Source organism: Aotus nancymaae, unplaced genomic scaffold, assembly GCF_030222135.1.
Source record: "Aotus nancymaae isolate 86718 unplaced genomic scaffold, 86718_ANA_hifiasm-v0.15.2.pri h1tg000028l, whole genome shotgun sequence".
NCBI lineage: Eukaryota > Metazoa > Chordata > Mammalia > Primates > Aotidae > Aotus > Aotus nancymaae.
Genome location: NW_026988441.1, coordinates 2,703,392 through 2,931,642, shown reverse-complemented (window position 1 = coordinate 2,931,642; position 228,251 = coordinate 2,703,392). Strand labels below are relative to the sequence as shown.

At 46.2% G+C, this 228,251-nt stretch overlaps 4 protein-coding genes, 1 long non-coding RNA gene, 1 other non-coding gene and 5 pseudogenes across 8 annotated transcripts; 1 reads left to right on the top strand and 10 right to left on the bottom strand.

Moving 5' to 3' along the window:
* Nucleotides 1–23,291: 23,291 nt before the first annotated feature.
* LOC105734483 (zinc finger protein 845) lies at nucleotides 23,292–45,278 on the bottom strand. Its single transcript, XM_064380906.1, has 4 exons — nucleotides 45,243–45,278; nucleotides 38,195–38,282; nucleotides 34,301–34,427; nucleotides 23,292–26,936 (listed from the first exon to the last, which is right to left on the bottom strand). Exons 2-4 carry the CDS (start codon nucleotides 38,207–38,209, stop codon nucleotides 24,520–24,522), a joined length of 2,559 nt encoding a protein of 852 aa, XP_064236976.1. The 5' UTR covers nucleotides 38,210–38,282; nucleotides 45,243–45,278; the 3' UTR covers nucleotides 23,292–24,519.
* A 2,378-nt stretch (nucleotides 45,279–47,656) lies between these two features.
* On the bottom strand, nucleotides 47,657–69,216 carry LOC135276710 (zinc finger protein 845-like). Of its 2 annotated transcripts, XM_064380905.1 has the most exons (4): nucleotides 69,050–69,216; nucleotides 62,666–62,747; nucleotides 53,747–53,873; nucleotides 47,657–52,588 (listed from the first exon to the last, which is right to left on the bottom strand). In XM_064380905.1, the coding sequence occupies exons 2-4, from the start codon at nucleotides 62,678–62,680 to the stop codon at nucleotides 48,405–48,407; spliced, it is 4,326 nt and encodes a 1,441-aa protein (XP_064236975.1). In that variant the 5' UTR covers nucleotides 62,681–62,747; nucleotides 69,050–69,216; the 3' UTR covers nucleotides 47,657–48,404. The 2 variants fall into 2 exon arrangements, with proteins under 2 accessions (XP_064236975.1, XP_064236974.1); XM_064380904.1 differs by lacking the exon at nucleotides 69,050–69,216 and having other exon boundaries at nucleotides 62,666–63,009.
* A 15,425-nt stretch (nucleotides 69,217–84,641) lies between these two features.
* LOC105734485 (zinc finger protein 665-like) lies at nucleotides 84,642–142,498 on the bottom strand (annotated as a pseudogene).
* Nucleotides 110,478–114,561, bottom strand: LOC135276709 (zinc finger protein 813-like; annotated as a pseudogene).
* LOC135276675 (cysteine-rich protein 1-like) lies at nucleotides 122,541–124,567 on the top strand (annotated as a pseudogene).
* Nucleotides 126,302–126,408, bottom strand: LOC135276841 (U6 spliceosomal RNA). The gene has a single exon (XR_010344399.1). It is a non-coding gene; the product is annotated as a U6 spliceosomal RNA (small nuclear RNA).
* Nucleotides 142,499–159,834: 17,336 nt separating the features above from the next.
* On the bottom strand, nucleotides 159,835–199,623 carry LOC105734491 (zinc finger protein 813-like). Its single transcript, XM_064380898.1, has 6 exons — nucleotides 199,574–199,623; nucleotides 194,212–194,293; nucleotides 190,275–190,401; nucleotides 174,416–174,492; nucleotides 172,482–172,608; nucleotides 159,835–162,299 (listed from the first exon to the last, which is right to left on the bottom strand). Exons 2-6 carry the CDS (start codon nucleotides 194,224–194,226, stop codon nucleotides 159,937–159,939), a joined length of 2,709 nt encoding a protein of 902 aa, XP_064236968.1. The 5' UTR covers nucleotides 194,227–194,293; nucleotides 199,574–199,623; the 3' UTR covers nucleotides 159,835–159,936.
* Nucleotides 182,972–190,071, bottom strand: LOC135276708 (zinc finger protein 888-like; annotated as a pseudogene).
* Nucleotides 199,624–207,703: 8,080 nt separating the features above from the next.
* Nucleotides 207,704–216,712, bottom strand: LOC105734488 (zinc finger protein 845-like). The gene is made up of 2 exons (XM_064380902.1): nucleotides 216,300–216,712; nucleotides 207,704–211,835 (listed from the first exon to the last, which is right to left on the bottom strand). Exons 1-2 carry the CDS (start codon nucleotides 216,331–216,333, stop codon nucleotides 210,253–210,255), a joined length of 1,617 nt encoding a protein of 538 aa, XP_064236972.1. The 5' UTR covers nucleotides 216,334–216,712; the 3' UTR covers nucleotides 207,704–210,252.
* On the bottom strand, nucleotides 211,779–214,432 carry LOC135276642 (putative protein ZNF321; annotated as a pseudogene).
* Nucleotides 216,713–218,662: 1,950 nt separating the features above from the next.
* Nucleotides 218,663–222,679, bottom strand: LOC110567303 (uncharacterized). 2 transcript variants are annotated; one of them, XR_002477738.2, is made up of 3 exons: nucleotides 222,640–222,679; nucleotides 220,177–221,254; nucleotides 218,663–218,943 (listed from the first exon to the last, which is right to left on the bottom strand). It is a non-coding gene; the product is annotated as an uncharacterized LOC110567303 (long non-coding RNA). The 2 variants fall into 2 exon arrangements; XR_010344209.1 differs by having other exon boundaries at nucleotides 222,496–222,666.
* Between the last annotated feature and the right edge of the window lie 5,572 nt (nucleotides 222,680–228,251).

Genomic DNA, 228,251 nt, shown 5'->3' with positions numbered 1-228,251 from the left:
CTCCAATGATCTCTGGGTCTCTCTCGCTCCCCGTCACTGGGGCTCCCCCGCTCTGTGGGTCTCTCTCGCTCCCCGTCACTGGGGCTCCCCCGCTCTCTGCGTCTCACCCGCTCCCCGTCACTGGGGCTCCCACGCTCTCTGCGTTTCTCTCCCTCCCCGTCACTGGGGCTCCCCCGCTCTCTGCGTCTCACTCGCTCCCCGTCACTGGGGCTCCCCCGCTTTGTGGGTCTCACTCGCTCCTCGTCACTGGGGCTCCCCCGCTCTCTGGGTCATTCTCTCTGGGTCTCTCTCGCTCCCCGTCACTGGGGCTCCCCCGCTCTGTGGGTCTCTCTCGCTCCCCGTCACTGGGGCTCCCCGGCTCTCTGGGTCTCACTCGCTCCCCGTCACTGGGGCTCCCCCGCTCTCTGGGTCTCTCTCGCTCCCCGGGTCTCTCTCGCTCCCCGTCACTGGGGCTCCCCCGCTCTGTGGGTCTCTCTCGCTCCCCGTCACGGGGGCTCCCCCCCGTCTCTGGGTCTCTCCCCCTCCCCGTCACTGGGGCTCCCCCGCTCTCTGGGTCTCTCTCGCTCCCCGTCACTGGGGCTGCCCCGCTCTCTGGGTCTCTCTCCCTCCCCGTCACTGGGGCTCCCACGCTCTCTGGGTCTCTTTCGCTCCCCGTCACTGGGGCTCCCCCCGTCTCTGGGTCTCTCCCCCTCCCCCTCACTGGGGCTCCCCCGCTCTCTGCGTTTCTCTCCCTCCCCGTCACTGGGGCTCCCCCGCTCTCTGCGTCTCACTCGCTCCCCGTCACTGGGGCTCACCCGCTCTCTGTGTCTCACTCGCTCCCCGTCACTGCGGCTCCCCGTCACTGGGGCTCCCCCGCTCTCTGGGTCTCTCTCGCTCCCCGTCACTGGGGCTCCCACGCTCTCTGGGTCTCTCTCGCTCCCCGTCACTGGGGCTCCCCCGCTCTCTGGGTCTCTCTCGCTCCCCGTCACTGGGGCTCCCCCGCTCTCTGGGTCTCTCTCGCTCCCCGTCACTGGGGCTCCAATGCTCTCTGGGTCTCTCTCGCTCCCCGTCACTGGGGCTCCCCCGCTCTCTGGGTCATTCTCGCTCCCCGTCACTGGGGCTCCCCCGCTCTGTGGGTCTCTCTCGCTCCCCGTCACTGGGGCTCCCCCGCTCTGTGGGTCTCTCTCGCTCCCCGTCACTGGGGCTCCCCGGCTCTCTGGGTCTCACTCGCTCCCCGTCACTGGGGCTCCAATGATCTCTGGGTCTCTCTCGCTCCCCGTCACTGGGGCTCCCCCGCTCTGTGGGTCTCTCTCGCTCCCCGTCACTGGGGCTCCCCCGCTCTCTGCGTCTCACCCGCTCCCCGTCACTGGGGCTCCCACGCTCTCTGCGTTTCTCTCCCTCCCCGTCACTGGGGCTCCCCCGCTCTCTGCGTCTCACTCGCTCCCCGTCACTGGGGCTCCCCCGCTTTGTGGGTCTCACTCGCTCCTCGTCACTGGGGCTCCCCCGCTCTCTGGGTCATTCTCTCTGGGTCTCTCTCGCTCCCCGTCACTGGGGCTCCCCCGCTCTGTGGGTCTCTCTCGCTCCCCGTCACTGGGGCTCCCCGGCTCTCTGGGTCTCACTCGCTCCCCGTCACTGGGGCTCCCCCGCTCTCTGGGTCTCTCTCGCTCCCCGGGTCTCTCTCGCTCCCCGTCACTGGGGCTCCCCCGCTCTGTGGGTCTCTCTCGCTCCCCGTCACGGGGGCTCCCCCCCGTCTCTGGGTCTCTCCCCCTCCCCGTCACTGGGGCTCCCCCGCTCTCTGGGTCTCTCTCGCTCCCCGTCACTGGGGCTGCCCCGCTCTCTGGGTCTCTCTCCCTCCCCGTCACTGGGGCTCCCACGCTCTCTGGGTCTCTTTCGCTCCCCGTCACTGGGGCTCCCCCCGTCTCTGGGTCTCTCCCCCTCCCCCTCACTGGGGCTCCCCCGCTCTCTGCGTTTCTCTCCCTCCCCGTCACTGGGGCTCCCCCGCTCTCTGCGTCTCACTCGCTCCCCGTCACTGGGGCTCACCCGCTCTCTGTGTCTCACTCGCTCCCCGTCACTGCGGCTCCCCGTCACTGGGGCTCCCCCGCTCTCTGGGTCTCTCTCGCTCCCCGTCACTGGGGCTCCCACGCTCTCTGGGTCTCTCTCGCTCCCCGTCACTGGGGCTCCCCCGCTCTCTGCGTCTCATTCGCTCCCCGTCACTGGGACTCCCCTGCTCTCTGGGTCCCTCTCGCTCCACGTCATTGGGGCTCCCCCGCGCTCTGGGTGTCTCTCGCTCCCCGTCACTGAAGCTCCCATGCTCTTCACTTGCTTCCCGTTGCTGCGTTTCCCTTTCCTCTGCTGCCTACTCAGCCCTCCCAGTTTCTCAGCCCTGGGATCATATGTTCATCTGCTTTTCATACACTATCCAAAAAGGGTCTGCCTCTGTAGACAGAGTCCTCGTCCTCACTGGAGACGATCCCACTGCCCTGCTAACAGAGCTACCAAACTCCACATACACTGCCGACTACAACCACACAGAACTCCCTCACCCCGCCCTCCAAGGTCCCATGCTTATGTGCCGCCTCTTGGAACGGACACATACGTGCACGCACCATCCCTCCCTCTGCCTGTGGCTCAGCTCAGACCATCTCTCATCCTCTTTCCCACACCTCACTCTGAGTAAATTATTCAGTGACCCCTGAAGCCAACGGCCACTTTACCCAGCCCCTCCGCATGACCTCCCCTCCTGCCCCTCAGACATGGAAGCCCCTTCCCCAGACAGGAGTTCTCAAAGGGCTCGCTCTCCTCCTCACTCTGGGTTGCTGAAGCTGAACCGAGTCCCTCCAAACAAGCAACCTACACGCCCCAACACCTATTCTCAACGCACTTGTCTGTTTGCATTAACACCGCAGGCATCTTCTTCCTCTGCGGATCCACAGCCTGCTTCTGTCTCCCTACCCACTGGACAGGTGCTGGTCGACCTTACCCGCAACATTAACCTTGTCGAACTGAGAACAACTCCCTGTCCCTGCTACACTACACATCCGCCCAAAAAGAGCAATACAGTTCATTCCCTTATTAGCAGCCCTCAGAGTCACAACTAGTCGGGTTAGGAGCAGGAAGCCTAGAAACCTCATTATCATATTTCCCGTCACTCTCCTGAGACTTCCAATCATCACTAGAAGAAATAGCAGACTCCATCACTCACCTCCAGAACCAATTAGACTGTTCAGTGGCAGTCACCCTACAAAACCACAGAGGCCCAGAACTCTTCACTGTTGCAAAAGGAGGTCTGTGCCTCTTTCTAAATGAACAATGCTGTTTCTACGTCCATAAATCTGGGTTAGTATGAGATGCTGTCAAAAAGCTGAAAGACCAGCCAGGCATGGTGGCTCATGCCTGTAATCCCATCATTTTGGGAGGCCGAGGCGGGTGGATCACCTGAGGTCAGGAGTTCTAGACCAGCCTGACCAACATGGAGAAACCCCGTCTCTACTAAAAATATAAAACTTAGCTGGGCATGGTGGCGCATGCCTGTAATCCCAACTACTCAGGGAGGCTGAGGCAGGAGAATTGCTTGAACCCAGGAGGCAGAGGTTGCGGTGAACCGAGATCACACGGTTGCACTCCAGCCTGGGTAACAAGAGCGAAACTCCATCTTCAAAGAAAAAAGCTGAAAGACGGAGCACAAAAACTTAAGGACAGTCAGTTCACCTGGCCCCAGCGGTTCTGTGACCCCTGGGCACCCTGGCTACCGCCCCTCCTAGGTCCTGCCATAACCCTTTCCTCCTTCTAACAATTGGCCCCTGCCTCTTACAACTCCTCACCCACTTTTTACAGGACTGCATTAAAGCTTTCACGCATGGAACAATACAAGATATGACGCTGTCCAAGAATGCCGACATCTCCAGGAATGACAATCCTACTATCTAGCCCCCCCCACAGTCTCCCCTGTCCAACAAGAAGCAGCCAGATGACAACGGCGCCCCTCTTCTATTACCTATTAACAGGCAGGAATGTTAGGGACAAGCTGCCTCAGAAAACCGCCTCCGCATAACTGACCCCCCACACTGAGATTGCTCTGCAGCTGCATTCCTGAACTCCCATCTGGGTGCCACACCAAGGCTGCCAGTCATGCTGTGATTAAGCAAAGCCCGATTCCAGCCATCTGGGCAGCTCGTGGGAGCACAGGGAGAACAAATGTTTGTTACACATACTTGTAAATTTCTGTTTTTTAAAAACTGCCGGTACAAAGGTCACATGATGATGTAAGCCTGTCACAAGCCGACAAGCTATGTCTGTGCTTGTTACAAGCTGATAGATTATCTCAGTCCTGAAACTCTTTAGGCCCCTCTCACCGTATAGGGACCCCACCCCTTTTGTAAGCTCGGAGCTGCCTCCTCTGATGGTTACAAAGCAGCCCAGCAGGTTAATAAAAGGACGTGTGATTTTGGGTCCGCACATCCTTTCTCTCAGCTAACCTTACAGAATTTATGCTGTACTGAAAGTTCATGATATCACCTGGGTCACTCTTGCCATATCCAATGATACAAGAGGCAGAAAGAAATAGAAATTATGTAGGCAGATAGTAAGAGCAAAGAAGTCCTCAGCAGAGCTCTCCTTCCAAGGAAAAGCTGCCCAAAAAAGTCCTCAGCAGAGCTCTACTTCCAAGAAAAAGCTGCCCAAAGAAGCCCCGCAGCAGAGCTTTCCTTCTAACAAAAATCTGCCCAGAAAATCATTTTGTTCTAACGAAGCAGCCTGAAAAATCAATCTGCAAACATACAAGCAAGCTGGAAGCTCGTTTGGGGGAGTGTCGGCAGCTGTGCCAACAGAAAAGGGGCTACGTCAGGGGCCAGGCGTGTCCACCATGGAAGCTCCGTCCTCCCCTTTATTGTTAGCACGTGTACACTAAGAAATGGGCAACACGACACAACTCAAAGAACCCACCTGCATAACCAAAGACTACGGAGGGGGCTGCCAGAAATTCATGCCCTATGCAATGGCACATCTGGTCCTACCCAGTTTTTTAAACCCCATGTAGATTAAGACACTGCCTCCCCACCAGCTCATCTATAAAACACCCAGCATTTCACCACAGATGTGCAAACCATTTTCCCAGGACCCCTCTCTGTAGCAGAGAGCTGTTGTCTTTATTTCAACTATTGAACTTCTGCTCTTTTTTTTTTTTTTTTTTTTTTTTGGGAGACGGAGTTTCGCTCGTTACCCAGGCTGGAGTGCAATGGCACGATCTCGGCTCACCGCAACCTCCGCCTCCTGGGTTCAAGCAATTCTCCTGCCTCAGCCTCCAGAGTAGCTGGGATTACAGGCACACGCCACCATGCCCAGCTAATTTTTGTATTTTTAGTAGAGACGGGGTCTCACCATGTTGACCAGGATGGTCTCGATTTCTTGACCTCATGACCCACCCGCCTCGGCCTCCCAAAGTGCTGGCATTACAGGCGTGAGCCACAGCACGTGGCCAAACTTCTGCTCTTAACCTCACACTTGGGTGTCCACGTTCTTGATCTCCATGGCTATGAGGCAAGGAACCTCAGTTATTACCCCAGACAATGAGGCTGCTTCAAAACTAAGCCAAAGTCAAGAGGCCAGATGGAAAATGAACTCAGGACACGAACACTGCTTCAAGATACAATTCTCTGAAGCATGGCTGCTGAAACTTTCTGTTGTAACCTGAAACCAGATTTTTCTTCTTTTAGACAGAATCTCACTCTGTTGCCCAGGCTGGATTGCAGTGGGTCAGTCTCAGCTCACTGCAACCTCTGCCTCCCAGGTTCAAGTGATTCTCCTGCCTCAGCTTCTGAAGTAGCTGGGATTATGATGGCTCCCCTCAACCCCACAAAGTACTGGGATTACAGGCGTGAACCACTGCACCTGGTCCAGTTTTTTTTTCTTACAGCAGCTAAAATAAATCACCTGGGGCTTTAAAAATAGTTTGTGAACCAAATATCCGAGACAGGTCTCAATCAGTTTAGAAAGTTTATCTTGCCGGGCGTGGTGGCTCACGCCTGTAATCCAAGCACTTTGGAGGCCAAGGCGGGCAGATCACCTGAGGTTGGGAGTTCAAGACCAGCCTGACCAACATGGTGAAACCCCGTCTTTAATATTATTAATTAATTAATTTATTTATTTTTTGAGACAGAGTTTCGCTCTTGTTCCCCAGGCTGAAGTGCAATGGCGCGATCTCAGCTCACCGCAACCTCCGCCTCCTGGGTTCAAGCAATTCTCCTGCCTCAGCCTCCCGAGTAGCTGGAACTACAGGCGCGTGCCACCATGCCCAGCTAATTTTTTGTATTTTTAGTAGAGACGGGGTTTCACCTTGTTGACCAGGATGGTCTCCATCTCTTGACCTCATGATCCACCCGCCTCGGCCTCCCAAAGTGCTGGGATTATAGGTATGAGCCACCGCGCCCGGCCCCCTGTCTTAAATATTAAAAAAAAAAAAAAGTTTATCTTACCCAGTTTAAGATCATGCCCATGACACAGCCTCAGGAGGTCCTGATAGCAGGTGCTCAATATGCCCTAGGTATAGCTTGCTTTTATACATTTTAGGGAGACATGACAAATAAGTGTAAGATATACACTGGTAGGCGCGGTGGCTCATGCCTGTAATCCTAGCACTTTAGGAGGCCGAGGTGGGTGGATCACCTGGGGTCAGGAGTTCAAGATCAGCCTGGCCATCATGGTGAAACCCCATCTTTAAAATAAAATAAAAAATAGGCCGGGCGCAGTGGCTCATGCCTGTAATCCCAGCACTTTGGGAGGCCGAGGCGGGTGGATCACGAGGTCAAGAGATCGAGACCATCCTGGTCAACATGGTGAAACCCCGTCTCTAGTAAAAATACAAAAAATTAGCTGGGCATGGTGGCGCGTGCCTGTAATCCCAGCTACTCAAGAGGCTGGGGCAGGAGAATTGCTTGAACCCGGGAGGCGGAGGTTGTGGTGAGCCGAGATCGCGCCATTGCACTCCAGCCTGAGTAACAAGAGCGAAACTCCGTCTCAAAAAATAAATAAATAGGCCGGGCGCAGTGGCTCACACCTGTAATCCCAGCACTTTGGGAGGCCGAGGCGGGTGGATCACGAGGTCAAGAGATCGAGACCATCCTGGTCAACGTGGTGAAACCCCGTCTCTACTAAAAATACAAAAAATTAGCCGGGCATGGTGGCGCGCGCCTGTAGTCCCAGCTACTCAGGAGGCTGAGGTAGGAGAATTGCCTGAACCCAGGAGGCGGAGGTTGCGGTGAGCCCAGATGGCGCCATTGCACTCCAGCCTGGGTAACAAGAGCGAAACTCCGTCTCAAAAAAAAAAAAAAAATTAAATAAATAAATAAAAATAAAAATAAATAAATAAAAAATAAAAAGATATACACTGGTTCAGTCTGGAAAGGAGGGACAACTGAAAGCGGAAGGGGGGCCTCCAGGACATAGGTAGATAAAAGACAAACGGTTGCATTCTTTTGAGTCTCTGATTAGCCTTTTGTACTTCGAGTAATTTTGTGTTCATGTATTTTATTTTATTTTGAGACAGGAGTTACCTAGCTACTCGGGAGGCGTGCAGGAGAATCACTTGAACCTGGCAGAATCACTTGAACCTGGGAGACAGAGGTTGCGGTGAGCTGAGATCGGGCCATTGCACTCCAGGATGTGACTGGGGAGAACTCTACCCATTCTGGTGATCAGAAGTGAGGCATTCTGTGCTCAGTGGCATGTGAGAGTAGAAAAGGCACTTTTGTTTTTTCGTATTTCTTTTTTTTTGGCAAGGAGACAGAGTCTTGCTCTGTTGGCCAGGCTGGAATGCAGTTTTTTTTTTTTTCCTTTTTGCATTTTTACAATTTTATTTTTAGTAGAAATAATTTTTTTTTTTTTTTTTTGAGACGGAGTTTCGCTCTCGTTACCCAGGCTGGAGTGCAATGGCGCAATCTCGGCTCACCGCAACCTCCGCCTCCTGGGTTCAGGCAATTCTCCTGCCTCAGCTTCCTGAGTAGCTGGGATTACAGGCACGCGCCACCATGCCCAGCTAATTTTTTTGTATTAGTAGAGACGGGGTTTCACAATGTTGACCAGGATGGTCTCGATCTCTTGACCTCGTGATCCACCCGCCTCGGCCTCCCAAAGTGCTGGGATTACAGGCTTGAGCCACCGTGCCCGGCTAGGAATTCTTCTCTTAACTTTGCTATTTGCAAAGGACTGTATGCTGTCACCCCTAAAACTAGGTCTACACCTCACAAGCTATTTATGTTGCTTTCTGTCTAATCATACTTCTAATTGCCCTTCTCAGCTATATTCATTTATTTTTGAGACGGAGTTTAGCTCTTGTTACCCAGGCTGGAGTGCAATGGCACGATCTCAGATCACCGCAACCTCTGCCTCTCGAGTCCAAGCGATTTTCCTGCCTCGGCCTTCTAAATAGCTGGAACTACAGGTGTGTGCCACCACGCTCAGCTAATTTTGTATTTTTAGTGGAGACAGGGTTTCATCATGTTGGTCCAGCCGGTCTCGAACTCCTGACCTCAGCTGAGCCACCTACCTAGGCCTCTCAAAGTGTTGGGATTACAGGCGTGAGATACACCACCTGGCTCCTCTCCTGCTTGCTTGCTTTCTTTCTTCATTTCCACTTTTGCTGTCTCTTGGCAAATCCCTCACCTATCCTCTACTTTGCCATCTGTTATGGGTCTTTCTCATTCTTCTTTTCTCTGTCTCAGGTTTTCTCCTGCCTTCTCTGTCTCCTGATCCCTTTGGCCCACACAATCACAGGAGTGTTTGGAGTAGGACGCCTGCATCCTGGAGGAGCGCATTTTCCAGGGACTGGAGCTGGGCAGGCAAGAACAGCCCGTGTCACAGGACAGGCCCCGGGCACCTCCCTAACGCGAGGTCAGGGGATGCAGTCACTGTGGAGGGGAGACCTGGGGAGCAGCAGGGCCCGGCATGAGGAGGGAGGTGTGGGGGCCAAGGCGCCTTAAGACAAGGGTGAGGTCTGCAGGACCCCAGGACCAGGCAGAGGGCCGCAGCGCTGCGCTCCACGGGCCGACGAGGGCGAGGGTGGTAGGTACCCAGGGGGAGAATCCACCTCTCGGGTGAGAACTTCAAAAAGCGCGGGGCGGGAGGAGTCAGAAAAAAGTTTTGAGCAGGAAAACTACACAACAGGAAGTCTATAAAGTGTCCTATAGCAGAAAGACTGGGAACAGGACCAGCCTCATCGCGACTTTCAACCCAAAAAGAAGCGACCCCCGGACTCTCACGGCGACGTCTCAATTTGCTCTGGGTGAAAATACGCGCGACAATTTTCAGGTCTGTGGGGACCCCACGTCCCAGGTACAGAAGCGCCAGGGGACCTGGGAATGGCAGACTTAATACAAGACAGAGTGAAACTTACCCGCTACGGTGGGACCTTCACTTCGCGCGACCCGCTTCCGAGTTTGCGTATATCTGCCGGCAGGAAGGAAGCCAGGCCTGGGCTGGGGCGAGACCCTCGAGGGGTGGGCGTGACCAGGGCGAGATCCTCGAGGGGGTGAGCGGGGCCTGGGCGAGACACTCAGGGTGGGCGGAGCCTGGGCGAGACACTCGAGGGGTGGGCGTGACCAGGGCGAGATCCTCGAGGGGGTGAGCGGGGCCTGGGCGAGACACTCAGGGTGGGCGGAGCCTGGGCGAGACCCTCGAGGGGTGGGCGTGACCAGGGAGAGATCCTCGAGGGGTGGGCGGGGCCTGGGCGAGACCCTCGAGGGGGTGGGCGGGGCCTGGGCGAGACTCGAGGGGGTGGGCGGAGCCTGGGCGAGACCCTCGAGGGGTGGGCGGGGCCTGGGCGAGGTAGGGACGGGGCGCGAGGCGGAGAGACCTCGCCCTTTAGCGCCGGCAGAGGTGGGGAGCCGGGACCTGTACATCTCTCAGCCTGGCTCCCAGAGCCTCTTTTTCAGGTTTTGGTGGCGAAACCGACCAGGAAGGCTAAGGCATAATTCAAAAGCCGTGGAATTGTTTTTTTGACAATTCCTGGAAGCAGCAAAGTAACACTCCCTCCCGCAGGGCTTTCTTCCTCGTCTGTCTCTCTCAAACTTTTTTAAAAACAAAATTTCTGATGGTGTGACATAGGGATCCAACAATATTCTTTTCCATGTGGATATCCAGTTAGTTGTTTCAGCACATTTGTGGAAGAGATTTACTACTTTCTCTTTTGTATTTTTTTGTTTTCCCTTTTTTTTTTTTTTTTGGTGAGATAAAAGTATTTCTCTATCTCCCAGGCTGAAGTACAGTGGTGAGATCTCAGTTCGCTGCAGCCTCTGCCTCCTGGGCTGAAGCAATTCTCCTCCCTCAGCGTCCGGAGTAGCTGGCATTCAGGCCTTCACCACCATGGCCGGCTAATTTTTGTATTTTTGGTAGAGAAAGAGTTTCACCATGTTGGCCAGGCTGGTCTTGAACTTCTGACTTCAACTGACCCACCTGCTTTGGCCTCCCAAAATACTGGGCTTACAGTCCTGAGCCACAGTGTCTGGCCCAAGAAACACTCTTTATTTCACTTTGTAAATGTTGAGAAAATATAATCGAAAACAAACAAACAAAAAATCTTTCCCCAAATGAGAAATCATCTCCACTACAATAAGAAAGAAATAAAAACCATTTTATTAATAAATAAGCCTGGCCGGGCGCGGTGGCTCACGCCTATAATCCCAGCACTTTGGGAGGCCAAGGCAGGTGGATCACGAGGTCAAGAGATCGAGACCATCCTGGTCAACATGGTGAAACCCCGTCTCTACTAAAAATACAAAAAAAAATTAGCTGGGCATGGTGGCGCGTGCCTGTAATCCCAGCTACTCAGGAGGCTGAGGCAGGAGAATTGTTTGAACCCAGGAGGCGGAGGTTGCAGTGAGCCGAGATCGCGCCATTGCACTCCAGCCTGGGTAACAAGAGCGAAACTCCGACTCAAACAAACAAACAAACAAATAAACAAATAAATAAATAAGCCTTAGACCAGAATGTGATGGGAAATAGAGGCAAACAGCTAAGAGATTGAAAAGAGATGCCAGATGCAGTGGCTTATGCCTGTAATCCCAGCACTTTGGGAGACCAAGGCAGGCAGATCACCTGAGGTCGTGAGGTCGAACCAGCCTGACCAACAAGGAGAAACTCCGTCTCTATAAAAACACAAAATTAGCTGGTTGTGGTGGCGCATGGCTGTGATCCCAGCTACTCAGGAGGCTGAGAGAAGAGAATCGGTTGAACCAGGGAGGCAGAGGTTGCAGTAAGCTGAGATCCCTCTACTGCACTCCAGCCTGGGCAACAAGAGCAAAACTTCCTCTCAAAAAAAAATAAATAAATAAAAATAAAAATAAAGTGAGAGAAAGAAACTTCACTGTTCTTTACAACCAATTAACTACATGTTTTCAAGGACAAACACTAATCAGTCCTCAGGTAAGAGGACTTGACAACAGCCTTGGTCAAACATGTTCATCCTGGCTCCACTTGGTAATGGATAGAAGTGACCATCCGTGTTGGCTCATTAGCTTCATCCAGACAAAGGGGGACAAATTTTAACCCACGTCTTTTTGAAAAGTGTGAGTTTCACAACATAGCGACAGGCACCCTCTCTGGTCAGCAGTAAATAATAAAATTTAGAAGATATGATTAAGTATAGAGTTTATGTGAACACTAAGCTTGAGGATAGCCACCTGGAAACATCAACTCCAAATGAATGGGATCGGCGTTCCATGGTAGAGACATTAAGGTCTCATAGAAAAAGACAGAGAAGCTTCAGCAGAATCACCACATTTTCCATTTTCCGTAGGTTGCGGCAACGTGATTGGTTACACATTGATACACTTCAAGGAAGGTTAGTATATCACTCCATAAGAAGGAACAGTGATCTGAGAAGTTCTCATCTCTGGGACTGTTGAGTCTTCCTAAATATTTACAGGAAAACTCTTAGAAGTTGTGCCTGCATATCACTGCACTCAGGTTGCATGAGCACATTCCTCTCAAGGCTCAGAATTATTTAAAGTTCCATAGCTTTAAAGTGGAGTTATTTGATGATTGAATTATTTAATTTCCTACTGAGATATAGTACTATCTCCCTTGTTTGCCTTCCAAAGAGCACTCCTAAGTCCATCAGAATTATGTCCCTGTGTCATTAAGCTGAAAAATAATGTAGTTAGTTTGTTAAAAATACCACTTCAGACTGGCCACAGTAGCTCTCGCCTGTAATCCGAGCACTTTGGGAGGCCGAGGTGGGCGGATCACCTGAGGTCGGGAGTTTGAGACCGGCCTGACCAACATGGAGAAACCCCATCTCTACTAAAAATCCAAAATGAGCCGAACGTGGTGGTGCATGCCTGTAATCCCAGCTACCCAGGAGGCTAAAGCAGGAGAATTGGTTGAACCCGAGAAACAGAGGTTACAGCGACCCGAGGTCATGCCATTTATTTGCTTGTTTGTTTGAGACAGGGTCTAGCTCTGTCACACAGGCTACGGTGTGGTGGTTAGATCAGGCCTCACTGCAGCCTCCAGCTCCCTGGTTCAAGTGATCCTCCTACTTCAGCGTCCTGAGTAGCTGGGACCACAGGTGTGCACCACCACACTTGGCTGATTTTTTTGATTTTTAGTAGAGACAAGGTCTTACTTTGTTGCCCAGGCTGATCTCGAACTCCCTGGCTCAAGCAATCCTCCCGCCTCCACCTCTCAAAGTGCTGGGATCACAGGTGCGAGCCACCGCTCTGAGCCCTGACTTTATTTCCATGAAATACGAGATTGTCCTTTGCCTCCTGTGTGTAATGGGCAGTTTTGCATGTCATCTTTCAGTTTCCATTATCCACTCAAACAAGTCAGGACCTTGCTTAGTTTAATAAGCCGTTTTAATTATCAGTCCCCGCTGCAATCAGCGCCCCACTCCACCCCTTTACCGAGCTCCCTTCCGCTCTCCTCTGATCTGAGGGGAGCTCGCTCGGCCTGCAGGACACGCGACTCGACCCGCTCAAAGAAGACGCTTTGCATGCAAACCATTTTCAACTTAAGAGTAGAAACGATTCTGCGTTCAATATAGGTGGCCCACTACAATGTTGTTCATTTATTTTGAGATGAAGTCTCGCTCTGTCACTCAGGCTGGAGTGCAGTGGTGCAATCTCGGCTCACTGCAACCTCAGCCTCCTGGGTTCAAGCGATTCTCCTTGCCTCAGCCTCCCGAGTAGCTGGGATTACAGGCACCCGCCAGTACACTAGGCTAAGGTTTGTATTTTTAGTAGAAACGGGGTTTCACTATCTTGGTCAGACTAGTCTTGAACTCTTGACCTCCTGATCCACCCGGCTGGGCCCCCGAAAGTGCTGGGATTACAGGTGTGAGCCACTGCACCCTGCCAACAATGTTATTTTACCTTCGATTGTTTGAAATACTAACTTGAAACGGACAGGAAGCATCCCTATGATATTACGGGTAATATTCCGGCACATCAGAAACAATCCACCAATCAGTACACGGAGGATGCAGACCTGGAGGGCAAGAGGATGGCAGCGGGAGGCTTTCTGGCCCCAACTGAGGATAGAACCCGGACCCTCCCGCTTTAGAACAACACCCCTTCCAGACCCCGCCCCTAAGATGACGCTAATCCTCTGGCCTCACCTTTTTTCACTGCTTGGCCAGGCTGCCAGCCAGCCTCCTCCTTCTTGCCTCGCCTCAGTCCTCGCCCAACTCTCTAACCAGGCTTCCAGAGGCCTCCACCCTCTCACTCAGCCCCAGCACCTTTTCACACCCCGCCCCTCAGGGACCGTTTTCCTCTCCAACCGGGTCCCCACCACCGTCCAGAGGGCCCGCCCACGGTTGCTCTGCCGGCAGCGCCCGAGGCTGACTCAAGTGAGAGCTGCTTTTTTCTCTTTCTGCTTCCAACCTGCCTTTTGCAGCACACCAGCCCCGACTACAGCCACACCGGGAATCTGGGTGCTTCGGGATGTTGAAATCCCCAGTCGAGTTTGTGCAGATGTCAGGGAGTCCCAGCATCGCCATAGGAAGCTCTCTGGCCAGGTGGCTCTGCGCTTCTGTATGGTTTTAGACCGTGTCCTCCACCTTTCAAGACCCTGTTGCCCTTTTCAATAATCCCAGTTGGCGGCTGCTGAGCGCCTCACCCTTCATCCACCCATGTTTCCCAGCTGTCAGCCCCTTGGTTCTCATGAGCGGCGACTCCACTGTATCGATCTCTGCTTGGTGTGGTGGATGAGGACTACAAAATTCCTACTTTTATGAGAATTCGATAAATTGTCTGTTTTTGTATAACGTTCAGTCGTTTTGTTGCCTAAAATGGAGTCACAGTCCACACCGCATGTTACAGTTCTTGGATCCTGAGCAGTAACGAATTCAGGTCGAGTGTTCAAGTGCAGTGAGGAGAGTTTATTGAAAGCTACCAGTTACACAGTAGGGCGTCCTCAGAAAGCAGGGGGAACTCCTCTTTACGTAAAAGCTAAGGTATGTCTACCTGCCGGCGGGCTCACAATGTGACAGAACTTAGCATTTGGTTGACTTAAAGTCATCTTTGGCCGGGCGCATGCCTCTTGCCTATAATCTCAGCACTTTGGAAGGCCCAAGCGGGCAGATCACCTGAGGTCAGGAGTTCCAGACCAGCCTGCTATCTGAAAAGCACACATTCTCAAGGGATAGTGGGTCATCTGGACGTTGTGTTTCTGTAGGAGTTTGTCCTTGCAGGTATTATTAAGCTGCTTTCCTGAACCATAAACATCTTATGATTGTGACTGGTGCATGAGCAGGAGAGAATGTCTTGCAAGCCCTAATGGACTTGAACTTTTGCCATCCTAGCTCTCCTGGATTCCTGCTTAACAGTTTATCCCCTCATGCACCACAGAGTCCTAAGCACCATTATGGAAGACACCAGTGTCTTGTAATGTATCTGACAGACTCAGCTTCTGCCCCAATAACATAGCAATAGCAATACTAATATTAGGAAGTTTTATGCATGTATATAATTGATCATTTATTATTTGCAGTTTTAAATTGGCTAAAATTACACAGAATGGGTTTTGATTTTAATCAAATATTTGAAATGTATCTCTGACAAATGGAACCTAATCATACAAGATTGAAGGGCATTTCCCTATGTTGAAATCAAGATTAATTCTTTTTCTGTGAAACTGATGTGGATGGTCTGCCTGCCAAACCGTGAGTCCCTTTCAACATTGAGTTATCCATTTACACACTGTTGATCTCTTTCAGGTATCGTCCCCATAACCTTTTCACAAAGCATCAATGATTTCATCATTCCTCTACATGAACTTCACTGTAAGTATTCTTACTTTTTGTTATTTTTTTTTTTTTGAGACGGAGTTTCGCTCTTGTTACCCAGGTCGGAGTGCAATGGCGCGATCTCGGCTCACCGCAACCTCCGCCTCCGGGGTTCAGGCAATTCTCCTGCCTCAGCCTCCTGAGTAGCTGGGATTACAGGCACGCGCCACCATGCCCAGCTAATTTTTTGTATTTTTAGTAGAGACGGGGTTTCACCATGCTGACCAGGATGGTCTCAATCTCTTGACCTCGTGATCCACCCGCCTCGGCCTCCCAAAGTGCTGGGATTACAGGCGTGAGCCACCGCGCCCAGCCACTTTTTGTTATTTTTTATTTTCAGATGACATTTCACTCTTGTTGCCCATACTGGAATGCAATGGCGTGATCTTGGCTCACAGCAACCCCCTCCTCCTGGGTTCAACTCATTCTCCTGCCTCAGCCTCCTGAGTAGTTGGGATTACAGGCGATCCACCTCACCCAGCCAGTACTTTTTTTTTTCCAAAGACATAGTCTCGTTCTGCTGCCCAGGCTGGAGTGCAGTGGCTCACTGCAACCTCCACCTCCCAGGTCCAAGTGATTCTGATGCCTTAGCATCCCAAGTAGCTGAGATTACAGATGTGCACCACCATGCCACCTAATTTTTGTATTTTTAGTAGAGACAGGATTTCACCATGTTGCCCAGGCTGATCTCAAACTTCTGATCTCAAGTGATCAGCCCGCCTCGGCCTCACGGAATCCTGGGATTACAAGCGCGAGCCACCACACCCGGCCCAGTATTCTTTTTTTAGAGACAGTATCCCCAGTCACCCATGTTGGGGTGCAGTGGCATGATCACAGCTCACTGAAGCCTTGACCTCCCAGGCTCGAGCCATCCTCCCACAGCAGATTCCACAGTAGCTAAGCCTGCAGGCATGTGCCACCATGCCCAGCTAATTTTTGTATTTTTTGTAGAGAAGGGGTTTGCACCATGCTGCCCAGGCTGGTCTTGAGTATCTGGGTTCACGTGACCCACTTGTCTCGGCCTCGAAAGTGCTGGGATTACAGGCCTGAGCCACTGTGTGTGGTCTCATCATAAATTTGATGATTATTCTTGTTTTAATTTTAGCAGAATTCATATTGCTTTGATAGAGTCTCTTTTCAAACTCATGTCTTATCCTTCCAAGTGCTTCAAACTGTTCAGATATGCCTGGTCAGACAGGTTATAACAGATTTGTACCAGTTTATTTTAGTGCAAAAAGTGTCAAATTAATACACAATTTTCTCATAATGCATATTATTTCATGAACCTCTTGAAGACCCGGATTGCAGATATCCCAGTGCCACTTATTTCTGGGATGCAAGGATGGTTCAACATATTCAAGCAAATTTACGTGATATACCACTTGAACAGAATGAAAGCTAAAAACCACATCATCTCAACAGACGGAGAAAAAGCATTTCACAAAACTCAACATCCAATCATCATAGAAATCTTAAACAAAATGGAGAAGAAAATTTACCTCAACAATACAAAGACCATCCATGAAATGACCACAGCTGAAATAACCAGTCAGGGAAAAGGAAATGCTTTTCCCGTAGGATCTCACGTGATGCAAGAATGCTCTCACCCCTTCTATTCAACAAATACTGGCTGTCCTAGCCAGAGCAATTAAAAAAACAAAACTCATCCAAATCAGGAAGAAAAAAGTAAAATTATATTTCTTTGTAGATGACATACTCTTCTGTGTGAAAAATCACAAAGAGTCAACCAAAATACTACTGGAACTAATAAACACATTCAGTGTATTCGCAGAAAAAAATATCAGCATTAAAAATTAGCTGAATTTCCATAAATTAACAATAAACAATTTTAAAAGAAAAATAAAAAACACACCCATTTCCCACAGGACATAAAGTAAGAAATACTTAGGAATAAATGTAAAAAGATGAGAAGTTTGTACCTTGAAATCTACAAACATTGATCAAAATGATTAAAAACATATATAGATATACAACCCATATTGATGGATTAATATTGTTAAATGATTATACAACCCAATGTGATTTAGATTCAACACAATAAGCATAAAAATTCCTATCAGTTTTTGTTAAACAATAAACAGGCTGGAAAAAAGTGTCTGACGTCTGTTGGCCAGGCTGGTATCAAACTGCTGACCTCACGTATCTACCCAGCTTGGCTTCCTAAAGTGCTGGGATTACACATAAACCACTGCACCCGGCTCAATCTTCTTAACATAAACACTTTAATGTCAATTAATGCTTGAACTCAATGTTAAGTCAACTCAAAATCAAGTCAATGCTGAATTGACTCTAACGTTAATTAATGCTTGATGGTTTGCTATATTCACTGCCTTTGCAGCAATTATCTCAAAAATGAATTTCCTGATGTTTTGCAATGAGTGACCTTGGACTGAAGACCTTGCCACATATATGACATTTGTTAAGATTTCTGTCCTGGGCTGGGCGAGGTGGCTCACACCTGTAATCCCAGCACTTTGGGGGGGCCTATGCAGGTGGATAACGAGGTCAGGAGTTCAAGACCAGCCTTACCAACATGGTGAAACCCCGTCTCTACTAAAAATACAAAAATTAGCCAAGCTTGGTGGCACATGCCCGTAATCCCAGCTACTCAAGAGACCAAGGCAGGAGAATTGCTTGAACCTGGGAGGCGGAGGTTGCAGTGAGGCGAGGTCACACCATTGCACTACAGCCAGGGTGACAGTGAGACTCCCTTTCAAAAAAAAAAAAAAGCCAGGTGCTGTGGCTCATGCCTGTAATCTCTCAGCTTTTAGGAAGGCAGAGGCAGGAGGATAGCTTTTAGCCCAGGATTTCAAGACCTGCCTGGGCAATATCGTGAGACACCCGTCCTCCAAAAAAAGGAAAAAAATGACAAGACCAAAAAAAAAAAAAAAAAGGTATTTCTGTCCAGTGTGGATTCTCTAATGTCTAATGATGTGTGAACGTGAATTAAAGGCTTTGCCACAATCATCACACTCGTGAGGTTTCTCTCCTGTATCAATTCTCCCACGTTTCGCTAAGTCATCATGCCCAGTTAACGTTCTTTTTCTTTTTTTTCTTGAGATGGGGTCTTGCTTTGCCGCCCAGGCTAGAGTGCAGAGGCACGATCTCGGCTCACTGCAGCCTCTGCCTCTTGGGTTCAACCAATTCTTCTGCCTCAGTTGCCCGATTAGCTGAGATTGCAGGAATCAGTTACCATGCCTGGCTAATGTTTGTATTCTTAGTAGAGTCGGGGTTTCACCACGTTGGCCAAGGTGGTCTGGAACTCTTGACTTCCTGATCTGCCCACCTCCACCACCTAATTACAGCCCTGAGCCACCGCGCCCGCCCCTCATTCTTCTTTTCTCAGATTGGATTTTTCTTTTCTTCTTAGTTTTTTTCTATTCTTTTCTTTCTTTCTTTTTTTTTTTGGAGAGGGATTCTTGCTCCCTCGTCCAGGCGCGAGTGCAGTGGCAGGAGCACGGCTCAAGCAAGGCACCCTCAACGTTCTGGACTCAGCCAATCCTCCAGCCTCAACCTTTCAAGTAGCTGGGACCACAGGCGCGCGCCGCCATGCCTGGGTAACTTAAAAAAAAAATTTTTTTCCTGCCGGGCGCGCTGGCTCACGCCTGTAATCCCAGCATTTTGGGAGGCCGAGGCGGGCAAATAACGAGGTCAGGAGATCGAGATCATCCTGTCCAACATGGTGAAACCCGGTCTTTAAAAACAAAACAACAACAACAACAAAAAAAAAACAGTTTATCACCGGGCGTGGTGGCTCACGCCTGTAATCCTAGCACTTTGGGAGGCCAAGGTGGGTGGATCACCTGAGGTCAGGAGTTCAAGACCAGCCTGGCCATCATGGTGAAACCCCATCTTTAAAAAAAAAAAAAAAAAACAGTTCATCTAAGGATGTGATTTCACCATGTTGCCCAGGCTGGTCTCAAACTCCTGGGCTCTAACGATTCTACCACCTGTCTCCTAAAGTGCTAGGATTTCTGACGTGAGCCATGGCACCAAGCATTCTGCCTCAGTTTTTCTACTTCTTTCTCAGTCACTCGCTCTCTCTTTCTGCTGATCCTTTTAGCCCACACACTCACCGGAAGGGGATGGAACAAGATGGCTCCCTCCTGGAAGAGTCTGCTTTGCAGGGGTTGGAACTGGGGAGCAGCATGGCCTGGCATGAGGAGGGAGGTGGGGCATGGCGCCCTAGGGCAGCCTGCGGGTGGGCTGTAGGATCCCAGGACCAGGCAGAGGTCGTGGCCTCCCGGGGACTGAGGCTGTCTGCACTGCCCTCCAAGGACCGACGAGAAAAAGGCCGGGAGAAGCCCAGGGCGGGAATCCACGTCCGGTGTGAGGACTTAAAAAAGGGGCGGGAGGAGAGGTCCGGAAACAACTTTGAGCAGGAAAACTACGCGATAGCGTCTACATGGCTCTATAGCAAGAAGACTGGGGACGGGACCAACCTCAGACTGACCTTAAACCCAAAAGGAGGCTGGACGTGGTGGCTCACGTCTGTAATCTCAGCACTTTGGGAGGCCGAGGCAGTTGGATCAAGAGGTCAGGAGTTCAAGACCTGCCTGACCAAGATGATGAAACCCCGTCTCTACTAAAAACTACAAAAATTAGCCAGGCCAGTGACAGAAAAATAGGCGTGGTGGCATGCGCCTGTAATTTCAGCTACTCGGGAGGCTGAGGCAGGAGAATCGCTTGAACCTGGGTGGCAGAGGTTGTAGTGCACCCCAGCCTGGGCGACAGAGTGAGACTGTCTCAACAAACAAACAAACCCAAAAGGAACAGACCTCCGGACTCTAACAGGGACGTCCCAATTTGCTCTGGGTGGAAGAAGGGGGACGGGGGCCTGCGAAGGGCCGACTTACTAGAGACAGAGTGACTCACGCGCTTCAGCGTGACCCTCAGTGAGGAGATGCGCTTCCGTGTCTGCACGAATCTGCCTTCACAGGACAGAAACCAGGCTTGGGAGGAACCCTGAGGTGGGCGGTGCCTGGGCGAGGCAGGGCGGGGCGTGAAAAGCAAGGGGCGTGGCGTGGGGTTGATAAGCAGCCTGGGCCCCCCCGGAGGCGGGGCAGGGCGAGACTGGGCGGGGAGTATACTTTGCTCTGCCTGGCTCCCAGGCCTCTGTTCTCAGTTTAGTTTATTGTTTATTTTATTTATTTTATTTTATTTTTTGAGATGGAGTCTCGCTGTGTCACACAGGATGCCCTGGTTCAAGCAATTCCCCTGCTTCAGCCTCCCGAGTAGCTAGGATTATAGTCGCATGCCACCACAACTGTTTTTTTTTTTTTTTTTTTTTTGCATTTTTAGTAGAGACAGGGTTTCACCATGTTGGTCAGGCTGGTCTCGAACTCCTGACCCGCCTCGGTCTCCCAAAGTGCTGGGATTACAGGCTTGAGCCACCGTGGACGGGCTGTTTTTCTGTTTTTAAAGGCAAGATTCGACCGGGACACTGAAGCATAATTCAAAAGCCCTGGAATTGTCTGGAACAGGGATGCAAACTAGAATGTAAAATGCAAAGCTCCCCATAGGCATTCTTCCTTATTAACACCTCAACTGACAGGGCAATTGGACTTTGTAACTGACTCTGTCAACCTCATGACTCCACACCCTACAACCTCCTCCCAGCTTGCAAAAACCGCCCTAAACTGTAACTTCTGTAATTTTCCACTGTCTATTCCAAACCTATAAAACCAACTCCTATCCCACCACCCTCTGCTCTCTTTTCGGACTCAGCCCACCTTCTCCCGGGTGAATAAACAGCCATATTGCTCACACAAAGCCTGCTTGGGGGGTGGGGTCTCTCCATTCAGAGTGCATGTTTTAGCAATGGCGAAAGCCTGTCTCATCTAAAAATACAGAAATTAGCTGGGCGTGGTGGCGCACGCCTATAATGCCAGCTACTCGGGAGGCTGAGGCAGGAGATGCACTTAACCAGAGAGGCGGAGATTACAGTGAGCTAAGTTTAGGCCACTGCACTCCAGCCTGGGTGACAGAGCGAGAGAGACTCCATCTCAAAAAAAAGAAAAAAAAATTGGAATTATTTGCGTTTTTTCTTTTTTTTGAGATGAAATTTCACTCTTGTTACCCAGGCTACAGTGCAACAATCTCCACTCAGTGCAACATCTGCCTCCTGGGTTCAAGCAATTCTCCTGCCTGAGCCTCCAAAGTCACTGGAATAACAGACATGCGCCACCACACCAGGCTAATTTTTTGTATCTAGTAGACATGGGCTTTCATTATGTTGGTCACACTGGTCTCGAACTCCGGACCTCAGGTGATCCACCTACCTCAGCCTCCCAAAGAACTGAAATTATAGGCGTGAGCCACCACGCCCAGCCTAATTTTGAATTACTTAATTTACCACTGAGATAGAGGTACGATGTTTCTTGTTTGCATTTCAAAGACAGAACTCCTAAGTCCTTTCAAAAGACATCCTTAGATCACCACTAAACTGAAAAAAGGTTTAGTGTCTGAAAAGCACCACTTCAGAAGACAGCGAAAATGCATTTACAAACGTTCTAAATGTAATGCCGGTTGCCTCGCTGGGGGCACGGACGCAGACCCTCCCCCCACCTTCTTTTCAAAAGCTCGGACAAGCCTGGACAAGCTCAGGCAAGCTCAGGCTTTTTCCCTTCTCCCATGCTCACACAGCCTGACCCTCCCTTAAAAGAGCCCAGTATGCAAACAAGGTGTGGTAACCCTAGCATCTTAACAAACAATAGCAGCCAAGTCTTAACAACCAATAGCAGCCGAGTAATTCCAACCAACAACAAGCCAAGTCCTAGGTAAAGGCTTGTAACTTACCCAATAGCAGTCCTGCTCTCCCACAACCAATCGAGCTGTTTGACTCCCTATAAAACCCCCTCTGAGAGGAGGCCATGCGACTTCTCCGGCCCCTCCCGTCGGACCGCAGAACCTCGTCCGGGAGCCTGAATAAATTCCTTCGTATCAGATCTTCTTGTGCTGGCCTGTTTCTTCACTTTAAACTCGGTGAGAACAGACCTTACACTAAATAAATATCTTGAGAAAAGAGACAAATTTTTTTCCTTTAATTTCAAAGGAGAAATTATGCCTCTCATTTATTTGCTTGAGACAAGGGTCTAGCTCTGTCCCCCAAGCTGGAGCACACTGGGGAAATCAGGAATCACTGCAACATCGAATTCCCTGGCTCAAGCCATCCTCCCACTTGAGCAACCTGAGTAGCTGGGACCACAGGTGTGCACCACCACACTTGGCCAATTTTTTTTTTTTTTTTTTTAATTTTTAGCAGAGAGGAGGTCCCCCTGTTGCCCAGGCTAGTCTTGAAACCCTAGGCTCATGGGAACCACCTTCCTCAGCCTCTGACAGCACTGGAATTTTAGGCCTGAGCCACTGCATCTGATTGTATCACATATTTAATGTTTCTCCTCCTTTCAATTTTAGCAGAATTTGTATTCCTCTCATAGAGGCTCTTTTGAAACTCTTGTCAATCCTGAGTGCCTCAAACTATAGCCTGTTCAGACATGTTATAACAAGTTTGTACTAGTCTGTTTTGGTGCAAAAAGTGTGAAATTCATGCACAAATTGTTCATAATATGTATTCTTCCATGAACTTCTTCAAAATCCTTGTACTAGCAAACTGTATTCAAGGGAATATAAAAAGGAATTGTACATATTCAAGTTCTACTTATTCATGGGATGCAAGGGTGATTCAATGTACTCAAATCAATGTGATATACTATTTGCACAGAATGACAGATTAAAACCACATTATCTCAATAGATCAAGAAAAATCATTTAACAAAATTCAACATTCATCCTTCATAAAAATCCTAAGCAAAATAGGTAGATAAGAAATTTACCTCAAAAATATAAAGACCATCCGTGAAATGACCACAGTGAAATAACCAACAAGGGACAATGAAATGCTTTTCCCATTGAATCTCACATGATGCAAGATTGCTCTCATCCCTTCTATTCAAGAAATACTGGCTGTCCTAGCCAGAGCAGTTAAATAGCATAAAAACAAAACTCATCCAAATCAGAAAGAAGTAAAATTATATTTGTCAGGGCCAGGCAAGGTGACTCACCCCTGTAATCTCAGCACTTTGGGAGGCCGAGGTGGGTGGATCACCTGAGGTCAGGAGTTCAAGACCAGCCTGGCCATCATTGTGAAACCCCATCTTAGGAAAAAAAAAAAAAAAGTTTTTAATAAAAAAAAAAAAAGTGACACTGCCTCTCAAAAAAAAAACAAAAGAAAAAAGCAAGAAAAGAAAATCACGAAGACTCAATCAAAATATTATTGGTACAATAAACGTATTTAGTGTAACTGCAGAATACAAAGTTAGCACTTAAAATTAGCTGAGTTTCTATAAAATGATAAACAATTTTAAAAGAAAATTAAAAACACACTTCTATTTGCTAGAGAACTTAAAGTAAGAAATAGGAGTAAATGTAAAAAAGTGAGAAGTTAGTACCATGAAATCTACAAACACTGATCAAAATGATTAAAAACATTTATAGAGATACAACCCATATTGATGGATTGGAGAAATATTATTAAATGGCTATAAAACCCAATGTGATTTGGATTCAACACAATACCCATAAAAATCTCTATCAGTTTTCTAAAGAAACAAAAAACAGGCTGGGAAAAGTGGCTTACATCTGTTGCCCAGGCTGGTCTCAAAATAAACTCAAGTGATCTACCTGTCTTTGCCTCCCAAAGTGCTAAGAATACAGACATGAGCCACCCCACCCAGCCCAATCCTCTTAACATAAACACTTTAATATCAATTAATGCTTGAACTCAATGTTAAGTCAACTGAAACTCAAGTCAATGCTGATCTTAGAACATTATCTCAAAAATGAATTTTTCAGTGTTCTGCAAGCAGTGACCTCTGCCTGAAGACCTTGTGACACTTATGACATTTGTAAGATTTCTGTCCAGTATGGATTCTCTAATATCTAATAAGGTGTGAACGTGAAGGCTTTGCCCCAGTAATCACACTTGTGAGGTTTCTCTTCTGTATGAATTTCTCTGTTTTGCATAAGATGAAAATTGACTGAAGACCTTGCCACAGTTATATTTGTAAGGGTTCTCTCAAGTATGAGTTCGCCAATGAACTGAAAGGTATCAACAATGTCTAAAACATTTGCCAAATTGATTAAACTTGCAAGAATTCATTCATTATGGATTCTCCGATGATTTGCATTGGAGAATGCAAATTGGTTGTAGCGTTACTGAAGACTTGGTGACAATCATTACATTAGTAAAGTTTCCCTATACCATGGATTGCTTCATGGTGAATAAGTGTTGACTGCCCACTAAAGGCTTTGCCACACTCATTACACTTGTAAGGTTTCTTTCTAGTGTGAATTTTAGTATGTTGTGCCAGGTGTGAATCACGCCCAAAAGCCTTATCACAAACCTTACATTTATAAGGTTTCACTCCAGTATGAATTTTTCTATGTCTTTCAAGGTTTGATCTGCGACTGAAAGCTTTGTCACATTCTTCACATTTATAAGGTTTCTCTCCAGTATGAATTCTCCTATGTCTTTTAAGACTTGATTTGCGACTGTAAACTTTGTCGCATTCTTCACATTTGTAAGGTTTCTCTCCAGTATGAAGTCTATGATGACGTACAAGGTGTGCTTGTTGATTAAAAACCTTGCCACACTCATTACACTTGTAAGGTTTCTCTCCAGTATGAAGCCTATGATGACGTGCAAGGTTTGCTTGTTGATTAAAAACCTTGCCACATTCATTACACTTGTAAGGTTTCTCTCCAGTATGTACTGCCTTATGAATTGTAAGGGCTGAATTGTGACGGAAGGTCTTGCCACACTCATGACACTTGTAAGGTTTCTCTCCAGTATGAAGTCTACGGTGGCATACAAGGGATGACACCTGACTAAAGGACTTGCCACACTCATTACACTTGTAAGGTTTCTCTCCGGTATGAATTCTACGATGACAAGCAAGGTTTGCTTGTTGATTAAAAACCTTGCCACACTCATTACACTTGTAAGGTTTTTCTCCAGTATGTACTGCCTTATGAATTACAAGGGCTGAATTATGACGGAAGGTCTTGCCACACTCATCACACCTGTAAGGTTTCTCTCCAGTACGAAGTCTACGATGGCAGTTAAGGGATGACTTTTGACTGAAGGTCTTGCCACACTCATTACACCTGTAAGGTTTCTCTCCAGTATGACGTCTACGATGGCCTACAAGGGATGACATCTGACTGAAGGTCTTACCACATTCATTACACTTGTAAGGTTTCTCTCCGGTATGAATTCTTCTATGTCTTTCAAGGTTTGATTTGCAACTAAAAACTGCACCACATTCTTCACATTTGTAAGGTCTCTCTCCAGTATGAGTTCGCCGATGAACTGCAAGGTATGAACAATGTCTGAAAAATTTGCCACATTTATTACACTTGTAAGATCTTTCTTTATTATGGATTCTCCAATGCCTTGCAATGGTTGTAGCGTTACTGAAGATGTGATGACAATCATTACATTTGTAAAGTTTCCCTATACTATGCGTTGACTGATGGTAAGTAAGTGTTGACTGCCCACGAAAGGCTTTGCCACACTCATTACATTTGTAAGGTTTCTCTCCAGTGTGAATTCTAGTATGTTGCATGAGGTGTGAATCACACCCAAAAGCCTTGTCACAAACCTTACATTTGTATGGTTTCTCTCCCGTATGAATTATTTTATGTTTTTCAAGGTCTGATTTGCGACTAAAAACTTTGTCACATTCTTCACATTTGTAAAGTTTCTCTCCAGTATGAAGTCTGCAATGGTATACAAAAGATGATTTCTGACTGAAGGTTTTGCCACACTCCTTACACTTGTAAGGTTTCTTTCCAGTATGAATTGTCATATGAATTACAAGGGCTGAATTTCGACCAAAGGTCTTGCCGCACTCATTACACTTGTAAGGTTTCTCTCCAGTATGAAGTCTACAATGGCGTGTAAGGGTTGACTTCTGACTGAAGATCTTGCCACACTCATTACACTTGTAAGATTTCTCACCAGTGTGACATCTGTGATGGCATGCAAGGTGTCGCTTCTGATTAAAGACCTTGCCACATACATCACATTCATATTGTTTCCCTTCTAAATGGATTATCTGCTGTTTCCTCAAGAAAGAGTCACAGTTAAAGGCTTTTTTCTCATGACATTGGAAAGATACATCTCTCATGTGTACTTTCTGTTTTTGTGTGAGTAATGAAGAATGGAGGAAACTGTTGTCATAGTTATTAGAAATATGGGTTTGGGGCCTACAAAAAATTATTTTGGACGTTGAAACTGAGAAAACATCATTGATAGATTTCTCAACTTGATTGCCAAATTTCCCTTCCGTCTGAAACATGTGCAGTTCAGGCAAATGCGAATGAAAGCTTACTCCAAGCTGATCTTTGATAGGCTTGTTGCTGGCATGCCTTTCATCACATTGGTCTGCACCACAGGGAGGCTTTTCAGTTTTTCCCATGAGTGCCTCATGGCTATTTCTCAACTCAAAATCATGAATATCTTTCTCAATTTCCTGGAAGCCAAAATCTCCAAAGTGATGACTTTCACGTCTATCTAATATCCCTGCGTAGAACACTTCTGTATCGCCTCGTGCTGTTGACAAGAGCTCCTTCATGTTGTATTTGGAAGAGATATCTACAAAATATAAACACAAATAGGTTTCCAATTAAATACAAATGGTAAATAATACTAAAATGTATAAATATGACACACAAAAAGGAACACAAAAGAAGTGAGACTCTTCAATAAATAAAGGGTGATTACATGGACTTCAAGCCATGTCTATCGAAGCCTATTTCCAGTATCATGACAAAACACTGACAGGGGACAAACATGTGTAAGCCTAAAGGAAGGAGTATTTTTCAAGTGACCCTAAAGTATATAACACTTTGCAAAAAATATATACTGTCACATCAACGAAGAGAAAAATATATATTCTTAATATTTACAGCATATTTACTGTATACAAAAGAATACTACAGAACCACGCATACTATATTGATAAATAATCCACAATGAGCTCACGTAAAGATAACCAAAATCCAATGGAAATTCTGTATTGTCAAACAATCATAGCACTGCAATGGTGCGATACTGGCTCACTGCAACTTCTGTCTCCCGAGTTCAAGCGACTCTCCTGTCTCAGTCTCTTGACTACCTGGGATTAGAGGCACCCATGACCACACCCAGCTAATTTTTGTATTTTTAGTAGAGACGCAGTTTCATCATGTTAGCCAGGCTAGCTCCGAACTCCTGACCTCAGGTGATCGGCCTGCCTCGGCCTCCAAAGTGCTGAGATTATAGGCGTGAGCAACTCCACCAGGCCAGGTTATGGAAATTTTAAGTTTCATTATTACACTAACTTCCCCCAAATATCCATACAACACACTTCAGTTCTTCATACTGAAAGGAACGCACACTAATGTGATTGTTATATTCACATTATGATCATGCTCAAATCACTTACATGTTTAGTAAAAACTAAAAGACAAACTATTTTTTTTTTTTTTTGAGACGGAGTTTTGCTCTTGTTACCCAGGCTAGAGTGCAATGGCGCGATCTCGGCTCACCGCAACCTCCGCCTCCTGGGTTCAGGGCAATTCTCCTGCCTCAGCCTCCTGAGTAGCTGGGATTACAGGCACGCGCCACCATGTCCAGCTAATTTTTTGTATTTTTAGTAGAGATGGGGTTTCACCATGTTGACCAGGATGGTCTTGATCTCTTGACCTCGTGATCCACCCACCTTGGCCTCCCAAAGTGCTGGGATTACAGGCGTGAGCCACCGCGCCCAGCCAAGACAAACTATTTTAAATAATAACAATGGCTGGGCACAGAGGCTCATGCCTGTAATCCCAGCACTTGGGGAATCTGAGGAAGGTGGGTCACTTGAGATCAGGAGTTTGAGTCCAGCCTCACCAACATGGTGTAACCTTGTCTCTACTAAAAACACAAAAATTAGCTGGGGGGGGTGGTGGGCACCTGTAGTTTCAGCTACTCAGGAAGCTGGGGCATAAGAACCATTTGAGCCTGGCAGGCAAAGGCTGTGGTTAGCCACGATTGCACCACTGCACTTAGCCTGAGTGACAGAGTGAGACTCCATCTCAAAGATAAATAAATAAAATTTAAAAAAAAGTAAATGAAAGGGAGTCAAAGCATGTCTACATAAAAAAGCAATGAAACACAAAAAGCAGCCTATGAGGAAGAACAAAAAAAACCCTCCAAGAATTACAGATGACATGTAACAGAAAGGCAACAGTAAGGTCTTCTCCATCAGTAGTACTTCAAACGTAAATACTTAACTCTGCACTCAGAAGACAAAGACTGGCTGAATCAACAGGAGCCAACTACGCGTTGTCCACAGAAGACTCACATGAGCCCTAAGGACACACATATGCTACAATTTAAAAAATAAAAACCAACAGTTAAGTATGGGGGTTGAGGCCTGTCATCTCAGGTACTCAGGACGCTGCAGAGGATCTCTTGAGCCCAGGAGATCAAGACCAACTTCAACAACACAGCAAGACACTGTATCTACAAAAAAAAAACCCTAAAACATTAGCCCGCCATGGTGGCACGCACCTGTACCAGCTACCATTGGAAGCTGAAGTGGGACAATCACTTGAGCCCAGGAATTCAAGGTTGCAGTGAGCTATGATGACACCATTGCACTCCACTCTGGGTGACAGAAAAAGACACTGTAGGCCGGGCGCGGTGGCTCACACCTGTAATCCCAGCACTTTGGGAGGTCAAGGCGGGTGGATCACGAGGTCAAGAGATAGAGACCATCCTGGTCAACATGGTGAAACCCCATCTCTACTAAAAATACAAAAAATTAGCTGGGCATGGTGGCGCATGCCTGTAATCCCAGCTACTCAGGAGGCTGAGGCAGGAGAATTGCTTGAACCCAGGAGGCGGAGGTTGCAGTGAGCCGAGATCGTGCCATTGCACTCCAGACTGGGTAACGAGAGCGAGACTCCGTCTCAAAAAAAAAAAAAAAAAGAAAGAAAAAGACACTGTATCTAAAAAAATTTTTTAATAGAAAATAACACAAAAGATAAAACATAATATCCCAAGCAACTGTCATCCAGAGAGAGCATAGCTGGCAATACTAAAATATGTTTTAGCTCAAAACTATTTTATTGGAGACAAGAAAGGACATTATATCATGATAATAGGGTCAATTCACCATTAATATACAAGAACTAGAGATACATATGCATGAATATCAGAGCTCCATATTTAAAGCCAATGTTTACAGAATCCAATAAATTGTTCCACAGCAATACTAGATGATTCCAACATATGACTTTCAATAATGGAAAAAACAAGAGAGCTGACCAATAAAAAAGCAGAGAGAGGCCGGGTGCATGGCTCACGCTGTATGTAATCCCAGCACTTTGGAAGGCTTAAGCTTGTGGATCACTTCAGGTCAGAAGTTCGAGACCAGTCTGGCCAACAGAGTAAAACTCCACCTCTCCTAAAAATACAAAAATTAGCTGGGCGTAGTGGTACACACCTGTAATCACACTTACTCAGGAGGCTGAGGCAGGACAATCACTTGAACCCAGTGGGTAGAGAGGCTGCAGTGAGCTGAGATTACACCACTGCACACCAGTCTGAGTGACAGAACGAGACTCCATCACACACACAAAAAAGAAACTGATTATTAAATCAATAAAATCCAAAATCATGTGTAATATATAGAAACGTGTAAGATGCAAGCAGCAGTGGCCGAAACAAACAACACTGAACTTCGAACCAGAGGCGTCTTTCCGGTGAGCTGTGCTTCCAAGAGGACCTGAGGACGCAATATACGGCGTTTCTGTTGACTCTCTTTCCCACTCAGCTGAGTAACCATCTCAGAAAAATCTACCTACTCCACTGTGACACACACTAGTAGTGTGGCTGAAGCATAACTGAAGAGTGGCTGAGGAACCTTGTGACATAAGAAGAAATGTATATAGTGGTCTCTTCCCGGGTTCCTGACACAGAGCTCCGAAGACCTTGGGATGTCCCGGGTGATGGGAGGGAGATTTGTCCTAATGAGGACACCTCTATGGTCTCCTGGATGGGGCTGATCACCAGCAAGACCAGGCCAGGCTTAGAAGCATGGAACAGTCACTGCCATCCACCATCCTCCAGGAAGGAGAGAGGGGCTGGAGGCTGAGTTAATATCATCATGATTACATGGTGAAGCCTCCATGCAAATACGTGAACTATGTGGGACGAGAGCTTCCAGATGCTGAACACACGCAGGTGCCTGGGGCATGGCACACCCGTGAACCTCCCCAGGGTCCTTGTATGGAGCCAGCTCACTAATAAGATGCCTCTGGTTTTAAGTTCACTGCTATTTGTTTAAGCTACTTCTACATCATCCAGTACATTTTTATATATTACACATGATCTTGGATTTTATTTATTTAATAATCATTTTTCTATTTTTTTTTTTTTTTTTTTTGAGACGGAGTTTCGCTCTTGATACCCAGGCTGGAGTGCAATGGCGCGATCTCGGCTCACCGCATCCTCCGCCTCCTGGGTTCAGGCAATTCTCCTGCCTCAGCCTCCTGAGTAGCTGGGATTACAGGCAACCACCACCATGCCCAGCTAATTTTTTGTATTAGTAGAGATGGGGTTTCACCATGTTGACCAGGATGGTCTCGATCTCTTGACCTCGTGATCCACCCGCCTCGGCCTCCCAAAGTGCTGGGATTACAGGCTTGAGCCACCGCGCCCGGCCTATTTTTTTTTTTTTTTTTTTTGAGACGGAGTATTCCTCTGTCACCAGGCTGGAGTGCAGTGGCATGATGTTGGCTCACTGCAACCTTCACTTCCCAGGTTCAAGTGATTCTCCCACCTCAACCTCCAGAGTAGCTGGGACTACAGGTGTGCGGCATCACGCCCAGCTAATTTTTGTATTTTTAGTAGAGACAGGGTTCCACACTGTTGGCCAGGCTGGTCTCGAACCCCTGACCTCATGATTCACCTGACCTCCCAATGTGCTGGGATTACAAGCATGAGCCACTGAGTATGGCTCATTTTCCTACTTTTTATGATAGTCTTTGTGTACTTTGTTTTATATCAATAATGTGTGGAACTGTTATATCAGAGAATGACTATTCATTTATGATTTAGTCCCTCACTCTGTGAATCTTCTCATCTGGCTGTCCCTCTGTGTCCTGTGAAACATTCTTTATCATGAACCTAAGGAGGTGTTTCATTGAGTTTTGTGAGCCACCCTAGCAAAGCAATCAAACCCAAGAAAGGGGTTGAGGGAACCCAACTCACAGCTGGTTGGTCAGAGGAACATGTGACAATCTACACTTGGAACTGGCATCTGAGGTCGGAGGCCGGCCTTGCCAGCCTAGGGACTCAACCCTTCACCTGTGAGATCTGACGCTAACTCCAGGTAGGCAGTGTCAGAACTGAATTAAACTACAGGACATTCAGATTGTGTTCGTCCAAGATTGGGATGTGGTGGGGGTAATTCCACATATTTGGGTGATCAGAATTGAGGCATTCTGTGCAAGGTGGCGTGTGAGAGTAGGAAAAGCATTTCTGATTTTTCTTTTTTTTGTGGGGGGGGACAGAGTCTTGCTCTGTAATCCAGGCTGCAGTGCAGGGGTGAAACTTTAGCTCACTGCAACCTCTGGCTCTCAGGTTCAAGAGATTCTCCTGCCTCAGTCTCCCAAGTAGCTGGAATTAAAGGCACACACCATCACACCCAGCTACTTTTTGCATTTTCAGTAGGGATGGGGTTTCACCATGTTGGCCAGGCTGGTCTCAAACTCCTGATCTAAAGTGATCCGCCCTTCTCAGCCTCTCAAAGTGCTGGGATGACAGGCGTAAGCCACTGTATGTGGTCTTTTATTTTTTTCCAAATAGACAAGTAGACTATTGAAAAGCTCTGGGCATTGTTATGGGCCCCAGATGCAAAAAAAGGCACAGCCCATGTTTCCCACCTCCTGATGAGGTGTTGCAAGTACAGGAAATGGGATGGAACCTGAATAGCTCAAGGGGCAGGTGTATGGAGGCCTCAGCTCTGAGCTACAGGGACAGAGAACGGAGCATCAGATGGAATCAAGTACAGAGGAGACCGCAGGGGGAAGAGACCCTTTGACAGCCCTCCCTGTGCCACAGAGGCAAGAAACCAAAGAGGTCACAGAAGCCAGACGACACGGTGCTGCTCATCAGGATAAACACTCTGCCTTTGTCTCTGAGCTGCAGCACCGCTAGAACGCCCGAAGATCAAACTACTGCACATCTAAAGAGAGAGGGGCCGGGCGTGGTGGCTCACACCTGTCATCCCAGCACTGTGGGAGCCTGAGGGGGGCAGATTGCCTGAGGTCAGGAGTTGGAAGACCAGCCTGGCCAACATGGTGAAACCCTGTCTCTACTAAAAATACAAAAATTAGCCAGGTGTTGTGGTGCACACCTGTAGTCCCAGCTACCTGAAAGGCTTAGGCAGGAGAATCATGTGAACCCAGGCAGCAGAGGTTGTAGTGAGCTACTGTGCCATTGCACTCCAGCCTAGGCAAAAGAGCAAGACGTCATCTCAAAAATAAATAAATAGCAAACAGAAGGATGAGTGGGGACAAAGAAAGATGTCCATTCAGAGATCTCAGAATGTAAGCTTTCCTTTTCCCACAGAATTCTCCCGCTTGCAGAGAGTTTCCTCACTATTTATTTATTTATGTATTTAGTATATTTATTTATTATTATTATTCTACTTTAAGTTCTGGGGTACATGTGCAGAACAAGCAGGTTTGTTATGAAGGTATACACGTTGCATAGTGCTTTGCTGCATCCATCACCCCATCATCTACATTAGGTATTTCTTCTAATGCTGTCCCTCCTCTAGTGTGTGATGTTTCCCTCCCTGTGTCCATGTGTTCTCACTGTCCAACACTCACTTATGAATGAGAACATACAGTGTTTGATTTTCTGTTCTTGTGTCAGTTTGCTGAAAATGATGGTTTCCCGCTTTATCCAGGTCCCTGCAAAGGACATAAACTCATCCTTTGTTAGGGCCACACATCCCCACACACTATTTGAAGGTGCAGCTTCCACTCTGCCCATCTTAGCTCCCACTTGTGTTTACACCTGTAATACATTCCCACCCATCTAGATTTTTCTGCTATTGTTACTTGACTCTCCACAGTTCAGGGCTCTTTTCCTGGCTTCATCATGGAGACAACAGGTCAGAAAGAGACTCCTGCTTTAAAAAGAAAGAAACATGATGTGCTGGAGCTTTTCTAGCATCCCAGCCCTATGTTTCAGTAGGAAAGAAGACATTCCAGATGGATTGAGGAAAATATTTCACACTCCTCCACTGACCGCCCCCTTCGGAATGCTTAGAGAGCATTGTAATATGTGGAAATCAAGCTTCTTTCTAGGAACTACTGAGTAAAAAGCACAGCTGTAACAAACAGGGAACTGGATATCTTTAAAGTCTGCCAGAAGGTTTTGTTTTTGTTTTTTTGAGAGAGTCTTGGTCTGTAGCTCGGGCTGGAGTGCAGTGGCATGATCTAGTCTCACTGCAACCTTTGCCTCCCAGGTTCAAGCGATTCTGCTTCCTCAGCCTTTCTAGTACCTAGAATTACTGGAGGGCACGACCATGCCTGGCTAATTTTTGCATTTTTGGTAGAGACAGGGTTTCGCCATGTTGGCCAGGCTGGTCTGGAACTCCTGAACTGAAGCGATCCAAAAGCCTCAGCCTCCCAGAGTGCTGGGATTACAGGTATGGGTCACTGCACCTGGCCTGCCATCAGGTTTTTGCCTACTTTACTTCTGGAAACCCCCTCTGAGGTATCATGAAGAACGCACAACATCTAAACAAAGGGGACAGTTAAAGTCCAGATGCTGCATCATGAAGCTTTTCATTTCCAAATCAATACGGCTTCCATTTCAGTCCAGCAAGGACGCGGCTCCCAAGAGGCAACAAGGGAAAATACGAACACACGCAAGGGCACGTCCCCGCTTTTGGGGGAAGTTGGACTCACCCAGGGAGACCAGGTTCCTGTAGTTCTCCAACATCACGTCCCTGTATAAAGTCCTCTGAGCAGGGTCCAGGCATCTCCACTCCTCCTGAGAGAATTCTATGGCCACATCCCTGAATGTCAATAGACCCTGAAATGAAAACACATTTTAACCACATGGTTATGGGAGGAGTTCTGATCTTTACAGAGAATGAGAAGAGGAGAGAGGTGAAAGCACGGATTTAATTGTAGGGAATGTTCTGACAAATGGAGAACGAGATTTTTCACCACATTATGTCTTCCCAGGTGTGTTTATTATACCTTTTCAAGAGGTCATGATTCCCTCTCGGTATGGATTTCTTCTGTTTGTGGATAATACAAGAAATACACACAGCAGGTATTAAATGTGTTCCAAGAAGAAAAAAAGAAATACACAAACCAAAAAAATCAATGCAGCGTTCTCGCTACAGAAATGATTGAAACTTTTGGCCGGACACGGTCGCTCACGCCTGTAATCCCGGCACTTTGGGAGGCCGAGGCGGGTGGATCACGAGGTCAAGAGATCGAGACCATCCTGGTCAACAAGGTGAAACCCCGTCTCTACTAAAAAATACAAAAAAATTAGCTGGGAATGGTGGCGCACGCCTGTAGTCCCAGCTACTCGGGAGGCTGAGGCAGGAGAATTGCTTGAACCCAGGAGGTGGAGGTTGCGGTGAACCGAGATCGTGCCATTGCACTCCAGCCTGGGTAACAAGAGTTAAACTCCGTCTCAAAAAAAAAAAAAAAGAAATGTTTGAAACTTTAATTGACACACCAAGTAACATTTTGTATCTACATGAGACCGAACATGAATAATGTTTTCAGAAATGACAATGTCCCCGTGAAAAATCAGAAACTAAAATTCAACTGGGCGTGATGGCACATGGCTGTAATCCCAGCACTTTAGAAGGCCATGGTGGGTGGATCACCTGAGCTCAGGAGTATAAGACCAGTGTGGCCAACATAGTGAAACCCTGTCCCTACTAAAAATACAAAACTCGGGCAGTCACGTGGCTCATGTCTGTAATCCCAGCACTTTGGGAGGCCAAAGCGGGCAGATCACGAGGTCAGAGGTTTGAGACCAGCCTAACCAACATGGTGAAACCCCGTCTGGGCCGGGTGCGGTGGCTCACACCTGTAATCCTAGCATTTTGGGAGGCCGAGGTGGGTGGATCACCTGAGGTCAGGAGCTCAAGACCAGCCTGGCCATCAGGGTGAAACCTCATCTTTTAAAAAAAAGAAAAAAAAAAAGAAACCCCTTCTGTACTAAAAACGCAAAAATTAGTCGGGCATGGCGGCACATACCTGTAATCCCAGCTACTCAGGAGGTTGAGGCAGGAGAATCACTTGAACCTGGGAAGCAGAGGTTGCAGTGAGCTAAGATCACGCCACTGCACTCCAGCCTGGGAAACAGAGAAAGACTCTGTCTCAAAAAGCAAAAAAACAAAAACAAAACAAAAATTACCCAGGCATGGTGGCAGGCACCTGTAACACCAGTTACTCAGGAGGCTGAGACATGAGAATCACTTGAACCCAGGAGGTGGAGGTTGCAGTGAGTCAAGATTATGCCATTATACTCCAGCCTGGGTGACAAAGGAAAAACTCAGTCTCAAAAAAAAAAAAAAAAAAGGCAAAGGCAAACAGCCAGATGCAGTTGGTCATGCCTGTAATTCCAGCACTTTGGGAGGTCAAGGCCGGCAGATCTTGAGGTCAGGAGTTTGAGACCAGCCTGGTCAACAGGGTAAAACCCTGTCTCTTCTAAAAATACAAAAATTAGCCAGGCGGTGTGGCGGGCTCCTATAATTCCAGGTGCTTGAAAGGCTGAGGCAGAGACTTGCTTGAACCCGGAGGTGGAGGATGCAGTCAGCCAAGATCGTGCCACAGCACTTTAGCCTGGGTGACAAGCAAGACTCCGTTCTCAAAAAAAAAAAAAAAATGGTAAATAAAAAATAACTATTAGGTAAGGGGCTTAATGCCAAAGTGATGAAATAATCTGTACAACAAGCCCCGATGACATCAGTCTACCTATGTAACAAACCTTCACACGTAGCCTAAAGTTAAAAAATAAATATAAAAGGAAATTTTTTTATCATTGCAGAATTTTTTCTATATGTCTCATAAAGATGCAGAAATAGGGCCGGGCGCGGTGGCTCACGCCTGTTATCCCAGCACTTTGGGAGGCCGAGGCGGGTGGATCACGAGGTCAAGAGATAGAGACCATCCTGGTCAACATGGTGAAACACTGTCTCTACTAAAAATACAAAACATTAGCTGGACATGGTGGCACGTGCCTGTAGTCCCAGCTACTCGGGAGGCTGAGGTAGGAGAATTGCCTGAACCCAGGAGGCAGAGGTTGCGGTGAGCCGAGATCGCGCCATTGCACTCCAGCCTGGGTAACAAGAGCGAAACTCCGTCTCAAAAGAAAAAAAAAAAAAAAAAAAAAAGATGCAGAAATACACAATTATAAGACTTGCCCTGGCCAGGCATGGTGGCTCACGCCTGTAATCCAAGCACTTTGGAGGCCAAGGTGGGCTGATCACTTGAAGTCAGAAGTTCAAGACCAGCCTGACCAACATGGTAAAATCCCATCTTATTAAAAAAAAAGAAGACTTGCCCTGACACCTCACACAGAACTGACAATAGTGGGTCCTGGGTGAGGCTGGAAGGAGGGTGGAGGACGTGACAGGGAAAGGAGGTGCTTTATGGCCAAGGGGCTAAGCTACAGCTTTGCTTGAAGTTTTACCACAAAACAAATATGTACATCATGTGGTATTTAAATACAAAAACATTTATGAAATAATAATTGGTGGGGCTGGGCATAGTGGCCCACACCTGTAATCCCAGCACTCTGGGAGGCTAAGTCAAGTAGATCATCTGAGGTCAGGAGTTTGAGTCCAGCCTGACCAATGTGGTGAAAGCCCATCTCTACTAAAAACACAGAAGAATTAGCTGGGTGTGGTGGCAGGGGCCTATAAAGGCGGCTATTTGGGAGACTGAAGCGTGAGAATCACATGAACCAGGGAGGCAGAGGTTGCAGTGAGCCGAGATCACACCACTGCACTCCAGCCTGAATGACAGAGCAACACTTTCTCTAAAATAATAATAATAATAATAATAATAATAATAATAGGTAGAATGAGAATACGGCTCCATCCTTTAGGATAAAAATGAAGTACAGCTTCCATATTTAAGAAAATTATAACCATTTTTACCGAAAATGCCTGTTTCACAAGCCTCCCCACAGTAACACCACAGTCTCCATGAGCTTAATGCACTGAGAATGGTTTAATGAATCTCCTGCTATTATTTAGGTTGGTTTCATATGCTTAAAAGAATGATGGAATAAAACACCTGGTATCATTCATGTCTGTGTATGAACTTTCCATTTCAATTAGTAAGATGTTTGGAATCATAAACACAGTAACTCACTCAATTACCTAAACACATAGTATAAAATCAGGCAGAAAAGACTTCCTCTTATTGATCTCCATTTCTAGAATTTACCACGTACTCTGTGCACATTAATATGTAACTTCCATGGGCAGCTGCTCCACTCCTGCTCTACAGAGAGCTGACGGCGCATCCAGACGTGGCCCCTGAACACTCCCTGCTGCCCAGCAGCCCTGACACCACGGGGCCCACACCCCGTCTCCATCCACGTCTGGGGAGAGCCCTTCCCAGGACCATGCCCAGTGCAGCCCCTTCCCAAGCTCATGTCACTGGGTCACCAGAGATGGAATCTAAGCGAGATGAGAGGGACTGAGGGAAGGCATGGGTGAGCTCCAGCAAACCTGTCAGGCAGGACGCTTCAGACTCAGAGAAGATTCCCAACTGCAAGCAGGAAGGAGACAGAACAATCCACCGAGAAGATCATCTCACCTGAGGAAGAGCCATCCCTGACTCCTTTGCTTTCCTCTTCCTCTTCCGGGGTTCTTCCTCACGTATCAAGAGTCTTTAGAAGTCAATCCTGAATGTTAAAAATATGTTGTTTATTGCTCAGAATCAACACACCCCCTCTCTGTAGCACAAGAACACATACAAAAGAGACCTCACCCTGAGGAAATACAGTCCCCTCTCCTGCCCACTGCACCAGGGATAATAAACTCCTACAGGAAAACTAAGTGAAGTTTTGACCCCTTTCTTCAGAATCTGCTTCCCTTCTGGAGAAGCCCACACACACGCTGCAGCAGTGAGGAGCTGGGCTGGAATGAGCTCCCCTTCAGGGCACAGACCCAGCCCTCATCAAACCCTATGCAGATGCTTGGTGCAGTGACACCTGTAATCCCAGCACTCTAAGAGGCCAAGGCAGGTGGATTGCTTGAGGTCAGGAGTTTGAGACCAACCTGGGCAACATGGTGAAACCCCATCTCTACAAACAACAGAAAAACTTAGTCAGGCATGGTGGTACATGTCTGTGTGTCTATGGTCTCAGCTACATAGGAGGCTGAGGTGGGAGGATCACTTGAGCCTAAAGGGCAAAGAGCGCAATGAGCCAAGACTGGACAAGTGCACTCTAGCCTGGGTGATAAGAGTCAGACTCTATCTTAAAAAAATAAATAAATAAAGGCCGAGTATGATAGCTCATGCCTGTAATCCCAACACTTTGGGAGGCCAAGGCAGGCGGACCATAAGGTCAGAAGTTTGAGGCCAGCCTGGCCCAGAGATCAGCCTAGCCAATATGGGGAAAGCCCATCCCTACTAAAAATACAAAAAACAGCCAGTCATGGTGGCGGATGCCTGTAATCCCAGCTACTTGGGAGGCTGAGGCAGGAGAATCGCTTGAACCCAGGAGGTGGAGGTTGTAGTGAGCCGGGATTCTGCCTGGGCAGCAGAGAAAGACTCCAACTCAAAAAAAAAAAAAAAAGTGGCTGGGTGCGGTGGCTCACGCCTGTAATCCCAGCACTTTGGGAGGCCGAGGCGGGTGGATCACGAGGTCAAGAGATCGAGACCATCCTGGTCAACATGGTGAAACCCTGTCTCTACTAAAAATACAAAAATTAGCTGGGCATGGTGGCGTGTGCCTGTAATCCCAGCTACTCGGGAGGCTGAGGCAGGAAAATTGCCTGAACCCAGGAGGCGGAGGTTGCGGTGAGCCGAGATCGCGCCATTGCACTCCAGCCTGGGTAACAAGAGCGAAACTCCGTCTCAAAAAAAACAAAAACAAAAACAAAACAAAAAAAACCAAAAACGTGCTGCTCAATGATGGGACACAGAGTTAACTTTAAATATTATTAAAACTCAGGTCAACTTTTCATCTTAGACCTGGCAGAAACTTTTCATCCCGCAATCAAGGGTGGCAAGAAAAAAAGAGCCGTTCTGCCATCAATGAGGCGGTGACCCGAGAGTACACCATCAACACTCACAAGTGCATCTACGGGGCGGGCTTCAAGAAGCGTGCCCCTCGGGCGCTCAGAGAGATCCGTAAACGTGCCGTGAAGGAGATGAAAACTCCAGGTGTGTGCACTGACACCAGGCTCAACAAAGCCGTCCCGGCCAAAGGAATAAGGAATGTCCCACACCGTGTCCACGTGCGGTTGCCCAGAAAATGTAATGAGGATGAAGAGTCACCAAATAAGCTCTATATTGTGGTTACCTGTGTAGCTGTTACCACTTTCTTTTTTATTTTTAAAGATGGGGTTTCACCGTGTCGGTCAGGCTGGTCTTGAACTCCTGACCTCAGGTAATCCGCCCGCCTTGGCCTCCAAAGTGCTTGGATTACAGGCATGAGCCACCACACCCGGCCAGCTGTTACCACTTTCAGAAACCTACAGACCCACACTGTGGATGAAAACCAATCACTCATCATCGTAAACATAAAATAAAGTTAAGGTAGGACACGGTGGCTCAGGCCTGTAATTCCAGTAGTTTAAGAAGCCGAGGAGAGTGCATCACCTGAGGTCGGGAGTTCGAGACCAGCCTGACCAATATGGATAAACATCATCTCTACTAAAAAACAAAATTAGCTGGGTGTTGTGGCACATGCCTGTAACCCCAGATTCTTGGGAGGCTGAGGCAGGAGAATCACTTGAGCCCAGGAGGCAGAGGTTGTGGGAAGCTGAGATTGTGCCATTTTACTTCTACCTGGGATACAAGAGTGAAACTTTGTCTCAAAAAAAAAAAAAATCTTATAAAATTCCCATTAAGGCCGGGCGCTGTGGCTCACGCCTGTAATCTTAGCACTTTGGGAGGCTGAGGTGGGTGGATCACCTGAGGTCAGGAGTTCAAGAGCAGCCTGGCCATCATGGTGAAACCTCATCTTTAAAAAAAAAGAAATTGCCATTAAAAACAAACAAAAACCAACTCAGGCCCAACCTGAGTGTGCGCAGGAGAATCTCTGGAGCATAACAGACACATGTGTAAATTCCCCAGCACTCTAATGTGAAGCCGCGGTTGAGATCCACTCGGAGGAGGAGGCGAACCCAGCGCAGCCCCACCGTCTAGCTCTGCTCTCCCCCGGGGGCCCTGGATCATCAGTACCGAGGCAGTGGAAGGGGAAGAACACAAAAAGAAGCGTGCAGAACAGCCAGTATGGACCAGAGGTGGGGGCGAGGGTGTGGCTGGAGTGCTCGTTGGGAGGTGGGTCACAGAAGTTCCCACTGAGAGGTGATATCAGAACAGACACCGGGGAAGGAGGCGTGTCTGCACCTGCAGCTGAGGGGCCAGCAAGTTCCAGCAGAGACACGGCCCACGTGAAGGCCTGGAGGCAGGAGCACCCTTGGCCCCAGGAACAGGAAAGAGGCCTGTGTGGCTGGAGCAGAGGGAGCGAGGAGGACACAGGCAGGAGATGAGGTCAGAGAGGTCCTGGGGACACAGATCAGACACGGGGGGAGGTCTTCAAACATTTTTCTCCCACAACTCCAAAGAATTTTATAAAATAACGAATTTCAGCTGGGCGTGGTGGCTCATGCCTGTAAATCCCAGCACTTTGGGAAGCCGAAGTGGGTTGATCACTTGAGATCAGGAGTTTGAAACCAGCCTGGCCAATGCGGCGAAACCCTGTCTCTACTAAAAATACAAAAAATGAGCTGGGCATGGTTGCATATGCCATTAATTCCAGCTACTCAAAATGCTGAGGTAGGAGAATCGCTTGAACTCGGGACGCAGAGGTTGTTGCGAGCTGAGATCGCACCATTGCAGTCCGGTCAGAGCAACAAGAGCCAAACTCCATTTAAAAATATAAAAAATAAAATACAAATACAAAAATTAGCTGGATGTGGAGGCACACAACTGTAATCTCAGTTACTTGGGAGGTTGAGGCACAAGAACGACTTGAACCCAGAAGACAGAGGTTACGGTGAGCCAAGATCATGAACCTGCACTCACAGCTTGGACAATAGAGTGAGACTCTGTTTCAAAAAACAAAAACAAAAAAAGAAAAGAAAAAGAGCATTTTTTATGTGATTGATGAAGAGATAATAAAACCTGAGTCACGTGATAGAGACCGACTGATAAGCAAACGTGACTGGGGCAGAGGGAGTCATGAGATGAGGGCAGGCTCCCAGGAGGAGGCTGGACACTGGCCGGGGCCCTGGACACAGGGCTGTGGAGCCACACTGAGGAGTCGGGCTTCTGTCCTGGGGAACACGGAAAGCTGGTGGAGGGCTCCCTACCAGGGACCGACATGACCTGCTTTAGATTGAGCTGTGATAATCCTAATACGGAGAACGGCCATGGATGATGGTCTCTGTCTGAGTCTACACCTATGTTTCTTCCATTCTTCTTCTTTCTTTTTTTTTTTCATTTTTGGGGTATTGCATGACATTGAAAATTCTAATTACAACTGGCCACGCCCCTGTCCCAGGAGAAAAGCCACACCCAGCACGCACTCTATTTAGCCAGTCATGTCCGGGGCCAGGGTCACTCAGGTTGAGCTTCTCTGGTCTAGCCTCTCATCTCCAAGTTGTAGGGGAGTCACTGAGGCTCAGAGAGGGAGACATTCACACCAAGTTACCCTGAGAAGGTCTGAGATGAGTGAGAAGGTGTGCCTGAATTTTCACATGGTGGCCTGGAAGGGCTAATGGGAACGGTTGGTCTTTATCACCCCAATCATTAAAAATTAGAGAACCGCCGGGCGCGGTGGCTCAAGCCTGTAATCCCAGCACTTTGGGAGGCCGAGGCGGGTGGATCACGAGGTCGAGAGATCGAGACCATCCTGGTCAACATTGTGAAACCCCGTCTCTATTAATACAAAAAAATTAGCTGGGCACGGTGGCGCGTGCCTGTAATCCCAGCTACTCAGGAGGCTGAGGCAGGAGAATTGCCTGAACCCAGGAGGCGGAGGTTGCGGTGAGCCGAGATCGCGCCATTGCACTCCAGCCTGGGTAACAAGAGCGAGACTCCGTCTCAAAAAAAAAAAAAAAAAAAAAAAAAAAAAAAAAAAAATTAGCTGGGCGTGTTGGTGTGCGTCTGTAGTCCCAGCTACTCAGGAGGCTGAGGCAGGAGAATGGCTTGAACCCAGGAGGCGGAGGTTGCAGTGAGCCAAGATCGCGCCACTGCACTCAAGCCTGGCGCCTGGCAACAGAGCAAGACTCTGTCTAAAAAAAAAAAATTAGAGAACCATCTATTACATACCTGGGCTAAAGAAACTTCTTTTGCAAGGTTCTGATGCCATTGATTCCCTACATTTAATTCTTCCTTACAAGAAAGTCACAGCAACATTTATAAAATGCAGAAGTGTGAGGCTGGGCACAGTGGCGCACGCCTATAATGCCAGCACTTTGGGAGGCCGAGGTGGGCAGATCACCTGAGATCAGGAGTTCAACACCAGTCTGACCAAAATGGAGAAACTCTGTCTCTACTAAAAACACAAAATGAGCTGGGCATGGTGATACAGGCCTATAATTCCAGCTACTCGGGAGGCCAAGGCAGGAGAATGGCTTAGACATGGGAGGTAGAGGTTGTGGTGAGCCGAGATCATGCCACTGCACTCCAGCCTGGGCGAAAAGAGTGAACTTTCTCTCAAAAAACAAATAAATACATAAAATAAAATGCAGAAGGGTGAACATACAGCTATTGACCTTGAAAACAGTGAAAGAAGCTCAACTGTAGAACTAAGACATAAGCAAATTTTTTCAATCAAGAATACATGGGTGGCCGGGCACGGTGGCTTATGCCTGTAATCCCAGTACTTTGGGAGGCTGAGGCAGGCGGATCGCCCGAGGTCAGGAGTTGGAGCCCAGCCTGGCCAACATGGTGACATCCCATCTGTACTAAAAATACAAATAATTAGCTGGTCACGGTGGCAGGCTCCTTTAATTCCAGCTACTCGGGAGGCTGAGGCAGGAGAATCATTTGAACCCAGGAGGTGGAGTTTGCAGTGAGTCAAGATCGCAACATTGCACTCCAGCCTGCACGTTAGCAAAATTTTCTCTCTCAAAAAAAAAGAGAATACATTGCTCTCCCGTCCCTTTTTTTCTTTTGAGACAGGGTCTTGCTCTGTTGACCAGGCTGAAGAGCAGTGGCATAATCTTGGCTCACTGCAGCCTGGACCTCCCAGGCTCAAGTGATCCTCCTGCCTGGGCCTCCAGAGTAGCTGGAATTACAGGTACACACCATCACCCCAGTTAATTTTTTTGGGGGGGGGCAGAGATGGGGGTCTCACTATGTTGCCCAGCTGGTCTCTCATTCTCTCCTTCTCCTTCTAGCTCTTTTCTTGTCATTTTTTCTGGGATTCCGCTCCTCACTTTGTACCCCTCTCCTCTCCTGTTTATCCCCTTCCCTCCTCTATTCCTTCTCTTCCACCTCTTCTGCTCCATCCTCCCATCTTATTTAACCTCTTGTTGCTCCTTCTCAATCCTTCCATCGTCCTCAATCTCTATATATTTCTGCCTCTTCTCCTCTCTCTGCCCTTCCTCTGCTCTCCCTGTTAAATTCTCTCTTCCCTGCTATACCTCCGTCCCCAACTCTCTGGCACCCCACGTCCCCAGGTGTCCTCCCTGCTGTGGTTCCCTCTGTTCTCCTTGCCACCAGCACCCTCTGCTCTGTCTGCCCCGGCTCCAAATCCCTCCTCGTCTCCCTCACTCTCATGAGCCTCCCTCTTTGCTGCCCCATCCCTACCTTGCTGTCCTTCATCTGTCTGTGCATCACGTTTTCTCTACATTTCTCCAGTTGCTTTTCTCCTCCTATGTTCTATTTTACTTTTTTTCCCCAGTTTTGCTGTCTCTTGGCAAATCCCTCACCCATCCTCTACTTTGCCATCCGTTTTGGGTGTTTCTCATTCTTCTTTTCTCTGTCTCAGGTTTTCTAGTGCTCTCTCTGCCTCATGATCCCTTTGGCCCACACAATCACAGGACGGTTTGGAGTAAGTCGCCTACATGCCGGAGAAGCACATTTTCCAAGGGCTGGAGCTGGGCAGGCAAGAAGGCCTCGTGTTACAGGACAGGCCCTGGGCACCTCCCCAACGCGGGCTCAGGGGAAGCGGTGACTGCGGAGCGGAGACCTAGGGTGCAACGGGGTTCGGCACGAGGAAGGAGGTGGGGGGCGACGGCGCCTTAAGACAAGGGTGGGGTCTGCAGGACCTCAGGACGAGGCAGAGGATGCGGCCTCCCCGGGATTGGGACCGTGGCGCTGGGCTTCAAGGGGCGACGAAGGGAAGGGTGGGAGGTGCCCAGGGCGGTAATCCACTTCTCGCCTGAGGACTTAAAAAAGCGCGTAGCGGTAAGAGTCAGAAAAAGGTTTTGAGCGGAAAAATTATGCAATAAAAAGTGTATACATTGCCCTATGGCAGAAAGGCCGGAGAGGGGACTAGCCGCAGGGCAACTGTAAACCCACAGTAAGCGACCCCTGGACTCTCACAGGGACGTCTCAGTTTGCACTAGGTGAAGGAGGACAAGGTAAGAATTTCCCGGTTTGTGGGGACCCTACTTCCCAGGTACACAAGCGCCGGGGACCTGAGAAGTGCAGACAAGACAGAGGGAAACTCACGCACCGCGGTGTAACCTTCATTCCACGCGATCCCCTTCCGGGTCTGCGCGAATCTGCGTGCGCAGTTCTGAAGCCAGGCCTGGGCGGGACCCACGAGGTGGGCAAGATAGGGGCGGGGCGCGAGGCGGAGAGACCCTGCCTTTTACAACTAGCAGAGGGCGGGCCGTGGTGGGACTTATGTGTCTCAGCCTGGCTCCCAGGTCCTCTGTTTTTTGGGTTTGGAGGCGAGACCGGCCAGGAAGGCTGAGGGATGATTCAAAAGCCTTGGAATTGTCTGGAATGGAAATGCAAACTAGAATGTGAAATTGAAAGCCCTGCTTGAGCGGAACCTACAATTTCGTGCTGACAATCCACAGAACAGAATAGAAATCCTCTCCCTGTCTATTCTCCATTCACTGCCATACAGCGTATGCCCTTTTGGGCAGGGATGCCACCGCCTGGGTCTTTGGTTCTTGTCCTGGTCTGGCTGTTTTCTCATATACTGCTTCCGCTTTGTAACTGCTCTAGGCATTCCTCCTACGACAAACTACTATAGTCATATAGAAGGATTATATAAATCAGCACTAAATGTGTCGGTACAGCTCCGACTACAATACCTATATGATTACATAGACTACAATATTTATATGACTATATAGAAAGATTATATGGAACTAAGTATTTTAGATAGAAGTACTCGCTGTGTTGCCTAAGCTGTAGAGCAGTGGCGTAGTATTAGCTCACTCCAACCTTATCCTCCTGTCGGCCTCCCAAGTAGCTGGGACCACAGGTCATGTGACTATGCCTAATTTTTTGTACTTTTTTTAGGAGACACAGGATTTCACCGTTAGCCAGAATGGTCTCGATCTCCTGACCTCATGATTTGCCTGCCTCAGCCTCCCAAAGTGCTGGGATTACAGGCATGAGCCACCATGACCAGGCTGGTCTAGAACTTCTGACCTCAAGCAAACCACCCGCTTCAGCCTCCCAAAGTGCTGGAATTGCAGGCGTGAGCCACCGCACTGGGCTTTTTTTTTTTTTTTAATAAACAGGGTCTCACACTGTGACCCAGGCAAAAACACAGTGGCACAATCTTGGCTCCTTGCAACCTTCACCTCCCAGGCTCAAGTGATTTTTTTTTGCCTCAGTCTCTTGAATAGTTAAGATCAGAGGTCCTTGCCAAAACACCTAACAAATTTTTGTATTTTTAGTAGAGATGGAGTTTCACCATATTGGACAGGCTCATCTAGAACTCAGGTGATCCACCGGCCTTGGCTTTCCAAAATCTTGTAATTACAGGTGTTAGCCCCGCACCAGCCTACTTTTTGTTTACAGGAATAAGAAACAAGCTAAGTTGGGGGGCTTGCTCTGGTGATTCCAGCACTTTAAGAAGCTGAGGCGGGAGGATCATGAGGTCAAGTATTGAGACAATCCTGGCCAACACAGTGAAACCATGTCCCTACTAAAAATACAAAAACTAGCTGGGGGTTCTGGTCCGCACCTGTAGTCTCAGCTACTCACAAGGCTGATGTACAAGAATCGCTTGAAGCCAGGAGGCAGAGGTTGCAGTTAGCTGACACCATACCACTGCACTTCAGTCTGGCAACAGAGCAAGACACCATCTCAAGAAAAAATATATAAAAATACAAAAATTTGCCACGTATACACCTATGCAACAATCTTGCATGTTCTTCACATGTACCCTAAAACCTAAAATGCAATAAAAAATAAATAAATACAAAAATTAGCATGGCATAGTGGCATGGATCTGTAATTCCAGCTATTCAAGAGGCCGAGGCACAAGAATTGCTTAACTGCAAGATAACAGATTGCAATGAGACAAGACCACACCATTGCACTCCAGCCTGGGTGACGAGAGATTTCATCACAAAAAAAAAAAAAGAAAAAGGCTGCATTAACTGCTGACCTCAAGTGATCTATCTGCCTTGGCCTCTCAAAGTGCTGGGATTTCAGGTGTTAGTCACTGTGCCCAGCCCATTCTTTTTTAACATAAACACTTTTTATGTCAATTAATGCTTGAACTCAATGTTAAGTCAAATCAAACTCAAGTCAGTGCTGAATTTACTCCAATGTCAATTAATGCTTAATGGTTTGCTATACTCATTGCATTTGGAACAATTATATCAAAAATGAACATTCTGATGTTCTGCAAGGAGTCACTTTGGACTGAAGACCCTGCCACACTATGACATTTGTAAGATTTCTGCCCAGTGTGGATTTTCTGATGTCTAATGTGGTGTGAACATGAAGTACAGGCTTTGCCACAATCATCACACTAGTGAGGTTTCCCTCCTGTAACAATTCTCCTGTGTTTTGCATAAGATGGAGCTTGACTGAAGATCTTGCCACAATCATGACATTGGTAAGTTTCTTTCCAGTATGAGTTTCCTGATGAACTGCCAGGTATAAACAATGATGGAACAACTTGTCGCATTTATTACACTTGTAAGATGTCTCTTTATTATGGATTCTCTAATAATTTGCAATGGTTTTAACTACTGAAAACATTGTGAGAATCATTACATTGTTTCCCTATACCATGGATTGCTTGATGGTGGATAAGTATTGACTGCACTAAAGGCTTTGCCACACTCATTACATTTGTAAGGTTTCTCTCCAGCATGAACTCTCTAATGTTGTGCAAGGTGTGTTTGTTAATCACAAACCTTGCCACATTCATTACACTTGTCAGTTTATCTCCAGAATGAATTGCCTTATGAATTACAAGGGCTGAATTTCGAGTAAAAATCTTGCTACACTCAATACACTTCTTCTTTTTTTTTTTTTTTTTTTGAGACGGAGTTTCGCTCGTTACCCAGGCTGGAGTGCAATGGTGCGATCTCGGCTCACTGCAACCTCCGCCTCCTGGGTTCAGGTGATTCTCCTGCCTCAGCCTCCTGAATAGCTGGGATTACAGGCACGCACCACCATGCCCAGCTAATTTTTTTTGTATTAGTAGAGACGGGGTTTCACCATGTTGACCAGGATGGTCTCGATCTCTTGACCTCGTGATCCACCCGCCTCGGCCTCCCAAAGTGCTGGGACTACAGGCTTGAGCCACCGCGCCCGGCTCATTACACTTCTAAGGTTTCTCTCCAGTATGAAGTTTACAATGGACTACAAGAGATGACATCTGACTGAAGGTCTTGCCACACTCATTACATTTCTAAAGTTTTTCTGCAGTATGAAGTCTACGATGCTTTGTAAGGGATGCCTTTCTAATGAAGGTCTTGCAACACCCATTACACTTGTAAGGTTTCTCTCCTGTATGAAGACTACGATGGTATGTAAAAGATGACATCTGACTGAAGGCCTTGCCGCACTCATTGCACTTGTAAGGTTTCTCTCCTGTATGAAGTCTACGATGAACTAAAAGGGATGATGACTGACTGAAGGTCCTGCCACACTCATTACACTTGTAAGGTTTCTCTCCTGTATGAAGTCTACTATGAAATAAAAGGGATGATAGCTGACGGAAGGTCTTGCCACACTCATTACACTTGTAAGGTTTCTCTCCTGTATGAAGTCTACGATGAACTAAAAGGGATGATGAATGACGGAAGGTCTTGCCACACTCATTACACTTGTAAGGTTTCTCTCCTGTATGAATTCTACGATGAACTAAAAGGGATGATGACTGACTGAAGGTCTTGCTACACTCATTACACTTGTAAGGTTTCTCTCCAGTGTGAATTCTCTGATGCGCTGGAAGGTATGAATGACTCCAGAAAACCTTGTCATAAACCTTGCATTTGTAAGGTTTCTCTCCAGTATGAAGGGTCTGATGATGTGAAAGGCGTGCTTTTCTACTAAAACCTTCACCACATTCATTACATGTGTAAGGTTTATCTACAGTATGAAGTCTATGATGGCATTGCAGGGACGACTTCTGACAGGTCTTGCCATGCTCATGACACTCGTAAGGTTTCTCTCCAGTATGAAGTCTACGATGAACTGAAAGGGATGACATGTGACTGAAGGTCTTGCCACACTCATTACACTTGTAAGGTTTCTCACCTGTATGAATTCTACAATGAAGTAAAAGGGATGATGACTGACGGAAGGTCCTGCCACACTCATTACACTTGTAAGGTTTCTCTCCAGTATGAAGTCTAGAATGAAATAAAAGGGATGATGAATGACGGAAGGTCTTGCCACACTCATTACACTTGTAAGGTTTCTCTCCAGTATGAAGTCTACGATGAAATAAAAGGGATGATAACTGACGGAAGGTCTTGCCACACTCATTACACTTGTAAGGTTTCTCTCCAGTATGAAGTCTATGATGAACTAAAAGGGATGATGAATGACGGAAGGTCTTGCCACACTCATTACACTTGTAAGGTTTCTCTCCTGTATGAATTCTACAATGAACTAAAAGGGATGATGACTGACTGAAGGTCCTGCCACACTCATTACACTTGTAAGGTTTCTCTCCTGTATGAAGTCTACGATGAACTAAAAGGGATGATGATTGACTGAAGGTCCTGCCACACTCATTACACTTGTAAGGTTTCTCTCCAGTGTGAATTCTCTGATGCTCTGGAAGGTATGAATGACTCCAGAAAACCTTATCATAAACTTTGCATTTGTAAGGTTTCTCTTCAGTATGAAGAGTCTGATGATGTGAAAGGCGTGCTTTTCTACTAAAACTTTCACCACATTCATTACATGTGTAAGGTTTATCTGCAGTATGAGGTCTATGATGGCACTGCAGGGACAACTTCTGACAGGTCTTGCCACGCTCATGACACTTGTAAGGTTTCTCTCCAGTATGAAGTCTATGATGAACTAAAAGGGATGATGACTGACTGAAGGTCTTGCCGCACTCATTACACTTGTAAGGTTTCTCTCCTGTATGAATTCTACGATGAACTAAAAGGGATGATAACTGACTAAAGGTCTTGCCACATTCATTACACTTGTAAGGTTTCTCTCCAGTATGAAATCTATGATGAAATAAAAGGGATGATAACTGACGGAAGGTCTTGCCACACTCATTACAGTTGTAAGGTTTCTCTCCTGTATGAAGTCTACGATGAACTAAAAGGGATGATGAATGACGGAAGGTCTTGCCACACTCATTACACTTGTAAGGTTTCTCTCCAGTATGAAGTCTACGATGAAATAAAAGGGATGATAACTGACGGAAGGTCTTGCCACACTCATTACACTTGTAAGGTTTCTCTCCTGTATGAAGTCTACGATGAACTAAAAGGGATGATGAGTGACGGAAGGTCTTGCCACACTCATTACACTTGTAAGGTTTCTCTCCTGTATGAATTCTACGATGAACTAAAAGGGATGATGACTGACTGAAGGTCTTGCCACACTCATTACACTTGTAAGGTTTCTCTCCAGTATGAAATCTACGATGAAATAAAAGGGATGATGAATGACGGAAGGTCCTGCCACACTCATTACACTTGTAAGGTTTCTCTCCTGTATGAAGTCTACCATGAACTAAAAGGGATGATGATTGACTGAAGGTCCTGCCACACTCATTACACTTGTAAGGTTTTTCTCCAGTGTGAATTCTCTGATGCTCTGGAAGGTATGAATGACTCCAGAAAACCTTGTCATAAACTTTGCATTTGTAAGGTTTCTCTTCAGTATGAAGGGTCTGATGATGTGAAAGGCGTGCTTTTCTACTAAAACCTTCACCACATTCATTACATGTGTAAGGTTTATCTACAGTATGAGGTCTATGATGGCATTGCAGGGACGACTTCTGACAGGACTTGCCACGCTCATGACACTTGTAAGGTTTCTCTCCAGTATGAAGTCTACGATGAACTAAAAGGGATGATGACTGACTGAAGGTCTTGCTGCACTCATTACACTTGTAAGGTTTCTCTCCTGTATGAATTCTACGATGAAGTAAAAGGGATGATGATTGACTGAAGGTCCTGCCACACTCATTACACTTGTAAGCTTTCTCTCCTGTATGAAGACTACGATGGTACGTAAAAGATGACATCTGACTGAAGGCCTTGCCGCACTCATTGCACTTGTAAGGTTTCTCTCCTGTATGAATTCTACGATGAACTAAAAGGGATGATGACTGACTGAAGGTCCTGCTACACTCATTACACTTGTAAGGTTTCTCTCCAGTGTGACGTCTAAGATGATATGCAAGCTGTAACTTTCGATTAAAACCCTTGCCACATTCATTACATGTATAAGGTTTCTCTCCAGTATGAATTCTATTATGTCTTTCAAGGTGTGATCTGCAACTAAAAACTTTGTCACAATCTTCACATATATAAGGTTTCTCTTCAGTATGAAGTCTACAGTGACGTGAAAGGAGTGCTTGTTTATTAAGAACCTTGTCACATTCATTACATGTGTAAGGTTTCTTTCCAGTGTGAATTTTATGATGGGATTGCAAGGATGACTTCCGGCTGAAGGTTTTGCCACACTCATTACACTTGTAAGGTTTCTCTCCAGTGTGAATTCTCTGATGCTCTGGAAGATATGAATGACTCCAGAAAACCTTGTCATAAACCTTGCATTTGTAAGGTTTCTCTCCAGTATGAAGGGTCTGATGATGTGAAAGGCGTGCTTTTCTACTAAAACCTTCACCACATTCGTTACATGTGTAAGGTTTATCTGCAGTATGAGGTCTATGATGGCACTGCAGGGACGACTTCTGACAGGTATTGCCACGCTCATGACACTTGTAAGGTTTCTCTCCAGTGTGAACTCTATGGTGACGTACAAGGTTGTGCTTCTTATGAAAGCCCTTGCCACATACATCACATTTGTTTTGTTTCTCTCCTGAATGGGTTATTTGATGTCTCCTTAAGAGATAACTATTATGAAAGGCTTTGCCACACTCAGTACAATGGAAAGGTTTTTCTCTGTGTACTTCCTGTTTTTGTGTGGATGATGAAGAATGGAGGACGTTATTCTCATGCTTATTAGAAACATAGGTTTCAAGCCCACGAGAAATTCTTTGGGCTGTGGAAACTGAGGAAGCATCACTGACGGACTTCTCTACTTGATTATCAATGTTTCCTTCAGTCTGAAATATGTGCAGTTCAGGCAGATGCGAATGAAAGTTTAATCCAAGCTGATCTCCAATAGGCTTCCTGCCAGCACACCTTTCCTCATATTGCTGTGTACCACCAGTCACCTCCTTGGGTTCTGTCATGAGTGCTTCATGGCCATTTCCTTTGACTTCTTGACTCTGAAACTCAAACTCATGAATATCTTTCTCAACTTCTGGGAAGCAAGAATCTCCAATGTGATGACTTGTATATTTTTCCAATGTCCCTGTGTGGAACCCTTCTCTTGTACTCCCTTGCCCTGCTGGTGAGAACTTCAACATGGATTTTAAAAAGCTATCTGAAAAACATAAAGACCAGTAGGTTTCCAATTAGGTACAAATGGTAATGGTCAATATGGAAATGTGCAAATATTACACAAAGAACAGTAGTTATTTTAAACGTCCCAAATGTAATCTTGAAAGTTTAAGAACACCCATCTCTACTAAAAATACAAAAATTAGCCAGATGTGGTGGTAAGTGCCTGTAAATCTCAGCTACTTGGGAGGTTGAGGCAGGAGAATCGCCTGAACCAAAAAGGCGGAGATTGCAGTGAGTAGAGATTTCACCACTGCACTCCAGCCTGGGCAACAAGAGCAAAATTCCATGTCAGCATAAAAAAAGAGTTCAGCCAAGAGCCTTATATATATGAGGCAGTGAGCCTGAATGACGTCGTCCCTAGGAGGAATTTCTACAGCAGTGACTGCTGCTTAGAGTAGATAATCTTTAGTTTATGCGAAGAACAGTCACAGTGCCAGTGAGACGCTTCTGTGATTCTCCTCAAAATTCAGAATGAAAGGCCGGGCATGACGGCTCACATCTGTAATCCCAACACTTGGCCAGAGGCTGAAGCTGGCAGAGTACTTGAGACCGGGAGTTTGAGACAAGCGTGGCCATCATGGTGATACCTTATCTCTGATAAAAATAAGAACATTAGCCAGGTATGGTGGCATGTGCCTGTAATTCTAATAAGGTTGAGAGGCTGAGGTACGAGAATTCCTTGAACCCAGGAGGTGGAGGATGCAATGAGCTGAAATCACAACAGTGTACTCCAGCCTGGGCAACAGAGGGAGACACTGTCTCAAAAACAAAAAGCAAACAACAAAACAAACCCCAGAACCACGGCTGGAAACACTTGTCAGTCAGTGTCATGCTTTCCATCTCTTATCCTGGACCATGCAGACAATTCTGCTCAGGGCTTCCAGGGGCATCTCTGCCTAGAGCAGGATGATGTTCAACTGTATTAGTCAAAGTGTTCATGAATTTTCTGTTTTTATGTATAGCCACTCCATACGAGAGTCCCTAAGAAGCTATCCATGCTTCATAGGAGGGTCTGCAGAAATCAATGACATGTACGTCAAAAGCATACATGGGCAAAATCGCAACAGAGAATACAAATCAGGAAGTGCCAAGATAGACAAGGGCAGATTCCTTGTGTCTGGAGGGACATTTTCCTCACCCACAGACTCCAGGTTCCTGTAGTTCTCCAACATCACTTCCCTGCATAAAGCCCTCTGCGCAGGGGTCAGGCATTTCCACTCTGCCAAAGAGAATTCTATAGACACATCCTTGAAAGTCAAGCGTCCCTAAAATGAAAAACACATTTCAACAAAACATTATGGAGGACTGAGTTATCACCTTCACATGAAACAAGAAAAAAAGAAAATAAGTATTGTTATGATATCAGACTGTGTTCTGACAAATCCACGTTAAGGTATCTTTGGACATTTCTGCTGTATAGTTGCTTTTTAGTATACTCGTCCATGATAGATTTAAAAATCTTCTAAGCCACTGTGGAAGTCTGTTTTATGGACAATACAAAAAATATCTGCTGAGTGCAGAGTCTCACCCCTGGACACCTAGCACTTTGCGAGGCTGAGGCGGGTGGATCACCCGAGCTCAGGAGTTCAAGACCACCCAGGGCAACATGGTAGAACCCAGTCTCTACCAAAGATACAGAAAAATTAACTGGGTGTGGTGGCACACACCTCTTGTCCCAGCTACTTGGCAGGGTGAGGGAAGAGATTTGCTTGAGCCCCAGAGGCGAATTTCACCATGAGCCAAGATTATATATACCACTGCACTCCAGCTTGGGCTCTAGAGTTAGACGCTGACTCTCTCTCTATATATATGTATATAAGTAAGGCCAGGTATAGTGGCTCACACCTGTAATTCCATCACATTGGGAGACAGAGGGGAGTGGATTACTTGAAGTCAGGAGTTTGAGACAAACCTAGGTAATCTGGGGAAACCTAGTATTTACTAAAAATTTAAAAATTAGTTGGGTGTGGTTGGAGAAAGCCCTTGTAATCCTAGCTGTTTGGGAAGCTGAAGCAGAAGAATTGCTTGAACTCTGAAGGCAGAGGTTTCATGCCACTGCACTCTAGCCTGGGTAACAGAATGAGACTCTTTCTCAAAAAACTAAATAAATAAAAATGAAATAGATATACACAGACACATACATACAAATACATATGAGAGAGAGAAACAGAGAGAGAGAGAGAGAGAGGAGAGCACACGCAAATGATGTGTTTATACACAAATCATGGGCTTGGCCAGACATGGTGGCTCACGCCTATAATACCAGCACTTATGATGGCGAGCAGATCACAAGATCAAAGTATCAAGAGACCAGCCTGGCCAACATGGTGAAACCCGAACTCTACTAAAAATACAAAAATTAGCTGGGCGTGGTGGCGCACAGCTGTAGTCCCAGCTACTCAGGAGGCTGAGGCAGGAGAATCAGTTGAACTGGAAAGGCGGAGGTTGCAGTGAGCTGAGATCGCGCCACCGCACTGCAGCCTGGGTATCAAGAGCAAAGCTCCATCTCAACAACAACAACCAAAAATTAGTGAAGAGGAAAAAAAACAACAACAATAAAGAATGAATCAAAATAAAGGGAGTCTAAACAGACTAACAGGATGCCATTAAGGACAACACCCTACACCTTATGAAAGTCCCAGGCTAGGCAGGGTGGCTCTCACCTGTAATTCTAACACTTTGAAAGGCCAAGGTGGGGGAAAATCACCTGAGGTCAGGAGTTCAAGAATGACCTGGCCAACATGGTAAAATTCCTTCTGTATTAAACATACAACAATTAGCCAGGTGTGGTGGTGTGCACCTGTAATTTCAGCTACTTGGGAGGCTGAGGTAAGAGAATCACTCCAACCCAGGAGGCAGAGGTTGAAGTCAGCCTAGACTGCATCATTGCACTCTAGCCTCGGCGACAGAGCAAAATTCCGTCTAAAAAAAAAAAAAAATTCCAGAAATCCAGAAGAGAAAGAGAGTCAGAAAGGAACAGAAAAGCCTACTGGAAGACATGATGCTCAAAATTTTGTAATTTCAGAAGGCAAAAGAAACAAATTCAACATCTTAAAAATACCCAACTAGGATAAACCAAGAGACCTATAACAAACAACATCATAATAAAATTATCAAAATTCTGAGATAAAGAAAATTCTAATAGCCAAAAGAAGAGCTGTCACCCAAGATGGTGTTGCTGTAATATTAAGAAATTTCTCAGTAGAAACATCAGAGTCTACAAGTGAGTAGGATGGAACAGTCAAAGCTCCAAAAAAATGCACCTGCAAATAAAAATGCTATACTTGAGAAAAATATTTTAAAATTAGGTCTTTCTCAGTTAAACAGAAGTTGAGGGAATTGGTCACCACTACATCTGCAGTTAGGCTCTGCAGGATTGAATGTTCTGGATGGAAAAATTAGCTCCTAGTGGGTACAAGAGTTTCAGTTTTGCAAGACAAAGTCCTATAACTCTATTGCATACTAGTATGAATATACCTAACACTACTTTACAGTCAAACAAACTACTGAAACACATCATCAAAGATTGACATGTCCAATTCATACTGAAGTAACTGTTGATACCAAGATTGCTATACCTGTCTCAGATAAAATGGGGCAATGAAAAACAAAGAAACATTTTATAATTGTAAACATTAAGAGCCATTAAAGGGAAAAGAGTGAATTTTTTTTGTTTTTTTTTTTGAGGCAGAGTTTCGCTCTTGGCACCCAGGCTGGAGTGCAATGGCGCGATCTCGGCTCACCGCAACCTCCGCCTCCTGGGTTCAGGCAATTCTCCTGTCTCAGCCTCCTGAGTAGCTGGGATTACAGGCACGCGCCACCATGCCCAGCTAATTTTTTGTATTTTTAGTAGTGACGGGGTTTCACCATGTTGACCAGGATGGTCTCGATCTCTTGACCTCGTGATCCACCCGCCTCGGCCTCCCAAAGTGCTGGGATTACAGGCGTGAGCCACCGCGCCCGGCGTGAAATTTCAATAAAGTGTGTTCTGTCTAAGGGAAACCAAAAGTATTTTGAAAAGCAAAATATGGAGATGTTTGCTGACTTCGCATGAATTTGCTCTGACATACATTACCGGAATCTTTAAAATTAATTAACTGAAATACCTGAGAGATACACAAAAATTAAAATTAAATATAATCCAAATTTATTTTTATTTTTATTTTTGAGATGAAGTTTCACTCTTGTCACCCAGGCTGGACTACAACCTCTGTCTTTCAGGTCGGAGCAATTCTTTTGCTTCAGTTTCTTAACAGGGATTACAACTGCTTGCCACCAATCCCACCTAATTTTTTGTACTTTCAGTAAAAACAGGGTTCCACCATGTTGACCAGGCTGGCCTTGAACTCCTGACATAAGGTAATCACCCTGCTTTGGCCTGTCAAAGTGTTAAGATTACAGGTGTGAGTCACTGTACCCAGCTGCCATCAAATTTTTAATAATAAAATTGGTCGGGCGCGGTGGCTCACGCCTGTAATCCCAGCGCTTTGGGAGGCCGAGGCGGGTGGATCAGGAGGTCAAGAGATCGAGACCGTCCTGGTCAACATGGTGAAACCCCGTCACTACTAAAAATACAAAAATTTAGCTGGGCATAGTGGCGCGTGCCTGTGATCCCAGCTACTCAGGAGGCTGAGGCAGGAGAATTGCCTGAACCCAGGAGGCGGAGGTTGCGGTGAGCCGAGAATGCGCCATTGCACTCCAGCCTGGGTAACAAGAGTGAAACTCCGTCTCAAAAAAAAAAAAAAAAATATATATATATATATATGTATATAATTAGGTTTAAATACAATAGGATGTCATAATCACTGACTAGGCAAAGTTTACAAAGTAAAATAAAACAAGAAAATGCAAATAGAGAGCATAGGCCCAGGCAAGATGGCTCACTTGTATAATCTCAGCACTTTGGGAGGCCGAGGCGGGTAGATACCTGAGGTTAGGAGTTCATGAACAACTTGGCCAAGATGATGAAACCCCATCTTTACTAAAAATACAAAACTTTGCTGGGCATGGTGGCATGTCCCGGCAATCCCAGCTACTCGGAAGGCTGAGGCAGAAGAAGTGCTAGAACCCGGGAGGCGGTGGTTGCAGGGAGCCAAGATGGTGCCATTCCACTCCAGCCTGGGCAACAAGAGTGAAATTTTGTCTCAAAAAAAAAAAAAAAAGCATGTGAAGAAACATTTGTTTTACTTTTTTTTTTTTTTTTTTGAGATGGAGTTTCACTCTTGTTACCCAGGCTGGAGTGCAATGGCGTGATCTCGGCTCACCGCAACCTCCGCCTCCTGGGTTCAGGCAATTCTCCTGCCTCAGCCTCCTGAGTAGCTGGGACTACAGGCACGCGCCACCATGCCCAGATCATTTTTTGTATTTTTAGTAGAGACGGGATTTCACCATGTTGACCAGGATGGTCTCGATCTCGACCTCGTGATCCACCTGCCTCGGCCTCCCAAAGTGCTGGGATTACAGGCGTGAGCCACCGCGCCTGGCCTTTGTTTTACTCTTTAAAAAAATGGATAATATGAACAAAACTTAAAGGCAAAAATAAAGAACTAGTAGGGAGCCAGACCCCACACCTCATCCATGGGTACCCAGAGTTCAGTGGTGACAAAGGAATGAAAAAAAGACAGATTAAGAATGAAAGTGGGGCCAGGGGTGGTGGCTCATTCCTGTAATCCCAGCACTTTGGGAGGCTGAGGTGGGCAAATCACGAGGTCAGAAGATGGAGACCATCCTGTCCAACATGGTGAAACCCCATCTTAAAAAAAAAAAAAAAAAATGAAAGTGGGACCAGGGGTCATCACTCGTACTGGAGGCAGTGAAGGCACCTTTATCTATAGTGCAGGTGGCAGGGTGAACTGGTGAAGGGAGGCTGTGCATCAACCATAAAATCGATGGCAGTGGTGGTTTACGTGAGTTTCTCAAGAGCTAAAAGCCAATGTTTGTCAATAGACAATGCAGCTGGTAGGAGTGGGCTTAGCGAGGAGCCTTCATGTCTGGCTACATTCTAGTGCTTCAAGGGAGTGTTATGTCCTTGGCACTATGTTTAGAATATCGGAGCTTAGGTCACTGTGCTCCTGGGACCATGCTGGCATACAGAGGCCTTCCTCCCCAGAGGCCTCCGAGGCCTTCCTCCCCAGAGGCCTCCGAGGCCTTCCGCAGTACTTACAGCCAGTTTATGTTATATGTTACTTATAGCCAGTTTATGTAGGCACACCGTAAACCCTTCCTCCACTGCTGCTTCCCCCAACAGAGTAAACTAAATAATACAAAATAGCTCTCAAAATACAGGAAAATAATGCTGGGCAAAGTATTGAAATTCATTTTACATATACATGTCCACAATTAATGAAATTTACAGACTCTCAAGGAATAAAAAATATAAATAAAAAGGTCTTTCTTTTTCACTGAATACATAAAGAACATGGTAGTAAGATCACAGTAGTAAGCTTTGCTTAACTGAGTGGCAAATTTCTCATGTTTTCAGGCAGAGAGAGCACCACTGCAGCTAGGGGTAGGGATGAAATCTTCCCACATCTAAAAGATGAAACGGCAAATCCAAGAAGCAGCAATTAGTTCTTGAGTAGCCCAACTTTGCAATGAATTTCACCACACTCATAGCCAGTGTGTTATTCCCGGTAACGGCAAAAAACTGTCAAGGAGATCACACAGATTCAGGAGCTTGAGACCAGCCTGGGCAACATGGTTAAGCCCCATCTTTCCTAGAAATACATAACTAGTTATGCATGATGGCAAACGCCTGTAATCCCAGCTACTTGAGAGGCTGAGGCATGAGAATTGCTTATATCTGGAAGGTGGAGGTTACAGTGAGCCCCAGTGATGTCACTGAACTTCAGCCTGGGCAATACAGAGACTCTGTGAAAAAAAACCAACAAAACACAAGCCAGGTGCAGTGGCTTATGCCTGTAATCTTAGCACTTTGAGAGGCAGAGGCAGGTGAATCACCTGAGGTCCGGAGTTTGAAACCAGCCTGGCCAACGTGGTAAAACATTTTCTCTACTAAAAGTACAAAATTAAGTGAACATGGAAATGCATGCCTGTAATCCCAGTTCCCTGGCAGACAGAAGCAGAAAAAAACTGGAACCTGGGAGGGAGAGGTTGGAGTGGGCTGAAAGAGCACCACTGCAGTCCAGCCTGGGTGAAAAAAATGAAACTCCTCAAAAAAAGAAAGGAAAGAAACAAAACAAAATTATCAAGGATTCACGTGTCTTTATTCAGAGAACACTCCGAGGAGGATTTAAAAGAACAAGCTATCTTGTTTCCTACCTTGGAAACACGGACATTTTCAAAAGTTTCAGGATAAAACATGATAACAAAATATTCATCAGGCCGGGCCTGGGGCCCATATCTAAAATTCCAGCACTTTGGGAGGCCCAGGTGTGAGGATCACTTGAGGCCAAGAGTTGAAGACCAGCCTGGCCAACATGATGAAACCCCATCTCTACTAATAATACAACAATTAGCTAGGTGTGTAGCACGGGTCTTACTGCAGCTACTCAGTTGGCTCAAGCATGAGACTCATTTGGTCCTGAGAGGCAGAGGCTGCATTGTGCCCAGGATGGTAACAGGGTGAGACCCTGTCTCAAAAAATATGCAAAACAAATCCAATCATCAAAGTATGAATACATTTCTGTAAGATTACACTGATTTGCCACAGAACACTTCTGTTTTTTTTTTTTTTTTTTTTTTTTTTTTTGAGACGGAGTTTCACTCTTGTTACCCAGGCTGGAGTGCAATGGCGCGATCTCGGCTCACCGCAACCTCCGCCTCCTGGGTTCAAGCAATTCTCCTGCCTCAGCCTCCCGAGTAGCTGGGATTACAGGCGTGCGCCACCATGCTCAGCTAATTTTTTGTATTTTTAGTAGAGACGGGGTTTCACCATGTTGACCAGGATGGTCTCGATCTCTTGACCTCGTGATCCACCCGTCTCGGCCTCCCAAAGTGCTGGGATTATAGGCGTGAGCCACCGCGCCTGGCCGATAACCTGCTTTTTGTTAGCTTAAACTGACTCTTTCTTACCTAAGAGCTGTTCAGGCTTCATGTTCGCTTCTTCATTTTAGTTACTCCCCTCATTAAGTATGTAACTGCAGTACGTAGCTGGGGCAGGATGACCCCGGGCACATACCGGAATGCATTTGCTGGTAAGAGGCTGAGTTAAGCAGTTCCACTAGAGCCTGGGAATGCAGGTGCTGCCCATTACCCAGAGCCCCCATATCTGTAAGTTGTATGTCTTTATATGACAGCTCTAGCCTTGCACCTGGTACTGTTTTATTTCTCAGGTACTAGTTTATCTTTTAACTGTTTGCTTACTCTGCTTCTATATAAAATTGCTTCAGCTAGGTTCCCCCTCCCTTTTCAAACTAGGGTATAAGAAACTCCTTAACTCTTTCTTTGGGGCTGAGAGAATTTTGGGCGTTAGCCACCTCTGAGTCACCGGCTAAAATAAAGGACTCTTAATTCAATCTCAGAGTGTGGTGCATTCCTTAACTCACTCAGGTATAACAGTGTCACCTAGGCTGGAGTACAGTGACATGACCTCATCTCATTGCAACGTCCACCTCCTGGGTTCAAATGATTGTCCTGCCTCAGCCTCCCAAGTAGCTGGGATTACAGGTGTGCACTACCACACCCAGCTGATTTTTGTTATTTTCAGTAGAGACAGGGTTTTGCCATGTTGGTCAGGCTTGTCTCGAACTCCTGATCTCACAATCCGCCCGCCTCAGCCTTCAGTAGTGCTGGGATTACAGGCATGAGCCACCATGCCTTCACCACAGAACTCTTAACACTGATTCCCCATTGAGACATGGGAACACGTGGAAGGCTGGAAAGGAAAGGGGATGCCTAGTGCATCTTTCTCGAGAGTTTTACTATGCAACACACGTATACGTTGTGTGATGTTTAAAACAAAAGATACATTTCATAATAATGGGAAGAAAAGAAAATGCCTTCATCCTCTCTAATGAAATAAGTTCTGGTTTTATGTCAGAGCAAACTTACAATCATTGTTTTCTAAAATGCCTGCTACATCAGAGCCCTGGGGGAAAAAAAAACAGTCTCTATGGGGTCAAAGTGCTGAAAATGATATAAAGGATCCTCTGCAGTTAGATATTCATATTGATTACATGATTTAAAGTCAATGATGAAATAAAGCCACCTCTACCACTGATGTCTATCTCTACTTTCCATTCTATTCCAAGCCATTAGAAGTGCAGAGTCCCACTGGGCTGGCTGTATCACACCTGTAATCCCAGCCATTTGGGAGGCTCAGGTGGGAGGATCACTTGGGGCCAGGAGTTCAAGGTTATAGTGAGCTATGATTCTGCCATGTCACTCCAGCCTGGACAACACAGCAAGTTCTCATCTCTACATGATAAAAAATTTAAAAAAATTAGCAGCCATGATGGCACATGCCGGCACACGCCTGATACCGTAGCACTTGGGAGGCTAATGTAGGGATGACCTGAGCCCAGGAGTTCAAGGGTGTTGTAAACTAGCATTGTGTCACTGCACTTCAGACTGAACCCCAGAGTGACAACCAGTGTTTTAAAATAAAAAGTTAGGAGTCAGAGACATATTGACTCACTAGTGTAGCTTCGAATGCATTGCAAAATCAGACACTAAATCGCTCCTCTAAAGTGTCTCCTTTTCCCCTCCAGCCGCCAGTGCACATTAATGTATGACTATCATATAGTTTCTCTGATCTGGTCCACAAAGACCTTCATGTGCATCCAGATGTGGTCCCTGAACATTCCCTGCTCCCCAACATCACAGACAGCACAAGGCCCACACCCCGTCTCCATCCGTGTCTGGGGTGAGCCCTTCCCAGGACCATGCCCAGTGCAGCCTCTTCCCAAGCTCACGTCGCTGGGTTATAGGAGATGGAATTTAAGTGGAGATGAGAGGCGCTGAGAAAAGGCATGCGTGAGTGTGAGCACACGTGCCAGGCAGGACGCTTCAGAGTCACAGAAGACCGGCTACTACAATCCTGGTATTTCAGAAACAAAAAAACGACAGAATAATCCACTGAGGACTATCATTTTACCTGAGGAAGAGGCATCCTGGGCTCCTTTTCTTTGCTTTTCTTGGTGGATTCCTCACGTAACACGAGTCTTTTAAAATCAATCCTGCACGTAAAAAACATATGAAATTTATTTTTATTTTTTTGGAGAGGGAGTCTAGCTCTGTTGCCAGGCAGGGGTTCAATGGCAGACTCTCAGCTCACTGCAACATCTGCCACCTGGGTTCAAGTGATTCTCCCACCTCAGCCTCCCAAGTAGCTGGGATTACAGGCACATGCTGCCATGTCCAGCTTCTTTTTATATTTTTAGTAGAGATGCAATTTCACCATCTTGGCCAGGATGGTCTCAATCTCCTGACCTAGTGATCTGCCCACCTTAGCCCCCCAAAGAGATGGGACTGCAATAATGAACCACCGTGCCAGACTGTTATTTAATATTTAGAAACCACTCACTTTTTTTTCTGTGACAAACACACACCAGGGAGACCTCACCATGTAGAAAGACGGTCCTCTGCTGACCACTGCACCAGAGATCATGCAGAGATAAGAATGTCTTGTCAGGCTGGATGCGGTGGCTCACTCCTGTAATCTCAGCACTTTGGGAGGTCAAGGTGGGTGGATCATGAGGTCAGGAGTTCGAGACCTGCCTGGCCAAGATGGTGAAACCCCATCTTAAAAAACAAAAACAAAAATGTCTTACGGCCGGGTGCAGTGGCTCATGCCCGTAATCCCATCACTTTGGGAGGCAGAGGTGGGTGGATCATGAGGTCAAGAGATCAAGACCATCCTGGCTAATGTGGTGAAACCCCATCTCTACTAAAAATACAAAAAATTAGCTGGACGTGGTGATGTGCACCTATAGTCCCAGTTACTCGGGCTGCTGAGGCAGAATTGCCTGAACCCAGGAGGCAGAGGTTGCAGTGAGCCGAGATCACGCCATTGCACTCCAGCCTGGCACTTGGCAACAGAGTAAGATCGTCTCCAAAAAAAAAAAGAAAGTGATGTCAGAAGAAGGACTTAGGGAAGGCTGTTTGTCTGTAGGGAGAAAGTTGTCCAGGTGTCACAGTAAGAGACTGAAGGTGAGGCCGGGCGCGGTGGCTCACGCCTGTAATCCCAGCACTTTGGGAGGCCGAGGCGGGTGGATCACGAGGTTAAGAGATCGAGACCATCCTGGTCAACATGGTGAAACCCTGTCTCTACTGAAAATACAAAAAATTATCTGGGCATGGTGGCGCGTGCCTGTAATCCCAGCTACTCGGGAGGCTGAGGCAGGAGAATTGCCTGAACCCAGGAGGCGGAGGTTGCGGTGAGCCGAGATCGCGCCATTGCAGTCCAGCCTGAGTAACAAGAGCGAAACTCTGTCTCCAAAAAAAGACTGAAGGCACAATCTGTCCCAGCATAATAAATAACTTGAATATTTAGATATAGCAATGATACCCAATATATTTACTGATTACATAGTTATTGCTTGGTTATAGCAATGATACCAAGTAGACTTAGATACAATCACATAATTATATAATCAATCTTATATTATTATTCTATATTGTTAACCTTTTCTTTAGTATTACTGTGTAGGAACTTTTTTTTTTTTTAAATATGGGGTTTCACCATGTTGGTCAGGCTGGTCTTGAACTCCCGACCTCAGGTGATCTGCCCGCCTCGGCCTCCAACGTGCTTGGATTACAGGCGTGAGCCACAATACCCGGCCTGTGTAGGAACATGTTTAGTCTTATAGTATAGACAATCATCAGTTGAAATATACTTTTGAACTGAAGGGACATTGTGAGATGTGATTAGGAGCCAGTCCCTGGAAAGGTGCCTTTTGCTTAGCAGACCATGAGGGGGAGTTTCCCTTTCACTGGGGAGTTCAGAGTAAACTCTGCTCTATCCCGCCCTCGAGGAAGGGCTGATACTAGCCAGGCCGGCCTGCAGACATACAGGGGCTTAAACACCTCTCAGTGGGGCTGTGCTCCAATGGTGACCATCCTTGTCCACTTTCATGTTCCACTTTCCCACCCCATGCTCCCTTGTAAATTCTTAGAAGCTATGAGAAGAATAGAGGAATCCTAAAAGCCTTTGATCTCTCTGATAAATGCATAGAAAGATACTGATGTGCCTCCACTCCTTGAAATGGCTACCTCAGAGGGAGGGGCCTGCTGTACTGTACCCATGTGACCCCCTTCACTGTACCCACATGGCCCCCTGTACTGTCAGTATGTGATTTGCTTGACCCCTGCCAATCATGTCAGATGAGTCACTCTCCGGCCTGCCCCTCTGCCTTGTATACAATAAATACCAGTGTATTCTGGGCCACTGCTGGACTCCACCCCTTGGTAGCAGTCTACCAGGCCCAGCTGAATTCTCTTATCTCTGTGTTTTGTGTATTTCTTTGCTATGATCTATCCTGCACACACAAAAGAACACTCACTAGACCCTGCGGGGCTGGACCCTGTACTTGTCACATGCAGCTGTGGAGCCAGAGAGTCCCAGGTAGAGGGATAGCCCAGGTGAAGGCCCAGACAAAGGAGCAAACTCAGCTCCAGAAAAAGAAAAGCGGCCTGTGTGGCTGGAGCCGAGGGAGTGAGGACAGCAGGAGGTGAGGTCAGAGAGGTCCTGGGAGTGCAGATCCACAGTGATGAGGTCTTGAAATATTATTCTCCCATGCCTCAAAACAATCTTTGAAATGATGTATTTTCCCACTCCTTTCATGTACACGATACTTTCTCTTTACATTAAAAATTACAACCCCTACAAAGAATGGAATTATTTCCCAAATTTAAAATACATGCTATCAAGTTTGGCTAACCCCCAGAAGAACATTTCACCCTCATTTGAGACATGCAGGACTGCAGGGAATGTGTATGAGTGTTTAGGAAGTCACTGATAAAAACATGAAGGTGGAGATGTCTGTGTGATGTCCCAGCAGAGAGCTGAGGAGCCAACTGGACACAGGATTGCAGAGCTCAGGGGAGAGGCCTGCAGGGGACACGGAGCCCTGCAGCAGGGTGAAAGCCGAGAGATGAGATGATAAGGAGGGGAAGAGGGTGTGGACAGAGACAAGAAGAGGTTCAAGGTGATTTGAGTCTAATCCCCTGTTTTTTTCCATTCTGGTACTTATGTTTTTTTACATTTTTAGAGAAGAGTCCATTTAAAATTCAAATTACACCTGAGCATTACCGTCTCCTACAGGAAAAGCCACACTCTATTTGGCTAAACATTTCCAGGGTCAGTGTCACTCTGACTGAGCTTTCTGGTCTTATTCACTTGTGAATTACAGGTGCGCTCACTGAGGTTCAGAGCAGGAGACATTACACCAAGGTATCCTGAGAAGCTGTGAGGTGAGTAGGAAAAAGGCGTGGCTGATCTCCATGAGATGACCTGGAAGGGCCAACAGGTTGCGTTGGTCTTTCTCCTCTAGAAAACTCCAGGATAGTCCAGGCATGGTGGCTCATGCCTGTAATCCCGGCACTTTGGGAGGCTGAAGTGGGTCGATCACTTGAGCCCAGGAGTTTGAGATCAACCTGGGTGACATGATGAAGCCCTGTCTCTACCAAAAGTACAAAAAATTAGCCAATCGTTGTGCTGTGCATCTGTGTTCTTAGTTATTTGGGAGGCTGACTGGAGTAGATCACTTGGGCATGGGAGCAGAGGTTGCAGTGAACCAAGATCATGTCACTGCACTCAAGCATGGGTGACACAGTGACACTCTGTCTCAAAAAAAGGAACAAAAAAAATTCCAGGATCATCTTTTATAAACCTGAACAAAATAAAGGTCTCTTACATCATTTAAGGTTCTGATGGCATGAATCTTAAACATGTAATTATTTTCCCAGAAAAATGACAGGAATACTTTCAAAATATACACAATTGTGAAAACATAGCTATAAGTGTTTAAAACACTAAAGGAGACGCAATGGCAGCAATGAGAGCTGAGCAAATGTTTTCTTCATGAACACGTGGGCTCGCTGAAACAAGCTCCCAAGTCAATCCAGCTCCTTTAACATCTGCAGAGAATACTAGGGACCAGAGGAACTTGAGGGCAATGCTTACTGAGAAGCTCACAGCTCACCGTTTTATCACATGACATGAGAAAAGAAAATGGACTAACAGGCTACTTGAATCAAATTTTGATGTTAGCATAAAGAAAAAAGGTCCTTGATATGTTTAGTAAGTATACAATGAAACAACCTAAAATCATTTATCAGGTAGTAAAAAAAGGTTTCCAGTGTATGATATAGACTAGAAAGCATACAGGTTTTAAGGTAAACTGAACACAATAAATTTCAGAGGTAAACAATTTTAAAATGGAAAAAAATATGTATATGTAACGACATGTGGGGTCAAAGAACAAATTGTGAACACATATCATAGTTGGAAAACCATCATGTGAGCTCATAAGATCCTACCAAAGCTTATTTAAGAAACAGTTATTTAATTTTATTTTATTTTGAGACAGAGCCTTGCTCTGTTGCTCAGCTGGAGTGCCAGTGGTACCATTTCAGCTCACTGCAATCTCTGCTTTCTGGATTCAAGTGATTCTCCTGCCTCAGCCTCCCGAGTACCTGGGATTACAGGTGCCTGCCAATATGCACAGCTAATTTTTGTATTTTGGTCGAGACCAGGTTTCATCATGTTGGTTGGGCTGGTCTCGAACTCCAGACCTCAGGTGGTCGGCCTGCCTCACATTCCAAGTGCTGGGATTACGGGCATGAACAAAAGCTTCCGGCCAATGCTTTTTGGTATTATCAATTAAAAAACAGTCTGGGTGTGGTGGCTCATGCCTGTAATCCCAGCACTTTAGGAGGCCAATGAGGCTGGATCACTTCAGCTTTAGAGTTCGAGACAAGCCTGGGCAACATGGTGAAAGCCCGTCTCTACCAGGCACCCAAGAATTAGCTTGGTGTGGTGGCATGTGGCTGTGATCCAAGCTACTCTGGAGGCTGAAGTGGGAGGATCCCTTGAACCCAGAAGGTTGACGCTGCAGTGAGCTGTGATCCTGTCATCACTAATAAAAACAAAAAGAAAGAAAGAAAAAGGAAGCACCTGGTTCCTGGGTCTGGGGGCAGTGAATCTAAGGCCAGGTAATGCGAACTTCCCAAAACTAGACTGAAAGGAAGAAACCCATCTTGCTGTTAGAGATAACCCCCTCCGCGCAGCTGACCAGCCCTACTCTGATCGCTCCGCAGCTGCATTCCTGAACTCCTATCCAGGTGCTACAATTAAGCAAAGGGGGAGGACGGAAAACAAATGTTTGCTTCCATACTTGTAAATTCCTGCTTTACATATACCTGAAAAATCCTGTTTTTTTAAAAACTGCCGCCACAAAAGTCACAGGATGATGTGTTGTAAGTCTGTCACAAGGTAACAAACCACCTCTGTGCCTGTTACAAGCTGATGGATTCTCTCAGTCCTGAAACTCCCTTATGCCCCTCACCCCACGTAAACCCCTCGTTTTGTAAGCTCGGGGCTGCCTCCTGTGATTGTTATGGGACAGCCCGCAGGTTGGTAAAACTTGCTTGCCTGACTTTGGGTCTACTCTCCTTTCTCTTGGCTAACCTTACACTTCCCACCAGGAGTAACAAAGAATCAAAGGCTACTCTTTCTACAGCTCTCCGCCTTCCACCACAAGGAAAGAGTGCCCAGGATTGGCCACAGCCAAGCACCGGCCACCCCTTCCGCACAGGGCACCCATCTGCTGTGGCCTCGGGCCAATTCACCTGAGCAAGGGCCAAAGTCCTTCATCCAGAAAAGGGATAGCCCATGGGGACCTCGAAAGACTTTAATCCCCAGAACTTTGTAAGCGAGGCCCCAGAGACTCTCCCTCGGGTCCACCTGCACCTTGTTAAGTGCTTTCTTGACTGAATCAATTCCTGCTTTTGCCGTCTAGTTTTTTTTTTTTTTTTTAATTTGTAGGTTTTTTTCTTTTCTTTTTTCCCCAATTCTGTCTTCAAAAGCCAAAAACCTGGACATCTCACACTAAACACTGCCTTCCGGTAAAACAGGGAAAAGATGAATCAAGAGGGGTGCCTCAAGGAAGAACACGTTTTTCAGGGGTTGGAACTGGGGAGCAGCAGAGGTGCGGGTCAGTGGCGTCTCGGGCAGGGGTGCGGCCTGCAGGATCCCAGGACCAGGCAGACGACGCGCCTTCCTGCGACTTGGGCTGTGGCGCTGGGCTCCAGCGACCCACCAGAGCTAGGGTGGGAGGCGCCCGGGCCGGGGGAGGGGAATCCAGCTCGGGGGTGAAAAAGTTAAACACCGAGAGGCAGGAGGACGGATCAGGAAGTTTTCAGCAGGAAAATTCCGCGATAGGAGATGCCTGTACAGCCCCAGTACGGAAAGACTGGAGACGGGACCAGCCTCGGGGCGACTTTTAAACTCAAAAGGAAGTGGCTCACGCACTCTCACCTGGACGTTTCAATTTGTTCTGAGTTGAGAAAGAGGGGTCGAAATTTCCAGGTCTGTGGGGGCCCCGCGTCCCCGGTATACTACCACCAGAGGCCTGGGAAGCGCAGGCAAATCAGAGTAAATCTGACTTGCAGCGGCGTGAGCTATCCGACCTCGGTGTGAGCTTCCTTCCACGGCGTCCGCTTCCGGGAATGTGCCAATCAGCTTAGGACTTAAGTCAGGCCTGGGCGGGACCGCCAAGTGGATGGGCGGGGCCTGGGCGAGGGCGGGAAAGGATGCACGAGGTGGGCGGGGCCGGAGTGAGGAGAGGGCAGGGGGCAAAAGACCAGGGGCCTGGCGTGGGGGAGAAGGGGCCTGGGGTGTGAGGGGTCCGCCAGAGCGGGAAAGGGAAGGGGCCTGAGCTTCCCTACAAACGGCTTGCCAGGCCTGTTTTCCGGGTTTTCGAGATGAAACCCGCCAGTGGGTCTGGAGCAGCTCAGCAATCTGAGAAATAGACCTCCCTAAGAAGTCAGCGTGGGGCGGTAACTGAATCCAGGAAAGTTTCTTGCTACTGAAATTAATTTAAGCAATTTAACTCCAAAGCCTCGAAGTTGTCTAGGACAGGAATGCAGACTGAAATGCAAAATGCAAAGCCGTGCCTGAGCGAAACGTACAATTGCATGCTGACGGCCCACAGAACAGAATAGAAATCCTCTCCCTTTCTGGGAAGGTCTGACCCTGCCCTGGACGGCAAGGCAACCCCCGTGAACCGCACGTACACCTCTGGAGGGCATTCCTGAATTAGAAAACCTGAAGTAGCTGGAAGATCCTGAAAAGAGGAAGAAATAATCAGCACCTGGGAGCCTACTTAACTTTGAGAGGTGCTCTATTGTTCCTTATGCATGCCCCATTTGATAAGACCATTGAACTTTGTAACCAATCTTGGTCAACCTTGTGACTCCACATCCTTGCAAAAAACCGCCCTAAACTGTAGCTCCTGTAACTTTCCACTGCCCACCCAAGGCCATAAAACTAACTCCTATCCCACCGCCCTTTACTGACTCCATTTTCGGACTCAGCACCCCTGCACCCAGGTGAATAAACAGCCAACAGCCGTGTTGCTCACACAAAGCCTGTTTTGGGGGGGAGTCTCTTTATTCAGAACGTGCGTTTTAACATTTCTATTCTCCTTTCACTGGATGGGAGAGTGCACCCTGTGCTCAGCGGCAGACACTTCCCTAGGGCCACCGCCTGGGGTGCGGAGCCGACTGCTCAAGCCAGTGAGGTCACCACCTGCTGCTTAAACACAGTACTGATGAGGGCGAGATGCCGGGAGCCTGGTGTCCCAGCTGCTCAGGAAGCAGCGGCGAGAGGATCCCTGAGCTTGGAGGTCCAGGCCAGACTGGGTGACAAACTAAGACCCGCTAACCCAGAGCTTCCTCCTATGTCTCAATAAGAAAAAAAGTGATTAAAAAAAAAAAAAACAGCACCAGGCCGGGCGCGGTGGCTCACGCCTGTAATCCCTGCACTGTGGGGGGCCGAGGCGGGTGGATCACCAGGTCAAGAGATCGAGACCATCCTGGTCAACATGGTGAAACCCCGTCTCTACTAAAAATATAAAAAATTAGCTGGACATGGTGGCGCGTGCCTGTAATCCCAGCTACTCAGGAGGCTGAGGCAGGAGAATTGCCTGAACCCAGGAGGCGGAGGTTGCGGTGAGCCGAGATCGCGCCATTGCACTCCAGCCTGGGTAACAAGAGCGAAACTCCGTCTCAAATAAATAAATAAATAAATAAATAAAAAAGAAATACATTGCTTTGCTTCAGAAAGCCAGGAACAACTCAAAGTGGGGGCTTCCAGGCTATAGGTAAATGTAAACATTTTCTTATTTATTTATTTATTTATGTTTAAAGACGGGGTTTCACTGTGTTGATCAGGCTGTGCTTGAACTCCCGACCTCCGGTGATCCGGCCGCCTTGGTCTACAAAGTGCTTGAAATACAGGCGTGAGCCACTACGTCCGGCCAATGTAAACATTTTCGTAACTGGGATCAATAGAGAGGAAATGTTCAGGTTCAGATAAAGGATTGTGGAGACTGAGGTTCTTTTCGAGTCTTCTACTGGCTGCCCTTAGATATAATAGATGACAAATGTTTCCTATTGTGACCTTTAAAAGGTGCTAGATTCTTTTTTTTTTTTTTTTTTTTTGAGACGGAGTTTCGCTCTTGTTACCCAGGCTGGAGTGCAATGGCGCATTCTCGGCTCACCTCCGTCTCCTGGGTTCAAGCAATTCTCCTGCCTCAGCCTCCCGAGTAGCTGGGACTACAGGCGTGCGCTACCATGCCCAGCTAATTTTCGTATTTTTAGTAGAGACGGGGTTTCACCATGTTGACCAGGATGGTCTCGATCTCTTGACCTCGTGATCCACCCGCCTCGGCCTCCCAAAGTGCTGGGATTATATGCGTGAGCCACCGCGCCCGGCCCAGGTGCTAGATTCTTACTTAATCTCTTCAGCATTGGGAGGGCCTAGAAGAAAAAGGTCTAGTTCTTTTAACAGAGATTCTTTCCAGGTGCTCAAGTGCGCCTCAGAAAGGACAGTTTTTCAGGACCATTTCAAAATATGGCAAAGAAACGTTGTGATGTAAAATATTTTGCCTTTCTTCTTTGTCACGTTATGCCAGTCATACTAGAAAGTAAGACAGGATACATAGGATTAAATAAAACCCATCTGATGAGTAGTTATGGTTTACAGGGCATAACCCTCAGACCCCAGATGGATATTTAGGCAAGATTAAAAAACCAGAGCTTTGTCCTCATTCTCAAATACTTTCTTTTTCTATTTCTTCCCTGTAATATAATCAAATACGTGTAAGGTAAACATTGCTGAAAACATAGCAAACATTTCTCAGTGTATTGTAATGTTAAATTCACTTTACATGCCTTCTGAAAATAGTTAGAAAATGTACTTTTTACTTTGAAGTTTTAATTTTTTTTTGAAACAGCCTTGTTAGCCTTGTTCTGTCATTCAGGCTGGAATGCAGTGCTGGGAACACTGGTCACTGCACCTCGTCCTCTGGGCTCCAGGGATCCTCCCACCTCACCTTCCAACTAGCTGGGGCCACTGGTCCTCACAACCACACCTGGGTAATTTTTTAATATTGTGTAGAGGTGGGGTCCCACTTTGATGCTCAGGCTGGCCTTCAACTCCTGGACTCAAGCAATCCTCCCACCGTGGCTTCCCAGAGTGCTGGGATTACAGGTGAGCCACCACACCCATCCAATTGTAATCCATTCGCGGTAATTTCTTTGTGGTTCTTGCCTTAGTGTTCTATCAGATGTGACTAACAAATGATGTCTTCAAACCTTGAGATCTATTTTCATATAAAGAATCATTATCAGATATTACTAAGGATACATTGCAGTCAGATTACTGTTTTTTGTGGGCTCTGAAGAAAATATAACTAAATTATAAAATTGGCTGTGCATGATGACCCACACATGTAATCCCACCACTTTGAAAGGCCAACGTGGGTGAATCACCCTGAAGTCAGGCATTCAAGACCAACTTGGCCAACCTGGTGAAACCCCATATCTACTAAAAATACAAAACTAGGCCGGGCGCGGTGGCTCAAGCCTGTAATCCCAGCACTTTGGGAGGCCGAGGCGGGTGGATCACCAGGTCAAGAAATCGAGACCATCTGGTCAACATGGTGAAACCCCGTCTCTACTAATACAAAAAAAAAATTAGCTGGGCACGGTGGCGCATGTCTGTAATCCCAGCTACTCAGGAGGCTGAGGCAGGAGAATTGCCTGAACCCAGGAGGCGGAGGTTGCGGTGAGCCGAGATCGCGCCATTGCACTCCAGCTTGGGTATCAAGAGCGAAACTCCGTCTCAAAAAAAAAAAAAAAAAAATACAAAACTAGCTGGGTGTGATAGCGCAGGCCTGTAATCTTAGCTACTCAGGAGGCTGCCGCAGGAGAATTGCTTGAACCAAGAAGGCAGAGGTTGCACTGAGCTGAGATTGCACCGCTGCACTACAGCCCGGGTAAAAGACGGCAACTCCATCATTAAAAAAAAAAAAAGTGATAAACAGAACATCAGAAACAGAAACATAGAAAGTATCTAAAAACCTTAAGTTTTTAACAGCTTTTTAAAATAATCAAAAAAAAAGTCAATAACGATACATAAGTTATCGTCTTTTTGTTTTGGAGAAAGTCGAGATCATGCAACTGCACTCCAGTGTTAACAACAGAGTGAGACTTTGACTCAAAAAACAAAAACAAAAACAAAAAAATTACTAGGTCAGGCATGGTTGCTCACCCCTGTAATCTCAGCACTTTGGGAGGCGGAGGTGGGCAGATCACCTGAGGTCAGGAGTTGGAGACCACCCTGGCCAACATGGCAAAACCCCATCACTACTAAAAACACAAAAAATTATCTGGGCCTTGTGGTGCATGCCTGTAATCCCAGCTACTCAGGAGGCTGAGGAAAGAGAATCGCTTGAATCCGGAAGGCAGGGGTTGCAGGGAGCTGAAATTGTATCACTGCCCCACAGCCTGGGTAACAAAGTAAGACTTTGTCTCATTTTATTTGTTTTTTTTTTTTTTTGGTGCCGTGACTTGGATACGAACGAGACTATGTCTCAGGAAAAAAAAAAGTGGCTAATGTCAACTGAAGTTGGAAAGCACCACACACTTGCACACTCACAAATACAGGACCCTCTGATATGGCTGCAGGCCAAATCCGCAGGTTAAAAACGCCTAAAGCCCAGGCGTGGTTGTCCATGCTTTTAATCCCTGCATTTTGGGAGGCCCAGGCGGGTGGATTACCTGAGATCCGGAGTTTGAGACCAGCCTGACCAACCTGGACAAATCTCATTTGTAGTGAAACTAAAAAAGTAGTCGGGCATGGTAGCAAATGTCTATAATTCCAGCTCTGAGGAGGGTGAGGGGGAGAATCACTTTAACCTGGAAAAAAAAGGTTGAGATGAGGTGAGTTGAGATTGCGCCATTGCACTCTAGCCTGGGAAACAAGAGCTAAACTCTGTCTTTAAAAAAAAAAAAAAAAAAAAACTGTTAAAATTAACTCTCTGGCCTTTATCCTCTATAAAGATCACCTATTTCGTATGAGGTTGGGGCTATGGCTCTGCTGTGTGGTGAAATAGAAACCAGTACTTATTTTTGCTGAGCTTCAACATAAGCCCTGAGCAATCAAACCCTAAAATTACTCCCGCTTGACCCCAGACATGAGGGCCCTGAGAAGCACCAAGGCTGTTGACCTGTCAATTAGTTGAAAACTGTGAGGCTGGGCGCAGTGGCTCACGCCTGTAATCCCAGCACTTTGGGAGGCTGAGGCGGGTGGATCACGAGGTCAAGAGATCGAGACCATCCTGGTCAACCTGGTGAAACCCCGTCTCTACTAATACAAAAAATTAGCTGGGCACGGTGGTGCGTGCCTGTAATCCCAGCTACTCAGGAGGCTGAGGCAGGAGAATTGCCTGAACCCAGGAGGCGGAGATTGCGGTGAGCCGATATCGCGCCATTGTACTCCAGCCTGGGCAACAAGAGCGAAACTCCGTCTCAAATAAATAAAAAAATACCGCACGATTCCTCATACACCATAAAAGCAAAAGCTCTCCCTCCACACAGTTACCCTACCAAACCCCACTAACAGCCACAGCCATTGCTGGTTCCCTTGGCATTCGGGTCCAAAGCCCCTGCCCCCTCAGAACACTTTCTCACCTTTTCAGTTGACACTTACAGTTCTGTCTAAGCCAAGGACTTTTTTTTTCCCTCTGTGGTTTTTCTTCTTACATCTGCCTTCCAACCAACTGGACAGGCACTTGTACAACAGTTTTCCTTACTCCCAAAGTTCAGTTTGCCAATGGGACGAAAGCCTCCCCAGTTCCCCTTGTGGTCCCAACACAACACAAGAGGGTCATTCCATTCATCCCCTCACTTGCAGGGTTAGGAGTTACTACTGCACTCGGAACAGCCATAGCAGGCCTTACCACTTCAATAGGCACCTTCCGGAGCCTCTCTTTTTTTTTTTTTTGTTTTAAAGACAGGGTTTCACCATATTGGTCAGGCTGGTCTTGAACTCCTGACTTCAGGTGATCCGCCTGCCTCAGCCTCCCAAAGTGCTGAGATTACAGGCGTGAGCTGTAGCAGGAGCGGCCACGGGAAACGGATCTCTAGGACACCAAATACAGGAGGAAGGAGTTTATTCGGCCGGGACCAAGGTGGCATAGTTGCCTAACAGCCAAGCTCCCCGAACAAAGGAAGGTTCCATCTTTATGTAGGTTTATACTTTAGATGTTACACGTGGAAGAATCTTAGGTTTATAGCTTAACATATGAAAGGGTCTCGGTTTACAGTCTCAGGAATTACATATGAAAAGGGCTTCAGTTTACAGTCTTAGGAAAAAGGGGAAGTTGGTCCGAGATGCCTGGGTCTCCCTCTTCAGAGCCACCGCGCCTGGCTTCCGTAGCCTCTCTGATGATTTCTCTGCTAGCACTGGAGAATTAACTCAATCACTATCCCTTCTTTAAGCGCAAGTAATGGTAATTCTGGACCTGGCTGGACTGGCTGGACATTCTCTAACTGGGAGTCATGGCTTCTTCCAATCCTTAGTCCTCTGTTACTATCTTCCTCCTTCTCTTATTTGGACCCTGTGCTTCTCTCTGTTTTTTTTTTTATAAGATGGGGTTTCACCATATTGGTCAGGCTGACCTCAGGTGACCCACCCACCTCAGCCTCCCAAAGTGCTGGGATTACAGGCGTGAGCCACCACACCCGGCCTGTACCCTGTGCTTCTCTGACTAATCTCTCAGTTTCTACAAAATCATATACAAGCAATAACCAATCAGTCAATACGACAAATGCTCCTTCTAACAACCCCACAATATTACCCCTTGCCCTGAGATCTCCCAGGAGTCTAAATTGCTTTCCATTTTTAGGTTTCTGCGCTGACCCCCAATCCTGCTCAAAAAAGCCCTGAGAAACATCGCCCCATCACCCCTCTGTGCCGGCCTTCTGATATTCCACTGCCCTCCACTCTTCATTTCTTTTTCCTTTATATTACTAATATAAAAAGACAGGAATGTAAGGTTTGGCCACACTTTGGACAGCATGGTGACCCATGAACTGCAGGTACACCTCCGGAGGGCCTTCCGGAATAAGAAAACCTGAAGTAGCTGGAAGGAAGAATGACCAGCCCCTGCGGTGCTTAACTAACCTGAGACATTCTTCTATTGTTTCTTATTCTGGCCTCAATTAACAAGGCCATTGGACTTTGTATCCGACCTTGGCCCAACCTCCTGACTCCACACCCTACGACCCCCCCACCCAGCTTGCAAAAAAACGCCAACTGTAACTTCTGTAACTTTCCACTGTTAATCCCAAACCTATAAAACCCAACTCCTATCCCACCCACCTTCGCTGACGCCATTTTTGGTCTCAGCCCGCCTCTTCATTCAGAGCTCGTGTTTTAACAATTAAAACTATTATATAACAGAAAGTATTTTTTTTTTTTTTTTTTAATTTTCACTTCACTCTTCCATTTCCTACCCTACCCTGGGAAAAGAGAGTGACTCACAACTGACTAAGTCACTGCTGTCTGGCTGAATAGGGATTTCACGTGGAAGCTAACCTCCTATGCCAAGATTTATAGAATGTACATGTCTTATAGATAGAAATTTTTAAATTCTCAATCTCATCTATATAATTAAAATTTTAAGTTATTGTATATACAGAAGTCAATATGTCACCACTAATCATATCCAATAAACTCACCCACTCATCTGAACCCAAATTCATCCACACTTTTTTTTTTTTTTTTGAGCAAAGTTTTGCTCTTGTTGCCAGACTGAAGTGCAATGGTGTGATCTCAGCTCACTGCAACCTCCGCCTCCTGGGTTCAAGTGATTCTCTTGCCTCAGCCTCCCCAGTAACTGGGATTGCAGGTGCCCACCATGATACCTGGCAATTTTTTCGTTTTTTATTTTTTTATTTTTATTTTTATTTTATTTTATTTTTTTTGAGACGGAGTTTCGCTCTTGTTACCCAGGCTGGAGTGCAATGGCGCGATCTCGGCTCACCGCAACCTCCGCCTCCTGGGTTCAGGCAATTCTCCTGCCTCAGCCTCCTGAGTAGCTGGGATTACAGGCACGCACCACCATGCCCAGCTAATTTTTTGTATTTTTAGTAGAGATGGGGTTTCACCATGTTGACCAGGATGGTCTCGATCTCTTGACCTCGTGATCCACCCGCCTCGGCCTCCCAAAGTGCTGGGATTACAGGCGTGAGCCACTGCGCCTGGCCCGTTTTTCATTTTTAGTAGAGACAGGGTTTCACCATACTTTCCAGGCTGGTCTCGAACTCCTGACTTCAGATGATCAGCCTGCCTTGGCCTTCCAAAGTGCTAAGATTACAGGCATGATCCACCATGCCCAGACTTTTTTTTTTTTTTTTTTTTTGAGACAGTGTCTCCCTCTGTTGACCAGGTTGGAGTGCAGTGGCATGATCTCAGCTCATTGCAGTCTGCACCTCCTAGGCTCAAGGGACTCTCCTGCCTCAGTCTCCAGAGTACATGTGATTACAGGTGTGCACCATCACACCCGGTTAATTTTTTTTGGCAGAGATGGGGGTCTCACTGTGTTGCCCAGATGGCCTCACACTACTGAACTGAAGCAATCCCCTTGCCTCAGTCTGCGCCCAGCCCCTCTTTCTTCATTACTCTGCTTCCCTCCCTAATTCTGCACATCTCTCTCATTCTCCCCTTCTCCCTCTAGCTCTTCCTTTCTTTTCCTTTTCCCTGGGATTCTGCTCCTCACTTTGTACCCCTCTCCTCTCCTGCTGTTTATCCCCTTCTTCCCTCTATTTCTTCTCTTCCGCCTCTTCTGCTCCATCCTCTTGACTTACTGAACTTCTGGTTGCTCCTTCTCCCCAGTCTTTCAATCGTCCTCAATCTCCATATATTTCCACCTCTTCTGTTATCTCTGTGCCTCTGCTCCCCGTTAAATTCTCCTTTGTTATACTCCGTCCCCACTCTCTGGCACCCCAGATTTCCAGATGTCCTTCTTGCTGTGGTTCTGTTGCCTCCCTGTTCTTGCCACCAGCACCACTCTGCTCTGTCTGCCCAGCTCCGAATGCGTCCTCCTCTCCCTCAGTCTGATGAGCCTCCCTCTTTGCTGGCCTCTCCCTACCTTGCTGTCCTTCATCTCTCTGTATATGTAGCTTTTCTCTACGTTTTTGTCTCTTGGCAGATCTTTTCACCCATCCCCTACTTTGCCATCTGTTATAGATTTTTCTAATTCCCCTTTTCCCTGTCTCAGGTTTGCGACTGCTCTCTCTCTCTCTCCTGATTCCTTAGGCCCACACAATCCCAGGAGAGTTTGGAGTAAGACGCCTGCATCCCAGAGAAGCGTATTTTCCAGGAGCTGGAGCTGGGCAAGCAAGACACCCGTGACAAAGGACAGGCCCCGGACACCTCCCCAACGTGGGATCAGAGGAAGCGGTTACTGCCAAGGGGAGACCTGGTGAACAGCAGGGCCCGGCATGAGGAAGGAGGTGAGGGCTGATGGCACCTTAAAACAAGAGTGGGGCCGGGCGCGGTGGCTCAAGCCTGTAATCCCAGCACTTTGGGAGGCCGAGGCAGGTGGATCACGAGGTCGAGAGATCGAGACCATCCTGGTCAACATGGTGAAACCTTGTCTCCACTAATACAAAAAATTAGCTGGGCATGGTGGTGCCTGCCTGTAATCCCAGCTACTCAGGAGGCTGAGGCAGGAGAAATGCCTGAACCCAGGAGGTGGAGGTTGTGGTTAGCCGAGATCGCGCCATTGCACTCCAGCCCGGGTAACAAGAGCGAAACTCCGTCTCCAAAAAAAAAAAAAAAAAAACTGGGACTGGGGCCCCAGTGCTGCACTTCAGGGACCCACAACAGCGAGGCTGGGAGGCGCGCAGCGCAGGAATCCACCTCTAGGGTGACAGCTTTAGAAAGCGCAGGGTGGGAAAAGAAAAAAATTTTGAGCAAAAAAATTACGAGATAAAAAGTGTATACATTGTTCTATAGCAGAAAGACTAGGGACATGACCAGCTTCGAGGCCACTTTTATCCCAAAAGGAAGCTAAGTCTTTTTGGTAGTCGGGATATCTTGGAGGTTGAGAGTGTGTGGTAACAAGCGCTACCGCTTGCGGGAATGGTTGCAGTGAGCGTAGATTTCACCGCTGCACTCCAGCCTGGATAACAAGAGCGAAATTCCATGTCAGAATAAAAGAGTTCAGTCAAGAGCCTTATATATATGAGGCAGTGAGCCTGAACAATGTCCTTTCTAGGAGGGATTTCTGCAGCAGTGACTGCTGCTTAGGTAAGATGATCACTACTTTATGTGAAGAACACTGTCACAGTGCCAGTGACAGACACTTCTGTGATGCTCCTCAAAAACCAGAATGAAAGGCTGGGCACGATGGCTCACACCTGTAATCCCAACACTTGGCCAGAGGCTGACGTTGGCAGAGTACTCGACCATGAAGTTGAGACCTGCCTGGCCGTAATGGTGATACCTTATCTCTAATAAAAATATGAAAATTAGCCAGGTATGGTGGCCTGTGCCTGTAATTCCAGTTAGGTTGAGAGGCTGAGGTACAAGAAATGCTTGAACCCAGGAGGTAGAGGATGCAGACCTCAGATCTTGACAGTGTACACCAGCCTGGGCAATGGAGGGAGACTGTCTCAAAAACAAACAGTCAGAATCACAGCTGGAGACACTTGTCAGTCAGTGTCATGCTTTCTATCTCGTATCCTGGACCATGCAGACAATTCTGCTCAGGGCTTCCAGGGGCATCTCTGCATAGAGCAGGACGATGTTCAACTGTATTAGTCCATGTGTTCATGAATTTTCTGTTTTTATGTAAAGTCACTGCATAGGAGAGTCCCTAAGAAGCTATTTATGCCCAACAGAAGGGTCCTCACTGCAGACATCAATGACATGTATATCAAAAGCATATATGGGGCAAAATCGCAACAGAGAATACAAACCAGGAAGAGCCAAGCTAGACAAGGGCAGATTCCTCATGTATGGAGGGACGTTTTCCTCACCCACAGACTCCAGGTTCCTGTAGTTCTCCAACATCACTTCCCTGTATAAAGCCCTCTGCATAGGGGTCAGGCATTTCCACTCCGCCAAAGAGAATTCTGTAGACACATCCCTGAAAATCAAGCGTCTCTACTAAGAATAAAAAAAAATTAACTGAGTGTGGTCACGCACACCTCTCGTCCCAGCTACTTGGGAGAGTGAAGGAAGAGGGAGCTCTCAGTTAGAGGGTCTTAGTTTGTTGTCCAGTCTGGCCTGGACCTCCGGGCTCAGGGATTCTCAATAAGAGAAAAAAGTGATTAGCCGGGTGCGGTGGCTCACGCCTGTAATCCTAGCACTTTGGGAGGCTGAGGTGGGTGGATCACCTGAGGTCAGGAATTCAAGACCAGCATGGCCAGCATGGTGAAACCCCATTTTTTTTTTTTTTTTTTTTTTGAGATGGAGTTTCACTCTTGCTACCCAGGCTGGAGTGCAATGGCGCGATCTCAGCTCACCGCAACCTCCGCCTCCTGGGTTCAGGCAATTCTCCTGCCTCAGCCTCCTGAGTAGCTGGGATTACAGGCACGTGCCACTATGTCCAGCTAATTTTTTGTATTTTTAGTAGAGACGGGGTTTCACCATGTTGACCAGGATGGTCTCGATCTCTTGACCTCGTGATCCACCCGCCTCGGCCTCCCAAAGTGCTGGGATTACAGGCGTGAGCCACGGCACCCGGCCCCAATTTTTAAATTTTTTAGGAGAGATGGGGTTTCATCATTTTGGCCAGGCTAATCTCAAACTTGTATCCTGAGGTGATCCACCCGCCTCAGCTTCCCAAAGTGCTAAAATTACAGGCGTGAGCCACTGTGCCAGCCTAGGTTTTGTTTAAAGAAACAAAAACCAGGCCAGGCAGTGAAACCGTGTCTTTACTAAAAATACAAAAACTAGCTGAGTGTGGTGGCATGTGCCTGTAGTCTCAGCTACTCGGGAGGCTAATGTAGGAGAATCGCTTGAACCCAGGAGGTGGAGACTGCAATTAGTTGAGTTTGCACCACTGCACTCCAGTCTGGCAACAGAGCGAGACTTTCTCAAAAGAAAAAACATTAGCGTGGTACGGTGGTGCGCGTTTATAATTCCAGCTACTTGGGAGGCTGCAGAATCGCTTGAACGTGGTAGGCAGAGGTTGCAGTGAGCCCAGATTGCACCACTGCACTGCAGCCTGGGTGACAGGAGCAAGACTTTATCTGAAAAAAAGAAAAGAAAAGAAACGGCCGGGTGCAGTGACTCAAGCCTGTAATCCCAGCACTTTGGGAGGCCAAGGCGGGTGGATCATGAGGTCAAGAGATTGAGACCATCCTGGTCAACATGGTGAAACCCCGTCTCTACTAATACAAAAAATTAGCTGGGCATGGTGGTGCATGCCTGTAACCCTAGCTACTCAGGAGGCTGAGGCAGGAGAATTGCCTGAACCCAGGAGGCGGAGGTTGCGGTGTGCCGAGATCACGCCATTGCACTCCAGCCTGGGTAACAAGAGCGAAACTCCGTCTCAAAAAAAAAAAAAAAGAAAGAAAAAAACAGGCTGAGTAAAGTGGCTAACGTCTGTTTGCCAGGCTGATCTCAAACTGTTAACCTCAAGTGATCTACCTGACTTGGACAAGTGCTGTGATTACAGACATGAGCCATTGCACCTGGCCCATTCTTTTAAACATAAACACTGTTTATATCAATTAATACTTGAACTCAATGTTAAGTCAAATCACACTCAAGTCAGTGCTGAATGGACTCTAATGTCAATTAATGCTTGAAGGTTTGCTATGCTTTTTGCATTTGGAACAATTATCTCAAAAACGAATTTGCTTATTTTCTACTAGGAGATATCGTGGACTAAAGACCTTGCCACACTTAAGACATCTGTAAAATTTCTGTCCAGTATGGATTCTCAGCTGTCCAGTGAGGTGCGAACGTGAAGTAAAGGCTTTGCCACAATCATCACACTTGTTTTTTGTTTTCTGTATGAATCCTGTTTCATTTACAACGAAGCTTGACTGAACATCTTGCCACAATTATGATGTTTGTAAGGTTTCTCTCCAGTATGAGTTCACTGATGAACTACAAGGTATGAATGATGTCTGAACAATTTGCCACATTTATTACACTTATAAAATCTCTTTATTGCGGATTCTCTACTGATATGCAATGGTTGTAGCATTATTGAAGACTTTGTGACAATCATTGTATTAGTAAAGTTTCCCCTATATCATGGATGGCTTGATGGTGAATAAATGTTGACTGTGCACTAAAGGTTTTGCCAGACTCATTCCACTTGTAGGGCTTCCCTCCAGTATAAATTCTATGATGGATTACAAGGTATGACATCAGACTGAAGGTCCTGCCACACTCATTACACTGGTAAGTTTCCTCTCCGGTGTGAAGTTTATGATGGACTACAAGGGATAACATCTAACAGAGGTCTTGCCACACTCATTACACTTCTAAGGTTTCTCTCCAGTATGAAGTCTATGATGGTGTGTAAAGGATAATAAGTGACAGAAGGTCTTGCCACTCTCTGTGCAAGCCCTGAATCACGCCCAAAAGCCTTGTAACAAACCTTACATTTCTATGGTTTTTTTCTAGCGTGAATTATTTTATGTCGTTCAAGGTTTGATCTGCGACTGAAAACTTTGTCGCATTCTTCACATTTGTAAGGTTTCTCTCCAGTGTGAAGTCTACGATGGTATTTAAGGGATGACGTGTGAGTGAAGGTCTTGCCACACTCATTACACTTGTAAGGTTTCTCTCCAGTATGAAGTCTACGATGGTATGTAAGAGATGACATCTGAATGAAAGTCTTGCCACACTCATTACACTGATAAGGTCTCTCACCAGTATGAAATTTATGATGGCATGCCAAGGATGATGGGTGACTGAAGGTCTTGCCACACTCATTACACCGATAAGGTTTCTCTCCTGTATGAAGTCTACGATGGCCTACAAGGGATGACATCTGAAAGAAGGTCTTGCCACACTCATTACACTTGTAAGGTTTCTCTCCTGTATGAAGTCTATGATGGACTGCAAGGGATGATGACTGACTGAAGGTCCTCCCACATTGATCACACTTGTAAGGTTTCTCTCCAGTATGACGTCTAAGATGACATGCAAGGTTTGCTTTTTGATTAAAAACCTTGCCACATTCATTACACGTGTAAGGTTTCTCTCCAGTATGACATCTAAGATGACATGTAAGCTGTGATTTTTGATTAAAAACCTTGCCACATTCATTACACGCATAAGGTTTCTCTCCAGTATGAACTCTCTGATGTTCTGCCAGGTGTGAATCACGCCGAAAAGCCTTGTCACAAACCTTACATTTGTATGGTTTCTCTCCAGTATGAATTCTCCTATGTGTTTCAAGGTGTGATTTGCGACTGAAACCTTTGTCGCATTCTTCACAATTGTAAGGTTTCTCTCCAGTATGAAGTCTACAATGATATGAAAAGAGTGCTGGCTGATTAAAACCCTTGCCACATTCATTACATGTGTAACGTTTCTCTCCAGTGTGAATTCTATGATGGCATTGCAGGGCTGACTTCTGAGTGAAGGTCTTGCCACACTCATTACACTTGTAAGGTTTCTCTCCAGTGTGAATTCTCTGATGCTCTGGAAGGTATGAATGACTCCGGAAAGCCTTGTCACAAACCTTGCATTTGTAAGGTTTCTCTCCAGTGTGAAGTATGCGATGACGTGCAAGGTGTGCTTTTGTACTAAAACCCTTACCACATTCATTACATGTGTAAGGTTTCTCTCCAGTATGAAGGGTCTGATGACGTTCAAAGTGTGATTTTCTACTAAAACTCTCACCACATTCATTACATGTGTAAGGTTTCTTTACAGTGTGAATTCTATGATGGCACTGCAGGGCTGACTTCTGAATGAAGGTCTTGCCACACTCATCACACTTGTAAGGTTTCTCTCCAGTATGAACTCTATGGTGACATACAAGGTTGTGCTTCTTATGAAAGCCTCTGCCACATACATCACATTTGTATTGTTTCTTTACTGAATGGGTTATTTGATGTCTCCTTAAGAGATAACTATTATGAAAGGCTTTGCCACACTCAGTACAATGGAAAGGTTTTTCTCTGTGTACTTCCTGTTTTTGTGTGGATGATGAAGAATGGAGGACGTTATTCTCATGCTTATTAGAAACATAGGTTTCAAGCCCACGAGAAATTCTTTGGGCTGTGGAAACTGAGGAAGCATCACTGACGGACTTCTCTACTTGATTATCAATGTTTCCTTCAGTCTGAAATATGTGCAGTTCAGGCAGATGCGAATGAAAGCTTAATCCAAGCTGATCTCCAATAGGCTTCCTGCCAGCACACCTTTCCTCATATTGCTGTGTACCACCAGTCACCTCCTTGGGTTCTGTCATGAGTGCTTCATGGCCATTTCCTTTGACTTCTTGACTCTGAAACTCAAACTCGTGAGTATCTTTATCAACTTCTGGGAAGCAAGAATCTCCAATGTGATGACTTGTATATTTTTCCAATGTCCCTGTGTGGAACCCTTCTCTTGTACTCCCTTGCCCTGCTGGTGAGAACTTCAACATGGATTTTAAAAAGCTATCTGAAAAACATAAAGACCAGTAGGTTTCCAATTAGGTACAAATGGTAATGGTCAATATGGAAATGTGCAAATATTACATAAAGAACAATAGTTATTTTAAACTTCCCAAATGTGATCGTGAAAGTTTAAGAACACCCATCTCTACTATAAAGACAAAAATTAGCCAGACATGGTGGTGAATGCCTGTAAATCCCAGCTACTAAGGAGATTTCACCACTGCACTCCAGCCTGTGCAAGAAGAGCGAAATTCCATGTGAGAATAAAAAAGAGTTCAGTGAAGAGCCTTATATATATGAGGCAGTGACCCTGAACAACGTCCTTTCTAGGAGGAATTTCTGCAGCAGTCACTGCTGCTTAGAGAAAATGATCATTACTTTATGTGAAGAACACTGTTATAGTGCCTGTGAGAGAGGCTTCTGTGATGCGCCTCAAAACCTGGAATGAAAGTCCAGGCATAATGGCTCACACCTGTAATCCCAACACTTGGCCAGAGGCTGAAGCAGGCAGATTAGTTGAGACCAGGAGTTCGATACCAGCCTGGCCATAATGGTGATACCTTATTTCTACTAAAAATACAAAAATTAGCCAGGTATGGTGGCATATGCCTGTAATTCCAGTTAGGTTGAGAGGCTGAGGTAAGAGAATTGCTTGAACCCAGGAGGTGGAGGATGCAGAGCTCAGATCATGACAGTGTACACCAGCCTGGGCAATGGAGGGAGACTGTCTCAAAAACAAACAAACAGTCAGAACCACAGCTGGAAACACTTGTCAGTCAGTGTCATGCTTTCTATCTTGTATCCTGGACCATGCAGATAATTCTGCTCAGGGCCTTCAGCGGCATCTCTGCCTAGAGCAAGATGATGTTCAACTGTATGTGTTTATGAATTTTCTGTTTTTATGTAAAGCCACTGCATCGAAGAGTCCCTAAGAAGCTATTCATGCCCCATAAAAAAGTCATCACTGCAGACATCAATGACATGTACATCAAAAGCATATATGGGGCAAAATCACAACAGAGAATACTAACCAGGAAGAGCCAAGATAGACAAGGGCAGATTCCTCGTGTCTGGAGGGACGTTTTCCTCACCCACAGACTCCAGGTTCCTGTAGTTCTCCAACATCACTTCCCTGTATAAAGCCCTCTGCGCAGGCGTCAGGCATTTCCACTCTGCCAAAGAGAATTCTATAACCACATCCCTGAAAGTCAAGTGTCCCTAAAATGGAAAACACATTTCAACAAAACATTATGGAGCAGTGAGTTATCACCTATGAAATGAAAAACAAAATAAGTATTGATTTGATCCTAGACTCTGTTAGGAGAAATCCACATTAGGTACCTTTGAACATTTTTTCTGTATGGTTGCTTTTTATTGTACTTCTCCATAATAAATTTTAAAATCATGTAAGCTACTGTGGAAGTCTGTTTTATGGACAATATAAAAAATATATGCTGGGTGTGGAGGCTTACACCTGGAATCACAGCACTTTGGGAGGCTGAGGCGGGTGGATTGCCTGAGCTTACTATTTCCAGATCACCCAGGGTAACATGGTAAAACCCAGTTTTTACTACAAATACAGAAAAAAAAAATTAACTGGGCGCAGTGGCACATGCCTCTTGTCCCAGCTACTTGAGAGGGTGAGAGAATAGATTCACTTGCATCCCAGAGATGAGTTTGACAGTGAGCCGAGATTACACCACTGCACTCCAGCTTGGGCTGCAGAGTGAGACTCCGCCTCAAAAAACATATATATGTATGTAAATAAGGTCAGGCATAGTGGCTCACACCTGTAATCCCATCACACTGGGAGACTGAGGTGGGTAAATCACTTGACATCAAGAATTTGAGACAAATCTAGCCAACCTGGCAAAACCTAGTATCTACTAAAAATTAAAATATTAGCTGGGCACGGTGGGGGAAAGCCCCTGTAATCCCAGCTGTTCAGGAAAATGACACAGGAGAATTGCTTGAACCTTGAAGGCAGAGGTTACAGTAAGCTGCGATCACCCCACTGCACTCTGGCCTGGGCAATACAGCAAGACTCTTTCTAAAAATATATATAGATATTAGGCTGGGCGTGGTGGCTCACAACTATAATCCCTGCACTTTGGGAGGCCGAGGCGGGTGGATCACGAGGTCAAGAGATCGAGACTATCCTGGTCAACATGGTAAAACCCGGTCTCTACTAAAAATACAAAAATTAGCTGGGCATGGTGGCGCACGCCTGTAGTCCCAGCTACTCGGGAGGCTGAGGCAGAAGAATTGCTTGAACCCAGGGGGCGGAGGTTGCAGTGAGCCGAGATCGAGCCATTGCACTTCCGTCTGGGTAAGAGCAAAACTCTGTCTCAAAAAAAAAAAATACATATATATCTATATATATAGATAGATATTAAAAACTAGATATATATGTATATATAGAGATAGAGAGGGAGAGTGACAGTGCATGCAAATGATGTGTTCCTACACAAACCATGGGCTTGGCAGGGCACGATGACTCACTTCTATAATGCCAGCACTTATGGAGGCCTAGGTGAGCAGATCACAAGTTCAAAAGATCGAGACCATCCTGGCCAACATGGTGAAACCCCGTCTCTACTAAAAAAATACAAAAATTAGCTGGGTGTGGTGGTGTGTGGCTGTACTCCCAGCTACTCAGGAGGTTGTGCCAGGAGAATCACTTGACCTGGGGGCAGAGGTTGCAGTTAGCCGAGACAGCGCCACTGCATGCCAGCCTGTCGACAGAGTGAGAGCTGCTTCAAAAAATAAATAAATAAAATCATGGTCTTATTCATTAATGCACTCCTGCACACCCTTTAAATCACATCCACACACACACGTACCATTAACTTCAGTTCAAACATTACAAGAATAAAGCCAGAGAATATACATCATGATTTTAAAAACAGGAGAAAAAAAAGAGAAGACACATCAACAGCTACTCTCCCAGCTGAGGCGGGAAGACTGCGTGACCCCGGAGAGCAGAGATTTAAGTGAACCAAGACTGCACCAGTGTACTCCATCCTGGGTGACAAAGTGAGATTTCATCACCACCATCCCCCAAAGAGTTGGAAGCTCACTAAATTAAGAGATAACTTCAAGAAATCATAAAAGCAATGCATAAATAAAATGAGAAGGTCATCCAAGATACAGAAATTATCAAGAACTACACATAAACTCTGGAGCTAAAAATACAGTAACTAAATGGAAAAACTCAATACATGAGTTTAAAATTAGAATTCATTATGTAAATTAAAAATTAGTGAAGAGGGGAGGGGCGAGGTGGTTGACACATGTAATCCCAGGACTTTGGGAGGCCTAGATGAACAAATCACTTGAGGTCAGGAGTTCAGAGAGCACCCAGGCCATTATCGTGAAACCTTGTCTCTACTAAAAACACAAAGATTAGCAGGGTGTGGTGGTGGGCTCCTGTAGTTCCAGATACTCTAGAGGCTGAGGTGGGAGAAGCACTTGAACACAAAAGGGAAGGGTTGCAGTGAGCTGAGATTGTACCACTTCACTCCAAGCTGGACCACAGATAGAGGGAGACTGTAAAAAAAAAAAAAAAAAAAGGCTGATAACCATGGCTCATGGCTATAATCTCAGTACTTTGGGAGCATGAGGCGAGTGAGTATCCTGAGGTCAAGCGTTTGAGACCAGCCTGACCAACATGACGAAATCTTGTCTCTACTAAATATACAAACTTAGCTTGGTGTGGTGGCAGTTGCTATTCGAGAGGCTGAGGCAGGAGAATCACTTGAACCAGAAAGGCAGAGGTTGCACTCAGCTGAGATTGCACCACTGCACTGCAGCCTGGGTATCAAGAGCAAAGCTCCATCTCAACAACAAGAAAAAAAATTAGTGAAGAGGAAAAGAAACAACAACAACAAAGAATGAATCAAAATAAAGAGAGTCTAAACAGACTAACAGGATGCCATCAAGAACAACACCCTACACCTTGTGAAAGTCCCAGGCCGGGCGGGGTGGCTCAAGCCTGTAATTCTAGCACGTTGGAAGGCCAAGGTGGGGGAAAAACCTGAGTTGTGGAGTTCAAGACTGGCCTGGCTAACATGGTGAAATTCTGTCTCTACCAAAAATACACCAGTTAGCCAGGTGTGGTGGTATGCACCTGTTATCGCAGCTACTTGGAAGGTTCAGGTGAGAAAATCACTCTAATCCAGGAGGCAGAGCTTGAAGGCAGCCGAGATTGCACCACTGCACTCTAGCCTGGGAGATAGAGCAAAATTTTGTCAAAAGAAAAAAAAAAAAAAATCCCAGAAATCCCAGAAGACAGTGAGAGGGAGAAAGGAACAGAACAGGCTGTTGGAAGACATAATGGTCAAAATTTCCTAATTTCAGAAGGTAAAAGAAACAAATTCAAAATAAAAAAATAAATAAAATAAAATAAAAAAGAAAAGAAACAAATTCACATCTTAAGAATATCCAACTATAATAAATCTAAGAGACCTACAACAAACATCATCGTTGAGAAAATTCTGACTTGTGTGATAAATTATACTGTTTGCTGAGAGCAGCGGGAAGAAAAACCTAGTTGGCCCCCAGAGCAGAAAACTGGGGGCCAACAGAGTTATAAAACAGTAACGAATATGAGTATGTCTTACTCCGTGTGAATTAGTTCTTTGAACGAAGACCCTGGCCGAATAAAGGACCACTTCCTCTCCAGTTTGGTGTTTGAGAGGTTTGCTTCCTGGCCTTTTCCTGTCTTAGTACAATGCTTATCCACCCCGCCACCACTGCAAGTGCAGCAGCAGACTTGTGTAGTACTCAAAAAAATCAGTATTTTACCACAAACAATACAAACTGGAGTTTGTGAACCTTTACCTTCAGGAACAGTGGGTTTGCTTTTTAGGAAAATCGAGCCTTTTTTCTTTAGATAGAGTCTCACTCCGTCACCAGGCATCAGGCTGGAGTGCAGCGGCTCGACCTTGGCTCACTGTAACCTCTGCCTCCCGGGTTCAAGCAATTCTCCTGCCTCAGCCTCCCGACTAGCTGGGACTACAGGCGTGCGCCACCGTGCCCAGCTAATTTTTTTGTATTTTTAGTAGAGACGGGGTTTCACCTTGTTGACCAGGATGGTCTCGATCTCTTGATCTCGTGATCCACCCGCCTTGGTCTCCCAAAATGCTGGGATTACAGGCGTGAGCCACCGCGCCCAGCCGAAAATCTAGTCTTAACACTGAAGAGATAAAATTTCATATAGAAGTTATTGATAGTGAATTTACCAGAGAAATACAAATTGTAATGTCATCTTCCATTCCTTGGAGTGCTGAGCCTGGAGAACACATAGAATAACTCTTAATTTTATCTTACTTAAAATCAGGTCAAAGTAAAGATAAAAGGATTGGAGAATTTGAAAGTACGAATGAGCAGGGCAAAGCTGCATACGGGGTAAATCAAATAATGGATAAACGCCCAACATGTGAAGTCATTATCAAAGGCCAAGCAATGTAAAGGTTTAGTGATCCTGGCACAGATGTGTCCGTTATTTCTCTCCAGCACTGGCCCTCTTCTTGGCCTGTACAAAACGCTCAGTCTAATGTAGTCGGAGTGGGTCAGGCCTCAGAAGTTTATCAAAGCAGTCGTATTTTACTATGCGAAGGGCCTGAAGGACAACCTGAAACTATTCAGCCTATTGTGACTCAGATTCCTATGAACTTGTGGGGAAGAGACAGATTACAGCTGTGGGGAGCCAAAGAGTCAATACCTCAACAATCACGTAGTTCCCAAAGTCAACCAATGATGCAGGACATGGGCTATGTGCCTGGGATGGGTCTAGGAAAAGATTTACGAGATTTAAAGGAATCTTTAGAAGAAAAGAGACAAAGTTTTCAGCATGGTTTAGAATATTATTTTTAATGGCAGCCATTGTTAAGCCTTCAATCCAATAGCTTTAAAATGGTTAAATAATACACCAATTTGGATAGAACAATGGCAGCTTACAAAGGAAAAACTGGAGACTTTAGAAAACCTAGTTACTGAAGAATTAAAAAAAACACATATAGCTCCCACATTTTCACCTTGAAACTCTCCTTTTTTTTGTAATAAAAAAGAAATATGGAAAATGGAGAATGTTAACAGATCTTAGAACAATTAATACAGCTATCCAACTTATGGGAGCTCTGCCACCTGGACTACCTTTAGCCACTGATTCCAAACACTTGGGTACTAATTGTGATTAATTTCAAGGACTGTTTCTTTACTATTCTTTTGGCAGAAAATGACTGTGAGTGATGTGCGTTCACTAGTCTACAAATAATCAAAAACTTGCTAAAAGGCAGCATTGGAAAGTGCTTCCCCAAGGGATGTTAAACAGTCCCCCAATTTGTCAGACTTATGTGGGTCAAGCTATTGAGCCCACTCAGTTGACAAGGCCACTGGACTTTGTAACTGAGCTGGGCCAACCATGTGACTCCACATCCTATGACCGCCTCCCAGCTTGCAAAAAACTGTAACTTCTGTAACTTTCCACTGCCTCCCCCACAACCTATAAAACCAATTCCTGCTGGCTGCAGTGGCTCATGCCTGTAATCCCAACACTTTGGGAGGCTGAGGTGGGTAGATCTTAGGGTCAGGAGATCAAGACCATCCTGGCCATCATCTTGAAACCCTGTCTGTACTAAAATACAAAAATTAGCCAGGCGTGGTGGCATATACCTATAATCCCAGTTATTCAGGAGGCTGAGACAGGAGTATTGCTTGAACCCAGGTGGTGGAGGTTGCAGTGAGCTGAGATCACACTCCATTTTTAGTCTCAGGTGAATAAACAGCCACGTTGCTCACACAAAGCCTGTTTGGGGGTCTCTCATTCAGAGTGAGCAATTTAACACCCACGAGAAAATAACTTCCTCAGTGTTATTATTCATTATATGGATGACATTCTTTGCACTGCACCAAATAGATAATTACTTACAAAATGCTATGACCATTTGAAAGAATCCATTCAATGTGCTGTGTTAATAATAGCTCCAGACACAATTGAAACTACAATTCCTTATTTGCATTTGGGTACAGTGGTAGAAGAAACTACTGTAACACCTCAAAAGGTGTTCATCAGGAGGGATAATTTCAAAACTGTAAATGATTTCCAAAAGTTACTTGGAGATATCAATCAACTACAACCTCCTTTAGGCATCCCAACTTACAGCTATGAGTAATTTGTTTTCTATTCTTCGAGGAGATTCCAGTCTAAATAGCCCTCAAAGGGTAACTAAGGAATGTAAGGCTCAAGTAAATAGAATTGACCCTGATGAGCCTTTAGAAGTGTTAATTTTCCCTACTCAACACTCTTCTACCGGAGTTAGTATCAAAATCAGGACTTACAGGCTGTTTTCCCCTCATAATAGCACTCACACTCTTACTCTACATTTGGACCAAATTGCAACCTTGGTCAGAATGAAAAGATCTCCAGTTGTAAAATTACACACATCTGATCCCAAAAGGATAATAGTGCCTTTTACAAAAATTCAAATTCAGCAAACCTGTACGAATAATGTAATGTGGCAAACTTGTTTGGAAAATTCTGTGGGCATTTTAGATAATCATTATCCAAAAAATTTTTTTTCATGTTTGAAATTAGCCAGTTGGATTTTACTGAAAATCACTAAGTCAAATCCCACTGAAAATGCAAAAAATATTTTTACAGATAAATCTAGTAACAGTAAAATTTCTTATTCAAAATCTGAAAGCAAACTTATTCAAACTTTTTATACATCCACTCAAAAAGCACAGTTGGTAGCTGTCATTCAGGTATCAAATTGCAAAAAACCTAATAATGTAATTTCTGATTCTGCATAGGTTGCAGACTCTACTAGGCTGACTGACTGTCCTCAACTGTGTTTTAATACAAATAATCAACTTATAAAACTATTTACTCAATTACAAACAGAAGTAAAAGATAGAATGCATCTTTTTTACATGACTCATATTAGAGCTCACACTATTCTTCCAGGGCCCCTAACAAATGCAGCAGGACTGAGATGCCAACATAATCTAACCTGGAAAAAAAAAGCTGAAGGGATTATTCGAACCTGTTCAACTTGCCAGTTAGTCAATTATCCCTCCAATTCGGGAGGTGTAAACCCTCAGGGGGTTAAAACCAAAGACTTTGTGGCAGATGGATGTTACCCATGTTTCATCTTTTAAAAAGTTGGCATATGTACACGTGTGTGTAGATCTCTCCTTTATTAACATATAATTTCTGATCTTAGTATTTTTTAAAATAATTCAGGAAAAAAAACTATGTTTTGCCCCCAAAACCTAAATGCAGACAAAATAAAGAATGGTCCTCTAAGTAAGAATATTAATTTGGGAAGATTGTGTTTTGGCAGAGGCTGAGGTGCTGCATAATAATTCCCGTGGAATTGTTATTAACTAGTCCCCTAAGGGGATATTTAACATTAATTGCACCAGTCAGCCCTCTTGTCCTGACAAGAATTACGTAAATGGTATACAAAAGTAGTAACAGTATTGAGTCAATACGCACTGAAACAAATGTCCCTATTATTTGAAGAAATGGGGGCATGGTAAAACCACGACCAAGAGTAATTTGGCCAAAATTGGGAGCTGAACAAAAAGAACTTTGGAAATTATTTATGGCCCTGAAACCAATAAAGGTCTGGGAAGGAAATTATACACAATCCTGTTACGATCATTATTATTCATTAGAATTTGTTAAAAAATAGAACTCTTTGGATTCAGAGCTGTGTTAAACCTCCTTATCTTTTAGTAGTGGGAAGGTTACAAATCAATTTTCTTAACTCCAAGGTAACAGGTCAAAATTGTAAATTGTTTTCTTCTTTAAATGCCTCTATGTTTAACTCTTTTAACTTCATATTACTGGTAAGAGTCCAAGAGGGAATATGGCTACCAGTAAATCTATCTTGTCCCTGAGAAGTATCCCCATCAGTACATATTCTCACTAAAATCTTTACAAGAGTTTCTAAAACATACTGGGATATTCATTACCACCTTAATTTTAATCATTATAGGTCTGACTGCAGTCAAGGCTACAGACAGCTGAGTTTGTTAATAGTTAACAGAAAAACTCTATGTTGCTATGGAACTCTCAAAGATAGATCAAAACATAACTAATCAGATTTATGATCTTAGACAAGCTGTTCTCTTGATAGGAAACAGGGTGTTACTTTAGAGTATAAAATTCAATTACAGTGTGATTGAAATACTTCTGATTATTGCATCACTCCTCATCCTTATAATGAAATTGAAAATAAATGGGAAAAAATAAAGTGTCACTTGGAAGGGCATGCTAAAAACATATCACTTGCTATAACAAAACTAAAGAAACAAGTTTTTCAAGCCTCTCAAGAACATTTGACTTTCATCCTAGAAACTGAAATAGTCAAGGGAGCTACTACTGGAATAACAGCCTTAAACCCTGTCACTTGGGAAAAACATTTGGAGAATCTATAGTGTTATAAAACAGTAATCAATATTAATGTGTCTCCCACCAGATGAATTCGTTTTTCAACACAGGATATGTGACTCTTTGTTCCCTCGTAAAGAGTGCTATTTTTTTTGTATTTTTAATAAAAAAGGGGTTTCACCATGTTGGCCAGGCTGCTCTTGAACTCCTGACCTCAGGGAATCTCCCTGCCTTGGCCTCCCAAAGTGCTGGGATTATAGGTGTAAGCTACCGTGCCCGGCCGCCACCAAATTTTTAACACTAAAATTAGATTTAAATAAAACAGGATGTCATAATCACTGTTTTAGGCAAAGTTAACTAAGCAAAATAAAACAAGAAAATGAAAAAAGGGGATATGTGGTCAGGCAAGATGGCTTACTCCTATAATCCCATCACTTTGGAAGGCCGAGGTGGGTAGGTCACCTGAGGTCAAGAGTTCCTGACCAGCCTGGCCAACATGGTGAAACCCCATCTCTACTAACAATATAAAGCTTAGCTGGATGTGGTGGCATGTGCTGGTAATTTCAGCCTACTCCGGAGGCTTAGGCAGGAGAAATTGATTGAACCTAGGAGGTGGAGGTTGCAGTGAACAGATATTGTGCCATTCCACTCCAGCCTGGGCAATAAGAGTGAAACTTTATCTCAAAAACCAAACAAAACAAAATAAAAACAAAAAACTGGTCCTATGAAAAAACATTTGTTTGATTCTAAAAAAAAAAAAAAATAGAATATTTTAGGGTGCCAGCCCCCACACAACACCCATGGGTACCCTAAGTACGATGGTGACAAAGGAATGAGACAAAGGTTAAGGATGCATAAATTGGGCCGGGCAAGGTGGCTCAAGCCTGTAATCCGAGCACTTTAGGAGGCTGGGGCAGGCGGATCACGAGGTCTGGAGTTCAAGACCAGACTGGCCAACATGGTGAAACCCTGTCTCTACTAAAAAATACAAAAATTAGCTGTGCATGGTGGCTCGTGCCTGTAATCCCAGCTACTTGGGAGGCTGAGGTAGGAGAACTGCTTGAACCGGGACCAGGAGGCGGAGGTTGCAGTGAGCCGAGATGGTGCCACTGCACTCCAGCCTGGGCTACAGAGCGAGACTCCATCTCAAAAAATAAATAAATAATAAATAAATAAATAAATAAAAAGAATGCATAAATTGGCTGGGCATTGTGGCTCATGTCTGTAATCCCAGCACTTTTTGGGAGGCCGAGACAGGCAGATCATGAGGTCAGGAGATCGAGAGCAACCTGGCCAACGTGGTGAAACCCCATCTCTACTAAAAATACAACAAAATTAGCTGGGCGTGGTGGCGCACGCCTGTGGTCCCAGCTACTTGGGAGGCTGAGGCAGGAGAATTCCTTGAACCCAGGAGGTGGAGATTGCAGTGAGCCGAGATTGCACCACTGCTGCACTACAGACTGGGCAACAGTGAGAGATTTAGTCTCAAAAAAAAAAAAAAAAAAAAAGAATGCATAAATTGGGACCAGGAGGCCAGTGCAAAAAGGAGGCTGCAAAGCCCCTGAGCTCTGGTTTTCTGCAGTATTTATTGACTACAATTACTTTGATCTATGGCGCAAATGGTGGGGGTGAATTGGTGAAAGGGAAGCCGTGCATCAAACATAAGATTAATAGCAGTGGCGTTTTATGTGATTCTTCTAAGAGCTAAAAGCATATGCTTATCTACAGGTAATTATGTGCAGGCGGTTAGGAATGGGCTTAACAAGGAGTCTATACGGGTGGCTACATTTCAGTGCTTCAAAGGTGTGTTATCTCCTGGAGCACTTTGTTCAAAAAGATAGAGCTTGGGTCACTCTGTACATGGGAATATGCTGACATAGAGAGGCCTTCCTCCCCAGAGGCCTCCCATGGCCTCCTGCGGTGTATTGTTCCGGATTTTTTTTTTTTTTTTTTAAAGACGGGGTTTCACCATGTTCGTCAGACTGGTCTTGAACTCCTGACCTCAGGTGATCCGCCTGCCTTGGCCTCCAAAATGCTTGGATTACAGGCGTGAGCTACCGTGCCCAGCCTCTGATTTCTTTAATAAATTATTTATAACCAGTTGATGTAGGCACACTGTAAACCCTTCCTCTACTGCTACTTCTACCAACAGAGTATGACCAAAACCCCAGGGCAAAAATAAACAACTAAACTAAATAATGCAAAATAGCTCTCAAAATACAGGAAAAGGATGCTCAGCAAAGTATTAAAATGCATTTTACCTACACATGTTCATGATTAATGAAATCTACTCAGACTCTCAAGGAATAGAAAATATAAATAAAATAGGCTTTCATTTTCACCAAATACAAAAAGAACACGGTAGTAACACCACAATAGTAAGCTTTCCTTAACCGAATGGGAAATTTCTCATGTTCTCAGGCAGAGAGGGCACCACTGCAGCTGGGGGTAGGGATGCAATCTTCCCACATCTAAGAGGAAATGGCAAATCCAAGAAGAAGCAATCAGTTACTGAGTAGCCCAACTTTGCAGTGAAGTAACCACACTCACAGGTAGCCAGTGTTATTCTTGGTAACAGCAAAATACTTTCAAGGAGATCACGTGAAGTCAGGAGTTTGAGACCAGCCGGGTCAACATGGTAAGGCCCCATCTCTACTATAAATACAAAACTAGTTAAGCATGGTGGTGGACACCTGTAATCCCAGCTGAGGATTAAGAGGCAGGAGAATCGCTTATACCTGGAAGGTGAAGGTTACAGTGAGCACAGATGATGCCACTGAACTTCGGCTTGGGCAGTAGAGGGAAACTCAGTCTGAAAACAAAATGAAACAAAACCAAAAAAATAAACTAGGACTAGTGCGGTGGGCTGTGCCTGTAATCCCCGCACTTTGAGAGGCCAAAGCAGGTGGATCACCTGAGGTCCGGAGTTTAAAAACAGCCTGGCCAACATGGTGAAACCCTGTCTCTACTAAAAATACAAAATTAACCGGACATAGAAGTGCATGCCTATAATCCTACCTACTTGGGAGACAGAGGCATTACACAACTGCACCTCAGCCTGGGCAAAATGAATGAAACTCCTTCTCAAAAAAAAAAAAGAAAAAAAAACTGTCAGGGACTCACAGGTCTTTATTCAAAGAATGCTTTGAGGAGGATTTAAAAGAACAAGCTATCTTGTTTTCTACCTTGGAAACATGGAAATTTTCAAAACTTTCAGGATAAAACACAATAACAAAACATTCACCAGACCAGGCCTAGGGCCCACACCTAAAATTCCAGCACTTTGGGAGGCCCAGGTGGGAGGATCACGTGAGGCCAGGAGTTGGAGATCAGCCTGGCCAACATGATGCAACCCCATCTCTATTAATAATACAACAATTAGCTAGGTGTGTAGCTTATGTCTGTAACTGCAGCTACTCAGTTGGCTCCAGCATGAGACACATTTGATTCTGAGAGGCAGAGATTGCATTGTGCCACTATACTCCAGGCTGGTGACAGAGTGAGACCATCTCAAAAAATATGCAAAAAAAAATCCATTCCTCAAAGAATTTTTTAAAAAAATCTCATAACGATGTATAAATACATTTTTTTTTTTTTTTTTTTTTGAGACGGAGTTTCGCTCTTGTTACCCAGGCTGGAGTGCAATGGCGTGATCTCGGCTCACCGCAACCTCTGCCTCCTGGGTTCAGGCAACTCTCCTGCCTCAGCCTCCTGAGTAGCTGGGATTACAGGCACGCGCCACCATGCCCAGCTAATTTTTTGTATTTTTAGTAGAGACGGGGTTTCACCATGTCGACCAGGATGGTCTCGATCTCTTGACCTCGTGATCCACCTGCCTCGGCCTCCCAAAGTGCTGGGATTACAGGCGTGAGCCACCGCGCCCGGCCTATTTATTTATTTTTTGAGACGGAGTTTCGCTCTTGTTACCCAGGCTGGAGTGCAATGGCGCGATCTCGGCTCACCGCAACCTCCGCCTCCCGGGTTCAAGCAATTCTCCTGCCCCAGCCTCTTGAGTAGCTGGGATTACAGGCATGCGCCACCATGCCCAGCTAATTTTTTGTATTTTTAGTAGAGACGGGGTTTCACCATGTTGACCAGGATGGTCTCGATCTCTTGACCTCGTGATCCACCCGCCTCGGCCTCCCAAAGTGCTGGGATTACAGGCATGAGCCACCACGCCCGAACGTATGAATACATTTCTATAAGATTATGCCAACTTGCCACAGAACACCTTTTCTTTTTTTTTTTTTTTTTTTTTTTTGAGATGGAGTCTTGCTCTGTCACCCAGGCTGGAGGGCAGTAGCATGATCTCTTGTCACTGCCACCTCTGCTTCCTGGGTTCAAGTGATTCTCCTGCCTCAGCCTCCCTAGTAGCTGGGATTACAAACATGTGCCACCATGCCCAGGAATTTTTTGTATCTTTAGTAGAGATGTGGTTTCACTATGTTAATCAGGTTGGTATCAAACTCCCGACCTCGTGATCTGCCCGCCTTGGCCTCCCAGAGTGCTGGGATTACAGGCATGAGCCACCATGCCTGGCCACCACAGAACTCTTAACACTGATTCCCCATTGAGACATGGGAACAAGCGGAAGGCTGGAAAGGAAAGGGGATGCCTAGTGCATCTTTCTCTGGAGTTTTACTATGCAACACACGTATACGTTGTGTCATGTTTAAAATAAAAAAACGCCGGGCGCGATGGCTCAAGCCTGTAATCTCAGCACTTTGGGAGGCCGAGGTGGGTGGATCACGAGGTCAAGAGATTGAGACCATCCTGGTCAACATGGTGAAACCCCATCTCTACTAAAAAAAATACAAAAAATTAGCTGGGCATAGTGGCGCGTGCCTGTAATCCCAGCTACTCAGGAGGCTGAGGCAGGAGAATTGCCTGAACCCAGGAGGTGGAGGTTGTGGTGAGCCGAGATTGCGCCATTGCACTCCAGCCTGGGTAACAAGAGTGAAACTCCGTCTCAAAAAATAAAATAAAATTAAATTAAAAAACATTTCATAAAAATGGGAAGAAAAGAAAATGCCTTCATCCTCTCTAATGAAATAAGTTCTCGTCTTATGTCAGAGCAAACTTACAATCATATTTTCCTGAAATGCCTGCTTCATCAGAACCCTGCAAAAAAATAAATAAAAATAAAAAACAGTCTCTGTGGGGTCAATGTACTGAGAATGATTTGAAGAATCTTCTGCAGTTAGATATTTATATTAATTACATGATTTAAAGTCAATGATGGAATAAAGCCACCTCTACCACTGATGTTTATCTCCACTTTCCATTCTATTCCAAGCCATTGTAAGTGCAAAGTCCTGCTGTGCTGGCTGTCTCACCTGTAACCCAGCAGTTTGGGAGGATGAGGTGGGAGGATCACTTGAGACCAGGAGTTCAAGGTTATAGTGAGCTATGTTTGTGCCACGTCACTCCAGCCTGGACAACATAGCAAGTCCCCATCTCTACATAGTAAAACATAAAAGAATTAGTAGCCATGATGGCACATGCCTGATAGCCTAACTCCTTGGGAGGCTAAGGTGGGGATCACTTGAACCCAGGAGTTCGAGGCTGCTGTAAACTAGAATTGTACCACTGCACTCCAGACTGGGCTCCAGAGTGATAATCTGTATTAAAAAGGAAAATTTGGAGTCAGAGACATATTGACTCACTAGTGTAGCTTCGAATGCATTGCAAAATCAGACACTAAATCGCTCCTCTAAAGTGTCTCCTTTCCCCTCCAGCCGCCAGTGCACATTAATGTATGACTATCATATAGTTTCTCTGATCTGGTCCACAAAGACCTTCATGTGCATCCAGATGTGGTCCCTGAACATTCCCTGCTCCACAACATCACAGACAGCACAAGGCCCACACCCCGTCTCCATCCGTGTCTAGGGTGAGCCCTTCCCAGGACCATGCCCAGTGCAGCCTCTTCCCAAGCTCACGTCACTGGGTTATAGGAGATGGAATTTAAGTGGAGATGAGAGGCACTGAGAAAAGGCAAGCGTGAGTGTGAGCACACGTGCCAGGCAGGATGCTTCAGAGTCACAGAAGACCGGCTACTACAAACCTGGTATTTCAGAAACAAAAAAACGACAGAATAATCCACTGAGGACTATCATTTTACCTGAGGAAGAGGCATCCTGGGCTCCTTTTTTTTTTTGCTCTTCCTGGTGGCTTCCTCTCGCAACATGAGTCTTTGGAAATCAATCCTGTATGTGAAAAAAAATATGAAATTTATTGATTTATTTATTTAGAGACGGAGTCTAGCTCTGTTGCCAAGCTTGGGTTCAGTGGCAGCATCTCAGCTCACTGTAACCTCCACCTCCCAGGTTCAAGTGATTCTCCTGCCTCAGCCTCCTGAGTAGCTGGGATTACAAGCACAAGCCCAGCTCCTTTTTTGTATTTTTAAGAGAGATGGGGTTTCACCGTCTTGGCCAGGATGGTCACAATCTCCTGACCTGCTCACTCCAGCCTCCCAAAGAGCTGGGATTACAGTCATGAACCATCGTGCCAGATCATTATTTAATGTTTAGAAACCACTCACTTTTTTTCTGTGACAAAACACACACACAGGGGACACCTCGCCCTGTAGAAAGGTGGTCCTCTACCAGCTGCCCCAGAGATTATGCAGAGATAAGAATGTCTTACAGGAACACCTGTAAGGGTAATTTTGTTCTATTTTCAGATCTTGATCTTCTCCAGGCACAACAATTTACAGTCTTCCCCCACGGCTTTAGAGAGAGCCCCCATTTGTTTAGACAAGCTCTGGCTCAAGATCTCACCGCCCTAGACCTCTCTCCTAGCCGGCTCCTCCAGTACCTGGACAACCTCCTCCCCTGTAGCTCTTCTTTAGAGGACTCTCAGACTCACACTGTTACCCTTGTAAACTTTCTTGCTAGTAAAGGATATAGGGTTTCCCCCTCCAAAGCCCAACTCTCCACTCCAACAGCGACATACTCAGCAGTCCAGCTCTCCACCAGGGCCCAAGCCACGACCCCAGCATGAGCAGCACTGACAGACAGCCTACCCCCACCCACCTCTAAAGGTGAAAGCCTTTCTTTTCTTTTTTTTTTTCAGACGGGGTTTCATCATGTTGGTCAGGCTGGTCTTGACCTCCCGACCTCAGGTGATCTGCCTGCCTTGGCCTCTGAAGTGCTTGGATTACAGGCGTGAGCCACCACACCCAGCCTTTTTCTTCTTTTTTTTTGTTTAAGATGGGGTTGAAATTCTTTCTTTCCTAAGACTAGCAAGCTTCTTCAGAATATGAATTCCCAATTTTGCTCTCCTCGCCTGCCCCCTCTGTGGAGGGGCTAAAGGCCCTCTAAATAAGCCTCTATGTCCTTCACAAAACATAACCCCTAGCTTCCACAGACTTAAAGTCACCCTCGTGACTGCTTCTTCTGTGTCTTTGCCTGACATCTCTCAGCCCTTCATTCTCCACACTGTCGAAAACCATGGAATAGCCCTTGGTGTCCTTGGCCAACAAAAAAGAAGTCCTCCTCCCTTCTCACCTAGAGATGACCTGTCTAAACAGCTAGACACACCACTGGCAGGCGGATGACCTGCCTCCAAGCCCCAGCAGCAGCCGCCACCCTAGCCTAGCAAAGCAAAAAACATTCGGTCAAAACACCACAGTCCACAGTCCACAGAATCTACAAAATCTCCTCTCCTCCCAAGCACTGAGCACACTTTCTTATTCCCGAATCCAACGAGTCCATGCCCTTTCTTAAAAACTCTGAGTTCCACTTCTCCAAAAGCGCTCCCCTCAATCCTGCATCTCTACTCCCAATATCTTCCTTTTCCCCCACTGTACTGAAATCCTGATCACCTACAGCCTAATTTTCCTAATATCTCCCCTAAACCTCTCCCCAGTCCTGACAACCAGGTATTTTAGATGGCTTCTCTTCCAAGTCAGTCAACTCCCATAAAATCCCTGGGTATACAGTCATCTCCTTTAACTAATTAAAGCTAAACCCCTACCCTCAGGGACCTCCTCCCAAAACACAGAACTTATAGCTCTCACCAGGGCCCTAACCCTCTCCAAAGGCAAAGTCAACATTTTTACCAAGTCCAAATATGGCCATCACATTCTCCATTCTGATGCCGCCATCTGGCAAGAGAGAGGATTTCTTATGGCCAAAGGAACTCCCCTCACTAATGGCCCCTTATTTACCAACTCCTCCAAACTGCATGCCTCCCGGCTAAAACAGGAGTTACACACTCTGGAGGGCACCAAACAGGGTCAGATGACATCTCAAGAGGAAACAGAGAGGCTGGGAGCGGTGGCTCACGCCTGTAATCCCAGCACTTTGGGAGGCCGAGGCAGGTGGATCACGAGATCAAGAGATCGAGACCATCCTGGTCAACAAGGTGAAACCCCGTCTCTACTAAAAATACAAAAACTAGTTGGGCATGGTGGTGCACGCCTGTAATCCCAGCTACTCAGAAGGCTGAGGCAGGAGAACTGCTTGAACCCAGGAGGTAGAGGTTTCAGTGAGCCGAGATCGTGCCATTGCACTCCAGTCTGGGCAACAACAGCGAAACTCCGTCTCAAAAAAAAAACAAAAAACAGGAAACAGAAAGGCCAATGAAGCAGCAGAAGAAGCCTCCCTTCCTTCTGGCCCTGCCCATCTCCTCCTGGTTACTCCCACCACCCAGCCTCAATATTCCCCCACTGAAAAGGCTTCACTGCTACAGGAGACCACCTCCCCATACAACGCCTCAGCTCCTTCCCCCAAATACAGACTCCAATTCTTCATCAAGTTTCTAACTCTTTTAACTTTCAGCCCCACTGCCTCTACCCCCGAGACTCCCTTCTGACTTCTACAAGTTTCGAACGCTCTTTGGATCTCACTCCTTGTTACTGAGGCTCCCACACTCTCTGGGTCTCACTCACTCCTTGTTACTGAGGCTCCAGCTCTTCACTTGCTTCCGGTTGCTGCACCTGCGTTTCCCTTTCCTCTGCTGCCTACTCAGCCCTCCCAGTTTCTCAGCCCTGGGATCATACTCCTGTTCGCTTTTTTATACACCATACAAAAAGCCTCTGCTTTTGTAGACAGCCCTCACTCTCACTGCAAACTATCCCACTGCCCTGCTAACAGAGCTACCAAACTCCACATACACTGCCGACTACAACCACACAGAACTCCCTCACCCCGCCCTCGAAGGTCCCATGCTTATGTGCCGCCTCTTGGAACGGACACATACGTGCACGCACCATCCCTCCCTCTGCCTGTGGCTCAGCTCAGACCATCTCTCATCCTCTTTCCCACACCTCACTCTGAGTAAATTATTCAGTGACCCCTGAAGCCAATGGCCACTTTACCCAGCCCCTCCGCATGACCTCCTCTCCTGCCTCTCAGACATGGAAGCCCCTTCCCCAGACAGGAGTTCTCAAAGGGCTCGCTCTCCTCCTCACTCTGGGTTGCTGAAGCTGAACCGAGTCCCTCCAAACAAGCAACCTACACGCCCCAACACCTATTCTCAACGCACTTGTCTGTTTGCATTAACACCGCAGGCATCTTCTTCCTCTGCGGATCCACAGCCTGCTTCTGTCTCCCTACCCACTGGACAGGTGCTTGCACCCTGGTCTGCCTTACCCCCAACATTAACCTGGTCTCCCCAAACCAAGAATGTGGGGATCACTCCAGCGTAGAGACCCCTAAGTGTCTCCGCCATAATGTAGTTTGAGCCCAGACACGTTTCTCCCCCCTGGAAGCAGTCGAGCTGAGGGAAAGTAGGAACTGAAAGGAGTTTGATATTGCAAAAGTCTATTTCTGGTTCACTGACCTAACTCTATGGCTGGGTGAAGGCTGTGTGGTTTTACTAGATATCGTGTTTCTTGAAGTTCCTGTACTGGGCTAGTTTTATCACTTTGTTTACCAAGCATTCACTGAAGCTTGTGAGTATTCGCATGCCATTTGAAATTGTTGTCCTCAAGATTCATCGCTTGCTTTGACAGTTGTAAAATGTTATCTTATTCCTGGAAGTAGAAAAGGTCATCTGTTTGTTTTATGATTTTTTGGATCAGTCTTTAAGTACTAGTTTTATCTTGATCCCCAGACTTGCACTGTTCTGTTCCCCTTTGTTGTAATGATTTGACGTCAGCCATTGCGGGGTGAATCTCCTTCAGCTCCTTCTTTCCTTCAGCTCGACTGCCTCCATGAGGGGAGAAACGTGTCTGGGCTCAAACTCCATTATGGCGGAGACACTTAGAGGTCTCTATGCTGGAGTGATCCCCACAAGTTACATACATTTTCTAAGATTCAGCTTACATCATTAAGAGAAGAAAACAAGAAGATAAATCACATGCTGTGCACAATGTAAATGTCAGATGTACAATAGGTGGTTGTTAAAGGAATAATGATTAACCTTGGGAACCCATAAACATCCCGTGCTTATCACTTGCTTTTGCAGGACCTTGTTCCTCATGACTGCATGGCCATCTGGTTATCTTTTTACCAGATTCTCCTGTTAGATCTGTTAGATCCCCCATTCCTTTCATCTCGAGTTCCTTCTTCCTGGAGGCCCTGCATCTGGGCTCAACCCCAAGGGCTCCCAACAGATTCTGTTTCTGTCTTCATGAATCTGGGTTAGTACAAGATGCTCTGAAAAAACTCAAAGACCGAGCACAAAAACTTAAAGACAGTCAGTTAACCTGGCCCCAGAAGTTCCATAACTCCTAGGTGTCGTTGGCCGTGAGATCGGCACGTCTGCCAGGGATCTCTTGACCAGCAAGAGGGTCCTAATACCTGGAAAAGAGAGTGCGCGGAAGAAAAGAGAGATAGAGAAATGGGTCTGGAAGTTTGAAATGAGCTGTGCTCAGATCAGCGATTTATTCTTGTGCACAAGAGCTTATATATGGTTTTACATACAGTGACTGACGTCAGTCTTCTTACAGAATCATTATCAGGGGGAACAGAAAGTTACAAAGCAACCAAGGGAGGGGGCAACATGCGGGTTTACCTAAAGGTCACAAAAGATTCTTATCCTCTTATCCATTGTTACAGAAAATGACGTCAAGACAGGTGGGGCAAGCAATAAATCAGGAGGATAGTAATTTTCTAGTGACATGTGAATGATCTCAAGCGTCTGTGACTACGGGTAAACAGAGTCATAGAACTAGCCCAGAACTGGGACTTCAAGAGAGAAACTAGTCTCGTCTAATCACATCTGGCATTACCTCAGTCATGCCTTAGGAGCAGTGAACTGAGAGTGACCCTCTGCAAGCTCAACATTTCCCCACGTCCTCCTGTAGCCGCCTCACTCGACTGCACCCAGTGGAGGGAGAACGTGTCTGGGCTCATACCCCGTCATGGCGGAGACACGAAGGGGTCTCTACGCTGGTGGGGGATCCCCACACCTAGGCACCCTGGCTACCGCCCCTCCTAGGTCCTGCCATAACCCTTTCCTCCTTCTAGCAATTGGCCCCTGCCTCTTACGACTCCTCACCCACTTTTTACAGGACCGCATTAAAGCTTTCACGCATGGAACAATACAAGATATGATGCTATCCAAGAATACCGACATCTCCAGGAATGACAATCCCTACTATCTAGCCCCCCACACAGTCTCCCCTGTCCAACAAGAAGCAGCCAGATGACAACGGCGCCCCTCTTCTATTACCTATTAACAGGCAGGAATGTTAGGGACAAGCTGCCTCAGAAAACCGCCTCCGCATAACTGACCCCCCACACTGAAATTGCTCTGCAGCTGCATTCCTGAACTCCCATCTGGGTGCCACAAGTAAGCAAAGCCTGATTCCAGCCATCTGCGCAGCTGCAGCTCCGGGGAGCACAGGGAGAACAAATGTTTGTTTGCATACTTGTAAATTCCTGCTTTACATATACCTGAAAAATCCCGTTGTTTTTTTTTTTTTTAACTACGACCACAAAAGTCACAGGATGATGTGTTGTAAGTCTGTCACAAGGTAACAAACCACCTCTGTGCCTGTTACAAGCTGATGGATTCTCTCAGTCCTGAAACTCCCTTATGCCCCTCACCCCACGTAAACCCCTCGTTTTGTAAGCTCGGGGCTGCCTCCTGTGATTGTTATGGGACAGCCCGCAGGTTGGTAAAACTTGCTTGCCTGACTTTGGGTCTACTCTCCTTTCTCTTGGCTAACCTTACACTTCCCACCAGGAGTAACAAAGAATCAAAGGCTACTCTTTCTACAGCTCTCCGCCTCCCACCAAGTCTCACATGGAAAGACAGAATGCCCAGGAGTGGCCAAGGCCAAGCACCGGCCCCCGCTTCTGCACAGGGCACCCATCTGATGTGGCCTCGGGCCAGTTCACCTCAGCAGGGGCCAAAATCCTTCATCCGGAAAAGGGGTAGCCCAAGGGGACCTCAAAAGAAAGACTTTAACCCCCAGAACTTTGTAAACGGGGCCTTGGAGATGCTCGCTCGGGCCTGTGAAGTGCTTTCTTCCACTTCACTCCCACCCTGTAAAGTACTTTCTTGATTGAATCAATTCTTGCTTTGACCGCTTAGTTCTTTTTTTTTTGACACGGAGTTTCGCTCTTGTTATCCAGGCTGGAGTGCAATGGCGCGATCTCGGCTCACCGCAACCTCTGCCTCCTGGTTTCAGGCAATTCTCCTGCCTCAGCCTCGTGAGTAGCTGGGATTACAGGCACGCACCACCATGCCCAGCTAATTTTTTGTATTTTTGGTAGAGACGGGGTTTCACCATGTTGACCAGGATGGTCTCGATCTCTTGACCTCGTGATCCACCCGCCTCGGCCTCCCAAAGTGTTGGGATTACAGGTGTGAGCCACCGCGCCTGGCTAGTTCTTTTTTTTTTTTTTTTTTAAGGTTTCACCATGTTGGTCAGGCTGGTCTTTAACTCCCGCCCTCAGGTGATCCTCCCGCCTTGGCCTCCAAAGTGCTTGGATTACAGGCGTGAGCCACCATGCCCAGCCCAGTTCTTTTCTTACTTTGTTGGTTTCTTTCTTTTTTTTTTTTTTTTTCAATTCTATGTCCAGCCAAAACCTGGACATCGCACACTCAAGGCTGCCTTCTGGTAAAACAGGGAGAGGAGGCCCGGGCGCGGTGGCTCACGCCTATAATTCCAGCACTTTGGGAGGCCGAGGCGGGTGGATCACGAGGCCAACAGATCGAGACCATCCTGGTCAACATGGTGAAACACCGTCTCTACTAAAAATACAAACATTAGCTGGGCATGGTGACGCGTGCCTGTAGTCCCAGCTACTCAGGAGGCTGAGGCAGGAGAATTGCCTGAACCCAGGAGGCGGAGGTTGCGGTGAGCCGAGATCGCGCCATTGCACTCCAGCCTGGGTAACAAGAGCGAAACTCCGTCTCAAAAAAAAAACAAAAAAAAAACAGGGAGAGGATGGGATAACATGGCTGCCTCCAGGAAGAGCTCGTTTTCCAGGGGTTGGAACTAGGGAGCAGCAGGGTCCGGCATGAGAAGGCGGAGGGAGGTGGGGGGCGACGGCGCCTTCGGACAGGGGCGGGGTCTGCAGGATCCCAGGACCAGGCAGAGGACGCACCTCCCCGGGACTGGAACCGCGGCGCTGCCCTTCAAGGACTCACGGGAGCGAGGCTGGGAGGCGCCCGGGGGGAGTCCAGCTAGCAGGTGAGGACTTGAAACAGCGCGAGGCGGGAGGAAGGGTCAGGAAGGGTTTTCAGCAGGAAAATTTCTCTATGGAAGGTGTCTCCACGGCCCCAGTGTAGAAAGACTGGGGACGGGATCAGACTTAGGAGGACTTTAAACTCAAAAGGAAGCGACCCACGCACTCACCCGGACGTCTCAATTTGTTCTGGGTTGAGAAAGAGGGGACGGAATTTCCAGGTCTGTGGGGGACCCCACGTTCCCGGTATACCAGCACCAGAGGCCTGGGAAGCGCAGACAAAACAGAGCAAAACTCACGCGCCGCTGTGTGACCTTCAGTCCCTGCCGTCCACTTCCCGGTCTGTGACCAATAGTGCGGGGCAGAAGCCAGGCCTGGGCGGGACCCCCGAGGAGGTGGGCGGGACCACGAGGTGGTGGGCGGGGCCTGGGCGAGGGCGGGAAAGGACTCGAAGGTGTGGGCGGGGCCTGGTGCAGGGGAGAAGTTGCCTGGGCTGTGAGGGGTCCGCCGGGGCGGGAACAGGCTGGGGCCTGAGCTTCCCTTCATCTGACTCTCCGGGCTTCTGTTTTCTGGGTTTTCGAGGCGAAAACCGCCAGTAGGGCTGGAGCAGCTCGGCAGTCTAGGAAATAGCACCTTGCTGAGAAGTCAACCCGGGGAGATAATTGTATCCAGGAACGTCCCTTGCTATTCTAATTAATTTTAGCAATTTAATTCCAAAGCCTCGAAGTTGTCTGGGGCAGGAATGCAAACTAGAATGCGAAATGCAAAGCCCTGCCTGAGCGAAACCTAGAATTTCAGGCTGACGGCCCACAGAACAGAATAGAAATCCTCTCCCTTTAAATATGAATGACCATGGCCTGAGACACAAGGAGATCCTGAGAACATGTGCCCAAGGTGATGGGAGCAACTTGCTCTGAGACATTTTAGGGATGCATTAGACATCAATCAAATACTTTGAAGAAATACATTGCTTTGCTTCAAAAAGGCGGGACAACTGAAAGCGGGGGCTTCCAGGCTGTAGATAAATGTAAACATTTTCTGATTGACAATTGGTTGAATTTGTCTAAATACCAGGCCGGGCGCGGTGGCTCCTGCCTGTAATCCCAGCACTTTGGGAGGCTGAGGCAGGTGGATCACCTGAGGTCGGGAGTTAGAGACCAGCCTGACCAACATAGGGAGGAAACCCCGTCTCTTAAAAAAAAAAAAAAAAAAAAGAATTTGTCTAAAAAAAAAGAATTTGTCTAAATACTTGGGATCAATAGAGAAAATGTTCAGGTTCAGATAAAAGATTGTGGAGACCAAGGTTCTTTTGAAGTCTTCTACTGAAGCAGGAAAGGCCAGAAAACAAACCTCTGGAACACTAAACAGGGAAGGAAGGGGTGATTTATTCGGCCGGGACAGCCCAGCTCCCAACAAAGAAAATCCTTGCCCTTTTTAGGGCTTACAACTCTAGAAATTACATGTGAAAGGGTCTTGATCCATGACGTAGGCGTGGGGTTTGATCGTGTTTAAGTAAAAACAATGCCTTTTGGAAAGATTCCTCCATACCATATCTGTGATCTATAGATGGGATTGTGGTTAGCAGTAGGGGTCTTATCCTTCACTGGCTGACCAGCCCTCCTCTGGCTGACGTCTAACTTCTCCTTTTCAGATGCATTGCAGAAGGCCGAAGAGGATTACGGGTCTCGGTTCTCACTACTACTGGCTGCCCTTAGAGATAATAGATGAGGCTGGGAGCGGTCGTCACGCCTGTAATCCCAGCACTTTGGGAGGCCGAGGCGGGTGGATCACGAGGTCAAGAGATCCAGACCATCCTGGTCAACATGGTGAAACCCCGTCTCTACTAAAAATACAAAAAATTAGCTGGGCACGGTGGCGCACGCCTATAATCCCAGCTACTCATGAGGCTGAGGCAGGAGAATTGCCTGAACCCACCCAGGAGGCAGAGGTTGCGGTGAGCCGATATCGCGCCATTGCACTCCAGCCTGGGTAACAAGAGCGAAACTCCGTCTCAAAAAAAAAAAAAAAAAAGATAATAGATGACAAATGTTTTCTATTCAGACCATTAAAGGGTGCTAGATTCTCACTTAATCTCTTCAGGATTGAGAAGATTTAGAAGAAAAAGATCTAGTTCTGTTAACAGAGATTGTTTCGAGATGCTCATGTGCCCCCAACAAAGGACAGGTTTGCAGGACCATTTCAAAATATGGCAAAGAAACATACTGTGGGGTAAAATATTTTGACTTTCTTGTCACATGTTATGCCACAGTCAGACTGGAAAGTAAGACCGGATATGTAGGATTAAATAAAACCCATCTGATGAGTAGTTATGGTTTGTAGGGCATGACCCCCCAGGCTCCTTAGATAGAAATTTGGGCAATATAAGAAAAACCAGAGCTTTGTCCTCATTCTCAAATACTTTTTTTTACATTTCTTCCCTGAAATATAATAACATACTTGTACGATGAATGTTGCTAAAAACATATCAATAATTTTTTTTTTCTTTTTCTTTATAGAGACGGGGGTTTCACCTTGTTGCTTAGAGTGGTTTCGAACTCCTGACCTCAGGTGATCCACCCACCTCGGCCTCCCAAAGTGCTGGAATTACAGGCGTGAGCCACCACGCCTGGCCAAATAATTTCTAAATGTAATGTTAAATTCACTTTACCTGACTTCTGAAAATAGTTAGAAAATGTACTTTTTATTTTCAAGTTTTAATTTTTTTTTTCTTGAGACAGAACATAGTTCTGTCACTCAGGCTGGAATGCAGTGCTGGGAACACTGGTCACTGCACCTCATTCTCTAGGCTCCAGGGATCCTCCCACCTCATCTCCCAACTAGCTGGGGCCGCAGGTCCTCACAAACACACCTGGCTAATTTTTTAATATTTTGTAGAGGAGAGGTCCCACTATGATGCTCAGGCCAGCCTTGAACTCCTGGACTCAAGCAATCTTCCCACCGTGGCTTCCCAAAGTGCTGGGATTTCAGGCGAGTCACCACACCCATCCAATTGTAATCCATTTGAGGTGTTTTCTTTGTTGTTCTTGCCTCATTGTAAATTTGTTGTTTCTTCTTGTTTCAATTTTAGCAGAAATCATATTGCTTTGATAAAGTCCCTTTTCAAACTCATCTCTTACCCTTCTGAGTGCCTCAAACTAGAACCAGTTCAGACATGTTATAACAGATCTGTACCAGTTTACTTTGGTGCAAAAAGTATGAAATTCATGCACAATTTTATCATAATATGTATTTTTCCATTAACTTCTTGAAGACCCCTTTTACTATCAAATTGTATTCAAGAGGATATAAAAAGCATCTTGGAATTCAACTGCCAGTTATCTCTGGGATGCAAAAAAGATTCAACATATTCAAGCAAATCAATATATGCCACTTGAACAGAATGAAAGATGAAAACCACATTATCTCAATAGACGGAGAAAAAGCATTTCAGAAAACTCACCATCCAGTCATCATAGAAGTCCTAAACAAAACAGACAGAGAAGGAAATTTACCTCAACAATATAAAGACCCTCCACGAAATGACCATGATGGAAATAACCAATAATAAAAAAAAAATGGAATGCTTTTTCTGTAGGATCTCACATGATGCAAGAATGCTCTCACCCCTTCTATCAATAAATACTGGCTGTCTTATCCAGAGCAATTAAATAGCAAAAAAAATAAAACTCCTCCAAATCAGAAAGAAAGAAGTAAATAATGTTTGTAGATGAGATGGTTTTCTGTGTAGAAAATCAATCAACCAAAATACCACTGTAACTAATAAATACATTGTGTGTTTGCAGAATACAGTATCAGTAGCAAAACTTAGCTGAATTTCCATATATTAACAATAAACAAAATTAAAAGAAAATTAAGAAAACATTTCCATTTGCTAGACAACTCAAAGTAAGATATACTTAGGAATAAATGTAAAAAGGTGAGAAGATTGTACTCTGAAATCTACAAATATTGATTATAAACATATATAGAGATACAACCCATATTGATGGATTGGAAAAATATTGTTAAATGATATTACCCAATGTGATTTACATTTAACACAATGCTCATAAAAAGCCACCACGCCTGGCTTAATCCTCCTAACATAAAAACTTTAATGTCAATTAATGCTTGAACTCAATGTTAAGTCAACTCAAACTCAAGTTGATGCTGAATTGACTCTAATGTCACTTAATGCTTGATGGGTTGCTATACTCATTGCATTTGGAAAAATTATCTCAAGAATTAATTTTCTGATGTTCTGCAAGAGTTACCCCAGACTGAAGACTTTGCCACACTTACAACATTTGTAGGATTTCCGTCCAGTATGGATTCTCTGATGTCTAATGAAGTGTGAATGTGAAGCAAAGGCTTTGCCACAATCATCACACTAGTGAGGTTTCCCTCCTGTACGGAATTCTCCTATGTTTTGCATAAGATGAAGCTTCACTGAAGACCTTGACACAGTCATTACACTTAGAAGGTTTCTATCCAGTATGAGTTCACTGATGAATGACAAGGTATGAAAGATTGAAAAATTTGCTACAGCGATTACACTTGTAAGATCTCTCTTCATTATGGATTTTCCAATGATTTGCAATGGTTGTAGCATTACTGAAGACTTGGTAACAATCATTACATTAGAAAAGTTTCCCTATGCCATGGATTGCTTGATGGTGAATAAGTGCTGACTGTCCACTAAAGGCTCTGCCACACTCATTACACTTGTAAGGCTTTTCTCCAGTGTGGATTCTAGTATGTCGTGCCAGATGTGAAGCACACCCAAAAGCCTTGTCACGAAAGTTACATTTCTATGGTTTATCTCCAGTATGAATTCTCCTATGTATTTCAAGGTATGATTTGCGAGTGTAAACTTTGTCACATTCTTCACATCTATAAGGTTTCTCTCCAGTATGACGTCTATGATGACGTGTAAGATGTGATTTTTGATTAAAAACCTTGCCACATTCATTACATCTGTAAGGTTTCTCTCCAGTGTGAATTTTCTTATGAAATAGAAGGCCTGAACTTTGATGGAATGTCTTGCCACACTCATTACATTTGTAAGGTTTCTCTCCAGTATGAAGTCTACGATGGCATACAAGATATGACATGTGACAGAAGCTCTTGCCACACTCATTACACTTGAAAGGTTTCTCACCAGTGTGACATCTACGATGGCGTTCGATGTATCGCTTCTGATTAAAGACCTTGCCACATACATCACATTCATATTGTTTCTCTCCTAAATGGATTACCTGATGTTCCCTTAAGAGTGAGCTACAATTAAAGGCTTTGCCACTCTGATTACATTGCAAAGATTTTTCTCTCATGTGTACTTCCTCTCTTTCTGTCAGTAATGAATGAAGCAAGTTATTCCTACAGTAATTAGAAATATGGGTTTTGTGCCTACAAAAAATTCTTGGGGAAGTTGAAATTAAGGAAACATCATTTATAGATTTCTCTAGTTGATTATCAATGTTCCCTTCATTCTGAAATATGTGCAGGTTAGACAGATGTGAATGAAAGCTTAATCCAAGCTGATCTTCAATAGGCTTGTTTCCAGAATGTCTGTCATCATATCGGTCTTTACTACCAGTCAACTTTTTTATTTTTGTCATGGGTACTTCATGACTATTTCTTTCATCCTTTTGCCACTGAAACTCAAAGTCATGAATATTTTTCTCAATTTTCTGGAAGCAAAAATCTCCAGTGTGATGACTTCCGTGTGTTTCCAATGTCCCTGTGTGGAACATTTCTGTATTGCCTGGCCCTGTGGATGAGAACTCCTTCATCATGCATTTGGAAGAGATGTCTACAAAATATAAACACCAACAGGTTTCCAATTCAGTACAGAGGGTAAATAATACTGAAATGTGTAAATACGACACGAAAAAAATAATACTTATTGTAAACTTCCACAACATGATCTTCAAAGTTTAGGAACACAACAGGAGTAAGATTCTTTAATAAATAAAGAGTGATTATATGTAGTTGAAACCATTTCTATGGAAGACTGTTTTCAATATCAGGACAAAACACTGACAGGGCACAAATATGTGTAAACCTAAAGAGTGTATTTACACTATGACTATAATGTGTATAACAGGTTAAAAAAAATCACTGTCATGTTCAAGGAAGAGAAATATATATTTCTTCAAATTTAAAGCATATTTACTGTATACAAATAAATACTAATGGACCATACAATAAACAACATTGGTAATTCATCCACAAGATCATGTAAGCATAACCAAAATCAATGTAAATTTTGTACTGTCAAATAATCATAGCACTGAGAAGATGAGAAAACATTACGAAAATTAGTCAGGTGTGGCGGCCTGCACCTGTACTTTCAGCTACTTGGGAGGCTGAGGCAAGAGAATCGCTTGACCCCAAGAGGCAGAGGTTGCAGTGAGCTTGAATAACTGTCACAAAATTACCTATATCCATGCAGAAGAGGAGCTCTGTAACATTTTTGTCAAAATTTTTTGTATTTTATTTTATAGAGATGGTGTCTTTCACTGTCATCCAGACTGAATGCAGTGGCGTGATCTGGGCTCACTGCAGCATCCGCATCCCAGATTCAAAAGATTCTCCTGCCTCAGCCTCCTGAGGAGCTGGGATTACAGGCATGTGACACAACACCTGGCTAATGTTTTGTATTTTTAGTAGAGATGGCGTTTTGCTGTGTTAGGCAGGATGGTCTCGATCTCCTGACCTCATGATCCACCTGCCTCAGCCTCCCTGAGTGCTGGAATTACAGGCATGAGCCACCATGTCTGACCTCTGTATTCTTATTTTTTTGAGATGGAGTCTTGCTCTGTCACCCAGGCTGGAGAGCAATGGTGCGATCTTGGCTCACTGCAGCCTCTGCCACCTTGGTTCAAGTGATTCTCTTGCCTCAGCCTCCTGAGTAGCTGGGATTACAGGCACGTGCCACCATGCACAGCTGACTTGTGTATTTTTAGTAGAGATGGGGTTTTACTATGTTGGCCAGGCTGGTCTCAAATTCCTGACCTCAAATTATCCACCAGCCTGGGCCTTTCAAAGTCCTGGAATTACAGGTGTGAGCCACTGTGCCTGGCAGCACATTGTGACATTAACGAGTGGAGTGTGTCAGTTATATTGCTTATTACATATTGAAAAGCCATATGTATAATGCCAAAAATTAATTAGTAAAAGATTGTAACTTATGATAAAATCAGCAAGCAAATAGTAAATACATTTATACAGCCCACAGAACTCTAAGAGATTTCCTCTTAAGAAAAAAGCCGGGCAGGGCGCGGTGGCTCACGCCTGTAATCCCGGCACTTTGGGAGGCCGAGGCGGGTGGATCACGACGTCAAGAGATCGAGACCATCCTGGTCAACATGGTGAAACCCCGTCTCTACTAAAAATACAAAAATTAGCTGGGCATGGTGGCGCGTGCCTGTAATCCCAGCTACTCAGGAGGCTGAGGCAGGAGAATTGCCTGAACCCAGGAGGCAGAGGTTGCGGTGAGCCGAGATCGCGCCATTGCACTCCAGCCTGGGTAACAAGAGAGAAACTCCGTCTCAAAAAAAAAAAAAACACGAAAAAAGCCTTGGGGACCCAGACACAGTGGCTCATGCCTGTAATCCCAGCACTTTGGGAGGCTGAGGTGGGTGGATCACAAGGTCAGGAGATCTCAACCATCCTAGCCAACATGGTGAAACCCTGTCTCTACTAAAAATACAAAAATTAGCCAGGTGTGGTGGGCACCTGTAATCCCAGCTACTTGGGAGGGTGAGGCAGGAGAATCGCTTGAACCCAGGAGGTGGAGGTTGCAGTGAGCAAGGTTGTGCCACTGCACTCTACCCTGGGCAACAGAGTCCCTGTCGCAAAAAAAAGACAAAAGCCTCAACTTCTACTTACCACCAGCACACAATGTAAGAACTGAAATGCATGTTAAGATCACTACCTTCTGATGTGTGAGGTCAAGAAAATACACAGCATTATAAGGAATAAGAATTGACTCACAGGCCGGGCGCGGTGGCTCAAGCCTGTAATCCCAGCACTTTGGGAGGCCGAGGCGGGTAGATCATGAGGTCAAGAGATCGAGACCATCCTGGTCAACATGGTGAAACCCCGTCTCTACTAATACAAAAAAGTAGCTGGGCATGGTGGCGCGTGCCTGTAATCCCAGCTACTCAGGAGGCTGAGGCAGGAGAATTGCCTGAACCCAGGAGGCGGAGGTTGCGGTGAGCCGAGATTGCGCCATTGCACTCCAGCCTGGTAACAAGAGCGAAACTCCGTCTCAAAAAAAAAAAAAAAAAAAAAAAAGAATTGACTCACAGCCATGCACAGTGGCTCATGCCTGTAATCCCAGCACTTTGAAAGGCTGAGGCAGGCAGATCACAATGTCGGGGGTTCAAGACCAGCCTGGCCAACATGGTGAAACCCCATCTTTACTAAAATTACAAAATATATATATATATATCTGGGCATGGTAGGTGGCACCTGTAAATCCCAGCTACTTGGGAGGCTGAGACTGGAGAACAGTTTGAACCCAGGAGGCAGAGGTTGCTGTGAGCCAACATTGCACCACTGCACTCCAGCTTGGGTGACAAGGCAAGACTGAGCCTCAAAAAAAAAAAAAAAAGAACTGCCTAACAACATCAGAGCTTGCAATTATGATGTCACATCTACAGTATGTCAGAGCCAGGCAATGCAGCAATTCTATGTATATGTACTGCACTTAGTTATCTGGTTCACTATGCACAAAATATAAAACATAGAATGTGTACTGGGAAAATTTATAAACTGAGATCAGAGAAAACGTTGCATAAAACCGAATGCACAATAAAAACATAAAAATCATAATGTGGGCTCCCTGGTCTGAATGTTCGTATTGGCCAAAAGCCATGTTGAGAGTTCTTATTCTCCAATAGGATGTTCCTGCAGATGGGGCCTTTGAGAGACTTTGGTCATGGGTGTTGACTACTCAGAAACAGGACTAGTGCTTTTATAAAAAGCTCGTTAAATCAATAAAGAGCAGAGAAATAAGTGGGGGCAAAGAAAGATGTCCATTCAGAGATCCCCGGATTGAAACTTTTCTTTCCTCACAGAATTCTCCCACTTGCAGTTTCCCCACACACTATTTAAAGGTGTAGGTTCCACTGTGCTTCTCTGAGCTCCACCTGTGTTTCACCTCTAATACATTCCCACCCAGCTGGATATTTTTGCTATTTTCACTTCACTCTTGTTGGGAGGCTTCCTGTGTGAAATCTTGCAGAGCGAGTTTCACAATACAGGGAGGCTAGAATCCAGATACAGCTTCTCCAGGAAGGAGGAACTGGAGATCAGATATCCAGGAAAAAAGGAGAATCGCCTTAAGATAAACTAGAGAAAGAATGCATTCACAAGGAACAATACTTTAGCATAAACATAAACAATCATTAACCTTTTACAAGCACGTATGGCATTTGTTAATCTTTCACCTTGCATAGTTGTGAGCACATGACTTACCCATTGATTACTTATCTAGCTATAACAATTGAGGAAAAGAAGTCTGAAAAATGTATATATACAGAGCTTCTGAAAGTAAAGTGGTTGTTGGAGCACTGACTCCTCAACCCTCGTGACCCCAACTGTCTGTCTTCTTTCTTTCCCGCGCACCCCCTACTCAGGTTGGAATCCCCTTGCCGGCCAAGAGTTCCCGGCACACTCTCCACAGTCCAGGGCTCTTTCCCTGGCTCCAACAGGGAGACAACAGGTCAGAAAGAGGCTCCTGCTTATAAAAAGAAAGGAACAGGATGTGCTGGAGCTTTTCTAGAGTCCCAGCCCTATGTTTCAGCAGGAAAGAAGACATTCCAGATGGATCGAGGAAAATATTTCACAAATTCCTCCACTGACTGCCTCCTTCTGAATACATAAAGAGGATTGTAGTATGTGGAAATCGAGCTTCCTTCCAAGCACTACAAAATCGAAAAAACATATAAGTAGCAAACAGGAAACTAGATACCAGTCTTTTTTTTTTTTTTTTTTTTTTTTGATACTGAGTTTCGCTCTTGTTACCCAGGCTGTGCAATGGCGCGATCTTGGCTCACCGCAACCTCCACCTCCTGGGTTCAGGCAATTCTCCTGCCTCAGCCTCCTGAGTAGCTGGGATTACAGGCATGCGCCACCATGCCCAGCTAATTTTTTGTATTTTTAGTGGAGACGGGGTTTCACCACGTTGACCAGGATGGTCTCGATCTCTTGACCTCATGATCCACCCGCCTCGGCCTCCCAAAGTGCTGAGATTACAGGCGTGAGCCACTGCACCTGGCCCCTGTCTTTAAAATTTTTTTAGACAGGCCAGGCATGGTGGCTCACGCCTGTAATCCAAGCATTTTAGAGGCCAAAGTGCAATGATGCTATCTTGACTCACTGCAACCTTTGCCTCCTGGGTTCAAGCAATTCTCCTGCCTCAGCTTCGTGAGTAGCTGGGATTAAAGGCATGAGCCACCACCTCTAGCTAATTTTGTATTTTTAGCAGAGATGGAGTTTCTCCACGTTGGTCAGGCTGATCTCAAATTCCAGACCACAGGTGATCTGCCTGCCTCGTCCTGTCAAAGTGCTGGGATAATAGGCATGAGACACTGCACCTGGCCAGAACTAACTTGGTATCTTTAAAGTCTGCCATAAGGTTTTGTTTTTGTTTTTAGAGGCAGAATCTCACTCTGTCACCCGGACGGGAGTGCAGTGGCACATTCCTGGCTCATTGCAACCTTCATCTCTCAGGTTCAAGTGATTCTCCATGCTCACTCTTTCTAGTAGCTGAAATTACAGGCGTGCCCATGCCCAGGTAATTTTTGTATTTTTAGTAGACATGGGGATTTGCCGTGTTGGCCAGGCTGGTCTCGGATCCTGACCTGATGTGATCCATACCCGTCGGCCTCCCAAAGTGCTGGGATTGAGGTGTACATGTGTGAGTCACCTTGCCTGGCCTGCAATAGGGTTTTATGCCTACTTTAGTTCTGGAACTTACACTGAGATATCATAAAGAACACAGAACATCTAAACAAAAAAGACAGTTTGGCTGGGAGTGGTGGCTCACGCCTGTAATCCTAGCACTTTGGGAAGCTGAGGCAGGAGGATCACAAGGTCAGGAGTTCAAGACCAGCCTGAGCAATATGGTGAAACCCCGTCTGTACTAAAAATAAAAAAATTAGCCAGGCATGGTGGCAGGCACATGTAGTCACAGCTACTTGGGAGGCTGAGGAAAAAGAATCGCTTGAACCCTGGAGGCGGATGTTGTGGTGAGCTGAGATCATGCCACTGCACTTCAGCCTGGGCAACAGAATGAGACTCCATCTCAACAAAAAAAAGGAAAAAAAAGGGCGGGGGACAGTTAAATTCCAGATGCTTCATCATGAATCTTTTCATTTCAAAATCAATATGGCTTCCATTTTAGTCCAGCAAGGACGCGGCTCCCAAGAGGCAACAAGAGAAAATACAAAGATATGCAAGGGCACGTCCCCGCTTCTGGGGGAAGCTGGACTCACCCAGGGAGACCAGGTTCCTGTAGTTCTCCAACATCACGTCCCTGTGTAAGGTCCTCTGAGCAGGGTCCAGGCATCTCCACTCCTCCTGAGAGAATTCGATGGCCACATCCCGGAATGTCAATAGACCCTGAAATGAAAACACACTTTAACCACATGGTTATGGGAGGAGTTCTAATCTTTACAGAGAATGAGAAGAGGAGAGAGGTGAAAGCACGGATTTAATTGTAGGGAATGTTCTGACGAATGGAGAACGGGATTTTTCACCACATTATGTCTTCCCAGGTGTATTTATTATACTTTTTGAAGAGCTCATTATACTTTCTCGGTATACATTTCTTTTTTTTTTTTTTCTCAGTATACATTTCTTATGGTTGTGGATAATACAAGAAATACACAAACAAAAAAATCAATGCAGCATTCCCATTATAGAAATGTTAGAAACTGGCTGGGCGCGGTGGCTCACGCCTGTAATCCTAGCACTTTGGGAGGCCAAGGTGGGTGGATCACCTGAGGTCAGGAGTTAGAGACCAGCCTGGCCATCATGGTGAAACCCCATCTTTAAAAAGAAAGAAAGAAAGAAAGAAATGTTAGAAACTTTTACACACCAAGTGATATTCAGTATTTAGATGAGACAGAGTATGAGTGATGCCTTCAGAGATGACAATGTTTACAGCGAAAGATCAGAAACTAAAATTCGGCCAAGTGTGGTGACACATGCATGTAATCCCAGCTATTCAGCAGGCTGAGGCATGACAACCGCTTGAATCCGGGAGACAGAGGTTGCTGTGATCCAAGACTGCACCACTGCAATTCAGCCTGGGCAACAGAGTCTTCATCTCAAAATAAAAATAAAAATAGAATTAGCCAGGCATGGTGGCACACATCTGTGGTCCCAGCTACTTAGGAGGCTGAGGTTGGAGGATGGCTTGATCCTGAGGGTGGAGATTGCAGTGAGCTAAGATCGCACCACTGTGCTCCAGCCTTGGCAACAGAGCAAAACCTCATCTCAAAATAAAATAAAATACGTGAAAACAAAATTACTCAAAGTATGAACATCCATTTTGTGTATGTACGTCCACAAAATGTTAAAACCTACACAGATTCACTAGAAACTAAATGTTAATACAAAGGGTTGTCATTTTCTCAAGATTTTCAAACATAAAAGATTTTCAAAATATATACATGTATGTATATATGCACGTGTATGCATATATTACATAAAGGTTTTAACAATATAAAAAGTAGCAAGTTTTGTTTAACTCAAGAGGAATCTCATCTTGGTGGAAAAGGATACTTTGGCAGCTGGGGGGCAGGGCGGGGCCAGGGGATCTTGTCAGATCTAAGAAAACAGGAAATGCCCCTCCTAGAAGAAGAAATCACTCTTTCCACTGCCAGACCTGGAGGAATCTTCAGATATCTGTAGTCATGCAGGCGCACACAGAGGCAGCCACTGTGGCACTGTTAACACAGAGGAAAATTGCACAGGACCCACATGTTGTCATCCAGCAGATTTCCAATGCAGATGTCAAAGAGCAAGCTAGCCATGTCTACTAACATGAGAACGTGTAAAGTTTCACAACTGGCAGGATCAAATTTCAAAGCAATATATTTACTGGAACACAAAGAAGAAAAAAACAGGCACTGGGGTTTACTTGAGCGTGGAGGGTGGGAGGAAGGAGAGGAGCAGAAAAATAACTACTGGAGGGCAGGGTGGTGGCTCACACCTGTAATCTCAGCACTTTGGGATGTCAAGGTGGGTGGATCACGAGGTCAGGAGATTGAGACCAGCCTGGCCAACGTGGTGAAATCCCATCGCTACTAAAAATACAAAAATTAGCCAGGCGCAGTGGCAGGCACCTATAATCCCAGCTACTCGGGAGGCTGAGGCAGCAGAATCGCTTGAACCCGGGAGGTGCAGGTTGCAGTGAGCCGAGATCATGCCATTATACTCCAGCCTGGGCAAGAAGAGCAAAACTCAGTGTCAAAAAAATAAATAGGTAAAAAATAACTATTGGGTACTACGCTTTGTAAGGTCTTAGGCTAACTGGCTGCATCATAAGCCATACCCTAAGTTGAGCCATGGCGACCCCCGTGACCCGCATGTACACCTCTGGATGGCCTCCCAGAACTAGAAAGTCTGAAGTAACTGGAAAACCACAAAAGGGAGAAAAAATAATCAACCCCCGCGGAGCCTACTTAACTTCGAGACAATCTCTACTGTTCCTTATTTCTGCCGCAAGTGATAAGGCAATTGGTCTTTGAAACTGACCTGGGTCAACCTCAGGACTCTAGACCCCAAGACTCCCTCCCAGCTTGCAAAAATCACCCTAAACTGTAACTCCTGTAACTTTCCACTGCCGACCCCAAACCTATAAAACCAACTCCTAACCCACTGCCCTCGGCTGACTTTCTTCACACCCAGCCTGACCCCTCCCAGGTGAATAAACAGCCATGTTGCTCACACAAAGCCTGTTTGGGGGGGGGTCTCTTCATTCAGAGCATGTGTTTTAACAGGGTTAATACCAGAATCATGGAATAATCTGTACAGCAAACCCCAATGACACGAGTTTACCTGTGTAACAAACCTTCACATGCAGCATCAAAACTAAAGTAAAAAAAAAAATTTTTAATTTGCTGCAGAATTTTTTTTTAAAGTTTCAGGACAGAAGCACACAAGCATGACACTGCCTCTGATACCTGACACAGAACTGACAGTAGTGGGTCCCCCATGAGGTTGGAAGGAGGATGAAGAATGTGACAGGGAAAGGAGGTGCTTTATGGCCAAGGGGCTAAGCTGCAGCTTTGCTTGGAGCTTTACCACAAAACAAATATGTACATCACGTGGTGTTTAAATATAAAAGTATATACTTAATAATAATTGGGGGGGCTGGGCACAATAGCTCGCGCCTGTGATCCCAGCAATCTGGGAGGTGGAGATGGGCAGATCAGCCTTGCCTGACCGCAGGCTGGTCAGGGGTTTGAGACCAGCTGGGCCAACATGGTGAAACTCTGACTGTGCTAAAAATACAAAAATAATTAGTGGGGCATTGTGGTACATGCTTATAATCCCAGCTACTCAGAAGGCTGAGGCAGGAGAATCGCTTGAACCCAAGAGGCAGAAATTGCAGTGAGCCGAGATCGCGCCACTGCAATCCAGTCTGGGAGACAGAGCAAGTCTCTGTCTCAAAATAAATAAATAAATAAAATAATAATAATAATAATAAGTGGAATGAGAATATGGCTCTGAGTCTCACGCCTGCAGCCCGTCCCTCCCTGGCGGCTAACGCCCACACCGGACCCGGAGCCGCCATGCCTACGTGCTCCAAGTGCGACAAGGAGGTGTACTTCACTGAGAGGGTGACCTCTCTGGGCAAGGACTGGCATCAGCCCTGCCTGAAGTGCGAGAAATGTGGGAAGACGCTGACCTCCGAGGACCACGCTGAGCACTACAGCAAACCCTGCTACAACCACCCCTGCTCCATGGCCATATTTGGCCTAAAGGCTTTGGGCAGGGTGAAGACGAGAGTCACACTTTCTTTTTTTTTTTTTTTTTTTTTTTTGAGACGGAGTTTCGCTCTTGTTACCCAGGCTGGAGTGCAATGGCGCAATCTCGGCTCATCGCAACCTCCGCCTCCTGGGTTCAGGCAATTCTCCTGCCTCAGCTTCCTGAGTAGCTGGGATTACAGGCACACACCACCATGCCCAGCTAATTTTTTGTATTTTTAGTAGAGACGGGGTTTCACCATGTTGACCAGGTTAGTCTCGATCTCTTGACCTCATGATCCACCCGCCTCGGCCTCCCAAAGTGCTGGGATTACAGGCGTGAGCCACTGCGCCCGGCGAGAGCCACACTTTCAAGTAAACCGGGTGGCGGAGGCGACATCCTTAGCTGCTCACTGGGCCACTCACTGGCCAGCAAATGCCAGGCCTCGTCCCCAGATGACCGGGGCTCCCTTGTAGCCCTTAATGCCCTCAATAAACCCGAACACTTGGGGGGGAAAAAAAAGGCTCAAATTTTTACAATGAAAATGAAATACTGCTACCATATTTGAAAACAAATATAACCAATTTTATGGAAAACACCCATTTCACAAGCGTCTCCACCAAAACACCACAGTCTCCATCAGCTTATTGTGCTAAGAATGGTTTAATGAGGCTAGGCCCAGCAGCTCACACCTGTAATCCCAGCACTTTGGGAGGCCGAGGCAGGTGGATCACAAGGTCAAGATATCGAGACCATCCTGGTCAACATGGTGAAACCCCGTCTCTACTAAAAACATAAAAAATTAGCTGGGCATGTTGGCGCGTGCCTGTAATCCCAGCTACTCAGGAGGCTGAGGCAGGAGAATTGCCTGAACCCAGGAGGCGGAGGTTGCAGTGAGCTGAGATCACGCCATTGCACTCCAGTCTGGGTAACAAGAGCGAAACTCCGTCTCAAAAAAAAAAAAAACACCTTGTATCATTCATGTCTGTGTATTAACGTTCCATTCTAATTAGTAAGATTTTCGGAGTTAGAAATACAGTAACTCACTCAATTACCTAAACACATAGTATAAAATCAGGCAGAAAAGACTTCCCCTTCAATTCCCATTTTTAGACTGCATTCTATCCTGGGCAATAAAGCAATATTCCCGTTCTCTCTCCCTCTTTCTCTTCCTTTTTCTTCCTCTTCTTCATTCTTTTTTTTTTTTTTTTTGAGACGGAGTTTTTGCTCTTGTTACCCAGGCTGGAGTGCAATGGCGCGATCTTGGCTCACCGCAACCTCTGCCACCTGGGTTCAGGCAATTCTCCTGCCTCAGCCTCCCGAGTAGCTGGGATTACAGGCACGTGCCACGATGCCCAGCTAATTTTTTGTATTTTTAGTAGAGACGGGGTTTCACCATGTTGACCAGGATGGTCTGGATCTCTTGACCTCATGATCCACCCGCCTCGGCCTCCCAAAGTGCTGGGATTACAGGCGTGAGCCACCACGCCCGGCTTCTTTTCTTTTTTCTTTTTTTTCTTTCTCTCTTTCTTTCTTCCTTAAAAAAAAAAAAAAAAAGACTTCCCCTTATCAATCTCCATTTCTAGAATTTACCATGTACTTTGTGCACATTAATGTGTAACTTCCATGGGCAGCTGCTCCACTCCTGCTCTACAGAGAGCTGACGGTGCATCCAGACGTGGCCCCTGAACACTCCCTGCTGCCCAGCAGCCCTGACACCACGGGGCCCACACCCCGTCTCCATCCACGTCTGGGGAGAGCCCTTCCCAGGACCATGCCCAGTGCAGCCTCTTCCCAAGCTCATGTCACTGGGTCACCAGAGATGGAATCTAAGCGAGATGAGAGGGACTGAGGGAAGGCATGGGTGAGCGCCAGCAAACCTGTCAGGCAGGAAGCTTCACACTCAGAGAAGATTCCCAACTGCAAGCAGGAAGGAGACAGAACAGGCCACCGAGAAGATCATCTCACCTGAGGAAGAGCCATCCCTGACTCCTTTGCTTTCCTCTTCCTCTTCCGGGTTTCTTCCTCACGTATCAAGAGTCTTTAAAAGTCAATCCTGAGGCCAGGCGCGGTGGCTCACGCCTGTAATCCCAGCACTTTGGGAGGCCAAGGTGGGCGGATCACGAGGTCAAGAGATGGAGACCATGTTCTGAAACCCTGTCTCTAAAAAAAAAAAAAAAAAAAAATTAAAAAAAAAGTCAATCCTGAATGTTATAAATATGTTTGTTGCTCAGAATCAACACACCCCCTCCCTGTAATACAATGACACATATTAAGGAGACCTCACCCTGAGGAAATATGGTCCCCTTGACTGCCCACTGCACCAGGGCTGATAAACTCCTACATGAAAACTAACTGAATTTTTGAATCCTTTTTTCAGAACCTACTCCCCTCCTGGAGAAGCCCACACACACACCGCATCAGTGGGGAGCTGGGCTGGAATGAGCTCCCCTTCAGGGCACAGACCCAGCCCTCACCAAAGCCCAGGCAGAGGCTGGGTGCAGTGGCTCACGCCTGTCATCCCAGCACTGTGGGAGGCCAAGGCCCCTGGATCACTTGAGCTCAGGAGTTCGAGACCAGCCTGGGCACCATAAGAAAACTCTGTCTCCACCAACAACACAAAAACGTAGCCAAGCGTGGTGCACATCTGTGTCTGTGGTCCTTTTTCTTTTTCTTCTTCAATTCTATGTTCAACAGCGAAAAACGTGGACATCTCACATTTAATTAATTTATATATTTTTAAAAAAATATTGTCATCCCATACATGAGGCCAACAGACATATGAAAAAATGCTCATCATCACTGGTCATTAGAGAAATGCAAATCAAAACTACATTGAGATACCATCTCACACCAGTTAGAATGGCGATCATTAAAAAATCTGGAGACAACAGATGCTGGAGAGGATGTGGAGAAATAGGAACACTTTTACACTGTTGGTGGGAGTGTAAATTAGTTCAACCATTGTGGAAGACAGTGTGGTGATTCCTCAAGGACCTAAAAATAGAAATTCTATTTGACCCAGAAATCCCATTACTGGGTATATAGCCAAAGGATTATAAATAGTTCTACTATAAGGACACATGCACATGTATGTTCATTGCAGCACTGTTTACAATAGCAAAGACCTGGAACCAACCCAAATGCCCATCGATGATAGACTGGACAGGGAAAATGTGGCACATATACACCATGGAATATTATGCAGCCATCAAAAACGATGAGTTCGTGTCCTTTGTAGGGACATGGATGAACCTGGAAACCATCATTCTCAGCAAACTGACACAAGAACAGAAAATCAAACACCGCATGTTCTCACTCATAGGCAAGTGTTGAACAATGAGAACACATGGACACAGGGAGGGGAGCACTACACACTGGGGTCTGTTGGGGAGAAATAGGGGAGGGACAACGGGGGGTGGGAAGGTGGGGAGAGATAGCATGGGGAGAAATGCCAGATATAGGTGAAGGGGAGGAAGACAGCAAATCACACTGCCACGTGTGTACCTATGCAACAATTTTGCATGTTCTTCACATGTACCCCAAAACCTAAAATACAATTAAAAAAAAAAATATATATATATATATATATATATATATATATATATATAATATTGTCAACCTTGCGCAGGGGCCATGCTAATCTTCTCTGTATCGTTCCAATTTTAGTATATGTGCTGCCGAAGCGAGCACTGACATCTCACATTTCAGTCCTGTCTTCCAGTTACAGCTACTTAGAAGGCTGAGGTGGGAGGATCGCCTGAGCCCACGGGGCAGACATTGCAGTGAGCCAAGATTGCACCACTGCACTCCAGCCTGGGTGACAAGAGTGAAACAAGAAAGCAAAGAAGCAAGAACGCAAGGAGGCTGAGATGGGCAGATCACGAGGTAAGGAGCTGGAGACCAGTCTGGCCAACACAGTGAAACCCTGTCTCTACTATAAATACAAAAATTAGCCAGGCATGGTGGCGGGTGCCTGTAGTCCCAGCTACTTGGGAGGCTGAGGCAGGAGTATCACTTGATCTGGGAGGTGGAGGCTGCAGTGAGCCAAGACCATGCCATTGCAGTCCAGGCTGGGTGACAGAGTAAGACTCCATCTCAAAAACAAACATACAAAAAAGGAATAATTTAAACCCACAAAACTTTGTAAATGGGGCCCTGGAGATGCTTGCCCTGGAGCCTACTCCCACCTTGTGCAGTGCTCTCTTGCTTCAGTAAATCCCTGCTTTCGCCCGCTTTGTTCTTTTGTTTGTGTGTGTGTGTGTGTCTGAGGCAGAGTCTCGCTCTATCACCCAGGGTAAAGTGCAGTGGCAGGATCTCAGCTCACTGCAACCTCCACCTCCTGGGTTCAAGTGATTCTCCTGCCTCAGCCTCCTGAGAAGCTGGGATTACAGGCACCTGCCGCCACACCCAGCTAATTTTTGTATTTTTAGTAGAGGTCAGGTTTCACCGTGTTGGCTAGGATGGTCTCAAACTCCTGACCTCAGGTTATCCACCAGCCTTGGCCTCCCAAAGTGCTAGCATTATAAAAACCTGGACATCTCACATTTTAGTCCTGCCTTCTAGCAACAAGAGGGAGAAAATGTGATAACAAGGTTGCCTCCAGAAAGAGCACATTCTCCAGGGGTTGGAACCGGGGAGATGCAGGGCTCAGAATGAGGAAGAAGGAGGTCAGGCGCTCAAAGAGATTCAGAAATTTGGCATGAAAAAGATGGAAACTCCAGGTCTATGCATTGGTATTAGGCTCAACAAAGCTGTCTAGCCAAAGGAATAAGGAATCTCCCATACCATATTTGTGTGCAGTTGGCCAGAAAATGTAATGAGGATAAAGATTTGCCCAATAAACTCTCCTTTTTTTTTTTTTTTATGAGATGGAGTCTTGCTCTGTCATTCAAGCTGGAGTGCAGTGACAGGATCTCAGCTCACTGCAACCTCTGCCTCCCAGCTTCAATCAATTCTCCTGCCTCAGCCTCCTGAGTAGCCGGGATTACAGGTGTATGCCACCATGCTCGGCTAATTTTTTTTTGTATTTTTAGTAGAGACAAGGTTTCATCATATTGTCAAGGCCGGTCTCGATCTTCTGAACTTGTGATCTGCCCACCTCCACCTCCCAAAGTGCTGGGATTATAGGGTGGGCCACCATGCCTGGCTCACCAAATAAGCTGTACATTGTGGTTACCTACGTTCCTGTTACCACTTTTTAAAAATCTACAGTCGCCGGGCGCGGTGGCTCACGCCTGTAATCCCAGCACTTTGGGAGGCCGAGGTGGGTGGATCACGAGGTCAAGAGATCGAGACCATCCTGGTCAACATGGTGAAACCCCGTCTCTACTAAAAATACAAAAAATTAGCTGGGCATGGTGGCGTGTGCCTGTAATCCCAGCTACTCAGGAGGCTGAGGCAGGACAATTGCCTGAACCCAGGAGGCGGAGGTTGCGGTGAGCCAAGATCACGCCATTGCACTCCAGCCTGGGTAACAAGAGTGAAACTCCGTCTCAAAAAAAAAAACAAAAAAAATAAAAATCTACAGTCAATGTGGAGAAGAACAAATCAACAATTGTAAAAAGAAAAATCAAATAAAGTTAAGGCCAGGTACAATGGCTCGTGCCTGTAATCTCAGCACTTTGGGAGGCAGAGGCAGGCAGATCACCAGAGGTCCAGAGTTTGAGACCAGCCTTATCAACATAGAGAAACCCCTTCTCTACTAAAAATACAACATCAGTGGAGCGTGATGGCACATGCCTGTAATTCCAGGTACTCAAGAGGCTGAGGCAAAAGAATTTCTTGAACCCTGGAGGCAGAGGTTTTGGTGAGTCAAGATCACCCCACTGCACTCCAGTCTGGAAACCAAGAGTGAAACTATGTCTCAAAAAAGGAAAAAAAAAAAACAAGTCCAGGTGAGGTGGTTCATGTCTGTAATCCTAGCACTTTGGGAGGCTGACGTGGGTGGATTCCCTGAGATCAGGAGTTCAAGACCAACCTAGCCCACACAGTGAAACCCTAGCTCTATATAAAAAAAAACAAAAATAATAATAATTTTTCAAAGGTACTCTGTAGGTGAAGCACAGTGGCTCATTCCTATAATCCCAGTACCACGGGAGGCCAAGGCAGGAGGATCATTTGGACCCCGGATTTTGAGACCAGCCTAACAACATAGTGAAACCCCATTTCTACAAAAAAAAAAAACAAAAACAAACAAACAAAAAAAAAGTAGTCAGACTTGACGGCTCAGCCTGTGGTTCCAGGATCAGTTAAACCCAGGAGGTCAAGACTTCAGTTAGAGATCATGCCACTACACTTCACCCTGGGTGACAAAGCCAGACCCTGTCTCAGGATATTAATTAATTGATTAAAATTGTTATGTAATAACAGAAAGTAATTTATTTTCCCATTTCACTGCCCCACTTCCTACCCAACTCCGGGAAAAGAAAAGAGAGTGACTCACAACTGAATAAGTCACTGTCCTCTGGCTGAATAGGGATTCCAAGTGGAAGCTAACCCGTGATGCTAAGATTCATAGAATGTACATGTCTTACAGACAGGAATTTTAAAATTCTCAGTCTCATCTGTATAATTTAAATAAGATGTAAGTTATTAGATTATATACTCAGGAGTCAACATATTACAACTAATCACATCCAATGAACTCACACTGAACCCAAAGCACCCTGCCCTTTTTGTCTTTTGAGACAGGGTCTTGCTCTGTTGACCATGCTGGAGTGCAGTGGAATGATCTCCGATCACTGCAGCATGGACTTCCTGGGCTCAAGTGATCATCCTGCCTCTGTCTCCAGAGTAGCTGGGATTACAGCTGTGCACCATCACTCCCGGTGAATTTTTTTTTTTTTTTTTTTTTGGCAGAGATAAATGTCTCACTATGTTGCACAGGCTGGTCTCAAGCTCCTGAACTCAAGTAATCCCCTTGCCTCAGTCTCCTATAGTGCTGGGAATACAGGCATGAGCCACTGCGCCCAGCCCCTCTTTCTTCATTACTATGCTTCGGTTGGGAACCCAACCGTGTGAATGCTTGCAAAGCGAGTTTCACAAGACAGACGGTTTTGAGCCCAGACACAGGGATGCCTGAAAGAGGGAAGTCGAGATAAAAGGAGTCAGGAACAGGCCGGGCGCGGTGGCTCAAGCCTGTAATCCCAGCACTTTGGGAGGCCGAGGCGGGTGGATCACGAGGTCAAGAGATAGAGACCATCCTGGTCAACATGGTGAAACCCCGTCTCTACTAATACAAAAAACTATCTGGGCACAGTGGCGCGTGCCTGTAATCCCAGCTACTCAGGAGGCTGAGGCAGGAGAATTGCCTGAACCCAGGAAGCAGAGATTGCGGTGAGCCGAGATCGCACCATTGCGCTCCAGCCTGGGTAACAAGAGCGAAACTCCGTCTCAAAAAAAAAAAAAAAAAAGGAGTCAGGAACAGAAAAAGGGACTCTAGTTAAAAGATAACCAGACGATTGAAACCAGAAACGCCTGCAGTCACGAGGATCAATGTCTTGATGTAAATGTTGTTTAGGAGCACCAGGAATGACCATTACCCTTTACGACCACTGATTGTGTAGCTACCATCTTTATTGTATAGAGCATGTGATTTAGTGATCTGCTTTTCCTCTTGCACTGACATAAACCAGAGCCTGGAAAATGTATATAATCAAAACCTTTGAGAAATAAAGTCGTTGTTGGAGCACTGACTCCTCAACCCTCCTGACCCCACTTGCCTGTCTTCTTTCCTGTGCGCCCCCCACTCAGGTTGGAATCCTCTTGCTGGCCAAGAGTTCCCAGTAGATGTTTCCCTCCCTAATTCTGCACATCTCTCTCATTCTCCCCTTCTCTCTCTAGCTCTTCCTTTCTTTTCTTTTTCCCTGGGATTCTGCTCCTCACTTTGTACCCCTCTCCTCTCCTGCTGTTTATCCCCTTCTTCCCTCTATTCCTTCTCTTCCACCTCTTCTGCTGCATTTTCATTTATTTAACCTCTCATTGCTTCTTCTCCCCAATCTTGCGAACCTCCTCAATCTCCATGTATTTCCACCTCTTCTCCCATCTCTGTCCCTTCTCTGCTCCCCCTGTTAAATTCTCTCTTCCCTATTATACCACCCTGTCCCCACTCTCTGGCACCCCAGATCCCCAGGTGTTCTCCCTGCTGTGGTTCTCTCTCTGTTCCCCATTAAAACTCGTCCTCTGAATGAAGAGGCCCTCTAAACAGGCTTTGTGTGAGCAACATGGCTGTTTATTCACCTGGGAGGGGGCAGGCTGGGTGTGAAGAGAGTCAGCCGAGGGCGGTGGGATAGGACTTGGTTTTATAGGTTTGTGGTAAGCAGTGGAAAGTTACAGAAGTTACAGATTAGGGTGATTTTTTGCAAGCTGGGAGGGGGTCTTAGGTCTGGAGTCAGGAGGTTGACCAAGGTCAGTTACAAAGTCCAATTGCCTTATCAATTGGGGTGGGAATAAAGAAAAACAGAGAATGTCTCAAAGTAGGCACCACAGGGGTTGATCATTTCTTCCCCTTTTCATGGCCTTCCAATTACTACAGATTTTCCAAGAACTCATCTGGAGTGTCCATACAGGTCACAGAGGTTAACATGGCATCCAGGGCACCGTCAGTTAGCCTAAAAGACCTTATATTCTTCTTGCCACCAGCCGCACTCTGCTCTGTCTGCCCCGGCTCCAAGTCCCTCCTCGTCTCCCTCACTCTGATGAGCCTCCCTCTTTGCTGCCCCATCCCTACCTTGCTGTCCTTTATCTCTCTGTACATCTAGCTTTTCTCTACATTTCTCCAGTTGCTTTATTATTATTATTATTATTATTATTTTAAAGACGAGGTTTCACCGTGTTGGTCAGGCTGGTCTTGAACTCCCGACCTCAGGTGATCAGCCCGCCTTGGCCTCAGAAGTACTTGGATTACAGGCGTGAGCCACCACGCCCGGCCTCCAGTTGCTTTTTTGCTCCTGCTATGTTTATTTATTTATTTTTATTTATTTTTTTTTTTTTGAGACAGAGTCTCGCTCTTGTTACCCAGGCTGGAGTGCAATGGCGCGATCTCGGCTCACCGCAACCTCCGCCGCCTGGGTTCAGGCAATTCTCCTGCCTCAGCCTCCTGAGTAGCTGGGATTACAGGCACGCGCCACCATGCCCAGCTAATTTTTTGTATTAGTAGAGACGGGGTTTCACCATGTTGACCAGGATGGTCTGGATCTCTTGATCTCGTGATCCACCCGCCTCGGCCTCCCAAAGTGCTGGGATTACAGGCTTGAGCCACCGCGCCCGGCCTACTTTGTCATCTCTTATGGGTCTTTGTCATTCTTTTCTCTGTCTCAGGTTTTCTACTGCTCTTTCTCTGTCTCCCGATCCCTTTGGCCCACACAGTCACAGGGGGGTCTGGAGTAGGACACCTGCATCCCAGAGGAGCACACTTTCCAGGAGCTGGAGCTGGGCAGGAAATAACACCCCCTGTCACAGGACAAGCCCCGGGCACCTCCCCCATGCGGGCTCAGGGGACGCGGTGACCGCAGAGGGGAGACTTAGGGATCAGCAGGGTCTGGCACGGGGAGGGAGGTGGGGTGCAACAGCGCCTTAACACAAGGGTGAGGTTTGGGGGATCCCAGGACCAGGCAGAGTACATGGCCTCCCCGGGGACTGGGGCCAAAGAAGGCGAGGGTGGGATGCACTCAGGGTGCGAGAGTGAAGACTTTAAAAAGCGAGGGGCGGGAGGGGTGAGAAAAAGATTTAGAACAGGAAAACTACGCGGTAGGAAGCGTATGCATCGCTCTACAGCAGAAAGACGGGACGGGCCCAGCATCACGGAGACTTCAAACCCCAAAGGAAGCGACTCCCGGACTCTCTCGGGGACGTCTCAATTTGCTCTGGCTGAAGGAAGACGGCCGAGAATTTCCAAGTCTGTGGGGACCCCACGTCCCAGTTACATAAGCGTCGGGGACCTGGGACGCGCAGACTTAATACAAGGCAGAGCGAAACTCACGCGCTGAGGTGGGACCTTCCCGCCGAGCGATCCGCTTCTGAGTTTGCGCGAATCTGTGCGCAGGACGGAAGCCAGGCTTGGGCGGGACCCGCGGGGAAGTGGGCGGGGCCTAGGCGAGGTAGGGGCGGGGCGCGAGGCGGAGAGACCTTGCCCTTTAGAACCGGCAGAGAGCGGGGCGGGGCGCGAGGCGGAGAGACCTTGCCCTTTAGAACGGGCAGAGAGCGGGGCGGGGCGCGAGGCGGAGAGACCTTGCCCTTTAGAACCTGCAGAGAGCGGAGCGGGGCGGGGCGGGGCGGGGCATGGCGGGCTGGGACCCGTGTGTCTCTCGGCCTAACTCCCAGCACCTCTATTTTTCGGGTTTTGGAGGCAAGACTGGCCAGGAAGACTGAGGCATGGTTCAAAAGTCCTGAAATTTTTGGAACAAGGATACAAACTAGAATGTGAAATGCAAAGCCCTGCCTGGGTGGAACGTAGGATTTCATGCTGACCGCCCATAGAACAGAACAGAAATCCTCTCCCTTTCTATTCTCCATTCATTCAGGAGAAAGAGTCCACCCTGTGCTCAGCTTCAGAGACTTCCCCTCGCCTGGGGTGCGGATCGGAGTGCTCAGGCCAGGGAGGAGTGAGATCACCACCCGCTTCTTAAACACAGCAGGAATGAGGGCGTAGGGGCGGAAGCCTGAGTGTCGCAGCTACTCAGGAATCAGCGGCAGGAGTATCGCTGAGCCTGGGGGTCCAGGTTAGCCTGGGCAACTAAGTAACACCCTCTAAAAGAGAGGTCCCTTTCTCGTCCTCTTTTTTTTTTTTTTTAATTTAACACCTCGTCCTCTTTTTTTAGAAATCTTTTTTAAATAAAAATTTTGATGGCGTGACATAGAAATTCGACGTTATTATTTTCTATGTGGATATCCAGTTAGTTATCCCAGCACATTTGCGGAAGCGATCTATATACTTCCTTTTTTTTTTTTTTTTGAGACGGAGTTGCGCTCTTGTTACCCAGGCTGGAGTGCAATGGCGCGATCTCGGCTCACCGCAACCTCCGCCTCCTGGGTTCAGGCAATTCTCCTGCCTCAGCCTCCTGAGTAGCTGGGATTACAGGCACACACCACCATGCCCAGCTAATTTTTTTTATTAGTAGAGACGGGGTTTCACCATGTTGACCAGGATGGTCTCGATCTGTTGACCTCGTGATCCACCCGCCTCAGCCTCCCAAAGTGCTGGGATTACAGGCTTGAGCCACCGCGCCCGGCCTCTTTTTGTTTTTATTTACTTTTCTTTCTTTTTCTTTTTTTTTTTTTTTTGGAACAATATATTTCTCTGTCACCCAGGCTGAAATGTAGTGGCAGCAACACTGGTCACTGCACCCTCATTCTCTGGGGCTAAAGCAATCTTCCTGCCACATCTCCCAACTACCTGGGGCCATAGGACCTCACCACTATGCCCAGCAAATTTTTAAATATTTTGTAGAGTCAGGGTCCCTCTATGATACTCTGAACTCCTGGACTTAAGCAATTCTACCACCTTGGGCTTCCAAAGTGCTGGGATTACAGGGGAGCCACCACACCCATCCAATTGTAATCTCTTTTAGGTGTTTGTTGTTTTTTCCTGAGTGTTCTATCAGGTGTGAATAACAAAGGATGTAAAATAGGCAGTCTTCAAACCTTGGTATTTATTTTCATATAGAGAATAAATATGAGATATTACTAAGGATACTTTGCAGTCAGGTTATTTTGTTTTATGTGGGCCCTGAAGAAAATATAACCAAATTATAAAATTGGCTGGGCGCGATGGCTCACACACATAACCACAGCACTTTAAAAGGTTGACAGGGGAGGATCACCCTGCGGTCAGGAGTTCAAGACAAGCCTGGACAACATGGTGAAACCCCATCTCTACTAAAAATACAAATCTAGCCGGGCGAGGTGTTGTGTGCCTGTAATCTTAACTACTCGGGAGTCTGCCGCAGGAGAATCACTTAAACCAAAGACGCAGAAGTTGCGGTGAGCCGAGGTCACACCACTGCACTCCAGCCTGGGCAGCAATAGCACCACTCCGTCTCAAAAAAAATAAGTGATAAACAGAATAGCATAAAAAGAAGTATAGAAAGTTACATGTATTTAAAAACCTTAGGCTTTTAAAAGCTGTTTTCTCAAGTAATCAAGAAAAAGCCAATAAAAATGTATAAATTATTATTAATTTTTTTTTGGAGACAGAATTGAGATCACACAACTACACTTTGACCTAAATGACAGAGTGAGACTCAGAAAACAAAAATGAAAACAAAAAATTACTAGGCCAGGCGTGGTGTCTCATGCCTGTAATCCCTTTGGGAGGCCGAGGTGGGCATATCACCTGAGGTTAGGAATTCAAGACCAGCTTGGACAACTTGGTAGAACCCCATCTCTACTGAAAATACAAAAAATTAGCCAGTCCTGGTTGGCCGTGCCTGTAATACCAGCTACTCAGGAGGCTGAGGCAGGAGAATCGCTTGAACCTGGAAGGCGGAGGCTGCAGAGAGCTGAGATCGTGCCACTGCCTGGAAGCCTAACAAAGCGAGACTTTGTCTCAAAAAAAAAAAATTACTAATGTCAACCGAAGTTGGAAAGCACCACGAGCTTGCATGTTCACAAAGACATGACCCTCTGATATGGATCCAGACCAAATCCACAGGTTAGAAAGCCCAAGAAACATGAACTCTCAGGCCTTAAGCCTCTCTAAAGATCTCCTGTCCCCTGTGAGGCTAGGGCTACGGCCCTGATGTGTGGTGACGCAGGAACCAGTCCCTATCCTTGGTGAGCTTCAGCACAAGCCCTGAGCCACGAAACCCTGAAATTACCCATGCTTGGCTCTGAACATGGGGCCTCTGAGAAGCACCGAGGCTGTTGGCCCATCAGTGAGTTGGGAACAGTGTGTGCAGTGGCCCCTCAGTTGCTCCATGGCAGCCCCGCCACCACTAACCCCACACAGCTTCACAGCCGACCTGGCCCAGTCTGTCTCCAACCCTCTGCCTAGGTAATGTTTCACCATGCTGACAAGGCTGGTCTCGAACTCCTAACAGTAGGTGATCCGCTCACCTCAGTCTCCCAAAGTGCTGGGATTATAGGCATGAGCCACCACGCCTGGCCTTGATGTCCCTTTTAAAAAATACTGTTGTTGCAAAACTCAAGAGACTGGAGAGAACACTGAGGTCGCAAGAGTTTATGTTAGGTGGACACACGGGTCCCGCTCAGATTCGCCTCCAAAATGGCCGAGCACCCGAGGGAGGAGGCAGGCTCCTTTCAAACTTACGAGGGTGCGAAAAGCACAAAGCAAAAAGCAGTTCTTTCAGAAACAGTCAAAGGCAGTTAATCAACCTTGACATGCCTTGGGACATGCCATATATATATATATATATATATGTTTTGTTTGTTTTTGTTGTTGTTTTCTTTTTTTTTTCTTTTTTTGAGACGGAGTTTCGCTCTTGTTACCCAGGCTGGAGTGCAATGGCGCGATCTCGGCTCACCGCAACCTCCGCCTCCTGGGTTCAGGCAATTCTCCTGCCTCAGCCTCCTGAGTAGCTGGGATTACAGGCACGCGCCACCGTGCCCAGCTAATTTTTCGTATTTTTAGTAGAGACGAGGTTTCACCATGTTGACCAGGATGGTCTCAATCTCTTGACCTCGTGATCCACCCGCCTCGGCCTCCCAAAGTGCTGGGATTACAGGCGTGAGCCACCGCGCCTGGCCTTGCTGTTTTTTAAACGGAGTCTCGCTCTGTTGCCCAGGCTGGAGTGCAGTGGTGCAATCTCAGCTCACTGCAACCTGTCTCCCGAACTCAAAGTGATTCTCCTGCCTCAGCCACAACCACGCCCAGCTTATATTTGCATTTTTAGTAGAGAGGGGGTTTCACCATGTTGGTCAGGATGGTCTCAATCTCTTACCCTCATGATCCACCTGCCTTGGCCTCCCCAGATGCTGGGATTACAGGCTTGAGCCACCACGCCCGGCCTGACATGTCCTGTATTTTAAAAGACATGTTTGCTACTTCCTTTATCTGTGTGGTGGCCTTGCAGCTGTTCCCTAAGAAAAACAGGAACTTACAAAACTCCCTAAGGGATGTGGAGGATAGATCAGGTTAACGTTCTGCAGAAAGGCACAGAGGCAGTTAATATTTGTCTTTAGCTGGGCGTGGTGGCTCACGTCTGTAATCCAAGCACTTTGGAGGCCAAGGCGGGTGGATCACCTGAGGTCAGGAGTTCAAAACCAGACTGACCAACATGGTGAAACCCCGTCTTAAAAAAAATAAAATAATAATAATAATAAAAAAAATTGTCTTTACCTTGTGCTGTGGGGTGGGGGGAACTTTCACAGTTAGCGAAAGTTATTTTCAATTATTTTAATCCCATATTACGTTGTTTTATTAATTTTCCAGTCTTTTTCCCTCTTCACTATAAACCAGGGGTGGTGGCTCAGGCCTGTAATCCCAGCACTTTGGGAGGTCAGGCCGGGTAAATCACCTGAGGTCCCTACTGAATCCCTTGGAATCCCTATTCAGCCAGGGGGCAGTGACTTACTCAGTTCTGAGTCACTTTTTTTTCCTTTTCTAGGGGGCGGGTAGAAACTGGGGCAGTGGGCCAGGCGAGGTGGCTCACGCCTGTAATCCCAGCACTTTGGGAAGCTGAGGTGGGCGGATCACCTGAGGTCAGGAGATGGAGACCAGCCTGGCCAACATGGTGAAACCCCGTCTTTACTAAGAATACAAAGCAAGCCGGACGTAGTGGCACATGCCTGTAATCCCACCTCCTGGGGAGGATGAGGCAGGAGAATCGCTTGAACCTGGGATGTGGAGGTTTCGGAGAGCCAAGATTGGACCATTGCACTCCAGTCTGGACAACAAGAGCTAAATTCCATTTCAAAAAAAGAAAATTACTATGTAGGGCAGGCGCAGCGTGCATCCCTATAATCCCAGTACTTGGAGAGGCCAAGGCAGGAGAATCCTTTGAGCCCAGGATTTTGAGACTAGCCTGGGACACATAGTGAAACCCCATTTCTAAAAAAAAAAAAAAAAAAAACTAAACAAAAACCACAAAAACTAGCTGGGCTTGGTGGCTCATGCCTGAGGTTTTAGCTACTTGAGAGGCTGAGGTATGAGGATTGCTTGAGCCCAGGGGGTCAAGGCTACATTTAGAGGAGATCGCACCACTGCACTCCAGTCCGTGCAATAGAGCCAGACCCTGTCACAAAATATTAATTACTTAAGTATTAAGTAATAACAGAAATTGTTTTTTTTTTTTCCCACTTCACGGCCCCACTTCCTACCCCACCCCACCCTGGGAAACGTGAAGAGAGTGACTCACAACTGAATAAGTCACTGCCTCTGGCTGAATAGGGATTCCACGTGGAAGCTAACCTCCTATGCCAAGCTTTATAGAATATACCTGTCTTACAGATAGAAATTTTTAAATTATCAATTTCATCTGTATAATTTAAACAAGTTTTAAGTTATTACATTATATACACAGAAGTCAACATGTCACAACTAATCATACCCAATGAACTCACCCACTCATCTGAACCCAACATCATCCGCCCCTTTTTTTTCTTCTGAGACAGGGTCTGGTCTGGCTCTGTTGACCAGGCTGGAGTGCATTGGCATGATCTCGGCTCACTGCAGCCTGGATCTCCTGGGCTCCAGTGACTCCCTGCCTCAGCCTCCAGAGTAGCTGGGAGTACAAGTGTACACCGCCATGCCCGGTGAATTTCTTTTTTTCTTTGGCAGAGATGGGGTCCCACTATGCTGCCCAGGCTGGTCTGGAACTCCTGCACTCCGTCTATCCCCTTGCCTCAGTCTCCTGAAGTGCAGGGATTACAGGCGGGAGCCACTGCGCCCAGCCCCTCTTTCTTCATTACTCTGCTTCCCTCCCTAATTCTGCACATCTCTCTCATTCTCCCCTTCTCTCTCTAGCTCTTCCTTTCTTTTCCTTTTCCCTGGGATTCTGCTCCTCACTTTGTACCCCTCTCCTCTCCTGCTGTTTATCCACTTCTCCCCTCTATTCCTTCTCTTCCGCCTCTTCTGCTTCATCCTCACAACTTACTTAACCTCTTGTTGCTCCTTCTCCCCAATCTTTCGATCATCCTCAATCTCCATATACTTCCGACTCTTATTCCATCTCTGCCCCTCCTCTGCTCTCCCTGTTAAATTCTCTCTTCCCTGTTATACCCCGGTCCCCACTCTCTGGAACCCCACATCCCCAGGTGTCCTCCCTGCTGTGGTTCCCTCTGTTCTCCTTGCCACCAGCCCCACTCTGCTCTGTCTGCCCCGGCTCCAAATCCCTCCTCGTCTCTCTCACTCTCATGAGCCTCCCTCTTTGCTGCCCCATCCCTACCTTGCTGTCCTTCATCTCTCTGTGCATCTCGCTTTTCTCTACATTTCTCTACTCGGTCTCCTCCTGCTTTCTTATCTTTTTTTTTTGAGACGGAGTTTCGCTCTTGTTACCCAGGCTGGAGTGCAATGGCGCGATCTCGGCTCACCGCAACCTCCGCCTCCTGGGTTCAGGCAATTCTCCTGCCTCAGCCTCCCGAGTAGCTGGGATTACAGGCATGCGCCACCATGTCCAGCTAATTTTTTGTATTTTTAGTAGAGACGGGGTTTCACCATGTTGACTAGGATGGTCTCGATCTCTTGACCTCGTGATCCACCCGCCTCGGCCTCCCAAAGTGCTGGGATTACAGGCTTGAGCCACCGCGCCCGGCCAGCCCTACACATGTTAGTGACAGACTATTTGTTGATACTACGTGCTTCCTCGTACATTATAAAAATCAAACCACCCCCACCACACAGTTAACCCATCAATCTCCCTTTCAACCTCTAACAGCTGCTGTTCTTGCTGGATCTTTAGGAGTGTGGGAATCTGACTCTCCTTTCAAGGATCCCTCCCTCTTTTTCACCCTACATTTAATCCTGCCTTCCACCAGGCCTCTTCTTCTTATGTGGCTCTGCCACCTCTATGTGTCTACCTACTAACTAGACAGGCACTTGTGACTTCGTCTTCCTTATTCCTAGAATCCAGTTTGCCAGTGGTAATGAACAACTGCCTGTCCCCCTAATGACACCCACTGAACAAGAAAGAGTCATCCAGCTAATTCCATTACCCGTGGGAACTGGGCTTGCAGCCTACACTGTAGGCCTTGGAACTGGCATAGCGGGGGTCACCACCTCGTCACAACATTCCCCACTCTGTCTACTGATTTTTCTGCCAGCATTACAGACATATATGATGTCTTGTCTGTCCTTCAAGCTCAAATTGACTCTTCAGCTGCGGCTGTCCTTCAAAACCGCCATGGCCTCGACTTACTGCAGAAAAGGGAGGACTCTGTGTATTTCTTTTTTTCCTTTTCTTTTTTCGAGATGGAGTTTTGCTCTTGTTGCTCAGGCTGGAGTGCAATGGCACGATCGTGGCTGACTGCAACCTCCACCTCCCAGTTCAAGCAATTCTCTGCCTCAGTCTCCCAAGTAGCTGGGACTACAGGTTACACCACCACTCCTGGCTAATTTTTTTGTATTTTAGTAGAGATGGGGTTTCACTGTGTTGCCCAGGCTGTTCTCAAACTCCTGAGCTCAGACAATCCGCACATCTGGGCCTCCCAAAGTGCTAGGATTACAGGCGTGAGCCACCGCGCCCGGCCGACTCTGTATATTTCTAAATGAGGAATGCGGCTTTTACTTAAACCAGTCTGGCCTGCTTTATGATAATATCAGGAGACTCAAAGACAGGGCCCAAAAATGTGCTAACCAGGCAAATAACTGTGCCAAATCCACTTGGCCGTTTTCTAGCTGGATGTCACGGCTCTTTCCAGTCCTTACTCCCCTAACACCCATCTCCCTTCTCCTATTTGGACCTTGCATGTTCTGATGAGTCTCTCAATTCCTACAAAACCATATCCAGGCCATCACTAATCACTCTATATGGCAAATGTTACTTTTAACCACCCTACAATATCACGCCCTGCCCCATAATCTCTCAGCTGCTTAAGACAAGACACCTTGCCAACCCTCCCCATTCATTTGCCTGTGGTATCGCCAGCCCTATTTCATAGGCTCCACCCTTCTAGCGTCCACCAGAAACACCACCCATCGCTCTTGAATTCCAGGCAATGCCTCGCTGATGTCAAGATGCAGCGTGACACCTCTCCGAAACCTGCACATATTCCTTTCCATCCAAGTCTTCTGGGACCACCCCCCTCCTACATCACCATCCACCTTAAAGCTATTATGCTTAAAGGCTATTTTTTCTTTTCTTTTTCTTTTCTTTTTTTTTTTTTTTAAGATGGGGTTTCACCATGATGGCCAGGCTGGTCTTGAACTCCTGACCTCAGGTGATCCACCCACCTCGGCCTCCCAAAGTGCTAGGATTACAGGCGTGAGCCACCGCACCCGGCTAAAGGCTATTTTTAGAGAAGTCATCCTATTAGGACAATTTCAGGCTCAAAAATACGCTAACTGGCACTTTGCTAAATAAATAAAAAGGCGCCCTAAGCCAAAGACTTAACTAAACACTTATAAAACTACAAAAATCACAGACTTTTCTCTTAGTTGTCCGCGCAGCCCCCGTCACGCTTGAAGAGGCCTTGAGAAACACTGCCCCTGCTCCCTTCTCTTTTTTCTTTATACATATATAAGAAGACGTGAATGTCAGGCCTCCAAGTCCAAGCCTGGCCATTATAGCGTTGGTGACCCTCACGTACACCTCTGGACGGTCTCCAGGAGCCACAAAGTCTGAAGTAACCGGGTGGCCACAAAGATAAGTGAAACAAGTAGTTCCTGCTTCAACTGCTCTCACCCTGCAAAGTTCAACCCTTGTTCCTGCTCGCTTTTCGAAAATTTCCCCCCTAGACATTAGGTTCCTCAAGACTCTCACCCCTATAACTATGTAATTTACCACATCCACCTCTCTGCTTGCAACCAACAACCCTCACCCTTAGGATCATGCCTGTTTGTAACAGATGACCCCTACCCTTGTGACCATGCATCCGGTGACGCCCTTCCCCTCCCTAAAATAAATTACCACCTTTAACTGACCATTTGCCTCAAACTGTATAACCAGTTCCCTAGGCCAGGCGTGGTGGCGAATGCCTGTAATCCCAGCACTTTGGGAGGCTGAGGCGGGTGGATCATGAGCAAGACCAGCCTGACCAACAGGGTGAAACCCCATCTCTACTAAAAATACGAAAAATAGCTGGGCGTCGTTGCGGGTGCCTGTAATCTCAACTACTCAGGAGGCTGAGGAGGAGAATGGCTTGAACCTGGGAGGTGAAGGCTGCAGTGAGCCGAGATGGCGCCACTGCACTCTAGATTGGGCCAGAGAGCAAGACTCCTTCTCAAAACAAAACAAAAAAACAGTCCCCTTTGCTACTCCCGTGGCCTAACTTGTTTCTCAGACTTGGCCCGCATGCACCCAAGCGCGAAATAAAACGTCCTCATTGCCCACACAAAGCCTGCCTAGTGGTCTCTTTACGGGAGCGACGCGCTTGACCAAAACTACGCGTTAGGAAGTGTATGCATCGCCCTATAGCAGAAAGACCCGGGACGGGACTAGCCTTGGGGGGGACTTTCCACCTAAAAGGAAGTGACCCCCGGAGTCTCACGGGGACGTCTCAATTTGCTCTGAGTGAAGAAAGATGATCGAAAACTTCCAGGTCTGTGGGGTCCCCACGTCCCAGGTACTGAAGCGCCGGGGACCTGGGAATCGCAGACTTCATACAAGACAGAGCAAACTCACGCGCCGCGGTGGGCTCTTCACTCCACGCGATCCGCTTCTGGTTTTGCGGGAATCTGAGCGCGCAAGACAGAAGCCAAGCCTGGGCGGGACCCGCGAGGAGGTGGGCGGGACCCGCGAGGAGGTGGGCGGGGTCTGGGAGAGGTAGGGGCGGGGCGCGAGGCGGAGAGACCTTGCCCTTTTGAACTGGCAGAGGGCGGGGCAGGGCGGGACCTGTGAGTCTCACAGCCTGGCTTCCTGCGCCTCTGTTTTTCGGGGTTTGGAGGCGAGACTGGCCAGGAAGGCTGAGGCAAGTGTCAAAAGCCCTGGAATTGTCCGGAACGGGGATGCAAACTAGAATGTGAAACGCAAAGCCCTGCCTGGACGGAACGTATGTTTTCATGCTGATGACTCACAGAACAGAATAGAAATTTTCTCCGTTTCTATTCTTCATTTACACAGGAGGGAGAGAGAATTCATCATTTACGCAGAAGGGAGAAAGAATTCATTTTTAGAGAATTCATCCTATTAGGACAATTTCAGGCTCAAAAATATGCTAACTGGCACTTTGCTAAATACATAAAAAGGCGCCCTAAGCCAAAGACTTAACTAAACACTTACAAAACTATAAAAATCATAGACTTTTTTTTAGTTGTCCGCGCAGCCCCCGTCACGCTTGAAGAGGCCTTGAGAAACACTGCCCCTGCTCCCTTCTCTAACTTTTTTCTTTATACATATATAAGAAGATGGGAATGTCAGAGACTTCCTTAGGGCCACTGCCTGGGATGCGGGACAGAGTGCTCTGGCCAGGGAGGAGTGAGGTCACCGCCTGATGCTTAAATGCAGCAGGGATGCAAGCGCAGGGGTGGGAGTCCGAGGTCCCAGCTGCTCAGGAAGCAGCTGCAGGAGGGTCGCTGAGCCTGAAGGTCCAGGTCAGCCTGGGAGACAAAGTAACTCCCCCTCCTGCAGGGATGCCTTCCTGCTCGCGCTCTCTCTCTCTCTCTCACTTTTAATATGAATTTCCGGGTCGCGCGCGGTGGCTCACGCCTGTAATATCAGCACTTTGGGAGGCCGAGGCGGGTGGATCACAAGGTCAAGAGATCGAGACCATCCTGGTCAACATGGTGAAACGCCGTCTCTACTGAAAATACAAAAAATTAACTGGGCATGGTGGCGCGTGCCTGTAGTCCCAGCTACTCGGGAGGCTGAGGCAGGAGAATTGCCTGAACCCAGGAGGCTGAGGTTGCGGTGAGCCGAGATCGCGCCATTGCACTCCAGCCTGGGTAACAAGAGCGAAACTCCATCTCAAAAAGAAAAAAAAAAAAAAAAAAAATGAATTTTCACTCCGAGGCTGAAGTGCAGTGGCCCGATCTCTTCGGATCACTGCAACAGCCGCCTGCCAGGAGAAAGTGTTTCTCCTGAGTCAGCTCCTCCGAGTAGCTGGGATTACAGGTTCCCGCCACAACACCCGGCTAATTTTTGTACTTTTAGTAGAGATGGGGTTTCACCAAGTTGGCCAAGCTGGTCTCGAACTCCTGACCTCGTGATCCGCTAGCGTCGGCCTCCCAAAGTGCTGGGATTACAGGCGTGAGACACGGCGCCCGGCTATTTAAAACTATTTATAATAAAACGTTTAATGGCGTGACATAGGGATCCAACATTATTATTTTCCATGTGGATATCCAGGTAGTTGTCTCAGCACATTTGTGGAAGAGATCTATTACTCTCTTTTTTATTATTTACTTTTTTTTTCTTTCTTTCTTTTTGAGACAGAGCATTTCTCTGTCGCTCAGGCTGGAGTGCAGTGGTGAGATCTCAGCTCACTGCAGTTTCTGCCTCCTGGATTGAAGCAATTCTTCTGCCTCATCCTCCAAAGTTGCCTCCATTATAGGCTCGCACCACCATGACCGGCTACTTTTTGTAATTTTTGGTAGAGACGGGTTTTCACCATGTTGTCCAGGATGAACTCGAACTCCTGACTTCAAGTGATCCACCCACGTGGGCCTCCCAAAGTGCTGGAATTACAGTGGTGAGCCACCGTGCCTGGTCCCAGAAATACTGTTTACTTCACTTTTTAAATGTTGAGAAAATATTATTGAAAACAAAACAAAACAAAACAAAATTTTTCCAAATGATAATTCATCTCAAGAGGATAATAGCAAAATAAAAACCATTTTATTAATAAATAAACCTGGCTGAGCACAGTGGCTCACACCTGTAATCCCAGGATTTTGGGAGGCTCAGGCTGGTGGATCACCTGAGGTCAGGAGTTGAGATCAGTCTGGCCAACCTGCTGAAACCACGTCTCTGCTAAAAATGCAAAAAAAAAAAAAAAAAAAATTAGCTGGGCACAGTGGTGGGCGTTTGTAATCCCAGCTACTCCAGAGGCTGAGGCAGAAGAATCACTTGAACCCAGGAGGCAGAGGTTGCAGTGAGCTGAGATTGTGCCTTTGCACTCCAGCCTGGGCGACAAAGCGAGATTCTGTCTCAAAAAATAAAAAACTAAATAAATAAGCCTTAGACCAGAATGTGATGGGATATAGAGGCAAATAGCTAAGAGGTTGAAAAGAGAGAAACTTCACTGTTCTACACAACCCATTAAGTACATGTTATCCAGATAAACACTAATCAGTTCTCAGGACTTGACAACACCCTTGGTCACACATGTTCATCCTGGTTGTACTTGGTAACGGAGGTGACCGTCTGTGTCAGCTCATTAGCTTCATCCAGAGGGAGAGGGAAAACTTTAACCCATGTATTTTTGACAAGTGTGAGTTTCACAGCATGGTGACAGGTGCCCTCTCTGGTGAGCCTCCTACAATCCGACAGAAACTGATGCCAGCAGTACATAATAGAATTTAAAATATATGATTAAGTATAGAGTTTATGTGAACACTAAGCTTGAGGATAGCCACCTGGAAACATCAACTCCAAATGAATGGGATCGGCGTTCCAAAGTAGAGACATTAAGGTTTCACACACATAGAAAAAAGCAGAGAAGCTTTAGCAGAATCACCACACTTTCTATTAAACACCAGTGCATAGGTTGCAGCAACGTGATTGGTGACAAATTGACACACTTTAAAGGTTATTTTCTCACTCCATAAGAGAAGACAATGATCCCAGGAGTTCTTATCTCTAAGGCTGCTTAGTCTCTCTAATTATTTACAGGAAAACTCAGCAGTTGTGCCTGCATACCACTGGATTCAGGTTGCATAAGCACATTCCTCTCAAGGCTCAGAATTATTTAAAGTTCCATAGCCTTAAATTCGAATTATTTGATGTTTGAATTATTTAATTTCCTACTGAGATACAGGTACTATCTTTCGTGTTGTTTCAAAGAGCGCTCCTGAGTCTTTCAGAAATACATCACTGGGTCATTAAGCTGAAAAAAAGTTTAGTTTTTTTTTTTTTGACAGAGTCTCACTCTGTCACCCAGGCTGGAGTGCAGGGAGTGCACTGGCACGATCTCAGCTCACTGCAACCTCTGATTCAAGCAATTCTCTGCTTAAGCCTCCCGAGGAGTAGCTGAAATTACAGGTGCCCACCACCAAGCCCAGCTAATTTTTTGTATTTTTAGTAGAGATGGGGTTTCACCATCTTGGCCAGGCTGGTCGTCAACTCTTGACCTCCTGATCCACCTGCCTTGGCCTCCACCATGATGGCCAGGCTGGTCTTGAACTCCTGACCTCAGATGATCCACACACCTCGGCCTCCCAAAGTGCTAGGATTACAGGCGTGAGCCACCGTGCCTGGCCTACAAGTTTTCTTTTCTTTTCTTTCTTTTTTTTTGAGACAGAGTTTCACTCCTGTTGCTCAGGCTGGAGTGCATTGGTGTGATCTTGGCTCACTGCAACCCCTGCCTCCCACATTCAAGTGATTCTCCTGCCTCAGGCTTCTCAGTAGCTGGAATTATAGGCATTCGCCACCACTCCTGGCTAATTTTTGTTGTTGTATTTTTAGTAGAGACAGAGTTTCTTCATGTTGGTCAGGCTGGTCTCGAACTCCCAATCTCAGGTAATTCGCCCGTTTCGGCCTCCTAAAACTCTGGAATTACAGGCATGAGCCACCACTCCCGGCCTGTATTTAAAATTTTCTAAATAAATGTCCTAAGAAAAGAGATGAAAGGAAAGAAAATCTCTTCCCTTATTTTCTTTTTTTAGAGATGGGGTTTCACCATGTTGCCCACGTTGGTCTTGAACTCCTGACTTCAGGTGATCCACCTGCCTCGGCCTCCCAAAGTGCTAGGATTACAGGAGTGAGCCACCGCGCCCAGCCACTCTTCCTTTATTTTCAAAGGAGGAAGAATATCTCTCATTTATTTCCTTGTTTGAGACAGAGACAAGCTCTGTCACCCAGGCTGGAGTGTGGTGGCAAATCAGGGTTCACTAAAGCCGTCTCAAGTGATCCTCCCACTTCAGTTTCCGGAGCAGCTGGTACCACTGGCGTGCACCACCATACCTGGCTGACTTTTGATTTTTAGTAGACGAGGTCTCACTATGTTGCCCAGGCTGATCTCGAACTCCCGGGATCAAGCGATCCTCCTTGGCCTCCGCCTATTGCCATATTGCCCTTTTCTTTTTCTTTATTTTGTTTTGTTTTCTGAGACGGAGTTTCGCTCTTGTTACCCAGGCTGGAGTGCAATGGCGCGATCTTGGCTCACTGCAACCTCCACCTTCTGGGTTCAAGCAATTCTCCTGCCTCAGCCTCCCAAGTAGCTGGCACTACAGGCGTGCGCCACCATGCCCAGCTAATTTTTGTATTTTCAGTAGAGACGGGGTTTCACCATGTTGACCAGGATGGTCTGGATCTCTTGACCTTGTGATCCACCCGTCTCGGCCTCCCAAAGTGCTGGGATTACAGGGGTGAGCCACCGCGCCCAGCCTGACCTTTCCAATAGTCCCAGTTGTCGCCCATGCTGGGATTACAGGTGTGAGCCACCTCTCTGGGACCTGACTTTATTTCTTGAAATATAAAATTGTCCTTCACCTCCTGTGTGTAATAGGCAATTTTGCATGTCACCTTTCAGTTTCCATTAACCACTTAACAGCCCAGGATCTTGCTTAGTTTAATAAGCCTTTCTAATTGTCAGCCCCCCTGGAACCAGCGCCCCACTCCACCGAGGTCCTTTCTTCTCTCTCCCGCCCTGCCCCAGACAAGGGGGGCTCGCTCTGCCTGCAGGACGCGCGACATTACTTGCTCAAAAAAAGGCCCTTTGCATTAAAACCATTTTCAGGTGACCCACTGCAAAAATTGATTGTTTGAAGTATTAAAACGGACAGGAAGCATCCCTGTGATATTAGGGGTAATACCAGGGCACATCAGAAGCAACACACCAATCAGAACCCAGAGGATCAAGTCCTGGAGGGCAAGAGGATGACAGTTGTTGACATCCTGGGGACAGCTGAGAGACCGGAGCCGCCCCCTCCAGAACCCGCCCTTCAGAACATCACCCTCCAAGATGCCAGTCACCCTCTGGCCCCGCCCCTCCCCCATCGGACCCGCCTTCCAGGCAGCCTCTTTTTGCCCCTCCCCCGTCCCGTTCCAGGCCCCGCCCCAAACCTCTAACCAGGCCCCGCCCCCAAGGCAGTCTCCACCCTCTTGTCCCCCACTCCCCACACTTGTTTAGACCCTGTCCTCTAGGGGACTTTTCTCCACTTCTCCCCGGTCCCCGCCCGCCATCCAGAACTGAGTAAGTCACTGTCCTCTGGCTGAATAGGGATTCCAAGTGGAAGCTAACCTATGATGCCAAGATTTATAGAATGCACATGTCCTGTAGATAGGAATTTTAAAATTCTCAAGCTCATCTGTATAATTTAAACAACTTTTAGTAATTAAATTATATACACAAAAGTCAACATGTCACAACTAATTACATCCAATGAACGTACTCATCTGAACCCAAAGTCCCCCACCCCTTTTTGTCTTTTGAGACAGGGTCTGGCTCTGTTGACCAGGCTGGAGTGCATTGGCATGATCTCGGCTCACTGCAGCCTGGATCTCCTGGGCTCATCTCCTGCCTCAGCCTCCAGAGTAGCTGGGAGTACAAGTGTACACCGCCATGCCCGGTGAATTTCTTTTTTTCTTTGGCAGAGATGGGGTCTCACTATGCTGCCCAGGCTGGTCTGGAACTCCTGCACTCCGTCTATCCCCTTGCCTCAGTCTCCTGAAGTGTGGGGATTACAGGCGGGAGCCACTGCGCCCAGCCCCTCTTTCTTCATTACTGTGTGTCCTTCCCTAATTCTGCACATCTCTCTCATTCTCCCCTTCTCTCTCTAGCTCTTCCTTTCTTTTCTTTTTCCCTGGGATTCTGCTCCTCACTTTGTACCCCTCTCCTCTCCTGCTGTTTATCCCCTTCTCCCCTCTATTCCTTCTCTTCCACCTTTTCTGCTCCATCCTCCCATCTTATTTAACCTCTTGTTGCTCCTTCTCCCCAGTCGTCCTCAATCTCTATATATTTCTGCCTCTTCTCCCCTCTCTGCCCCTCCTCTGCTCTCCCTGTTAAATTCTCTCTTCCCTGCTATACCCCCGTCCCCAACTCTCTGGCACCCCACGTCCCCAGGTGTCCTCCCTGCTGTGGTTCCCTCTGTTCTCCTTGCCACCAGCACCCTCTGCTCTGTCTGCCCCGGCTCCAAATCCCTCCTCGTCTCCCTCACTCTCATGAGCCTCCCTCTTTGCTACCCCATCCCTACCTTGCTGTCCTTCATCTCTCTGTACATCTTGCTTTTCTCTACATTTCTCCAGTTGCTTTTCTCCTCCTACTTTCTTATCTTTTTTTTTTTTTTCACTTTTGCTGTCTCTTGGCAAATCCCTCACCCATCCTCTACTTTGCCATCTCTTCTGGTTCTTTCTCGTTCTTTTCTCTCTCAGGTTTTCTACTGCTCTGTCTCCTAATCCCTTTGGTCCACACAGTCACAGGAGGGTTTGGAGTAGGATGCCTGCATCCCAGAGCAGCTCATTTTCTAGGGCCTACCGCTGGACAGGCAAGAACACCCCGTGTCACAGGACAGGCCCCAGGCACCTCCCTAACGCAGGCTCAGGGAAAATGGTGACTGCGGATGGGAGACCTGGCGAGGAGCAGGGCCTGGCATGAGGAGGGAGGTAGGGGGTGACAGGGCCTTAAGAGAAGAGTGGGCCGTGGTGGATCCCAGGATCAGGCAGAGGACATGGCCTTCCGCGGACTGGGGCCAAGGTGTTGTGCTCCCAGGCTGACGAGGTCAAGGGTGGGAGGGGCCCAGGGTGGGAATCCACCTCTCAGGTGAGGACTTTAAAAGCGCAGGGTGGGAGGAGTCAGAAAAGGTTTTGAGCTGGAAAACTCAAAACTCAAACTCTATGGTAGTGTGTCACAGAAATCCAACATTATTCCTTTCCGTGTGGATACCCAGTTTCTTATACCTGCACATTTGTGGAAGACATCTATTAGTTCTTTATTTGCTTTTTTCTTTTTCTTTTTCTGAGACAGAGTATTTCTCTGTCGCCCAGGCTGAAGTGCAGTGGCGAGATCTGCTCACTGCAGCCTCTGCCTTTTGCGTTGAAGGGATTCTCCCACCTCAGCCTCTCGAGTAGCTGGCATTCAGGCTCGTGCCACCTGTGGGTAACACCCCCCAGGGGCACTGAGGAAGGAGAACTGTGCAGACCCCAGGCACAATTAGTTCCTGAAATATAACTCACTGCTTACTTCTATCTAGCTTATATATATACTCATACTTAGTCCCACATGATCTTTCAATATAATCATATAACAACTTACTGCTTACTACACTAGCTTATATATAACATACTTAGTTCTATATAATATTTCTATATAATCACATAGGTATTGTAGTCGGAGCTGTACTGACACGTTTAGTGCTGATTTATATAATCCTTCTCTATAACCATATAGTAGTTTGTAGTAGGAGGAATGCCTAGAGCAGTCACAGAACAGAAGCAGTACATGGGAAAACAGCCAGGCCAGGACGAGGACCAAAGACCCAGCGGTGGCGTCCCTGCCTGAAAGGGCGTACGCTGTATGGCAGGCTTGGAGCAAGAGTCTTTCCTCCTGATAAAGGAGTTGTATACCTCGCATCCAGTTCCTGTGGAAAGCAGGCCTCAGGCCTGAGATCCCGCAAATAACCGAGGGAGAAGAACCCCTCTGGTGTGACCAGGTCACAGCAGCTGTACACCCTGTCAGCCTTTTCTGGCTTCTGTGCTAGCTCAAATCATCCTCCCATAAATATCTTAGAGAAGAGCACAAGCCTGTCAGCTCCCACTGCATTGGCTTACAGTATCCTTCTATTAGAAATCCTTTGAAGTTGGCCAGGTGCAGTGGCTCATGCCTATAATCCCAGCACTTTGGGAGGCCTAGGCGGGTGGATCATGAGGTCAAGAGATCGAGACCATCCTGGTCAACATGGTGAAACCCCGTCTCTACTAAAAATGCAAAAAATTAGCTGGGCATGGTGGTGCATGCCCGTAATCCCAGCTACTCGGGAGGCTGAGGCAGGAGAATTGCCTGAACCCAGGAGGTGGAGGTTGCGGTGAGCCGAGATCGCGCCATTGCACTCCAGCCTGGGTAACAAGAGCGAAACTCCGTCTCAAAAAAAAAGAAAAAGGGGAGTTTCCCTTTCACTGGGGGAGTTCAGAGAACACTCTGCTCTGCCCGACTCTCGACATTACTTCTGATTTCTGTATTACTCCTAGCTCTTATAATGCCATAAACACCATTGGGAGACGGTTAAATGCCATTTACAAGGGAAAGAAGATAATTTAACATAAGATACAGCAAAACTGAACAAAACAGTTTTTGAAGCATCCCAGTCTCTCCTTACCCTACTACCTGAAGCTCATATTCTTGCTGGGGCTGCCGACGGTCTCTCCAATATCAATACCTTAAAATGGATCAAAACTATTGTAAAAACAACCATTGCAAATTTTGCCTTAATTTCTGTCTGTTGATGCTGTTTGTTCTTAGTCTACAGATGTGGAGGACGACCCTGGAGAGAAAGCTGATGCCACGAGCAAGCCATGATAGCCAGGGCAGTTTTATATAAAAAGAAAGGGAGGTATGTTGGGGGACGCAGCAATGGAGGAAGGGTTTACGGTGTGCCTACATAAACTGGCTATAAGTAACATATAACATAAACTGGCTATAAGTACTGCGGAAGGCCTCGGAGGCCTCTGGGGAGGAAGGCCTCTGTATGCCAGCATGGTCCCAGGAGCACAGTGACCTAAGCTCCGATATTCTAAACATAGTGCCAAGGACATAACACTCCCTTGAAGCACTAGAATGTAGCCAGACATGAAGGCTCCTCGCTAAGCCCACTCCTACCAGCTGCATTGTCTATTGACAAACATTGGCTTTTAGCTCTTGAGAAACTCACGTAAACCACCACTGCCATCAATTTTATGGTTGATGCACAGCCTCCCTTCACCAGTTCACCCTGCCACCTGCACTATAGATAAAGGTGATTGTGTTCAATAAATATGTGGAAACCAGAGCTCGGGGCCTTCACTGCCTCCAGTACGAGTGATGACCCCTGGTCCCACTTTCATTCTTAATCTGTCTTTTTCTCATTCCTTTGTGGACACCGAACTTGAGGTACCCACAGGTGGTGCATGGGGACTGGCTCCCTACAACTAATCATGTCCAATGAACTCACCCACTTATCTCAACCCAAAGTCGCCCGCCCACGCCTTTTTTTTTTCTTCTTTTGAGACAGGGTCTTGCTGTATTGACCAGGCTGGAGTGCAGTGGCATGATCTTGGCTCACTGCAGCCTGGACCTCCTGGGCTCAAGTGACTCTCCTGCCTCAGCCTCCAGAGTAGCTGGGATTACAGGTGTACACCATCATGCCCGTTTTTTTTTTTTTGGCAGAGATGGGGTCTCACTTTGTTTCTCCTGAACTCAAGCAATCCCCTTGCCTCGGTCTTTCTCAGTACATCTCTCTCACTCTCCCCTTCTCTCTCTAGCTCTTCCTTTCGTTTCTTTTTCCCTGGGATTCTGCTCCTCACTTTGTACCCCTCTCCTCTCCTGCTGTTTATCCCCTTCTCCCCTCTATTCCTTCTCTTCCGCCTCTTCTGCTCCATCCTCCCATCTTATTTAACCTCTTGTTGCTCCTTCTCCCCAGTCGTCCTCAATCTCTATATATTTCCGCCTCTTCTCCCCTCTCTGCCCCTCCTCTGCTCTCCCTGTTAAATTCTCTCTTCCCTGCTATACCCCCGTCCCCACTCTCTGGCACCCCACGTCCCCAGGTGTCCTCCCTGCTGTGGTTCCCTCTGTTCTCCTTGCCACCAGCACCCTCTGCTCTGTCTGCCCCGGCTCCAAATCCCTCCTCGTCTCCCTCACTCTCATGAGCCTCCCTGTTTGCTGCCCCATCCCTACCTTGCTGTCCTTCATCTCTCTGTGCATCTCGCTTTTCTCTACATTTCTCCACTTGCTTTTCTTCTGCTTTTATATATATATTTATATATATATACACATAATTTCACTTTTGCTGTCTATTGGCAAATTCCTCACCCATCCTCTACTTTGATATCTGTTATGGGTCTTTGTCGTTCTTCTTTTCTCTTAGGTTTCTCTCTGTCTCCTGATCCCTTTGGCCCACATAATTACAGAAGAGTTTGGAGTAAGATGCCTGCATCCAGAGAAGCGAATTATCCAGGAGCTGGAGCTGGGCAGGCGAGAACACCGCGAGTTACCGGACAGGCCAGGGGCACCTTCCCAACGTGGGCTCAAGGGAAGCAGTGACTGTGAGAGGGGAGGCCGGGGAAGCAGCAGGGCTGGACACAAAGAGGGAGGCGTGGGGGCGATGGAGCCTTAAGACAAGGGTGGGGTCTTCAGGATCCCAGGACCATGCAGAAAACGCGGCCTCCCTGAAACTGGGGCTGCGGCGCTGAGCTCCGAGGGCCGGCGAGGGTGGGAGGCGCCCAGGCCGGGAATCCACCTCTGGGATGAGGACAGAAAGCATCGGGAAGAGATTTTGAAAAAGTGGGAAGACTCAGAAAAAGGTTATGAGCAGGAAAACTACAGCATAGGACGTATAAACATTGCCCTACAGCAGAAAAACAGGAAACCGGAACAGCCTCAGGGCGACTTTCAACCCAAAAGAAAACGATCCCCGGACTCTCAGGAAGACGTCTCAATTGGCTGTGGGTGAAGGAAGATGGGCAGGAGTTTCCAGGTCTGTGGGGACCCCAAGTCCCAGGTACAGAAGCGCGGGGTACCTGAGAGAAGCAGAGACTTAGTACAAGACAGAGCGAAACTCACACGCCGCGGTGGGACTTCCACCCCACGCGATCCGCTTCCGGGTTTGCGCGAATCTATGCGCGCAGGACAGAAGCCAGAACTGGGAGGGCCCCGCACAGTGGGCGGGACCTGGGGGAGGTGGGGGCGCGGGCGAGGCAGAGACCTTGCCCCTTAGAATCGGCAGAGGCCTCGCTCCCAGTGTCTCTGCTTTTCGGGTTTTGGAGGCGACACCGGCCAGGAAGGCTGAGGCATGATTCGAATTGTCTGGAACGGGAATGCAAAGTAGAAGGTGAAATGCAAAGCCCTGCCTGCGCGGAATGTAGGATTTCATGCTGACGACGCACAGAACAGAATAGAAATCCTCTCCCTTTCCATTCTCCATTCACTCGGGAGGGAGAGTCGACCCTGTGCTCAGCCTCAGAGACTTCCCTAACGCCACCGCGTGGGAGGCGGGGCAGAGTGCTCAGGCCGGGGAGGAGTGAGGTCAACACCTGCTGCTTACACACAGCAGAGATGCGGCTGTGGAGGCGGGAGACTGAGGTCCCAGCTACTCAGGAAGCAACGGAGGAAGGATGGCTGAGCCTGTGGGTCCAGGCCAGCCTGGGCGACACAGTAACACCCCTTCCCGCAGGGCTTCCTTCCTTTTTTATTTTTATTTTTTTTGAGACGGAGTTTCGCTCTTGTTACCCAGGCTGGATGCAATAGCGCGATCTCGGCTCACCGCAACCTCCGCCTCCTGGGCTCAGGAAATTCTCCTGCCTCAGCCTCCTGAGTAGCTGGGATTACAGGCGCGCACCACCATGCCCAGCTAATTTTTGTATTTTTAGTAGAGATGGGGTTTCACCATGTTGACCAGGATGGTCTCGATCTCTTGACCTCGTGATCCACCCGCCTAGGCCTCCCAAAGTGCTGGGATTACAGGCTTGAGCCACCGCGCCCCCTTCCTTTTTTAAAAAATCTTTATTTATTTATTTATTTATGTTTATAAGACGGGGTTTCACCATGTTGGTCAGGCCGGTCTTGAACTCCCGATCTCAGGTGATCTGCCCGTCTTGGCCTCCAAAGTGCTTGGATTACAGGCGTGAGCCACCAGGCTCGGCCCACGAAATACTTTTTACTTCCTTTTTTTTTTTTTTTTTGAGACGGAGTTTCGCTCTTCCTACCCAGGCTGGAGTGCAATGGCGCGATCTCGGCTCACCGCAACCTCCGCCTCCTGGGTTCAAGCAATTCTCCTGCCTCAGCCTCCTGAGTAGCTGGGATTACAGGCACGCACCACCATGCCCGCTAATTTTTTGTATTTTTAGTAAAGACGGGGTTTCACCATGTTGACCAGGATGGTCTCGATCTCTTGACCTCATGATCCACTCGCCTCGGCCTCCCAAAGTGCTGGGATTATAGGCGTGAGCCACCGCGCCTGGCCCTACATCACTTTTTAAATGTTGCGAAAATACAATTGAAAATAAAATAGTCTTCTTCCAAATGAGAAATCATCTCCATGATGATAATAGAGAAAGAAATAAAAACCATTTTAAATAAATAAGCCTTAGACCAGAACGTGATGGAAAATAGAGGCAAACAGATAAGAGGATGAAGAGAGAGACCGTGTGCACTGGTTCACGCCTGTAATTGCAGCACTTTGGGAGGCTGAGGCGGGCAAATCACTTGAGGTCAGGAGTTCGAGACCACCCTGACCAACATGGAGAAACCCCGTCTCTACTAAAACTACAAAATTAGCCAGGCGTTGTGGTGCATGCCTGTAATCCCAACTACTCGGAAGACAGAGGCAGGAAAACGTTCGAACCTGGAGGTGGAGTTTGTGGTGAGCCGAGATTGTGCCACTGCACTCCAGCCTGGGCAACAAGAGTGGAACTCTGTCTCAAAAAAAAAAAAAAAAAAAATCTGCATTTGCCCATTAGATGTTGGGGGAAAAAAAAAAAGTCTGGGCACAGTGGCTCATGCCTGTAATCCCAGCATTTTCAGAGGCTGTGGTGAGCGGATCACCTGAGATAGAGAGTTCAAAACCTACCTGACCAACATGGAGAAATCCTGTCTTTACTAAAAATAGAAAAATTTGCTGGGTCTGGTGGGGAATTCCTGTAATCCCAACTACTCTGGAGACTAAGGCAGAACAATCGCTTGAACCCAGGTCAAAAAAAAAAAAGTAGAGGAATAAAAGAATGGCTACACCATAGACAGAGGGGACCTGAGGGCTGCTGGCTGCACAAATTTTAATTAATTATTACTTTTTTTTTGGAGACAGTCTCGCTCCATCACCAGGCTGGAGTGTAGTGGAACGATATTGTCTCAAGCTAAAAAAAAAAAAAAAAAAAAAGTTTCATTACTTTTAAAAAACACCACTTCAAAATCTGGGAGCCATTTTCATGCCTGTAATCTCACCACTTTGGGAGGTCAAGGCAGACAGATCGATCACCTGAGATGAGGAGTTCGAGACCAGCCTTGCCAACATGGTGAAACCCATCTCCATTAAAAATACAAAAAAGTCGGCCGGGTGTGATGGCTCATGCCTGTAATCCCAGCAGTTTGGGAGGCCGAGGCGGGCGGATCACAAGGTCAAGAGATCGAGACCATCCTGGCCAACATGGTGAAACCCCGTCTCTACTAAAAAATAGAAAAATTAGCTGGGCGTAGTGGCACATGCCTGTAGTCCCAGGTACTTGGGAGGCTGAGGCAGGAGAATTGCTTGAACCTGGGAGGCAGAGGTTGCAGTGAGCCAAGATCACACCACTGCACTCCAGCCTGGCGACAGAGCAAGACTCCGTCTCAAAAAAAAAAAAAATACAAAAACGTATGAGCCAGACACAGTGCCACATGTTTGTAGTCTCAGCCACTCAGGAGGCTGAGGCTGCAAAATCACACGAACCTGGGAGGCTGAGTTTGCGGTGAGCCGAGATAACTGCACTGCACTCCAGCCTGGGTGACAGAGCAAGACTCCATCTTTAAAAAAAACATTTTACTTCAGGAAACAGAAAATACATTTTACAGTGTAAATTGAATAGAAAAAAACAAAACCCTCATCTAAGTCAGAAAGAAGTAAAATTATATTTGTTTGTAGACAACATGATCTTCTATGCAGAAAATCACAGAATGGGTGCAGTGACTCATGCCTGTAATCCCAGCACTTTTGGAGGCTGAGGTGGGCGGATCACCTGAAGTGAGGAGTTTGAGACCAGCCTGGCCAACATGGTGAAATCCAGTCTCTACTAAAAATACAAAAAAAGTAGGTGGGCGTGGTGGTGGCACCTATAATCTGATCTACTTGGGAGACTGAAGCAGGAGAATCACTTGAACCCGGGACACGGAAATTGCAGTGAGCTACAATTGTGGCATTGCACTCCAGCTAGGAAAAGAAGAGGGAAACTCCATCTCAAAAAAAGAAAGAAAAAAGAAAACAGAAAAAAAGAAAATCAAAAAGAATCAACAAAAATACTATACTACTGGTACTAATAAATTCAGTGTACTTGCAGTATAGAAAACTAGCACCAAAACTTTGTTGAATTCCCATATATTAACAATAAATTTAAAAGAATATTAAGAACACACTTCCATTTGCTAGACAACTTAAAATAAGAAACACTTCGGAATCAACTTAAGAAAGTAAGAAGCTTGTACCTTGAAATCTATAAACATTGATCAAAAAAACTAAGTGGAGATACAACCATTTTAATGGATTGGAGCATTAATATTGTTAAATGATTATAAAAACCAATGTGATTTAGATTCCACAAAATACCCATAAAAATCCCTATCTTTTTTTTGTTTAAAGAAAGAAAAAACAGACTGGGTAAAGTGGCTCACATCTCTTCTCCAGGCTGGTCTCAAACTCCTGACCTCAACTGATCTACTGCCTTGGCCTCCTAAAGCTCGGAAATTACTGCTGTGAGCCACTACACCCAGCCCAATCCTCTTAATAAAAACACTTTAATGTCAATTAATGCTTGAACTCAATGTTAAGTCAACTCAAAATCAAGTCAATGCTGCATTGACTCTAATGTCAATTAATGCTTGATGGTTTGCTATACTTATTGAATTTGGAACAATTATCTCAAAAATGAATTTTCTGATGTTCTGCAAGGAGTGACCTCATACTGAAGACCTTGCCACACTTACGAAACTTGTAATATTTCTGTCCAGTATGGACTCTCTGATGTCTAATAAGGTGTGAATGTGAAGTAAAAACTTTGCCACAATTATCACACGTGATGTTTCTCTCACGTGTATGAATTCTCCTGTTTTGCATAAGATGAAGCTTGAACTGAAGACCTTGACACAATCATATTTGTAAGGTTCCTCTCAAGTATAAGTTCACCAATGAACTGCAAGGTATAAACGATGTCTCAAAAATTTGCCACATTCATTACACTTGTAAGATCTCTCTTCATTATGGATTCTCCAGTGATTTGTAATAGTTGTAGAGTTACTGAAGGCTTTGCAACAATCATTGCATTAGAAAAGTTTTCCTGGCTGGGTGTGGTGGCTCACACCTGTAATCCTAGCACTTTGGGAGGCCAAGGTGGGTGGATCACCTGAGGTCAGGAGTTCAAGACCAGCCTGGCCATCATGGTGAAATCCCATCTTTAAAAAAACAAAACAAGTATTCCTATACCGTGGATTGCTTGATGGTGAATAAGTGTTGACTGCCTACTAAAGGATTTTCCACACTCATTACACTTTTATGGTTACTCTTCACTGTGAATATAGTATGTAGTCCCAAGGATGAATCATGCCCAAAAGTCTTGTCACAAACCTTACATTTGTATGGGGTTTCTCTCCAGGATGAATTCTCCTGTGTCTTTCATGTTGTTATTTGCAACTGAAAATTTTGTCACATTAAGGTTTCTCTCCAGTATGAAGTCTATGATGACGTGCAAGGTGTGCTTGTTGATTGAAAACCTCACCACATTCATTACTTTTGTAAGGTTTCTCTTCAGTATTAAGTCCATGATGATGTGCAAGGGATGATTTCTGACTAAAGGTCTTGACACATAAATTACACTTGTAAGGTTTCTCTCCAGTATGAGAAAACGTAATTATTAGTTATTTAAGTGCCACATAAATTACACTTGTAAGGTTTCTCTCCACTTTACAATGGTTTACAAGGAATGATGTCTGACTGAAGGTCTTGCCATATAGATTACACTAGTGAGGGTTGTCTCCAGTATGAAGTCTATGATGGCACAGAAGCGCAAACATCTGACTGAAGGTCTTGCCACACTCATTACACTTGTAAGGCTTCTCATCAGTGTGACATCTATGATGGCATGCAAGGTATCACTTCTGATTAAAGATCTTGCCACAATACTTACCTGGCAGGGGAGATACCATGATCACAAAGACCTTGCCACATATATCACATTTATGTTGTTTCTTTCCTGAATGAATTACCTGATGTTCCCTTAAGAGTGAGCTATAATTAAAGGCTTTGCCACTCTCATTATATTGGAAAGATTTTTCTCTCCTTTGTACTTTGTTTTTGTGTGAGTAATGAAAAATGAAGGACGTTACTCCCATAGTTATTAGAAATATGGGTTTTGGGTGTACAAGAAATTTTTTGGGATGTTGAAACAGAGAAAGCATCACTGATAGAATTCTCTACTTGATTACCAAATTAAATTTTCCTATGTCTTTCAAGGTGTTATTTGTGACTGAAAGCTTTATCACATTCTTCACATTTGTAATGCTTCTCTCCAGTATGAAGTCTATCATGACGTGCAAGGCTAAATTTTTTATTAAAAACCTTGCCACATTCATTACACTTGCAAGGGTTCTCTCCAGTGTGAAGTCTATGATCAACTGAAAGGCTTGACTGGTGATTAAAAACCTTGCCAAATTCATTACACTTGTAAGGTTTCTCTCCAGTATGAACTGCCTTATGAATCACAATGGATGAATTGTAACGGAAGGTCTTGCCACACTCATTGCACTTGTAAGGTTTCTCTCCAGTATGAATTGCCTTCTGAATTACAAGAGATGACATCCAACTGAAAGTCTTTCCACACTTATTTCGCTTGCAAACTTTGTCTCCAGCATGAGTTTGCCAACATACTGCAAGGTATAAACGAGGTGTGATTTGGGGCTGAAAACTTTGTCACATTCTTCACATTTGTAAGGTTTATCTCAAGTATGAAGTCTATGATGACGTGCAAGTTTCGATTTTTGATTAAAAACCTTGCCACATTCATTAGACTTGTAAGGTTTCCCTGAAGTATGAATTGCCTTATGAATTAAAAGACCTGAATTTTGACCAAAGGTCTTGCTACACTAATTACACTTGTAAGGTTTCCCCCCAGTGTGAATTCTAGTATGTTTTTTCAGGTATGAATTACACGCAAAAGCCTTGTCACAAATCTTACATTTGTATGGCTTCTCTCCAGTATGAATTCTCTTGTGTGTTTCAAGGTGTGATTTGCGAGTGAAAACTTTGTCACATTTTTCACATTTGTAAGGTTTCTCTCCAGTATGAACTCTCCTATGTGTTAGAAGATATGATTTTCGACTGAAAACTTTGTCACATTCTTCACATTTGTAAGGTTTCTCTCCAGTATGAAGTCTATGATGACGTGCAAGTGTTGCTTGTTGATTAAAAACTTTGCCACACTCATTACACTTGTAAGGTTTCTCTCCAGTATGAAGCCTATGATGACGTGCAAGGCTTGACTGTTGTTTAAAAACCTTGTCACATTCATTACACTTGTAAGGTTCCTCCCCAGTATGAATTGCCTTATGAATTACAAGGGCTGAAGTGTGACCGACGATCTTGCCACACACATTACACTTGTGAGGTTTCTCTCCAGTATGAATTGCCTTATGAAGTACAAGAGCTGAGTTGTGATGGAAGGTCTTGCCACACTCATTACACTTGTAAGGTTTCTCTCCAGTATGAAGTCTACGATGGCATAAAAGGGATGACGTGTGACTGAAGGTCTTTCCACACTCATTACACTTATAAGGTTTCTCTCCAGTATGAATTCTGCAATGAACTGCAAGGTATGAACGACGTCTAAAACATTTGTCACATTTATTACACTTGTAAGATCTCTCTTCATTATGGATTCGCCAATGATTTGCAATGGTTGTAGCATTACTGAAGACTTTGTGACAATCATTACATTTGTAAAGTTTCCCTATACCATGGATTGCTTGATGGTGAATAAGTGTTGACTGTGCACTAAAGGCTTTGCCACACTCATTACACTTGTAAGGTTTCTCTCCAGTGTGAATCCTAGTATGTTGTGCCAGGTGTGAATCACGCCTGAAAGCCTTGTCACAAATGTTACATTTGTATGGTTTCTCTCCAGTATGAAGTTTACGATGGCATAGAAGGGATGATGTCTGACTGAAGGTCTTACCACACTCATTACACTTGTAAGGTTTCTCTCCAGTATGAAGTCTATGATGGCATGTAAGGGATGACATCTGACTGAAGGTCTTACCACACTCATTACACTTGTAAGGTTTCTCTCCAGTATGAAGTCTATGATGACGTGCAAGGCTTGACTGTTGTTTAAAAACTTTGCCACATTCATTACACTTGTAAGGTTTCTCTCCAGTATGAATTGCCTTATGAATTACAAGGGCTGAATTTCGACCAAAGGTCTTGCCACACTCATTACACTTGTAAGGTTTCTCTCCAGTGTGAATTCTAGTATGTTGTGCCAGGTGTGAATAACACCCAAAAGCCTTGTCACAAACTTTACATTTGTAAGGTTTCTCTCCAGTATGAAGTCTACGATGACTTGCAAGGTTTGATTGTTGATTAAAAACCTTGCCACATTCATTACACTTGTAAGGTTTCTCTCCAGTATGAATTGCCTTATGAATTACAAGGGCTGAATTTTGACTGAAAGTCTTGCCACACAAATTACACTTGTAAGGTTTCTCTCCAGTATGAAGTCTACAATGGCAGGTAAGTGATGACATCTGAATGAAGGACTTGCCACAGTCATTACACTTGAAAGGTTTCTCACCAGTGTGACATCTACGATGGCGTTCGAGGTGTCGCTTCTGATTAAAGACCTTGCCACATATATCACATTCATATTGTTTCTCTCCTAAATGGATTGTCTGATGTTTCCTTAACAGTGAGCTACAATTAAAGCCTTTGCCATTCTTATTACATTGGAAAGATTTTTCTCTAATGTGACCTTCCTGTTTTTGTGTGAGTAATGAAGAATGGAGGAAATTACTGTCATAGTTACTAAAAATATAAGTTTGGGGACTACAAAAATTTCTTCGGGATGTTGAAACCAAGGAAGCATCATTGATTGACTTCTCAACTTGATTACCTATTTTCCCTTCAGTATGAAATATGTGCAGTTCAGGCAGATGCAAATGAAAGCTCAATCCAAGCTCATCTTTAATAGGCTTGTTGCCAGCATGCCTTTCATCATATTGGTCTTTACTATCAGTGAACTTCTTGATCTGTGTCATGGGTGCTCCATGGCTATTTCTTTCATCTTTCTGCCACTGGAACTCAAAGTCATGAATATCTTTCTCAATTTCCTGGAAGCAAAAATCTCCAGTGTGATGACTTTTGTGTGTTTCCAATGTCCCTGTGTGAAACATTTCTGTATTACCTTGTCCTGTTGATGAGACCATCTTCATCATGCATTTGGAAGAGATATCTACAAAATATAAACATAAATAGGTTTCCAATTCAGTACAGAAGGTAAATAATACTGAAATGTGTAAATACAACACAAAAAACCAATACTTACTTTAAACTCCCCAAGCATGATCTTAAAGTTTAGAAACACAAAAGAAGTGAGATTCTTTAATAAATAAAGGGCGATTATATGGACTTCCAATCATTTCTGTGAAAGCCTATTTCCAATATCATGACAAAATACTGACAGTATTTTTAGTATATACCAATAAATGCTAAAGGACCACACAATATACTATGTTGGTAAATAATCCACAACAAGTTCATGTAAGGATAACCAAAATCAATGGACATTCTGTATTGTCACACAATCACAGCACTCTGTAGGTAAGAAAAGATTACAAAAAATTCTGTGCTATCCTACAGAGTCTCAGGAGAAAAGGAAAAAAAAAAGGGGGCCAGGCGCGGTGGTTCAAGCCTGTAATCCCAGCACTTTGGGAGGCCGAGGCAGGCGGATCATGAGGTCAAGAGATCGAGACCATCCTGACCAACATGGTGAAACCCCGTCTCTACTAAAAATACAAAAATTAGCTGGGTGTGGTGGCGAGTGCCTGTAGTCCCAGTTACTCAGGAGGCTGAGGCAGGAGAATTGCTTGAACCCGGGAGGCAGAGGTTGCAGTGAGCCAAGATTGTGCCACTGCACTCCAGCCTGGCACCTGGTGATAGAGTGAGACTCTGTCTCAAAAATAAATAAATAAATAAAAATAATAAAGAAATGGATTACAAAAATTAGCCAGGCGTGGTGGTCCGTGCCTTTAGTTCCAGCTACTCAAGAGCCAGAGGCACGAGGATCACTTTAACATGGGAGGTAGAGGTTGCAATAAGCCAAGATCTCACCACTGCACTCCAGCCCAGGTGACAAAGTGACTCCTTCTCAAAAAAAATAAATAAAGAAAGAAAAAGAAAATAAAAAAAAAGAAATAGAAAATGTTAATACAATATTTTTCTGAATATATGCCATAAAATTACCTGTATCCATGCAGATTCGGCACTGTCTGACTTTTTTTTATTTTTATTTGAGATGGAGTCTTGCTCTTATTGCCCAGGCTGGAATGCAATGACACAATCTTGGCTCACTGCAACCTCCTCCTGGGTTCAAGATATTCTCCTGCCTCAGCCTCCTGAGTAGCTGGGATTACTGGCATGTGCCACCACACCCAGCGACTTTTTGTATTTTTAGTAGAGACTGGGTTTCTCTATGGTGGTCAGGTTGGTCTCAAACTCTCGACCTCAGGTGATCCACCCACCTTGGCCTCCCAAAGTGCTGGGATTACAGGCGTGAGCAGCTGTGCCTGGTCCTGCATTATTAAAAAAAAATTTTGTAATTTTTTGTTGTTGTTTGAAACAGAGTCATAATCTGTCACACAGGCTGGAGTGCTATGGCACGATCTCAGCTCCCTGCAACCTCCGCCTCCTGGGTTCAAGTGATTCCTCCTGCCTGAACCTCTGAAGTAGCTGCAATTACAGGCACATGCCTTCATGCCTGACAAATTTTAGTAGAGATGGGGTATTTTTTAGAGATGGGGTTTCACCGTGTTGGCCAAGCTGGTCTTGAATTCCTGACCTTGAGTGATCCACCCGCCTCAACCTCCCAAAATCCTAAAATTATAGGTGTGAGTTACTACGCCTGGTGGCACATTCTGACATTAATTAGTGGAGTGTGTCAGTTGTATTGCATACCACATACCAAAAATATTGTAACCCATAATTTTTATTATTTTATGTAAAATCACAAATATTAGTAAAATACTGTAACCCATGATAAAGCCAGGAAGCAAATAATAAGTACATTTATACAGCCTGCAGAATTCTAAGCAATTCCCAATCTAGAAAAAAGGCACAACTTCTACTTACCACAAGCACGCAATGTAAGAACTCAAATACATGTTAAGATCACTACTTTCTGATGTGTGAGGTCAAGAAAATACACAGCATTATAAGGAATAAGAAGTGACTAACAGTCATGCGCAGTGGCTTATGCCTGTAATCCCAGCACTCTGGGAGGCTGAGGTGGGTGGATCATGAGGTCAGGAGTTTGAGACAAGCCTGGCCAATATGGTCAAACTCTGTATTTACTAAAAATACAAAAAATTATTGGCTGGGCATGGTGGCAGCTGCCTGTGATCCCAACTACTTGGGAGCCTTAGGCAGGAGAATCATTTGAACCCAGCAGGTGGAGGTGGCAGTGAGGCAAGATCACACTATTGCACTCCAGCCTGGGTAACAGAGTGAGACTACATCTCAAAAAAGAAAAAAAATTAACTAGCAGTGTCGGAGATTGCAATTATGATGTCACAACTCCAGTTATGTCACCGCCAGGCAGTACAGCAATTCTATACATATGCATTGCCCTAAATCATCTGGTTCACTATGCACAACATACAAAACACAGAATGTGTACTGGGAAAATTTATAAACTGAGATCAGAGAAAACGTTGTATAAAACAAATTGCACAATAAAAACATAAAAAATATAATGCAGCCTCCCTGGTCTGAATGTTCGTATTGACCAAAAGCCATGTTGAGAGTTCTTATTCTCCAATAGAACGGTCCTTCAGATGGGGCCTTTGAGAGAATTTGGTCATGGGTATTGACTACTCGGGAATAAGTCTAGTGCTTCCATTTTTCTTTCTTCTTTTTTTTTTTTTTTTGAGAGGGCTTTGCTCTGAAACCAGTTTGGCTTTACCTTGCTCTTGAATCTCCCACTTTCCAAATTCATAATAAAATAAGTTTCTGGGTCTTAAGCTTCCCAGTTAAAGCTATTTCTTTCTTTGTTTTTCAGACTGAGTTATGTTCTATCACCCAGGCTGAAGTGTAGTGGCATGATTCTCCTTTCTAAGAGATGTTCCAGGATCTGCCTGCTGAGTACCTGGGACTATAGCCTGGCTAATTTTTAAAAAATTTTTGTGGCTTTTTTTTTTTTTTTTTGGAGACGGAGTTTCGCTCTTTTTACCCAGGCTGGAGTGCAATGGTGTGATCTCGGCTCACTGCAACCTCCGCTTCCTGGGTTCAGGCAATTCTCCTGCCTCAGCCTCCTGAGTAGCTGGTATTACAGGCACACACCACTATGCCCAGCTAATTTTTTGTATTTTTAGTAGAGACGGTGTTTCACCATGTTGACCAGGATGGTCTCGATCTCTTGACCTCGTGATCCACCTGCCTTGGCCTCCCAAAGTGCTGGGATTACAGGCTTGAGCCACCGCGCCTGGCTCTTTTTGTGTTTTTGTGGGTATGAGACAGTGTCTCGCTCTGTCACCCAGGCTGGAGTGCAGTGGCATGATCTTGGCTCACTGCAACCTCAGCCTGCCAGGATCAAGTGATTCTTTGTCTCCCAAGTGGCTGGGTTACAGGTGCTCACCACCATGCCCAGCTATTTTTCGTATTTTTATTAGAGACGGGGTTTCACCATGTTGGCCAGGCTAGTTTTGAACTCCCGACCTCAGGTTATCTGCCCACCTTGGTCTCCCAAAGAGCTGCAATTACAGGTGTGAGCCACTGCACCTGGCAAATATCGTAGCTTTTAGATGGTGTATGGGTACCAGAAAATGTAGCTGTTATGCACTGCAAAGAACACCAGGCAGATGGGTCCTATGAGTCTAGGGGGAATACGAAAGCAGACGGAAAGGCTAGGCAAGCCGCTATAGCAATTACATCATCAGAGGGCAGGCTTTTGCAATGCTTCTTCTTCCAGAACCTCTACCTATTGAAAAAGCTAGTTACTTCCCTAGTAAAAAGGCCCTGTTCACTCCAAAGGCCAGGAATTACATCAAAAGTGAGTGGTGGCAGTTCTCAGATGGGAGGCTGGCCATTCGCAACATAATGACCCCTAAGTTTGTGAAGCAGTTCCATAAAGGAACACATATGGCGAAGACAGCTTTAGAAGCCCAAATAGGGTGCCATTTTTCCATGCCGTGTCTCACTGCCATCACTAGTGCTATTTGTGAAACACGCTTAACCTGTGCCCAAAACAATCTGAGGCAGGGGCCAGTTTGACCCCCAGAAATTCAAGGAGTAGGAGCAATCCCATGTGAAACCCTATCTGTGGATTTTAGTGAATTGCCTCAAGCAGGAGGCTATCAGTATATGTTACTATTTGTCTGTACTTACTCCGGTTGGGTTGAGGCATTCCCCATGTAAACTGAAAGGCCAGAGAAGTGACCAGAGCCTTATTGAAGGATATTATCCTCAGGTTTGGGCTGCCTCTGAGTCTAGGATCTGACAATGGACCGGCATTTGTAGCTGAGATTGTTAAAGATATCTCTTGGCTTTTAACAATAAATTGGAAATTATATACTGCCTACCGTCCCCAGAGTTCAGGAAAAGTAGAATGAATGCACCAGACATGAAAACAACTGCTAAAGAAATTCTGTCAGGAAACCCACCCTCAGTGGGATCAAGCCTTGCCCATGGTCATCCTCTGAGTGGGATGCACCCCAACCAAACAGACTGGACATTCACCATATGAGGTTCTCTTTGGGAGACCACCCCTCCTCATAACCCAGGTAAAAGGAGATCTTAAGGAACTAGGAGAAATAACATCCACCCCGACTGCTGTTAAAGTTGCTGAAGCTGTTCCCTGGATTAACTGTCGGTTAAAGCCACAAGCCCAAGACAAGTGGACCAGTCAGCTAGAACCAGAGCATCCCACAAGGCTAACTTTGAGACGCATCATCGACAAGGACCAGGACCAGCCCAGTTCAGTCTCAGACACAGTCAACCCTGAGGAATCATCAAGCCCTGCTCTAGTCACACAAATGGAAGCTGACTAGTCAACGCACAGCCGGAGCTTGAGGAATCTCCACTGGATAAGTAGACGTGAACTGAAATGTAAAGCCTTGCTGTTATTTTAGTAATATTAACCATCCTGTTACTATGTTATTGTTGCTGCAAAGCTTTTCTCCCAGGAAAAAGCATTTTTTGTTCAGTCTTAGTGTAAAAATGTTGCCTTTCATTTTGCTTATGTTAGCCCTTGTGGCAAATTTAGTAAGTGGGGAAGTCATGAATGGGTGTCCTATGTGCACCCACGCTACATGAATAAGAAATACGCAAGTTAAGACCTTACCATGCCAAACACACTATGAGTGTACAGGAGCTTCCCTAGGAACTTGCATATATAATCAGACTACCCATTTGATTTGTGATCCAGGTGATTATCAGCCTTATGTGTGCTATGAACCCAAACTTTTACCTAGGACTTGGTTTGAGCTCTGTGAAAAGTCAGGAGAAGAAATCCTTTACAAATTAACTTGGGTATCCCCTTGTCATCAAGGAAGCGTGTTTGTATACTTAGATGCCTGTCAGATAACAAACACACTTCTTAAAAAAATAGTTGTAGCCCCAACATGCTATAACACCCTCATTAGAAAAGTCTGAGGCTGGGGCCAGTGGCTCAGGCCTGTAATCCCAGCACTTTGGGAGACCAAGGCAGATGGATCACCTGAGGTCAGGAGTTCAAGATCAGCCTGAGCAACATGAAGAAACTCCATCTCTACCAAAAATACACAATTAGCCAGCCTTGGTGGTGCATGCCTGTAATCCCAGCTACTCTGGAGGCTGATGCAGGAGAATTCTTGAACATGGGAGGCAGAGCTTGTGGTGAGCCAAGATCGTGCCATTGCACTCCAGCCTGGGCAACAAGAGCAAAACTTCCTCTTCAAAAAAGAAAAGTCCTAACCATGTGCACATGGCGTAGCTGCAAAACCTGTAATCCTCAAAGGAAGCAGGCTGTGCTTACTCAAATCACAGTGTGGCTCAGTGATGCTCTAAGCTGGTATGATTATGATAACTGTGAGATAGGAGATAAAGGAGGAATCTGCAACCTTGTAGAATTTACTCTCAGACACAAACTCACCTATTTAGACCACAGGCATCAAAATACCGGTAGGATATAATAATTTAACTAAGGTAGATGAAGAAAATGCTCAGAACAGAAAGTTAGGCCTTGTGTATCTTAAACAACGGGCAAATGGAGACACTGTGTTTTTCTCTATCATCAAAAAGACCTGAGTTCATCGACCCTCACAGTGGTTTCGAGTCTTGAAGTCATTCAATGAAAATTTTAACCAAGCAATTCCTGAGTCACCTTCCACCACTAGGAATCTATTTGCTCAGTCAGCTGAAAGTATAGCAGGAAATCTAGGAGTCACCTCATGTTATGTATGTGGAGGAACTAACATGGGGGACCAGTGGCCTTGGGAAGTGAAGGAATTGCTACCCCAAGACAATTACACTTTAACCCTTTCTGCCTCAAATATTCCAGAGTTATTGCCCACAGCCTTGGGTACTTGGCTTCTAAAGACTTCTATTATAGAAAGGTACTGTATTGCCCACTGGGGAGCCACCTATACTAATCCAGTAGGCGAACTAGCATGTCTAGGACAGGAATATTACAATGAAACTGTAGGAAAGACCCAATGGTGGAGAGAGAACAGACGAGGTAAGAGCAGCTCCAAGCCACCTCGTTTTAACCCATTTTCCAGATTTCCTTCCTTAAACCATTCTTGGTACCAACTAGAAGCTCCAAATGCTTGGTGGGCACCTTCAGGCCTCTATTAGGTTTGTGGCCTGCAGGCATACAGGTAGTTGCCAGAAAAATGGATGAGGACTTGTGTATTAGGCATCATCAAACCACCATTCTTTTTGCTTCAACTGAGGCAAGGGAAAACATTAGGGTACCCCATATATGATGAGTCCAGAAACAGAAGCAGGTGAGCAATAGACAAAGAAAGATGTACAAACAGAAGACTGGAAAGACACACTGACCCTCAGAAAGAAGAATTAATTATTATGGTCCAGTTACTTGGGCACAAGATGGGATGTGGGGATACAGCACTCCCAGTTATATGATAAACCACATCGTTAGGTTACAGGCAGTCCTAGAAATTATAAGCAATGAACATCCAGAGCTTTAGATTTGCTAGCTGTACAAGCTACACAGATGAGAAACGCAATATACCAGAACAGGCTAGCACTAGACAATCTCCTAGCCTCAGAAGGAGGGATTTGTGGAAAATTTAACCTAACCAATTGTTTAGAAATTGATGACAATCAGCCAGGTGCAGTGGCTCATGCCTGTAATCCCAGCACTTTGGGAGGCAGAGGCCAGTGGATCACCTAAGGTCAAGAGTTCAAGATCAATTTGATCAACATGGAGAAACCTCATCTCTATTAAAAATACAAAAAATTAGCTAGGCATGGTGGTGCATGTCTGTAATCCCAGCTATTTGGGAGGCTGAGGCAGGAGAATCGCTTGAACCCAGGAGGTGGAGGTGTCAATGAGACAAGATTGTGCCATTGCACTCCAGTCTGGGCAACAAGAGCAAGACTCCGCCTCAAAAAAAGAAAAAAAGAAAAAGAAAAGAAAAGAAAAGAAAAAAGAAAGAAATTGATGACAATTGACAAGCAGTAATGGAAATCACTGTAGAATGCGAAAACTGGCCCATGTCCCATGTCCCGGCCCAAACTAGCAAAGGGTGGTCTCCAGATTCTCTTTTTGAAGGGTGGTTTTGTCTTTTGGCAGCTTCAAAACTCTTTTTTATTTTTTATTTTTTTAAGACAGGGTTTCACCATGTTGGTCAGGCTGGTCTTGAACTCCCGACCTCAGGTAATCTGCCCGCCTTGGCCTCCAAAGTGCTTGGATTACAGGAATGAGCCACCACGCCCAGCCTAAACTCAACCAAAACTCTTATAGGGAGTGTAATTCTCATATTAGGCAGATGCCTGATACTCCCTTGCCTCTTAACTCTTTTATTTAGAAGCATACAAACAACCATAGAGGCAGCAGTGGCTAGGCACACTACATCCCAAATAACGGCTTTAACTACATATCAGTCTTTCTCTTTGGAGGAAGAGAATCCACATGGTGAAAAGACAGGCGACTCTAGTACCCATATAGGACTCCTCTGAGCGTATTTTTCTCCCTCATACTCTGCCTTTTTTTTTCCCTTTCCGAATCACATGAAGTACAGATGCACAGGTGAAGAGCCTGTAGGTCAAATCATGAAGTATAACCATTAGATGTCCTAACCTAATAAGGCAGCTTGCTAACGCCTGACCTGTCTTCAGTCTTGTCTTCCAGGCTAAGCAAAAGCCTCCAAAGATGATACCACGTGCCCTGTATGGCCCCAGATGGATGGCTGGTTAGTCAATGATGGGTAAGATTCTCCCGACAGGGGGAAAACCTCCGACAGGCACAGCCACAGAGAGGCCAACAGGAGCCGAAGGAGTTTGCCTGCTCTGGCCGTCAGGAGGTCCAAAACAGATGGCAACAGGAGAAAGTACACTGGCAAGCTAGAATAACACTTCAATGACAGGCTGACTGCTCCAACCTGGTATTACGTGAACTGTGAATTGTAAAGTCTCCGAGAGAGAGACAGAGAGACAGAGAGAGAGAGAGAGAGAGAGAGAGAGAGAGAGAGAGAGAGAGAGAGAGAGAGAGAGAGAGAAGACTTCTAGTAATAAATCCCTTTTAAAGAAAGCTTTTAAGGGGGTAATGAGGAGGAAAATAAAAATCAAAGACAGAATTAAAATAGAATAAGTAATAGTTAACATTGGGACTAGGTTATTAAGAATAATCATAGTAAGCAAAACACAAGTAACCCCTCCCAGCTTAGCCCAACTAGTTCCAGCAGCAAACCTGCCTCACAGCCCACATTCCAGGCTAGTTATACAAACTGTATTCAGAGAAAGTAGAGGCAGAGCAGACCTAGCCCAGACCCCTTGACTTAGACAAGAGCACCAGAGCAGACCTTTCTGCCTGCAGCCCACACATTCTTCTGCAATTCCTGCTTTTCTTATCCCAGAGACAAGGTTACGAAGTCAAGATAACCACAAAGAAAATACACATTTTTCTAAGATTGTAAAACTTGTCACAAGTCGATAATTAAGTGTCTTCGTCAGAAACCTGTTTTCTGCCTCATTTTCTTGTCTCGAGTTGTATAAAAGCAATACGTTCTTTTTGTTCAGGGCTGGTGGCCATGATGTGCATCAGCCTGCTGTCAGTCAGTGGACCAATAAATTCTCTTGAGTCTCCATGGTCTTTTTGCCCTCTTTGGTTTGAATTCCTGCAATAATACGCAGCTGTGAGCCAGAATGATCTCCTCCCTAGCAGGAATTTCAACACCACTGACTGCTGCTTAGAGAAGACCATCAATAGTTTATGAGGTGAACGTTGTCACAGTGCCAGTGAGAGACACTTCTGTGATGCTCCGCAAAAACCAGAATGGGCCGGGTATAGTGGTTCATGCCTGGAATCCCAGCACTTTGGGAGGCTGAGGCAGGTGGATCACCTGAGGTCAAGAATTCAAGACCAGCTTGGGAAACAAGGTGAATCCTGTCTCTACTAAAAATACAAACATTAGCTAAGTGTGGTGGTGCATGCTTGGAATCCCAGCTACAAGGGAGGCTGACGCAGGAGAATTACTTGAAATTGGGAGGCAGAGGTTGCAGTGAGTCGAGATTGAGTTACTGTACTCCAGCCTGGGTGACAGAGGGAGGCTCTGTCTGAAAAAAATAAAAAGCAGCATGATAACTGGAAACACTTGTGAGTCAGTGTCATGCTTTCTACCTCATATCCTGGGCTATGCTGACAATTCTGCTCAGGGTTTCTAAGGGCATCTCTGCCTAGTGGAGGACGATGTTCAGTCTTAACAGTCAAAGTGTTCATCAGTTTTCTCCTTTTATGTAAACCCACTCCATAGGAGGGTCATCACTGCAGAAAACAATGACATGTACATCAAAAACATATATGGGGACCAGGCAAGGTGGCTCATACCTGTATTCCCAGCACTTTGGGAGGCCAAGGATGGCAAATCACCTGAGGTTGGGAGTTCGAGACTAGCCTGACCAACATAGAGAAATCCCGTCTCTACTAAAAACACAAAATTAGCCAGGTGTGCTGGTGCATGCCTCTAGCCCTCCAGCTACTTGGGAGGCTGACACAGAAGAATCACTTGAACCAGAGGTTGCAGTGAGCAAAGACTGTGCCATTGCACTGCAGCCTGGGCAACAAGAGCAAAACTCCATCTCAAAAAAAAAAAAAAAAAGGCCTTATGGAGCAAAATCACAACAGAGAATACAAAAGCAGGAAGAGCCAAGATAGACAAGGGCAGATTCCTCATGTCTAGAGGGACATTTTTCTCACCCACAGACTCCAGGTTCCTGTAGTTCTCCAACATCACTTCCCTGTATAAAGCCCTCTGCGCAGGGGTCAGGCATTTCCACTCCGCCAAAGAGAATTCTATAGACACATCCCTGAAAGTCAAGCATCCCTAAAATGAAAAACACATTTCAACAAAACATTATGGAGGACTGAGTTATCACCTTCACACAAAATGAGAAAACAGAAATTAAGCATCCATTTCATCACAGACTGTTCTGACAAACCCACATTAAGGTATTTTTGAACATTTTTTTTTCTCTAGAGTTGTATTTTACCACACTTTTTCCATGAAACATTTTAAGATCCCCTAAGTCACTGTGGAAGTCTTGGTTTTATGGACAATATGAAAAATATACAAATAAGAAGAAAACGCTGGCCTGGGCATGGTGGCTCATGCCTGCTATCCCAGCACATTGGGAGGCAAAGGTGGGCAGATCATTTGAGGTCAAGAGTTGGAGACCAGCCTGACCAACATGGTGAAACCCTGTCTCCACTAAAAGTATAAACAATAGGTGTGGTGGTGGTGTCTATAATCTGGGCTACACAGGAGGGAGAGGCAGAAGAATCACTTGAACCCAGGAGACAAAGGCTGCAGTGAGTGCACATCACTCCACTATACTCCATCAGGGTGACAGAGACTCCGTCTCAACAACAACAAAAAAGCAAGGCTGGGCGCGGTGGCTCACGCATGAAATCCCAGCACTTTGAGAGGCCAAGGCCGGCACATCACGAAGTGAGGAGTTCAAGACCAGCCTGGCCAAAGTGGTGAAACCCCATCTCTACTAAAATTGCAAAAATTAGCCTGTGTATTGGCACATGCCTATAATCCCAGCTATGCAGGAGGCTGAGGTAGAAGAATAGCTTGAACCCAGGAGGCAGAGGTGGCAGTGAGCTGAGTTCACAACACTGCACTTCAGCTTGGGTGACAGAGTGAGACTCACAAATAAATAAATAAATAAATAGAAATATTGGCTACGTGTGGTAACACACACCTATCATCTAGCTCTTTGGGAGGCTAAAGTGGGGATCACTTGAGCACAGGAGTTTGAGGCTGCTGTAAACACTGAATCATGTCATTGAACTTCAGACTTTAGCCACAGAGCAACACCTGCTCTCTAATTTTTTTTTTTTTTGAGATGAAGTCTCACTCTGTCACACAGACTGGAATGCATGGCAGAATCTTGGCTCACTGCAACCTCTTCCTCAAAGGTTTAAGTAATTCTCCTGCCTCAGCCTCCGGAGTAGCTGAGATTACAGACATGCACCACCACACCCAGCTAATTTTTGTATTTTTAGTAGAAATGGAGTTTCACCATGTTGGCCTGGCTAGTCTTGAACTCCTGAGCTCAAGTGATCCACCCACCTCGGCCTCCCAAAGTGCTGGGATTACCAGCCACCGCACCCAAACCAAGATCCTGTCTCTTAAAAAAGTTTGGAGTCAGAGACGTGTTGATCTACTAGTATGGCTTCCACTGCATTACCAAATCAGATACAAAATATCTCCCCTTACTGGTCTCCTTTTCCAGAATTTACCAGACATCTGTGCACATTAACCTATGTGTTTCATACGTGGTTTCTCTGATCTGGTCACAAAGGTCTTACATCCAGATGTGGCCCAGAATAATCCAGGCTGCCCAGCAGCACTGACACCACAAGGCCCACACCCCGTGTCCATCCAGGTCTGGGTGTCAGCCCTTCCCATCACCATGCCCAGTGGAGCCTCTTCCCAGGTTCATGTCACTGGGTCACAGGAGATGGAATCTCGGAGCAGATGACAGGAACTGAGGGAAGGCATGGGTGAGTGCGAGCCAACGTGTCAGGCAGGACATTTCAGACCCAGAACAGACTGGCTACTATAATACCTGGCATTTCAGAGAGGAAAGAGACAGATGAATCCACCGAGGAGTGTCACTTACCTGAGGAAGAGCCATGCCTGGCTCCTTTTCTTGCCTCTTCTGAGCTGCTTCCTCACCTGAGTCTTTAGAAATCAATCCTGTACGTGAAAAAAATATAAGACGTAATGTTAGAAATGACTCACTCCCTTCCTGTGACAAAAATACATATAGAGGGGACACTTTACCCTGTAGAAAGACGGGCCTCTGCTGCCCACTGCACCAGAGATCATGCAGAGAGAAGAACGTCCCACAGGAACACCTACAAGTGTGTGTTTCACCCTGGTCTTCAGATCTCACTCCCCTCTTGGAGAAGCCCCAGGCAGCAGTGGGGAGCTGGGCTGGACTGAGCTCCCCTTCAGGGCCGAGACCCAGCCCCGACCAAACCCCATGCAGAGCACAGCCCCTCCCCTCTCTGTGGATCACAGGCTCAGCTCAGCCCTCAGAAACGGAGGACTCAGAGCCTTGACGCTCAGTGCTGCACACAGATCACTATCACCTGCGACACTAGGTATTTGTGTGTCACTTATCTGTGACCTGGAAGCCCCCTCCCTGCTTCAAGTCTTTTTGCCTTTGCTTCAAGTTGTCCCGCCTTTCCAGACCAAACCAATGTACTTCTTACATATATTGAAGTCTCGTGTCTCCCTAAAATGTGTAAAATTAAGCTGTACCCCGATCACCATGGGCACATGTCATCACGATAAGGCTCAAGGTGATTTGAGTCTAATCCCGTTTTTGTCCTCCTTGTGCTTTTTCTTTTTTAATTTTTGTAGGACTGGAATCTATTTAAAATTTGAGTTAAAACTGAGCACTGGCAAAGCACCGTGGCTCACACCTGTAATCCCAAGACGTTGGGAGGATGAGGTGGGTGGATCACGAGCTCAGGAGATTGAGATCATTCTGGCAAACACAATGAAACCCCGTCTCTACTAAATATACAAAAAACTTAGCCAGCCACGATGGTGGGTGCCTGTAATCCCAGCTACTCAGGAGGCAAAGACAGGAAAATTGCTTGAACCAACAAGGTGGAGGTTGCAATGAGCCAAGACGGTGCCATTGCACTCCAGTCTGGGTGACAGAACAAGTGTCAGGAAAGAAAAGAAAAGAAAACAAAAGAGAAAAGAAAAGGGAGGGAGGGAAGGAAGGAAGAAAGGAAGGAGAAAAGAAAAGAAATGTGGGGAGGGAGGGAGGGAGGGGAGAGGGAGAAGGAAGGGGAGGGAGGGAGGGAAAAATACGAGCAGTATCTTCTCTCGGAAGAAAAGCCACACACTGTATTTTGTCAGTAATTTTAGGGGTGAGTGTCACTCTGACTGAGCTTTTCCGGTCTTCTTCCTCACCTCTATGTTACAGGTGAACTCACTGAGGCTCAGAGACGGAAACAGTTCACCAAGTTATCCTGAGAAGCTCTGAGATAAGGAGGTGTGGCTGATTCCCATGTGACGGCCTGCAAGGGACAATAGGCTGCCTTGGTCTTCCTCCTCTAGAAAATTCCAAGACCAGCTGGGAATGGTAGCTCACCCCTGTAATCCAAGCACTTTGGGAAGTTGAGGCAGACAGATCACTTGAGCCCACAAGTTTGAAACCAACTTGGACAATGTAGTGAAATGCCTTCTCTACCAAAAATACACAGTTAACCAGGCATCATGGCACACGTCTGTGGTCCCAGCTACTTGGTAGGCTGATTCAAGAAGATCACTTTAGCCTGGGAGGCAGAGGTTACACTGATCCAAGACGCTGTCATTGCACTCAAGCATGGGTGACAGAGTGACACTCCACCTCAAAAAACTGACAAAACACAGCCGGGCGTGGTGGCTCACGCCTGTAATCCCAGCACTTTGGGAGGCCGAGGCAGGTGGATCACGACGTCAAGAGATCGAGACTATCCTGGTCAACAAGGTGAAACCCCATCTCTACTAAAAATATGAAAAAAAAATTAGCTGGGCATAGGGGCGCGTGCCTGTAATTCCAGCTACTCAGGAGGCTGAGGCAGGAGAATTGCCTGAACCCAGGAGGCGGAGGTTGCGGTGAGCCGAGATCGTGCCATTGCACTCCAGCCTGGATAACAAGAGCGAAACTCCGTCTCAAAAAAAAAAAAAACCTGACAAAACGCCAGGCACGGTGGCTCACGCCTGTAATCCCAGCACTTTGGGAGGCCGAGGCGGGTGGATCACAAGGTCAATAGATCGAGACCATCCTGGCCAACATGGTGAAACCCCGTCTCTACTAAAAATACAAAAAATAGCCGGGCATTGTGGCACGTGCCTGTGGTCCCAGCTACTCGGGAGGCTGAGGCAGAAGAACCGCTTGAACCCAGGAGGCAGAGGTTGCAGTGAGCCGAGATTGCACCACTGTACTCCAGCCGATAGAGCTGGCGATAGAGCAAGACTCCATCTAAAAAAAAAAAAAAAAAAAAAAAAACTGACAAAACAGGCTGGGCGCCGTGGCTAATGCCTGTAATCCCCAACACTTTGGGAGGTCCAGGCAAGGGATCCCGAGGTAAGGAGTTCAAGACCAGCCTGACCAACATTGTGAAACCTGGTTTCCACTAAAAATACAAAAATTAGCTGGGCATGCTGGCACACACCTATAGTCCCAGTTACTTAGGAGGCTAAGGCAGGAGAACTGCTTAAACCTGAGAGGCAGAGGTTGCAAGCCCATCTCTACCAAGAACACAAAAATTAGCTCGCTGTGGTGGCGCCCATCTGTGGTCGAAGCTACTCTGGAGGCTGAGGTCGAAGGATCCCTGCATCGCAGAAGGTTGACACTGCAGTGAGCTGTGATCCTGTCACCGCTCTTTTACCTGGGTAACAGAGTGACACCCATCTCCAATAAAAAAGAGAAAAGGGGCCAGGTGTGGTGGCTCACGCCTGTAATCCAAGCACTTTGGAGGCCAAGGTGGGCGGATCACCTGAGGTCAGGAGTTAAAGAACAGCCTGACCAACATGGTGAAACCCCATCTTAAAAAATAAAATAAAATAAAGAAAGGGAATAAAGAGAAATGGGAGCAGGAGACAAAGGATTAGCCTTGAGTCTGGCTAGATGGAGGAAGTCAGAATCAGACAGGAGAAGTAGAGAGGGAAGGATCTTTTTTAAAAAAATAATAATAAAATTTAATTTAATTAAAAAAAAGAGAAAACGGAAACACCTGGGTCCTGGGTCTGGGGTCAGGGAATCTAAGGCCAATTAATGCGAACTTTCCAAAACTAGAAGAAAAGGAAAAACCCCATCTTCCCATCCAGAGTAACAAAGATTCAAAGGCTACTCTCCCTACAGCCCTCCCGCTTCCACCACGTCTCGGATGGAAAGGGAAAGAGCAAAGGACTGCCCATCCCTTCTGCATAGGGCACCCATCTGCTCTGGCCTCAGGCCAATTCACCTCAGCCAAGGGCCACATCTTTTATTCAGATAAGGGGTAGCCCATAGGAACTCAGAAGAAAGACTTTAACCCCCCAAAATTTTGTAAACGGAGCCCTGGAGGTGCTCCCTAGGGCCCACTCCCACCCTGTGGAGTGATTTCTTAGTTCAATAAATTAATGCTTTCTGCTTTCGCTGCTTCATTCGTTTGTTATTTCGTGTTTTTTCTTTTCTTTTTCTACGTTCAACAGCCACGAGCCTGGTCATCTCAAACTCAAGGCTACCTTCTGGTAAAACAGGGCGAGGATGGGATAAGAGGGCTGCCTCCAGCAAGAGCACGTTTGCCAGGGATTGAAACAGGGGAGCAGCAGGGCCCGACAGGAGGAGGGAGGTGGGGAACGACAGCGCCTTCGGAAGGGGTGGGGTCTGCAAAAATCCCAGGACTGGGCCGAGGACGCGCCTCCCCGGGACTGGGGCTGCACACTGCGCTCCAGGGCCCCACAAGAGCGAGGCTGAGAGACGCCCACGGCGGGAATCCAAATCGCGGGTGAGGACTTGAAACAGCGCAAGACGGAAGGAGGGGACAGGAAGGGTTTTGAGCATGAAAATTCCGCCACAGACGTCTGCAAGGCCCATTGCGGAAAGAACGGGGACGGGACCAGCCTCAGGACGACTTTAACCTCAAAAGGAAGCGACTCACGGACTCTCAACCGGCCGTCTCAATTTGCTCTGGGTTGACAAAGAGGGGCTGGAATATCCAGGTCTGTGAGGACTCCACGCCCCCAGTACAGAAGCACCAGAGACCTGGGAAGCGCAGACAAAACAAACAGAGCAAAATTTACGCACCACGATGTGACCCTCAGTCCACGCCATCCACTTCCGGGCCTGTGCCAATCAGCGCAGGACAGAAGCCAGGCCTCAGCCGGACACACGAGGCGGGCGGGGCCAGGCCGAACCGGAAAAAGACGTAGAAGAGGGCGGGGTCTGAGCGAGTCCGGGGCGGGGCTCGAAGGACGAGGGGCGGGGCGCCGGTTAGAAGAGGCTTTGGCTGTGAGGGGTGCCCGGGGGCGGCAAGGGGGCGGGGCTTGAACTTCCCTCATCTGACTCTCAGCCCCTTTTTTCCGGGTTTTGATGGCAAAACCCGTCAGTGAAGCTGAAGCAGCTCAGCAGTCTGGGAAACAGCACCTCTCTGAGAAGTGAACCTCGAGTAGTAATTGCATCCAGAAAAATTCATTGCTGTTTTTATTAAGTTTTACTTTAGGTTCAGGGGTACAGGTGCAGTTCATGCAGGGTTGTTGCATAGGTGCATAAATAACCTGGTGGTTTGGTGCTGCCTCTATTCTCCCTTCATCTATATCCGGCATTTCTCCCCGTTATCCCTCCCCACCCCCCAATTCCTTGCCATTGAAATTAATTTTATTGGGCCAGACGCGGTGGCTAACGCCTGTAATCCCAGCACTTTGGGAAGCCGAGTTGGGTGGATCACCTGAGGTCAGAAGTTCGAGACCAGGTTTGCCAACATGGTGAAACCCCGTCTCTGCTAAATATACAAAAACCTAGGTGGGCATACTTAGTGTCATTCGCCTCTAATACTGCTACTCGGGAGGCTGAGGCAGGAGAATAGCGTGAACCCAGAAGGCAGAAATTGCAGTTAGCTGAGATTACACCACTGCACCCCAGCTCTGGGTGACATAGTGACTCTAAAAAAAAAAAAAAAATTATAAAAACTAAATACAATGTTTTCTCCATAGATATGTTAGATAGTCTGTTCAACATAACACGTGATATTCATTATCAAGATGAGCTAAAATACAAGTGCTATTGCAGAGTCGACAAAGTCCAACGGCTTTATAAAAAACAAAGTCAGGGTCGGGCACGGTGGCTCATGCGTGTAATTTGAGCACTTTGGGAGGCTGAGTCGGACAGATCAACTGAGGTCAGGAGTTGGAGACCACCAGCCCGGTCAATGTAGTGAAACCTCGTCTCTACTAAAAATACAAAAATTAGCCGGACACGGTGGCGGGCACCTGTAATCCCAGCTACTCAGCGGCCTGAGGCAGGAGATTTGTTTGAACCTGGGAGGTGGAAGATGCAGTGAGCCGAGATTGCACCATTGCACTCCAGCCTGGGCGACAAGAGCCAAACTTTGTCTTAAAAAAGAAGAAAAGAAAAAAGGAAAAGTCTGGGCGTGGTGGCTCATGCCTGTAATCCCGACACTTTAGGAGGCCAAGGCGGGAGAATCATGAGGTCAAAAGACTGAGACCACACTGACTAACGTGGTGAAACCTCGTCTCTAGTATGAATACAGAAAATTAGCTCAGCATCGTGGTGAGCTCCTGTAGTCCCAGCTACTCATGAGGCTGAAGCAGGACAATCGCTTGAACACGGGAGGTAAAGGTTGCAGTGAGCTGAGAATGTACCACTGCACTCCACCTGGTTGACAGATTGAGTCTGTCAAAAAAAGAGAGAGAGAGAGAAATGAAAGTCAGAATCGCCGGGCGCGGTGGCTCACCCCTGTAATCCCAGCACTTTGGGAGGCCGAGGCGGGTGGATCACGAGGTCAAGAGATGGAGACCATCCTGGTCAACATGGTGAAACCCCGTCTCTACTAAAAATACAAAAAATTAGCTGGGCATGGTGGCGCGTGCCTGTAATCCCAGCTACTCAGGAGGCTGAGGCAGGAGAATTGCTTGAATCGAGAAGGTGGAGGTTGCGGTGAGCTGAGATCGCGCCATTGCACTCCAGCCTGGGTAACAAGAGCGAAACTCCGTCTTAAAAAAAAAAAAAAAAAGGAATCAAAAAACTATCATGATCTAATTGTAGAAGGGTGTTACGATTTAAAAAAAAAAAAAAACTGTTGATTGCCGGGAGCAGTGGCACACGAGGTCAGGAGTTCAAAACCTGCCTGGTCAAGGTGGTAAAACTGCATCTCTACTAAAAATATAAAAATTAGCCAGGCATGCTGGTAGGCGCCTGTAATCACTTGAACCGGGAGGCACAGGTTGCAGTGAGCTGAGATCACACCACTGCACTCCACCCTGGGTGACAGACTGAGACTCTGCCAAGAAACAAAAGCAAGAAGGGTGATAAAGGGTTGCATGCACGCCTGTGTGACTATTCAGTGACCTTGTACGGCGCTCCATGTTCCCAGCCTTGGACTTCTCTCACTTCTCTCCACTAGGTAAACCACTGTCAGTGTAGGTGTGAAGCTGTGAGTGTTACTTAGGGGGTGACATTCAAAGCTGAATCCCAGGCATCTGGATTCAGGGGTTTTGTTGACAGCTTTAGCTCTTTGATTTGTGGCCGCTTTCCCAGAGTGTGTGTGAGGCAGTCCTCTCCAAGTCCAGATCTTTCCTCATGGGACAGTGTGTAAGTTTACGGCTGAGGACATGGGAAGCACGAAGAACAGAGTTTAGCACATGGGAAGAGTTCAAAACTGTCAGTCATTGCTACTGCTATAATTATGACAGTTTTTTGTTTGCTTGTTTTTTTGGAGACGCAGTCTTGCTCTGTCACCCAGGCTAGAGCGCAGTGACATGATCTCAGCTCACTGCAAGCTCCACCTCCCAGGTGCAAGGAATTCTCTTCCTCAGCCTCCCAAGTAAAAAAAAAAAAATTTTCTTTAGCCTCTCGCTGCCACCTGTCATCTTCCTTCCTTCCTCTAAGGATGAGAGCAGCAGCAGGTGGCAGGATATTAAAGAGAGGCCGCTTCAAAAGCTCACAGCAAAGGGAAAAAACCGGCCACAGCCCTGCCTTCCCAAGCTCACTTCTAAAACATACCAGCTAAATGCTAATGCAGAAAAATGGCCAGAACAAAAAACATTTAAAAAAGATTTTGGGGGAGGGTTCTCATTATTTTACACACTTACGTTAACTCAATGCAGGTTTATTATCCTAGCAACTTGTAATCACATTCTGATAACTTTAAAGGGCCTAAATATGGGAAAAATCACTTAAAATATCCATCCCTTTTATGCCTTAACAAATAGGTTTTATCTTTAGTCATTTTTAATATCATTAATTTTTCTTTTTTTTCCCCCTTTTATTTTTTGAGACAGTTTAGCTCTTTAGTTCAGGCCGGAGTGGAGGGGCGTGATCTTGGCTCACTGCAACCTCTGTTTCCTAGGTCCCGGTTTAAGTAATTCTCCTGCCTCAGCCTCCTGACTACCTGGAATTACAGGCACGCACCACCATGCCTGCTAATTTTTGTATTTTTAGTACAGACAGGTTTCCACCATGTTGGCCAGACCTGTCTTTAACTCCTGATCCTGTGATCCATCCGCCTCGGCCTCCCAAAATGCTGGGATTACGGGGGTGAGATATTGCTCCCGGCCTTATCTTTGGCCATTTCTGTATTTTATATGTTATGTACCTGTCTATAATCCCTCTAAACTATACAAAAAGCCACAACTTTAATAGCTTCTCTTCTCATAAAGGGATGCCAGCGTTACGTCTAATTATAAAAAAAAATCCTGCTGCTCTTTTCCTACCATTAAGCAAAATACAATTTCATACTCTCTCAGTGCAAATAGCAATAGCTAACTTTATTAGTAATATCAGCTTTCATTTACCAGCCTCTAAGCTTCTAAACTTTTTACAAACTGTGCCTGTGAAATTTGTCTATTGTTATCTCTAAGCCCTTGCTTCAGGCCGCTGCTGTCTTTACAAATGGTTCAAAACTACAACAAAAACAGCTGGAGTGTGGCAAAGTGCCATGCCAAATGAGCAACACAAAATCCGAAACCATTTTAAAACTATGCAACAAGCAAAGTGCCCTAACAATTGCCTTACAAACGTTTCCTCACAAAACATAAATATTGTTAGTAATTCTGCTTATGCAGTATACAGTATTACTCAGTTAAATCTTGCAGATTGGCCAGGCGTGGTGGCTTACACCTATAATCCTAGCACTTTGGGAGCCTGAGGTGGGTGGATCATGAGGGCAAGAGATCAAGACCATCCTGCCCAACATGGTGAAAACCCATCTCTCCTAAAACTACAAAAATTATCTGGTCATGGTGGCCAGTACCTGTAGGCCCAACTATTCAGAAGGCTGAAGCAGGAGAATTGCTTGAACTGGGGAGGCAGGGGGTTGCAGTGAGCTGAGATTGCACCATGCACTCTTGGCTGGTGACAGAGGGAGACTCCATCTCAATGAAAAAAAAAAATCAAAATTTTGCACATGTTGTTCCTGGAATTCCTCCTGACAAGAAACCCAAATGCCACTCAGAGTGTCAGAGGACCAGTTTATTACACCAGTGGGCCCAGACAGGTGAGCACCCAAAAGTCTGGACCCCGGCCAGAGTCAGTACACGGTTCTTATAGGTTAGGGGCAAGGGAAGTAACTCACGATTTTCAGGCAATGTAGCAATTGTGCAGGGGGCTTTTTCGCTAGTAAGCAGGAAGCAGATGTACAGAAGCACAAAAGCAGATAAGGTAGCTGAGGCAGCTATTTTAGACACTCAGGAAATTTTCCACAGGCCTTTCACACAGGCCTTCCATCTCTACCCCTTTGATGCTCTTTATGTTTTTTTTGTTGTTGTTGAGATGGAGTTTCGCTCTTGTCACCCAGGCTGGAGTGCAATGGCGCGATCTCGGCTCAATGCAACCTCCGCCTCCCAGGTTCAGGCAATTCTCCTGACTCCCGAGTAGCTGGGACTACAGGCACACGCCACCATGCCCAGCTAATTTTTCGTATTTTTAGTAGAGACGGGGTTTCACCATGTTGACCAGGATGGTCTCGATCTCTTGACCTCGTGATCCACCCGCCTCGGCCTCCCAAAGTGCTGGGATTACAGGCTTGAGCCGCGGCGCCCGGCCAATGCTCTTTATGTTACATGTGGAGTATCACCTTTTACAAATCAATGGCTGTGCTCAGGGGCTTGTACCCCCAAAAGGCTAGCAACTGGGCAGCTGTCTGACAACCGTGGCTTCCGTGAAGCACTGGAGTATGTTAATCATACAGGGACCAAAGGTAAGGGCCAGGAAGATTACTAGTAAAGGCCCAAGGAGGGGAAGAGCCCAGTGGATCCAGGTTCCGAGCCCTGGGAAGCTCCAGCTGCTGACTGTGCACCGCCTTTGAGTGCGGTCCCTTAGGTCTTTAACTTTTCCTGTTACTACTCCGGACTGACTGACATAGTAGCAACGCCCTTCCTGTAGAAGAGGCAGGTAACTCCCTTCTGAGCCATAAGCCCAAGGCTCTGCAATTCTGTAGGACTACTGTGGCTAGGGAATTTAACTGGTTCTGGAGGGAGGCCAGGGAATTGGCCACCCTTTCCATGTCATCATTGAGTTCCCGGGACAGTTTATGACAGAAATGGGCTGAAGTGCTGATGCTTCCTATTTTGGTGCCTATCCCGGCTGCTGTGCCAGATCCTACTAGGAGGGGAAGTAACACAGCTCATTTGGACCAGTAGTAGTGAGGATTTAGAACCATTTTAATTTCTTGGTCCATGGAAAACTGAGATTTCTGGGGTTAGGAATGCCCGGATACACACCACCCTCCAGTTTCCACCTAAACATACATTTGTCTACCTGCTGCAGAGGAAGAAGATGCTGGGGGGTGGGTCTTCACATTGGAGAGGGGGATAGTTGTTGTACAAGGCAGGCATGAGAGGTTGTCAATTACAGGTGATGAATTACTACTGAAGGTCTTGGACACTCATTACAGTTGTAAGGATTGTCTCCAGTGTGAATTCTAGTATTTTGTGCCAGGTATGAATCACGCTAGAAAGCCTTGTCACAAACCTTACATTTGTAAGGTCTCTCCAGCATGAAGTCTACTATGGTATGTAAGGTTTGACTTTCGAATGAAGGTCTTGCCACACTCATTACACTTGTAAGGTTTCCGTCCAGTATGAAGTCTACGATGGTATACAAGATATGATATCTGACGGAAGGTCTTGCCACACTCATGACACTTGTAAGGTTTCTCTCCAGTATGAAGTCTACTACGATGGTATGTAAGGGATGCCATCTGATGGAATTTCTTGCCACACTCATGACACTTATAAGGCTTCTCTCCAGTATGAAGTCTACGATGGCATGTAAGGGATGATGTATGACTAAAGGTCTTGCCACACTCATTACACTTGTAAGGTTTCTCTCCAGTGTGAATTCTAGTATGTTTTGCCAGGTATGAATTACATGCAAAAGCCTTATCACAAACCATACATTTGTATGGTTTCTCTCCAGTATGGATTATCTTATGCATTTCAAGGTGTGATTTGCGAGTGAAACCTTTGTCACATTTTTCACATTTGTAAGGTGTCTCTCCAGTATGAAGTCTACGATGGCATGTAAGGGATGACTTCTGATTGAAGGTCTTGCCACACTCATGACACTTGTAAGGTTTCTCTCCAGTATGAAGTCTATGATGGCAGGTAAGGGATGACACCTGACTGAAGGTCTTGCCACACTCGTGACACTTGTAAGGTTTCTCTCCCGTATGAAGTCTACAATGGCATGTAGGAGATGACATTTCATGGAAGGTCTTGCCACACTCATTATACTTGTAAGGTTTCTCTCCACAATGAAATCTACGATGGCATGTAAGGGATGACTTTCGACTAAAGGTCTTGCCACATTCGTTACACTTGTAAGGTTTCTCTCCAGTATGACGTCTGTGATGGTATGTAAGGTATGATACCTTATTAAACATCTTGCCACACTCATTACACTTGTAAGGTTTCTCTCCAGTATGAAGTCTACGATGGCATGTAAGGGATGACATCTGACTGAAGGTCTTGCCACACTCATGGCACTTGTAAGGTTTCTCTCCTGTATGAACTCTGCGATGGCGTAGAACGCATGACTTGTGACTGAAGGACTTGCCACACTCATTACACTTGTAAGGTTTCTCACCAGTGTGACATCTACGATGACCTTCAAGACATCGCTTCTCATTAAAGACCTTGCCACACACATCACATTCATATTGTTTCTTTCCTAAATGGTTTATCTGTTTCCTTAAGAATGAGCTACAATTGAGGTTGCCGTTGGCTGAAAAGAAAAAAATAAATGAACAAAAAATAAATGAAAAGAATGAGCTACAGTTAAAGCCTTTCCCACTCTCAAGACATTGGAAAGATTTTTCTCTCATGTGTACTTCCTGTTTCTGTGCAAGTAATGAAAAATGGAGGAAATTACTGTCATGGTTATTAGAAATATGGGTTTTGGCTATAAAAAAATTATTTGGGATGTTGAAAGTAAGGAAGCATCATCGACAGACTTCTCAACCTGATTACCAACATTCCCTTCAATCTGAAATATGTGAGGTTTAGGAAGATGCGAATGAAAGATTACTCCAAGTTCATCTTTAATAGGCTTGTTTCCAGCATGCCTTTGATCTTATTGGTCTGTACTACCAGTCAGCTTTTTAAATTTTGTCCTGGGTGCTTCATGGTTATTTCGTTCATCTTCTTGCCACTGAAACTCAAAGTCATGAATATTTTTCTCAATTTCCTGGAAGCAAAACTCTCCAATGTGATGACTTTCATCTCTTTCCAATGTCCCTGTGTGGAACACTTCTGTATTGCCTTGCCCTGTTGATGAAAACTTCTTCATTATGCATTTGGAAGAGATATCTACAAAATAGAAACTCCACGGCTCCTGACCAGGACTAGTGCTTTTATTAAAAAAGACATTAAAGAGCTTGTTGCCTGTTCCTCTTTCCACCGAGACATAACACAGCAGGAAGATGCTTGGGCTAAATCACAAAGAAGGCTCTCACCAGAAACCAATTTGGCTGCACCTTGCTCTTGGATTTCTCACTTTCTAAATTCAAAATAAATAAATCTCTGTGTCTTAAGCTTCCCAGTTTAACCTATTTTTTTTTTTTTGAGAGTGAGTCATGCTCTATCACCCAAACTGGAGTGTAATGGTATCATTCTCCTGCCTAAAGAGATTCTCCTGTTAGAGACTGCCAAGTAGCTGGGACTACAGCCTGGCTGAGAGAGAAAGAGAGCGAGAAAGTGTGTGTGTGTGTGCGCGCGTGCAAGTAGCTGAGACTACAGCCTAAGTGTGTGTGTGCACGCGTGCATGCATGTGTATGGGTGTGTGTGTTTATCAGAGTCTCACTCCATCATCCAGGCTGCAGTGCAGTGGCGTGATCTAGGCTCATTGCAACTTTCGCCTCCTAGGATCCAATAATTCTTTGGCCTCAGCCTACCAAGTAGCTGGGATTACAAGTGCATGCCACCACACCAAGCTAATTTGTGTAGTTTTAGTAGAGACAGGGTTTCACCATGTTGGCAAGGCTGGTCTCAAACTCCTGACCACAGGTTATCTGCCCATCTTGGACTACCAAAGTGCTGGGATTACAGGTGTGAGCCAACATACCCAGTCAATTTTTTTGTATTTAGTAGATTCAAGGTTTTAGCATGCTGGCCTGACTGGACTCAAACTCTTGACCTGAAGCGATCCAACCATCTTGGCCTTCCAAAGTGCTGGGAATAAAGGCATGAGCCACTGCGGCCAGCCAGTCAAAGCTATTTCTGACATGACAGAGAAATGACTGAGATAGAAAAATGGGCATCTCATCATCAACATCATCGAAGGCTGACAAATCGTTAAACAAAGAAAGTTTAGAATCTGTACTATAAAACTTTCAATATGTGAAGACATCTAATTAACTTGTTTTTAAAACCTGGAGGCAGCCAGGCGTGGTGGCTCACACCTGTAATCCCAACACTTTGAAAGGCCCAGGTGGGTGGATCGCCTGAGGATGGAGTTGAAAACCAGCCTGACCAACATGGAGAAACCACATCTCTACCAAAAATGCAAAATCAGCCGGGCGCGGTGGCTCACGCCTGTAATCCCAGCACTTTGGGAGGCCGAGGTGGGTGGATCACGAGGTCAAGAGATCGAGACCATCCTGGTCAATATGGTGAAACCCCCGTCTCTACTAAAAATACAAAAAAATTAGCTGGGCACGGTGGCGTGTGCCTGCAATCCCAGCTACTCAGGAGGCTGAGGCAGGAGAATTGCCTGAACCCAGGAGGCGGAGGTTGCGGTGAGCCGAGATCGTGCCATTGCACTCCAGCCTGGGTAACAAGAGCAAAACTCCATCTCAAAAAAAAAAAAAAAAAAAGCAAAATCAGCCAGGTGTGGTGGCGCATGCCTGTAATCCCTGCTACTCAGAAGCCTCAGGCATGAGAACTGATTGAACCCAGGAGGCGGAGATTTCAGTGAGCAAAGATTGTGCCACTGCACTCCAGCCTGGGCAACAACAGGAAAACTCCATCTCAAGAAAAAAAAAAAAAAAAAAAGGAACACGGAGGCAAGCTATTACTTATCAAATAAGCACAGCAGGCCCACAGTATTCATGTACTTGACCCAATTTATACGTTTGGTAAGTGAGAGACAAAACTTGATCCTGGGCCTGAAGGATCCCATGACACATTCTTAAGCACAACAGTCACCCAGGTAGTACAGAAAACAATCAGTCACAGAAAATACAAGAAGACAGAAAGAAATACATGAAGGGGGATAGAAACGCTGAGCTGTGCCATGGACAGTGATGCCGAGCCATCGCTCATGGAGAATGTGCTGAGTCAACAGGCCCTGCACACACGGATTTAGGCAGCCTCCTATAATTATGTCCAGTGGATGTATAAGGTCTTGACTTACATCAATGAGAGTCATGTTGGAGGGGAGGGGCTCATGTGGAAATTGGGGTGTTCACCATCACAGAATCAACAGGCTGGAAAGCAGCAGCACTTTGCATCCAGATCAATGTAGCATGTGAGGCAAGGCCAGGAAAGGAAGGGCAAGGGTGGAGGGCAGAAGTAATGGGCATGCAGGAGGGAACTGTGTGCAGGCTCGTCTGTGGGAATATAATCCCACCAGCATAGACCAAATTTTGAGCTTGGAGGGAAGTGGAACTAATTTAGCAAACGGTAAAATGTTGACCCAAGGTTAAATGTACAAATTACAATATGGGCAGGGACAAGAAGGAAGGAGAGCCAGAACAGCAGCAGCAGTGACCTCAGGGGAAGGCAGTTTTACATCTCTTCAATTACACGGCCTCTGATTTCAGTTTCAGGCATAGACTCAACAAAATCCCATGTACATTCCAGAACTGTGTACACACCAGAAAAAACAAGTAAACTGTCTGAAACAGAGTACAGCAATGTAGGAGACTGTGGGGGTGAAGAGTGATCCCCCGGCTGACTACATACAGATGTGTTTGTGAAAACAGGTCCAGGCCAGTCTCGGTCTATTCCAGCCTGTAATCCCAGCACTTTAGGTGGTCAAGGCAGGTAAATCATGAGGTCTGGAGCTTGAGACCAGGCTGGGCAGGATGGTCAAACCCCGTTTCTAGTACAAAAACACAAAACATTAGCCAGGTGTGGTAGCATGTGCCTGTAATCCCAGCTATTCAGGAGGTTGAGGCAGGAGAATTGCTGGAACCTGAAAAGCAGAGGTTTCAGTGAGCCAAGATCATGACAGTGCACTCCAGCCTGGGTGTCAGAGCAAGACTCCACCTCAAAAGAAACAAAGAAAGAAGCAGGGCCGGCTGGAGATTTTTGTCTACACATGTGATTGGTTACATTAGTGAAGAAAAACAATAATGTGCTGACTAAATGTTTGCTACATGAAAATCGAAGGGTAAATCTCGTTCCTTATATAAAAACAATGGTGTCTCATTTCCTGGATCCCATATTATTTGAAATCATACCTCTAGATTTTAAACAGTCTCTGGAATAAATGAGAGATGAAAAGTGAAGGTGACAGACTAGCAAAGGCCAGGCCCTCATATCCTCATGAAGACATCAACTCAACCAAAATGTTTCATCAGAAATATGTTCATAGGGCAGGCATGGTGGCTCAGGCCTATAATCCCAGTACTTTGAGAGGCAGAGGTGGATGGATCACCTGAGGTCAGGAGGTCGAGACCAGCCTGGCTAACATAATGAAATCCTGTCTCTACTAAAAATACAAAAATTAGCTGTGTGGCCGGGCGTGGTGGCTCATGCCTGTAATCCCAGCACTTTGGGAGGCCGAGGTGGGCGGATCATGAGGTCAAGAGATCGAGACCATCGTGGCCAACATAGTGAAACCCCATCTCTACTAAAAATACAAAAATTAGCTGGGCGTGGTGGCGAGCACCTGTAGTTCCAGCTACTCGGGAAGCTGAGGCAGGAGAATTTTTTGAACCTGGGAGGCGAGGCTGCAGTGAGCCAAGATTGCACCACTGTACTCCAGCCTGGCACCTGGCGGTGGAGTGAGACTCTGTCTCAAAAAAAAAAAAAAAAAGTAGCCGTGTGTGGTATTACATGCCTATAATCCCAGCTACTTAGGAGGCTGAGGCAGGAGGATCACTTCAACCAGGGAGGTGGAGGTCACAGTGCGCTGATATCACACGATTGCACTCCAGCCTGGTCAGGAAGAGCAAAACTGCTTATCAAAAAAAAAAAAAAAAAGAGAGAGCATGTATAGGGCAAAATCACAACAGAGAATACAAAACCAGAAAAACCCAAGATAGACAAGGGCAGATTCCTCATGTCTGGAGGGACGTTTTCCTCACCCACAGACTCCAGGTTCCTGTAGTTCTCCAACATCACTTCCCTGTATAAAGCCCTCTGTGCACGGGTCAGGCATTTCCACTCCGCCAAAGAGAATTCTATAGCGACATCCTTGAAAGTCAAGTGTCCCTAAAATGAAAAACACATTTCAACAAACATTATGGAGGACTGAGTTATCACCTTCACACAAAATGAGAAAAGAGAAATTAAGTATCCACTTCATCAGACTGTTTTCTGACAAACCTACGGTAAGGTGTTTTTGAACATTTTTTCTCTATAGATGCATTTTACTGCACTTTTTCATGAGAGATTTTAAGATCTCCAAAGTCACTGTGGAAGTCTTCATTTTATGGACAATATTGTAGGGCTGAGGGCCCCACAGGGTCGTGGGGTTTCCCTTATGCTGTGCTGAGGAGCAGGATCCAAGAAATAAAGAGAAAGGACACAGAAGTACAAGGAAAATGCAGCTGGACTCGGGGGGCCACGCCACCTATAAGCAGAGTCAGGCGAGGTCCCAAACATCCAGAAGTGTGTTTATTTATCGTGTATACGTTAGGGGGCAGGGCGGTGAGTGGAATCATCTTTAAGGATAGTGATAGGGTCGTGAGCAATAAAACAAGGGGTCCACCCCCATTAGGGCACCCAGGCTAGGAGGTGGACAGTGCACAGCAAGGGGCCCATTCCCATTAGGTCATGGAGGCAAGCGCTGTGTGCAGTAAGGGGTCCACCCCCATTAGGTCCCCGAGGCATGGAAGTGAGCCATGCCCAGCAAAGAGGGTGCAGTGTGCAATATCTCTATCTATGGGCATGCTAATTCTAAGAAGATTTATAGGAGGATGCTTTAAGTCACACAGCGGTAACAGAGCTGTCAGGGTCTACCGCCACCAGCTGGCAGCTTCTAATGAGTTCTATGGGAAGATGCTTTTCAAGCAGCACAGTAGCAAGAGCTGATAGAGTTCACAGTCACCAAGGTGGATTGCCGTTCTGAGGGCAGCCTTCCACAAGAACTGGAGCAAGGTCCTACAACTCCTTTATCAGGAGGAGTGGCTCTTGCCCCAAGCCTGCCATACAGCGGGTATCTTTACCATACTGAACGCTGCCACCTGGGCCATGGGTTCTTGTCCTGGTATAACTGATTTTCCTTTAAATCTTGCTCTGCACTGTGTCTGCTCTAGGCATTCCTCCAATTATAAGCTGCTTATTCCTTAATTCATGCTCTGTACTGTGTCTGCTCTAGGCATTCCTCCAATCATAAGCTGCTTATTCCTTAATTCATGCTCTATACTATGTCTGATCTAGGCATTCCTCCGATTATAAGCTGCTTATTCCTTAATTCACGCTCTGTACTGTGTCTGCTCTAGGCATTCCTCCAATTGTGAACTAAGATATACTTATATAGGGAAGTAACTGAGTGGTAAGATATTCTTTAGGCACTCAATCTATGAACTAACATATGATAATATATAGAGGATTATATAAAGGGAAATAACTGAGTAGTGACATTATAAATTAAGATATTCTTCAAGTCCTAATACTATAAACTATTACATGATTATATAAAGGATTATGTAAACAAAAATAACTGAGTAGTAATGCTATAAACTGAGATATTCTTCAGGCCTTAATTGTGCCAGTTTTCTGCTTAGTTCTCCTTCCTCGGTATCTATATGGGGGGTTACTCACAAATATGAAAAATATACAAAGAAGAAGAAAACATAGAGCTGGGCTCACACGTGTAATCCCGGCACTTAAGGAGGCCAAGGCGAGCAGATCATGAGATCAGGAGTTCAAGACCAGTGTGGCCAACATGGTGAAACCCAGTCTCTATTAAAAACACAAAATAAGGCCGGGCGCGGTGGCTCAAGCCTGTAATCCCAGCACTTTGGGAGGCTGAGGCGGGTGGATCATGAGGTCAAGAGATCGAGACCATCCTGGTCAACATGGTGAAACCCCGTCTCTACTAACACAAAAAATTAGCTGGGCATGGTGGCTCATGCCTGTAATCCCAGCTACTCAGGAGGCTGAGGCAGGAGAATTGCCTGAACCCAGGAGGCGGAGGTTGCGGTGAGCCGAGATCGCGCCATTGCACTCCAGCCTGGGTAACGAGCGAAACTCCGTCTCAAAAAATAAATAAATAAATAAATAAATAAAATTTTTAAAAAAATACAAAAATAGGCCGATGTGGTGGCACGCGCCTGTAGTCTCAGCTACTCAGGAGGCTGAGGCAGAAGTATCACTTGAGCCCAGAAGGTGGAGCTTGAAGTGAGCCAAGATCATACCACTGCACTCCAGCTTGGGTGGCAGAGCGAGACTAAAATAAATAAATAAATAAATAGAAATATTGGCTGCGTGTGGTGAGACACGCCTATCATTCTAGCTCTTTGAGAGGCCACAGTAGGAATCACCTGAGCCCAGGAGCTGAGGCTGCTGTAAACACTGAATCCTGCCAGTGTACTCCACACCTAAGCCACAGAGCGACACCTCCTATTTATTGTTTTTGAGATGGAGTCTCACTCAGTCACCCAGGCTGGAGCGCAGTGGCACAATCTGGGCTTACTGTAACCTCCACCTCCCATGTTCAAGTGATTCTCCTGCCTCAGCCTCCTGAGTACCTGAGATTATTACAAGTGTGCGCCAGCACACCCTGATAATTTTTGTATTTTTAGAAGAGATGGGGTTTCACCATGTCGGCCTGGCTGGTCTTGAACTCCAGAGCCCAAGTGATCCACCCACCCTGACCACCCAAAGTGCTGGGATTACAGGTGTGAGCCATCACACTCAAACTAACATCCTGTCTCTTAAAAAATAAAAAACAAGGCCGGGCGTGGTGGCTCATGCCTGTAATCCCAGCACTTTGGGAGGCCGAGGCGGGAGGATCATGAGGTCAAGAGATCGAGACCATCCTGGTCAACAAGGTGAAACCCCGTCTCTGGCCGGGCGCGGTGGCTCAAGCCTGTAATCCCAGCACTTTGGGAGGCCGAGGCGGGTGGATCACGTGGTCAAGAGACCGAGACCATCCTGGTCAACATGGTGAAACCCCGTCTCTACTAATACAAAAAATTAGCTGGGCATGGTGGCACGTGCCTGTAATCCCAGCTACTCAGGAGGCTGAGGCAGGAGAATTGCCTGAACCCAGGAAGCGGAGGTTGCGGTGAGCCGAGATCGCGCCATTGCACTCCAGCCTGGGTAACAACAGCGAAACTCCGTCTCAAAAAAAAAAAAAAAAAAAAACCTCGTCTCTACTAAAAATACAAAAATTAGCTGGGCATGGTGGCGCGCGCCTGTAATCCCAGCTACTTGGGAGGCTGAAGCAGGAGAATTGCCTGAACCCAGGAGGCAGAGGTTGCAGTGAGCTGAGATCGCACCGTTGCACTCCAGCCTGGGTAACAAGAGCAAAACTCCATCTCAAAAATAAATAAATAAAATAAAAAAGTAAAAAAATAAAAAACAAAGTTTGGAGTCAGAGACATGTTGATCTACTAGTGTGGCTTTCACTGCATTACCAAATCAGATACAAAATATCTCCACTTATCGGTCTCCTTTACCAGAATTTACCAGATATCTGTGCACATTAACCTATGTGTTTCATATGTAGTTTCTCTGGTTCACAAAGAACTGATATCCACATCTGGCTCCTGAACAATCCAGCCTTCCCAGCAGCACTGACACCGCGGGGCCCACACCCCGTGTCCATCCAGGTCTGGTGTCAGCCCTTCCCATCACCATGCCCAGTGGAGCCTCTTCCCAGGTTCATGTCACTGCGTCCCAGGAGACATGGAATCTCAGAGCAGATGACAGGAACTGAGGGAAAAGGCATGGGTGAGTGCGAGCCAATGAGTCAGGCAGGACGCTTCAGACCCAGAACAGACTGGCTAGTACAATACCTGGCATTTCAGAGAGGAAAGAGACAGATGAATCCACCGAGGAGTGTCACTTTACCTGAGGAAGAGCCATGCCTGGCTCCTTTTCTTTGCTCTTCTGAGCTGGTTCCTCATGTAATGTGAGCCTTTAGAAAACAATCCTGTATGTGAAAAATATAGATTTAAGGTTAGAAACAACTCACTCCCTTCCTGTGACAAACACACACACGGGGGAGACCTCACCCTGTAGAAAGACAGGTCTCTGCTGCCCACTGCACCAGAGATCATGCAGAGAGAAGAAAGTCCCACAGGAACACCTACAAGTGTGTGTTTCACCCTGGTCTTCAGATCTCACTGCCCTCCTGGAGAAGCCCCAGGCAGCAGTGGGGAGCTGGGCTGGACTGAGCTCCCCTTCAGGGCACAGACCCAGCCCTGACCAAACCCCATGCAGAGCACAGCCCCTCCCCTCTCTGTGGATCACAGGCTCAGCTCAGCCCTCAGAAACGGAGGACTCAGAGCCTTGACGCTCAGTGCTGCACACAGATCACTATCACCTGGGATACGTGGTATTTGTGTGTCACTTACCTGTGACCTGGAAGCCCCCTCCCTGCTTCAAGTCTTTTTGCCTTTGCTTCAAGTTGTCCCACCTTTCCAGACCAAACCAATGAACCTCTTCCATATATTGACTGATGCCTCGTCTCCCTAAAATGTGTAAAATTCTGTGCCACCACCACCTTGGGCACGTCGCCAGGACTTCCTGAGGTTGTGTCACAGGTTCACCCTCAACCTTGGCAGAAGAATCTTTTTAAATTAAGTGAGGTCTAAGGTTTTTTGGCTTCACAGATGTAATGTCAAATGGGGGCTGTGGGAGATCACAAAGGTTGTTACAGAGAAGGTGATATCAGAACAAAGACCTAGGGAAGAAAGGCTGCTTGTCACTTGCAGCTGAGGGGCCGGAGTCCTAGGCAGAGACAGTTCAAGTGAAGTCCCTGAGACAGCAGCACCCTCAGCCCCAGGAAAAGGAAAGCGCCCGTGTGGCTGGAGCAGTGGGAGAGAGGAGGGCACAGGTAGGAGATGAGGTCAGGGAGGTCCTGGGGGCGCACATCCGTAGGGACAAGGTCTTCAAACTTTTTTCTCCCACAACCCAAAAGAATTTTGGAAGAAGACTGCTATCACAGCTACTTGGGAGGCTGAGGCAGGAGATCAATTCAACCTAGAAGGTGGAGAAGATTTCAGTGAGCTCAAAATGCACAACAGCACTCCAGCCTGGGTGACAAGAGCAAAAGTTCATTTCAAAACAAAACAAAACAGAACACAAAGGCCAGTGGCAGAGCTCGAATCTGTTATCCAAGCACTTTGGGAAGCCAAGTCGGGTGAATCACCAGAGGTCAGGAGTTCGAGGGCAGCCTGGCCAACATAGTGAAACTCAGTCTCTACTAAAAATACAAAATTAGCTTGTGGTGGTGTGCCCCTGTAATACCAGCTATTCGAGAGACTGAGGCAGGAGACTCATTTGAACCCAGGAGGCGGAGGCTGCAGTGAGCTGACATAGCAGCACTGCACTCCATCCTGGGCAACAAGCAAAACTCATTAAAACAAAATAATGATTTAGGTAGTGATGCATCTTCTCATTCCTTTCACGTATACATGTAATTTTCTCTTTATATTATAAATTATTTCCCATATTTAAAAAACATGGCTGGGTGTGGTGGCTCATACCTATAATCCAAGCATTTTGGAGGCCAAGGTGGGTGGATCACTTGAGGTCGGGAGTTCAAGACCAGCCTGACCAACATGGTGAAACCCCATCTTAAAAAAAAATAACGCTGGGTGCGGTGGCTCACGCCTGTAATCCCAGCACTTTGGGAGGCCGAGGCGGGTGGATCACGAGGTCAAGAGATCGAGACCATCCTGGTCAACATGGTGAAACCCCGTCTCTACTAAAAATACAAAAATTAGCTGGGTATGGTGGCATGCACCTGTAGTCCCAGCTACTCTGGAGGCTGAGGCAGGAGAATTGCTTGAACCCAGGAGGCGGAGGTTGCGGTGAGCCGAGATCACGCCATTGCACTCCAGCCTGGGTAACAAGAGCGAAACTCCGTCTCAAAAAAAAAAAAAAAGAAAAGAAAAAAAAGAAAACAAATAAATAAATTAAAAACATGCTGTAAAGTTCGGCTAAGTCCTCAGAAATACAGTCACCCTCATCTGAGATGTGCGGACTCCCAGGGAATGTGTTTCGGGGTTTAGGAGTCACTTATGGACACATGAAGGTGGTGATGCCTGTGTGATGTCCCCACAGAGAGAGGAGACAAGGTGACACAGGATTGTAGGGCTCAGGGGAGAGGCCTGCAGGGGACGTGGAGCTGTACAGGTGGGTGAAAGCCATGAGATGATAAGGTTCAAGGTGATTTGGGTCTAATCCCCTGTTTTAGTGCTTCTTGTGCCTTTTTTTTTTTTTTTTAATTTTTGGAGGACTGGAATCCATTCATAATTTGAGTTAAAACTAAGCACTAGCCAGGCACAGGGGCTCAGACCTGTAATTCCAACACTTTTGAAGGCTGATGTGGGTGAATCACAAGGTCAAGAGGTTGAGACCATCTCAGCAAACTACTAAAAATACAAAAAAATTAGCCAGTCATTCTGGTGGGTGACTACAATCTCAGCTACTTGGGAGGGTGAGAAAGGAGAATTGCTTGAACCCGGGACTGGAGGTTGTAGTGAGGTGAGATCACACCACTGCACTCCAGCCTGTGTGACAGAGCAAGACTGTGCAAAAAAAAAAGAAAAGAAAAGAAAAATATGAGCACTGCCCTCTCCTAGTGAAGACAAGCCACCCACTGTATTTTGTCAGTCATTTCAGGGGTCAGTGTCACTCTGACTGAGCTTTTCCGTTGTTCTTCCTCACCTCTCTGTTACAGGTGAACTCACTCAGGCTCACTGCAGGAGACAGTTCACCAAGTCATCCTGAGAAGCTCTGAGGAGCGTAAGAAGGAGGTGTGGCTGATTCCCATGTGATGGCCTGGAAGGGCCAATAGGCTGCCTTAGTCTTCCTTCTCTAGAAAATTCCAAGACCAGCTAGGCCTGGTGGCTCTCCTCTATAATCCCAACACTTTGGCAAGTTGAGGCAGGCAGCGCACTTGAGCCCAGTAGTTTGAGACTAATCTGAGCAACTTGGTGAAACCTCTTCTCTACCAAAAAGACACAAAAGTAGCCAGGCTTCAAGGCACAGGTCTGTGGTCCCAGCTACTTGCGAAGCTGAAAAAAGATCACTTGAGCCAGGGAGGCAGAGGTTGCAGTGATCCCAGAGTGTGCCACTACATTTTAGCCTGGGATCCAGAGTGTGCCACTGCATTTTGACAGAGTGACACTGTACCTCAAAAAAAAAAAAAAAAAAAAAGAAAAAAGAAAGAAAGAAAGAAAGGAAAAAAATAAAGAAAATAAAGAAAAAAAATAGGCCGGGCGCAGTGGCTCATGCCTGTAATCCCAGCTTTTGGAGGCCGAGGCGGGTGGATCACGAGGTCAAGAGATCGAGGCCATCCTGGTCAACAAGGTGAAATCCCGTCTCTACTAAAAATACAAAAATTAGCTGGGCATGGTGGCGCGCGCCTGTAGTCCCAGCTACTCGGGAGGCTGAGGTAGGAGAATTGCCTGAACCCAGGAGGCGGAGGTTGCGGTGAGCCGAGATCGCGCCATTGCACTCCAGCCTGGGTAACAAGAGCGAAACTCCGTCTCAAAAAAAGAAACGGAAAAAATAATAATGGTCATCCTCCTCTAAAAAATTCCGGGACTGGCCATGTGGTGGCTCACGCCTGTAATCCCAGCACTTTGGGAGGCCAAAGCAAGCAGGAAAGTTGAGCTCTGGAGTTTGAGACCAACCTGGGCAACATGGTGAAAGCCGGTTTCTATTAAAAATACAAAAATTAGCGGGGCATGGTGGCACGCGCCTGAAATCCCAGCTAATCAGGAGGCTGAGGACTGTAAACCCAGCACTTTGGGAGGCTGATGCAGCTGGAGTTGGAGATCAGCCTGGGGAACATGGAACATGGCGAAAGCCCGTCTCTACCAAGAACACAAAAATTAGCGCAGTGTGATGGCGCTTATCAGTGGTCGCAGCTACTCAGGAAGGTGAGGTGGGAGGATTCCTTGAGCGCAGTTGGTTGACGCTGTAGTGAGCTGTGATCCTGTCCCCGCTCTCCCGCCTGGGTAACAGAGTGAGACTCAAAACCAATGAAAAAGAAGAAAAGGGGCCGGGCGTGGTGGCTCACGCCTGTAATCCAAGCACTTTGGAGGCCAAGGCGGGCAGATCACCTGAGGTACGGAGTTCAAGACCAGCCTGACCAACACGGTGAAACCCCCGTCTTAAAAAAAAAACAAAAAAAACAAAAGGGAAACACCTGTGTCCTGGGTCTGGGGGCAGGAAATCTAAGGTCAATTAACGCGAACTTTCCAAAACTAGACGAAAAGAAAAACCCCATCTCCCCACATGGAGTAACAAAGGATCAAAGGCCACTCTCCCTACAGCCCTCCCCCTTCCACCACGTCTCAGATGGAAAAGGAAAGAGCCCAGGAGTGGCAAAGGCCAAGCTCCGGCCACCCCTTTTGCATAGGGCACCCATCTGCTCTGGCTTCGGGCCGGTTCACCTCAGCTTTTCATTGGCCAAGGACCAAATCTTTCTTCCAGATAAGGGGTAGCCCTATAGGAATTCAACAGAAACTTTAACTCCCAAAACTTTGCAAACGGGGCCCTAGAGACGCTCGCTTGGGCCCACTCCCACCCAGTGAAGTGTTTTCTTGATTGAATAAGTTCCTGCTTTTGCGGCTTTCTTCTTTAGTTACTTTGTGAGTTTTTTTCTTTTTTTTCAATACCATGTTCAACAGCCAAGAACCTGAACATCTCACACTCAAGGCTGCCTTCCGGTAAAACAGGAAGAAGATGGGGTAAGAGGGCCTCCAGGAAGAGCACATTTTTCAATGGTTGGAAATGGGGAGCAGCAGGGCCCGACACGAGAAGGGAGGTTTGAGGGCCATGGTGCCTTAGGACAGGAGTGGGGTCTGCATGTTCCGAGGACCAGGCAGAAAGTGAGCCTCCTCAGGACCAGGCTGCAGCGCTGCACTCAAAGGACCCACGAGAGTGAGGCTGGGAGGCCCAGCAGGGAATCCAGCTGGCGGGTGAGGACTTGAAACAGCGCGAGACTAGAGAAGGGGACAGGAAGGGTTTTCGGCAGGAAAATTCCCCTAGAGGAAGTGTCTGCACGGCCCCACTGCAGAAAAACCGGTGAGGACCAGCCTCAGGGCGACTCACGCACTCTCACCCGGACGTCTCAATTTGCTCTGGGTTAACAGGGGATGGAATTTCCAGGTCTGTGGGGACCCCAAGTCCCCAGTATAGCAGCACCAGATGCCTGGGAAGCGCAGACAGGAAAAGAAAGACCAAAACTCACCCGCCGCGGTGAGACTTTCAGTCGACGCCATCCGCTTCCGGGTCTGTACCAATCAGTACAGGACAGAAGCCAGACCGGGGCGGGACCCCTGAGGAGTTGGGCGTGGCCTGACCACGGCGGGGAGGGGACAAGAAGCGGTGGGTGGAGCCTGAGCGTGGCAGGAGCAGGGCGCTAAGGTGCAGCGGCGGGACGCGGGGGAGGAGATGCCTGTGCTGTGAGAAGTCTGCGGGGGCGAGAAGGGGGCAGGGCCTCAGCTTCCCTCCATCTCGCTCTGGGCGCCTTTTTTCCAGGTTATGGAAAGGAAACCCTCCAGTGAGTCTGGAGCAGCTCAGCCGTCTGGGAAATAGTACCTCCCTGAGAAGTCAACGTGGAATACAGGAAAATTCTTTGCTATTGAAATTAATTTTAGTTGGCCGTGCGCGGTGGCGCATGCCTGCAATTTAGCACTCTGGGAGGCAGAGGCGGGCCAATCACCTGAGGTCAAGAGTTCGAAACCAACTTTGCCAACCTGGTGAAACCCCGTCTCTACTAAATATACAAAAAAAATTAGGCGAGCGTAGAGTTACGGTGTCTGTAATCCCAGCTACTCGGGATGCTGAGGCAGGAAAGTCACCTGACCCTGGAAGGTGGAGGTTGTAGTTAGCTAAGATAGCGCCACTGAACCCCAGCCTGGGCGACAGAGCGACTTGTCTCAACAACAACAAATTAGAAATAACTAAATACAGTGTTTTCTCTATAGAGTAGATTTTATGTTCAAAATAACACGTGATATTCATTATCTAGATGAGGTAAAATACATGTCTCAGAGTCGACAAAGTCCGATGGCTTTCAAGAAAAGAAACTCAGGGCTGGGTGCAGTGGCTCACGCCTGTAATCCCAGCACTTTGGGAGGCCGAGGCGGGTAGATCACCTGGGGTTAGGAGTTTGAGACCAGCGTGGCCAACATGGTGAAAACCCGCCTCTGCTACTAAAAATACAAAAAATTAGCCAAGTATGGTGGCAGGCGCCTGTAATCCCAGCTACTCAGGTGGCTGAGGCAGAATAATCGCTTGAACCTGGGGGGCAGAGGTTGCAGTTGGTCGAGATCAAGCCATTTGCACTCCAGCCTGTGCGAGAAGAGCAAACTCCGTCTCAAAAAAAAAAAAAAGAGAGAGAGAAAAGAAAGTCAGGGTTGGGCGCAGTGGCTCCCACCTGTAATCCCAGCACTTTGGGAGGCTGTGGACGGCGAATCAACTGAGGTCAGAAGTTGGAGGCCAGCGTGCCAAAATGGTGAAACACCGTCTCTACTAAAAATAAAAAAAATAGCTGGGCACAGTGACAGGTGCCTGTAATTCCAGCTACTCGGGAGGCTGAGGCAGGAGAATAGCTTGAACCTGGGAGGCAAAGGTTGCAGTGAACCCAGACTGCGCCATGGCACTCCAGGCAGGGCGACAATAACTCTACCTCAATCAATCGATCAATCAATAAGGCCAGGCAGTGGCTTATGCCTGTAATCCCAACACTTTGGGAGGCCGAGGTGGGCCAATCAAAAGGTCAGGAGATCAAGACCATCCTGGCTAACAACATGGAACCCCGAGTCGACTGAAAATACAAAAAATTAGTTGGGTGTGGGAACAGGTGCCTGTGGTCTCAGTTACTCGTGAGGTTGAGGCAGGAGAATTGTTGGAACACGGGAGGTAAAGGTGGCAGTGAGCCGAGACTGCACTACTGCACTCCAGCTTAGTGATAAAGTGAGACTCCTTCTAAAAAAAAGAAAAAGAAAAAGAAAGAATCTAAAAACTGTCATGATCATAGCAGTAGCAATGACTGACAGTTCTGAATACTTCCCACGTGCTAAACTCTGTTCTACGTGCTTCCCATGTCCTCGGCCGTAAACTTACACACTGTCCCATGAGGAAAGATCTGGACTTGGAGAGGACTGCCTCACACACACTCTGGGAAAGCGGCCACAAATCAGAGAGCTAAAGCTGTCAACAAAACCCCTGAATCCAGATGCCTGGGATTCAGCTTTGAATGTCACCCCCTAAGTAACACTCACAGCTTCACACCTACACTGACAGTGGTTTACCTAGTGGAGAGAAGTGAGAGAAGTCCAAGGCTGGGAACATGGAGCGCCGTACAAGGTCACTGAATAGTCACACAGGCGTGCATGCAACCCTTTATCACCCTTCTTGCTTTTGTTTCTTGGCAGAGTCTCAGTCTGTCACCCAGGGTGGAGTGCAGTGGTGTGATCTCAGCTCACTGCAACCTGTGCCTCCCGGGTTCAAATAGTTCTCTTGCTTCAGCTTCCCATTAGTTGAAATTACAGATGCCCGTCACCACGACCAGATAATTTATGTGTTTTTAGTAGACGTGAGATTTCACCATGTGGGCCTGGCTGGTCTCGAATTTCTAATGTCAAATAATCTGTCCACTGCAGACTCCCAAAGTGCTGGGATTAAAGGTGTGAGCCACTGCACTTGGCCCAAGCCTTCCTACTTTTAAGTAATTCTGGTGATAGCTGAGGACAATGGAAAATACCCAACATCATTTCAATTATTATAAAACTAAAACTTATTTCAAATGATGCTTTTTCTACATAATCCACAGGCTTATCCATCCATGCACTCATGCACACGTCACATCACATCACACACACTTGAATTAACTGCACTGAGGAGATTATAAGTGAAAACCTAGAGGGGCACATCCACAGCTACTCAGGAGACTGAGGTAGAAGAATTGCTTCAACCCGGGAGGCAGAGGATGCAGTGAACTAAGATTAAACCAGGGCACTTCAGCTTGGGCAACAGAAAGATACTCCAGCTCAAAAAATATATAAATATAACTAAAGGCCGAATGCAGTGGCTCATGCCTGTAATCCCATCAATTTCGGAGGCTGAGCCAGACAGATCACCAGAGGTCAGGAGTTTGAGACCACCCTGGCCAACATGGCAAAAGCCATCTATTCTAAAAACACAAAAATGAGCCAGGTGCAGTGGTGGGGCACTTGGAATCCCAGCTACTGGGGAGGCTGAAGCAGGAGAATTCCTTGAACCCAGGAGGCAGGGTTGCAGTGAACCAATATCACACCACTGCACTCCAGCCTGGACAACAAGAGTGAAACTCCATCTCAAAAAAAAAAAAAAAAAAAAAAACATATATATATATATATATAAGTATAGCGTTTATTTGAACACTAAGCTTAAAGATAGCCACCTGGAAACATCAACTCCAAATGAATGGGATCACCGTTCCAAAGCAGAGATGTTAAGGTTTCACACTCGTAGAAAAAGAGAAGCTTTAGCAGAATCACTACAGGTTCCTTTCAAGACCAGTGCATAGGTTGCAGCAACGTGATTGGTTACAGATTCAGACACTTCAAGGAAGGTTATTTTATCACTCCACAACAAGGGACAATGATCCCAGAGGACTTATCTGTGGGATTGCTTAGTCTTCCTAGTACTTTACAGAAAAACTCCTTTTTTTTTCTTTTCTTGAGAAGGAGTTTTGCTCTTGTTGTCCAGGCTGGAGTGCAATGGCACGATCTCGGCTCTTTGCAACCTCCGCCTCCTGGATTCAGGCAATTCTCCAGCCTCAGCATTTCGAGTAGCTAGGACTACAGGCATGCACCTCCAAGCCTAGCTAATTTTGTATTTTTACTAGAGACGGGGTTTCTCCATGTTAGTCTGGTCTCAACCTTCTGACCTCAGGTGATTAGACCACCCTGGCCTCCCAAAGTGCTGGAGTTACAGGCATGAGCTACCGCACCCGGCCTTTCTTTTTCTTTTTTGTTTTTGAGATGAAATTTTGCTCTGTCACCCAGGTTGGAGTGCACTGGTTGCAACCTCCATCTCCCAGGTTCAAGCAGTTCTCCTGCTTCAGCCTCCCAAGTTCCTGTGATTACAGGCGGGCACCACCATGCCCAGCTAATAGTGTTGTATTTTTAGTGGAGATGAGGTTTCACCATGTTTGCTAGGCTGGTTTCAAACTCCTGACCTCAAGTGATCCACCCACCATGACCTCCCAACGTGTGGGGGGCGCACTGCAACATATTGAAGCTTATGTACATGGCATTTGAGGTCGGGGAACAAATAAATACTAAGGCACTGTGTGTATGTGATTTGCACATGGGAATGAAACACCTTAATTCTAAAAACAAAGGGAGTGAAGTGTGTAGTGTGATAAGGAACGCTAAAAACAGCCTCCTGAGAATGCGGTTTGAGTGTGTACAAGGTCACAGGTGCCTCAGCAACCCACCTCAAATAACCATCTAGTGAATGTGTGTGGTTAATACAAGCTCTTTCCATAAATACGTGGAGGACAAATGCTGGGGCAGACTTTTTTGCAAGAGCTACCCCTGTCCCCACTCAGCTGAAACTAAGAACTTTGTTCTCGTCATTCACTGCAAGCTAGAAGCTCTGCAAATGGTGAGCCCAAACTGATCGCGCTGAATTTACACGTGAAGGAGAGCTCATCAATTTTTTGGGAATCCTGGTAACGGACAGTCCTAACTTCCATCAGGAGGAAGGGACAATATCAGGGGCTAGGTTATCATGGGTCAAGAAATAAGCAAAGAATAGAAAGTATTTTTTTAACAGAGCAACAGCCACTTAGGGCTATCCGGTGCACTGTAGAGCCTGAAGCCCTACACAAGTTATGCTCTTAATTCAGCAGGAATGTTTCTGGTTTCCTAATCAAGGAACCTTAGATTTAGAGTTCTGGGAGCAGGTAGGTCACTGCTTAAAAGGAGGATATGAGCAAGGTCATTTTACTAATGTTACTATTTTGATCACGTGGGCGCTGATACACTCTGCTTTGTATTCTCTTTAGCTTCCAGATCGTAATGAGTCAAACCGTTCATCTCCGCCTGAAGGGAATTCAGGAGATTTAAAGAAAAAAAAAAACCAGAAACCAGAACAGCAGGAATAAACTTCTCTTCCCCCTTCATTCCCCTGTATGGAGAATAAATAAGAGGTATATATATATTTTTAGTGTGGATAAGGATGGACATGAGCCTTTTACTCCCCCTATAGAAAAGTCATTGACCAGGTCGGGTGTGGTGGATCATGCCTGTAGTTGTAGCACTTTAGTAGGCTGACGAGGGGGGCAGATCATGAGGTCAAGAGTTTGAGACCATCCTGGCCAACATGGTGAAATCCTGTCTTCGCTAAAAATACAAAAATTAGCTGGGCATGGTGGCAGGCACCTGAAGTCCCATCTACTTCGGAGGCTGAAGCAGGAGAATCACTTGAACCCAGGAGGCAGAGGTTGCAGTGTCACTGCACTCCAGCCTGATGACAGAGCAAGACTCAGTCTCAAAAAAAAACAAAAAGAAAAGCCATTGCCCTCTCTTCCCACATGCTTAAAGGGACCTGCATTCACTGGCCCCATTCAGCCAACGCTGCCTCCCATTGCCCCTAAGAGAACTGAAGGTTGCCCAAAAGACAGTACTCTTTTTTTTTTTTTAGCTTCAGTCATAAAAATATATGGAAATTTCCTGGGTTGGTAGTTATCTCCTCCCAGCCTTGAGGGAGGGAACAACACTGTAGGAAATCACTGAGAAATCACACAGTGTCCCAAAAGCCCCGGCCGACACAGGGAGGAGGAAAGTAATTCCCTAGAAAAGGGGCTGGTCTTCAGTCTTTCTTAATCCAAGAGGGGTTTAGGGGACCAGTGCAGGGGACCATCACATGATACTGGCATGGGGTAAGGCTGTGCTGGACCGCAGGGATGGTTCTTGGATAAGACCCCTGGTCAGCAAACATCTATATAATCAGGTGGCCGCATCCCCTTCCACACGCTTCGCTGCTGGAGTGGAGCCTCCAGGAGGGAAGGAAGGTGGCTGAGGATGACTGTCTTCCTAATATGCAAGTTCCCACTTCCTGCATCCGCCTTCCCGGCCTTGTCTTTCTGCTTCCCTGGAGTATAAGGGAAAGTTGCCTGCTGCCTCCTGGGTTTCATCCCAGAAAGCTCTGGCTTTCTTGCTGCCTACAGAGGCCTGGGCCAGGAGAGTTGCCAAGATGCCATGGAGTGCCCATTTGGTCACTGGCAGTCTGGGCAGGTGGCCCCTTTTTGGGTCTGTGGTAACAGAGGAAAGGCCAAAAGGTGCACACCGAGCCCCTGGGTGGCTGCAGGCAGCTCCAGCCCGGTCCTAAGAATCCTCCTCACCATGGTCACGTGCCTGAGGAACTGTGCCCAGAAAGTGGCCCGCTGCTTCTGTGCTGCTGCTTTTCCTACTCCTGCCCTTCCCTGTTACTCCTCGCATGTCTCAGTTAATAAGGAATTCCTTGTCTTTCCTGGTCCCCTAGGAAAAGGGCTAAAAAACAGTCCATGTGAACCCCAACCTTATTAGCCTAAGGTGGGCAAGGAAGTGCAAAGCAGCCTAAAGTGCAACGCTCTGGGGAAAAGTCTGTGAATTAGGGGCACTCGCCCCGTAGCTGTAGCTGTAGCCATATGTTAAATGCTCAGCAGGCTAAGTAAGGTACACAAGCTCTGCCAGCTGCGTCATCTTCAAAAATAAATAAATACCAGTTTTCATCTGAATCCACTGGGGAATGGGACAATTTTGCTTTTGTTTCTTGGCCAGGAATCACTTAATCATGAAAGTCTTGTGAGAAGACACGGTAAGAAGCGGAGTCAAGTACACACCATGATGGCAGAGGAATGAAGAGAAGGGGCTTCCCATCTTTTTTTTTCTTCTGTTGGAGTTCTGCTCTTGTTGCCCAGAATAAAGTGCAATGGCGTCGTCTCGGCTAACTGCAACATCCTCCTCAGGGTTTAGGTGATTCTCCTGCCTCAGTCTCCTGAGTAGCTGGGATTCCAGGCACCCACTACCATGCCCGGCTGATATTTGTATTTTTAGTAAAGAAGAGGTTTCTCCATGTTAACCAGGCTGGTCTGAAACTCCTATTGTTTCTGCTGTTACCTGTCAGTCCTCTTCATTGCGGCAGGAACAAGATTAATTTGTTTTCTGTCAAACTGATGTGGATGATCTGCCTGCCACTCTGCATCGCTTCAAACATTGTCTTCTCCCAACGCGAAATGAGGTATCCTTTTACACACAGCTGATTTCTTTTGCCCATCGTCCCCATAAACTTTTCATACAGCTTCAATGATTTTGTTCTTTACCCAATCTTTACTGTTAAGTATTCTTATTTTGAGACACTATCTCACTCCATCACCCACACTGAAGGGCAGTGGCGTGATCACATCTCACTGCAGCTGTGACTGCCCAGAATCAAGCCATCCTCCCACCACAGACTCCACAGTAGCTGTGTCTGCAGCATGTGCCACCATGCCCACCTAACGTTTGTATTTCTTGTAGAGAAGGGGATTTCACCATGTTGCCCAGGCTGCCCTTGAATACCTGGGCTCACGTGACCCACGTTTCAGCCTCTGAAAGTGCTGGGGTCACAGGCCTGAGCCACTGCATCTGCTCTCATTGTAAATTTGATGTTTCTTCTTGTTTCAAGTTTAGCACAAATTGTACTGCTTTGACAGAGTCTCTTCTCAAACTCATGTCTTATCCTTCCGAGTGGCTCAAAGTAGAGCCTGTTTAGACATGCTGTAACAAATTTCTATCAGTTTAGGTGCTAAAGTGTGAAATTTAGGCATAATTTTCTCATAATTTTTTTTTTTTTGATTAGAGACGGGGCTTCTCCATGTTGGCCAGGATGTCCTCGATCTGCTGACCTCATGATCTGCCCGCCTCAGCCTCTCAAAGTGCTGAGATTACAGATGTGAGCCACTACGCCCGACCATTACATATTTTTTTATAATTTTTTTGAAGACCTCTTGTACTAAAAACCTGTATTCAAGAGGATATAAAAAGGATTGTGGATATTTAAGTGTCAGTTATTTCTGGGATGCAAGGATGGTTCAACATATTCAAGCAAATCAACGTGATATACCACTTGAACAGACTGGAAGATGAAAAACACATCAACTCAATAGATGGGAAAGAAGCATTTCTCAAAATTCCACATACAGTCATCATAGAAATCCTAAACAAACTAGTGAAGAAAATTTCCCTCAATAATATAAAGACCATCCATGAAATGACCACAGCAGAAATAACCAATCAAAAAAATGATGGAATGCATTTCCTGTAGAATCTCGCATGGTGCAAGAATGCTCTCACTCCTTCCATTCAATAAATGCTGTTGTCCTAGGCAGAGCAATTACATAGCAAAAGAAATAAAACTCATCCAAATCAGAAACAAGTACAAATATATTTGTTTGGAGATGACATGATCTTCTCTGTAGAAAATTACAGAGTCAACCAAAATTCTACTGGAAATAAGAAACACATTCAGTGTATTTGCAGAATACAGTAGCAGCACAAAAATGTAGTTTAATTTCCATACATCTACAATAAACAATTTTAAGAGAAAATTAAGAAAATATTTCCACTTGCTAGAGAACTTAAAATAAGAAATACTTAGGAATAAAGGTTAAAAGGTGAGAAGTTTCTACCTTGACATCTACAAACATTGATCAAAATGATTAAAAACAAATAGACACACAACTCATATTGATGGATTGGAAAAATGTTGTGAAATGATTATATTAACCAATGTGATTTAGATTCAACACAATACCCATAAAACCCCCTATCAGTTTTGTTAAATAAAAACAAAACAAAACAAAACAAAACAAAAAAACAGGCTGGGAAAAGGGGCTCACATCTGTTGGGACAGGCTGGTCCAAATCTCCTGACCTTAAGCGACCTACCCATCTTGGCCTCCCACAGTGCTGGGATTACAGGTGTGAGCCACCCTGCCTGGCTCTACCTTCTTAATATAAACACTTTAATGTCAATTAATGCTTGAACTCAATGTTAAGTCAACTCAAACTCAAGTCGATGCTGAACTGACTCTAATGTCAATTAATTCTTGATGGCTGCTTATTCAATGCATTTTGAACAATTATCTCCAGAATGAATTTTCTCATGTTCTGCAAGGAGTGACCTCGGACTAGACCATGCCACACTTAGGACATTTGTAAGATTTCTGTCCAGTATGGATTCTCTGACGTCTAATGATGTGTGAATGTGAAGTAAAGCTTTGCCACCATGATCACACTGGTGAGGTTTCTCTCCTGTATAAATTCTCCTATGTTTTGCATAAGGTCAAGTATGACTGAAGACTTTGCCACAATCATGACATTTGTAAGTTTTCCCTCCAGCATGAGTTGGCTGATAAACTGAAAGGTATGAACGATGTTCAAAAATTCTGCCACATTTATCACACTTGTAAGATATCTTTTCATGATGAAATCTCCAATGATTTGCAATGGTTGTAGCATTACTCAAGACTTTGTAACAATCTTTACATTACTAAAGTTTCCCTATACCATGGATTGCTTGATGATGAATAAGTGTTGATTGATTGTCCACTAAAGGCTTGGCCACACTCATTACCCGTGTAAGTTTTCTCTCCAGTGTGAATTCTAGTATGTTATGCCAGGTGTGAATCATGCCCAAAAGCCTTGTCATAAATCTCAGATGTCTATGGCTTCTGTTCAGTATGATTTACCCTGTGTCTTTCAAGGTGTGATTTGGGACTAAAAATGTTGTCACATTCTACACATTTGTAAGGTTTCTCTCCAGTATGAAGTCTATAATGATGAACAAGATTTGATTTTTGATTAAAAACCTTGCCACATTCATTACACTTGTAAGGTTTCTCTCCAGTATGAATTGCCTTACGAATTAAGAGCTAAAGTTTGACTGATGGTCTTGCTACACTAATTTTACACTTGTAAGGATTGTTTCCAGTGTGAATTCTAGTATGTTTTGCCAGCTACAAATTACACATGAAAGCCTTGTCACAAACCTTACATTTGTAAACTTTCTCTTCAGTATGACTTCTCTTATGCATCTGAAGGTGTGATTTGTGAGTGAAAACTTTGTCACATTTTTTACACTTGTAAGGTTTCTCTCCAGTATAAGGTCTTTGATGATGTGCAAGGGCTGGTTGTTGGTTAAAAATCTTGCCACATTCATTACACCAGTAAGGTTTCTCTCCAGTATGAAGTCTGTGATGATGTACAAGTCTTGATGGTTGTTTAAACACCTTGCCACATTCATTACACTTGTAAGGTTCCTCTCCAGTATGAACTGCAAATGAATTACAAGGGCTGAATTGCGACCAAAGGTTTTGCTACACTCATTACAAAGGTGAGGTTTCTCTCCAGTATGAATTGCCCTATGAAGTACAAGAGATGAATTGTGACTGAAGATCTTGCCACACTCATTACACTTGTGTAATGAGTCTACTATAATGGCATAAAAGGGCATATAAAGTCTATAATGGCATAAAAGGGATGACGTGTGACTGAAGGTCTTGCCACACTCATTACACTTGTAATGTTTCTCTCCAATATGGCTTTGCCAATTAACTGCAAGGTATGAAAAATATCGAAAACACTTGTCACATTTACTACACCTGTAAGATCTCTCTACATTATGGATTCTCCAATGATTTGCAATAGTTGTAGCATTACTGAAGACTCCATGACAATCAATAAATTTGTAAAGTTTCTATACAATGAATTGCTTGATGTTGAGTAAGTGATGACTGTGAACTAAAGGCTTTGCCACACTTATTACACTTGGAAGATTTCCCTCCAGTATGAAGTCTATGGGATGTAAGGGATGACACCTGACTGGAGGTCTTGCCACACTATTTACATTTTTAGGTTTTATCTCCACTGTGAATTCTAGTATGTTGTGCCAGGTGTGAATTATGACCAAAAGCCTTGTCACAAACCTTACATTTGTAAGGTTTCTCTCCCGTATGAAGTCTACGATGGCATGTAAGGGATGACTTTTGACTGAAGGTCTTGCCACATTCATTACACTTGTAAGGTTTCTCTCCAGTATGAAGTCTATGATGATATGTAAGGGATGACATTTGATGGAAGGTCTTTCCACACTCATTACACTTGTAGGGTTTCTCTCCAGTATGAAGTCTACGATGGCATGTAAGGGATGACACCTGACTGAAGGTCTTGCCACACTCATGACACTTGTAAGGTTTCTCTCCAGTATGAAGTCTATGATGACATATGAGGTATGCTTTGCGATTAAAAACCTTGCCACATTCATTACACTTGTACGGTTTCTCTCCAGTATGAATTGCCTCATGAATTACAAGTGATGAATTTCGACTAAAGGTCTTGCCACACTCATTACACTTGTAAGGTTTCTCTCCAGTGTGAATTCTAGTATGTCGTGTAAGGTGTGAATCTTGTCTGAAAGCCTTGTCACAAACCTTACATTTGTAAGGTTTTTCTCCAGTATGAAGTCTATGATGGCATGTAAGGGTTGACTTTTGACTGAAGGTCTTGCCACACTTATTACACTTGTAAGGTTTCTCTCCTGTATGAATTACCTCATGAATTACAAGTGAGGAATTACTACTGAAGGTTTTGCCACATTCAATACACTTGTAAGGATTGTCTCCAGTGTGAATTCTAGTATGTTGTGCCAGGTGTGAATCACGCCCGAAAGCCTTGTCACAAACCTTACATTTGTAAGGTTTCTCTCCAGTATGAAGTCTATGATGGCATGTAAGATATGACTTTCGACTGAAGGTCTTGCTACACTCATTGCACTTGTAAGGTGTCTCTCCAGTATGAAGTCTACGATGGCATGTAAGGGATGACTTTTGACTGAAGGTCTTGCCACATTCATGACACTTGTAAGGTTTCTCTCCAGTATGAAGTCTATGATGGCAGGTAAGGGATGACATCTGACTGAAGGTCTTGCCACACTCATTACACTTGTGAGGTTTCTCTCCAGTATGAACTCTGTGATGGCGTAGAAGAGATGACATCACACTGAAGGTATTGACACACTCATGACACTTGTAAGGTTTCTCTAAAGTATGAAGTCTGCGATGGCAGTTAAGGGATGATACCTGACTAAAGGTCTTGCCACACTCATTACACTTGTAAGGTTTCTCTCCAGTATGAAGTCTACGATGGCATGTAAGGGATGACATCTGACTGAAGGTCTTGCCACACTCATGGCACTTGTAAGGTTTCTCTCCTGTATGAACTCTGCGATGGCGTAGAACGCATGACTTGTGACTGAAGGACTTGCCACACTCATTACACTTGTAAGGTTTCTCACCAGTGTGACATCTACGATGGCGTACAAGATATCGCTTCTCATTAAAGACCCTGCCACACACATCACATTCATATTGTTTGTTTCCTAAATGACTTATTTGATATTTCCTTAAGAATGAGCTACAATTGAGGTTGCCGTTGTCTGAAAAAGGAAAAATAAAAATAAAAAAATTAAAAATTAATTAAAAGAATGAGCTACAATTTAAAGGCTTTCCCATTCTGATGACATTGGAAAGATTTTTCTCTCATGTGTACTTCCTTTTTCTGTGCAAGTAATGAAGAATGGAGGAAATTATTGTCATGGTTATTATAAATTTGGGTTTTGGCTATATAAAAAAATTATTTGGGATTTTGAAACTAAGGAAGCATCATTGATAGACTTCTCAACTTGATTACCAACATTCCCTTCAGTCTGAAAAATGTGGAGTTCAGACAGATGTGAATGAAAGCTTAATCCAAGTTTATCTTCAATAGGCTTGTTTCCAGCATGTCTTTCATCATATCGGTCTGTATTACCAGTCAGCTTTTTGATTTCTGTCCTGGGTGCTTCACGGTTATTTCTTTCATCTTCTTGCCACTCAAAGTCAAAGTCATGACTATGTTTCTCAATTTTCTGGAAGCAGAAATCTCCAATGTGATGATTTTCATCTCTTCTCAATGTCCCTGTGTAAAACCATTCTGTATTACCTTGCCCTGTTGATAAAAACTTCTTCCTTAGGCATTTGGAAGAGATATCTACAAAATATGAACTCCACGGCTCCTGGCCAGGACTAGTGCTATTCTATATATAAAAAAAGACATTAAAGAGCTTGTTGCCTATTTTTTTTTTTCCACTATGACAAAACAGCAAGAAGATGCTTGGGCTAAATCAGAAAGAAGTCTCTCACCAGAAACCAATTTGATTGCACCTTGCTCTTGGATTTCCCACTTTCTAAATTCAAAAGAAATAAATCTGTGTCTTAAGCTTCCCAGTTTAAGCTATTCTTTTTTTTTGTTGTTGTTGTTTTGAGACTGAATCATGCTCTATAACCCAGACTGGAGTGTAATAGTGTGATTCTCCTGCCTAAAGAGATTCTCGCATAGCAGACTCCCAAGTAGGTGGTAATCCTACACACAGCCTGGGAGTCACACACAGCCTGGCTAAGTGTGTGAGTTTGTGTGTGTGTCACAGTCTCGCTCTGTCATCAACCCTGGACTGCAGTGGCATGATCTTGGCTCACGGCAACCTTTGTCTCCTGGGATCTAGTAATTCTTTGGCCTCAGCCTCCCAAGTAGCTGGGATTACAAGTGCATGCCACCACACCAAGCTAATTTGTGTAGTTTTAGTAGAGACAGGGTTTGACCATGTTGGCAAGGCTGGTCTCAAACTCCTGACCACAGGTTATCTGCCTGTCTTGGCCTACCAAAGCGCTGAGATTTTAGGTGTGAGCCAATGCACCCAGCCAATTTTTTGTATTTAGTAGATTCAAGGTTTCAGTGTGTTGGCCCGACTGGTCTCAATCTACTAATCTGAAGCAACCCAACCATCTCGGCCTTGCAAAGTGCTGGGATTAGAGGCATGAGCCACCATGGCCAGCCAGTCTAAGCTATTTCTGACATGAAAGCAAAATGACTAACACAAAAAAAGGGGTATCTCATCATCAACATCACCTAAGGCTGAAAAATCTTATTAAACAAAGAAAGTTTAGAGTCTGTACTATAAAACTTTCAGTACGTGAAGACATCTAATTAACATATTTTAAAAACCTGGAGGCTGGCCGGGCGCGGTGGCTCACAACTGTAATCCCAGCACTTTGGGAGGGCGAGGCGGGTGGATCACGAGGTCAACAGATCGAGACCATCCTGGTCAACGTGGTGAAACACCGTCTCTACTAAAGAATACAAAAAATTAGCTGGGCATGGTGGCGCGTGCCTGTAATCCCAGCTAGTCAGGAAACTGAGGCAGGAGAATTGCCTGAACCCAGGAGGCGGAGGTTGCGGTGAGCCGAGATCGCGCCAGTCTGGGTAACAAGAGCAAAACTCTGTCTCAAAAAAAAAAAAAAACAGGCCGGGCGCGGTGGCTCAAGCCTGTAATCCCAGCACTTTGGGAGGCCGAGGCGGGTGGATCACAAGGTCAAGAGATCGAGACCATCTTGGTCAACATGGTGAAACCCCGTCTCTACTAATACAAAAAATTAGCTGGGCACAGTGGCGCGTGCCTGTAATCCCAGCTACTCAGGAGGCTGAGGCAGGAGAATTGCCTGAACCCAGGAGGCGGAGATTGCGGTGAGCCGAGATCGCGCCATTGCGCTCCAGCCTGGGTATCAAGAGCGAAACTCCGTCTCAAAAAAAAAAACAACAAAAAACCTGGAGGCAGCCAGGCATGGTGGCTCATGCCTGTAATCTCAACACTTTCAAATGCCGTGGTGGGTGGATCACCTGAGATAGGGCGTTCAAAACCAGCGTGATCAACATGGAGAAACCACGTCTCTACTAAAAATACAAAATCAGCCAGGTGTGGTGGTGCATGCCTGTAATCGCAGCCACTTGAGAGCCTCAAGCATGATAATTGATTGAATCTGGGAAGCGGAGATTGCGGTGAGCAGAGATTGTGCAACTGCACTCCAACCTGCGCAACAACAGAAAAACTCCATCTCAAAAAACAAAACAAAACAGAAAAAAAACCTGGAGACAAACTATTACTTCTCAAATAAGGACAGCGGCCCCACACTATTCATTTACTTGACCCACTTTGCACATCTGGTAAGTGAGGGACAAAACTTGATCCTGGGCCTGAAGGATCCCACGACATGTTCTTAAGCATAACAGTCACCCAGGCAGTACAGAAAATGACCAGTCACAGAAAATACAAGGAGACAGGAAGAAATACATCAAGGCGGATACAAGGGCTGAGCTGTGCTGCTGACAGTGATGCTGAGCCATTGCTCATGGAGAAAGTGCTGAGTCATCAGGCCCCCACACACATTGATTTAGGCAGCCTCCTATAATTACGTCCAGTGGATGTATAAGGTCTTGACTTACTCAGTGAGAGTTGTGTTGGAGGGGAGGGGCTCATATGGAAACTGGGGTATTCAGATTACAAATCAACAGGCTGGAAAGCAGCAGCATTTTGCATCCAGATCAATGTAGCATGTGAGGCAAGGCCAGGAAAGGAAGGGCAAGGGTGGAGGGCAGAAGTAATGGGCATGCAGGAGGGAACTGTGTGCAGGCTCGTCTGTGGGAATATAATCCCACCAGCATAGACCAAATTTTGAGCTTGGAGGGAAGTGGAACTAATTTAGCAAACGGTAAAATGTTGACCCAAGGTTAAATGCACAAATTACAATATGGGCAGGGACAAGAAGGAAGGAGAGCCAGAACAGCAGCAGCAGTGACCTCAGGGGAAGGCAGTTTTACATCTCTTCAATTACACGGCCTCTGATTTCAGTTTCAGGCATAGACTCAACAAAATCCCATGTACATTCCAGCACTGTGTACACACCAGAAAAAACAAGTAAACTGTCTGAAACAGAGTACAGCAATGTAGGAGACTGTGGGGGTGAGGAGTGATCCCCTGGCTGAGTACACACAGATGTGTTTGTGAAAACAGAGTCAGGCCAGTCGCAATGTATTCCAGCCTGTAACCCCAGCACTTTGGTGGGTGGAGGCAGATAGATCCTGAGGTCAGGAGTTTGAGACCAGCCTGGCCGGGATGGGCAAACCCCATTTCTAGTACAAAAATACAAAACATTAGCTGGGCATGGTGATGTGCACCTGTAATCCCCGCTATTCAGGAAGCTGAGGTAGGAGAATTTCTGGAACCTGGAAAATGGAGGCTTCAGTGAGACGAGATCACGCCACTGCACTCCAGCCTGGGTGTCAGAGCAGGGCTGCATCTCAAAAAAAAGAAAGAAAGAAAGAAGCAGGGCCGGCTGGAGATTTTTGTCTACGCATGTGATCGGTTACATTAGTGAAGAAAAACAATAATGTGCTGACTAAAATGTTTGTCACATGAAAATCAAAGGGTAAATCTCCTTCCTTATACAAAAACAATGGTGTCTCATTTCCTGGATCCCATATTATTTGAAATCATACCTCTAGATTTTAAACACAGTCTCTGGAATAAATGAGAGATGAAAAGTGAAGGTGACAGACTAGCAAAGGCCAGGCCCTCATATCCTCATAAAGACATCAACTCAACCAAAATGTTTCATCAGAAATATGTTCTATAGGCTGGGCGTGGTGACTCAGGCCTGTAATCCCAGCATGTTGAGACGTCGAGGTGGGTGACCTCAGGTCAGGAGTTTGAGACCAGCCTGGCCAACATAATGAAACTCTGTCTACTGAAAATACAAAAATTTGCCAGGCATGGTATTCCATGCCTGTAATCCCAGCTACTTAGGAGGCTGAGGCAGGAGCATCGCTTCAACCAGGGAGATAGAGGTTGCAGTGAGACGAGATTGCACCATTGCTCTCCAGCCTGGGCAACAAGAGCAAAATTCCATCTCAAGAAAAAAAAAAAAAAAAGAGCCTGTATAAAGCAAAATCACAACAGAAAATACAAAATCAGAAAAAGCCAAGATAGACAAGGGCAGATTCCTCATGTCTGGAGGGACGTTTTCCTCACCCACAGACTCCAGGTTCCTGTAGTTCTCCAACATCACTTCCCTGTATAAAGCCCTCTGCGCAGGGGTCAGGCATTTCCACTCCTCCAATGAGAATTCTATAGACACATCCCTGAAAGTCAAGCATCCCTAAAATGAAAAACACATTTCAACAAAACATTATGGAGGAATGAGTTAAGAGAATGAGAGAAAATGAGAAAAGAGAAATTAAGTAACCATTTCATCAAAGACTGTTCTGACAAACCCAACTAAGGTTATTTTTGAACTTTTTTCTCTATAGTTGCATTTTACTGCACTTTTTCATCAAACATTTTAAGATCCCCTAAGTCACTGTGGAAGTCTTGATTTCATGGACAATATGAAAAATATACAAATAAGAAGAAAATGCTGGGCCGGGCATGGTGGCTCATGCCTGCTATCCCAGCACTTTGGGAGGCCAAGGCCGGCACATCACAAAGTGAAGAGTTCAAGACTGGCCTGGCCAACATGGTGAAACTCCAACTCTACTAAAATTACAAAATTAGCCTGTATATTGGTGAATGCCTCTAATCCCAGCTACTCAGGAGGCTGAGGTAGAAGAATAGCTTGAACCCAGGAGGCAGAGGTGGCAGTCAGCTGAGATCACAACACTGCACTTCAACTTGGGTGACAGAGTGAGACTCACAAATATAAAGAGAAAAAGAAAGAAAGAGAGAGAGAGAGAAATAAATAAATAAATACTGGCAGCTGGGCACGGTGGCTCATGCCTGTAATCCCAGCACTTTGGGAGGCTGAGGCGGATGATATCACGAGGTCAAGAGATCGAGACCATCCTGGTCAACATGGTGAAACCCCGTCTCTACTAAAAATACAAAAAATTAGCCGGGCATGGTGGCGCGTGCCTGTAATCCCAGCTACTCAGGAGGCTGAGGCAGGAGAATTGCCTGAACCCAGGAGGCGGAGGTTGTGGTGAGCCGAGATTGCGCCATTGCACTCCAGCCTGGGTAACAAGAGCAAAACTTCATCTCAAAATAAATAAATAAATAAATACTGGCCACATGTGGTGACTCACGCCTATCATTCTAGCTCTTTGGGAGGCTAAAATGGGGATCACTTGAGCACAGGAGTTTGAGACTGCTGTAAACTCTGAATTGTGCCATTGTACTTCAGACGTAAGCCACAGAGCGACACCTTCTCTACTTTTTTTTTAAATTTTTTTAGAGAAAGTCTCACTCTGTCATGCAGACTGGAGTACAATGGCAGAATCTTGGGTCACTGTAACCTCCACCTCCTAGGTTCAAGTGATTCTCCTGCCTCAGCCTCCAAAGTAGCTGAGATTACAGACATGTACCACCACACCCAGTTAATTTTTGTATTTTTAGTAGAAATGGGGTTTCATCATATTGGCCTGGCTGGTCACGAACTCCTGAGCTCAAGCAATCCACCCACCTCTTCCTCCCTAAGTGCTGGGATTACAGGCCTTAGCCACCGCACCAGAACCAAGATCCTGTCTCTTAAAAACATTTCGATGACCCTGAAAGGTTAGCTTCTCCTGGTAACAAAAAGAGAAAGAAAAGAGTTTGGAGTCAAAGACGTGTTGATCTACTAGTGTAGCTTCCAATGCATTACCAAATCAGATACAAAATATCTCCCCTTACTGGTCTCCTTTTCCAGAATTCACCAGACATCTGTGCACATTAACCTATGTGTTTCATGTAAGGCCGGTGCCTCCTTGGGAGCCGAATGGACATGCCCTTCTCTCTCCGCGCCTAAAAACTACGTCATCATTCTGAGCGCATTGCTCAGCATTTGCCCTCTCCATGCGGGCTCCCCCTTGCCCATTTCTGCATTCCAATCTCAGCCCTGCACCCGCCAGAAATTCTGAAAAGGTCCGCCAAGAACCTGCCCTATGGTAGCTCCCCTGTACGTCCTCAGCCAGCCCCTCGTCCGTGCTCACTCCCTTTACACCCAATGGAAATGCCCCCGCTTTGTTCACCTCACCCATCCCCAGTCTTTTAATACCCAGTAGAACTACCTTGTCTTTGTTTCCCCCGTAGTCAATCAGCTACTTCTACGCCCTATAAAACCCCACGCCCCAAAAAGAGAAGCGCGACTTCTCCGGCCCCTCCTGTCGGACCGTAGAACCTCACCCAGGAGCTGATTAAATTTCTTTATTCCAGTAACTAGCCTCAGTTGCCTCATTTAAATCTCAGTTGCTTCATTCAAACCTTACATTTCAAATGTGGTTTCTCTGATCTGGTCACAAAGAGCTGATATCCAGATGTGGCCCCTGAACCATCCAGGTTGCCCAGCAGCACTGACACCACAAGGCCCACACCCCATGTCCATCCAGGTCTGGGTGTCAGCCCTTCCCATCACCATGCCCAGTGGAGCCTCTTCCTGAGTTCATGTCACTGGGTCACAGGAGATGGAATCTCGGAGCAGATGACAGGAACTGAGGGAAGGCATGGGTGAGTGCGAGCCAACGTGTCAGGCAGGACATTTCAGACCCAGAACAGACTGGCTACTACAATACCGGCATTTCAGAAAGGAAAGAGACAGATGAATCCACCGAAGAGTGTCACTTTACCTGAGGAAGAGCCATGCCTGGCTCCTTTTCTTGCTTCTTCTGAGCTGCTTCCTCACCTGAGTCTTTAGAAATCAATCCTGTACATCAAAAAAATATAAGACGTAATGTTAGAAATGACTCACTCCCTTGCTGTGACAAAAATACATAGAGAGGGGACACCTCACCCTGTAGAAAGACGGGCCTCTGCTGCCCACTGCACCAGAGATCATACAGAGAGAAGAAAGTCCCACAGGAACACCTACAAGTGTGTGTTTCACCCTGGTCTTCAGATCTCACTCCCCTCCTGGAGAAGCCCCACACACCAGGCAGCAGTGGGGAGCTGGGCTGGACTGAGCTCCCCTTCAGGGCCCAGACCCAGCCCTGACCAAACCCCAAGCAGAGCACAGCCCCTCCCCTCTCTGTGGATCATAGGCTCAGCTCAGCCCTCAGAAACAGAGGACTCAGAGCCTTGATGCTCAGCACTGCACACAGATCACTATCACCTGCGACACTGTCGGTATTTGTGTGTCACTTATTTGTGACCTGGAAGCCCCCTCCCTGCTTCAAGTCTTTTTGCCTTTGCTTCAAGTTGTCCCGCCTTTCCAGACCAAACCAATGTACTTCTTACATATATTGAGGTCTCGTGTCTCCCTAAAATGTGTAAAATTAAGCTGTACCCCGATCACCATGGGCACATGTCATCACGATAAGGCTCAAGGTGATTTGAGTCTAATCCCGTTTTTGTCCTCCTTGTGCTTTTTATTTTTTAATTTTTGGAGGACTGGAATCTATTTAAAATTTGAGTTAAAACTGAGCACTGGCAAGGCACCGTGGCTCACACCTGTAATCCCAAGACGTTGGGAGGATGAGGTGGGTGGATCACGAGCTCAGGAGATTGATATCATTCCGGCAAACACGATGAAACCCCGTCTCTACTAAAAATACAAAAAACTTAGCCAGCCACGATGGTTGGTGCCTGTAATCCCAGCTACTCAGGGGGCAAAGACAGGAAAATTGCTTGAGCCAACAAGGTGGAGGTTGCAATGAGCCAAGATGGTGCCACTGCACTCCAGCCTGGGCAACAGAGCAAAACTCAACCAGAAAGAAAGAAAGAAAGAGAGAAAGAGAAAGAGAGAGAGAAGGTGGGGGAGAGAGAGAGGGAAGGAGAGAAGGAGAGAGGGAGAGAGGGAGAGAGGGAGGGAGGGAGGGAGGGAGGGAAAAATACATAAAAAAGAGCACTACCCTCTCCTGAATGAAAAGCCACACACTCTATTTTGTTAGTCATTTTAGGGGTCAGTGTCACTCTGAGCTTTTCCGGTCTTCTTTCTCACCTCTGTGTTACAGGTGGACTCATGAAGGCTCACAGTGGGAGACAATTCACCAAGTCATCCTGAGAAGCTCTGAGATAAGAAGGAGGTGTGGCTGATTCCCATGTGATGGCCTGCAAGGGCCAATAGGCTGCCTTGGTCTTCCACCTCTAGAAAATTCCAAGACCACCAGGGAATGGTAGCTCACCCCTATAATCTAAGCACTTTGAGAAGTTGAGGCAGGCAGATCACTTGGGCCCAGAAGTTTGAAACCAACCTGGGCAACTTGGTGAAACCCCTTCTCTACCAAAAATATACAAAGTTAACCAGGCATCATGGTACACGTCTGTGGTCCCAGCTACTTGAGAGGCTGATGCAAGAAGATTACTTGAGCCTGGGAGGCAGAGGTTGCAGTGATCCCAGATTGTGCCAGTGCATCACAGCCTGAGTGACAGAGTGACACTCCACCTCAAGAAAAAAAAAAGCAAAAACAATGGTCATCCTCTTCTATAAAATTCCAGGACTGGCCACGTGGGGAAAATTCCGAGTATAATCCCAGCACTTTGGGAGGCTGAAGCAAGCTGATCACTTGAGTCTAGGAGTTTTAGATCAACTTGGCAACATGGTGAAACTCCATCTCTAACAAAAGTACAAAAAATTAGGCAGGCGTGGTGCTGTGCATCTGTGATCCTAGTTATTTGGGAGGCCAACTAGGGAGGATCACTTGGGCCTGGGAGGCAGAGGTTGCAGTGATCCAAGATCCTGTCACTGCACTCAAGTATGTGTGACAGAGTGACACACCATCTCAAAAAACCGAAAAAAAAAAAAAAGCTGGGTCAGGTGGCTAACGCCTATAATCCCAACACTTTGGGAGACCGAGGTGGGGGATCCAGAGGTCAGGAGTTTGAGACCAGCCTGACCAACACTGTAAAATCCAGTCTCTACTAAAAATACAAAAATTAGCTGGCCATGGTGGCACACATCTGTAGTCCCAGCTACTTAGGAGGCTGAGGCAGAATTGCTTGAACCTGGGAGGCGGAGGTTGCAGCGAGCTGAGATCGCAGGACTGCACTCCAGCTTGGGTGACAGAGTGAGACTCCATCTAGAAAGAAAGAAAAGAAAAAAAAGAAAAGAAAAAAGAAGGTGGGCATAGTGGCTCATGACTGTAATCCCAGCAGTTTGGGAGGCCTATGCGGCTGGATCGCTTCAGCCCTGGAGTTGGAGAACAGTCTGGGAAACATAACGAAAGCCTGACTCTACCAAGAACACAAAAATTAGCTCGGTGTGGTGGTACCCATCTGTGGTTTCAGCTACTCTGGAGACTGAGGTCAGAGGAGCTCTTGAGCACAGGCTGACACTGCAGTGAGCTGTGATTCTGTCACAGCTCTTTCGCCTGGGTAATAGAGTGACACCCATCTCCAATAAAAATATGAAGAAGGAAATTCCTGGGTCCTGGGTCTGGGGGCAGGGAATCTAGACCAAAAGAAAAAACCCCACCTTCCCACGCAGAGTAACAAAGATTCAAAGGCTACTCTCCCTACAGCCCTCCCCCTTCCACCAAGTCTCCCATGTAAAGGGAAAGAGCCCAGCGGTGGCCACGGCCAAGCAGCTGAATAGGGGACCGGTTTATTCTGGCCTCGAGACAATTCACCTCAGCATTTCATTGGCCAAGGGCCACATATTTTATCTAAATAAGGGGTAGCCCATAGGACTTCAAAAGAAAGACTTTAACCGCCCAAAACTTTGCAAATGGGGCGCTGGAGATGCTCCCTAGGGCCCACTCCCACCCTGTGGAGTGCGTTCTTAATTGAATTAATTAATACTTTCTGCGTTCGCCGCTTCATTCGTTTGTTATTTTGTGTTTTTTCTTTTTTTTTTTTCCTACGTTCAACAGCCACGAACCTGGTCATCTCAAACTCAAGGCTACCTTCTGGTAAAACAGGGCGAGGATGGGATAAGAGGGCTGCCTCCAGCAAGAGCACGTTTGCCAGGGATTGAAACAGGGGAGCAGCAGGGCCCGACAGGAGGAGGGAGGTGGGGAACGACAGCGCCTTCGGAAGGGGTGGGGTCTGCAAAAATCCCAGGACTGGGCCGAGGACGCGCCTCCCCGGGACTGGGGCTGCACACTGCGCTCCAGGGCCCCACAAGAGCGAGGCTGAGAGACGCCCACGGCGGGAATCCAAATCGCGGGTGAGGACTTGAAACAGCGCAAGACGGAAGGAGGGGACAGGAAGGGTTTTGAGCATGAAAATTCCGCCACAGACGTCTGCAAGGCCCATTGCGGAAAGAACGGGGACGGGACCAGCCTCAGGACGACTTTAACCTCAAAAGGAAGCGACTCACGGACTCTCAACCGGCCGTCTCAATTTGCTCTGGGTTGACAAAGAGGGGCTGGAATATCCAGGTCTGTGAGGACTCCACGCCCCCAGTACAGAAGCACCAGAGACCTGGGAAGCGCAGACAAAATAAACAGCAAAATTTACGCACCACGGTGTGACCCTCAGTCCACGCCATCCACTTCCGGGCCTGTGCCAATCAGCGCAGGACAGAAGCCAGGCCTCAGCCGGACACACGAGGCGGGCGGGGCCAGGCCGAACCGGAAAAAGACGTAGAAGAGGGCGGGGTCTGAGCGAGTCCGGGGCGGGGCGCGAAGGACGAGGGGCGGGGCGCCGGTTAGAAGAGGCTTTGGCTGTGAGGGGTGCCCGGGGGCGGCAAGGGGGCGGGGCTTGAACTTTCCTCCATCTGAGTCTCGGCCCTTTTTTTCCAGGTTTGGTGGGGAAACTGGCTAGTGAAGCTGGAGCAGCTCAGCAGTCGGAAATAGCACCTCCCTGACTAGTCAACTTTGGGCAGTAATTGCATCCAGGAAAATTCCTTGCTATTGAAATTAATTTTAGTTGGCCGGACGCAGTGGCTAACTCCTGTAATCCCAGCACTTTGGAAGGCCAAGTTGGGTGGATCACCTGAGGTCAGAAGTTTGAGACCAGGTTTGCTAACATGGTGAAACTCCGTCTCTAGTAAATATACAAAAAAATTAGGCGGGCGTAGTGTTACTCGCCTCTAATACCAGCTACTCGGAAGGCTGAGGCAGGAGAATCTCGTGAACCCAGGAGGAAATTGCAGTTAGCTGAGATCACACCACTGCATCCCAGCCTAGGTGACAGAGCGACTCTGTCTAAAAAAAAAGAAAATTGCAAATAAAAACTAAATACAATGTTTCTCCGTAGATATGTTAGATAGTCTGTTCAACATAACACGTGATATTCATTATCAAGATGAGCTAAAATACAAGTACTGTCTCAGAGTCGACAAAGTCCAATGGCTTTATAAAAAAGTCAGGGCCGGGCACAGTGGCTCAAGCCTGTAATTTCAGCACTTTGTGAGGCTGAGGCTGCTAAATCAACTGAGGTCAGGAGTTGTATACCAGCCTGGCCAACGTGGTGAAACCCCGTGTCCACTAAAATACAAAAATTAGCCGGACATGGCGAGCGCTTGTAATCCCAGCTACTAGGAAGGCAGAGGCAGGAAAATTGAACCGAGGATGCAGTGATCCGAGAGTGCACCATTGTGCCCCATCCTGGGCGACAAGAGCCAAACTTCATCTAAAAAAAAAAAAAAGAAAAGAAAAGAAAAAAAAAAAGTCTGGGCGTGGTGGCTCACGCCTGTAATCCCAACACTTTGGGAGGTCGAGGCAGGTGGATCACGAGGTCAAAAGATCGAGACCACCCTGACTAACACGATGAAACCCCATCATTAGTATAAATACAGAAAATTAGCCGGGCATGGTGGTGTGCGCCTGTAGTCCCAGCTACTTGTGAGGCTGACGCAGGACAATCGCTTGAACACGGGAGGTAAAGGTTGCAGTGAGCTGAGAATGTGCCACTGCGTTCTACCTGGGTGAAAGAATTAGAGTCTGTCAAAAAAAGAAAGAAAAGAAAAAAGTCAGAATCTAAAAAGTGTCATGATATAATTGTAGAAGGGTGTTATGATTAAAAAAAAAAAAAACTGTTATGATTGCCAGGAGCAGTGGCACACGAGGTCAGGATTTCTAAACTTGCCTGGTCAAGGTGGTGAAACCCCATCTCTACTAAAAATACAAAAAATTAGCCAGGCATGGTGGCGGGTGCCTGTAATCCCAGCTACTTGGGAGGCTGAGGAAGAGAATTCCTTGCACCCAGGAGGTGGAGGTTACAGTGAGCTGAGATCATGCCACTGAGCTCTAGCCTGGGTGACAGAACGAGACTATGTCTCCAAAAAAAAAAAAAAAAAACTGTCATAGCAGTAGCAATGACTGACAGTTTTGAACTCTTCCCATGTGCTAAACTCTGTTCTTCGTGCTTCCCATGTCCTCGGCCGTAAACTTACACACTGTCCCATGAGGAAAGATCTGGACTTGGAGAGGACTGCCTCATACACACTCTGGGAAAGCGGCCACAAATCAAAGAGCTAAAGCTGTCAACAAAACCCCTGAATCCAGATGCCTGGGATTCAGCTTTGAATGTCACCCCCTAAGTAACACTCACAGCTTCACACCTACACTGACAGTGGTTTACCTAGTGGAGAGAAGTGAGAGAAGTCCAAGGCTGGGAACATGGAGCGCCGTACAAGGTCACTGAATAGTCACACAGGCGTGCATGCAACCCTTTATCACCCTTCTTGCTTTTGTTTCTTGGCAGAGTCTCAGTCTGTCACCCAGGGTGGAGTGCAGTGGTGTGATCTCAGCTCACTGCAACCTGTGCCTCCCGGGTTCAAATGGTTCTCTTGCTTCAGCTTCCCAGTAGTTGAAATTATAGGTGCCCGTCACCACAATGAGATAATTTCTGTATTTTTAGTAGACATGAGGTTTCACCATGTGGGCCAGGCTGCTCTCAAGTAATCTGTCCACTGTAGACTCCCAAAGCGCTGGGATTAAAGGTGTGAGCCACTGCACCTGGCCCAAGCCTTCTTGTCTTTAAGTAATTATGATAGCTGAGGATAATGGGAAATACCCAACATCATTTCAATCACTATAAAAAATAAAACTTATTTCAAATGATGCATCTTCTACATAATCCACAGGCTTATCCATCCATGCGCTCATGCACACGTCACATCACATCACACACACTTGAATTAACTGCACTGACTGAGGAGATTATAAGTGAAAACCTAGAGGGGCACATCCACAGCTACTCAGGAGGCTGAGGTAGAAGAATTGCTTCAATCCAGGAGGGGGAGGATGCAGTGAGCCGAGATCACACCAGGGCACTTCAGCTTGGGCAACTGAGAGATACTCCATCTCAAAAATAAATAATAAATAAAACTTAAGGTTAGGCCCAGTGGCTCATGCCTGTAATCCCAGCACTTTAGGAGGCCAAGGTGGGCAGATCAACTGACGTCAGAAATTCAAGACCAGCTTGGCCAACATGGCAAATCCGCATCTCTACTAAAGATACAAAAATTAGCCAAAAGTGGTGGCACTCACCCATAGTCCCAGCTACTCAAGAGGCTGAGACAGGAGAATCAGTTGAACCTGGAAGGCAGAGGTTGTGGTGAGCTGAGATTGTGCCACTGCACTCCAACCTGGCCAACAAAAGTGAATATCCATCTCAAAATTTACATATATATATATAATATATATATCCAAACACACATACAGACAAGATATATATATATAATTAAGTATACAGTTTATTTAAACACAAAGCTTGAAGATAGCCACCTGGAAACATCAACTCCAAATGAATGGGATCAGCGTTCCATGGTAGAGACACTAAGGTTTCACACTCATAGAAAAAGACAGAGAAGGCCGGGCACAGTGGCTCAAGTCTATAATCCCAGCACTTTGGGAGGCCGAGATGGGTGGATCATGAGGTCAAGAGATCGAGACCATCCTGGTCAACATGGTGAAACCCCGTCTCTACTAAAAATATAAAAAATTAGCTGGGCATCGTGGTGCACACCTATAGTCCCAGCTACTTGGGAGGTTGAGGTAGGAGAATTGCTTGAACCCAGGAGATGGAGGTTGCGGTGAGCCGAGATCACGCCATTGCACTCCAGCCTGGGTAACAAGAGCGAAACTCCGTCTCAAAAAAAAAAAAAAAGCGCAGAAAGCATTTTTTAAAACAGTGGGGCAGCTACGTAACTCTATCCAATGCACCGTAGAGCGTGAAGCCCTACACAAGTTATGCTCTTAATTCAGCAGGAATGCCCTTGGTTTCCTAACTACGGAATCTTAGATTTAAAGTTCTGTGAGCAAGTAGGTGCCTGCCTAAAAAGAGGATATGAGCAAGGTCCGTTTACTACTGTTACTGTTTTGACCACCTGGGCGCTGGTACGCTCTACATTGTATTCTCTTTATCTGACAGATTGCGGCGAGTCAACAGGCTCGTCTTCTCCACCTGAAGGGAATTCAGGAGATTTAAAGGAAAAAACGAAAACAAAACAGAACAACAGGGAGAAACTTCTCTTTCCACTTCATTCCCTTGTATGAGGAATAACGGAGACATTTTTTTCAATGAGGTTAATGATGGACCCAAAACTTTTTGTCTCCCTATAGAAAAGCCATTGCCCTCTTTTTTTCCACCCTTAAAGGGACCTGCATTTTTTGGCACCATTCAGCCAACAGCACCTTCCATCTCCCTTAAGAGAATTGAAGGCTGCCCAAGAAACAGTTTTTAATAAGACCCCTGGTCAGCAAACATGTATATAATCCAGTGGCCGTGTCCCCTCCACACGCTTCGCTGCTGGAGTGGAGCCTCCAGGAGGGAAGGAAGGTGGCTGAGGATGACTGTCTTCCTAATATGCAAGTTCCCACTTCCTGCATCCGCCTTCCCGGCCTTGTCTTTCTGCTTCCCTGGAGTATAAGGGAAAGTTGCCTGCTGCCTCCTGGGTTTCATCCCAGAAAGCTCTGGCTTTCTTGCTGCCTACAGAGGCCTGGGCCAGGAGAGTTGCCAAGATGCCATGGAGTGCCCATTTGGTCACTGGCAGTCTGGGCAGGTGGCCCCTTTTTGGGTCTGTGGTAACAGAGGAAAGGCCAAAAGGTGCACACCGAGGCCCTGGGTGGCTGCAGGCAGCTCCAGCCCGGTCCTAAGAATCCTCCTCACCATGGTCACCTGCCTGAGGAACTGTGCCCAGAAAGTGGCCCGCTGCTTCTGTGCTGCTGCTTTTCCTACTCCTGCCCTTCCCCGTTACTCCTCGCATGTCTCAGTTAATAAGGAATTCCTTGTCTTTCCTGGTCCCCTAGGAAAAGGACTAAAAAACAGTCCATGTGAACCCCAACCTTATTAGCCTAAGGTGGGCAAGGAAGTGCAAAGCAGCCTAAAGTGCAACGCTCTGGGGAAAAGTCTGTGAATTAGGGGCACTCGCCCCGTAGCCGTAGCTGTAGCCGTATGTTAAATGCTCAGCAGGCTAAGTAAGGTACACAAGCTCTGCCAGCTGCGTCATCTTCAAAAATAAACGCAGCACAAAAAATGTTTGTTCAGCTTTTTCATCAAATGTTTAAAAACGCTGTGGCTTAAACACTTGAAAGCAAACTCTATGCTGCATGTCTGCTCCTCCCCAAGCCTCTCTGCTTGGGGATAATTAAAATAATAAAAAGCCGGGCCGGGCGCGGTGGCTCGCGCCTGTAATCCCAGCACTTTGGGAGGCCAACGCGGGTGGATCACGAGGTCGGGAGATCGAGACCATCCTCGTCAACATGGTGAAACCCCGTCTCTACTAAAAATACAAAAAATTTGGTGGGCATGGTGGCGCGTGCCTGTAATCTCAGCTACTCAGGAGGCTGAGGCAGGAGAATTGCCTGAACCCAGGAGGCGGAGGTTGCGGTGAGCCGAGATCGCGCCATTGCACTCCAGCCTGGGTAACAAGAGCGAAACTCCGTCTTAAAAAAAAAAAAAAAAAAAAATTAGTTGGGCGTTGTGGTGCATGCCTATAATCTTAGCTACTGGAGAGGTTGAGGCAGGAGAATCTCTTCAACGGGGGAGACTGAAGCTGTAGTGCAACGAGATCGCGCCATCGCACCCCAGCCTGAGCAACAAGAGCAAAACTCCGTCTCAAAAAACAAACAAACAAACAAAAGAAACAAAAACTACCACCTCAGAAGACAGAGAAAATGCATTTAC

Bases quoted from the DNA above. Each gene is read 5' to 3' on its own strand.
- LOC105734488 (XM_064380902.1), bottom strand. From the start codon at position 216,333: ATGTTGGAGAACTACAGGAACCTGGAGTCTGTGG. The intron at 211,836-216,299 runs GTGAGGAAAACG...TTCCTTTTTCAG, and splicing joins CAGGAACCTGGAGTCTGTGG to ACAACGGCAACCTCAATTGT.
- LOC135276710 (XM_064380904.1), bottom strand. From the start codon at position 62,764: ATGTTTTTTACGTGCAGGATTGATTTTAAAAGACTCGTGTTACGTGAG. The intron at 53,874-62,665 runs GTAAAATGATAG...TTTTCATTTTAG, and splicing joins CCAGGATGCCTCTTCCTCAG to GGACGCTTGACTTTCAAGGA. The intron at 52,589-53,746 runs GTGAGGAAAATG...TATGTTTTTCAG, and splicing joins CAGGAACCTGGAGTCTGTGG to ATAGCTTTTTAAAATCCATG.
- LOC105734491 (XM_064380898.1), bottom strand. The intron at 174,493-190,274 runs GTGAGGAAAACG...TTTCACGTACAG, and splicing joins CAGGAACCTGGAGTCTGTGG to GATTGATTTCTAAAGACTCA. The intron at 172,609-174,415 runs GTAAGTGACACT...TTTTCATTTTAG, and splicing joins CAGGCATGGCTCTTCCTCAG to GGATGCTTGACTTTCAGGGA.
- LOC105734483 (XM_064380906.1), bottom strand. The intron at 26,937-34,300 runs GTGAGTCCAACT...TATATTTTGTAG, and splicing joins CAGGAACCTGGTCTCCCTGG to ATATCTCTTCCAAATACAAC.